Source organism: Trichosurus vulpecula, chromosome 1, assembly GCF_011100635.1.
Source record: "Trichosurus vulpecula isolate mTriVul1 chromosome 1, mTriVul1.pri, whole genome shotgun sequence".
Lineage (NCBI taxonomy): Eukaryota > Metazoa > Chordata > Mammalia > Diprotodontia > Phalangeridae > Trichosurus > Trichosurus vulpecula.
The window spans coordinates 258,700,892-258,945,582 of NC_050573.1; the positions used below are offsets into that span (position 1 = coordinate 258,700,892).

Genomic DNA, 244,691 nt, shown 5'->3' on the forward strand with positions numbered 1-244,691 from the left:
GTAACATGGTGCAGTGGATAGTGCTATACTTGGGGTCAGGAAGACCTGTGTTCAAATTCCTCTTCTGACACTGCCTGTGATTCTCTGGGCCTAAGTTTCCTCATTTGTCAAATGAGGGCAGGCTAGATGGATGAGGGCAAATCAAGAAATAAGAATGGAATCCCTTGTCTCCTAACTCCTTACCATGAAATAATGTAGCATTCAGTGAATAAGCACTAAAAATGTAGGGTTGTCCATGGATATTTCACCTATCTTTTGAAAGAAGTTGACAATGGAAACAAGGATATTGTCTATTAAAAATATGACTTTGAAACTTTAAAAAGAAAAGTCTGATGTCCCTTCCAACGATAGAAGCAGAGCGCTGCCATCAACATGTCATCCTTGATTTAATTCCAAGTCAACAAATATTAAGTATTTATAGTACTCAGAGTCCCGTGTTAAGCACGGGGATGAGACAGAAAGTTTGGATAAAATGCCATCCCTCATCTCATGGAATTTACAGTGAAGTAAAGGGATGTGGTATAAATACCAGCAACTATAGACTCCTAAAAAATATGTCAATCAGTCACCAAGCTCTTGCTAACCTCTTACTATATGTCAGGCACTGCACAAAGGAAAGTGTGACCAAACTTCTACATGAGGTATCAATGGAGAAGGGCTACTCTATTCACCGTGGGATGATCAGAGAAGTCTTCCTAAAGATGGTGGCAACTCGGTTGAGTTTTAAAGGGTGGGCAGAAACCCAAAAGTTTCAGGGGAGTTGAAAAGAGTATATTCTTGGTACAGAAATCTGTGTTGATCACCTAGACAAAGAAGCAGCTAGGTGGCACAATACAGGGTGTTCCTAAAGTCCAGACACATAGGCAAAAACGCATATTTTCAAGAAATGAAATGATTGAAATTTTCAACAACATTTTATTTAATTGGAATATTAAGAAATAACATCTTCGATATGATTTCTATCATTTGTGATGCAAAGGTTGATGTGCTTTGCAAGATTCATGTGAACTCGATACAGTCAGTAGCTCCACATTGCCCTCAATTTTAGCACATTCACTCTTGGAATATGAATATGAAATCATATGATGTTATTTGAAGTTGAAGATATTATTTGTTAACATCCCAATTAAATAAAATGTTGTTGAAAATTTCAATCACTTCATTTCTTGAAAATATGCATTTTTGTCTGTGTGTCCAGACTTTAGGAACACCCTATATATAGCCACTTACCGCATAACTAGGCAAAGGTCAGCATGCTGTAACCACAACTGAGGATCCACATGCCCACAACAAGATCATGGCAGCCAAGTGTTTAGCATGGCCCACCTCCTTTCATATATCCTTAGCTGTTCCAATCTTATATCCACAAAAGTCACTTAGAGAAGCATTCAATGGGAGTATCAACCCTTTTGGAAAGCAAATGATTATCTCCTTAAGAGATTTTCCATTTGAGATATCTAACAACTTTCCAATCTTAAAAGACCTTACAGAAAGCTACTCTCCAGCCCCACCCCATTCATTTCTCTAAAAGTATATGGATTCTTCCTGCTTTAATTCTAGCAGCTATTTTGACACTGTCTTATGTATGCCATCTCACTATTTTAAGGGTAAACTGATAATTTCAATTATCATGGAGAAAACATTGAATTACTTTGCATGACTGAAGTTGATCAAATGATTCTGTAAATCAAAACAGCTGACATGTCTTTTCTTACAGCTTTACAATTTATTGTGTATAGTCAGAAACTTTCTGGGACTCTGACTCTTGGAATTTGAATGTACGAAAAAGGGATCCTGCTGGTTTGGAAGATAATGAGCTCTCTAAGGATGGAAGAATTCAATCAGATGAAGGCGGTTCTTAATTTAGTCACTCAACAAACATTTATCAAAGCTAAATAAAAGGCTTTGAAAACTCCTGACCCACTTCTATTCACACACACACACACACACACACACACACACACAATTTATTAGTGTTAACAAAATTTAATAAAGAGAGTCTAGAATGGCTCTGGTATCTCAAGGACGTTTGTGGCATTTCCAGATTCATGTCTTCCTTAAGTACACAATCATTACATATCTCCGAAAAGCCTGCTCCACCTTACTAGTATTAAAGTGAAATTCTTTCCTCATTTACATTTGATTACCACTCCCACTTGGGAGCAGCTAGGTGGCTCACTGGATAGAACAGGAAGACTCATCTTCCTGAGTTCAAATCTGGCCTGACACTTATAGCTGTGTGACCCTGGACAAGTCACTTACCCCTGTTTGCTTCAGTTTCTTCAACTTTAAAATGAGCTAGAGAAGGAAATGGCAAACCACTCTAGTATCTTTGCCAAGAAAAGCCCAAGTGGGATTTTTACAAAGAGTCACAACTGAGCAACAACAACCACTCCCACTGATACTAAAGTGTTCCCAAATACCATCACTAGTAAACATACTTTCTTAAGAAGGAAAATCTAAGTATGTTCTACCGTGTCTGAAATTATCCTTATCTCTTCCATGTGACTCATTTTTTCCCCTCTGCCAGCAATCCCAGAAACATGTTTATTTCATCCTTCAGTACTACATCTGGGATGCTTATTAGCAGTTGTTAAAATATACAATTTAAATTTAAGGAAGCTCAGCCTAGCAAATTTGCTTCCATCAAAATCACCATTGTTCCTAACTACTGGACTGAAAAAAATGCATAATCGTTACTGAATTGCTTCTGTCAGCTCGGAAAAAAAAAAGATTGGCTTATATTGCACAAAATTATTAGAACTGTTCTCTCTGGGATATTTTAGTTCTCATTTTACTTAAGCGTCTAACGTGAAGTTATAGTAAAAGCCCACAAGAGACAAGAATCCTTGGTTCTGTAAGTAGCTCACATATTCACCAACAACTCCTCTGTGTTTTAATTTCTTCAGCTGAAAATAAAAAAAAAATCAAAGCATTCCCATTTGTTGAGAGCGTAGTCACAACAGATTGCCTTGATAAACATTAAAGATGCTTCCATTATAGTAACTGATTTAAAATGACCATCTTGTTAATAATTTGTGCCATGGCATGTTCCACTGCTCTTGTCTCAAGTCTTCATCTGGAAACCCAGGGAAATATCTTAAGTGAACAGCACAGAATACTGGCACCAATTCCACACTTGTAAACAAGGTGGAATAACATAACATGCCAAATGGAATTTTCACTAACAGAGAATTCATGTGGAGAGGCAGCCCATAGTAGAGAACTGGCTTTAGAGTCCAAAATACCTGGGTTCAAATCTTACCTCTGATACATACTAGCTGTATGACTCTGGGCAAGTTATTTATCTTTGCAGTACCCCCAAGCAATGCTCTAAGGCTATAAATTGCAGAACCTCTGGAGGTCTACATTGGTAATAAGAGTTTGTCCCCTGGGAGTTCTCTATGCCTATGAAATTAGTCTGGATCAATGTAGATTAAGTAAGGTTGATAGAATTTATTAAATTTTTAAAATTAGGGTGAAGTAATAGTCAAAAATAGCACGAAGGTATTAAATATGGGGACAGCGAGGTGGCATACTGGATAGAGTGCCAGGCCTGGAGTCAGAAGATTCATCTTCCTGAATTCAAATCTGACCTCAGACACTTACTAACTGTGTTACCCTGGACAATCACTCAACCTTGTTTACCTCAGTTTCCTCATCTGTAAAATGAGCTAGAGAAGGGAAGGGCAAACCACTCCAGTATCTTTGCCAAGAAAACCCCAAATGGGGTCACAAAGAGTTGGACATGACTGAAAATGACTGATTAAATGTAGGAAATTGGGTGAATGTTGGTGTTGCAGATAAAAATAGTGAAATCCAAAGAAAGAAAAGGGTCTTTTTGGAAAGGGTAGGGGGAATCATTAGCTCAGCTTTGGACACTGAATTTAAGGTAAAATGGGTCATCCAGCTGAAGATGTACAGTAGGTAATTGTAAATGTGAGTCTGCCCCTGAGGCAAGAAATTAGGGCTGGAAATAAAGATCTGGGAGTCATTTGCATTGAATTCCTAGTTGAGGTCATCCAATTAAATAAAGTTGCCAAGGGAAGAGTACAGGGAAAGATCAGAAGACTAGGAAGAAAACCATCATAAACATTCAGCACAATGGGGCAGGAAGAGAACGAAGTGAAGGACATAGAGAAAGACTGGTTAGAACCGAAGGAGAATTGGGAGAATTTCATATCTCTGAAGAAAAAAGAAGAGAGTATATCTAAAAGGAGATGACAATCAACAATATTAAATGCATCCAGAAAAGCCAATCATGGCTCCTAGGAGATCTTGGGAACTTCTGGCCATAGAGTTTCAGTAAAATGGGGGAAAGTAGTTAGATTGCAAATATTTGAAGAGAGTGTGAGTGTTGAGGAAGTAGGTACATTATTAATTGATAGATCAACAAGCATTAATTAAGTACCTACTACACGCCAGGTGCCAGAGATACAAGGATAAAGGATGAAACAATCCGTACATTCAAGAAGCCTACATTCACATGGAGGGAGCAAAAATACATATATAACTACATGCAGGATGATTATAAAGTGAATAAATACAGTGCAATTAAATAGGAAGTATTTGGGGAGGGAGCGCACTAGAAATTGGTAGAACCAGAAAGGTTTCCTGGAAAAGCTATGTCTTGAGGAATTGTGAGTCTATGAGCTGTGTCTTAGAGGAATTGAGAGTCTATGAGATGGGGTATGAAGAAAGTGGATTCCATGTATGTGAGACAGCCAGTACAAAGGTATAGGAACGAGAGCTGGCATCTAGCAGAGTGCCTGGTACATAGTAGGCCCTTCATAAATGTCTGCTGATTGATTTTAAGAGTTTGGTAGCAAGGAAGAGAGAAGACAGCTGAATGGGGTAGAAAGATGATGAGGATGTTCATGCCTCAGTACTCCTCTCATCCTAAAAGATTCCTCCACTTCTGTGGCCTTCTCATGTGGAAGATCCCTTTGACCTTGTGGCCCCTTCCTCTAATCCATCTGCTCTATGTCCACTCCTTCCTGCCTCTCCTGGCTCCAATCCTAACTCTCTGGACTTTTTTAATCTTCCTTTTTATCTGTAGTCTTCCTTCATTGGACTGTAAGATCCTTGAGGGCAGGGATGGTCTCTCTTCTTGCTTATATTGACCACTTCATAGGATTAATTATTTGCATGAAATGGGACCTAGATGTATTCCTAGGCACAGCACCTGGAATGTAGTGAGTGCTTAATAAATGCTGATTAGGTTGACTTGGATTGAGGGGAGGCAGCATGGCGTAGTGGTTAAACAGCTGATCTGTAGGTCAAGAAGACATGGATTCATATCCTGCCTTAGATCTCGCTAGCTGCATGAACCTGGCTTAGTCACTAAGTCTCAGTTTTCCCATCTGTAAAATAGGAACCTTCCAGGGTTGAGTAAGGATCAAATGCCATAATGTATATAAAGCACTTTATAAACCCTACATTACTTATATAGTGCTATATAAATATTATCTATTAATATTGGTATTATTACCTTGATTAGAGATAACTGAACACGTATGTCACCAGGCAGCAAGGGAGGACCCTTCATGGAGGAAGAGACTAAAATTAGCAGTTGCTATACGCTTGTAGGTCAGCTCCTTTTCAAACCATTCTCTCACAGAATATCTCTAGCAGCCATGTTCTTAGAGTAATGGACCACTCCCCATACCCTATCAGGTACCCATCCCTCTATTCAAAATGAGCCTATGGAGTAGTTCTTATTGTAGAATCTTCTGGAAAAGCCCATGGCTCAAGCAATATAGTACCAGACTAGGGTCTTAGTGCCTCCTTTGAGGGGGGACACACTTCATTACTGAAGGTCTGGTTTCCTATCCAGCCTCTTGAAAGTCCCTAGTGGAAGGATATTGTGGGAAATGTAAGTGATACAAAAAGAGATATTGATAAAAATTATATAAAAGAATGAATGGATAAGTGGAGAAAAAAGTAGAAAGTCCCCAGGATAAAGAGACTGAACAGAGTAGTTCAAAAACCTCAATGGCTTTTCCACCTCTAACAACATTAGTGAATATCCCACACCCAAGAGAAAATTCCACACTTATCCTGATGTTGACAAAGCATTTAATTGTTTCCTCATTTAATAGCTATTAAGACCCCAATTCAACAAGCATCTGTTACATGCCCATTATGTTCATGTCACAATACTAAACACTGGAGCTATAAAGAAGAAGAAAACCCCCCCAAAAAAATAAAACCTGCAGTCTCTGGCCTCAGAGTTTCATTCTACTTGGGGAGAGGATGACAATTAGGTGAAATATATGATTAACTGAGAAGGAGGAATCAGTTACGGCTTAGTGGAAGAATTCTCCATTGGGGACTTTCAAGAGATTAGATACACAAAGAAAAGTCCTTCAGGAATGAAGGATGTGTCACCCGTCAAAGGTTACACTAAGACCCTGATCTGGTATCATTTAACTAGAACCACGGGCTCTTCTAGAAGGTGCTACTTAAGTGGGACTGAGGAAGGATAGGAGGCCATTTATGTAAAAGAAGAAATGGAAAATTGGGTTGAGAGAACAACTAGCAATTCAATTTTATTTTAATGTAGCATGAAAGGACAGTAGTATGAAATAATCCTGGAAGGATAGTCAGACCATGGAAAGTCTTGAATACCAAGCCAAGTGAGGCGTTCTTATTTTATCTTAGAGGCAACAAAAAGCCACTGAAGGTTTTTAAGAAGGGGAGTACTGAGTAGCGGATCTTTACTTTTAAAATAATATTTTGGCAGCTGTCTATAAGGAGAATAGAGTAGAAAGGAAAGAGATTGGAAGCAGGGGAGCCAGCAAGAAGGCTGTTAAAATAGTCTAGGCAGTGAACTGAATGTGAGTGGAGAGGAGAAGGGAAACAATCAATTAGTCAATCAATAAACATTTAATTAACCACTTCCTGTGTGCCAGGTACCATGCCAGGAGTTAAGGATACAAAAAGAGGCAAAAGATAGTTCCTGTCCTTGAGGAGCTTATAATCCAATAGAAGAGACAACGTGCCAACAAATATATACAAAGAAAGCTATAAATAGCTTGAACAGGAGATAATAACAGAGGGATTGGGGTTGCGAAAGCCATTGTGTAGAAGGTAGGAGTTTAGCTTGGGATTAGTAATCAGAACAGAAGAGAGAGAACATTCCAGGATTAAGGGACAACCATAGAAAACATCTAGAGCCAAGAGATGAAATGTTTTGTTTGGGGAAAACCAGGAGGCCAGTGTCACTGTAACAGCAAGCAAAGTGGGACTTTTTGCTGTTTTTTCTTTCGGAGTACTTCTCAGCACTAAGGTAATCAAGTGCCTTTGATTGAGTCTTGCCTTTGTTTGAATCAAGAGTCTTTGATTGAACCAAGAGTCTTTTACATGGTTGTGACATCTTCTGTAGACTGACCCTGAAGAAGTGTATATATACTCTGAGGTTAGCATTTTGCTTTGGGGATCACTCATTGGAAAAGTGTTCATGTGATTTGGCCAGGCAAGACTCTAGGTAGCCATTAAGGAGCCTCCCGGCTTTGAAAATTAGGATGTTGGTGCTTCTCTCTCTGGTAACTATGTATGTATTGCTATGGACAGACAAGTAGAAGCTCTGTCTGCTGACTTGTGTTATTTTCTCTGTTTATACAATTTCTGCTTGTAATTTCTGTTTGTGTTTTCTCTGAAATTCAGGGTGCTGACTTTTTCCCCTGAACTAAGTGACTGATATATGTATGTTTAATTAAAGTGAGATCGTAAATCCCTTAAAGTTGCTTTTCTTAGAAAAGCTGATCAAAGAATCTGTGCTAGCAGCCTTCCCATGGGCTGGTGTTATTGGCCTTAACACATCCACAGCAGCTGCTAGTAACTGTTGTTACAGTCATTGAATCAGAGTATGTGATGGGGATCAAGATGTCAGAAGACTAGAGACGTAGGAGAAGGCTAGGTTATGAAGGGCTTTCAATGCGAAACAAAACACTTGGGTATTTGGAGTTTAGTGAGTAGGTGGATGACATGATTGGACCTGTGCTTTAGGAAAATCATTTTGGCAGCTGAATGGAGGATGGACTGGAGTGGAGAGAGACTTGGCACATTAGACCAGCAGGCTAATGCAGTAATCCAGGTGTAAGACGATGAGGCATTGCACTAGAGTGGTGGCAGTGTCAGAGGAGGGAAAGGGGCCTACACTAGAGATGCTGCAAAATCAACAGGCCTTGGCAATAGACTGGATATGAGGGGCAGGGGTGAGAGTTTGGGAGAATGGTGCTGCTTTATACAGTAATAGGGAAGGTAAGAATGGGGAAGAATTTAGGGGGAAAGATAATGAGTTCTCTTTAGGACATATTGAGTTTAAGCTGTCTCCTGGATATCCAGTTCAAGGTGTTTACAAGAGTTGGAAATGTCAATGGAGAGACTGGGACAGGAAAGGTAGATTTGAGAATCATCAGAATAAAGATGCTAATTATGAAAGCTGATGAGATCATCAAGTGAAGTCCTATAGAAATAGAAGAGAAGAGGGCTCAGGACAGAACCATGAAGGATACCTATGGTTAGAGGGCATGATCTGGAAAAAGATCCAGCAAAGGAGACAGAGAAGGAGCAATCAGATAGGTAAGAGGAGAACAAAGAAAGAATGGTGTCCTGAAAACCTAGAGAGAAGACAGTATCAAGGAGAAGAGAGTGAGTGTCAAAGGCTGCAGAAAGGTCAAGGAGAATGAGGGTTGAGAAAAGGCCAATGGATTTGGCAACCAAGAGTTCATTAGAAACTTTGGAGAGGGCAGATTCAGTGGAACAGTAACGTAAGAAGCTAAACTGTAAGGGGTTAAGAAGAAAGGAAGAGGAGGGGAAGTGGAAGCATCTATTGTGAATGACTCTTTCAAGGAGTTTAGCTACAAAGGGCAGATGAGATATGGGATGATAGAAGGGATGCAAGGATCAAATGAAGGTTTTGTTTTGTTTTTTCAGGACAGGGGAAACATGGGAATGTGTGTAGACAGTAGGAAATAAACAAGTAGAGAGGGAAAGATCAAAAATAAGTGAAAAAGTAGAGACAACACAGGAGACAATCTGTTGGAGGAGATGGGATGGAATGAGATCATTTGAACAAGGTAATGGGGAGATAGAAGTAAAAGAATTAGCAGTTTATTGGAAGGAGGGGGTTATAAAGGAGAGAAGGGCTGATTTGAGTGAGATTATTCTAATTACCCAAGTCTGTCAGCTCTTTCTGGTTGGGGTAGTATCACAATAGTCCCCCCAAAATGAATACTACCATCCTCTCAAAATACCTTTGTTTGGGGTAATAGAGGGAAGGAACTAGGTTGGGTAGAAGCTGAGGGATGGAAAATTATCTGAGCCTGAGTTACATAAATAAAACCATTTTCTTTCAAAGATTCATGTGTGTCTGTGTAATCTTCACTTCCTAAAACTTTCTGTTTAATCTCATAGTGTTTCTAAAACATTCCCTTACCCCATCAGGCATGTTCTAAGAGGGTAAGAAGTGTGCACTAATTTTAACAGACATCAGAACATACAAATAAAATAAAGCAAAAGTCATACTGCCATCTTAGTAGGTGGTAAGTAGTAACATCTGTAATGTGTTATACAGAGCTGCTCTTCTCAGAGCAAGAAAGTAAATACACTTAAACCTGGAATATATTGACGTATGATAAATTCCTTGCTGTGTTGAGGACAAAGAAAGAATTCTTAGTTCTATAATTCAAAATGCTTTACACATATCTCATTTGATCCTTAAGACAACCTTGTGAAGAAGGTAATACAGGTATTATCCCTAATGTATAAATGAACAGACTGAGGCCTAGAGAGGTTAGGTGGGTTGTCTAAGGTCAAACAGCTAACAATCAGCAGAGATGGGATTCAAACCCAGGAAACTTATTCTGGATGCTTCACCTTCACAACTTTTGTTTCCTCCATACAAGCACTACTGACTACCTCCTTAGGATAGATTTTCATCTTCACTACCCTCCACCATTGCAAGAGTCCCCAATATTCACTTTTTATGCATCTTTTAATACATTTTTCATCTCACTACCCAGATAACCTCCCTTATGCATGGATCTAGTCATGTCAGTTGTCCGTTCAAAATTTTTCAATTACTGCCTAAGTAAATTCTAAGTAAAGTTCAAACAGCTTTACCTGCTATTTAAGACTTTTCTCAATCTAGAGGCATCTTACCTTTCCAGTCTTATCTCATGAAAAACACTCCAGTCAAAGGGATCTATTCTTTGACATTCTAAATGCACCATGCTTCTTCATCCCTATAAAATTCAATAGGAGCTATGCTAGCCAAGCAGTTTGCCTCTGCTCACTTAAGGCAAGTTATTTGAGAGGAGGGGGCTGGGAATGACAGACTTCTCTTTAGGAGTGCTTACAGAATGATAAAAGTCAGGGCCTTCCTCACCTGTACAGTTAGGAGTCTTCCCTTCTTATACAGAATTGGATTAGATCATTCATTCATTCAATAAACACTTATTCAGGCACTGTGTTAAGAGCTGGGGATAAAAAAAGAGGCAAAAGACAGTCCCTGACTTCAAGGAGCTTACAGTCTAATAGGGAAGACAACATGCAAACAAACATACACAAAGCTATATACAAGATAAATAGGAAATAATTAAAAGAAGGAGAGCCCTGGAATTAAGAGGGGTTGGAGAAGTCTTCATGTAGAAGGTAGGAATTTAGTTGGGACCTAAAGGAATCAGAGGTTCTTAACCTGTGGTCTATGATTTTTTAAAAATTGTTTTGATAAATTTATTTCAATAGAGTTGGTTTCCTTTATAATCCAATGTATTTTATTTTATGCATTTAAAAACATTATTCTGAGGAAGGCTTCTTTAGACTGAGAAAGGGGTCTGCAGTAGCAAAAAAGTTTGTTTGTTTTACTAGTGTTAAAATCAGTGGTGTCAAACTCAAATAGAAACAGATTCCTGAAGGCAGACTTAGAAAACCACATTAACATTATCTATATTGTATCTTATTTTTATTTATTTTGTTAAACACTTCCCAATTGCATTTTAATCTGGTTCCAGCCACACTGGGGAGTTGTATAAGCCAAAAGGTGAGTTTCACACCTCCGGTCTAGATGATCTCTATGGTCCCTTAAGCAATCTGGACCTCAGTTTCTACACATGTAAAATTTGGCTTTGGACTAGATAGCCTATTAAGCTCCCTTTCAGTTGTAAATCCATGATCCTGTAATCTTTCCAGCTCTAAAAATCTAATGATCCATTCCTGTGAGCCAGTCTCTCCTTGGCATCCAACCTATTTGGGTAGGGATCCATGGAACAGTATTTCCTGGGAGGGCAGAGATTCCTAGTAGGGAAAGTTTGTATCTGAAATTTCAAGGGGCCTGGTACATCCAGCATAACACTAAAACAGTTTATGGTGGGACAGAGGTAAAAGATAAGGAACTGAGAAGCTATCAGGCAGATTTTTCTATCAGATTAGCACCTATGGAAGAAGTAAGATTTTTTAAAATGTTTATTAGAAACTTAACATGAAACATCAATTCAAACTATCACATTTGCTTAATAACTGTTGACATTTAAACTAATCATTTTCAATATATAAACTATCATACTACTTTTTTCAGTTTTTCCTTCTGCATCTCGATTAGGATTCTCTGTACATTCATTCACATTCACTTCTCATCACGTAGTTACAATTAGTGAGTATACCATTTTTCTGCATCAGCTTTTTTCACTTCATATCATTTCATAAAGGTCTTTCCCAATTTCTTTGTGATTCTCGTATTTGTCCATCTTATTTACATAGAATCTTTAATTTTCCTAATATACTACAATTCATTTAATAATTTCCACATTGTTGGATATTTATGTTGAGAAGTAAGTACTTTTTAAAGGTATGGGCAAAGGAGGGATGGTGCGAAAGCACAAAACATGTTCAAGGAACAATGAGTCATCCAGCTGGCTTAAATATTAAGTTCACTGGATGAATTAGAGTCTAACTATGAATGACTACCACACTAAGGAGTGTAGACTTTATTCTGTAGTCAAAGGGAAAGAATTGAGTGTTTTTGAATACAAGACTAAAATGATCAGAGCTGAACTTTGGGAAGACTATCCTTATAGGGAAGCATAGAAAGGATTATGAATGAAGAGCCTTGGAACTGTGACATGACTTAAGATGCTACTAAATAGTTCCAGAGTGAGGTAAGGAGTACCTTACCTAAAAGAGAGACAGGCTTTTGTTGGCTTCCCTAGGGACTTTTATTTTTTTTCTTTTTATTTATTTATTTTTCATTTTCAACATTCACTTTTATAAAATTTTGAGTTACAAATTTTTTCTTCCTCTCTCCCTCCCTCCTCTCCTTCCTTCCCACAATGGCAAGCAATCTGATATAGGCTATACATGTACAATCATATTAAGCATATTTCCACATTAATCATGTTGTAAAAAAAGAATCAGAACAAAAGGGAAAAACCAAGAGAAAGGAAAAAAAAGAAAGAAAATAATATTTTTCGATCCACATTCAGACTCCACAGCTCTTTCTCTGGATGTGGATAGCATTTTCCATCATGAGTCTTTTGGAATTGTCTCAGATCATTGTATTGCTGAGAATAGCTAAGTCTATCAAAGTTGGTTATCACACCATGTCACTGCTGCTGTGTACAGTGTTCTCCTGGTTCTGCTCACTTCACTTAGCATCAGTTCATGTCTTTTCAAAGTGTTTCTGAAGTCCACCTGCTCATCATTTCTTATAGAATGATAGTATTCCATGACATTCATATAATACAACTTGTTCAGTCATTCCCAAATTGATGGACATCCCCTCAATTTACAATTCTTTGCCACTACAAAAACTGCTGCTATAAATATTTTTGTACATGTGGGTTCTATTCCCTTTTTTATGATCTCTTTGGGATACAGACCTAGTAATGGTATTGCTGGATCAAAGGGTATGCACAGTTTTATGGCCCTTTGGGCATAGTTCCAAATTTGCCATAGTTCCAAAATTGCTCTCCAGAATGGTTGGATCAGTTCACAGCTCCACCAACAATGCATTAGTGTTCCAATTTTCCCGCACCTTCTCCAACATTTATCACTTTTCTTTTTTCATATTAGCCAATCTGATATGTGTGAGGTGGCACCTCAGAGTTATTTTAATTTGCATTTCTCTAATCAAGTGATTTAGAATATTTTTTCATATGACTATAGATAGCTTTAATTTCTTCATCTGAAAACTGCCTGTTCATATCCTTTGACCATTTATCAATTAGAAAATTACTTATATCCTTCCCTAGAGACCTTTATGTTGATGATTCTCAAATCCACCTATTCGGCCCCAAACTCTTTGCTGACCTTCAATTTCACAACTGCCTTTCAGACATTTTGAGTTGGATATCCAGTAGATATCTTAAACTCAGTATGTCCAAAAGAGAACTCATTATCTTCCCCCCTAAATTCTTCCCCACTGCTTTCCTGTTACTGTAGAGGACAACACAATCCAACTTCCCAGTCCTTCAGACTCACAAGCCAGGAGTCATCCTGGAATCCTTACTCCTTCTCACTCCTCACATCCAATCTGTTGCCAGGACTGTCAATTTCATCTCTGCAACATCACCGGCCCTCTTCTCTCCTTTGACACTGCCACCACTCTAGTGCAAGCCCTCATCATCTCACCCCTGGACTATTGCATTAGCCTGCTGGTGAATCTACCAGGACCAAGTCTGTCTCCATTCCAAAGTGATTTTCCTAAAGCACAGGTCTAATTATATCATTCCCCTACCCAATAATAGCTAGGTGGCACAGTGAATAGAGCGCTGGGCCTAGAGTCAGGAAGCCTCCTCTTTCTGAGTTCAAATCTGGCTTCAGGCATTTTTACTAGCTGTGTGACCCTGGGCAAGTCATTTAACTCTCTTTGCCTCCGTTTCCTCACCTGTAAAATGAGTTGAAGACAGAAATGGTAAACTACTGGTATATCTTTGCCCAAAAAAAAAAAAAACAAATGGGGTGAAATGACTGAACAGTCCTCAATAAATTCTAGAAGCTTCTTATTGGCTCCAGGATTAAATATAAAATGCTCTATCTGGCATTCAAAGTCCCTTAGTTCCTTAGTATCTTTCTAGTCTTCTTAAACCTTACCCCCATATCACATACTCTTTGATCCAGTGACATTGGCCTCCTGGCTGTTGTAAGAACAAGATACTCATCTCTTGACACTGGACATTTTCCCTCTCTGTCCCCCATGCCTGGACCATGACTTCCCAACTAAACTCCCACCTTCTACAAGAAGCCTTCCTCAACCCCCCTCAGCCCTAGTGCCTTCTCCCATTAATTATTTCCTATTTATCTTCTATATTGCTTGCTTTGAATATATTTGTCCCCATATTGTTGTCTCATCAGATCGTGAGCTCCTTGAGGTCAGGGATTGTCTTTTGCCTCTTTTTGTATGCTCAGGGCTTACCACAATGCTGGGCACATAGAAGGCATTTAATGTTTATTGGTTCACTGACTGACCTAACCACAATTTACAGCATTGTTTCTATGGGAAAATGGGTTCTAAGTTTTGAAAAAATGATTTAAAAAACAAAACAAAACAAAAACCTGTGAAGCATAGTATATTCCTAAATTAGAAACTTTCTGTACATGAATGTATAATTCTGAAAAATGCTAAAGGACACTATTTTCTTTATGAACTATAGTGTTGCTCATTACCTATTGGATATAAAATCTAAAGTACTGTGCCTGGCATTCCAGGACTTCCAGCAGTTTTCTCTTTCTAAGCTTGTTGTCCACTCTCCCCATCACATCTAAGAGGTGTGAGCCCAACATGTTAAGCTGGTTGTACAATGAGCCAAATAATTAGATAACTCTGTGGTAGAGATATTCTGAAATGTCTTAATACTCAAAAAATATTGATCTCTCTTCCTCTCTTCTCCTCCCTTAACAGTTACCTGAAATTCCCAGCATTGGAATCCCTCCTTTGGGATTGAGCCATTATCTCTAGAAAATCCTTGTTTAAAATGCACATATGTAATCTGGGTTTGGTAACAGATGAACAAATTAGCAATTAGCGCATAAACACAAATTAGTTTCTCAGATTAGCTAATTGTCAACTTCACAGAGAGGAAGACATTGAAGGATGGGACACAGGAGCACTTGAGCTTTGGCTGTGAGAAAAAAGATTAGGAAAGGTTTAGAATATAGGCTGCCTGGGAGGCAGAACAAGATAGAAAGGGAAAGAAGGAATAAGGAAAGGGAGGATGAAGAAAAAAAGGAATTTCTCATAGTAGCATAAAATAATTAACAGGGAGGTCATTAACCACTGGTTGTGTCAGGCAAATCTAATATTCCAAGATATTTTAAAATGCAGCTTGACCTGATAGATGATAATAGCTTGGAAAGCCACTAGTTCCTAATGTTGGTACTTCGTTCAATTATATATGGAGTAGCGTGAATTGCCACAGAGTAAACCCATTCTTTAAGAGCTACTGAATTAATCACAGAAGTATATATAAATTCAGTCATGATCGTATTTAAGGATTGGAAAAAACATGGCTGAAAGATGGGATTCTATGTTCACCACTGATTCAGTGTATAGTTTTGAACAGGGAAACTTTATATACAACACCTTTTTTCCAAAAATATTAGATTAGATGCCTGGAAGTCTAGATTCCAAGCCCGGCTCAACCACTAACTTACTAGTTAAATCACGAAGTTCCATATAGCTTAGTTTTCTCATGGACCAAACAAGGCTAATTATGCTAACAACTTACATCACAGAGATGTTAGGAATATGAGAAGGGAAACCACTTTTGAAAATGTTTGAAAAGCACTTTTTAAGTGCAGTGTTCAAACCCACAGTCTGGTGAACACAGCTTAGCTATGGGACACACTGGCACATTAGACAGGAATACAAGCACTCACCATAAAAAGACTAGTAATTGGGGGAGAAGGGGGTGAGGTCAGGATGAACCAGTCAAAGCATCAGAAACTCCTCGGATTTCACCTTTGGATCTAGTAGTGACCTCCTGCTCTACATCTCTTCTCCTATACCCGTTTTCCCATTTGCCTCAACCTTACTGATTTTCATTGCTTTGAATGAATGAATGATTTAATTAATTAATGGAGGAAAAACATTTGTTATGGGCTTACTATGTGCAAAGCACTATGCTAAGTGCTGGGGATACAAACAGAAAAATGGGATAGTTCCTATTCTCAAGGAGTTCTAATTAGGGGTGACAATACACATTGAAGAACTCTTGGTCTTGTCAGTATACCAAACTTATGGCTGTCCCTTTCTTCCCCCAACACTATTCCAGTCCCCTGCAAAAACTGGTTGCATATGGAGGGATAAACCAGAGTTTAGAGGAGGTCCCTACTCTGTCTAACCCAACCCTGCCAAACATGTACTTACTGCCTAGGCAATGAGCCAGAGAAGAGTGTCATATACCATAAGGCCAGGACTAAAACACAAAAGCAATTAAGCAAACACTCAAGTGTGTGACAACCTCAGTGATGTAAGTTTTCACTCCAATGATACAGATAACAACCCTTCCTTGCCTATCCATTCCTTGTGTCTCTTGTCCAAATCCTTCCATGAGTTTACTACGCTGGGATCTGACCAACATTTTAGGAGCATTCCTAGTTTTCACTTGACATTGTGAGGTTATCAAAGGGGCACATGGGCTGTCTATCTATTTCCCCAGAGTCTTAGAGTGTGTCATGGACCAGGCACAATGCAGGCTAGTCCAGTGGTTCAGGTTTGGGATTGAGATGAAATAGAACACTCATAGAAAGAGGAGAAGGAGCAGAAGGAGAAAGAGAAGGAGGAGAAAGAGAAGAAAAAAAGAAAGAAGAAGAGGAGGAGGATGAGGAGGAGGAAGAGGAGGAGGAGGAGAAGGAGGAGAAGAAGAAGAAGAAGAAGAAGAAGAAGAAGAAGAAGAAGAAGAAGAAGAAGAAGAAGAAGAAGAAGAAGAAGAAGAAGAAAAAGAAGATGTATTCAACAATAGCACAGAAGGTTTTCTTCACAAAGAAATAGCACAGGTTTAGGCAGACACAGCTCCCTCATCTCTATATGGAAACATTTGGTCAGACTGGTGCATTGTATCAGAAAGATGTGGTGGTTTGTTTGGTGGAGTGAAGTGCCCTGATTCCTTGTGAACTGACCTTTTTTCCGCCTAGTAACCACAAAGTATCAATTTTTAGAGCTCTAGCTCCCTGGACCAATGAAGCCTCAGGGACACACTCTTTGCCTTTTAAAGAAAAACTAACCCAGATATTATGGGAGAGACCCTTGTGGATACTGCTCCTACAGAACTGTACCCCCTGGGACAAAGATCCTATAAAGGACCTTTGGATACTTCAGTAGCTTGAGGGCTATTACTAGACAAACTTGACCTTGGAGATATAAGAAATTTAGGAAGTACTGGAGGAGGAACTTAGCACATATAAAAGAAAAACAATAAAAGAAACCTCATCCCCGCCCCATCAAACAATGGTCCTCTGAAGGAGTGTAATACTAGGGTGACCAAACGTGGAGGACAGCAAAGACCAGAAATCCCAGGCTCTGCATCTCTTGCTTTGGAATGACCAAATTTCAGATCTTCCATATGGTAGGTCATGTTTGGGGGCAGTTCATAGTGGATCAACCAGTGACAATAAGCAGGTCCAGAACTAGGAACGTCAGGGCCACAGCACAGATGATGATTCTTCTGGAATGATCTCACTGATCTCAATTAGATATCAGGATCACCTGAACTAAGATAGCTAAGAAGTCATAAATCTCTTGCATGCAAAGTGTCCCAGGCAATGAGTCAATATAGAAAGTTGCTCATACCATCAACTACTCAGTGTCCCCTCTCAATCTAAGTATCCTAGATGTACATTAGGGCACCTATAGCTTAGCATCCTTGGCTCTGGCAGTCTCTTGGGGCTAGGGCCAAAGGGGTCTGCATTTGATTGCACTTAGGCAAATTAGAGCCACTTATGAATATCTGGTATGTTGCCAAGGTGTTCTTTAGCCCGAGAGTTTAACCTACATATATGACAGTGACAGTGATAGTGATATGCCCTCCCTGATATACTGAGAGCAACCAAAGAAACCCACAATGCCTTTAGAGAAAGAATGATTTGGTCTCCTGATAATACTTCCTGTGTGTATTTGTTTTAAACCATAATAATATTAATGTTTGCGACACATCCACAATTTGTTAGTTTATAAGGTTCTGATCAGAATAGAGCCAAGAAGAAAAGCATAAATCACTTGTGAAATTGCCTATATAAAATCCTGAGCTCCACAGGAAAACATGTTACTTTCTGTGTTTACTCATTGCTACTCTCAATTATGGGATAAAACCAAATGTGCATCGATGAGTGATGAACAGAATTAATTTTCCTAGAGAACAAAGAAACACATGGTAGCATGACAAACAATGTTAGTGTTTCTTTAAACACAATTGACTGGGGATTTTCGGTACCCAGGCTCTTCCACCATTGTTAATTGTATTCTTCCTAGACTCCACTATTTGTAGAGGTTCTGATCCAAGTCCCCAGAGTCACAGGGCAGACCACTGTTGACTGAGTTTCATGGAGATATTTAAAGGATAATTCTTCCAATTAACCTACTCACTCCTTCTGAAATTCGATGGAAAAAATTATAGCCGTCTTCGAAGTTGTAATGTCGGTGGACATGAATTAATTTTCAGATGGGAATGAAAGTAATTGTAGTCATGCCTAGAAACCTGGAATGGCATCACTATGGTGGGGCCAATGACAATCCAGAGAGTCAATTATTTTCTGCTTTTTTTCCCCATTAAATAAGTTTTCTATCTTTATGTCAGTCAGTCCTGTAACCATATTGAGATGGTTGATGCATCTGGGGGACACCAGACAACAGCTGGAAAACCCTCTGAAAGAGGCTACTTAATGTTTGTGTGTTCCTTGAATGCAAGGATTGTTGTTTTATTGTTTTTTTATTTTTTGAATATTTGTACCCTGGAACCTGGTAGAGCGCCTTGCACCTAGTAGCATTTAGTAAGTGCCTACTGATTTACCTTTTCCGATAACTATTTCTGTAGCCTTATTAACACATAAGGAATAATATAGCCCTTTACCAGAAGAGATATGCTTTTACCAGAATTATTTTTAAAGGGGCACTTGATCATCTTACACCAAACTTTGTGTTTACATGTGATATTTTTGCTGTTAGATTTAACCTTTAAGGTTAAAAAATGTTTTAAAAGGCCTAAGCATTTCACAGGGCAGCTAGGTGGCATGGTGTCTAGAGTGTTGGGCCTGGAGTCAGGAAGATCTGAGTTCAAATCCAGCTTCAAACACTTGCTAGCTGTGTGACCCCGGACAAATCAGTTTGCTCATCTGTAAAATGAGCTGGAGAAGGAAAGGGCAAACTAATATCCTTGCCAAGAAAACCTCAAATGGTGTCACAAAGAATCAGACACCACTGAAAGGACTCAACAACAACAAAGCCTTTTACATGCGGCTGGAGATCAGGAAGAAAAGTTATATAACACTGGAATGATGAAGTATAGCTAGCCAAACTGGATTATTAGCTCCCCCCTCTCACACCTCTACCCCCTCCACACATAATTCCACATTCTGCTGCATATAATTAAGAATTATAAAAAGAATATCATTATTTAAAAATAAACCATAACAAAACTTATTATCAAGGAAGCAATATAACATTAGTTCAAAGTAATTGAGTGACGATCAATCAATCAATAAACATTTATTAAGCATTTATTCTGTGGCAGGCACTAAGCTGAGCCCTGCGGAAACGGAGGAAAAAACAAAAACAGTCCTTCCCTCAAGAAGCTTACATTTTAACGGGAGAGACAACACACACATAAATCAGTACATACAAGATAATACACAGTAGATGGAAAGCAGACCTAGAGATGAGGCCCCAAAATCTGGGGAAACTTGGAAAGGCCTGTTTCAGAAGGTAGCAAGTAGTATTTGAGCTGAGTCTTTTAAAAGGCCAGAGATTTTAAGAGTCAGAAGTGAGGAAGGAGTGCATTCCAAGTATGGACTCAAGATCATAACTAGTTACAAAAGTAAAACTACTTAAAAGAGGCAGCCTGGCTTAGAGGATAGACAGATAACCTTGAAGTGAGGAAAATCTGGGTTCAAGTCCTGACTGTGTCCCTGTGTTACTCCATACTGGCTATGGCCTCCAGGCAATTTCCCTTCTCTAATGATTTATCCTTCCCCTCCCTACCCTATTTGGCACTACTGAATTACAAATCCACATTTATGTCAACAAGGTTATCTTATATTTCAACAGATTTATTTGAAAGAAAAGTCATAGAACAATTTCATTTCATTCAACTGTGTTAAATGGGAGAGATACAAAGATGAAAAACAATGTCCCTTACATCAAGGAGTTTATATTCTAATAAGGGGAATAAAAGATATGCAGAAATATATAAGGATGATACAGGTAAGAACATGATAAGATGGTAATAAAAATTATTCTTAGAAAACCTGAAGAGGAAAAGGTGGAGGCAGGAAGGGGATACAGGCTTAGTAGAGGATGACTGCATTGATAAGAAAGGAGGAGGGGGTAGATTCCAGGCATGGACAACAATCTGTAGAAATCACAAAAGTGAGAGAATGTGGAATTTTGTGTGGAAAGGAGTGGAGATGTGGGAGGAGGGAGCTAATAATCCAGTTTGGCTAGAACTGACTGCAATAAAAAGTAGTAAAAAACAAGTTTAGAATAGTGTATGTAAGTAGATATGTGATATATTATAATACTATATAAGCATATATCATATATCTATATGTAATAGAATGCTATTGTGCCATAAGAAATTATGAAGGGGACAGTTAAAAAAAACTTGGGGAGACAAAGTGAATGGATGTTATGAGCAAAACCTGGAGAACAATTTATACTATGAGAACTGTAAAAAATAAGTAACTTTGAAAGACTTATGGATATTGGTCATCTCAATGACCAACTATGATTCTAGGGGACCAGTGATGGGAATGCTACCTACCTCCTGACAGAGAGATAATGGACTCAGGGTACAGAATAAGACAAACATTTGTGGATAAGAGTAACATGGGATTTTATTTTGCTTGACTATGTATATTTGTTATAAGAATTTTGCTTCTGCTTTTTTCCCCCAATGGTGGAGGTGAGAGGGAAAGAAAATAAATGATTAACTGATACATATATATATATATATATATATACATATACTTAAATATGTGTATATGTGTGTGCAAGGGGGGAGAGAGGAGAGAGAGAGAAAGAGAGAGAGAGAGAGAGAGAGAGAGAATGAGAGAGAGAGAATGAATTTGGATAGCCAGGTGATAGGGTGCTAGGCCTGGAATCAGGAAGACTCATGTTCCTGAGTTCAAATCTGGCCTCAGACACTTATACCTGTGTGATCCTGGGCAAGTAACTTAATCCTGTTTGCCTCAGTTTCCTCATCTGTAAAATAAACTGGAGAAGGAAATGGCAAACCACTCCAGTATCTTTGCCAAGAAAACCTCAAATAGGGTCACAGAGGGTCGGACATGACTGAAATTACTGGACAACAAGAAACTATGTGTATATATATATATATATATACACACACACACACACACACACACACACACACACACACACATATATATACATATATATGTATATATATATATATTATTTAACACACAAAAGAGAAAGAAGCAAACCTAGAAAGACTGGGAGTCAGCTTGTGGAGGACATTAAATACCAGGCTAACAAGCAGACATTTTACTTTAGAGGAAACAGGGAGGGAGACACTGAAGGTTTTTAAGCAGACAAGTGACATCATTAGAGCTGGGGCTTAATTATGGAAGAGGATTAGAGAGAGGAGCTATGGGAGACAGGGAAAGTGATTAGGAGGCTGTTACAGAAGTCCAGACTAAGTTGAGAAGGACTTGAATACGGATAGTAGGCAAATGAGAGTAGAGAACAAGAGGTAGATACTGTGGTGGTAGGATAAACAGAAGTTAGAAAACTAAACATTAAAGGTAAAGGAAAAGGAAGAGTCATATGTGACCTGAGCGATAAGGAGGATGGTAGTATTATCAACAGAAACAAGTAGGTTTGAAGGAGAAGGGATAGAGGAGATGATGATAAATTTAGTGTTAGACGTTGAAACTGAAGGGCCGGTAGAAAATATAGGTGGAGCTGTCCAGCAGGCAATTAGAAATACAGTATTGGAGGCTCAGTGGAGAGTTCACACTGCATGTAAAGCTGTGAAAATCATATACATAGATATGATAATTGATCCCTAGGGAGAGGACAAGATCACCCTGTGAGAAGAAATGGAAAGGAAGAGCCAGGACAAAGCCCTGGGGGACAATCACAACTAGAAGGTAAGAGGAAGATGATAAGCCAATAAATCTAAAAAAGGAAACTGTGAGTTAGGAGCAATTAATAAGTATAATATAAGAAATAAAAAAGAGCAGGTGCTATGACAAGGCACCCTCACAACACTACAGAATTTTTCCAGTTTTGTTTTTAAATGCACGCATATTGCTCAGTAAAAGGATAGAATATCACATTAAAAGTCAATCTAGAGGATTAGAATGAAAATGTCTATAGAAGAAATTGAATCTATCTATGTAAAGTTACTGAAAAAAATCATTCACAAGTATTTATTAAGTGCCCAATAGGAAGGAATAAAATTGCTGTCTTGCATAGCAAGGTTTAGAAATAAATGGTGAGGAACTACCTAGTATACAGATACTCCCTCCATCACTCTAACTTAATGCCTTAGAGCAGGGCTGTCCAAAATACGGCCCTCAGGCCACATGCAGGCCCATGGTGCAATTTTATGCCACCCGCCTGTGGGTTTTAATTTTCAGGAGCAAAAAAAATAAAATAATAATTTGCATGGAATGTGTATTAGATTTTTTAATTCCATCACTAATAAATAATCTCACTGATGTTAATTTTCTTTGGTATTTTTAAGCAGTATTACGGACTGAACATATTGCATGGAATTTTCAATCAATCTGTGGAATGCATTACGTCTATACAATGCAGACTAGTCAGTATGCACCTACTTTTATACTGCTGTGTTGTTGCTTTGTTGTCTTGAGTTTGCTTTCACATTGCATTGATGATACGTGTTCCCCCACTTTCTATTAGTGTACTGTATTTTTTATTCTGGGTGCAGCCCTCAAATAATTGTTTTATTTTAACGTAGCCCTAAGATAACCTAAGGTTGAACAGACTGCCTTAGAGAGTCACCCGGGACACGGAGAGAAAACATGATTTACATAGGTGATGCAGCTGGTATATTATCAGTAGCAGGACTTGAACCCAGGCTTTCTTGAATCCGAGGCCAGCCCATTATTCCATACTGCCTCTCTAAAAGATACCCAGGAAGCTAAAGCATCACATGCTACTGGTCAAGAGGAAAACATCAAAAACATTGACAACAACGTCAATAAAGAGCAAATTATTTTTAAGAGATTTAAGTAGGGCGTAGCATGGCAGGATGAGAAGAGCATGAGATACATCATCAGAAGACAAGGGTTCAAATCCTGTCTTAATCAGAGAAATTATTATTTTCTACTATACTGACGACCAATTACTAATTAGGATCCAGGTTTTTTTATTTCCTCATTCAGGGACCAGCTCCTGTAGGGGGCTTCTCTGAAGGCATGGCTGTTAGAGGAGACTGCCCCAATCCTCAGGGTATATGCTCCTCCAACTTGGGCAGGGATCCCATTCAACTAGGAGATCTTACTTCTGTTTGAAATGTAAACAGAATATAATCTAGATGAATTCTTACCCTAAGCGAACTAAGTGCATGTTCTTGTACCTTTCCATTGGAGGTTAGGGTGACTCGGCTCATGAAGGAGAAAACCAACCAGAGTGGTGTGGGTAAAAATCTATGTAGATTGCTCAAGGCAGCTGAGTCTCATGATCAAACCACGTTCTCACCAGGAGGAGCTGAGGACTTTTAACCTACCTCGTCATTTAAATGTTCACCAATCAGGGTTGATTTCCTCTTGTAAGGGACATTCCTTTTTCCAAAGGTATTTAAAGCATTCAGTGGTATTATCATTGGTTATCAAGAGAAACCACTGACCATGGATTTATTATTAGCTAGTCTAATTAATAAAGTGATTATTAATTACCCAGAAATTCTGTCTCTCTGGCTTTTCATTCATCACATATTATGTATATGACCTCAAACAAACCCTTAATCCTCTAAGCCTCACTTTTCCAATTTGCAAAATAAGGAAGTTGGACTGGATGATTCCAAAGAGCCCTTCCGGACCTAAATTCTTTGTTTTGGGTTAGAGGAAAGACCTATAAAAAATGTGCTGGAATATTAAAATTTAATGTTAATGATACTATACCAACCAATAATTCCATGATGATTATTAATCAATATGATTTTATTTAAACTATGCTAATTAAAATGATGAGATGTTAAATTAATATGTCTTTAAACAGGAGGAATGTTAAAAGGCTAGATGTGGCAGTGAGGGTCTGTGAAGTCAAGCAGGAATATTATGGCTGAAGAGATCAAATCTTATGATACATCATTCTAAAAATAAATAAATTGCTTCAAAATATCCTCTGGCCTGGCAATGCACCAAGAAAACATAACATGTGGGGGCAGAGCTAAGATGGCAGCTGGAAAGCAGGGACTTGTGTAAGCTCCCCACCAGGTCCCTCCAAACACCTATAAAAAATGGCTCTGAACAAATTTTAGGACTGCAGAACCCACAAAATCGCAGAGGGAAGTAGGGCTCCAGCCCAGGTCAGCCTGGATGGGCGCAGGGTAAGGTCTATCATATGGAACTGAGCAGAGCCCAGCGTGAGCCGGCCTGGACCAACCAAACTGGGAGCCGGTGGAACAAGCCCTAGCACCCTGAATCAGTGAGCTGTGGCAGTCACCAGACTTCTCAACCCACAAACACCAAAGATAACAGAGAACGTTAGTGGGAAAAGCTTCTGGGACAGAGTGAAAGGAGTTCGCGGGGAGGTGGCACAGCTCTGAGGATAGAACTACAGCTGCAGTTGCTTCTGGCCCCAGGCCCACCTGGTGAGAGGAATTAAGTGGCGGATCAGAGCAGGAGTGCAGAGCCTGCTTAGATCATCTGAGTCTGGTCCAGGTTCTTGGGGGAGGAGAAATGCTGGTGTGGCAGGGTCAAGGGAGAAAACTGGATAAAGGGGAATAGGATAGGAAGGAGCAAAACATAGTTAAGTCTTTCACAACATGAGTATTGTGGAAGGGATTTACATAATGATACACATGTGGCCTGTGTTGAATTGCTTGCCTTCTTAGGGAGGGTGGGTGGGGAGGGAAGAGGGGAGAGAATTTGGAACTCAAAGGTTTAAAAAGAAGATGTTCAAAAAAAAGTTTTTGCATGCAACTAGAAAATAAGATATACAGGCAATGGGGCATAGAAATTTATCTTGCGCTACAAAAAAGTAAGGGAAAAGGGGATGGGGGGGAGTGGAGTGACAGAAGGGAGGGCTGACTGGAGAATGGGGCAATAAGAATATATTCCATCTTGGAGTGGGGGGGAGGGTAGAAATGGGGAAAAATTTGTAGTTCAAACTTTTGTGAAAATCAATGCCGAAAACTAAAAATATTAAATAAATTAAAAGAAAAAACAACAAAAAAAAGAAAACACAACACGTTACTGAGCAATTCTTTTCTGTCATATTCATTGAAGTATATGGTCTTAGGTTGCATTAAGGGCTCCAGGTTTTCCAGGAATAAGGAGGTGATGGCTGTCCCACTACACCACTTCTGGAGTTTTGTGTTCAGTTCTTGAAGAACAAGTTTAAGGAGGACATTAAAAAGCTAGAGGGCATTCACAGGAAGGCAACCAATGGTATAAAATCATTAACATAAAATTTGAAAACATAAGAAAATTTCTTTTAGCCTGTACTCTTAGCCTATAGCATAGGATTAAGACCTGAAGGGAGTTGAGTTCATATCATATGAGGATTGGCTGAAAGAACTGGGGATGCTTAGCCTGGAGAAGAAAAGATTCAGGAGGACATGAAAGCTGTTTTCAAGTATCTGAAGGGCTGGTAGAAGAATTAGACTTGCTCTGTTTGATCCCAGAGAGCCAAACTAGAAATAGGGGAATTACAGGACCAGGTAAGGAAGGAGATACAGAAGCAAATTTAGGCTTGACATTGGGGGAAAAAAATCTTTCTAAAGATCAGAGAAAGTAGAATCATCTGCTTTTGGAAGTAGTGGTTCCCCATCATTGGAAGTTTTCAAGAAGCAGCTTGTCAGATATGCTTAGATATTTTAGTGGGTTTCCTCTGGAGGTAGGGTTTGGACTAGATGCACCCTAAACCCTCCCTCCCAACTCTAAGATTCTGTGATTCTGTTTCAACAAATTCTTCAAAAGCAGAAGGCCATCTTTTCTATGTAATCATTCAAAAGTAAATATTGTGATTATCAGAAACTTCTATTTATTTAGTAATTAGGAAATTAAAAAGTTATAGCCATTATGAATGAAGGCCAAGACAAAGACCATGTACCTCAATAGGGCCAGGAATTTTATTACAGCTGTTAAAAGATTCTGATGACATGAGATTTATGTTAGTTACTTAAAATAAATGCACAATGCTGTGACATGATTAATCAATATAATTTTTTGCAATGGTATTATAAAAGGTAGGCTACCATATTAATTAATATACTTTTAAATTGGAGGAACTTTAAAAGGCCAGTGTCTATAGCTAGGATCAAAGTTCAGGCAAAGAAGGTATAGCTGTTGAAGAGATCAAATTAACTGAATCACCCTGTGCTGACCCATCTAGTTAATCATTCACAGAGAGAAACATATAAAGCAAGGTAGGAAGGAAGTACTGATAGCATAGTAATACTTACCCTTGGACAAATGAGTCTGAATTTTAAAAAGTGTTAGGCTGAAGATAAAATAAAATTAATTATTACAAACTTTATGCAAAACGCTGTGCTAAAAAGGGGCTATGATAGACATGGAAACCTACAGTACACTGCCCTCAAGGAATTTTGGAATCCAATTGGGGTGGAGAAGCATAAATATATGGAAGATTAAGCAAGAACTCAAGGGTTAAACACCAATAAAAGGCCATTATACATGAAACTTCACATGTACGTGATGGTCAATGAGCACCCTGAAAAAGAAGTAGTGATCACAAATAATCATCATGGTTTCAGCAACAACAGGTCATGCCAAACTAACATCCCTTCCTTTACTGACAACATTATCACTGTCAAATCAAGTGAACGTCATATATAATTAACCTGGATTCATTTAATCAATCAATCGACAAGCATTCCTTGGTCACCTACCATCTGCCAGGCATTGTCCTAGGTGTTAGGGAGACAAAGAAAAAACTCAAACAATCCCTATTCTCATTGAGTCGATAGTCTCCAGAAGCATTAGATAAAGTCTTTCAAGATATTCTTGTAAGTTGGATATAAGTTATGAGAGGACAATTAGCTGGATTCAAAATAGAATGAGTGGCCAAAACAAAGTGTAGTCATAAATGATTCAATGTTAGCCTTGAATGAAGTCTCTGGATGGACTGCCTTTGGGATCTGTATTCGGCCCTTTGCCACTTAACATCTTTATTAATGACTAAGATAAAAGCACAGACAGTATGTTTACCACATTTGCAGGTGACCCAAAACTGGGAGGAATAGATACCATATTGAATGACAGAATTACAAGCTGGACTAGCACACTAAGTTACCTCCAACAAAATGAAATTTAATAAAGATGAATGTAAAGTCTTATGTTTGGGTTTTTAAAAAAAATCAACCTCAAAAAGGACAATATGGTAGAAGTCATGGCTATACAACAGTTCAATTTTAAAAGTTCTGGAGCTATTATTAGACTACAAGTTTAATATGTGTCAACAGCATAATATGACCACCAAAAATGTTATTGTAATTTTAGGCTGCATTAAGAGAAATATAATGTCCCAGACTAAAGAATGACAGTCCTACTATATTCTGCCTTGGTCAGACTACATCTAAAGTATTGTGTTCAGTTATGAACACCAACTTTTAAGGAGGATATTGATTAGCTGGAGAGTATGAAGAAGTGGATGACTAGAATGGCAAGGGCCTAAAGGTCATGCTCTATGAGGGACATTGAGGAACAGGCTGGTGTTTAGACATGGAAAAGAGAAGACTTAGGGAAAATGATAGCCAACTTAAAGTATTTCAAGAAATATAACATAGAAAAGGAAACAGATGCCTTTATTTTGGCCAAAAAAAAGGCAAAAACAGAAGCAGTGGGTGCAACTTACAGAGAGACAAATTCAAGCTCAATGTAAGGAAGAACCACATAACAATTAAAACTATGCAAAAGTGGAATCTGCTGCCTCCAACAGCAGAGAGCTGCCCCTGACTGCTGCCCCTCCCTGGAGCTGATGACTACTTATCAGACATAATAAAAGGAGAGTCTTGTTTGGATATAAATGAGACTAGGTGGCTTCTAAAGTTCCCTTTTAACTCAGATTCCATGATTCATAAGCCCATGCAGTACTAATTACCAAATGCTGGGTATGAACAATAAGTGTTAGGAGTTCAGAGGAGAGAGAGATCATTGTGCATTGGAGCAAATTCATGGCACTTTTTTGCTGAGAGGTACCTTAGAGATCATCTTGTCCAATATCTTCATATTTTCAGATAGGAAAATTAAGGCCCAAAAATTTGGCCCAAGGTCACACAGTCAGTAGAAGAGTCAGACTAGAATGTGGGATTTTTTAACTTCTAGTTCACAAAAATAGTCATGGCAGGGCTAGAAGGGCTCTTGAAGATCATCTATTCCATCCTACTTATTTTACAGAGAAAAAAAAAATCTGAGTCTGTAAAAGAAAAAAAAATCCTTGAAAATCAGCTTTGAGCTTTGGGCTCCCCAGCTGCTTCAGGGCATCTCTGAGCTGCCTTTAAAAGAAATCTGTAACAGCTTTTCCATGTTTTTAGTTCTGTCTTTGGCATTACAGCCTGTAAGTATGAGGATGGAAAATGCCTACAATCTTTCAAAGATATTAAATACAAATATAAATAAATAAAATCTCTTTTCGATATGGACTATGGGAAGAGTACTTAACATGCTACTGAGAACTTCACTCATATACCTAAGTCACGGAGCAGGTTTGAGCATCTTTGGATTATTTCTTTGTGTTGTATTCTTTACTTGTTCACATCCCCACTCCCTCCATTTATGTGGAAGTAACAAGGCTGTATATTGCAACCTTACTTATTTAACTTATATGCAGAGTACATCATGCAAAATGTCAGGCTGCCAGGAGAAATATCAACACTCTCAGATATGCAGATAATACCACTCTGATGGCAGAAAGTAAAGAAGAATTAAGAAGCCTCTTGATGAGAGAGAAAGAGGAGAGTGTACAAGCTGGCTTGAAGCTTAACATAAAAAAACCCTAAGATCATGGCAACTAGTCCCATTACTTCTCGACAAATAGAGAGAGAAGAAATGGAAGCAGTGTCACATTTTACATTGTTGGGCTCAAAGATCACTGCAGATGGTAACTGCAGCCATGAAATTAAAATACTCTTGCTCCTTGGAAGGAAAGCTATGGCAAATCTGGACAGCATACTTAAAAACAGAAACATCACCTTGCAAACAAAGGTTCATATAGTCAAAACTATGGTTTTTTCAAGTAGCAATGTATGGCTGTGAGAATTGGACTATAAGGAAAGGTGAGTGCCTCAGAATTTCAAATTGTGGTGCTGGAGAATTTTTAACAGTCCCTTAGATAGCAAGGAGATGAATTCAGTCAATACTTGAAGAAATTAATTCAGACTATTTGTTGGAAGGGCAAATGCTGAAGCTGAAGCTTATATACTTTGGCCACATAATGAGAAGATAGGACTCACTGGAAAAGATCTTGATGTTGGGAAAAACCTAAGGTAAAAGGAGTGAGGGATGGGAGAGAATGAGATGGATAGGGCTGTGGAAGCAGTGAGCACTAGACAGACTTTGGGAGATAGTGGCAGATAGAAGGGCCTGGCATGCTATGGTCCATGGAGTCACAAAGAGTCGGACATGATTGAACAACAACAAATATCAGCATTGAGGGGAAAGATGAGGTAGAAAACCATAACCCTCCTGTGACTACTTTGCTTTGAGTAAGTCATGGGACATACCAATAGAAATCATGCATTGTCTTTGATTGACCCTCTGATATTGCTCATTCGGTACTCTTATAGAGTCTTATTATAGAAGCAGCTCCTGGTACAGTGGCTAGAGCTCTGGGCCTAGAGTCAGGAAAACTGAATTCAAATCTAGCCTCAGGCAGTTACTCACTGTATGACCCTGGGCACTCCATGTAACTGCTATCTGCCTCAGTTTCCTTAACTGTAAGATGGGGATAATAATAGCACCTACCTCCCAGAGTTGTTGTGAAAATCCGAGAAGATAATATTTGTAAAGATCTTAGTACAGTGAGGGGCACATAGTAGGTGCTATATTAAAGCTTATTCCCTTCCCTTCCCTTTTATTCATTGTCACCTTATATTACAAAGGAGAGGCAGTAGTCATTGTGGACAACTCTACCAATCTGATGTATGGCTTTGAGTACGTCATTTAAGATGTCATTTAAGAGTGAGTCATTTATGATCCTTAGGCTCACCTGAAAAATGAAGAGAAATACTGCTTATGTAATTCCATGGGTGGTTTAAAGTTTTAACTCATCATAGCTCATACAGTGCTTTGGAGCTAAGCTTGTTTCCTATTTTGAATCACTTATTCTCTACACAAATGTCAGTCATCACAAAGTAGTAGCCCTGAGAAGTTATCATCTCAAGTTTCTATTATCATAACCCAGAGAAATTATTGTACTTCCATAACTACTGCTTTCCTTCCTCTCTCCCCTACTACAATATTATTTGACAAGTGTATATATATGTACATATATATACACGTATATATATATCATGGATAGATTATTGTAAAATATCTGGAGACATCATGATATTTATTTGAAGCAATGTGCCTAATATGCTGAAGGCTAAAAAGAAATCAGGTCAGACCAAAAGGGAATTGTGTAGAAGGTTTAAAATATTAATTAATAAGCTCTGCCTCTGCTCTCTAGTCTCTTTCTGCTAGGAGTTTTTGGAAATGAATGATCAAGAAACTCAATGAATGTATTAGTGTCGTTGTTTGGGGGTAATCCAGCAAAAGGTCCTCCACTAAAGTCCTTCTTCACTAAAGTCATCATGGCACAGAACTGACCCTGGATTCTCAAAGGCTTTCTCCCAAACTAGGAAGACTTCCAACCAAACCAGATTACAATCTGGACTCCCTTTGAACCTGTATTTGATCAGGATATGCCCAGTTTGGCATATACTTGTTTGACAGCTCTGCCTATTAAGTTTTCTCTTCCTTCTATAATCAACAGAATTGTCAACAATCTCCAAGCTCAAAGTGATCCCTCCTACCTGAGATTCCTTAGGGCACTACAGATTTCATTTTTGTATGTGTCCACCATTCCTGTCGGATTCTATTCTCCTTGTAGTCAGGGATAGTCATTTTTCTTCCTCCAATGACTCTTTGCTAGCAGGGGCAGCCAGGTGGGTCAGATGAACTTGGAATCAGGAAGATCTGTACTTCCACGCTGCCATAATCACTTATCACATGAGCAATGCTCCAGGACAAGTTATTTCATCTCCCTAGGGTTCAGTATCCTCATCTTCAAAATAAGAGGTTTGGACTCAATGTCCTCTAAGATCCTTTCTAAATCTGTGATCTTATATAGTAGGTCTTTGGCTGTTAAATGTTTGTTGAATTAAATGAAATACAGACTCAGCAACTGATTCTTTGCCTTAACTAGGGCCATCCTAGATAAGTTCAGAGGTTGGTCAGCAAGGGTTAACTTTTGTTCTGTTTTCTTTTCGCAGCATAGCTCATGCAACCACATATTAAAGCATAGAAGGTTTCAATTCAGCATTAGTGGAGAGAAATCATGCATCTTGGGAAGTACGAAGGGTATTAATAACAAGAGACAGGACCTAGAATGGAAAGAGCTAACATATTGGTAAACAGAGGCAGAGCTAACAGAAATTTGTGGGCTGGTGAACTGATTTCATTATCTTCACTGAATGTGTTCATTCAGAATCCATCAGCACATAAAGCTGTGCTGGGTATTCTAAGAAGAAAGTTAAATAGGCATAACTTAATTCATCCCTTTCTTCTTTTCCCAAAGTCCCAGCAATAAGCCCGTCTGCTGCCTTCCTCCAATACTACCAGACTTTTCTTTTCTCCTGGGCATGTTCTGAGGTTTTCTAAGAGAATTTAGTCCTAGACATGGCAGGAAAACAGACAAGGGTTGACTGAAAATACTGACCATAGGGAAATAACAAAATTACTCAGGCTTATTATAAACGGTGGTACTAATTATAATTATGACCAATTATGCTATTATTAGTAATAGAAATAAAAACCACATTTAAATGGTACTTAGTGCTTGTAGTGTACTTTTAACTCTTTAAAAAAGTATCCATTGATTAGGTAGCTTCCCAGAAATAATTACTCTTGATCTTTATTAGAATGTAGATAATAAGAGCATTAAAAAGAAAAAACAACAAATATGCCATCAATAGACCTGAGCTCAACTCTGGATCTGCCTGTGTGAACTTGAGCAAATCACTTAACTTCTCTAGGCCTTATCCCCCAACTGTAAAATAAAAGGTTTGGCTTAAATGATATCTAAAGTCCCTTCCAGCTCGAAATCCTATGAATTTTCTAATCACCCAGTTTTGATCCTTCATCAACTCATCACTTTGGTTTTTTGTCTTGGTAGTTCCTGGGCTGCTGCTTTTATCCCCACCTTTGGGGATCTATCCCTAACTTTCCTAGACTCCAGAGAGGGTGACTATGATGAAGATAGGCATTAAGTAGCCTTGCACACAGAGTTCAATAATGTTCACTTTACTTCTGTCTCAGAGTACTAGTCACACTGATTACACTTATCTTTGTCTTTTCTCATTTCCAATGTCCAGTAGCCTATGGTGCACTAAGATTACAGACATCCTTTGCTCAGTCATCAAAGGGATTTTTTTCCTAAAGCACAGATCTGACCATGTTCCCCTCTTAGTCAATAAACCATCGGCTCCCTATTACCTCCATGATCAAATATAAAAACCTCCTTGAGATATAAAGCCCTTCACAATATAATCCTACTGTGTTGGTAAGCAAAATGGGCTCTTAGCACTTAGTTCAACCAAGTACCCTTGAAAAGTTTGGCCTTTGTTTCCTTGATTAGATTTGGGAGTCCTCGGTCTCCTCCTTGCCTCAGGGGAGGGTCTAGTTTACACATGAGTTTGAGTGACATGTCTGGGACAGCAGAGGCTCTTAGACCACGTGGGTTTAAGTCACCTCTTTGTGACAATTCTAGGTCGTGTGGGTGAGTTGCATGTGTGACTCACCCCTGACTCTGAAAAAGATATAAAACCAGGGGTTGGCTTTCTGTTCCTTGGAGCTCTTACCCACAGCAGTGGTGGCGCGAGTGACTCTGGGCCAGCCCTCGTTATGAGCTCCCGGGCTGAATCTTGATGTTGGTAACTATGAATCTGTATTTGGTCTGTCTGTTGATGTTTGTAACTTGTTTAGGGCTCTCACTCTTGGTGGCAGTGGAGACTCCGGGCAGCTGTAGCTAAGAAGCCCTCCAGCTCATAAACTTGGATGCTGAGACTTTGTTAAACTCTGGTAACTATGTATTGGGATTTGAATCAGACAAGGTCTGTCTGTTGATGTTTGTACTTTGTATTTTGCTCTGAAGTTCAGGGTGCTGGTTTTTTTCCCTTGAACTAAGTGATTGATATTTGTATGCTGAATTAAAGTAAGCTTGTCAACCCCTTAACGTTGCTTTCCTTACTAAAGCAGATTAAAAGAACCTGTGCTTTTGCAGCATGCTGGTAGCATTCTTGTTGTTGGGCTCATGCTGGTCTTTCACCCCCACAACAGCTGCTAACCGGATTGTTGAAACACCTACCTTGCCAATTTTCTTTCACCTTAATCCTCTTTATACTCTAGGTATACTGGCCATTCATACCTCATACTCTCTCTCTCTCTTGATTCTATACTTTCGTACTGACTGTTCTCCATGCCTGGAATTCTCTCCTTACTTACTTTCACTTCCTAGTTTCCCTGGCTTCCTTCAAGATTCAGCTAAAATCCTACCTTCTGTTGGAGGCCTTTCCTGGTTTCCTTCCCCTCTCACCAACAGTGCAGTGTCTTCTCAATTTCCATACACACACACACACACACACACACAAACTCTCTCTCTCTCTCTCTCTCTCTCTCTCTCTCTCTCCTTCCCTCCCTGTTCATACATATGTGTGTGTGTGTATGTGTATATATATATATAATATATACATATATATATATATATATATAATTATATTCTATTAGGAGAGGCAACATTCTAATAATTGTTACATACACATATACATAGGCATATAGGTAATAGATGGGGAAATCACATTTATATACAAGATATATACAGTGTAAATGGAAGGTAATCTCAGGGGCATGCTACCTCTCCCATTAGAATGTGAACTCCTTGAGAGGAGGGAGCATTTTTTTTTCTTTCTTCTTATCCCCAGTGCTTAACATAGTGCCCGGATCATAACTAAATGCTGGTTGGCTGATGGACTGATTGACATATTATTTGGTCCCAAAGCGTAGAACCAGAAATAATGAGTAGAAGTTGCAGAGAGATAAATTTAGGCTTAATGTCAGGAAAAATTTCTCGATGATTAAATCTAGCCAAAAATGGAATTCATTGCCTCAGGAAGTGTGGAGTTCCCCACATTGGAAGTCTTTAAGCAAAAGTTGGATGACCGTTCATTAAGGACACTAGAATAGGGATTCTTTTGGAGGTGGGGTGGTACTAGATGTCCACTGAGGTCCCTTTGAACTCTAAATTCGGTCATTGTAAGAAGAGAGAGGGTTTGGAAAAGCTACAGTAAAGAATGTGATAGAGTCTGCAATAAATGAATAAAAAGATTGCCTTGTGGTACTGAAAGGCTATGTATAGTACATATAATACAGTATGAAGTGTCTTTTATTTTCTCCAGCAACATTTAATCACTCAGCAGTAGGAACCAAGGAGACCAAGTCATTAGGCCATGGAGACCCTGACCTGCCTTCTCTAGTTTTCAGTCTTGTGTGTTTTCCTACTTGTCAACCAATGAATCAGTAGACATTATGCTACTTAAGTGAGAGAATTTATTTCTCAGCTCCATATTGTTCATAAGATTCTTTTGAAAAAATATTTTATTCTGAACTTAAGAAATAAAACAAGCATTTCCATAACATAGTAGAATAGGAAAAAAAGATGACTTTTTCAGTTAACTACAAAGCTATTATATACAACTTGCTATTCCTTTTAAATATATAATAAAATTATCATGTAAATTTTTCCTTTTTTTTCTTCTCTCTCCCCCCGCCCCAACCCTGCTCTAGAGATGGCTACCATTAGACACAAATATGTACATGTATGTAAAACTATTCTATACATACTTCTTTTTATCAGTTTCTTCTTCTGGATACAGATAGAGTCTTCCTTCATATGGTCTTTGTCATTAATTTGGGTAGTTATAGTACTCAAAATGATTTAGTCACTCAAAGTTGTTCTTTAAATAATATTGCTATTACTGTATACAGCATTCATTTGGTTCTACTCATTTTGCTCTTCATTATTTTGTGCAAGTCTATCCATGTTTTTCTAAGATCACTGAGCTCATCATTTCTTAGAGCACAGTGGTTTTCCATTAGTCATATACCACAATTTCTTCAGCCATTCCCTAGTTGATGGACATCCCCAAAATTTCCAGTACTTTCCCACCACAAAGAGAGCAGCTCTAAATAAGATCTTAAGATTCTTGGATGATAGCTAAGGCTTCCCTGGTGCACACTTATACATGACTTCACATTTATTTAGGCTTTACTCCATAATCCTGCTGGACTTGAAAGCAGGAAGACCAAGGTTTGAGTCTTGCCTCTGACATTTACTACCTATGTGATTGGTTAAGCCATTTAAAACCTAAACCCCAGTTTTCTCATCTGTAAAATGGACCATAACCATTTCCAGGGTTGTATTCTGACATTAGCTTCTAGGTTTCTTGTGATATCTAAAAGCATGGCTACAAAGAGCAAATTAAATACTATTAGATCAAGGTGTCCAATCCACTGCTGATGGAAGAATGAATATAGCACATCCTCATCCACTTTCACATGGCCAAATACTAGGGAATTTTTTAAAGCAGCCAATTTTGCTCAGTACTTGCTATGCATCTATTCTACCAATGGAATTCTTTCACAAAGTCAATAAAACAATTGCAGGGCAGTGGTTGTTGGCTCCTGCACTTTTCTCCTATCAGACATGAACAAATATTCTATGATTTAAAGCCACTTGCAAAGGCCATAACGCTAATCATGAGCAATACAAAGACATGTGATCTCCGTCTATTACTTGGATAGAGCATATCATGAAACTTCCGTTATGGAAGAGAGGCAATGCTCATGTGTGTCAAGCACCATATAGTGATGGCAAACAACAACTAAGGTAGACATCCAAGACCTATGTTTGAGTGGCATTTGGGAAAGGAATGATATCTTCAAATGTAGTGGGGGAAGGAGAGAACATAATGGGACTTAATTAATATCTTGCACTCCTACGCTAAAGTAGAATCAAGCTACGAAGAATTAGCACTGAGCTAATCTGGATAGCTACTTGGTGGAGTGTAAAACTATCTGGAATTATGTGAAGTGAATAAATTTTTGTGGCTTTAAAGTTTTACTTAAAAGCAGCCTTTGTATTTTAGAATATAATACATTTATTACAATAGGAAAAACAGAATTTGTCCTATTTGGGTGAAACCAATAAGTTTTGAAGGTCACCAAGATTAAAATGCTACTGTGTAATTTCTGAGTAACAACTGTTGGTGTACACTGATTCTTTGCTCAACAGAAAATGAAAGCTGAGATGAAAGTCCTTTTTAATTTCATAAGGAGAGACAAGCTCTATTAAGAAACAGAGTGAATTTGAGCACATCTGGTCCCTTTTCAGTTTTATGGACCATTATTCAGAAGTGTGAATCCACTGCCTAGGAAGCAAGGCCAGTGAGAAGCGAACTGCAGAAGTGAAAAGATTGTCTATCTTTTCCCCCTAGGTATGATAACAGTCTTCAGTTGAAGGGTTCAGTGCCAATATGTCTCTCTGTGACTCAGATTTCAGTGAGGAAGGGGAAAAAAATAAGAGTGTGAAGAGGTTCCATAGTGAACAAAAGATTGATGACATGCATGCGAACATGCACACCCTTCTCATTTTGAACAAAGAAGACATGGGGAGCAGCTGGTAAGAGATTTAGGTAGAAAATGGAATAAAAGTCCTGGAGCATGCACTCCTTAGTAGCATGCAGGCAAAGAGAAGGTGACTAAGAGCCAGAGTCTGGGGAGTCACTTCTATTTTCCATGCCGTTGGAACAATTTAGGAGGATAGCAGTAGAAGATAGACAGTTCAAGAAAAACAAATGTTGAGGGAGGAGCACCTCAAGAAGACTCTAGGCTCATCAAGGCAATGGGCCTGAGACTAGAGCATTGAACTGTGATTCCAGTATGAATGGACGGTCTTGCCAACGGGCTTCCTATACAACCCATCCCATACCACTGCCTGTGGTTAGCTTAAGTGATGTCCCTGGTTGTCCCTTTTGGCAATGTAACTAAGATTCTCCCTTTTTCTCACCCCTTCCCTCACTATATGGCTTAGGCTAGATTTTCCCTAAAAGGTGACAAAGTCAGGACTTGATTGGCCTAGAAGTAAAGCGAGGCTCAAGTTGTGCTTCCTTTGGTGGACTCTGGCTACATCAACTAGCTTGTTAAACACTTACGGTATAAAAGGTACCACCAACATAAAGTTGGTACCCTTCAGACCTTGTGGATGGCCCGAACCTGGAAAGTCACCATACTTTGCCTGGTTGACAAAATGAACTTCTATATGAAAATGAGAGGAACTATGTCACCAGAGATAAGTGCTACTATATATCCTTACTATGTTATGGCTAAGTAAACTCCTTTTTGTTAACTATTCAATGACCTATGAGACCCTAATTTCATCCCAACACTGAACCTGGACTAATAGGGTACTTGTATCAGGCCTGCCCCTATCAGATTCAACACAATCAAATAGTCCTGAGGGCACTCCCAGAAAAAAAATTTTTCTAACATACGTAGAGCGTTGCTCAGAGGAGCTACCTGATAACCTGAAGATATTACAAGGTGGTAAGGATTTGTTTGGGATTTTGATATCTCACTTATTGTGAAAGACATGATTGGCTTTGGCTGTTTTGGACTAAAGATGAATTTGTTGACTGAGACCACTGTTAAACACAGCAACCTTTTTTGTTGCAGGCCTATAACAGGGAGTTTTCATTGATGAATTGGTCCTTTTTTCATCATTTTTGCTCTTTTCTACATCAAAACAGGCCAAAAAGCAGCAGTGCCAAATGTTAACCCGGACCCTGGAGGATTTTACCACTCCCCCCTACCTTTAGAAGCCATTACATATTGCCTTGGGACAAACTAATAGCCTGAAAAGATAGTTCCTTGACCTCCAAATCAGGGACTAGTCTTCTTAGAGAGAATCATAAGCCTTAGGATTACCTCTTTAGATACTCCAAATTTGAATGTTCTGGAAACTAAAGAGAGATCTCCAATCACGGATTATTAAATGATACACATAGCACAGATGTGACAAGAAGGGAGCTGCCTCTTCATTTCTGTGTTCCTTCTAAGGCAATATCATGAGCTTTAAGGTCTATATGGGTTAAAGAGATTCACCAGAATGTGGGGGTGGTTGACTCCTCAGCAGCACCAAGTTTGTTTCCCATCTAAGGGAAGTCCAGACCACAGTGGGTAATGAAATTCATCAAAGAACACAGAAGCACTAGCAGAGAAGGTGGGACTCACAGGAAAAAAGAGATGAATTTTATCAACTATACTGGGATATTGTAAATATTTTATGTTGTTTTCGCATTTCATGGGGAGTAAAAGTTTTCTGAATATGGTATGCATTATTAACTCACATAAGATTCTTACATAGAATCAGGGGACCTTTTAAACTAATAGGTAGAGATATATACATAAGATACATTCTGACAGGAAAGAGACAACACAAGCCAAAAAAGAGAGAGAGAGAGAGAGAGAGAGAGAGAGAGTAATAGAAGTGGAGAAAATCCCTTGAGATAGAATCTAGCCAATATAAGTCCAGAGCCTGGCAGGCTGGATCACAGATTACACACACATAAAATTAAGAACAGTGTATTCTTTCAGTCCTATGAAACAAACTTCAAGAATCTATGATTTCATCAAAGGAATTCCTTCTACCAATGCAGACGGAAAAATAGGCTGTTATGGTCAAAAAACCGAATTCATTACCTTTTCATACCAATTCATAAGCTTCTCATACTCGTTAAATTGCTACTCGGTCAGCATAGACTGGTACATACCGTAGGAATACTTTAGGATCACAATTGGTTTTTAGCTCAAGAATAAGACTTTAAAATTATCTGTGTTGAATTTCATCTCCCCAGATTCAGCCCACTTCTCTAATGGCCTGTCAAGGTCTTTTTGGATATTGGCTATCATCTAGTATATAAGACATTCCTCCCATTTTCAGAAATCTGATGAGCAGGATCTATGTGCCCCTATCCAAATCACTGATAAAAATGTTAAACAGCACAGAGCCAAGCAAGTACAGATCCCTGGGTCATTCCAATGGAGCCCTCCTGCCAAACTGACCTTGAACCCAGTCCTTACTGAAAGTTTTTCCAACTTAGCAGGATGTGTCAGAGTGTAGGTGCCATGAGCATAGCTTTTCAGAACCTAACATCACCTCTATATAATAATGAATCCAAATAGGTGTTTAGTCAGATCTATAAAACAAACTAAAAAAAAGCAAGACTTTGAGACTGAATTAGTTAGAAAGTGCCCACCTCGAGTAAGACAATAAAACAAACTTCTACCTGTCTCTTCCCTGCACTCTCACCTGATTTTCAGCCTATAACTGTTCTCTGACCTTAGTTTTTGGAGGCATTTAACAAGATAACTTCAGAGTTAATCCTGGCATCAGCCAGCTATTGCTTTCTTTGTCATTGAGAGATTATTTTACTTGTTGCCTAGAATGTTCTACAAAGTAAACATAACAGATACAAAAGACAGGAGGAAAAAGGCATAGTTTTGAAAGCATTCCATGCATTGCTGGAATAATTTCCTTTTTTCATTTACTGCAGGTAAAACTTCAAAGTCAGGCTGTCTGATTTGTGTCCTTATTGTTGCCATCCCTAAAAAAATATCTACAAGGTCATTTTAGACACGTGGCAATTTAACTTTAAAAAATCCAGCTGGTTCAACTTTAAATTGACATTTCATTTGGGAGGAAAGCATGTGTTTCTTCTGTTTGCAAGAACAGAACTAGAATCCATGGTGAAAGCATTATGTGAAGTTTCTCTCATGCAATGACTTAATAGTGTTGATGAAGAACAGGTTATGAACAAGGCCTCTAAACTCTATCTACACGTGACAGTGATTTCTGGACATGAACAACATATTTGAATGTGAGTTCTGGGAACACCATCTTTTATTGGTACTAACACGGGCACAGAATCACATGATCTGACTTAGAAGAAATATCAGAGGCCATGTAATCCAACTGCCATACCTGAACAACAATCTCTTACTTGTCCCTGACAAACGGTCATCCAGCCTTTGTTTAAAGACCTCCTGTCAAGATGATCCATTCCATTTTACAATAGCTCTAATTCCTATGTCATTTTTCCTGACTTCAAATTTATATTTGCTTCTTTGCAACATGCACCCAGTGCACCTTGTTCTGCCCTCTGGGGCCAAGTAGGATAAGTCTCTCTTCCACATGACAGCAGTTCCATGACTTGAAGAGAGTTACCATGTCTTCTCCTAAGTCCGCTCTTCTCTAAAGATTCCTAGTTCCTTCATTCATTCCTTCCCTTGGCATGAACTGATGACCCTTCACCATTCTGGTCACTGTCCTTTAGGCAGCTGAGCAGCTTGTCTCACATGGAGAATTGGTTATTTTAGCTTGGAAGAGTTAAATATCAAGACAACAGCAATATTATCAAATTAGATGAAGAAGTATGTTTTACAGAAGAGATCAAATATTAAGAAGACTCATATGGTCCTTTGGCATCCTCCTCTGGAGGCTCTCCTGTTTATCAATATCCTTCCTAAAATGTGGGGTCCAGTGCTGACACTAGAGAGATTCTGCTGAAACCCCATAACTAGCATTGATTCCTCCCTCTCTGCCTATTCAAATCTTTCTCTTCCTTCAAGGCCCAGCTTAGGTATAACCTCCATGATCCCCCAGATAAAAGTTTTTCTAAAGAAGCATATCTGGACTTCTTTGTACATATCACATTTGACCTTTTAAGCATCTGTGTACATGGTGCTTTATGCTAGTAGATTCAAAGCTCCCAGAAGGCCAACACTGTGCCATTTCCTTTGCTAGGCTCTAGGCCTTGCACACACACAGCAGGCATTTTTAAAGTGTGTGCTACATTGAAGTAAATGAAAGTCTATAGGATATAAACATCCTTTCCCTGACAGCAGTTAAATTGTAGCATTTAATGCCAAACTGAAGTTTTCAATGCTTTCTTTAAAAAAAAATACTTTATCATTAATATCTACTGCATTGATATTTATATGTAAATACCATCAGTATTTACTGCAGGTAAAATTCTGTTCTTCAATAATTATTTATCAAGCTCTGTCATTCACTGAATTACCCACAGTAGAGAAAGAAGAACTTAGGGCTTTCATGGTGTTGGAGGGAAGCTGAGCATGGGTTTGAAAACACAGGCCTGAAACTCAGGAAGAAGAACATGGCTAGAGGTACAGAGTTGGAGCTTAATTTTAAAGATGGGGAGGTGAGAGTTGGAGTTCTAGAACTGGGTATAAAGAAGAAGGAGTAACACAAGAAGATCAGAGGGCCAATGACATAAACTTGGGGAAAGGCCAGCTTAAGGAATAGGAAGAGGAAGAAAAGCCAGTGAGAGAAAACAGAGAACTTCTCCCCATCCTCATCTCAAAAAACCCTAAATCTATCATAAAATACATATTTTAAGATATACAAGAAAATCATCTAAAGATTTTTAGTAATGCTAGAGAAAATGTGCTACACCTTACCAACCCATTCACCCTTTCAGATACTAAAATAGATAATCCACCAGACGTACAGATGGACACTTCAGAAAGGAAAATTCGTGCTGCTTTCATGCCAATTTCAAAGAATTGTGTGATATATAAAGATTTGAAGCATTTTTTTGGAAATAAAACAGAACTCCAATTTATATGTTTTCTTCTGTACTACATTAATTCATTTAATATCTACCAAGGGCCTACTATGTCCCAGACTTTGTGATAGGTACAGCGGGGAGTATCCACAGCACAAGCAGAGCCAATTGGGGAACTTTAGGGACCAGACAGCTGGAATGAGTCATGAAGACATAAAAATTAGTGCCTGCTATTTCTTAAAAAAAAAAAAAAAGCTGAGGCACACATATACATAGAATCAGTAGGCCAGTGCCAGCTGCCTGCTTGGATCCCCTTCCTTATTCACACCCAGCTCAGGTTGCAAACTGTCTTTTGGGAACAAACTCCTCCTTTTTGAGGTTTTAAAAATTTTATCTTTAACTAGATTTCACATATATACAAAAGAGTGTTTTGCAGTAGGTATAAACAGCATTTGGAGACAAAAGCCCTGAATGCAAAGCACAGCTCTGCCTATTACTACCTATGTGACTTTAGGTAAGCCACTTAACTTCTGTGGGTCTCAGTTTACTCATTTGTAAATGAGGGCATTGAACTCTTCTAATGTCCCTTCCAGCTCTAAATCTATGATCCTATGCATTTGTGGACAATGGGAAAGGAAACAATTATTAAGCACCTGCTATGTGCAAAGCACTATGTTAAACGAAGCACTTTAAAAATATTGTCTTATTTGATCCTTATAACAACCCTAGAAGATAGGTGCTATTGTTATCCCCACTTTAGAGTTGAGGACATGGAGGCCACAGGGAGGGCAACAGAGGTGATTTGTCCAGGTTCACACAGTTAGTGAATGAAGATAGATTTGAACTCAGGTCTTCCCAACTCCAGGCCCAGAGGTCTATCTGTGGCACTACCCAGCTAGCGAGGTGAATGACAGTTTAGTGTGATTTGCCTTGCAAATACTCCTAAAAGAGTGATATACCACAGACTCTCTGACTTGAAGAGTTTTCAGTTTACACTGGAGACAAGATTTTTGTTTTGTTGTTTTAAGATGGGGGAAGTGTGATTTCAAGGTGCAGGGAATTCTGGGTGTGGCATCTGATTCCCTACACAGATGCACATCAGAAATTTATTTGATCATTATAAATTTATAGCCTTAGCAAATTGCCTGGGGCACTGAGAGGTTAAGTGATTTGCCCAGGAACGTCCAGCAGGCTGTCTGAGGCAGTGCTTGACCTCCGAGGATGCTGGTTAACCACCTCGCCAGGCTGACTCTCGGCCAAGATAGTAACAAGATAGTTACTAACAAGATAGTCAAATAGCACACCCGTAAGTGCCACAGGATCAAAGATTTTGAGCTAGAAGGAACCGCGTATGCCATGTAGTTCAAACCCTTCCTTTCGCAGCACAACTAGGCTACGAGAGTTTCACTGACTTTCCCCAAGGCCACACAAGACAGAAGGAATGAAGGTTTCGAACCCAGGTCCTTTTACTTTAGAGCCAATAGTCCCAACGCTGTACCAGGCTATGAAAACCATAAGAGTTTCATGAGATTAGAGCACACAGAGATTTTAGTAAACTGAAGAAGTTAAAGAAAGCTTCATAGCCAAGGTGGGATCTTGAAGTCCAAACCATCCCCCCCCATTAATTTAATTGTAATAATTTTTAAAAGCACTGGTCTCTACTGACAAATTACAGTCTGTCGCAGTGCTTCCCCATTATTTGAATAAGAATCCAAAACACCAACAGCAACAGCAGACATTTCTAGAAGCCACATCAAAATACTTCACCTTATTATTACCATTAATTATTATTATTCTTCAGTTAAGATGACCAAGTTTAATAATCAGGACGATACTATTTTGCTATTATGTAAGCAGCACAACACGATTATTATAGCCAGCATCTACCATAAAATGAGTCCATGAATTACACTGTAGCGTTCCATGCCTTGGTGTCCACTTCCTAAATTCAAAGCATTGCACTTCACACGCTAAGGGTCATAGGAATCTCTGCATCTTCCCCTCTTCCAACCCTTCTCGCACGGCACTTCCTCAGCCTCACCTCCCTTGCGGGTACCCTCTACCAGGTGAGGTGAATATCTCAAATTCCAAAACAGAATCTCACTCCCCACGGGACAGGTACATGACCTCGGACCCTGAACAACCTCCTGGCTGCAGCCTGGATTGCATAGACCCTAACTCCGACGTCCTGCGCCACGCCCACCCATCTCTCCTCCAGCCCGCCCACCGTGAGCCCTTGCCCCAGCGCGCTTTATCATGCACGCACTGGAGAGCCTAGCACGGCCGCAGCGGTGACCACTTCCCGCACCCTGCATCTGCCTGGAAGGGGCAGCGCTGGGCTTAGCCCTCTGCAGGGGAGGGCGGGGAGGACCCGCCCGGTGGCAGTGGCTGTGGCGGTGGTGGCAGCGGCGGCGGGTCACGTGGGGCGGCGGGGGCGGAGCGTCTAGGCGGGCACAGGGTGGGTGGAGAAAACAAAGCCCCCAGCTGTCAGCGGAGGGAGAGCGAAGGCAGCAGCGGCGGAGCAGGTGAGTCAAGTGCATTGAAAGGTCCGCGGGTAGCCCCCGCGCCCTCTCCCCTCCTCCGCGCGCCCCGGAGCCGTATCCTTCTCCCGAAGCCGCCGTGCGCTACGCAAAGGGACGGGGCGGTGGGACGCGTCTGCCGGGGAGCCGAACGGGGCAAGAAGTTGCGAATCGCCGCCCAGGGAGCCCCGGGGCCCCTCCGGCCGCTGGGTTCCACGCACCTCTGGAGGTCTGGGCAGACACCCGGGCTTGCCACGCTGGCAGAAGCCGTCGGGAGTGACCGGGGCTGGGCTGGGCTGAGAGACTAGAGTTGAGGGTTGAGGGACTTGGGGAGGCAGGATTGGGCAGGACCAGTCTGGGCCCCCGGCTCCCTAGTTGCAGTCATCTTACCTGGGCACCGGGGGAGCCTGTCATGGGGTGCGCAAAGCGCACGGGGCGCTGACCAGGAAGTCCTGCAAGGCTTAGGGACTCGCGACCCTGGAACCCGCTGGGACTCTGCGGGGGTCTCTGCTTCTGCCTGTCTTGTACCCACCGTCCCCACCTTGGAGTTGTCCCTAAGACAGGCTGCGGGGAAGCCTGCGCTCTCCTTGGCCAAGGGTGGCACCGGGAACCGACGGAATCTCTGCTTCCCTCGGTGACTGTCTATTTTAAGGGGTATGGAGGGATGCGGGGGGGTAGGGTTGCTCATTTTACAGGGCAGCCCCAGCATTCACCGTGCCGCTCAGGCTGCGCGCAAGTGAGGAGGAGAGGAAATTAATTGGCTAGCTCATTAAAGTGAGAATTAAAGTGGCTCCGCTTGCTAGGAACAGCTAGGGGGCTGTGGCCAGAGCTACTGGACTGTTTCCCCACTCACAGCAGGACCCCCCCCACACACACACACACACATACACACACTCCAGCTCCCTTTGAAGAGGTCTGTGTCTGGCCTGAATGAATGGTCCTATAAAGCCAGTGAAGGGGGTGCCATAGGAAAAAAGCGTGGACACAGGGTCCTTGAGGGACTTAGGAGGATCTGGAGTGTGCCTGTGACTTTAAGACACTGGCCTGACTCTATGTTTTGTCCTCTTCACTACGACCCTCTCCCCTTTTGGTTTCTGGGGTCTTCCAGAAACATTCTGATTTTAACAAGAAGTTACAAACAACGTAAGTTAGACCAGGAAAGCTCTTCAAGAGCTCTTAAAGCGTACTTCAAAAATTAGTCAGACCCCTACTGTGGGAAGAGTATCTAACATCACAGAGCCCTGAATGTCATCTCCTCTTTGTCCAGACCTTCCAATTCCTCTTTGTCCCGACGTTCTGAGCAAGAAGAGTGTCACTAAACTATGCAGGATGCATTTAGATTATCCCCAATGATCTATGAGTTTGTGACTAATTAAAATAAAGGGCTTGTCTTCCTACCCGAACCCCGAGCCTATGGTTTGATGACTTAGTCTTGATTAGCATAGTATCGGCCCTTAGGCCAACTCTGAGGCAGTTGAGGTATTGTTCCTGCATACCTAGGGTGTAGTTAGTTCTTATCTTAAGATTTATTGTTATCTTACTTCAAAGAGGTCTTAGGGCACCTTAGAGAATACAAAGTAAGTCTATGAGTGATTAAGAACCACAATGCAGATCTACTTGGTGCTGTGGAAAGCTTGCTTGGTTTAGAGTCAGGACCTGGATTTGAATGTTGACTCGGATGCATTACATGGGTGACATTGGCAGAGTTTATTTTTTGCTTTTGAGCATCAGTTTCCTCATTTATGAAATGGGGCGGGGGAGTTCCTCCAAATGTATTATCTCAAAGGATGAAATAGTTACTAGTTACTGCCAGGCACTTGAGCATATTTCCACAGTTTGCCCTAAGGGGGGAAGGTGGGGGGGGGGAAAGAGAGAGAGAGAGAGAGAGAGAATGAGAATATGTAATATATAATTCTTGTCTTGCTAATGTGACTTATGGCAGTGTCCCTCTTTTTGCCAGAGGGGTTTTCTGCCAAACTAATTTGAACACTAGGAATGAGAGATGTGTCAGCAATACCAAGTTTTGGAAAGATTAGGGAGTGTCCCTGGCCCACATTGTGAGAGCTTAAGACATCACACCTTGAATTAGAATACTGATGCTCCTAAAGAAGACTAAGCAAGCGAAAACTAGCTAGGCCAAACCAAATGCCAGTTTAACTGCTCAGGTAGGTAAAGAAAAAAAGATACACTGACAAATGAATGCTGCCCAAAGAGTGCCTTGGAACAGAAAAACTGATGGCCTTTTCTGACATCCTCCCTCTGCATTCTGTTTCCTGTTTAAAAGACTGAAAAATTGCTACCAGAATGGCACCCAATTCTTGCACCATTGTTCAGGAACATGTGGTAGAAACTTTACATTTATGTAATGACTAACGTAAAGAGTTGGTGAGATAGTGAAACCTAATGGGGAATGCACCCAAGGCAGCAGCACACTGTACTCTACTGTACTGGAGGTGGGGCTGCTATCACTGTATAGGAAGTAATTATAGCTTAAAATATTTACACATACATACCAGACTCCTCTGGAAATGACATTGGTTTTTGTTTCTTGCTTTTTTAATGTCTCATCCTCAGTATGTTTGTTTGTCGCAGTCTCTCCCTATCTCAGCACCTTCTTACACTGTTTCATTTGGAACTCTTACTTTGTGATTCAGGGGAAAAGCACAGCCCAGACAGACTTTTCCTTTACTCCATGGGAGGCACTAAAACAAAAAGTTATGAAACTGTAATATGTTTCTGTTAAACCATAAGAAATTAAGTTTGATTCAGAAGAACAGTAGGTAAATTGGCTTATAATACTTCTCGTGAGCATCTTTTTTTAAAGTAAAGGAAAACTCTACTGACTGAAAATCCCACCAGGTAGGCTGTTCTTCCACCTGTGTATATCAGAACCCCTCCATTGTGCTTTATACTAAACCACTGGGGATAAATAAGACAGCATGCTACAGTACTAAGAGCATTAGTTTTGGAAAGAGAAGACATGAGGTTCAAAGTGGTTCTCCCACTTACTACCTGTGTGACCCTGGGTATGTCACTAATTTCTCTGAATTCCATTTGAATTTCTCCATTGTACAATGGGGATTTGTACAATTGTGCAATTTAGTCTGGTCCTCAGATGACATTGCCTACTACATAGTGGGTGTCTAGAAAAGGCTTATCTATTAATTGATTGGTTGATTGGTTGATGAGATGATGTCTAAGGCCCCTTCTGGCACTTAACCATAGGCCCTGTAATAAGATCTATTCAAAAAGAAATTACGTTTGACTTCAGTCAATAATTTTAACCCACATTTATTATTAATATTATTATAGTAATTATATTATAATTTCTATTATAATATAATTATATTTTAAGAATATATTATTATATCAATAATATAATAATATTATTAACCTGCAATTATTAACCCCAAAACATGATCCTGAATTTAATATCTTTCAGTGTTCCAAAGACCCATGATTTCATTAGCGTGGCTACTTTCTCCAGCATAAGAAATCGCAAACCTTCTATCCCTTATTAGATGATCTGTTACTGTGACGAGAAAACCACTCAGGGATCAGGTCTCTGGTTCTGCACCTCTCTATGCTAGTCCTCAGGTGATAGCTGCATAATCTTCTACTATGGTCCTCAAAATCTTTCCAGCTTGGAATGACGTGTCAGAACTTGTGAGATGGCCTTTGAGAATCCAGCGTTGTCTCTGTGATAACAATGAGGTACCAGGTGAGGACTGCAGTTGGGGTTATTTAAACTCCCTTTTGGAAAAGGTTATAGAGGGGGAAAGGCAATTTAGGGTATCCAGTGGATATAGTGCTTGCCCTGCAGTCAGGAAGAACTGAGTTCAATCCAGTCTCAGACACTTACTAGCTGTGTAGTCCTGGTTAAGTCACTTAACCCTGTTTGCCTCAGTTTCCTCATCTATAAAATGAGCTGGAGAAGGAAATGACAAATCATTGCAATATCTTTGCCAGGGAAATCCCAAATGGGGTCATAAAGAGTGGCTGAAACAACACAACAACGACAGAAACATCAAAAAAATAATAAAAGCTTATTCCATTCCTGTAATCAACATATAATAAATATGTAAACTTGACCCCAAGGATTTCCACAAAGTTAAACTTTTCTTTCCTTATGTGTTCCTGTTGCCCTTCAGTTTTTATGCCTCAAAACTCATCTTTTACATTGTTGCCATTCTCTAAGCCATTTTCAACTTTTCCTTACTTTTAATGTTTCCATCGTACTTGACAGCTTCCAACCCGAATCACTTTTAATCTCATCCTTGGAATTTGGAATATAGCATTTCACAGGACCATAAAGCTAGATGAGACTTCTTGAACCATCTAGCTCAGTTTCCTGATTTTTCAAATATGGAAACTGAGGCACAGGGAGGGTAAGTGACTGACTGGTTATTCTGTTGTCACACAGGTAAGTGTCAGAGTTTGGATTTGAACCAAATTCTTTGACTCCAGAGTGGTTGTTCACTTGTTCTTTCCATTTATAAAGATAGTGTTATTGAGTTTGGGTCGGTATCAGATTGCAGTTGCTCCGGGTCTCCTGGAATAGCCTTTACTAAGTCACTTAAACTCTTGGATCCTCAATTTCCCCATATAAAAATGAGAATATTGGAAATATGGTCCCATCTAGCTCTAAATAGATGATCTCAAAAGAAAGAGGAAGTAACCTTCACCCAGGTACCTGAAGACAGCAGATTTCCACAGCAGGGGAATGAATTTACCTCTACGTTTTCTGATAACTAAGGTGAAAAGGAAAATTGTTCTTGTCTTTGCTTGTGTTACTTCTGGTAATATGGAGTGGGGGGCAGAGAAGAAACTATTCCTCACTTCACCCTGATATCCCAGAAAGATATTATCAGTCAAATAATATCCTCCCCCTCTTTCCTCATCTATTCCCACTGTTCTCAAGGTAAGCTGCTCTCTCACTCTTTGTTTTTTTGAGACATTCAAACCTGCTGTATTTTTGATAGAAGGAACTTCTGGATAAGGAGATTCTTTCTATCAGTGCAAATTGGTACCTACTCTGCAATTTATAGTTTCAGAGTGCTGACTGGGGCACTGAGAAATTAAATGACTTGCCCAGAGTCACACAACCAGTACATGTCAGAAGCAGAACTTGAATCCAGGTCCCCCAGCTTTTTACCACCATGATGGCCTGCCACTTCCCCCAACTTGTCCCCTACCTTAACCCCACTGTAAAACAAAATAAAGGTCAATTAAACTTCATAGTATGAAATTAAATTTGCTCCAAAATTTTAAAGTTAAGGTATGGGGGGCAGGGTGCTTACACAGGGGTACTCATACGCAATGTTGCTTTTCGTAAAAGAAGATTAAGCAGATGATTGTTTACTATACCTTAAGATCATTTTTTGCCTACTTTCACTTATTTTGAATTTGTTGTTACTGGTGTTTCAGTCATATCTGACTCTTCGTGACCCCATTTGGGATTTTCTTGGAAAAAGATACTAGAGTGGTTTGTCCTTTTCTTCTCTGGTTCATTTCATAGATAAAGAAACTGAGGCAAACAAGGCTAAATGACTTTCCCAGGGTCACACATCTTTACTAAGTGTCTGAAGCCAGATTTGAACTCTGGTCTTCCTGACTCTGGGTCCAGCGCTCTATCCACTGCACCATCTAACTGCCCTGTTTTGAATTTAGCAATTTGCAAAATTATATATGTATGTCCTAGTAGCATATATCAATTTTTCCCTCCTAAACCACCCACAAATAACTTTGATTATTTTAGACTATATATATTCAGAGTATATATTGTATTAGAGTATGTACAATCAGGCAGCGACAGAAAATCTCATAGGATCATGGTTTTAGAATTGAAAGGAACCTTAAATTTTAGGTAGTCCAAGCCCCTCGTTTCATTGATAGCCCCTCGTTTCATTGATGAGGACACTGAAATTCAGAGTGGTTAAATGATCACACAAGAAGTTAGTGGTACAGTCTGAATTTGAACACAGCCCCTTGACTCCAAATACAGCAGCTTAGCATGATGTGCCTTAAGAATATGCATCCTATATGTATAGACATTTTTACTCTTTGGACAAGATCTGAGCTGAATTTTACCTTTGTGCTCTCTATGGGGAAAAATTTGCTTAGCAAATGAAAAACAAACCAGTTTGGAGGGAGAATGTTTGAGAAATGGTTGAGAGGGAGGGTGGTGTAGTAAAAAAAAAAAAAAAGCGCACTGAGTCAGACCTGGCTTTGCTACTCTGCTATTCTCTAGCTATGGACAAATCGCTTTGTCTCTCTGAGCCTCAGTTTCCCCATTTGAAAATAAAGGGATGAAACTGGCTGGTTCCTAAGGTCACTTCCAGGTCTAGGGTCTTTGTGAGAGGTACAAGTCTTTTCTAACAGGCATTTACAAGTACTTTTATAAGCTGTCACTATGCTAATTGCAAGCCATTATCTATTCATTAAATCAGGAACTCTTTGGACTTCAAACTAAGGTTACAGTCTGTTACAAAGAAAAGGTATAACCTATATGGTAATAAAATGACATTAAAAAAACTTGGCAGTTCATCCTTTTTACTGATTCATGGTGGCCCTTCCTCACCAATGAGTAATCCAAATTGGTGCCTCTGATTAATCCAAATTCATGCCTCTGATTAATCCAAATTAGTGATCCTCTGAACTTAGTCATTGAAGTTTAACCTGAAGCTTAACTAAGCTAGAAGGATGTCTGGTTCTGATATTTCACATCTGCTAATTCAACAAATTGTGAATAGTAAACATACAACACACGGGAGGAACAAAAGAATTTTACTTAGTCGAAATTATCAGCACATTTGCTTCCAGAGAAACTCATTTACAAAGCCACATACTAAAAACAGCTTTTTACTGTTGATGTATTTTTGTATCTTAAGGACAAAACAATAAGATTCTCTCTAGACTCCCTCGCTCCATTAATTCCAATGCAACATACACCATTTATTAAAATGGCTCAACACTGGTTTAAAACATTAGTCCTCAATTTTTCTACCTAGTGATGACACAATTAATGTTTCTGAATTAAATACGGCGGTTACAGCTCTTCTAATCCCACAGAGTGTTTGCTTTCCAATCTCATCATTTGTATATTAATTTGCAGAAGCAGCAAGTTGGTTTCCTAATTTAAGTGGTTTGGTCAGAAGGTACATTTCTAAACCTAAATTAATACCAGAGTTGCAACACCAAGTCATGTAAGACTAAGGCATCAACTCCATAGCTCTAAATATCCTTAAAATAATTTTAACCATGTAACTATAACCATGTTATAGTTGAGAGCTTCCTCTTTAAAATATAGCAAAATTATAGAATTAGGATGATTTGTAAAACGTCATTTATAATTATATGCATGTCTAACTTAGATGGTAAATTCTTTGACAGATTGTTTCATTCTTGATAGTTTATTTGTATGCTATGTATGTTATGCCTAGCATAGCACCCAGTACATAATAGATATTTAATAAGGATTTGCTAGTATAGTTCATCACTAAACACTTATTAGGGACCTTCTCTGTGCAAGGCACTGTGCTAAGGATACAAAAAGAGACAAAAGACAGTGCCTGCCCACAAGAAGCCCACAATCTAATGCTACATTACAAGCAGTCAAATTTAAGTTCAACTCAAGGAGAAACTTCTTAACCATTAGAGCTATATAAAAGTGTTATAGGCTGTTTTAATACTTTTTCATAACTTGAGTGGTTAGAGATGCTACAGGTGTTCAGACTGGATGACCATTTGTCAAAGAAATTGTAGATGGGACTTTTCATTCAACTGCTGGTTGAAAGAGATAACCTCCAGGGGTTGTTTCAAGTCTGACCTTCTATGATTTTTCTCCAGAAGTATGTATGTAAATATTTGGCACATTTACATCCAGAGAAACTGATTTGCTAACTGCAATAAATGGTTGAAATGCATCATTAAGTATTCACCAAAATGCGAACAAACTGTAATCAATCAGTAAGCACTATTAAACACTTACTATATGTCAGGCACTGTGCTAGGTGTTAGGATTTTTTTGTTTTGTTTTGTTTTTGGCAGGGCAATTGGGGTTAAGTGACTTGCCCAAGGTCACACAGCTAGAGGTGTTACAGTTACAGAGACAAAAAAATTGGACAGCCCCAACCCTCAAGAAACTTGCATTCTACTAGGGGAAAGTAGCGTGTTCACAGATATCTGAGTATAGAGTAGGAGTAGGGATAGGGACTGGACCTGTGATTTCATTGATAGAGGGAACTCCTAGATGAGGAAATTCTATTAATTGATATTAGCACCCTTTCTAAACTTAGGGTCTTAGAGAGTTGCCTAGAGCACTGAGGAGCCCAGAGCTACCACAGAGGCTGTGTGTCTACAAGCCAGACTTGGGAATAGTTCTTCCTGGTTTTTTTGAGGTTAGCTTTCTACTCACTGTACCACACTGTCATTCATTCGTGTGTGTGTGTGTGTGTGTGTGTGTACACATGGTACACACACAGTCACTCATGCACACATATGTGTGTATGCATATATACACACATATTAGTTCAATCATGTCCCAACTCTCCACGAACCTATTTTGGGGTTTTCTTGGCAAAGATACTGGAATGGTTGCTATTTCCTTCTCCAGCTCATTTTACAAATGAGGAACTGAGGCAGATTAGGTTAAGTGATTTGTCCAGGGTCACACAGCTAGTAAATGTCTGAGGTCAAATCTGAATTCAGAAAGATGAGCCCCTCTCTTTTTCTTCCTCTCTCCTCTCTCTTCCGCCCTCCTTTCTCTCTCCCTCCCTCCTTCTCTCTCTTGCTTTCCCTCTTTTTCTCTCTCAAAAACCTTATGTAAGATGAGTGTACTATTCTGGAGAAGATAAATCCCAACAAATGTATTAAAGCAAATTTAGCCGGTCATTGCTTGAAAGGTTAAAGTTAAGAGTGTATTTTCACAGTTTAGAGCTATGGGATTCATGATGTAGCCTTCCATGATTTAAGTGTTACAACTGTCAATGGTTATTCCAAAAGTTTTATTTTGATTGTACCACTTAAAAAGACAAAAATTTGGAAACTAGTTTACCACTGCTGCAACTCAATATTTTATTTTTTCCAAAAAGAACATATTTTGTCTTAAGGATATGAAATCACAAACTGATTTTTTACTTAGATCAAACTTTGGCTGATGACATTCAGTAACTTGATAGAAAATAAACACAATCACCAACTACAGTCAAGAGTTATTCCACATTCTGTTATAGACAGATTTGGTCCTGATTAGAATGTAGCTGAAAAATAGTCATATGGTATATCTGATTTTGTTTTACTTTCAAGACATCTGAATATTCAAGGGAAACATGGATATCGTATTGGATTTAAGATAGTCATGAGTTCATTTGTTGCCTGTACAACCTCTGTATAAATATTATTAAATAAAAATTGAACAGGGCAAGTTCGAAATTGGAAAGCTCCTGGAGTAGTTTCATTAATAAGAACTTGTTTAAGATAACTTGAAAAGGTGTCTTTACAAAACTTCCTTCTGTTAAAAGAACTTCCACTTTTTTGCATCCTAGACTGTTGGTTTTAAACTATTTGATAGTTCATAAGCATCTCTAAGGGTTCCTTTAAAACAGGAGTTCTTAACTTTTTTGTTGTAATGGACCTTGTCTCAGAATAATGTTTTTGTTTTTAAAAACCACCAGTCTAGGACATAAAAACATAAAATAAAATACATAGGAATATAAAGGAAATTAATTATGTTGAAATATGGTTATCAAAATTTGTTTAAAACAAAACTAAAAAAAAGTTCTTGTACTCCAGGTTAAAAAAAAATAAAGCCTCAGTGGTTCAAAAAAAAAAAATCCTACACCAAGAAAATCTTTTATCTATAAATTGATTCAATCCAAAATAAGATTTGAAAAAATCAACAGATTGGTTTAATTTTATTCTCAACATTGATAACAATGGAATATAGATTATTTGCTTCTAAAATAATTTAATCCAATTAGTGTAGCTCAGGAGGAAATTGAAAAAAAAAAAAGCTACTAAACAGAACACCCATCATAGTCAGAATGGGCATCCAGGTGCAAATTGAAGTAAAATTAACACTTCCCTCCCACACAGAAGGACAATGTGGATTCTAACAGGTTTCCACTCTCTAACTAATATAATTTACAGTCTTAGAGAGTTGCCTGGGCATTGAAAGGCTAAATAATTTGCCCAGGGTCACAGAGCTACTTTGTGTCAGATGTAGGACTTGGATGCAGGACTTACTGTCTTGAAGCTTGGGAGACTAGCCCAGCCCTTACTCTGTGCAATGCCTCCTGTCTGATTCTAGGTATGCTAAGGAAATGCAACTGCTTTTGTCTAATGAAAAATAATAAATCAAAGTAACGATGAAAAGTAATGGCAGTTTCTCCCAGCTTAATAATAATGAATGTGCAAATATGCAAACAAATCACATTGGAGTTGTCAGAACCCAGGGACTGGGGGTATTGTGATTTCAAACTTTTAAGACTGCTGTTAGTATATTAAATAATGATAATTACTGACATTTATATAACATTTTTAAAGTTTGCAAAGTGCTTTATCTTTTCTGAGCCTTTTAACAACCCTGTGAAGTAGGTACTATGGGCACAAGGACGCCTCTTTTTATAGATGTGGAAAGTGATGCTCAGAAAGGGTACTTGGCTTGCTAGTAATTGACAGGACCAGGCTTGAATCCAGATTTTCTTGACTTGTAGTCCAGTGCCTGTGTTTCTAGCTCACCACTTTTGCTAGGCAGCATGGAGGAATGGGAAACTTGCTTGATTTTGAGTTGGAGGTCTTGGGTTCAAATGCAAATTCTGCCATTTACTTATAACAAGACATTTCACCTCTCTGGGCCTCAGTGAACTCATCTGTTCAATGAGAGAGAGTAAATTCTGATGGCCAGAAGCTGCCCGCTTAACTTGGGGTTTATTGGCTAGATTCCTTCCTTCCTTCCTTCCTTCCTTCCTTCCTTCCTTCCTTCCTTCCTTCCTTCCCTCTTTCCTTCTCTCCCTGTCTCCGTCCTTCCCCTCCTTCCTTCCTTCCCTCCCTCCCTCCTTCTCTCCCTTCCTCCCCCTTCCTTTCTCTAACCCTAAACTCAGTTGACTCTGAAGCTCATAGTTTGGACCACAGTAGCTCCCTGCCCAAGCTGTATTTTGGGCCCTCTTGGCTTAGAGTGAATGTCAATAGTAACTGTTTTTCTTTGGAACAGCAACCCTGGAGGGTCTTTTCCCTCCCAGTTTGATTATTTTATTTCTTCTCTTTTTCTAATTCAAGGGGCTATCCCTTGACTCAAAAGAGGCCTATTCGCTGAATGGGCATTAACCTCACTCTAAGTGAGTACATGAAAAGGCCTTAGCCTAAAAGGGCCAGGATCTCCCATTGCATCCTGGGTCATCTCCAGTCATCCTGATGAATATCAGGCCACTGGACCCAGAAGCTCTGGAGGAGAAAGTGAGGCTGGTGACCTTGCACAGCCCTCCCTCATTCAAATCAAAGTCAACTGCAAGTCATACCATCATCTCCCTGCCGTCATGGTTGCCTTTGAAAACAAAGGACAAACACAACAACCATCCCTAAGGTCCTCTCTCTGCAGCTCTGAATATGGGAATTAATTGGGAATATTGGCCCATTTATTTATTTTGTAGGAAATCTAGAGCACGTATTTTATCCTTTCACAGATTCTTATAACAGCATAGCTTTACGGAATAATATGCAATAAGATCTGCATTTTTTTATTATTATTCCTTTCATTTCAGCAAACATTTGTTCATTTCAATTCAGTAAACACCTACTGATATACTAGGCACTGGTGAAGACTGAACTAACTACATTGACATTTAGTTTTTTTAAAAAGGTAAAACTGATGCTTATTTTAATTTGGCATCATGTCTAAATATTCCTCAGCTCTAGTATCTGTGGATAGAGACACTGTTTTCTGATTGGGCACATCAAAGTTTCTCTGTCATCTACCATCATTGTCTCCTTGCTCACAGCCCGTGGTCATATTCAAAGTCAGTTCAGCCATTACACTGAGAAGGATGTGTGTTAGAAAAATCAGACATGATTTTTGAACCCTCCTTTAGAGATCAGATTGACATAGTCACAAAGCCTTTAGCTTGGTCACTCTTTCAGGCTCCCAAGTTTATTCTTACCAGTCAACTCACTCTGTGATGGCTAAGCTCACATTTGCTAATACTGATACTTTTCACCGCCCCAACCCTGTGGGGAGAGCAGCACAAATACCATTGAGAAAGACTATGTTTTACACACACACACACACACACACACACACACATACACACACATACACACACGAAACATTTAAAAAAGTAATTGGTGAAAGTAGTGACCATTTAATTTATTTGGGACCTACAATTTGGTCATCTTTAGACTAGTCCGACACTTTTTAGGGGCTACATATTTAGAGTCATATAATGTTAGAAGTGAAAGGGACTTGAGTAAAATGGTTTAGTCCAACCCACTCATTTTAGTGATGAGGAAATTGAGAGCCAGAGGAGGTAACCGATTTGCCCGAAAACAGAAACAGAGAATCCAAGCCTGTTGACCCCCGAAGCAGTCTTCTTTCCACCATGCCATAATGTCTCTCAAACCCCTTAGCCAGGTATTCAATACTTCTCAAAAAAAAAAAAAACAACAGGACTCATTTTACTTTTCAAACTCCATTTTAGTTGATTAAAAAAAAAAAACAGATGAAGAGAATAGTTGAGTTCGATGTTGATGGTGCCTGAAAATGGAAGGGACCTGAGAGATGATTTCAATCTTTCATCCTACAAATCAGGGTAATGACGCATTAAGGCCCCAAGAGATTAAATGACTTGTCCAAAGTCACATAGGTTAGTAGAATAGTCAGGAATAAACCCAAAGTCCTTTAATTCTTTTGGAGGGGGAAAAAGTAGAGTAATTTCCATATTTTTGGTCTGGCCCTGTGGTTTCACCATTATGGAGAACCCTTTCCACTGAGGCAAGTGTTCTACAAGGATAGTCTTAAAAAGTTGACCAACCTCATAGAGCCAGTGTGTCTCAGAGGCACATCTGAGCTGGAGTCTTCTGATTCCCAGGCAAATCTGGTCTACTCTACCATGCTGCCTCTTCTCAGACTGCTCTGCTAATTTAAATACCTATTTGTAGTTTTGCATTTTTTGTGTAAGCTGAGGTTGTCTTAAGCACAGCTGCCCAGTTGCTTAAGCGGTGCACAAGGAATTGAGCACAGTTGTATTATAGATAGACTGCATGTAGCACCCAGTGCAGTGCCCATCTCTGAAGTCTCCCTTCCTTGTAGATATAAAGTGAATTGTTCCAGGCTTACAAACAATGAATTCCTTGCAGCCACATATCCACTACTATGAATTCTAATTACAGAAGTTCCTTCCTCCAGAATTTTGTACTGTCTGGCTTCTCAGTAAATATTTATCGAGATCAGCTACATACTTTGAATTTCTCAGAATCATTTTTAAATTCTATGAAAAATCATGAGACTATAAATGATCATCACTCTTAAATTATTATATTGTAGAAGAGACTGAAAATTTCTTCTACCAACGGATACTATTTTTGCTTTCAGAAGACACAAATATCTCAAATTTAAATTGCATTTAGGATCCATTGAAACTGCAAAGCGTAACAAATTCATTTGTGTAAATAGCAGTCTTTTCAGTTCGTGATACATAAACCCATCTCTGATGCACTGTGTGACCCTCTGCAAATCACTTAATCTCTCAGTGCCCTGGGCAACTCTGGTCTAAGACTTATCAATTACAGAGCAGGTGCCAACTTGTATTGGCAGAGGGAGTTTCTGCACTGGAAGTTCCCTATACCAATGAAATCACAGATCCTCTGCAAAAGAGAAGAAAAAAATCTCTCTAACATAGTAGATGATTTCTGTGAGATGCTGTCAATAAAAACTTCATCCCCACCCTGAAGTGACTTTTCTGGGAATGATCCTTTGTGAACTTACCTAAGCTGGTCCTCAGATGACAGACCCATAGCCCACTGCCAAGCCTGGGCTCAAAGCCTTTCCTGTTTGGGAGAATTTTCTAGAGTTTCCATTCTACTGGCTTCACCTTCAAGAGATCAGGGTCTTCTTCATGCCATGAGAAGAAGGCATTGGGGTAGCACTTCAGTGAAAGGGTGGATTAGGCCTTAGAGATTTCATGGTGACCCTAAACTCAGAGTAGTTTCAAAATTACCTTTTGTGTTCATATGATGGTGATTTAGAGTCCTAAATAATTAAAAGAGTAGGAAATTACTTTTATGTGTCTGTAATGTGACTTTCACACATGAAGCAGGGACAAAGGAAAGATGGAAGCTGAGATTTAAACAACCTTACTTTATCCCTCAGGGCATCAGTCACTTGGTGGTGGCTGCATATTGTAAGTTGGGATGTGAATATATTTGGGATGGAAGTCAGACAAAGAGAGACTCAGTCCCTGAGAAGGCTGTTGTTAAGTAGCAGGGAAATGGTAAATAAGGGCCTTGAAGTCAAGTTGTGGAGCTGGATAACAAATGTTTGTTTGCCAGGAGGGTGTTGTTTGCCATTATTTGAAAGGAACCAGTGGCTACTGGTACTGCTGACTGGCAGCCAGGACAATAAACCACAGAGACCCCATGATTGAAAGAGGGTAATTATGTTAAAGGGTGCTATTTTAAGGGGGAAAAAAACCCTGATGGTCTATTCCTTTGCCTTTCCCAGTACTATTCCATAATGACATGTGTCACCAAAGAAATATATGGAACTTACTTGAGATCTCATTCTGATGTAATTGGGTACCACATTATACAAGATGTGCATTATACATCTAGGTTGGTTGTACTGTCTTGTATTTTTATTATAGACTCCACACCTCTGGTGCATGTGGTCAGTTTGCACAGGACTGAGATGGCACCCTCTCAGAGTTTAGCTATATAAGAAGCTACATAGAGTAATGCTCATACCTCCCTGCTGAGCTGCCTTTTGCATGAAGTGAATGGTATCAACAATATTGTTTTTTTCAAGATATCATCAGTTAGTCAACAAACATGTATTAATCACCTACTACATTACCAAGCACTGGGCTAGAGAGAGAGGTGGGGAGGAGAAAGAGGGAAGGAGTGAGACAGAAGAAAAGAGAAGAGGAGTAAGAGAGAGGGAGAGAAAAAAGAGGAAAAGGAAGAAAGAAAGGAAGAGAAGAAAGGAAAGAAAAGGGAGGAGAAAAGAGAGAAGGAAAGAAAGATGGAGAGGTAAAAGAAGAGGGAGAAGTAGAAGAAGAAAGAGGGAGAGAAAGAAACAGGAAGAGAAAGAGGGAGAAGAGTGGAGAGAGAGAAAGAAAGGGAAAGAAATAAAGAGGAGCAATAGAAGGGGAAGAGAACATTCTGTAAGGTGGAGATAAAGAGGGAGTGCATTTCAGGAAAGGGGATAGCCAGTATATTGGCAAAGCGATGAGAGAATGAGTGGCCTTTGTAAAGAACAGAGAGAAGCTCAATTTGTCATGAATGCAGAGTGTGGGAGGCAGGGGTAATACATAGTGAGGCTGGAAAGATAAGTTGTGAACACGTTGAGAAAGTCTTTGAAAGGTAAACAGAGGAGTGTATGTTTGATTCTAGATGAAGGAGGGAACTACTGGGTTTGATTGAGTAAGAGAGTGGAATGCTCAGATCTGTAATTAAGGCAAATCATTTTGGACTGGAGGAGAGAGACTTGAGGAAGGACACCAGTTAGGGCCATTGCAGTAGTCTAGACAAGAAGTGATAAAGGCCTGAACTAAGGGTGGTGGTTGTATGAGTAGAGAGAAAGGGTTACATTCAAGAGATGTTATTGAAGTAAGATTTTGTTACAGTAAGAACTGGCAAACACTTAGATATGTGGAGTGAGGAAGAATGAGGAATCAACATTAATACTAAGGTAACAAACTCAAGAGACTAGAAGAATGATGGTGCCTTTGACAGAAATAGAGATTGTTTAGGAGAGACATGGCTGTGGGACCTGGGGTAGGGGAAGAGAAATTCTATTTTGGTATGTGAAATTTGAGATGTCTGCAGGACATCCAGTTTGAAATAAAAAGGCTTTTGATAAAATATAACTCTGATAAGCTTTATAATCATTATTCTTGGAATCTGATATTTGAGGGAAAACTTTTTTTTTCATTTTTCACACCTAAGAGAATTACAGGTTTATTCTCTGTTAAATAATCCTTTGGTGTTCTATGCTGCTGTGTCGATGGTTTGGTATGATTTTGGTAGAGAAACCTACCTTTTCCGCCTCACTTTCTCCAATGGCAACATGCAAGTATTTATAATCAATGGGTATAGGGTGCTAACACAATACTTGATACATACATACATACACACACATAAGATTTAGATGGAAAAAATGGAAAAAACTTTTAAGTGGCAATTAGAAATTATTACAAAGTAGAAATTATAGTTGAACAAAATCAGGAGGAAGCAGGGCCTTCTAGAACGTTTAAGGAAAAGTAGACATGGGCATGAATAAGAGAATAGATTGTCCCCTTCTTGATGAAATTCAAAACCTTTTTACAGATGTATTCAGCTATGAATCATTCATCACTATTTAAAAAACGCATTCATATTATCATCTTATTTTTCTTTATACCCCAAATATCTGAGAGTTAGAAGCTCTAGGCTGTAGTCCCAGATCTTTTACTGTATAACATTAGGCAAGTTACTAGTAGTACTTTTCTTGTATTCTATTTGTTCACATGTACAAAAGAACTAGTAGGATTTGGTCATAGGAGCAGAGGTTTAGAGCTGGAAGGGAATTTAAGAGATTCTGCAATCCAATCCACCAAGCATTTTAGTGTCTGCTATGTTCAAGATGCTGAATGTGTATACATAAAACAAGTAAGCATTCTCTTTCCTCAAGGAGTAAATATTCTACTGGAATGATAAAGCATATAAACAGATAAGTACATACATGATGATTTTTAAAATTATATCTAATTTTGTTTTCAAATGAAGATCCACCACTTTACCTTTCCCCCTTGTTCCCCTCTCCATTGAGAAAGTAAAAATTAAAAAAAAAAAACTATTACAAACATGTATGGTCAAGCAACATAATTCCCTGAGTTGGCCATATCCAGAAAAATATATCTCAGTTTGCACTCACCTTTGTCTCAAGAGATGAGGAGCAGGTTTCCTCATGAATCCTCTAGAATTGTGATTGGGCATTGGGTTCATCAGGTTCCCAAGTGTTTCAAAATTGTTTTTACAATATTGTTGTTATTTTATGAATAGTTCTCCTGGCTCTGCTCACCTTATTCTTCAACTGTTCATACAAGTCTTCCCAAATTTCTCTGAAATTGTTCTCTTCACCATTTCTTATAGCATACTATACTGTACTATCTCGTATTATAGAATACTGTTGTATTCCATCACATTCATATACCATAACTTGTTCAGCCATTGACCAGTTGATGAGGATGCCCCCAGGTTCCAATTGTTTTCCACCACAAAAAAGACTTGCTATCAATATTTGTGTAGTGTAGATACAGTAGTGGTATAGCTAGGTCAAAGGGTATGCACAGTTTAATAGCTAGTCCTAGTTCCAAATTGTTTTCCAGGTTGCTTAAATCAGTTCATAATTCCACCAGCCATGCATCAAAGTTCCCTCTACTCACTCCAGCAAGTCATTTTCCTTTTTTGTCTACTTTGTCATTCTGGTGGGTATGAGGTGGAACCTCAGACATTCCTGATAATTTGAAGGAGAGCACTAAGGACTACCATGATCTGCACGGGCTTCATGCGGGAGGTGGACCATTAAATGAGACTTGAAGGAAGCTCAGAATTTAAAAAAAAAACAAAAACAAAGATGAGGTGATTGTTCATTCCAAGCATGAGAATTCTTCATTCCCTTGTGTAGCAGCAATTTGGCTAGCAGCTGTTGTGGGGGTGTAAGACCCAAGAAGACCAGCAACAAGAGCTGCCAGCACAGGTTCTTTGATCTGCTTTACTAAGGAAAGTAACTTTAAGGGGTTAACAATCTTACTTTAATCACATGTGCAAATATCTTTCACTTAGTTCAGGAGGAAAAGCCAGCACCCTGAACTTTAGAGCAAATACAAATAAATTACAAACATCAACAGACAGACCTTGTCTGATTTAAATCTCAATTCATAGTTACCAGGGCTTAACAAAATCCCAACGTCTGGGTTTACAAGTGGGGGTTGGGAGTGGGGGAGGGCTCTTGACAAGGGCTGCCCAGAGTCTCTTCAAGTCACAGGACACTGTTCCAGTGAGTGAGAGCCCCAGTCAAAATGCTAACCTCTGAGTTTATATACCCTTCTTAGGACCTGAAGGGTTCATAGCTAATCAGCAAAAGGGTGTGAGCCTGGGGCTTTGCACCTAGTAAGGCTTAATCAAAGGCATTTGATTACTTTAGCATTTCTAAAACAGAAAACAGTAAAAAAAAAAAAAAAAAAAGCCCCACCTTAATTACCAATACACACTGCAAAGACATGAAAGTGGTGGCTAGTTCAAGGAAAAGAATATAGGCCCCTTTCACTGTAACTAAGTCTGAGTGAATAGGAGAAATGTGTATTAATGTAGAAAGGTAGGTGGTAGTCACTTTTTTTGGTTTTTGTTTTTTCACCTGTGAAGTCATGCAAAACTTATTTCCATATTAGCCGTGTTTTTTTCATGTATTTTTATTTATTTAATTAAATATTTCCCAATTGCAAAAAATTTTAACATTCATTTTTTAGTTTTGAGTTCCCAAATCTCTCCTCCCTTCCTGTTCCTCCCCCGCTTTGAGAAGGCAAGCAATTTTGTATCAATTATACATGCAAAGTCCTTCAAAACGTTTTCCGTTTTAGCCACATTGCAAAATAAAACACAGACAAAAATAACCCCAAGAAAAATAAAGAAGTATTCTTCAATCTGCATTCAGAGTTTATCAGTTCTATCCCTGGAGATGAATAACATTTTTTCATCTTAGACCATTGTCTTGATGAGGGTAGCTAAGTCTTTCATAGTTGATCGTCGTTGTAATACTATTGTTAATATATACAGGAATCTCCTGGTTCTGCTCATTTCACTTTGCATCAGTTCATATAGGTCTTCCCAAGTTTTTCTGACACCATCCCCCTTTATTATGTCTTATAATGCAGTATTCCCTCACAATCATATACCATAACTTGTTTAGCCATTCCGCAATCTATGGGCATCTCATCCAATTTCAATTCTTTGCCACCACAAAAAGAGCTGCTATAAATATTTTTGTATAAATAGGTCCTTTTCCCTTTTCTCTGATGCCTTTGGGATACAGACCTACTAGCGTTTATGGCTGCATCAAAGGGTATGCACAGTTTTGTAGATCTTTGGGCATTATTCCAAATTGTTCTTCAGAATGGTTGGACCAATTCATAACTCCACCAACAATGCATTAGTGTCTCTGTTTTCCACATCCCTTCCAGCATTGGTCTTTTTGCCTTTTCTGTCATGTTAGCCAACCTAATAGGTGTGAGGTAGTATGTCAGAATTGTTTTAATTTGCATTTCTCTAATCAGTAGTGATTTATAGCATTTTTTCATGTGACTATCTACAGCTTTGATTTCTCCTTCTGAAAAACTCCCTTTTCATATCCTTTGACCATTTATCAGTTGGGGAATGGCTTGTATTTTTATAAATTTGGCTCAGTCCCCTATATATTTGAGAAATGGGGCTTTTATTAGAGAAACTTGCTATAAATTTTTTTTCCCTAGTTTCCCTGTTTTCCTACTGATTTTGGATGCATTAGTTTTGTTTGTGCAAAATCTTTTAAAATTTCTTATACTCAAAATTATCCATTTTACTTCTCATGATCCTCTCTATTTCTTATTTGGTCCTAAACTCTTCCCTTATCCGTAGATCTGACAAACACATTTTTCTGTGCTTCCCTAATTTACTTAGAATGTCACCCTTTATGTCTAAGTCATATACCCATTTTGACTTTATCTTGGCATATAGTGTGAGATGCTGGTTTATGCCCAGTTTCTCCCAAGCTGCTTTCCAGTTTTCATAGCAATTTTTGTCAAATGGTGAGTTCTTACCCCAAGAGCTTAGATCTTTGGGCTTATCAAACATTAAGTTGCTATGGTCTTTTATTCCTACATATTGTGTACCTAATCTATTCTACTGATCCATCACTTTATTTCTTAGCCACTGCCAGACTGTGTTCATGATTACCATTTTGTAGTATATTTTGAAATCTACTGCTAAACTGCCTTCCTTCACATTTTTTTCCTTTGCTTTCCTTGATATTCTTGACCTTCTGTTCTTTCAGATTAATTTTGTTATTATTTTTTCTAGTTCTGTAAAATAATTACATAGCACATTGATTGGTATGGCACTAAATAGGTAAATTAACTCAGTTAGAATTGTTATTTTTATTATATTGGCTTGGCCTATCCATGAGCAATTAATATGTCTTCATTTGTTTAAATCTGTATTTGTGTGATGGAAATCACATCATAAAGAGCTTTACATGCTAAACTGATTTCATATTTTATCCTAGACCCAGAGGCTAATAGGACTATGGTCTAGTCTGATTTTCCCATTTTATAAGTGAGGAAACTGAGTCTCAGAGAGGTTGAGTAACTTGGCTAAGGTTTCACAGGTAGTAAGTTACATGGTATCAAAGGTGCCATTCAGTTCTAAAATTCTGCACTTCTGATCTTACTTATCCACCCCCTTCTCCCTTCCTCCTCAACCACAAGTGGTTTTGAGAGGTTGATGTTAACATTTTAGAATAACATAAAACCATAATGAGATAGGTGACCTACTACTAGCTAGTAATTAAGAAATTAAAACTTTCTGGTCCTTGGAAAACCAGTATTGGGCTAATTCTTGGCTTTTCTGATTTCTGTTCCTTATGAAATCAATAAATTACTTTCCTTTTTTCCTCACACTGTATTACATTTTTTAAAATTAGAAAAGAAGGCATTCATTTTTCTTTGCCCATTAGCATACTGAATTATTGAGTTAAATTTATTAAGAAGGCACAATAACATGATTCACAGGTTAATTTATTTTGTGAAGTATGCCATCTGTTTTCTGCTTGCCCCTAGAAATATAAAAGTGATGCAATCTCTAGAACAGAGAGCACACACAAAGAAAAATATGCACTCCTAGAAGCCTTTTCTTTTTAAGCTCATTTTGCCCTCTGCATGTACCTCTTAAAGGGATCCCATCTGTTCATCAGTCTGTCTGTCTCTCATACTGGCATGTAACTATCTTTTATTCTACTAGACCAATAAGGAGGCACAGAGGAGGTAGAGTTTCTGAGCTAGGCATTCTTATTGAGTACAGTACTGGGAGGAAGGGGGAAATGGAGTGTAGAACTTGTGATTGGGAATGGAGCTAGGCAAGGTAAAATTTGGAGGACCGGAAATGGAACCACAGGCATAGAACAGGGGGCCTAAAACTTCCTAAATTATTTACTACATAATCAGGCTCACAGGGAAGGAAGAAGTGGAATCTAGGAGTGGGACCTTGATCCTGCCCATTCTATTTGACCACCAGTATTCTACAAAGAACAGTTCAACCTATTTTAAACAAATTGCATCTTTTTGGGGTGCCATTCATCTAAAGCTCATATTTTCATAAGATTATGATCACGTGATTATATATAGTGCTCTTCAAACCTAAAAAAAATACATGTATTATTGTTATATCGTGCCTAAAGCTGCAGAAGCAAAGCATTTTAAGTTTGTTTCTTTTTGGTTTTTTACCCGAAACCTAGGACTGGAACTTGGAATTCTAATCCTGATCAACCGATGATATCTATCCTTATTAATTTAATCACCTACCTTCTTTCAGCCTCAGTTTCCACATCTATAAAATTTGAATAGTGTCAGTTGGCATCAGCTTGTTTGTGTGTTTGTGGTACTTCCTCTGGGACCACTCTTTCAACTCAGAATGATATTTCACAGGGTGGGTAGCTGACTACTCTTCTCCTCAAGGTTTTAGGGCCAACCCAAGGAGTTAGAGGTTTCTAACACTGTAGTTCCTGAGCCCCACTGTGCTCTTAATTACCAATCAACCAGTCAAATTCTTATCAGCTTTTTAAGAAGGGGGTTTACTGAGAAGACATAGTAAGAACAGCTGTTACAAAAGTTTCCCCAAATGGGGAATAGGCTTGCACATACAGGGTCCCTGGGGAGAATGAACTTAAAGCATAATAGTAGAGAGTCACATATGCAGAGAAGATGTGTGCCAAAAGGACGTTTATGGATATCCAAGAAGTCTTTTCCTCACTTTGTGGAGACTTTCATAAGTTCCCCTTAGGTGAGCTCTGAGGATCAGTGCCTTTCTAAAGTCCATTGGCACCACTTCTCGCTCACAAGGGGGCACCATCTCTGAAGCCAGTACCATCCTGAGATAACGGTACCTTTTTCATTGGTCTACACTTCCATCTTGGACTAGTTATTCACCTAAGACCCAGAGAGAAGAAGCACAAAAGAAATGGAGGTACCATATGCTTAGGGAACCACAGCAGCTGAGAGTGGGCAAAAGGGTGAGACACCTTTCCTTCTCCACCTGGTGGCTCACAGAAATCCTTGTCCCCAATCGCTAGGAAGGACAAGAGGTCTAGAGATCTTTGGGACTTCTGTTTTGAATGCGAATTCAGTTCCAGCTCATCACCTCCTGATTCACTGGTTCCTCTATCTCTGTTGCCAGCCCTTCAGTCAAACATGATGGGAAACAGGTTTCCAAAGTTCTGCATGTTGGATTAGAACCATTCAGAATATCTGCATTCTCTGTGTAACCCACCAAAAGGGACTGTGCTCTAAGAACTAGATCTTAATTGGCCAGTCACCCCATTAGTGGTATCTCGATGTACTGTGGCCATCACAATTGAGGAATACTCAGAAAGATGAATTGGAAATACTGTAATTTCAATCATATTGTTTTTTGCTTTATTGCTAGAATTAATTTGATTTTATATGATGGAACAGGTAGATTTAAATGTTTTGTTCTATCATTTTTCAGTCATGTTCACCTCTTCATGATCCCAGTTGGGATTTTCTTTGCAAAGATACTAGAGTGGTTTCGCATTTCCTTCTCTAGCTCATTTTACAGATCAGGAAACTGAGGCAAACAGGATTAAGTGATGTGCGCAGGGTCACACAGCTAGTTAAGTGTCTGAGGCCAGATCTGAACTCAGGAAGAGAAGTCTTCCTGATTTCAGGCCCAGTACTCTATCCACTGTGCCACCTACCTGCCCTGAGTTAGATAATCCCATTGAGATTCTGTTAGTGTTTGTTGTGTGAGGTTTGTGTTCAGGAAGACTAGCACCTCTGTTGTGAGCTTGCCAGACCCTTTTTCAGGGCTGCTCATCCCACCTGATTCACCCAGCTCTCACCCCTGGTTCCAAGAACCTGTAGCACACGCACTGGCCACAAACCATCTCTGCACATTGGCTAAACTAAGTGGAGGGTAACCAATAGGCTTCAAACCTTTTGGTGAATTAGGGGAATGTCTGTCCCAAGCATGTGAAGACTTTCTCTGTGGAATGGGTGGATAAGAACAGTTTGTTTCAACAGCCGTGAAGGCAGCTGGAGCAGGTACTGTGGAGCACTTAGAGCTTTGTGGGACATCAAAAACAGCAAGGTCATCCACCGCATGTGGGGCCATTGCTAGTCATCCTGACTTTGTCTTGCCACTGGACTTTGGTGACTCTGGAAGAGAGAATGAAGCTGATGTTTTCATTTAAGCAGCTCTTCCTTACTTAAATCCAATTCGCTTGTGAATCTAGACATCACTCTGTGATGTCATTGGTCCTCTTCGAAAACAAAGGACAAACAACAGCATCGTGTAGAAGAAGATAATAGTGGGGTGTGCCTAATTTTGGATCATGAGGTTGAGTTTTGTGCCGTTAGTTTTATTACTATTTATGTTGAATTAGAAGTAATTCACGATCAATATTTTTAAAATCTAAGTGAAATAATAAAAAAATATAAATATGTGAAATAAAGTTTAATTAAAACTTTATGTATACTGATCATTGTTTCATAATACATGAAAACTGGGTTGTCCTTTTCCCCTCATTTTTTTCATATCAAGTTAAATCAGTTTATATAGTAGCCACTTGCTGTTTTAACTGAAGGCTTGTAAGTGGTGTTAAGTGGTGTATGATATGGAGCTAATCTGTTGGAAAACTTATGTAACTCATTTGGAGATAGAAATCCTGAAGTGTGAATTATCAAAGATATAGTTAAGAAAAAGACTATAAGAAGATCCTGCACCAAGAGCAGGTGGCAACACGTTACAAGTGAAGAATTTCATAGAAGTGGAGTAAAGGATGTCATCAAAGAAATATGTGACCAGGAAAAAAAATACAGTCAGTCGCATAGCAGGAGTAAGATAGTCAAATCACAATGTTAAGTACATAATATCAAAATAATGGGACAAAGACCCCCTGGATGTTACATTAGTCCCCCATGGCAAATATATAAGAGGATATGACATAGGCAGTCTTTACATGGTTTGGGCAAGGATGGATGAGTTGGAATCTGTAAGATAAATGGAAATACCTACATTGACACTACAAATTGCTGTAAAAATGTCATTGAAAAGCTACACTGATAACTCTGAGAAGATTTATTTTTCTCAAAATTCATAAACATCCAGGCATTTTTTCAAAATCCATTTAAATTTTAGCTATACATATAAACCAAAGAACTTTTCATTGTTTAGTCATTTTACTTGACTTTCTTGTTTCAAAAAGAAAAACACTTGACTTCATGAAAACATGGCTCTGGAGTCCAAGGACTTGGATTCAGATCTCACCTCTGATGCTAACTACCTCGCGGCAAGCAAGTTTTTTAATCTCCTTGGGCTTCAGTTGCCTTGTTGCTAAAATGAAGTGGTTGGACTAAACATTCCTTACATATCTAGACCTTGGATCCAATGATCTTAAATGACTGGAAAGGATCCTCTTAGAGTCCTAATTCTTTGTTGGGGAAAAAATGAACCAAAAAAATCTTAATTCTTTTACATTCCAGAATTTACAGTAGTCTTACTTGACATTGCTAGGTCACTTTTGTTTAAAAGAGTCAGTTCAGATTTTATTGCTTTAGGTCTATGAACATAATAAAGTGTCCTGGATTGTGAGTTGAGCGACCTGGATTCTGTTTCTTGTTCTGCTACGATCTACTCAGTCTCTGGCAAATCACATCACCCCCATGGGTATCCGCCTTCTAATCTCAAAAATGAGTAGGCTGAATAAGAGAATCTCCAAGGTCCCTTCATCTCTAAAACTATGGTCCTAGATGCAGTGTAATCATCAGAGTAAGTTGCAGGTAGAGTGAGTGAGTTTCTTATATTTAGCATTTCAGAGATATCATAAAAAGAAGTCAGGCCAATATGTTGAAAAGGAAGAAAAGAAGAAAGTTGGTTTTGATGTCTGGTATTCCATGAGGAAAGAGAGACTAGACTCTGAATGAAGCCTTACAGAAGTACTGAAGTAAGTTATGAAGACCCTCAAATTCAACTCCTAATATCTTTTTTTTTTTAATTTTAGGGATCATATGTTGACTTATTTTATTAACTCCATTTTAAAATTATTATAAGAAGTGGGCTGATTCCAATCCAGAATAGGCCCATGTGGGTTGTCGGGTATTGTTTTGTTTGTGACAATTAAACCCAGCTTATCAACATGAATCTACCCAATAGCCATGTCAGAAAATATATTTTTGCACCTCTTATTAAGGAGTTTTTGTAATATGCTTCACTATTGGTTCTTTGGAGACATGGTTGGTCACTGCATTGATCAGAGTTCTTAAGTTTTTCAAAATTATTTTTCTTTACAATTTGATGTCCTTTTATAAATTGTTCTCCTTGTTCTGCTCACTTTGTACATAAGAAACTACAATTCTGAGAATCTCTGCAACATCTAGAAGGGATAAAGAGGATTCCTTTCTCCCCACAAATCCTCCCTTGAAGGCCTATTTCTCACTCCTTTATGTCTTAGGAATATTTCATCTGCTGTCATGAGGCCAGCGGCAAAGCAACCTGATTTATGAAAAACATATTTCAGAGATGAGTTGTCCTTTCATCTTTTCTTTGTTTTCCCATGAGAAGTAAATATGGTCTCTAGGCAATCGCAAAAATATTTATGGAGTTAAGGGCTTGCAGCGTGATGTGGTGGGAAAAGCAGTGGTTCTAGACTCAGGACTTGTTTCCTGACCTTACTCATTTTGTGACCATGGGCAAATGAGTCTTTCTGATAACCCTTTTCCTCATATGTAAAATGGGGAGGATGCTTGATTGAACTGCTTACCTTACGTGGTGTTTTAATAGACTCTAAAGTGCTTTTAATAATATGGCATTATACAGTTGTGACTTCTCCTCTTGTACTATCTAGAACTCTCAATGCTAATGCTGCCATCACATTAGGAAGCTTGTTTGCGCAAGATAATACACGCAAAGACTGGTAAGATAAAGATTATGGATGGACCAGACTCCATGATGCTATCAGTGAGCTTTCGTTGTCCTGGCTACTTTTTGATAAGCAAAGTAATTTACAGTTCTGAAAAGAATTGCCTATAACTAGCTCTGCAGTATGAAGTACATGAATGGGTGTTGCCTTTATAGAAGCAATCCCAAGAGTTAAAGCTTAAAGTCTTTTATTATTATTGGTGCTGAAACTACATTCCATGTGGTGGAAGATGCTGACACAATACAATCTAACTGGTGGAAGATCGAGATTTGAAACTAATCTTCCAAGTGGAGGTCACACAATCACAGAATCTCCAAGTTGGAAGGGGAAGGAAAGGAAAGGAAGCAAGCAATCATTTAGCACCTACTATGTGCTGAGCGGTTTCCAAGTAATATTTTATTTGATCCTTGTAACACCCCTATAAGGTAGATTCTTTTTTATCTCCATTTTACAATTGAGGAAACTGAGACAAGCAGAGGTTACGTGATTTGCCCAGAGTCACATGTATAGCTCGTGTCCAAAGTTGTGTTTGAATTTGGGTCTTTATGACTCCAAGCCTGGTGCTCTATCCAGAGCACCACCTACCTGCCTAGGGGACTTCAGAACCCATTCTGTTCAATATGTACTCTACATCATCCCCAACAAGTATTCATCTGGTGCAGAAGATCTCAAGTTAAAGGGTACCACTGCTTCTGTTGGTAGCCTCATCCTCCTTTGGGATAGTTTTAATTGTTAGGACGTTTTCCTAATATGAAGCCTAAAGACCAGAAGAGAAAAAAAAAGATTCCATTATATAACATAATTATATATCAGAAAACACCATATGTGCTGGAAGGTGTTAGACATGACTCGTTTTATAAAATAAAAATAATTGTCTTATAATCTAAAAATTAACCATTCAAGAAATATCCCTCTTTTAGTCCAGTCAAGATACATGGAGATGCAGCCTGGTATAGTGGGCAGTTGGAGTCCAAAGGCAAAAGTTTAAGTATTAGCTGCAATATTTACTAGCTGTGGGAATCTAGCCAAGTCTATTAATTTGTCTGTGACTCACTTCCTTCATCTGTAAAACAATGATATCATTTATAATTCATGTTTATATAATTGTTAACTTTAAAGTACAATATAAACATAAATTATGTTGTAAATAATTTTTTTTTCTAAAGGGGGAACACCTCATTAAACTGGCAGTGGCCAAGACTCGGACTTTCAACCCTCGAAAGGAGCCTCCCCCACTTTAGAGATGAGACAGCTAAGACTTCACTTCAGAGCGGTGCCCAAGGCCACAATGCATATCAGAAATCTTACCGGCTTAAGTTCTGACTGGTTTTTACTCTTTGATGATTTTGGAAAGGAAATGCCCTATAAATGATCAGTTGGAAGATGCTTTGAACTTATAAATTGAATGGAACATTTGAACAGCTGAACAATTTTTAAATATTCATGAATAAAGATGGTACAGTACATTCCTCCTGAAGTTTTAAAAGCACAAAAGAAATTAGTTTGGACACTTGTCACCAGGACAAAAATTTTTCTCCCCTCCCCCCCAGTTAGAAAGAGCCAGCATGGTATAGTGGATGAAAAGCTGGCCTCAAAGCAGTGAAGATCTGGGTTCAAGTCTGAACTCTGACACATTCTGGCTTTGTGAAAATTTCTCTGTGCCCTAGGCATGTCTCTAAGACTATAAATGTCAGAGAAGGTGCCTACCTGCATTGATTCTGAAAACCTCTATTGGTAGGAATTTCTTCACCCAGTAGTTCCTTATAGCAGTGAAATCACAGATCCAGTTCCTGTTCCTATCCCTAAGGAAGGCTCTAAAATCAGATGCAGGAAATCCCTAACTTACTGTGGCTCCCATTGCTGGAGATGCTCTGGATCCCATTCTCTTTGCAGCTTCTAGGGTCTCTCAGGAATTAACCAGTCCTCTCCCCAAAACTTCCTTTGCTGCTCTTTGAATCTCATGAGTCCTACTAGAGTCCAGTGAAGAAATGGGAGCCTGTGCCTGTGCTGTGGCTAGAGGAAGTGAGGCTGGGGAGGGAAGATGACTTCCTGGCAATCTTAAGTTGGAATGCAGAATAAAAATTTTAACATGGAAATAATGTTATGAATAATGTGTAAGTTCTGTAGTGTAATAGCAATGTAATTCAGAAATTTGAGGGTGGTTTTTGTTTGGTTTTTGTTTTCTGAACATATATTTTATCTATGCAAGTTAAAAATTCTAGTGTCAAAACTCACATTCAGCAACTCACTTGTAACTTACCCACTTAGAGAATTGCCTAGGGTGGGGATGGGGGTGGAGAGGTTAAGTGGCTCTGCCTTGGCCATACCTATTATGTGTTATGGATGGGACTTGAACCCAAGTCTTTCTAACTCCAGGGCCAACCGTTTTCCCAATATAACAGGCTGCCTTCTCAGTATTATATGTTCAGCACACTTTTTATTAGCTCACCTGAGAACCTGACGATTTATAAGATGGCTTCTTTAGGAAAATGTCCAAACAACTGACGCAAATACACTTTTAAAATATGACCCATTTGTAAATAGAAAGCTGCCTGTACTTGATAGAGAAGCAATCAAATGTCACTTCTTCTACCTCCAAGTGCATATGCGAATGCGATGCCTTAATGATTTGTTCAGGAGAGTTGTTAAATACTGCAGGGAAATAGGTTTCCTTTGACCAATATACTAAGGCCTATTGATAGTCCCATCATGCTTGATTGAAGGGCTGTCAATAGAGAGAGGAATCAGGAGGTGATGAGCTGGAACTGAGTTTGCATACAAAATAGAAGTCCCAATGACCTTTCCAGTCTCTTGTCCTCCCTGGTGACTGGGGACAAGGACTTCTGCGAGCTGCCAGGTATCTCGCCTTTTCTCCCTCTCTCAGCTGCTGTGGTTCCATAAGCATATGGTACCTCATTTCTTTTGTGTTTATTCTCTCTGGGTCTTAGGTGAGATCTTCTAATCTCCAAAACAGTTAGGCTGAATCAGAGAATCTCTAAGGCCCCTTCATCTCCTAAACTTGCTTTTCAGAGGTGTAAAATAACTTACTATTTGTGATGTCTTTAAGTTGAGCCAGACGTTGTTTGGTTTTCCTCGAGAGGGTAATCAGGTTCTATAAGGCTCATTTCTTGTTCTCAACAATTGTATGGCCAACTTGGCTGAACATTTGGTTCTCCTATTCTTTACTTAATAGTATGATAGCTGCTGTCAGGTCCAAAGTGACAAATTAAGCCATTAGTACCCACTAGCACTCAATCAGAATTAATTACATTAACTACCTGTCATCCTGAAAAGCAGAGAGCAAGTCTAAGAGGAACTAAAACACTCTGACAGTCAAATTCAGTTGAAAGTGCATATAGAACTGTGATGAAGTACTGTTGTACTATAACAAATGACAAGGTGGGGATTCAGAAAAAAACATGATAAGAACTTTATGAACTGATGCAAAGTGAAGTGAGAAGAACCAGGAGACCATTATGCATAGTAACAGAAATGTTGTAATGATGATCAACTGTGAAAGACTTGGCTGCTCTGATCAATACAGTGATCCAAGACAAGTCCAAAGGAATAATGGTGAAAAAAACCCTCTCCACCTCCAGAGAGAGGACTGGTGAACTGTGAATACAAATTGAAATTTAATATTATTACTTTATTTTATTATTCTTGATATTTTTGAAATAAGGTTAAAATGGAAATATGTTTTACTTGATTTCACTGCTTGCCTTCTTGGTGAGGGTGGGAAGGAGGGAGAGAATTTGGAAATCAAAATTTAAAAAGAGAAGAATGTTAAAAACAAATAATATTTTTAAACAAAAGAATGTGCATATAGATAAAGAGTCATAAAACTGAATTGCAGAATCTTAGTTTTAGAAGGGAACTTAGAAGCCAGCTCATCTAACACCTTCCTGAACGCTATGGAAAGAACACTACATGTAGAACCAAAGGACCTGATTGCAAATCCTGGACCTGCCATTTATTACCTATGTAGCTTTAGGCAAGTCACTTTGGCTCTCTGGGCCTCAGTTTCCTTATTTCTTAATTCAGTCTTTGTGACCTCTCAATTCCTTTCCAGCTCTGAATTTATGACCTGTTGATCCCTCTATGATAGTGGTTCTCAAAAGTTTAGTCCATAGACCTCTGGGACGGGGGCAGTCTATGACCCATTCAGGTAGTCCATGAAGTCAAAACTGTTTTTATAATAATATTAAGATGCTTTATTTTCCTTTTGAAAACACTTCATTTTCTAACTGCATATCTTTGTGATGCCCAATTTTCTTTATATACTCCAACCAAAACAAATTGAATGTAGATGTAAGAATCCAACTGTCTTCTGTTAAGCCAGACATTAGATAGAGTTGCAAAAATATTTAAAACGGTGCCACTTTTCTCACTGATTTTTGTTATGAAAATGTATTTATTTTTCATAAAATGTTATTTGTTTTCATCAGCCCTCCCTCACTTAAATCCAATTCACTTGCATATCATGGCATCACCTCCCTGATATCGTAGTCCTCTTCAAGAACAAAGGACAAACAGCAGCAGCAGCAATTTATTTTCATATGTAATGGGTTTATTGTTGTTATTTTAAATGAATTAATGATCAAATATTTATAAAATTTATCAGTTTTAATGTCTAATACAGTAAGCGTCAATAGATGTAACCTATACGGACAAAAACCCTTGGGGGGGATCCCCAAGGATTTTTAAGAGAATAAAGGTGTTGAGAATCACTACCCTACAACCTGCCAACAAATAAGTGGTTGTCCAGCCTTTGCTTGAAGACTTTTAGTGATGAGGAACACATTCTTTTCCAAGGCAGTCATTTCCACTTTGGAAAAATTTTAGTAGTTAGAAGATTTGTCATATTCAAGCCTCTTTTCAGCTTTCATTCATTGCTTCTAACTCTGCCCTCTAAGGTGAAGCAAAACAAGACTTCCCTCTTATATATGGCAGCCCTTCAGATTCTTGAAGACAACTATCATGTGCCCCCCATATCTTCTCCTCTCCGGGGTAAACATCCTCAGTTCCTTAAAATGATCTTATGGCATGGTCTCAAGGCCACTTACTGTACTGATTGGCTCTCCTTTTGCTGTACTCTGGTTTGTCAATATCCTTCTTACCATGTAGTGCACAAAACTGAACAAAATACTGCAGATATAGCCTGATCAGGACAGAATGCAGCAGGATCATCACCTCCCTCTGAAATACTAAGAACAGCCTAAGAGTTCACTAACTTTCCTACACATGATGAGTTTTCAAGTCTCCTAAAACCCACAGATCTTTTTCAAACAAATTGCTGTTTAGCTGCATTTCCACCATCTTGTACTTCAGAGGTTTTTTTTTTTTTTTGAACTCACATATAAGTCTTAACCCGACATCAAGATTGCTTTGAAACCTGACTCCAGCTTGCAAGGTGTTAGCTAATCTTTCTAGCTTTGTGTGATGTGTAAATTTGATAAGCCTACTATCTATATCTCTATCAAAGATGAAAAATTTTCGGTGACAGCAGGGCCAAGCTCAGATCTCCTTCAAGCTGACATTGAGTTATTAATGACTACTCTTGGAATCCTGCCGTTCAGCCAGTTCCAAATCTACCTGATAGTCCTGTGGTCTCCATCTTTTGCACAATAGTTTGACATACTTTATGAAGTGCTTCGCCGAAACCTGGGTAAATTGTGTATGTGTATTAATCACCTCATCTGCCACTCCTGTAATCCTGTCAAAAAAAGGAAATTGGTTTAGTCTGGCATAACCTGTTCTTGATTCAGGAATGCTGGTCCTTTGCCATCATTGCTTCCTTTTTTAGATGTTCACTAAGATCCTTTTAATAGCACATCCTAGAATTTTTCCCAGATTTGAAATCAAGCTCTGGCTTAATAGTTTTCAAGACTCCCTTTTTTCACTTTCCTGAAAATTGGGGTATTTGACCTTTCCCAGTCCTGCAATGGCTCTCTTATTCTCCACAATCTTTTAAAAGTTACTCTCAGTGTCCCAACAGTCATTTCTGGATGTAGTTTTTAGGGACCAGTTGCCTTGAACTTCTTAAAGGCATCTGGGTGCCCTCTTATTTTGGGTGTCAACTCCCTGTTAGCCATTTCATTTTTATTTCAGTCCATTCTAAAGACCATGTCCCTCGATGGAGAAAATAACTAAAACTAAGAATTGAGCAGCTCTGTTCACTATCAGGTTTTTCCCATCCACCCAAAGGAGCAGTCCTACCTCTTTCTTGATCTTTCTGTCTTCCCTAGACTAGAAATTTCAACTAGACTATTTAGACTAGAAAACAAAACACTTTTTGTTGTCCTTAGTTTTTCTCCACAGCCTTAGTTCGTTCTGATCTTGAACACTCCCTTGAACACTATTATGGCTGTATTGTGCCATACTTTTGTGGTCATCCTATTTCACATTATTTTTTTTATATCCTTTACGTGTCTTCATGAATTCTTTGTACATCCCTATTAGTGTCTTTAAAACATTCTTCCTTTTTTTATCTTCAGAATTGTTTCTATTTGTGTGTCAAGAATTTCATTCTCTCATGAAGAATGGAGAATTTTTGTCTGTGGGATTCTGTCTGTCATTCCTCTGAACCCTTTTCTGTGTGCTCTCTTCAAATACGGGAGCATGTCAGACTATTCCTGGCTTTCCTTTGCTAAGATGAAATGTTTATCTTAATGGTAATGGCGAGAGTTAATATTTATATAGCACTTAACTATGTTCCAAGTACTGTGCATTTTACAGTTATTATTTCATTAGATCATCACAACATCTCAGGGATTTAGGTGCTTTTATTATCCTCATTTTACAGATAAGGAAACTGAGGGAAACAGAGGTTAAGTGACTTGCATAGCATCACACAGCTAGTGTCTGATGCTGGACTTGAGCCCAGGGTCTCCTGACTCCAGGTCCATAGTTCTCTCCACTGCACCACCTTACTTCCCCCCAATATTTTTATCATTTACACTTTAACTAGTTCAGGGGTGAGTTTGGATTCAGTCGAAGAGCTGCACTTGAGGACCTAGAGGGCCACGTGTTCCCCTCCCCTGAACTAGTTCATCTCAGTTGGTGAGAATCAGATCCAGAATAAGACTTTCCCCTTCTTGGTTCCTCCATGTTTTGAAGAATAGTATTGTCAAGTCAATAAATTATCAGCTTCTCTGTTCTTGACAGAAAGAGTGAACTCTAGAAGATGTCTGTGTAATTTAAGTCCCCTGTCTTTAATATATCATGCCTATGTGCCATACTTGTGATCTGTTTCCTGAATCCTCATCTATTTTTCCTTTCTGTCTAGGTGGTCTGTAGTATATTCCAAAAGTAGTACGTTACACTTCTTTTCTTGGCTCCCTTCATCTCTGGCCAGAAGCTCTCCACTGTTCTCCACCGCCCACCCAGGCTTCTCTTTCTTCATAATAATAATTATCATAATAATAGCTGACATTTATATAGCTCTTACTACGTGCCAGACACCATGCTAAGTGCTTTACAATTATTAATCTCCCTTGAGCTTCACAACAACCCTGGGAGATAAGTGCTATTATTATCCCCACTTTACAGTTGAAAAAACTGAGGCAAATAGCTTCGTGACCCTGGGGAAATCATTTCTACCCTCTCAGCCTCAGTTTCCTCATCTGCAAAATGGAGATAGTAGCACCCATCTCACTGGGTTGTTGTGAGGATTAAATGAGACAGCATGGGTAAAATGTTTTGCAAATCCTAAAGCACTGTACAAGTGCTAGCTAGCCATAAGCAGAGTCGGGTGGCATAGGTGGACAAAACTTAAGCTGCTTTTTTAGCTTTCCTTTCATACTTTGCGGTTGAAATCAATGTCAGGTGGGCCCTTCTTTGGTCTCATTGGGGAGATTTTTTTTTTGTTTCCTCCTGGTGATTCCTCCAAAGACCCAGTGGTCTCATCCAAAATCTAGTCACAACAAGGGCCCCAAGCGCAATGTGATAGTGAGTCTACAACTGACACATGCTCAGAAAGGAACACTGTGGGCAGAAATTATGCAAATGTTCCCACACATCTGGGTTGGCTCCAGACAATTACCAGGACTTTCAGGAACAGACTATGCTAACAACTGTGGGGGAAAAAATATAACAACCAGTAAGTCTGGAAATGAATTTTTAATGACCAACGAGTAGAACATTTACCAGGGACAAAAGGTAATCCAACTCTTTAGGGAGATTCTGGGTTCCCCCTTTTGACTGCTAATTCTTCCTTGGAGTTACCTTCATTCCTTATGCTGTGATTTATGCCTCTTGCACAGCTTTTTCTTCCTTTGTTTTGCCAAGGCTCTAAGAGTTTGACGAAAAGATGTGTATGTTGCAGGGGTTAAGGATCCCCGCAGGATTTTGAACCCCAGCCTCTGAACACTTATTTGGCATTCCTTTACATTTTATAAGACATCATCTTTATGAGGGGAAAAAAACCCCAAGCCTTTGTTTTCATGCATTGTTATTGAGGAGAGAGGATAAGCTGGATGAGAGATTATTGAAGAATAAAATGATGACTTTCTGCAGCCAAAAACTTTTCACAACTGTGTACGTGGAATTACCCATGCACATAGTAGCTTGCCGTAGCAGGTTTTAAAAGAACTCTATTTTAAAATATTCAATCAGCAGCATGAAAATCCCATTCTAGAAATGAAAGAGACGTCCTGAGCATTTATTTAAATTTAGTTCCACACTCATGCAAAAAACATAGACACACTCTGTAAATTCCAGAGAACATGATATGGGAAATAGGGGAATAGAAAAGTGAAGGTTTACTGTAGCCTCTGAAAAGGCCTGAATTTTCTTTATCATGACCTTTATACTTTATATAAAGTAGTTATATGCCATATGCTCGGAAACATATATTCATACACATACATTTATAAATATACATACATACATATGTGTGTATATTTATGTCTGTATGTCCCATCAGTGGATAGAGTGCCGAGCCTGGAGTCAGAAAGACTTTTCTTCCTGAGTCCAGATCCAGCCTGGGATACAGTGACCCTGGACAAGTCACATAACCCTGTTTGCCTCAGTTCTTCATCTGTAAAATGAGCTGGAGAAGAAAATGGCAAACCACTCCAGTATTTTTGCCAAGAAAACCCCAAGTGGGATCACGAAGACGAGTGACTCAACATCAACACACATACACACACGTGTATTTATTGTTGTATAAGACTCAAAAGCAGTTAGCAATACTCATATGGCCCATAACATATACTACTTAAACTCCCATTGATGACCTACCTACAATTTGGCAAAAAATTTCTGACTAGAGAGACAGCATCAGCATCATAGCATAGAGCAGTTAGATTGTGTTATGTAGAGTAAGCGAGATCTGGATTCAAATCCTGCCTTAGAGATTTACTAGCTATGTGACCCTAGGCGAGTAATTGAACTTCTCAGTGACCCCACCTCAGACAGCTGTAAAGAGATAGATGTAAAATACTTTAAAAAAAAAACTTAATGCTATAGGGGCAGCTAGATGGGGCAGTGGATAGAGCACTGGTCCTGGAGTCAGGAGAATCTGAGTGTAAATACAGCTTTAGACACTTAGTGGCTGTGTGACCCTGGGCAAGTCACTTACCCCTGATTACTCCCCTCCCCTAAAAACAAAACTAAACTTAATGCTATATAATAAATTTTAGCTTGTTTACAATTTCAAAATTAAGGTAGTACATCTTTTTGAAGGAAAGTTTCAGCAAAATTAACTATCTTTCTGTTTAAAAATATACCACAATTCTGTCACTCTGCTGTAGGCTGTCAAGGCATCCTCACAGTAATGGTTCTCATCTGGGATGGTAGCTGGGTTTTGCAGATATTATCACCCTTTTACTGCTGCCACTGGGGGAGGGCTACAGTACATCGATTCAGCTCAGAGATCACTAATTGAAGCAATGCTTATTGGAGCACAGCATACTTTGGAGTAAGGCTGTTTAATGGGAAAGGACAGCGCCCTTCCCCATCCACCTCCATCCCACCCCACACACACTTCACAGCTTACAAGCTGAAGGATATAGTGCAATATTAAAGTGAATCAATATTGTAAGATAACCAGAGAGTGTAAAATATAGGTTATAGCAGCCTCGTTAGTACCAAAGATAGCTTGTTTAGGGAACTCCCAAGAGGAAAACCTGGGTTTGCATCCCAGCTGTGTTTTCTTCCTGGAAAGAGCAGGGAGCAGCTGTAGAAGCACTAACTGCCCCCTTTGTGAGAAGAAAGCTTTAACCCTGTGTTGATCCAAAGTTATACCTGCCATAAATAAGCAGAGGAAAAAAAGGTGCTCTAGTATTAATAACCACTCATATGTACTTTTAGTGACATCTTTGTTCTATGCAAGTCGAAGTAATTTAGAGCCAGTTTTAATATGATGTACCTGTGAGGCAGGTCTGCCAAAGAAATAATCTTAGAGCTAGAGAGAATGGGAAAACTGAAAAAAAAAGATGAGCTCTCCTCCCTCTCAAAAGAGTGAGCTCCTCTGGCTGCTGTCTCAGCTGGAAAAATGGTCATTTAACTCCTGGATTTATTCCAGGGAGGGACAAAAATCGATAGGATCATAACTTAAGAGAACTTGTTCAGATAGATAGTCCAACACCCTTGTTTTACAAATGAGGAAACTGAGGATCAGAGAAGTTAATCACTTTGCCCCATTCATGGAGGTAAACACCTTTTTTACCCACATTTTGTTCTCCCAATTCTCTTGACTAGGTCTAGGTCTTAATTTTCATGTGAAAGACACTTTTTGTTGTTGTTTAAAAAATAATAATAGTAAAAACACACACAAAAGCAAAACCTTAAAGGTGGCAACAAGTTAATTCATTATTGGTGAGTAGTCTCTGATAATCCAGAAGTGAAAGTACAAGTAATCTGCTCTGAAAGAACAAAGTAAACTCTTCTGTGTACTTTGGAAATTTGGCTGTTTCTTTATTCATTAACCTCTGGGCTAGGTTGAAAAGTGTGGGCTGACATTTGCAGGTCTCTGGGTAACTTCCAAGGAGGAACTTTGTCCTAGTTTATTTAAATAAGATGCAGAAAATGTAGAAGTCCCATCAACTGTAAGTATGGAGCTTAAGAGTGGGATATCAGACTTGAAAGTGAAGGCTGTGGTAATCCATTACTTGAAACTCACTTCTGATTTTAGAGGTATTTCTTTTGTTCTCTCTCCTCTAGCCATTTGAAATTCAATAACATTTTGGAAAGGAAGACAGTCTCTTGCACAGGAAGGGAGACCAGAGGCAGCATTCCATAGGATCCTAGGACCTGGGAAGGACCTCAGAGGTTCACTTTTAGTGCAGCCCTCTCATCTTAGTTACTGAAACTGAGGCTCAGAGGGAAAGTGATTTGCCCAAGGTCATATCACAATCCAGGATTTAAATTTAGACCTTTTTTTTAAACAAGTTTTGGCCTGTTTATTAAAGTATACTTTTGTACAGTTTACTTCTCACTGGTCAGTTCTGTCATGCTTCTAATGATATCAGAATCACCTGGTTCAATGATAGCCAGGGTACATACTCTGTAACACTTTCCACACTCTGTACCCAATTCAGTTGTTATTGCCACGGTAGTGATGTACGCCAGTTTTGGCCAACGTAGCGTAATATTCAGTCTCTGATTTCCTCAAGGCTGGGCGGTTGTTGGCTAAGATAACCAATTTGGCTTTGCTGTGTCGGATCATTTTCAGGGTCTGTTTGTAGCCTAGCATGTATCTGCACTGAGAGTTCATTAGTTCTGTCTCTGGAGATGGATAGCATTTTTCATCATGGGTCTTTGTTATTGTCTTGGGTCATTGTCTTGATCAGAGTAGCTAAATCTTTCACAGTTTGATTGAATCGATTAGAACTAGGTATGAAATAGTCCAGAACTACTTCTTGAGTCAATCAAAGACATTTTAAGTAGGTGTAACGGGAAATCTCTTCCAGTTGGATGAGGGACTTGGTCATGCCCTCAGGAGCTAATATAAAACTAATAGCAAGGTCTAAACCAGGAAAGATTTTGAGGGTCTGGCAACAGAGAGGAATAAGTAGTAATATTAAGAGCTGAGCCAGAAAGAATTGGTGGCACAGAAGCAACTGACAAAAGGAGAAAAAGGAAGTAGCTATTATGTCAGAGAAGGGAAAGCTGAAGCCCTATAGACATCTCAAAGCAGAAAACTCAGGCCGATGTCACCAGCTGTACCTACCTCCTCAAGAACTTATGGAAGTTCCAAGGACATGTCGGTTCTTTTCCTAAGTTCCCTTCCTGGTGCCTTTTAACAAACATTGTAATATATTCTCCTTGCTTTCTGGTAACCTAACCTAAATTTTGCCTCAATTGCTGAGAGGCCAGGGGTTAGTTAGATATAAATGTCACTGTATAAGATAAAAAGCCAAATCTTTGCCAAAATGTCAAGAATTTTCCTAAAATGTGGGCTTAGCCATTGCGATTGTACTCCTCACTTTTCACTGATATAAATTCCCTAAAGTGGCAGAGGAAGGGACCATGTGTATCTGAGGCCTCATTATATTTCCCCTAGGCTTAAAATTAGCTAATTGCTATAATAGGGTATTTTACTCAGAAAGTACAAAGATATTCAAGGCTTTAGGCACTAAGGGTGATCATGAAGGGTCCTGTGAAGGAGGTGTCACTTAAGCTGAGCCATGTAGAAGCTAGGAATACTAAAGGGGAATCTAGGTCATAGAGTGGATTGAATGCCGGGGTTGGAGTCAAGACCACTTGAATTCAGAGGCAGCTAGGTGGTGCAGTGGATAAAGCACTGGCCCTGGAGTAAAGTGGAACTGAGTTCAAATCTAGCCTCAGATACTTACTAGCTGTGTGACCTTGGGCAAATCACTTAACCCTGTTTGTCTCAGTTTCCTCATCTGTAAAATGAACTGGAGAAAGAAATGGCAAACTGCTCTAGTTATCTTTACCAACAAAACCCCAAATGGGGTCATGAAGAGTCGGGTATGACTGAAATGATCGAATAAGAGGTGAGAAGGAAGAGTAATCCAGGCAGAGAGTATATATAGCCTCTGCAAAAGTATGGAGCTCACAGAAGATCACAGAATTGGCAAGTTAGAAGGAACTATGGTAGCTATATGTGATGTCTAACCAATACGTAAAGGAAACCCTACTATAGCGTCCTCTACAAATGATCATCCGTCCTCTGCTTGACGTTGTCCATCCAAAAAGGTAGAACCTACCATCCCTCCAGGCAACCTGTTCCACTTGGGGACAGCTCTTTGTTAGGAAGTTTTTTCTCACATTTGTAGCATAGCATGTACCTCTGAGGATTGTTATAAAGATCAAATGAGATAGTATTTGTAAAGCCCTTAGCGCAGTGCCTGACACATAGTAGATGCTATGTAAATTCTCCCTATTAATTTTGTTATTATTATTATTTGCGACTGGTTCTGCTCTCCTAAAGCCAACAAGAGCAAATCTAATCCACGGTCTAAAACACAACTCTTCAAACACTTGAACATAGCTTTTATTTCCTCCTGAGTCTTCTTTAGGCTAAACATGGCCAAGTGATGCTCATATGTCATAAAGCTCTTCACATCTTGGCTGCCCTCATCTGGACTCTCCAGTTTATCAATGTCCTGCTTAAGCCTTGAACTGAACATACTCCAGGTGAATTCTGGCAAAGGCAGAGTACAGGTGTAACACAGCCAGGTGGCCTCCAACATGTAATGAGGTGGAACATTGGTTGGATTTTGTATGTTCCATAATCAACTGAAGACACCAACTTCTATCTCACTGCTGCTGGATCATCTCTCTGTCTACTAGGTATAGATATCTTAAAGATTTATAAGATTGTAGAAGTTCTTTATTATTCTTCCTCTGCCCTTTTCCCCAGCTGAGCTGAGGAAAATCTCTTTTCCTTTTTTGAGTTAACTTACCCTCTTTTGTTCCCACACAGCACACTTATGGGCATGTACAGATTATCTCTGTAGATAGTCATATTCTTCAATTGTAGCTTGAAGTAACATAGAAATACAAGTAAGCATTTGCAGGATATTGCAACTTCTAGATAGAACATGCAGTGGGATTGGGGAAGCCTCTTCGCCACCCATATCCCACTTGTCAGAGAGGAAATGTTAAGTGAAGTGGGCTGGCAAAGGGGGCACACAGAGGGTTGGTTATAAATGCTGTGGATTCCATTTTGATAGTCTCATCAACCATAATCTACTTTCCTCTCCCCTCACTTCTTGTTCTGCCACACCTCAGAATCTCAGCTCTGTGTGCCTTGTTGCACTTTCTGTCACCAAGATAGCACCCAGTTCCCTAGTTTTTCCCTAGGTTGATGGAAGAGGCAAAGGCTTATACTTTCTTTCTCTGTCTTGCCACATGACTTCTCAGGAGAAAGAAGTTCCTTCTCTGGTCAAAAACCTTGGAAATCTGGAGAACTTTAGGTAAGATGTGCATTCAGGTGTACAGATAACCACTCAACACACCAAGTCTTCACGAAAGCAGCTGGATAGGGATGGGCTACGGTGTCATGCACAGGACTAGCAAGTAAGGTAGCTTGGCTGGAGTACATGGGGGAAATACCATGAGATCAGTCAGTCACTAAATAAAGGATGACGTCAGATTGTAGAGAAGTTTATATGTTAAAAAACAGTAGTAACAATAAGCCAACCTTCTGTTATCTCCTGCAGTAGGGTAACAGGGAGCCTCTGAAGTTCCCTGAACTTGAGACTTTGACATCTGTACAAAGGATGTATTTCAAAGGATATCACCATAATTCAGGAGTGAGTTGATGAGAGCCTCAACAAGGGTTGTGGCTGTTTGAGTGAAGAAAAGAGAATGGGAGCAAGACATTATAGATGTAGAATTGACAAAACTTTCCAGCTGATTAGGCTCCGGAATGAAGAAAAGAGTTGAGGATGCATTATGGTGGAGGTGTCAAACTTCCTCGTCCTGAGGCCCAGCAAAACTCCAGAGTGCCTGCAGCACAAACCAGAGAAAAATGTAACTGGGAAATGTTTAACACAATAAATAAAAATGCAGTACAATCTAGATAATGCTGATTTGTGATTTTCTAAGTCAGTATGAGACCAGGCCAGCAAGAGTCTGATTCTATTTCAGCTTGACGCCACTGACTCAGAGAACACAAACCTCTGTGACTGGAGGGATGGCCAGGGGTACCCGCTACAAAAATAAGGAAGTTCATAAGATGTGTGAGTGGGGGAGAGGGAACAGTAGGGTCTGTTTTAGAAGTGAATTTGTGATACCTATAGGCAAAAGCCAGTTGTAGTTGATGATGTGGGTCTACAGCAGGATAGATAAGTGTGTACAAGATAAGAGGCAATATGGCAAAATGGATAGAGAGCTGATCTCAGAGTCAAGAGGGCCTGGGTTCAAGACCCACCTCTGACGTATCATGACTATGTGACTCTACCAAGGTCACTTACTCTTTCCTTGCTTCCAGATGACACTCTTTAGCCTATAAATTAATGTGTATCGAAAGAGGGGGTACCTTACATACTGAGGAAATTACATGTTAAATTATAAAAATTAATAGACGAATGATTAATGGATAAAAAATTAGTAAAAATAAATAGGCATTTCCAGAGTTCAGAGAGGGAAAACTAACTCTTAAGGAGACAATGGAAAGCCTCCTGTAGTAGGCAACGCAGGAATGATGCTTTGGAAACAGCCAGAGGATTTTAAGAGACAAATGAGGGGGGAATGCCTTCCAGGCCTGAGAAATAGTTTGTGCAAGACAGACCAGTTTGGCAAAGTGAGCAAGAGAGAGTAATGTCTAGGCCCCTCCTTTGTGCCCAGATTTCATTCTCCTTTGCAGCTTGATTATTTTGGTACTTAGTTAATGACTCTCTTTTAGACGGCAGTCTCCTTTAGGGCAGAAACTGTTTTCTTCCTTGCATCCCTCATTCCCTGAACATTGAGTGGGTACGTAGCAAGTGTTCGTCCAACTGAATTGAACTTCCTTCAAATAGTAATGATTCATGAACACTTTAAGATTTACCAAGCATTTTTTTTCTCCACTACAACTCTGTGAGGAGACAGTTGGGGGAAATGCTTCATTAGGAGTCAGGAAATCTGGGTGTGAATACTGGCTCTACTCCCTACCACTGTGTGACCTTGGTCAAGTTATTTCACTTTTCTTGCTTTCAATTTCCCGATTTTAAAATAAGGAGGTAGGACTATTTGACCTTTGAGACCTCTTCCAGTTATAAATCTGTGATCATGGGAATAAAGGCTTGTAGAATAAGCTTTCATTTTGTTCATTTACAGGTAAAGAAACTGAGGTCCTGAGACTTTAAGGACTTTCCCAGGGTCTCATATTGGATTTTGAGCTAGACGATTTGAGGTCATAGTCTGACCCTCCTATTTGTTATTACCTATTTGACCTTAGGCAAAGTCACTTTACCTCCATTGAGTTTCAGTTTCCTTATCTTTAAAATGAGGAAATTGGATTGGAGAATCTTTAAGGTTCCTTCAGCCCCAAATCTATGATTCTAGGATGTGTCAGAACTAATAATCAAATCCAGATCTCCTAATTTCAGGTACAATGCTCTTTCTGTTACACCACAGCTTCCTCTCTAAAATCTGAGTTGTCTACATGCCTGGGCTGATGATGAAACAGGAGGTCAAGAATACTTAAGAATGAATATAGGCATCCGCTGTGTCACTTTCCCTTTATGAAATGGTATTAGATTGTAGGAATTCTAGAATTGGTCTGGCTGCTATGAGGAGCATGTGAGTAATCATAGAAATAGGTTTATAGATTTTCAGGATAAAATGACCTCAGATACATCTAGTCTGATCCTCTCATTTACCTCTCAGCTAGCGATAAAAGAAATTAAATTCAGAGAAATATGACTACCCAAGGTCACACAGCTCAATAATGATTAGAAACTTGGTTTCCTTCCTTCTAATCCATTAAACTCATGCTGTCTCTTCCCCAACAGTTCCATAATCACCATTTGTTGGGGGTGGGGAGAGTTTTAATGGCAGAATAAAGCAAGATATTTTCTGTAATGAGAATATGCCTCATCTGTGCCAAAGCAAAGATTTTCATTAAAAGAGCATAATTAACAATAATGGTTATTAAACACTTTATGGTGTAATATCATTCAATTTCACCTGTTATTATTGAACTCCTGTCTTTAGAGGGACTTTTTTATAGCAGCCCTCTAATGAAAGGAATATCATTATACCTGCTTTAAAAGGCATGTGGTGTTGATATTTTTAACACTGGTTCAATTACAAAAAGACTTCAACGTCCTTAGGGCAATAGACATTTGCCCTGTGTACGCAAAGATCAGTGTGATTTATGTTGCATTTTCCTGCAAGGATTGCATCAGTTGACCCCAGGGATTTCCAACCCCCAAGCAAATTAATATATTTTTCAAGGCAACAAGGATTGAAGTCCCAGTGGAGACAACTCCAGAAACTGGAGAGAAGAAAGTAACTTCCACCATGGAACAAGCGTTTCCTAGGAACTCTGGATTTTTTCATACAGTGAGATGTGGCGATAGCTTCCATCACCTAATTTCCATATAGAAGCAAGAGTCTGGCATGGGAGGCCCTCCTTCCAGCTGCTGGAAAAGTAGAGCTGTGGGATATTTTCAGAGAGAAGGAAAGGCAAATTGTATGTTGGCAACTCTCAATTTCCTAAGGGCTGATTATCCAATTTATAGACTAACCAGCATGGCCACTATCCTTTTTCCTACCTTTTGAGCAATTCTTTGCATATTTGAACTTCTGTTAGAATCTAGAGGTAAGAATTATCGGATTTAGAGTTCAAGGGACCTTATGTCACCTAATTCAAACTTTGGAGAACTGAGTCTTAAAGTAGATAGGTGACTTAACCAAGGAGTATGGTATCTTCTTATCACACAACTAGTAAGTGAAGGGGCTACAATGTGAACTGACTCCTACTGACTCCAAATTGCAGTGCTATTTCCATCTAAAATACTGAAATTCGTTTTTTCAAATTGGTGACAATTCTTTTTTTTAAAAAAAAGGATTTGGGGTGATGATTGACACTAATGGGGGAAAGTTTGGTTTTGGGGGTTTTTTTTGTTTTGTTTTACTAATGTCAGAATAGTTTTTTATGTATGGTATTGTGGTTAGAAATTGGTCTTGGAGTCAAGAGACCTGAGTTCAAATCCTATGTCAAATAATTTTTAGCTATGAGATGCAAGTTAATTTTCCTTTTTACGTCTCCTCATGGATTAAATTTCCCCTTTGGACTACCTATGTCACAGGGTTGTTGTGAAGAAAGTGATTTGCAAACATTAAAGCTCTACACACATGGGACTAGTTGTGGTTGTTTTCTCTCTTCCTGTAAAACATGACTAATTGCAAACTGTCTAAAAATAAGATGGATGAGAGACATGCAAAGACGTGTATGAAATGGTGCAGTGAAAAAGGTACATCCAAGAGGACAACATATACAATAGTGTAACTTAACACTAAGAAGCAGTTGAACTCAACGAATTGAAATAAACAACATTCTTCCTTAAGACTTAACACTTTTTCTTCCTTTCAGGAGAGAGGTAGGGACTATCAATATGAAATACAGTATTGTTAGACATGGTTGATGTATTGGTTGGCTTTGTTTAAATATACAATCTGGATGTGATACCAACCCACCTATATAAGCAGTGTAGCCACAGGTATGGCATATGACAGGAACTATATTTCATTTCTGTCTCTGGAATGAGTCACTCTCTGACCTGCTTTCATGCCAGCAGCTCCTACTACTCATCATTGCAGCTCCTGAGCCCCCATTGGTATGCTTCCCATTTATAGAAATCCATCAGTGACTACATTGATTGCAGAAATCAACCTATGACACCATTGACTCTTAAACATGAAATACTAAACAATAATGTAAGAGTAAGAATAATCATGTTATTTATTCAGTAGACAATAAGAGCATGAATAAATATAGTCTTAACAATCCAAAACCTGGGTCACACTCTTCTACCAGCATAAACCTAAGGAGAGAGGGCACACAGAGAAACCTAGCAGGAATGTGCCCAGGGCAGCTCACAACTCTGAATGGCATGCCTTAGCGTATAAGGTCTCTTTAGAGAATAGTATGCACCACACACCATCTGCTGGACAAAATTGCTTCTCTGATATGTATTCCCCTTTCCCTCACCATTCTTTTCTGGAACAAAGCTACTTCTCTACTGCTTTCAACTTGGGTAAGCAGTGACAAGCTATTTTAACACAAAGCCATTCTTTTTTTATATAATAAATTTATTTATTTTTAGTTTTCAACATCTGCTTAAATAAATGTTAAATTTTCTTCCCTTCCTACCCCCACAAAGCCATTCTTGGCAGGGGGCTGTGAAAGTGTTATGCTCTTTATGACAGTTCCCATAGCTAGAGAACTGACCATCTCCTCAGATCTGCTGTGGGTCTTTTAGGAGCTTCTTTTCAAGCTGTAACTAGTGACAGAGCCATGTAGCCTTTCTTTAGATAGCAATGTTGCCAACATTCAGCTCTTAGAAAAGCCATATCCCTTCAGATATATAAAGCCTATTTTCCCCTGTTCTGTTTCTTCCTCTCAAACTGTTAAAAAGTGATGCAAAGAAAATAATGAGAAATTTCTATTCCGTCAGACTGCAGATGACTCTAGAAGGCCATCCTACGTTTCTGTAGATAGTCAGCTCAGCAAAGCATGCGTATCTCACAATTAACACTGCTCTCAGCAAAACCTCACCTTTGATGAGTTTCTGTAGTCTACTGGAAGCAGCTATTCACATTACCTCTTGTATCTTTCATGCCTTTTGCACTCAGATTCCTTTCCTTCATGTATGTTTACCTAGTTGTCTCTTTCTTACTTATCACTTCCTGACTTCTGATGCTACACATCAGGCTTCCGTATCCATGTGGCCCTTCTCCAACTTAAGATAGGAAATTCAAAAATTCTACCTTTCTGTTAGGCATGACCCCAGCTGTCCTTATATACAATCTTTCTGTAGTCCCCCAAAATTTATTTGACTAGACTTGGGATCAGGAAATCCTGAGTTCAAATTCCACCTCAAACACCTAATGACTTTGTGACCCTAGGCAAATCACTTAGCCTCTCTCATCCTCAGATTTATCATTTGTTGTTGTGGGGATCGAATGAGATAGCATATATGCAGCACTTTATAAATAAACCTTAAAAGTGTTATGTAAATGCTAGCTTATTGTTATTATTATTAATAATAGTTTTATCTCATATAATCTTTAAAATTCTGGAAACAGTGATATTTAATTGGGCTAGTGGACTATAATACACTGCAACTGTCTTTAACTCAGTGCTCTGTCTTTAAAAAGGTCCTCTCAGTACATAGATAGGAAGTGCTGTTTTCTCTAGTCCTCAGAGGAATCTAAGTCTCTCCAACATTTTTTCCTTAGAGGCTGTTCCCCGCCCCCATCCTTATTTTATTGGTGTTCTTTACACAATTGCTATTTGTTTGTCTCTTTCAGCAACCAAAATGCCCACACAAAAAGGGCAGCACCTTACACATATTTTTCTTTTTGTGTGTTCAGTGAGGGGAGAGGGATGACTTGGGCTTAAGTGGAAATGGTTATGTAAAATCAAAAGGCAACAAATAAAACTTAAGAAAATGTTAAGATTATAGGCAAAGAAGAATGTGAGGAATTACAGATAGAATAAAGGTTATTTTTTATATATATAATCAAGACAAAGCTGAATAATTCAGTCAGGTCAGCTCTGCAGGAGGCCCACTGCAAAGATGAGTAGATTGGCCTCTCCTGACTGAGAAAATAGACCCCAAATCAGAAGTGAGCGTTGGGACAGAAACTACCAAGCTGAATATCAATATTGGAGGGTGAGTAGCTCAAATAGGCCTCACCCCTCTATCTACAGGGTGTTCCTAAAGGCTGGACACATAGGCAAAAATGCATATTTTTGAGAAATGAAATGAATGAAATTTTCAACATTTTATTTAATTAGAATATTAACAAATAATATCTTCAATATGATTTCCATTTGTGATGCAAAGGTTGATGATGCGCTTTGCAAGATTCATGTGATTCATGTGAACTCGATGTAATAACTCCACATTGCCATCAATTTTAGCACATTAGTTCTTTTATATGTTCAGTCAAGTGTGTTGCATCTGTGATTTTCATTGAGTACACCTTCTCCATTAGCATACCCCAGAAAAAGAAATTGCTGAACAACACAGAGTCTTCAGTGAAACAGTTAATGAGATGTTAATGAGATTTCCTATGTGTCCAGACTTTAGGGACACCCTGTATAACCAACCATGCCCCAGGACTCTACCTACTGCTTTTACCGTGAGGCAGGACCAGAGACCAGCTCACCATCTACCCTTCTGTTTACCTTCTGTATTATCTTTGGTACTGTGAAGAGCATAAATATCTCCTGACCTGTAGCTTCCCTCCAAATCCTGGGAATTACTTTGTATTATAATTTGTATTTAATTTTTTATGTACACATCTTCTCCCTACATATTTTCTCCCCACCAACAGAATATAAGTCACTTGAGGGCCGGGAGTGATTTTGTTTTTGTATCCCAAGCACCATGTCTGGCACATAATAAGGGCTTAAAAAATATTTCTTCAATTTAATTGAATTTTCAGATTCATATTAGTCTAAATCAGGGGATCTTAACCTGTATTTAAAAAAATTGGTAACTTTATTTTAATATAATTAGTTTCCTTTGTATTCCTATATGTTTTATGTATTTAAAAACATTATTCTGAGAAAGAGGTCTTACAGACTTTACCAGATGGCCAAAAAGTTTCCCTGACACCAAAAAGGTTCAGAAACACCTGGAATAGATGATATCTGATGTCTCTTCCAAGACCAAATCCTGGGATTCTGTGGGTGCTACCTGATATGAAGGAAAATAGCGTGGAGGATATATTGAGTTGTAGTCAGCATACTTGAGCTATGAGCGTTACTGATGATTCTCTATATGATTTCGAGCAAGTCATATAACCTCTCTCTGTCCTGTTTGTTTATTTTTTTGAGGAAATGTACTTTGAGTTCCTTCAAAGAAACATGACAGATGAAGATCTCTTCTTTACTCCTCTCCACCATTATCTTTAGTACCTTCCTACACAATACATAGAAAAAATAAATAAAATGTTTTTCACATTTTATCAGTACTCTATAATCTTTTCAGATTTGTCTGTAGGGAGATTTGAGGACAAGTCACACTGTGATTTCCCCTTTATAAAGAAAGAGAAAATTTGAAAAGGAAAACTTGAAGACTGATGTAGATATTTCATTCTGGTCAGCTGCCCCTCTTCCAGAGACTCTCTTTCTAGTCATACTGCCCATTGGTCAGCAGCAAGGGATAAGCAAAGCTTGGGTCCAAGTCTGTCCAAGTCATCCTCTATCTCTCTTCCCTCTCTCAGCCAAATTCCTTGATAAAGCCCTTGACACTCAGGACATCCATTTCCTCTTCTTTTATGTTCTTCTTAACCCATTGCAATCTGGCTTCCAATCTTATCACAATGGACACTACTGTCTCCAAGGTCACCAGTTATCTTTTAGTTGCCAATATAATAGGCCTCGATCTGTATCCTTATTGATGTCTCATTGGCATCTGACATTATCGACTACCCCAACCTCTTGGATTCACCTTTGGATTTTCGCGACATTATTTTCTCATTTCTTTTCCTACCCATGTGACTCCTTCTCAGTCTCTTTTGCTTGTTCTTCATTCATGTTCCATGCACTATCAATGGACAGATACATAGGCACAGAACCTTTAATAAATGTTTTATTTCAGACAGTGTGCTAAACTCTAGAGATACAAATAGGCAAAGCAGTCTCTGACCTCAAGAAGGGCAACACACATAAAGGGGAGCTGAAAGATGGTTGTGAGCACAGTAATATGTCATAGAGATGGCTGTGGAGCCCGAGCCCAAAACAGCATATCAAGGCCCAGGGTGATTCCAGAGGTAGAGTCTAATTTTCTGGTAGGGAGGAAGTAGAGAGGATGACCTGAATGGCAACCACATGTCTTGTATATCAGTGGGGTCAAATTCAAATAGAAACAGGAGTCTTTAATCTATACATAAGGATCCCTGCAGACTGCTTATTGATTTAGTTTTGAAATGTAATATTATATATGTTTTATTGTATTTTTAATTTTGTTCAATATTTCTCAATGACATATAAATATCAGGATGTTTGGAAGGAAGAGTTGATTGACCCTGATCAGCAAAACTTTTAGGAAGTTAACCTTAGGTAGTAAAATCTACAAACTTAAACTGACTCTTTTCCCATGAAACTTTATAGAATAGTGGAAAAAAGTATTGGGACATAGGTTCAAATCCTACCTCTGCTATTTACTGCCTTTATAGGCAAATCATGTAACCCTCTGTGAACCTCATTTTCCTTGTCTGTAAAAATGAGGGGTCTGAACTACTAGATGGCCGCTAGGGGCCCTGCTAGCTCTGTGTCCTATGATCAATTTCTCAGCATCCTGTTCCTCCCTCAATATACTCTTTCTTTCTCTGAGGATGCTGGAGATGCTCTGAAGCATTGGAGGGAGGAGCGGTCCTACTGATCTCTCTGCCTCAATCTCTCTCCACTCCACGCTATCCTGTACTCTGCTGCCAGAGTGATTTTCCTAAAGCACAGGTCTGACCTGGTCATTCTCCCACTAAATCAACTCCAGTGGCTTTTTATTATTAACAATAACAAATACATTTACATAGTGCTTCAGGGTTTGCAAAGGACTTGACAAATTAGCTCATTTTACCTACAGAACAATCCCCTGTGAGATAGTTTTATTATTACCCCTTTTTTGAATATGAGGCAGCTGAGGCTTAGAGAGAGGTTAAGTGGCTTGCCCTCCCTTCAGATCAGGCAGCTAAATATTAAGGGACTGGAGGTAGGATGCAAATTTGGATTTTTCCTGATTCTTTGTCCAGCATTTTATCCATTATATCAATTACCTCACTGAACGAATATAAATTTCTCTGTTTGGCGTTTTAAGGTCTTCACAACCTGGTTCTAATTTAGCTTTTTTTGACTGAGGAAACATTGCTTCCTTTCTCACACATTGCTGTGTGGCCACACTGGCCTTTTGCTTATCCACAGGTTTTGTCCTGGCTGTATCTCATATTTGAAATTCCTTCCTTCCCTCTTCACTTAAACCCTAGTTTCCATTAAGACCCAGCTAAATCATCTCTTTCTGTGTGAAGCTTTTCCTGATTCCTCAGGTTCCAGTGCCTTTAACCTAAAACTTGTATTTATTTGGCAGTTTATTTTGTGTATTCCTATATATGTACATGTTACCTGCCCGTTCTTTATATAAGTTCCTTAGGGGCATAGATTGCTTCACTTTTGTTTTTGTGTCCTTGATACCAGCACAGTGCTTAATAAATGCTTATTGGTTAGTTAATTCAAAATTTATATAGTTTATCATTCTATGGTATAGTTTGGCCTGGAAAAATACTGTTCTGATTGATACGGTGAAGTTGAAATTTGACTAAGACATTGGGGTCAGCATTCATAGTGTCACTGGAAAACAGAATGAGATTTTTTTTCTAGTTTTAGATTAGGTGTTTGAGATCATATTGGAAGTACTTGCCTTCTTTTTTATAATCTCTGGAGAAACACAGCTAGTAGTATAACAGAGGTCTCATTAAGAGAGGAGATAAAAATACAAATTAAGTCCATTAGGAGCAAAAGAAAGCTAGATTACATTTGACAAATATCTAAGAATGTATTAACTCCTAAAGGCCCATCCAGTTGTGAGTATTAATTAAACACTGGGTTATTGTATTAGCAACTGAATCCAGGTATTGTGATGTGCTTCTCCTGTTACCTTTTTCATCACTGCTAACACTCTGTCCGCCGTAACATGACTTTGTTTTCCCCCATGTACTTACGGTACTAAACTGTAGATTCTCTTGTTTTCTCTCCCTCTATCTCTGTTTTTATTCTAGTGCCATATTCCTTAGGGGAGTACTTCATCTCAACAACCAGGAACAAGCCTGGATGCTTAAGGTAAGGTCCACATACATACTATCCCTTATCCAGGGATGCACTAGTATATTTTAACAATCAGTTCATTCTAAAACAATGCACACATGATACACTTGTAAGTTTAATCTGCATTATTAATATTTCCTCCATCACTTTCTTAATAGAGCACATAGGGCACCAGGCCTGCAGGCAGGAAGACCTGAGTTCAGATCCGACCCCAGACACTAACTAGGTGTGTCAGTCTGGGCAAGTCAAGTTAATCTCTGTCTGCCTCAGTTTCTTTATCTATAAAATAGGGATAATAATAGCACCTACCTGCCACAGATATTGTCTTAGAACAGTGCCTGACACATAATAAATACAATATAAATGTTAGCTATTTTAAAAAAAAATTTATTAAGTAAGGATAATATTTAAACAGCATATTTCACAAAATCAAATGAGATGATAATTGTAAAATGCTTAGCACGGTACCTGGTATGTAGTAAGTGTTATAAGAATGTTACCTGTTATTTTTATTAATCATTTTAAAAATGTTTATTAAATAAGAATAATACTTATACTACACATCTCACAGGATCAAGTGTTAGCACACTGCCTGGCATACATAGTAAACACTATACAAATGTTAGCTATTTTTGTAATTAGGCAATCCATAAAACAGTACATCAAGCTCCAGTTTGTAGTGTTTGCTTATTTCCAAGGTGTAAATGCTCACACTGAAAATTTAACAATTGATTCTTAAAGCCCAGTCCCAGCTGACTCCAGCACACCACTGACCCTATCATTCATACTGTTACTATCAGTTTTTTTAACATGAAGATAATGACTATAACTTTTAAAAATTCAGTTCTTACATGGAAAGTCGTTACTTTTCAATTAAGGATATTCTTCAGTTACTGTTAGCCAGGAGGAGCTCCTCAGCTCCCTGCAGGTTCATTGGATCCAGGCAGACTTTGAACAACAGTGGAGACCACAGATAAGGAGGTCATGTTACTTTATTCTCGATGGCGGCAGGGCAAGAAGAGATGAGGAAGCATCTGCCTTTTCTCTTACATCTGGCGACGGCGAGCAAGATGGGGTGGGGGCATCCATTTGCCCCTACAGCATCCCCAGGATTCCGTGTTCACTGACTGTTGCTAGTCTGATTTATAGACTAACACACAAAGAAGACAATGTGCCAACCATAAGCTCATAAGTTTACATTAACTCTGGTTATACAATGATGTGTTGGCACAGAGCAAGCACAATGCTGGTGTTTACGGGCTAAGCTTATCAGCATAGCGCAAGTACAGTGTGTTTATGGCCAGGATCCTGGCCTGCTTGTATCAAAACAGATCCGTGCCACCTTACACACACTTATTCTCACTATATGTATCTAGCAGCATCAAAAGCCATTGGGTCTTTCCAAGCCATTTACAGTTTGGCATTGGGCAGTAGGCTCCTTGAGGGCAGGGACTGATTCATATTTGTCCTTGTTCTCTAAACCCTTAGCACAGTGCCTGGCCAATAGGACTGAGTAAAATTTGGGAATGATAAACAGGAGCACAAGGGTTTTGGGAAAGATGATTTCTTGTCTTGTATAAGAGACTGAGTTAAAAAAAAAATAAAAGGTTGGTCTTTTTTAAATTTGGGATTTGTCTTATAGACATGGTAATGTTCTTGACCTTTATTTCTTTCTTACTGACACATTAGTATTCCTCTATCTACTGATGCCTGTAAGGCCCATTTATAGGAAGGCAGAAAATAAGGAAACAGTGAGCCCAAGTTCCACCAGATGGCAACATTTAAAAAGCCATTTGTAGTGTGTGGTTGTAAGCTGATGAGACAATTATCCTCCCAGAGTCTTGCCGGTATCTTTGAACGTTCCCCCAAATTATCACAGTTGTTTTGCTTCATCTCCCCCTCCCCTCCTTGCAGCATTCCTAATTTTCATTAACAAATTTTTTTTAACTTAGAAAAAAGAAACGTAGCCAGATTTTCCTGCATGAGTTACTGCTTTCTAAATGGTGTTGCGAAACTAACCACTGAAGGCACAAATAAATATGGGAAGTGATTGTGTGTGTGTGTGTACTATTGTGATAAATGCCTTGGATGTATAGTATGATTATTTCTATTATAAATTCCTATTCAGAAGGGAAGAGAAGAGAGGTTCTGAAAATTGTGTCCTACCAAAGTGGGGCAATATTTTGTGCTATAATTGTCCTGTTACTAAATCCGCTGGCTCTTAGCTCCCTAAGGGCAGAGGCCAGGCTTTTTACTGTCTCAGTATCTAGCACATAGGAAACAGTTAATAAATGCTTGCTGACTAAATCACATGAGTTCTACAAGTATTTGGTCTGGGTTTTTATGATTTGTTTCTAAAAGGAGAATAGGCATGCCTTGTAACTTGACTGTGTGAAAACCTTTTTCCTTTTAGGTCCTATCAGTGTGGGAACATAGGTGCAGCTGGGAGGTGATCCAGGTGCCAGGAGAGGCTGTTCAAAGAAGACTGGAATAGGTTCCAGGGAAACCTGTACAGGGGCAGAACAGCCATAGAGGAGGTGGAAAGGAATTTGAGTAGGGATAAGGGAGGACCTACCCAAGCTTATGGTTTATGTGTATAGGATAGGGATAAAGACTGGGCCTGTGATTTCATTGTTTCTGGAAACTGTTGGAGGAGGAATCTCCTTCTTCCTAAGCCTGTCTACACCTTCTCTGCAAGTGATAGTATTAGAGAGCTGACTAAGGCACCCAGGGGTTGTGACTTGCCTGGAGTCCTATGTGTCAGTATGTGTCAGAGGTGGATCAGAAATCAAACTTCTCCTGATTTCAAAGTCAGCTCTCTATTCCCTCGGACATGCTGCCTCCGAAACAGCATGGTTTAGGAAAAACGGCTTGGGCTCTTGAGTCAGGACTGGTATTGACGTGGATTTACTGTTACTCAGTGGTGGCCCATCTGAGGTTTTCTTGGCAGAGATACTGGAATGGTTTGCCATTTCCTTCTCCAGATCATTTTACAGATGAGGAAACTGAGGCAAATGGGGCTAAGTGACTCGCCCAGGGTCACACAGCTAGTAAGCAAGGATTTGAACTCAAATCTTCCCGACTCCAGGTCCAGCACGCTACCTAACTGCCATTGATGTTGTTTCACCAATCCGGCTAGCAGCTGTTGTGGGGGTGAATGCTACCAGCACGCTGCAAAAGCATAGGTTCTTTTGATCTACTTAACTAAGAAAAGCTATGTTAAGGGGTTGGCAAGCTTACTTTAGTTCAGCATACAAATATCATTCACTTAGTTCAAGGGAAAAAGCAGCACCCTGAACTTCAGAACAAAATACAAACAAATTACAAACATCGACAGACAGACCTTGTCTGATTCAAATCCCAATACACAGTTACCAGAGTTTAACAAAGTCCCAGCATCCGGGTTACAAGCTGGAGGGCCCTTAGCTACAGCTGCCCCGAGTCTCTGCATGGGCACACCATCACAAGTGAGAGCCCTAAACAAATTACAAGCAGACAGACCCAATACAATTCATAGTTACCAACATCTAGGTTCAGCCCGGGAGCTCATAACGTGGGCTGGCCCAGAGTCACTCGTGCCACCACTGCTGTGGGTGAGAGCTCCAAAGAAGAGAAAGCCAACCCCTGGTTTTATATCTTTTTCAGGGTCAGGGGTGAGTCACACATGCGACTTACCCACGTGACCTAGAATCATCACAAAGAGGCGACTTAAACCCACATGGTCTAAGAGCCTCTGCTGTCCCAGACATTTAAACTAGGCCCTCCCCTGAGTTAGCCCCACCTTGGGCCCCACCTTAGTTGCCAGTCCACACCCACATAGGTTCCACACCTAATAGGGGTTTGGGCCTGGGGCTTAGCACTTAGTAAGACTCAATGAAATACACTGAATTACTCAAAGGAAACAAAGGCCAAACTCTTCGAGGGCACTATGTTGAACTAAGTGCTAAGTGCCCATTTTGCTTACCAACACAGATGTGTATAGGCAATCAGTAAATAAACATCAGGGGCCCAATGCGTGTCTGACATTGTGTGGGTTGTACCTCTTCTATTTAAATGAAATGGGAAAAATTATTCGAATAAGGTCCCAATTATTGCTAAATTTTCCCGTAGCTGGACCTATGAGATAAATATTTTTAAATGGAATAAAAGACATCGAAGAATCTTAACTGAAGTGACCTCCCTAATTCCTCTTCATTTCCTCTTGTGTTGGAGGCTACTTTATTTAAACCTCACAGGAAGGAATTGGCTCGATTAGTTTCCTGGAATGGGATCTCCCACCATCGTGGGGGTTGTGGGGTTCCTTTCCTAGGGTTGCTGACCAGATCTGTTTTCTGCTGTTATATGTCAAGTGCCTGTATTTATGTCAGAGTAAACAAAATAATAACTGTGTAGATATAGTTTTCTTCCTTCAATTTATTCCTGTATCTTAATCAACTGTATTTTCATAATAATCCTAAATATATTAAATTCCATACATATTTGTTAAGATCTAGGGAAGGGAGAATACAAACATGAATAAGACGTGGTTCCTACTTTGGGGATGTTTGCAATCCAGCAAGGAAAACAATTTATGCATATGAATAACTATAAAGCAAAATGAAATATTTTAAGTCCTTACGTGAAGTCAGATAAGGTATCTTTAAAGATCTAAGAAGAGGCAGATCATATCTAGGGAAAGTTATAAATAAATTGTCTTTAGGAGTTCAGATGCATAAAAGAGAAATTTCTATTTCTTGAACATGCTCCTTAGTAGGTATGTGGCAGTTGTTTTGTGTATAATGAACATTATAAAAATTTAAGAGGCAGGACAGCATAATGGATAGAGTGCTGGACTTGGGAATGAGGAAGACCTGTATTCAAATCTCACCAAAGATATTTACTCGCTGTGTAACCCTGACAAGTCACTTAATGTCTTTTAGCCTCAGTTTCTTCTGTCAGATGAGCCTAATAATAGCACATATATTGTTCCTCACAAGGATGTTGTAAGGGTAAAATGAGATAATAAATGTAAAGCAGTTTTCAAACTTTAAAGTGCTGTATGAATGTCATCCGTTATTAAGCTCTGTCTTACAAGTGGAATTGCAAGAGGTGGAGGTTAGGATGGAGGGCATCCCAGGTGTGGGGAACCTTTGACTGAAAGGTCAAGAGGCTGGAGATGGAATGCTGCGTCCAGGGAACAGCTAGCAGGCAAGTTTGACTGGAACAGAGCAAATGAAGGGAAAGGATAAGAAAGAAGACTGGAAAGGTAGGTGGGAGCCAGATGATTAATAATAGCTGACAGTTATATAGCACTCTAAGGTTTGCAAAATGCTTTTACATTATTTCATTTTATTATCTATTACATTAAATTGAACAAACATTCAAGGCTTATTTTTTTTAGGTTCTTTTATGAGGATGCTCAATAGGTGAATTACTTGTTAATGGGGAAACCACAGTTTTCCACCTCTGTCAGCTCCCTAGAAAGCTATTTCTGTGGATTTCTAGCATGACAAAGTTCAAAAAGGCCCTAGGTTACATCAACGTAATATTGGGTGTTTAGACTATTTGAAAGGTAGTAGCATGTTCCTTTGTAAACACACTACAGCTTTTAGATTTCCCTCAGGTAGTAAGAACTTTTTCTTCTCTTGGATTGAAAAGTTTATTTTAGATAGGGTTATACTTGCTAAAACTGGAATTGAAGTCAGTCTGCATTTATTATTAGTTTTTCAAACGTGTTTATTGTGTATGTAATTATTTTAATAGTTATGTAAAGGGCGCAGGGAATCAAGAGACCTGGATTCTGGCCATAGCAGTATCTAGCTGTGTGTCCTGAGTCCACTGAGAAAAAACTTGATAAAGTGGATAGAGAGCCATACTTGACTCTCTCAGGTTTGGTTCACACCTCAGCCACTTACCATCTCTGTGACCCGGGGAAGTCATTTTACCCCCTTTGGGCCTCAGTTTCTTCATCTGTAAAACGAAGGGTTTATACCCAGCATCTAAAGTCACTTACTCTAAGATACCACGGTCCTAAGTCACTTAGAATCATAGACTTCAAGGGCTGAAAGAACTCTTAGCTTTCATCCACTCCAGATGAGAAAACTAAAGGCCCAGGAATCATTCGCAAGGTCACAGAGAAAGCTACCAGTAGAACTTAAAACTAGGACCTAGTTTTTCAACCTCCTATGTAAGCAGGTCTTTCTCTCTGTCTCTCTCTCTCTCTCTCTCTCTCTCTCTGTTTCTTTTCCTTCCTTCCTTTCTTCCTTTCCTTCTTTCATTATGCCTCATTGTCAAATGGTGTAACAATGTACACCTTCCTTTCTTCGTACAATAGTTAAAAAACATAATTAAAGGTAGTTGTGGTATTATTGATCTTTCATACATTCTCACTCCATATATATATACATATATATGTAAACATGCATACATACATGCAGTATAAATACACTATCTGCAGTTATCCCTTCCACATTGTAGGGTTAGGGGTGCAGCACCCCCCCCTGCAATCTGGAAAATCAACATAAAATTTTTTGCCCCTCCCTTCATACCGGAGAATTCTGAAATTTTTCTTTTTCTTTTATAGGGTGTTTACAGTACCTTATTGTAAAATTTAGGTTGATATTATATAATGCTATATATATTTTATGCATTTCTGAGTTTCTAAACTTTTTCTTTTGTCTGCTGGGCTTTGCTGTCTGTACTTTCACAAAATTCCCATTTAATTTCTTCTGCCAACCTGCTGTATGTTGAAACTGCAATGAAGGAAGTTGTGATGTGGAAGGGATAACTGTACCATGTGTGTATATATATCGTGTGTGTATATATCCATATACATATGCATATATATATATATATATACACATATGTATGTATGTATATATACTTTGTGCTTGAGAAGTAGCCTGGCTATAAGATAGAGGGATGTCCTTGGAGTCAGGAAGACCGGAGTTAGTTACAGCTCATATCCAGTCTCTTCCAGACACTGTATGACTGACTATAGGTAAGTCACCTTTTATGCTCCCTAGGAAATTAAGAAGACAGGTAGGTGGCTTAGTGGATAGATTGCTGGGCCTGGAGTCAAGAAGAAGTGAAGCCTAGCTGTGTGACCCTGGGCAAGTCACTTAACTTCTGTTTACCTTACTCCAGTGGAGAAGGAAATGGCAAACCACTCCAGTATCCTTGCCAAGAAAATCCCATGGACATTACGTTCCGTGGGGTCATGAAAAATTGGAAACGAGTGAACAGGTGAACAACATCAACAGGAAATTAAGACTATAGTCGCTGAGAAGTCGTTGATCTGCATTGGTAGAGAGTTTCCATACCATGTGTTCCCAATAGATGCTCTTTGAGCAGAGGCTGGATAATCACTTGTTGGATGTTTTCTACTTGAATTTCTTCCACATATTGGTTAGACTAGATGGCTTCCAAGGTCTCTTCCAACTCTCAAATTCTCTGATTCTGTGGACACTGATTAGATCATAAGTCTGGAACAAAATGAATAAATGAGTTGTGTGCATACAGATACTTTTGTAACATTGCCATGTCTGAGTTTGTTTAGGTTACATGTTATAAAAGACTGCAAATCTTAATCAATTTCTTCATCTTTTTTCAAGTTATTAAGATGAGCTCTTTGTGAATCTAGTAATATGTTATATATTAGTGAGGCTGGGAAATTAAAACTGCTGCACAATCTATGTTTGGGGGGAACATGTCAATAAGCGACCTCCATTATTTCTTTTTATGAAAGGGTATTTGGTGCACCAACATCTTGTTCTTTCTTCTAAAAGCATTGCTATAAAGGTCAAATGACTAGGCTGGGAGTTAGTTGTTTGCCATGTAATAAGTTTGATATTTGCATGGGGATTGTAACCTCATTCACATAGGGACCCTCGCGGATGGAGTGGAGTAGGTATTATGAAAGCAGTCTGCTAGGGCAGTCCTAAAAGAGCAATTTACTTGCTGCTATGCTTTTAACAGTATTATGGAGCTATTTGATGCTATTTGCCTCTCCTCATAGTCCCTCCCCACTCTGGTCATTGGTGGTATAGATCTTCAGGACTAGGTTAAATTGTTAAAGAGGGTATGTAAATGAAACTGATCCCTGGCTGTCCAACTCACCAACACCCAGAATCCTTGGCAATACTGGAGATTTCCATTATGGGATCAGTATTCTCTTTCTCTGTTTATGAACTCTGGTGTAAAATGCACAGGAGCATGGTTAAATGGCATTAACTCTAACATTAAAATCACCTTGAGTTTATAAAACTGCACTCAGTAATTTGCCAGGTAAGAGGTATGTGGAGAGAATACCACTTACTGACCACATCCACCTAAGCAGGCTGATTCCCATGCTTTTATATAATAATAAATTAATAATTCGTGATAAACGTTCAATAAATGCTTATTGACTTGACTATAATCAAGTTCTAAATCAAAGTATTTGTGTTGTTCCCTCTTTTTCTTTCCCCTCCAGTACAGAGGCCTAAAATTCATTGGAAATCCATGAAGTCATGAAGCAAGGGCAGTGAGATAAATGTCCCTTTCCTCTGCTGCAATAGCCCGTCACACTCCACTTGTCAAAGCCAGTCTGTTTCTAAGGTAGTAGTTCAAGACAAGGGAAGATTTAGGAAGCTTAGTCAGGTCAGGCCTGGTCCTGGGTAATTGCCAGTCCAGGGATTCTTTTACTCTTTTTGTTTTTGTTGTTTTTTTATTGATTTTTTATTCTTTTACTCTTAAGGGTGAACTTAAGGAAATAGAAAAGGCCTGAGATCAAACTGGACTACAAGATTTGTGTTAATTTTGACCCACACCTTTAGTTTATCACCATAACTACAGAGTCCTTTGGACCACAGATGAACCCAGGCTAGTGCCCAACCTTGATTTTTTTGCTGGATTCATGCCCCTGGACTAGAACCAAATAACAATCATGGTAGTATTAAGGTATGCTCATAAGACAAATATTTTTAATTGATAAATTTTCTTCATGGTTTTTTCACAGATTCTATACACTTAACTTACGCTAATTAGATACCACCTTCTATGAAAGTAACTGCCTTAATAGAATAGGACTAGTGCAGTTCATCATTTGATCTGAAATAATACTTAAAACAGGCAGCTAGGTAGTGCAGTAGATGGGAGCGCTGGGCCTAGCATCAGGAAGACCTGAGTTCAAATCCAGCCTCCAACACTTACTAACCGTGTGACCCTAGGCAAGTCACTTAACCTTGTTTGCCTCAGTTTCTTCATCTGTAAAATGAGCTAGAGAAGGAAATCATAAACCACTCTAATATCTTTACCAAGAAAACCACAAATGGGGTCTTGAAGAGTCAGCCACAACTGAAATGACTGAACAACAATACTCGAAAGAATATACCATTAGGAACAAAAGTTCAAATACTGGAATATAGCAGTTATGTCTCTTCCCCACCCCCCCTCTTTCCCAGTCTTCTTTTCTCTAGGCCAAACATCCCCAGTTCCTTGAACCATCCTCATAAGATGTGGTCTCTTTACCCTTCCGGATGCCTCTTCATTGACTTTAATTTGTCAGTGATCCTCCTGAAATACAGACCCAGAACAGAATACATTGTGGGTGTGTCTGATTGGGACAGACTACATACAGCAAGACTATCAATCTGAGTACTTTGAATACTATGATTTTATTAAATCAACATAAGAGCACATTAGTTTTATTGACTGCTGCATCACGTGGGTGATTCATATTGAGTTTTCAATCTACTAAAACACCTAAGTCGTTTCCTCATTAATCATCACACAGCCCACACCTTTCTTGGCCTGTTTCCTCATGTATAAAATAAAGGTGTTGGACTTTTTTTTAGATCCCTTCTAGCTATGAATCTATAATCCTCTGATCCTATGTCCTAGCTAACATCTCTCCATTTTATGCATAAGGCTATCATGAGAGATTTTCTCAAGTTCCTTGCAAAGATCCAGGTCTATCGTGTCTCAGCAATACTTCTGCATTCCTTTGCCCATCCAAAAAGTAAATATGTTTAGCCTGACAAAACCTCTTGTTGGTGAATCTTGGTAGTTCTTGGGGCTCGCTGCTTCCCTTTCAAAATGCTGAGAATCTACCACTTTCTAGCCAAGTCAACAAACATTAAGCACCTACTATGTGCCAAGCACTGTGTTTTGTGTTGGGGATACCAAAAAAAGGCCAAAATAAAAAAGCATCAACTTGTCATAAGAGCCTGAAGTTACTACCCTCCAAAATTTTTCTTAAAAATGAGAAGAATATTTTTCTGTGTCCAGGACTATGGATCCTCTCTCATGCTCCGCAGTCTTTTTAACACCATTCAACAATCTCATCTGCCGTACCCAGGGGTAGAGTTCACCCAGGTTTGGTGACTTGAACCAGCAGAGGCCAATGAAGTGCTCTTTCCATTTATTCACTCCTGTTAATCATTTACATTTTATCTTTCACAATCTAAGCACTATTTACTTTGGCTAGGAAACAAAGGAATAGAAGAATGATATAATTCTTAGCCTTTTCTCTGACATGTTTTCTTGTCATTCTACCAAGCAATATTCCCATCCATCATTGAAATTGTATTCCTTACATACACAGATGTATTGGATCCCTTTTCCCACTTTTGTTGTTGTTGGTTAGTTGTTTCAGTCCTGTTCAACTCTTTGTGTCCCCCATTTTGGCATCTTCATGATCCCATTTGGGGTTTTCCTTCTCCAGCTTATTTTTGCAGATGAGAAAACTGAAGTAAACAGAGTTAACTGACTTGCCCAGGGTCACACAGCTAGTGTCTTAGGCCAGATTTGAACATAAGTCTTCATGACTCCAAGCCTGGCACTCTATCCACTGGGCCACCTAACTGCCCCTTACCCACTTTGCCAGTCTTTTAAAATATAGAAACTGGGGTTGATGAGAAGGGTCAGTTTCCTCCTCTTTAAAATAGTGATCTTAATCCTTGCACTACCTGTCTCACAAAGTGGTTATTAGCATCGCATGAGATGATATATTTGAAAGTGCTTTATCTACTTGAAAACACTTTATAAATATAAGTTAATTTCTTCATGTGTATCACCAATAGAATCAAGTGACTTGATATCAATCATTGAACAAACATGCACTTGAGTAGGGCACAGTGCTTTCAGGCACCAACAAGTAACTTAGTCTAATAAGGATAGGCAATACAAAATATTACCTGATAAATGCATTGGAAAATTACAACACAGAAGGCTATGAGAGGTCTGAAGGGAATGTTGTTGGGAGATCAGGGAAAACTTCCTAGAGAAGGTAGCATTTGATTTGGCCTCTAAAGAATGGGTAACCAGCAGACAAAGATGGGGAAAACTCCCCATTCCAGAAATGGGGAGTGGCTTGAGCAAAGACATAAAAATGCTTTGCATGTTTTGGAGGCAGGGGAGTATATATTTTGAGAATAGAGAATAGAGTGTATACTTTGAGATAAGACAGGAAAGCCAGAGTCATCATATTATGAGGACTCACGTAAAAGAGTCTGAGCTTTACACAGAAAGCAATAGGGAGCAACTGAAGATTTTTGACCAGAGGAGTGGTATAATGAGATCTGTGCATAAGGAGTATTATCTTGACAGCCTAATAGAGAATTGGGGGAACGGAAAAATGGGGTGAGTAAAGCTCGGAAAATTTTTAAGGATGTCGTTACAAGTCTCAGTTCAAATTCCACCTTTTGCAGGAAGTCTTTCTTGGCTCTTCCAGCGGCTAGTTCCTTCCCTTCTGAGATTATCCCTCATATACCTGTTTATGTTTTCATATGTGCCTAGTTATTTACTTTGGCAGCTGGACGGCTCAGTGGATAGAGCATTGGACCTGGAATCAGGAAGACCCAAGTTCAGATTCAACCTCAGACACTTACTAGCTGTGTGACCCTGGGCAAGTTGCTTAGCCCTGTTTCCCTTAATCCACTGGAGAAGGAAATGGCAAACCATTCCAGTATCTTTGCCAAGAAAACCCAATATGGTCCATGGGATCATGAAGAATTGGATGCAAATGAACAACAGCTATTTACATGCTTTTTCCTCTGTTTGAATGTGAGTTCCTTGAGAGCAGGGACTGTTTTTACCTCTCTTTGTATATGCAGCACTTAACGCGGGGCTAAATGATTAATAAATGCTTTTTGATTGATTTGTAATGAGAGCCTAAACTGAGGGCAGAGAGGAGGAATAAACATTTATTAAGTAGTCATTACGTCATTACGTGGCAAGGTCTGTGCTAAGTACTTTACAAATATTGTCTCATTTGATTCTCACAATCACCCTGTGAGATAGGGGCTATTATTGTCATTACCATTTGCCAGATAAGGAACTGAATCAGCCAGAGGTTAAGTGACTTGCCCAGGGTCACACAGCTAGTAAGCGTCTGTGGCCATATTCGAACCCAGGTCTTCCTAACTCCAAGACAGTGTTTCATCCACTATGACACCATAAGCCCAGGTACAGCGGGGAACTCACAGTAGGAATAAAATAGAGGAAGTGGATGCAAGAGATTTCGAAGAGATGAAATATATAGAACCTAGAGACTGATTGGCTGTGGAGGGTGTGAAATGAAACAGTCAAAGTTAGACCCAAGGCTAAAAATATGGGAGGCAGGGTGAACGCTGGTGTCACAAACAGAAATAGTGAAACGGAGGTGTAACCATTGGTCCAGAGGATTACAAGCGATGCGGTATCCTGAGGAGGGAGGTTTTTATTACAGTGGAGAGGTGGAAGGAATGTTGGTCCAAAAGTTCAAGGTTGTAGTAGAGTTCATAGGGCAATAGATTAGGGGCTCCAAAAGGCATAATAAAATGGGCTGGGTGATTTGGCGTTACAGCGGGACTAGGGAGGACTAGAGAAAATAAGAATAGGGGTGAGTATTCAGCAGAAGGTAGTATGGCTGTTCCACTTATACTCATTTAGGAGGTCAAACTGGCTAATTAATATTGGAAGAATATAAGTAGAGAGAGATTGCTATGACCTATTCCATTGGCAGAACAAAACCAATTGTTTGTTCTCCTCATCGGTGTTTGAGAATGTGCTTCCATGAGATGTTGTCTCTAATTCTAAGCCCTTGATTAGGGGAATAAGACTTCTGGTTTCTGTGCTCTAGGCATCTGGGTTCCAGATGCAGGAGGGTCAAGTGTTTTGATGAATGGATACCAGCCTCCTGCAGCTTTCTAGGAGGGAAGGAAAGGGAAGGGGGGGGAATAAGCATTTTATTAAGTTCCTACTATGTGCTAGATACTATCCTAAGTGCTTTTACAAACTTGCTCCATTTGATCCTCATTTGTGAAGATTGCTCATAATAAATGTTTTAATACTTGTCAAGTTGAATCAATGGCCCCTCTAAAATTGGCCAAGGATCAGGCTGTATATTTTTGTGGATAAGAGATTTCATTTTTTTTGCTTTCTTTGTTTTATTTTTTTTAATTATGAATTTAATAAATACTCAATTTCCATATGCATTGTGGAACAGGAGAAGATTATACATAAACTTGTGAATCTGTTATGTCAACCTTGCTTTTTCAAGAAGTATATTACAAATCCATCATGTCATTTTCAAAGTTGTCTTACTTGTCTGAGATTCCTTCCGACCTTTTCACATTTGGGGTAAGGGACTGCTAATTCTAATTGTGCTCTCCTTTCTACTTCCTTCCATAAAACTGGGTGGGGGGAACCCACCTTGTTAAAAATAAGCATGTTCAAGCAAGATAAATTGCTGTACTGGCCACATCCAAAAGAATTTCTAGTTTTGTATTTTGAATCTACCACCTCTATCTCTGGGGATGGATAGCATGCTTCATCATCTGTCCTCTGAAATTGTGATTGGTCACTGCATTGATCTGATTTCTTTAGTCCTTTGTCTTTGCAATGTTCCTGTTATATAAATTGCTTTGGTAGTTCTCACTTCGCTCTACTTCATTTCATACAAATCTTCCTAGATTTCTCTGAAACTGTCTTTTTCACAATTTTTTATAATGCAGTAATATTCCATTATATATATCATAATTTTTCAGCCATTTCCAAGTTGGTACATACTCTCTGTGTTACTGGTTCTTTGCCACTACAAAAAAGTGTTGCTACAAATATTTTTGTACATATAGGTCCTTTTCCTCTTACTTTAATCTCTTGAGAGTGGTAGAGTTAATCACTTTGTCAGAAGATATACACTGTTTAGACAGTCAACAAAAATTTTAATTAGCTATTTTTATTCTTATTTATTTTAATGATATTTTTTCAATTACATGTAAAGACAAATTTTAACATTCATTTTAAAAAAATACTGATTTCCAAATTTTCTCTCTTCTTCCCTCCCTCTTTTACCTCCACCCTCCTTAAGATGGTAAGCATTTTGATAATAGGTTATGTATGTGCAATCATGTAAAACATATTCCCATGTTAGTCATGTTGTGAAAGAAGAAACAACCCCCCCAAAAACCACAAAAAATAAAGTGAAAATATGTGCTTTGATCTTCATTCAGACTCCATCAGTTCTTTCTGTAGATATGACTAGCATTTTTCATCACAAATCCTTTCATCAAACAGTTTTTTAAGCACCTACTACGTGCCAGGCACTGTGTTAAGCACTGGAAATACAAAGAAAGGCAAAAAGACAGTTCCAACTCTCCAGGAGCTCATGGGCTAATTGGGTAGATAAAAATGCAAATAACCGTTGGCGCAAGTAAGATAGACTACATACAAACAATATATATATATATATATATATATATATATATATATATATATATATATATATATATATGCATATGTATATGTATATATATGTATGTATGTATACATATATATACATATATACACATATATACATATATACATGTACATACATATACATATATACACATGTACATATATGCACATATATACATGTGTGTGTATACACACACATACACACACACACACACACACAGAGGATAAATTGGAGACCATCAAGTGAGGGAAGGCACTAAGCATTAAGGGAGATCGGGAAAAAAAATTTTTGTAGAAGGTGGGGTTGCTAGGACTTGGAGGAAGGCAGAAGGCAGAGGTGAGGAGGGAGATCATTCTAGGCACATAGGAGAGCTAGTGAAAATGCGTGGAGATGGCATAACAACGGCAAAGTGCCAGTGTTCTGTACCACCAGGGTATATGGGTGTGAATAAGGTGTAAGCAGACTGCAAAAGTAGGAGGATGCCAGGTTTGAATATGAGAGTATTTTATATTGGATCCTGGAGGTGATAGGGAGCCACTGGAATTTATTGAATGGAGGGGGAGGGGTTGACAGAATTAGATTTTTAGGAGGGTTATTTTGACAGCTGAGTGGAGAATGGACTGGTTTGGTGAGGCAGGGAGACCGTACATAAAGCTATTACAATATTCCAAGTAGAAGGTAATGAGGTCTGTACTAGTATCAAGGAGAGAACAGGGCATATATGAGATGTCACAGTGGCTAAGGCAACAGATTGGCTATTGGGAGGGGTTGGTGAGAAAGGGCATAAGGAGTTAAGGATAACACCTCAATTGCAGTCTTGCATGGATGACTGGGAAGATGGTAGTACTCTCCACAGTAATAGGGAAGTTTAGCAGCGGGGAGAGTTTGGGAGAAAGAAAATGAATTGAGTTTTGGCCATGTCAAATTAGACGTATAGGGGACATCCAGGTTGAGATGTACAATAGGCACTTGAAGATGCAAGCTTGAAAGTCAGGAAAGACATTAGGGCTAGATGAGTAGGTTTGTGAATCAGTTCAAAGCAAAGCAGTTTATTGTCTTTTGGGACATAGTTCTAACCTGCTTACCAGAATGGCTAGACCAACACAGTGCATTAATATGATTGTTTTCCCTCAGCTTCTCCAACATTTACCATTTTCCTTTTTTGTCATCTTTGCCAATCTAATGGGTGTGAATTGGAGATAACATAGATTTTAAATATATCACGTCCCAGTATATTTATACTTAAAATATTTTCAATAATATTATTGGTTCTATCCTAAATTTAGCTAACCACTCTCCATTTAACAGTTTAAAATAACACCAGCTGTGTTATCAAGCTACTATCAAATCTAATTAAAATACCCAAATAGTATGTATCAAGACAGACAATGGGATTTTTACTAGTCTTCTCTATCTGTGTACCCCTGACTTCTGTGCAAATTGGGTATTCTGTTTTAGTCGGGTCCTTCTTTGTTTTCTAATTAGAATACAGACCTAACTTTGGAGTAGATGTGATGGAGTTACTGTGGTAGAAGAAAACATAGATGCCAAAATTATACAAAAGAGCCCTCAGGAATTCTTGAATCTTATAGTATTTTCCCCAGCTTTTATTTTCTTCAGCTTTTATGACTTCTTGGTATAAAACTTCTTAGAGTGTTAGCTTCTCAAGGACATCATTTGTGCAATATACAGCTTTCCCAGATGTGTGTCTCATTGGCATTCATCACTATATTAGTTTGATTTCTGCTCTGAACTGAACAGTCACCTGACTCTGAATGTTTGTCTAAGTGATAGGCAAAACACAGTCCACAAATATTAGGTGCTCATGGTAGTCTGTCTGATGAAATCAGTGTTGCCATCAGGGAAAAAACACAATTCCATCATTATTTTCAGGAATAAGAAGGTCTGATGCTCTTGTCTTTTGTTGCATAAAGTATAATCTCAGGTAGTATGAAGAGAAAGCTTATTATTGTGTAGATACTATCTGAATATTGCTTGACCAAGAGTTGAAGAATCTGCCACATTCTCATATGGTGAGATTTAAAATAAAATGTGGTTTGTTTGTTTTTTTTTTAGCACCTGGCTCGTAGTATTCTTCTCCATCATGTCTCCTGCCTACTATTCTTGGTGACTTTGGTATTCACATCAATGACCCTTGTAACACATTGGCTTCCTAGTCCATCCTCCTTTCCAGATCTCCATTCAGCTTCAACCACCTACAAAAGGGGAGGTCGTACTACAGACTCAAGCATACTGTTCTATCACAGATTCTGAATTCTGAAATTCCCTTCTTTGATCATGACTGTCTGAGCTTTATCAATCTGAGAACTTTCCCTGTTCTCCTTGTCTATGACCACAGTTCTGACTTCATTTCTCTCCTTTCACAGCCTTGACCCTATTATCAGTCTCTTTAACAGTACTCTGGTTTCCACCCTGAATCCCTTATCCAGATGTTCCCACCCTGGATCTTCACCCTTCCTTCTCCCTCACCCACAACCTAGTCTGCTTTCTCTTATTCCGCTCCTAGATACAGATGGAAGAATTCACAAACTGATCATAATCTTGTAGACACTGATCTATAAAAAAAAGCCTTACTGTTTGGGTCTGGGTTACTTTTATCTTTTTCTTTGGAGGTGATAAAAGGTACAATGATTTTGGCAACAACAATAATCAGTTTTCAAACATCCTCCCAATGAATGGGGGGCACTTTGAAGACAGGGGCTCTGGCTCTCATGGTAGAGGCTGGTATTTTGCCAAATCACATAACTAAGTTGGCACTGGTGGTTCCAGTAATTAATGGTAATAGCAAAAGATTTGATTTCTTGTTGGGAAACAAAGCTTGGCCGGAGAAGAGAGCCAGAGAAGGGACAGGGAATCTATGGAACCTACAGGAATCTACTAGGGAAGACCTAGCTATTACAAGAAGACATGTTTTAGACGATTCTTTGTGTATATAAACAAAATAAACCTCAGGACTGTATTTGTGACTAAGTGTATAACAGATTATTTTAATTTCTAGTCTAGGGGAAGTGTAGAGCATCCCAACAAGAGTTTTAATACCAATTTTTGGGTTCTTTTTACACTTAGGCTTCTTGTTGTTGCTATTATTTAATCATTTCAGTCATGCCCAACTCTTTGTGGCCCCATTTGGGGTTCTCTTGGCAAAGATACTGAAGTGGTTTGCCATTTCCTTCTCCAGCTCATTTTACAGATGAGGAAACAGGCAAACAGGGTTAAGTGACTTGCCCAGGGGTCACACAACTAGTAAATATCTGAGGCCAGATTTGAGCTCATGAAGATTCCTAATTCCAGGACCAATGCTTAGTCTATCCACTAGGCCACCTAGCTACGCCTGTGCTAGTCTCATCATGATGTTGAATAAATGGAATTGGATTCCCTGCAAATTCACGTTCATTAATCTCAACTGAGGCTACACCACTACATGGTAATCATTTTGTTCATCTCAGCTTGATTCCCTATCATATTTCTCACAAATTTTCCATACTTTCTTTTCAAGCCGCCTAGTTTCATTCCCCCTGTCCTCTCATCAACATAAGCCTCTTCTACTTTAATGAGAAAATTGAAGTGAATTCCCCCATCTCACCTATTCCACACCTCAAAACTTCTCCATATCTCCATACATCCCTTCCTCGTTTGCTTCACTTTCAGAGATTAATGTCTTTGTGATCTTGATCCTATCACTTCTCTTCTCCATCCTTCATTCTGCCAGGCTCTTTCTTATCTTGAATCCTTCCTCTATTGGCCACATATCCATGTGGCCAGCAGACATGCTCTCAGCCCACAGTGATCCTTCCATCCCCACAAATTATCTTCCCATATCTACTCTCTGGCTGCTTCCCTGCTGCCTGAAAACATGCCCATATCTCCTCTACCCATAAAAATCACCACTTGATCTGATTATCTGTGTTAGTTATCATCCTGTCTCTCTCCTCCCTTTATGTCTAAACTCCTTAAGAAAGTGGTTTCTATTTGGTGTCTCCATTTCTGCAGTCTGGCTTCTTGCCTCATTATTCAGCTGAAATTCTTTCTCCAAAGTTAGCAATGATCTCTTAATTACCAAATCTGATGCCTTGTTTTCAGTTCTCACCCTCTGCAAACTTTGACACCATCTGTCACTTTTTTCTCTGGATACTGGCCTCTATAAGCTTTCTTAACACTGTTCCCTCTTGGTTCTCCTATCTGCTTGACTATTCTTTGTCCATCTCCTTCGCTGGATCTTCATCCAAGTCATACCTATTAACCTTGAGTGTCTCCTAAGACTCTGTCCTGGGCCTTCTTTTCTTCTTCCTCTATACTATTTTACTGGTTAATCTTATCAGCTCTCTTGGGTTCAAGTATTATCTCTATGAAAATGATACCCATCTCCTGCCCTTCTCTTCTGAATTCCATTCTATGTTACCAACTGCCTCTTAAATTTCTTGAACTTGGTGTTCCACAGTTAACCTCAAATTCCATATGTAGAAAACAGAACTACTTATCTTTCTCCCCACAAGTACTCCCCTCTTCTAAACTTCATTTTTACTGTCAAGGGCACCACCATCCTCTCAGTCCCCTAGACACTTAACCTTGGTGTCTTCTTCCTTGACTTCTCACTCTCACTTACCTCATATATCTAATCTGTTGCCAAATCTTGTTTGTTCTTTCAAAATACTTCTCATCTAAGTTCCCTTCTCTCTACTTACATGGCCACCACCCTGATTCAGGCCTTTATCATCTCATATGTTCATTCAATTTCAATAACTTTCTGGTTGGCCTTCCTTCCCCAAGTTTCTCCCCTCTATGTCATCCTCCACTCAGCTGCCAAAGTGATTTTCCTAAAAAGCAGGTCCAACTATGTCAACTCCACTGCCCAAATCATTAAACTCTGGTGTCTCCTATAGGACCATATATAAAATGCTTTGCTGTTTAAATCCCTTTACAACCTTTCCTACCTTTCATATTTTCTTGGATATTGCTATCCTCCACATACTCGGCAATTGATACTGACCTTCCTACTGCCCAGTGAACACATCACTCCATCTCCTGACTGTGCCTTTTCAATGACTGTCCCCCATTCCTGGAATGCTCTTCCTTTATACCTTTACTCTTTGTTTCCCTCAAGACCGAGATGAAATCTCACCTTCTGCAGGAGGTCGTTCTCAGTCCCCAAAACTTCACTCTTAGTGCTTCCTTCTAAGTATGCCCTTCATTTACATTCTATATATCTTGCATTTGCATTTTTTATTATTATCTCCCTCATTAGAATGTGAGCTTCTTAAGGGTAAGGATGATGTTTTTGTCCTTCTTTGTATCTCAGTGCATAGAACAAGTCTGTTCAAAAAGCAGCTCAAGATTCTAGCCTTCTGACCAGTGAGAGCCTAGCTCATCTTCCTGGTGATGGTCATCTATTCCAAGGAAGGTCTAGTTGAAGAAAGTACCTCCTATTGCCTTATGACACTGGATAACTCCTGACCACTCAAAATCACAAAGGAGCTGCCAAGGCTAGAAACATGTATCTCTCAAAGTCACTGTTTGGTCACCTGAGCTTAGAGAGAGAATCACAGAACTGAAGAAAGAAATAGCTGGGGTCTTGAGATCCAATATCCAATCCACCTAGGCAAACATATGTACCAATGGTCATTTGCATGACGAGAACCATAGGGACTGCTACTGGGGTGGGGAAGGAAGCAAAATCCCCTCCCTGCCAGTGGGAAAGCCAAGAAAGAGTTGTCAGTTTCTTAAGTTACTTAAGTTAAGAGACTAAGTTAGAAAGCAAGAACAGAAGTTGTTTCTCCCGCTACTGTATGGACAAGTATTTTTTTTTTTGGGTTCAGTTACTAATCACTTTTAACCTGGCCCTGAATGACATACTATAGAGACCAGCTGAGGATCTCTGGTCATATGTGACTTTCAGTAAGGTGCACAACCACAGACGTGGCATGCAGGAATATTAAAAGTATACTTTTTTACCAATATCACATTGTAACTTTACAAAAATTAATTAAATGCTAGAGCATAAAAATCTAGTAAATATCTTTTACAAACCATAATACAATAAAAATAATAATTAGTAAAGAAAAATGAACAAAAAATGTGGACATAAATGACCATTTATGTAACTCTAGTTTAAGTGAGCAAGAACAAATTATAATAAGAATATCAAAGAGAATTATAACAGTAAGATAATTTGCCAAAATATATGAGATTCAGCAAAAGCAGTATATTAACAGAATAGAAAAAGAGAGGCTTAATGAATTAAGCCTGCAAAGAAACCCAAAAAATCAACTAAGTTACAATATAAGTGACTTAAGATAAGTACAGACAAAAAAAATCTACAAATAAGAGAAATAAATTGGAAGCAAAATTTAAAATATTCTAAATTTAAATAAGTACCATTTTCAGACTTGGATAACTGAAAAACTATTCCATTTAACCCAGTACTTGGCAGAATGAGGGGAGCTGACAATCTTCAAGTAATTGAAAATCTGTACACTTAATGCTCTGCCTGGCACATTGTACTTGTTTAATAAATGGTTTTGGCTATTGTTATTGACTGTCAAGTGTAAGAGAGATTACATATTCTGATTGATACAGAGGGCAGAACAAGGGAGCAATGAGTAGAAATTAAAAAGAAGAAGTTTTAGATTTAGTACCAGAAAAAAAATGTTAATAATTAAAATTCTGCAAAAGTGAAACGGAATTCCTCAAGAGATAGTGGGTTTTCCAACTTAGTGGTAGGGATTCCTTTCCAGTATGGGTTGGACTAAATAACCATTGATAACCTTTATAAACCCTCTCAAATTCTGTTATTCACTAAATTCTTTGAAATAATTTGAGTTTAAAGGAGAGTGGAAAATTAAATTGTGAAAATAAGCAATACATAAGGTCAGTTTACAATAAATAAATAAAATAGATTACCAAAAATTACTATACACAATTACATTCCAGGAAAACATAATTAAAAGGGAGTAGATGAATATTTTTTTAAAATTATAGTTAAAAAAACAAGAAATAACTCCTAAAGAACCCAGTTTTGTTCAAAGAAACTGAGCAAGTAGCCATAGGTGAGCTATCAAAGGAAAATCCCACTCATTAACTAGATGGATTTATAAATCAATTCTATCAAATATCTTTTAAAAATTAATTTCTATGCTATACTAATTCTTTTAAGAAAGAAAGAAGGTACTCTATCAAACTATGAGACAAACGTGTTCCTAATACTTAGACCAGGAAGGGATGAATCAGAAAAAGAGAATTATGGATCAGTATCCATGGTGAATATTGATGCAGACATTTGAAATACATTTTAGCAAAAAAAATTAGAACAGCATATAAATTATGTTATTCATTATGACCAAATTTTATTTATCCTAGGGATTCAAGGATGGTCCAACATTAGGAAAATACTATATTTATACATTATTAAAGAAGCCACATTTTTATATCCATAGATGCTGGGAAAACCTTTTAGAAAATATAACATTCATAATGCTTAAAAGCACTAAAAACCATTGATGTAGAAGGGCCCTTTCTTGATATTATCAAAAGCACTTATCAAAAATCAAAAAATGGCATTATTTGTAATAAATAAACACTGGAAACTTTCTTAGCAAGTTCAGGAATAAAATAAAGATGCCTCTTCTCTCTACTGTTATTTGACATAATACTAAAAATCCTTGCTATAACCATAAAATAAGATAAAGAAATTGAGTATATCAGTAATATGGAGGCAAAATTACATCTCTGTAGATGACTTGAAAGTTAACCTAGAGACAAACATAGTGGTGCATGCCTAAAATCCCTGCTACTGGGAACACTGAGGTTGGTGGATGACGTGAGCTTGGGAGTTCTGAGCTGAAGGAGGGCTAAAGCAAACTGAATATCGATACTTAACCAATATGGTAAGCCCCCAAGATTGGGAAGCCACCAGGCTGCCTAAGGAGGGGTAAATAGGCTAGTTTGGAAATGGAACAGGTCAGAATTTCCTTGCCCATCAACAGTGAGATCAGGACTACGAGTAGCCATTGTACTTCCAGCCTGGGTGACGTAGGGAGAATCAGTCTCAAAAACGAACAAACATCCTTAAAGGAGGAAACAAGATGGCAGAGAAGTAAGAATCTAGGAATCGAGAAAATGTACCAGACCAAATCTTGATGAGGAATTCTAGAAAAAGTCACAGGGAGCCATTTGTCTATGGCAAGAAGGTCTTTGGACTTTGGGAGTTGGGGTCAAACCAGAAGTACCCCTCCCACAGATCACTTCATTGTCTAGGGAGAAGCTGTACACCAGAGCAAGAGGAAGTCCAAGACCCATACCAGGGTGCTGTGATGGGGAACAGATATTAATTAATTGTTTTGTTACCTGCCACCCAGTTTCAGGTCATAGATCCAGAGTGGCTTAAGAAGGGAACCTGTAACAAACCACTAGTGTTCTCATTTAGGGGATCCCTGGGCAATGTACCCAGAAAGAAGCAAGAAGTTAAAAAATCAGCACCTGCTATAGCAGAACCAAGGTGCAGAGCAAAGTCTCATTTCCAGCATCTAGTCCAGTCTGCAGAGGAATAACCAGGGCAAGAATCCTAGATCAAAAAGAACCTATAGTTCTTATTAGAATTGTAGAGCTTTATAGAACTTGTAGAGCTCAGATGAGGAAGGGCAGCAATCCCATTTTGCCCTGGATCAGACCACTCTGGGAACACTGAGAGCCTGCAGGTCACCAGCCTATTCCTGAGATTTTAGAATAACACAACACTCAGTAACTCAAAAAAGCAGCAACAGAACCAGCCCAGGCCTTCCCTCTGGAAAGAAGTGCTGCAGAGTCCAGCCCTAACATTGCCTAAAGTCAAAAAGTAGTCTGAAAGAATGAGCAAACAAAAAACAAACCACCGCCCACAAAGAGCTACTAAGGTAGCAGGAAAGTTCAAGACACAAACCTAGAAGAAAAGAATAATTCTAAAACATCTAGAAAAACACAAATTGGACAAAAAATTCAACTAGAATTCCTGAAAGAGATGAAGCAAGAGTTTAAAAATCCATCAATGAAATTGAGAGTGTTGGAGGGGGAAAACTGGAAAAGAAATAAGAGCTATTCAAGAAAGAATTAGAAAGAGAATTAACAGTTTGATACAAGAGGTATAAAACCTTGCCTGAACAACAAATTCCCTGAAAATCAGAGTGGACCAGGTAGAAGCAGTGACATCAGGAGGCAACAAGAAATATTAAAACAAAGTTTTTTTTAAAAACTGAAAAAAATCAGGAAAAAGTGAAGTATTTCATAGTAAAAACAACTCGCATAGAACAAGTAATTACATTTTAAATAACTACAAAATGCATAAGGTGTCTGGAAGGCCAGCTTCCATTATACAGTAAAGGCCTCAAAGAAGCAATTACAAAACAGTCTTACAGAAAAAAGGAAAACCTAAAAAAATGGAGGGATATTTAATGTTCATGGGTAGGTTGTACCAATATAATAAAAATGCCAGTAGTATCTAAATTAATCTACAAACCAAACATTTTTATGACTCTATAAAGTATACCACATATATACTTTATAGAAATGGATAAAATAAAAATAAAATTCTTAGGAGTATAAAGAGTGCAGAACTTACAGTCCCCAGACCTGTATTCAAATTCTGACTCTGCCATTTACTACCTGTATGAACTTGGGCAGATCATTTTCCTTTTCTGGGATTCAGTTCTCAGCTCTAGATATTAAAATTTTAACTTAACTTTATTTTTTAACATTGCATGATTAGGAAATAATGTCAGGAGGAGAAACATTTAAGCCTTTTTAATGAAATCTGACTTTTGGCTTTGACCAGTATTAGTAAAGCCAAAATGTCTTCTCTTGGCTCTGAATATGTACATGTTTTTGTATTATATGTACAAATGATAAAATAAGTATGGATTTGCAGCTGTTTGGTAACTGCTGTGTAGCTCATTGGCTGTGTTCCACGTCACTGCGTCCAAATTTAGGGGAATCTTCACAAGTGCTATGAATGTAGGAGGAGGCAGCTCACAGAATGATTTACTACACCCAGTGTGGATTGTTTTATGTGCTCGATATGAGCCGCTTGCTAGCATGTAACGTCCACGTGGGAATGACTGGTCAGCCTGAGAGACTTTTCTTACGTGTCCAATCCAGCTTCGGAATATATTACCTGTGGAACTGGAAACATTGGGAAAACCAGTTGGAAATATTATGTCTTGCCTAGTAAAATGTATGTAAAAAAAGAAACATAGTTCTAAGGAGTAATGTTTAAAATTCAAATGCAGCACAGCTAAGATAGAAATAGCAATGCTGTCATGTTCTGCTCTGTTTTTTTCAGTTCTGTAGTTCTCTTTACATTTTTTAAGCTGATGTTTTGATGACCTTAATGCAGCAGTTCTGTCTTTACTGAGGTAATTTGATGGGCAGAGTTTTTGTAGGGATTGTTTCACTTTTGTCTTTGAATCTCTAGCATCCATCAGAGTATTGGGTCCATAACAGATGCTTATTAAGTGCTGATTAAGATCAAAAATGAGTTTTTTGAATGTTCTAGGCCCTTTGTGCTAGTAATGGTTTTGTTAGAACTACATAGATTAGGGACTGATGGATTATATTCTGATTGCATATTTACATTATGATTATTCACTTATGTGAGTTTCCATTCATTTCCTTTTTGGCATTATGAGGTTTTCTTTCTTTCTTTCCTTCTTTTTTTCTTTTAAGGCTAAATGATAGTCTTATGATGTAGCTGTCACATTAAATTGGGGAAAGCAGCAATGTGGAACATGGGATAGAGGAACCCATTAAAATATATACATCTTGAGAGCAAGAACCATTTTTCTTTGTATTCCCAAGGCTTAACACAGTCTCTGACATAGTAAGTACTAAATATATACTGGTAGATGGATTTGAAAATGAGAGTCTCTGTGAAAAGCTCCAAAATGTAAAACTGTACATCATATCCTGTTGTGTTCACTGTATTACATCTTTACCTGACACTTTCCTCTATGACAGTTAGTTACTTAATGAAGTCTTGGGAGTTCCAGATTATCAGTTAGCAGTAAGGGGGAGAGAGAAAAATGAGGGAACACAGCAGAGAAGAGAGGGGAGCCAAAGCTGAGCTGTCACCTTGCAAGCTTGGAGATGTAAGAATGAAAGCCAATTACACCAACCGCATTATGAAACTTAAGCAGTGTATCTCCGGAAGACAGAAGGGACTTTTATTTCTGGGGTTTTCATAAGGTCACCTGACCCAAGAGATAAGTGGCCCATTTCCTACCACAACCCAAAGGTTGAACAAACAGTGAGATCCGGAGACTTTCCTTAATGTGAGCTGTTGCTGCTAGATAGCATGGCTGAGGGGTCTTGTACTCACTCTATTTCCCAGTATTCTTTCTGTGCTTTGGGAATTTATCAAGAGTTACTTTTAACTTTATAAGTGTTAAATTTATTCAAAATATGAAAGGAAAAAGCCGTGTTGAACATAAAAAAATAGGGTAAGAGAAGCAGATCCTGCACGCTTATATTATGAGTCTAAAAAGGCGTAGAGTTAGTGACTAAGACAACAGGAGATAGGATTTCTTATCCTGGCTCTACTATGGGGTGCATTGCTTAAATAACTCATTGACCCAGTACCCCACTTTAGTGTGGCAGAGGATGTAAATCTTCACTGCTGAAAATTTCTGTCCTGTTTGCCCCTTCTGCTGATCCCACTGCAGCACCTTTACCACCCAAACCTCACATCAAAAAGCTTTATGCACCTCAGGAAAAAAACAGTTCTCTAGAACAGATAGGTAGCACAGAGACTGCTGGGCCTGAAATCAGGGAGAACAAGTTCAAATCTGACCTCAAACATTTAGCGCTGTGTGACCCTAGGCAAGTCACTTAACCTCTGCATGACTCAGTTTATGAACCTACTTACTACGGTTGTCAGGGATGAAATGAGATAATATTTGTAAAGTGCTTGGAACAGGGTCTGACATAGAAAGAGGTTAATAAATGCTTGTTCCCTCTCCCTCAGCCTCTAAGTAATATATACCTGTGGGAATGTATTAGTTGGATTTGGAATCAGGAAAACCTGAGTGTGAATCCTGTCTTAGATATCTCGTAGCTATATGATCCTGGGTAGGTCACCTACCATCCCTTAGCCTGTTTCCTCAGTTATAAAATGGGGATGAAAATAGCACTTACCTCAACGGGGTGTCAAATGGGATAATAAATATGTAAAGTGCTTCACAAACCTTAAAAAGCTGTGTAAATGTTAGCTATCACTTCATGCTGAAAGGTCCCAGTGAGAGTGACCTTCCCAAGGTCACTTAGGTAAGTAATGTAGCAGACCTGGGATTCCAAATCTAGCTGGGCCACATTGCCTCTCATAAGATAAAGCTTCCCCCCAAAAAGCATGAATAGGAAGTTTGTGGCGGACCTTTGTCAGAGGTTTACCGCTACAGCCTTTGTTTTTGTCTAGTACTTTCAATCACTGTGCTGAATTTCTCATCTGAGCTTTTTATATACCGCTGGGCTACTGAAGGTCCCAGGGTTAACAATAGTTTTCAGTAGCATATTGCTAATTAAAATTTGATTGTGTGGATGGTTAACCTGGTTGGTACACAGTTTTAGACCTCTTCGGGAGGATTATGAAATCAATGGAGGAATGTGTCTTTTAGACAAGCATTTGGGAAAAAAAATGTTTGGAAAAAAATGCTCTCTGTTTTATCCCAGCAATTAGAGTAATGGACTGACAGTAAAATCCCATTTAAATGATGGTGTGATGAGCTAGGACTAACACCTACCTATTCACTCAATAAGCCAACTTACTTGGGGTTTTTGGGGGGGAGGGAAGCAGAATGGGGCATGATTTTATTGTCATTAACTTTGTTTAATGGCTCAGTGGATAGAGTGCTGGGCCTGGAGTCAGGAAGACTCCTCTTCCTGAGTTCAAATCTGGCCTCAGATATTTACTAGCCGTGTGACCCTGGGCAAGTTACTTTACCCTGTTTGCCTCAGTTTTCTCATCTGTAAAATGACCTGGAGAAAGAAATGGCAAATTATTCCATTATCTTTTCCAAGAAAACCCTAATGATGTGGTCGGGAAGAGTCAGCCATGACTTAAAAAAGACTGAACAACAAAAACACCACCACTTTGCTTGATTTTCCCTTTTGCAACTGGGAGATTGATAACCATATCTTACCAGATATATATGTAAAGAGCTTTTTAGCTCTCCTTCCAGATTCTTTCCTGTACTTTGGCCAATTGGGCCAAAGGTACTAGAGAGTACCATGTTCTTTAGTGAAATTCCAAGTTATGTAGCATAACTTAGAATGGCTTCCTGCATTTATGAGTATATAATTAAGGGTGTAGGGGCATGAATGAGCATTTCCAAATAACTTGTAACACTACCTTTCATATCCTTCCCTCAATACAGCTATTTTGGCTTTTTTACAAATATAATTTAGGATTTACTGTTCATTTAATTTTTAATGAGGCAAAGTTTCATTTTATTGAGAAATTTAAGAAAACTTCTTGAGGGTAAGACCTTATATCTCTGTATATTCTGTTCCATAGTAGTACATACTTAACATGTTGTAGTGTAACAACAGACATATGGTGGCACAGGGAACAGGGACTCTCTCTGCTATTAAGGGGTCTGATCTCTGGGCTCAGCTATGGACCTGGTTCATTCCTGGGGAATAATAGCCTCTGAAGAAAAGTCAGGTTTTTTTTCTAGCATTCTCTAGTTCCTTATCCCCCACAACCTTGAAGCTCCAGGGAAAATCATTTAAAATTTAGATTTGGTTCACATCTAGAGTCTCCCCAAAAAAGGTTTGGAAAGATATTCGATGTGCAATGTAATTAGTTATAGGACATCTATTTATTTTCTCCTTAACCAAAAAAAAATTGTAAGCACAAAAGATTCATAAGTACACATTGATAAAGACTTAAAATGTAATGCAGAAACCTGTAATTCCTATTTGATATATATAAATCATGAACATGTGGAATTTTTAGTGGTATTCCTGAGTAGACATTTCCACTTTTCCTTTATTGTGCGCAGTATCAATTTCTCCAAGATCCATGTCTTCTGGCAAGCCAGGCTAAGGCTTGGGGTCATCCTCCTCCTATTGGTAGGGATATACTTCTCCAAGAAGGGGAGTAGTAAAGTGTCAGTGTGCTTCCCCCAGTGCATTCAGCTCCAAACGAAGGACCCAAGAGTTCTCAACCGATTGAATTTTTTTTTGGGGGGGGAAGGCAGGACAATTGGGGTTAAGTGACTTGCCCAAGGTCACACAGCTATTAAGTGTGTTAAGTGTCTGAGACCAAATTTGAACTCAGGTCCTCCTGACTCCAGGGTCGGTGCTCTATTCACTGCGCCACCTAGCTGCCCCCAACTGATTGAATTCTTGAGGTGTTTCCCAGGCTAAAAAGGTCCATTTCAGGATCACTGTTGGTTACATGCTCAGAGAATATGCAAGTAGGAGATGTATCTAGGCCCTTGAAATCCTGAGTCTGGCTCAACTAGACAAGCACGTGTTCTAGGTAGGAATGCTCATCTTGAAATGGTGGGGGGATGGAAGGAGGAAAAGATGGAGAAAGAGTCCTCTCTCTCTCTTTCTCTCTCTCACACACACATACACACACACACACACACACACACACACACACACACACACACACACACTCCCAGAGAAACAGTTCTACATCACACATTCTAGAGGAAGGAAGAAGACTGTGTAGAAGTTGTTTTACATTGAAAAGTTTGCATAGTGTGTAGCTCTTTTGAGCTCCATGGCCAATAAAGGGATTGCTTCATCATCTCAAGTCATAAGTCCTTCAGTGCTGAGCTACTTATGTCCCCCCAAATGGCTAAGGGATCTCACTGTAGCTTTATGCATGCATACTTGGGCTTTAGCCACCACACATGGGGAGGAAGGAGGATTACCCCATTATGATTTGTGATTGTTCAATCGTTTCAGTTGTGTCTGACTCTTTGTGACCCTGTTTGGGATTTTCTTGGCAAAGATACTGGAGTGGTTTGCCATTTCCTTCTCCAGCTCACTTTACGGATGAGGAAACTGAGGCAAACAGGGTTAAGTGTCACACTGCTAGAAGATGTTTGAGGCCAGATGTGAACTCCTGACTCCAGGTCCAGCACTCTATCTATTACAATAGGAACCCAATAAATTGATAAACTGGAACTCATCCAGAGGACAGCTGATCAAGGGAGAACCACTCCATACAAGGAGTGTTTGAAAAAACTAGGGATGTTTCATGTGAACAAAAATACTTGAAGAGAATATGATAGTTTTTCTCATATATGTGAGTGGTCAGATGGAGGAGGGATTACAATTATATTTCTTTGCTCATAAGAGTTAAACTAGAATGAATGGTTCTATATTATAGGGAGAAAGATTTCAGCTAACTATGAGGAAAAACTTTCTAACAATTAGTGTTGTCCAGAAATAGAAAATGCTGTCTTGTGAAGTTACATGGAGTTCCTGGTTGCTGAAAATTTTCAATCAGAGGCCACTTAGGACCACTTAAATAGAAAATTGTAGATGGGGTCCATGCCTTAGGTAGAGGGGTTATGTTTCATGCCTAAGGCATGAAACCCTAATTCCAACTCTAATTCCATGAAGTGTTAATGGATGATCCTAGCGCTACTTAGATTCTAGAAAAATAAGTAGGCTTTAATTAAAATATTTCCTGACAGAAACTGTCTTTCTCATCTTATTGTTTTCAGCTATCTTTTTTTTTAAAAATGAAATTGCTTTAATTTTCCTTTTTGAAATTTTATTTAGATGAGGTCAGATATAGAATAGGATTTCTGTTCAGTTACTCACACTGTTTTCCAGATGCTAGCCTCATGTTCACATGAGACACTGTGTAGAGAAATCATCCACTGTGACCATTCCTATTAACCATTCTACACATATGAATTTATAGAGAAATCTGAGAATTGGGAAGACACACCCACACAATTGCTCTCTGGCTGGAAATTGCTGGGGGACTCTGTACCTCTGGAGATCAGATATTTGTTTGATAAAACTACTTTCCAGATACCTCTTTCTAGCTAAGGGATTTTTCTTCTTATTCTTTGATACTTCAGTGAATTAATGATTTCACTGATTAAGTCCCTACCTCCACAAGTAAAGATCACAGCCCATCTATAACTCTTCACACTGTTACTTCTTGTTGATGTCCATTCATAGATCCTTCATAGAGGTACCTAGCCACTGCCCTCTCTACGCCTCTTAATGTTTCATGGATATTACATTTTATTCGCGTATTATCCCTTGCTCTCAACATATGACTGATCTAAATCCTTTCCTATTCATAAATATCCGTAATGATGTATTTTATGCTACTTCTTATATGTAAGTCATTACTGCCAATATACAGAATTCTAAATCTACCATGCATCTCTCCATTGCCTTTTGGGTCATTCACAATTGTAATTCCTTGGACATTATGATGTTCTATGATTGATGCAGTGTTGCCTTATGGAGAATTTTGTCCATTATTTATAGTAATATAACTAGCCCTTTTTTTTGGTAGCCATATGACATACATCAAGAGAAAACTGGTGTATAAAAGCTGGGTTTTTATGTTAATCCCAAATATAATCTAGTTCATTCTTCTATTCAGTTTTAGACCCAGATTATTGTCTATCCCCAATATAAATTTGAGATATGAATACTGATAGACTAAATTACTGACCTGCCCATCTAATTTTCATAATACAATATGCATTCTTCTTCCCTTTGGTGTTTTCTGTATGGACTATTGGGCCATCTTCTTTTGAGTGGCCTTAGATTTTATTGAGCAGGCTTTTCAGTTATTCAGGACTTGATACCCTCAATAAGGTATCAGCCACAAATGTGGAAAACCTCGCTATCAATATAGATTCTGTCTTCTATTTGGATGAAATTTTTGAATGGAAAAGGTTTTCTCACCTTAATATAGTTATTCTCATCATCAATGACAATGTAATATTTGGACTCTAATATTTCACTTAGTGCTATATAGTACTATATAGTACACTTAGTGCTATATAGCGAGGTAGAAATGGTATTTAAGAGAACAGTAGTTAATTGTGGTGTACCATGACTTTGCTATACCTTTTGGTAAGCATATGGATTCCTGTTTTATGCCTCATTTAATAATGATAATAATAATGATCATCAGAAGGGTATTAAACAAAATTATCTCTGATTACATGTATCAATAAATCATTTATAACCTTAATATGTGCATGGACAATACATATTTGGAGGAAAACTTTTAAAGCTGAATTTTGCTCTAGTGAGTCAATTTTTTTGACAATCAACAAACAAGAAATAGAGGGAGACCTTATATTCTATGTATCTTTCAGCCAGTTGTATAAAGTAGAAAATGAAATCTCCTATATAAAAAATTCACTTGCAAAAGCCTGCCTGTTTCTCCATTTTCACAAGGATATCCTTAATACTTGCATAGACCATTCTTTTAAAAACTATAAAGATAAGAAGACAGTCTTATAGATCAATAGCTACTCATATGTTCTTTGATATATTTTATTGGTAAAAAAAATGTATATATATTTTTTGATATTTTCTATTTTTAATCTTGATTGTCAATCCCTGAATGTCTTTAAAATTGTGGATTTCTTCTCTGTGTATATGATCCAATCCAGACATTCTTCTCTATTTCACCTCTTTAAGTCTCATTTTGACCTATCCATTGATAAGGTACATCAAGTTGTGATATGTTAGAATCCAAATGTTCCATTGTCATTCATGATTAAAATATGTAGCTACCAAAAAATGACAAATTAATTCCATTTTACATCTACTTATTTTCTTTTTTTAAGCCTAATCTATAATGCCTTTGTGATGCGCTGGCTTAATTGGGTTTCATGGTAAGATTTCTGTAAGCTTATTTTTCATAAGCCTTACCTTTTACTGTTTTGTAAGGTAGTTCTCTTCATAAACTTGCATAATCCTCCTGTGATGTGTTTTACAGCTGAGCTTGTACTCTAAACCATTTTTATCTTTGACTTTCATTTCACACTTTGTGACAAAGAGATGAAGCGCTTGCTAAAAAAGATTATTTCTGGTCTCTTTTGGCCTCTTCATTGTGGCCATCATTTTATAGCTGTACACTTCTGTGGGAAATGGTGATAAAATCAATGGTTTTATTTTTATCCATTTCCCATTTTTCAAAGGCAGCAGCTTGTTTAAATAGGATGGGTTGGAACTCTTGCCAATACAAAAATTACTTCCCCCAGCTCAGCTTGTAAAATTATAGAATGTAAGAGGCAGGTAGGTAACAGAGGCAACAAGGTATTAAGATTTAAATGAAATGCAAATATGTGTCTACATTCTATTATCCCTTTTACAAATATGAAGAATTTTATTTAGTCAAGTTTGATGGAATTAAAGGGTGACTAGCTATTGATTAGCTAAAGGATTGGCCTCATCCCTGCTGGTCTTTTTATTAAAAAAAAAAGGCAAATTCACTAGGGAGTGAATCAAGACAGGAGATAGTTCTGAGGAATGTGACCTCTGGCAGCGGAGAAGAGAACCAGCAATGGAAGAACCCAGTCGTTCCTCACCGCTGATGGAGAGGGAATTTCCGTCAACCATGGTGCCTTACAGTGGAGCTATGTACCTAGTAGGAGACATTGTACCCAGCAGGAAGCATCCTTAGGGAGTCAAAGAAGCTCTGAGGAATGTGACTTCTGGCATTATAGAAAAGAGCCAACTGTGAAAGAAGAGAGTTAGCCCTGGCAGTCATGACTCGAGCTACCGAGGAAGCCTAGCCAAACAGCCATCCTTGTAGAGAAGCTGTACCCAAAAAGGGAACAGCATGAAGGCAGCATGATGGGTCCTGTGGTGCCAGAGAGATAAATTGCCTTGCCTTAATATTGGGAATACCATATATTCCCTATGTGTGTTCCTCTCTATCAGTATAATCTATGTACCTACTCTTCCACTGGTTTTGCATATATTTATGAGAGAGTATGTCCCAGGGTTGTGGAGGAATGTTTTATAGTTACTGTTCTTACTATGCCAACTTATTAAATGCCATCACTTTGAGCTAATTATATCCACTGACTGATTATTAAGGGAAGGCACTGCAGGAAGGATTCATGAGTTTTATAATTTAGCAGTGTGGACCTATTGTGGACCTATCTTGAACCCGAGATAGTTGCTGCTACACCCTACACCCCAGAGTAGGAATTAGTAGGGTAACCCAGAGGGAATGATATACATCTTTATCATTCTTTCTAATTTTGTGTTGATTTTGACTTTTTGTACTAATGAAATATCAGATTGTACATCAACAACAGGTTTTGTAATGATTTCTATATCCACAGCCAATTATTTTCTGTCAATATAGATTCCCTTTCATTTTTTGTGACATTATCGACTGCTTGCCATTTCCAGAGTTTCTAACTGTTTTGTTTGAAAAGGTATTTGTGACACACAGGAACAAGGCTTCTAAATAATACATAGGACGTGTGTCTTTTTCATTTCTTGATCCCAAACCATATTTTCCAACATTTTTAAAAGTCTTCCTTTTTGCCCTCCTTTCCATTAAAACCACCATGTTTCAAGGGATGGGTTGATTTAGTTTGGACTAGTCTGTCACATTCTTCATAGAATTTCTTTCTTTCTCATCCTCTGGAACAGATATTACCATATAAAGTGCAATGATCTTCATACCGGCCTTTTTGCTCATGCTGATTATGAGTACTGCACGGTGTGATGACCAAGCTTCCCATGAAGTGATGTCTCCTGTTGCTTTTTAGTGGGCAGTGAAAACAATTCCTCCAATTCTTTTATATCTTTTTTCTAAGTATAACCTTTCAGTTGTGCTTCCATTTAACTGCAGCTTGTCTTCTGATTTTCATTATACTGAGCTTATGTATCTCTAAATGTGATTAATGAGATTATGTATCTCTAAATATATTTCTAAATGTGATTCAGATCCCATCAACTCATTAGCCTTTGGTGGATCTCATATTTAGAGTACCAGCCGTTAAACTGGTATTTATTACAGTCAAAACACCATGTGATTCCTAGTACCCTCTTCCTCTCTTCTTCTATCCCTTTCATGGGTCACAGTAGCCAAAGCATTCATCACTTAGAGGCCAGCCTGTTATTGATAAGCCTCTTTGTAATTAACAGGGCTAGTCCTCCAACAGAAGGTACAATCTGTCTCCAGGACTGTCCATGAAACCTTTCTAATCCCAGATTTATTCTAAGCTGAGTGATGGAGGAAGACATGTGGGCTAGAGGATTTTATGTGGTCTCATCTGTCTAACTCCTTTTTTGAAACTTACTAATCTTTCTCTTTTATCTAAGATTCATTGGGAGATTTTTCTGTTTAGTTATTTTGTTGATTAAAAAAACAAAGATTTATTATTACTATTATTCTTTAATCCTACTAGATTGTAAAATCCATGGTTACCTTTCCCAAAATCTAGCAAAATGCTTTGTAAACTCCTTGAGGGCAGGAACTGTTTTGGTCTTTTTGTATCCTGATACTTAGCATAATGACTGGCATAGAGTAAGCCTTAAAAAAATGCTTGTTGAGTGACTGACCAACTAACTGCTCTGTACTCTGTTGCCCCAAATTGAACTGTCTCACTGCTGATGTGAAACCTAGAGTCTCTAAGCCTTTGAGTTTGATAAACATGTCCTTTCCAAGTGTGCTTGTCCTGGTTAACCTTAGCAAAATGTGCTATTTTGAGAGAAGAAAATGGCAGAAACATGGGAAGACTTGGGATATGTAGGGGTTTTTTTCTTTTTCTTTTTTTAAAAAAATTCTGAATATAGACACCATGTAAAAGGAACATTTCTACACATATTATTAAAACAAAGAAGACTCTGCAAAAGACTGCAAATCTATATAGAACTTGCTTTTATTATATATATTTTATATAAATATATAATAAATTCAATCTGAGACTTTCAAAGCCGTCCTGCCTGTCTGCAATTTCTTCTGGCCTTACTTCTGTTGTCTTCCCATTTTAGAGAAGGGGGGAGACTAATTCTACTCTTTTCCTTTCTCTCCTATCTCACCTACGAATTAAAAACAACAACCTTATAACTAATTTTCAGAGTCAAGCAAAGCAGCCTCAAATTTTACATGTCCAAAAATGTATGTCTCATTATATCTGGAATCCGTCACCTCTCTGTCCTCTGCAGGACCATGGTTGGTCATTGTATTGATCAAAGCTCTGTAGCATATGAAATTTAACAAAAGAGGGAGCTGACACAATTCTTCAAGCAAGATACCATTTATTAGCAGGGATGTGCAACCTGATAATAAAGGATGGGTCTAATGGCCCTACCTCTGGCCAAAAGACCCCAAACTGAAGATGCAACTCATTTTTTATAAGCATAGAACAAAGAACAGAATAGAAATCATCTAATTGGCCAGCATCACAGGGATAAGTGATCATTATTGGTTACATTTACAGAGTAAAATCAAATGTAAAATACAGGATCAAGTTTTAATTCTTTCAGTTCTTAACTTTTTCAATGTTGTTATAACATAAATTGTTCTCCTAGTTCTGCTCACTTCACTCTGCATCAGTTCATATACGTCTTCCCAGTTTTCTCTGAAGCTATCTCTTCATTCCCTTATAGCACAACAATATTGTTATATTCGTGGACTACAATTATGGGGACTCCCTCAGTTTTCAGTTCTTTGCCACTACAAAAAAAAAAGCTGCTATAAATATTTTTTGTACATACGAAAATGTAGTTGAGAACTTTTTCAAAAAAGTTTCACTAGTAAAGCATTCAGGCCTACATTTGTCTGTTTATTGTTAGAACTGTCACCTCACTATTTCTTGGTTTCCTGATTTCAATTATGTGGCCACTCCCCACCCTGGTATGGACCAAAACCCATCCATGACTTCTCATCTTGTATGATGCCTTTCTGTATTTTCCCATAACTCCTCCATGGGGGAGTCTAGTGGACATGCTGGGGAACTGTCTTTAGGTCACTTGACATTTTGTAAATGCCAGTGGAACACACATCACACATTATTAGACTGTGAAATACCTTTCTTTGTATCTCATAAGGCCTGACACATAGTAGGTGCTTAATAGTTATACTCCTGTATACCCGACCCTCCCTCCTTTCCAGTCACACAACCCTCAGAGTATATACTTAATGCTACTTCTGTAAATTCTTCATTGGCAATGTATTGCAGCCTACTTCAGTCTACCATGCACCTCTCCATTTCTTTTCTGGTCACTTGAAAGCTTAATTTTCCAGAGACTGTGGTATTCTATGACTTGAAGCCATATTGCATTACTGGGAAAATATTGATGTTTAGAAGATTGGGTTTTATTTTTGGGAGAATGGCTGGTGTTACTAAAAGCATTGTACAATTTTCCTAAAGCAATTGTGCTCTTTTCCTCCTCTTAAATTCTTGGCCCAGTTCATTGTCCATCTCCAATGTCTATACAAAATATCTATGCTGGTGGATCAGCTCTGTTAGCTCTCCATCTAACTACATTTCATAGTCTGGAAAATAAGCTTTTTTCGTCATTTCAGAGCCTTCTGAAAGGGAATGATGACTGCTCAAAAGAGTTTGGTTTAACTGTCCTCAGAGGAAAAAGTAAGTGAATGCTTTTTCCAAATTAGCTGATAATTAAAATAATTTCTAGCCTTGCAACTGAGTATCAAAAATGTAAGCCTGTCTCCCAGCAGGCAAAAATAAAAATGAATTTAACCACTTCAAGGTTCACCCAAAATGAAGTTTGTAGGTTAATGGCTAAGAAAGCTAAGTCAGTCATACAGAACAAGTACCTAAAGCCTCATAATCCTTTTAAGTGTCATTTTAAATTATTTTCTTTGCTGCTAAAGGTTTCTGAGACCCTATGCTTCATTGTCTCAGAATGGTATACTAGACAAGGTTATGGACTTGATATCTCTTACTATTTGCTTCTTGGCACTATTCCTAAGTATAGAAATAATATTATTCTGAGTTGTCAGCCAAAATTTTAGTGGTTTAAAAAAAGTTTCAGCTTTCTCCCACTACTCTAGAAGACATTTGTGAGCCCCTTCAGCACCACGTTGGTGTGCTGTAACTGGTCTGAAGTGCTGCCTATTTTTATATCTACAAAAGACTGTGTCATGTTTTTGAACCTCTTCAGCCCAAGACTTAAATAGTAGACCCAGAAGAAACCAGGTGATGTGGCCAAAGTCAAAATGGGAGGGCAATCTCTGGCCATTTTCAATGCTACATTTTGAAATGTGTTCTTTAACTGAGACTCATGGGATCACATAGGGAACAAGAAGCCATGGAATGATGGAATAAATTGGTAAGAAGGTAGAAAATGGGGATTGAGTAACAGAAAGCAAAAAAAGGGTGAAGTTCTTCAGTAATCACCACAGTCATGCCACCTTGTGTCATACAACATATGACTTACTATTTAGCTTAGATACATCAGTGTATTTATCTGTATGCATTGTAAAACCAGCCAGTCTTCACTCAGAATTGGGTCCATGTTGCTTCTTTAACAAATGAGTCTAAGCAGACTACAACTTGGAAGAAGGAAAAAACCATTTTCATAATGGGATTATTAGGAATTGTGAATACAATATTAAAATTAAATGAAAAAAATTCAAAATGTCCTCTGCTTCTGCTTGTTTGGATTCTATCACTACCATCTGGGTGCTGAATGTGAACACACTGCGAGAGGCTCATTTGATGCTAATTCCAGAATCCTGATACCAGAAATAACTTGTTATTGCCAGGGAGATCTACAGGAGAAGTGTCAGGCTTGACAACATTTCTGCTTGGTTTTTTAATAATTGTACCTTAAAATGAGAAAATAGATAATTACAAGAGGATATGAGTTGATGGGGGAGTATCTGAGTGTTTTTTGCTGTGAAATTTATGTATGTGTGTATATATACATATATTATAGAATAAATTCATACATGTATGTATGAATTTACATACATATAAACATATGCATATATACATACACATATACATATATTAAATGTATCTGTATGCAAACATACATATACAAATAATATATAGTTAAATATATGCATATAGTTAGATAATGTATAGTTCAATAAATATAAATATATAATTAATATATAAGTATATATAGGTGGATAAATATATGTATACATATATACATGCATATACATTTGTGTATGTGTGTATATGGGGGGGACAGTATGTGTGTGTTTGTCCAGTTGTGTCCAACTCTTAGTGACCCTATCTGGGGTTTTCTTGGCAAAGATACTGGAATAGTTTGCCATTTCATGTATGTATGTGTATATGTGCGCATATGTGTATATGTATGTATATCCACATGCACCTATATACATATATACACGAGTGGTTTGACATTTCATTCCTACATACATACATATGCATATATACACACACACATATACATGCATACTTATAGTTATCTATTTAGTTATAGAACACCTTTCACCTTCCCCAGCCTCTCCTAGGGACTGATTCCAGTAAGCATAGCATCACTGAAATATTCACAGCCTGCCTCCTGGAAGAGATCCTGAGAGACTACATTGTAATCTAACGGATGGGGAAATGCCCTTTTTTGGGGGGTGGGGCCGGTAGGGGGAGAGAAGGCAGAGTAACCAACGCTGAATCAGCCAGGGATGTTTTTTGGTGATGGTGAACGTAGAACAGGTCGACTTTGAGTCTGCAGTATTTGTGGAGCTTTCCCTGGACGCTCATAACTTTGCACTCGTGCTGCATTCGGATCCAAATTCTAAGCAGTGTGGTCTCTCTTTAACCCAAATAAAAATAGCCACTGAGTAAACGGCATGGGACCATTTATTCAGATTAGTTGGCCTTAGGGGAATTGAGTCTGGGGGCATAGGGTAGCTGTGCATTTCAGAAATGCCAGTCACTTTCAGGATCCCTTTGTGAGGACAGGGCGTCTTTGGCCACTCAGCCTGTGCCACAGATTTCAAAGTAAATGTAACACACAACATTGAGTAGAAGGAACTAGACCTTCCTCTTCAGTTCTGAGCTCTTTTTGGTTTCATTTTTGTCTGGGTGGAGGAAGGTGTTAAGGGTAAATGTTAGTAGCTGCCTTTAGCTGCTGGCAGCCTGCAGGGCCTTGTGGGTTTCCCTGAGTTTCATTTTAGTGGTGTAAAGAACTTAGTCATGAAGGAGTTAAAAGGTCCCCCTACACACACACACACACACACACACACACACACACACACACATCCCATTGCCTGAATCCTTCTTTTGTGTACACAGCTGCAGTTTCAGTATGCAGTGGAAAGGAAATGGTTAGAGGAAGAGCTGGTTTTCAGACAAGGCAAGTCTGCTGGGGAGGGGGGGGGGAGGTGGTTGGGGAGCAGCAGCAGGGGGAGGTGGGACGACAGAGAGAGGTGGTTTTGGTGTTTTACACGCCCCATGTAGGCCCTGCCCTCCCCCTCCCCCGGTGCCTGTTTGGATGTCTTGGTGTGGTCATGCCTGTAGCCCTGTGTGAATTGGGGAGATATGATGAGTTAGCCGGTTGCTATGGTGAAGAACATTGTCACATGACCAGGGTGCTGCTCCAGGCAGTTTGACGTCAGCAAGGAGAGAGAGAGAGAGAGAGAGAGAGAGAGTGAGGGAGGGAGAGCGAGAGAGAGCTAGAGGGAGGGAGGGAAAGAAGGGAGGGGGAGGAGGAGGAGGAGAGAGAAGGAGGGAGGCAGGCAGCGAGCGAGTGAGGGGATCAGTAGCAGAGGAGCAGAAGGCTGAGACAGGAAGACAGACAGACGCAGCCCACCTTCCTCACCGGAGCAAAGGAGAGACTGGCTTTCATTGTCGGGAGAGCCCCAATGCCTGGTCCTACCCAAACCTTGTCCCCCAATGGAGAGAATAACAACGACATCATCCAGGATAACGGGACGATCATCCCTTTCAGGAAGCACACGGTGCGCGGGGAGCGCTCTTACAGGTAATCGATCAGGGCCGCTAGCCAGCAGCGGGGGCTCCCTGGGCGTGTGTGTGTTACATGTGCGTGTGTGTCTGCCTCTGCGGACTGCAGCAACCGGGGGAAATGCAGAGGGTTACATAACGGAGGCAAGGACTGCATTATAAATTATACACGTATCTGTACATTTACAGAATTTCATTTAAGTCTGCGTTGATTTCTGTTTTAATGGTTCCTAACGCTGCATTATAAATCACACGTGTGTATATTTTATTTAAGCCACTTATAACCCTTACTTCTATTTTCATGGTTCCTAAGACTGCGTTATAAATTACACATATATGTGTATATAATTTCATTTAAGCCAGTTGTGATCATTTATTTCTATTTTAATGGTTCCTCTCGAGCACGCCGGGAGGTTTAGCATTTTCAAATACCGTTTGTATTGGCCAGATGGAAGGCATTTTGTGAATAGGTTTGCTGTCTGCAGGAGCTCCCCCTCCTTCTCTCCTCCTTTGCATATCGATGAAAATGCATGCTAATTTTTTTTTTTGGCCCCTTCAAAAGGGATTCAGACTGCAGCACTTCCTTTCTCCTCCTTCCTCTTTAAAAAAAAAAATGTTTTAAGGAGACATGGGCTAACTGTGCCCGTAACATCAGAGGATGACTGGATGGAGCAGAAAGGCGTGTGCTTGCCCTAGCCTAGTGTGTGAATGGGCGTGTGTGTGTGAGTGTGTGTGCTCACAGGGGGAAAAAATAGAATCCTCTAGATTAAACTGCAGTCTGTGATGTTAAACCGCCAGATTGATGGAGCTTTGTAAGAATTCTGCTCGCTGATTGGTGGAAGGATTGACAGCAGAGGTCATAGTGTCAGGCGTTTACCAAAATTTGCTGCATAAAACCCATGGTTTCTTTGAAAGAAATTGAGCTACGGCAGTCGTCAAAAGGCGGGGTGCTTCCCACCCCCCCATTTTCTTGGGAGTTTATGGCCTAAATATGGGGTGGGGAGCTCGTCATTCTTCTTCAGAGTGAGAGGTGATTTCTGGGGATTTGCCTGTATCTGAGGACAGGGCTGCTTTTGCTTATTGTTTGGTTATTGCCTTTTGGATGAAATAATTTGGCCCATGCAGTTAGCAGCCTTTTTCAAATTAACATATCTTGCAGTTTGTTTTAGTAGATAAGCTCGTTAAAATTGTTTGCATTGTTTGATAAGGATACCCTCTAGGAGAGAGTGAAGCTGGAGTCTCATGTGTCCCCTGAGCCCAGGGATCTGAAGGAAAACACATCCTCAGGGCATATTTCCTCTCTAGCTCTTTTGTACTTGGGACAGTTATTTTTAAAGTTACCTTGATAACAGCTAACAATGCTTTTGCTCAGAGAGAGGGAGAGCATGCATGCATCTAAAGCCATCTTCTTCCAGGGATCAACAGGAAATAGCTTTTTTTCTTTTTTTAAAGCCTCAGTCTAAACATTCAGAAATACTGGGTACAATATGTTCACAAATATAATCGTATAACAAAATAAAATTAAAGTACTCATCTTCCTTACTATTTGATTAACAAAAAGAAGGCCTTATTTGTTAAGTTTTTTTTTTTTTTCAAAACTTAGAAGCCTTCTCTATCATCTCTGACAGTTATGTAAATACTTACTGGAAGTTCATCTTGAAAGTACCCATGAGGTCACAAAAATCTCATGTCTCATGGGTCCCTCTTACATGTTAATACAGAATCCTTGCAATCCTTGCAGATTCCAAGTGTTTTTTTCTGCCCTTACATAAACCAAAATCAGGCATTACTTTCTGAGACTTTCTCCTAGAGGCCTTTATAGCTTTCAATTTGGAGTTTTTCCTTTCCTACCTCTCCTCTTATGTTGAATGTGAACACTTCTGTTTCTAAAAGGAATTAAAAAGCCCAGGGTTGGGATTTTTTTTTAAGCCATTTATTTCAACTATTCTTGCTGGCAATAGATGTGAAGCCTACATTTCTCCTAAATGATTTAAATTCCTACCATGTAACATTCATTTTAGGGGAAGCCTGTCGTTTACCACATGGGCCATTAGAAATTGCCTGGCAGAAGTTTATAACTTCTTTGAACTGACTTGAGATTTTCAATAGAATGTAAGAAATATTTGTTTAATTGTTGAAATGGAAAATCTCTTGGCAGGAAAGTAAAATGTGAAAGCTAGGTTTGATTTTAAATAGTCACTTTAAAGTGAACTCAGAGCTTTGTTTACACTGAATTATGGCCAGCAATTCCTCTCAACTCCCTGTAATGGGCTGAGAAACCCTATAAACAAAATTCATCTGGCCAAATGCTGAGGTTGTTGAGAATATTGTATTGTCATGATACAATAGGGTCACTAGAAATAATAGGATTTATATCATAGGTCAGAGGGTTGGTTATACAAGACACCCTTAAGGTCGACATTATCCTGTGTGCCTTGTTAGTGTGGAGACCCTGTGTGATATAGTGTTGACTGCTTCTGGAGGATAGAATTAGAGAAGGAGGAAGAGCAACAGGAAAGAGAGGTAGAAATAAGACACATTTTGGCACTCTGGCTACATAGTCAATTTAGGATTGCAAATTCAGAATAATTTACCGAGTTCATTGCTGAGGAAACATTAAATGTATGGTGAAAGCCTGACTATAGCCAAGCTAAGACCTGGCTTTGGCTAGAGATTTTGATGTAGTCCTAAGTAATGAGATAAGGGCTGGGAGACTGGCAGCTCAAATCTAGAGCATTTAAACGAGGGCCCAAAATGCTTTCTATTCTTGATCTCTTTACTATATTATAGATTCCTACCTTCATTTCCCTTCACCCTATTTTCAATTCTGTGACTTAGCTACAAAGAGACATTATATAATGGTGGGTTATGTGTTGAACTTGGAGTCATCAAGGATTGGATTCAGATTCTGCTTCTGATATTTCCTAGCTGTGTGACCGTGGACAAGCTGTTGAACCACTCTCAGCCTCAATCATCTTCATTTGTAAAGTGGAGGTAATAATAGTACCTGACTCACAGATTGTGTGTGAGCATCCCCCCCCAAAAAATATGCAAAACACTTTGAAAACCTTAGAGCATTTTATAAAGGTTAACTATTACCATTTTTGAGAGGGGAGTATTTTGCTGTCTTATGGTTGGATAAAATCACCAGGATTTGGTGGAGCAAGGGCCCTAGGTCTAGGTACCAGTTTCTACAGATCAGAAAAGAAAAGGACCAACTAGTTAATGGATTATAGACTATTTCCTCTGTCTAACATATTCTCTGTTTAGGAAAGCTACCACGCCTTTAAACTAAATTCAGTAGAAGCCTTTATTTTCATGTGTGTCTTAGGTACTGCATTAAGCATATTATCTAGGGTGTTCTTGGTCTAGCTGCCTATCTACCTTGTTGCTAATAATTATTGGAGGAGGTGTGCACTTCAGTGAGACTATCAAGTTGCCCCCCTCTTCTAAAAAAAAAAAGGTATCCCTTGATTAGTGAGACCCAGGATGCTTTGTTGAGAAGAAACTAAACAAAGCAGAGCCTAAAATGGCACTGCTGAACAGTGTAGACCTGTTTACACAGCTTCTACCCACTGCTGGGTCAGTTTCTCCTTCTTACTTACTTCCACCTTACTCACCACATTTATGAATACTAGGCATCCATATATTTTAAGAGGTGGTTAGGAAAAATGAGTGCTGTATTGGTGATCTGGGGTGACACTTTTAATTCATGGAGAGAATGAGTCGTGCCCTGGATTTCCCTAGAGAGTATACTCCCCATAGCTGTGTTTTACACAGATGCTACTGGGAAATGAGATTTATTAACTGGCCCTCTGCCCACTGCATCTTTGTTTGCATACTCAGAGCTTTTAAGAATGAATATATTTAAAGTCTAGAGTATGATTTCCACATTGTTACTTATAATGGGCAAGTACAGAAGCATAAGTTTCTGGAGTGATCTGTCTCTTTATAAACAAACACTAGCCCCTTGAAATCATCTCTTTTTTTTAAAGATAAAAAGAAAACTCAAGCATTAGATGGTGATTGCAATAGCCAACTTTTTGCAAAATGTAACATTTTAAATGAACTCTGCTATCAAACGATACCAGCAATCTCTTTTTTAAACAGTACGGGAAAGGATAGTAAGATCATATTGTAGGCTGTAGACTAGATAGTTATTATTTATATTTAATTGGGAAACTTAGTCCAGCTAATAGACTCGGGCATCCTTATTTTTTGACATTGTTACATAGCTTTGGATAGGCCTTTATTCATAGCATATCACTTGAATAAGTGGTACTTTACTAAAAGCCTAATTTAGCACAGATCATAACAAAGTTTAGCTTGACCTCCTTAGACCAATGATAAATGAGGTATTGCATAATGATTATTTTGTTTTTCTTAGAATGTATAAAAAAGAAACCTATTATCATTTGGGGTCAGATAATTAAACTGAAAAGAACCTATGTGTCACTTATTGGGATTTGGTTGCTTTGGGAGTCCTTCTCCTTTGCTGCTCTCTTTGGCAAAAGATACTTTCCTGCACTGCAGGTTCCTGCACCAGTGGTGGTATCTGTTTACAACGCATTATCTCAGCAAAGTCATTGGGCTTGGAAGAGTTTCCTAGGACTTAGGTAGATAAGTAGATTTCTTTTTTTAGTGTCCCCTTTTATTCCAGAATGCGACTAACAACAAAATTTGTTGCTTTAAAAAAAATTCTCTGCATTCCTTAGAGTAAGAGTCAATAAATGGGAAAGGAAATTATGAAAGGAAAAATGGTGAAGATAACTCAAATTGTTAGAAGATCCCAAGTCATATTGGTTGTGAAATACATTGTATTATAATTATTGTGGCAGATTTGTTTAGTCTGATTCATTTCAATTTAACAAACATTTATTAGGTGGCTACCATGATCAGATTATCGTGATGCTGAAAAAAGAAAGATAGCTATGACACAAATCATACAATCAAGGAAATTCCAATCAGGTAGAATAAAAGTACATTTCTATAAATAACCATGATACTGAATCCAACTTAACCTGTCTTTTTGAGAATAAGTGCTAAAGTGAGGACTGGGCAAAATATTTTAATAGAAAAAGATCACTTTCAGCTTGGGTACCAGTAAAGATTTCATGGAAGAGATGGAAGGCGGGGTAATTGGACCTTCAAGAAAGGCAGGGACTTCGGCTGGGAAAAATGGGGAGCCAGTCCATTGTAGGTATAGAGGATTATCAGAGAAGGAGGAATTGAACAGTGACAGTCTGGTGTATTAGAGGTCAGAGGGGAGAGGTTATTATTCTTGGGACACAGTGGCCAATAGTGTCAAATACCACTGCAAAGCTAAGGAGGTGGAATATAGTGATAAGAATGCTATTGGTGACCTTTTGAGAAAGCTATTTCAGTAGTGTGGTAGGACCAGAACATTTTGGGAGGGCGGACCTTGAGTAGGGGATACAGAAATGGAGCCAGCCAGTTTTGGGATAGCTTGTTGGTAGAATGAGATGAAAAAATCAGTAGACAAGTTGATATAGAAGATGCATGAAAAAGAAAGAATTTATAACAGAGTTAGGTCTCAAATGAGACTGAGACAGGAAGGGGGAACAGAAGGAGAGTCACAGGTGAAGGAAGGGCTAACATGAACCAGAGTGTCTACCTCTTCCTCTGAGCCTGGAGAGAAGATAATCATAGATGAGGACATTTGGAGATCTAGAGAAGATGGAAGGTTCATGCCGAGTGGCCTCAGTCTTCATATTAATGTAATAGGTGATGAAACATATTGAGATTGAAGGCTTGGAGACTGCTGGCGTTGGAATTTTGAGGAGAGCAAAGACATTTTGGAATGGGGGTCTGAGGAATAGCATAGAACACAATCCTGAGTCAATAAGTGGACTAATATAAATCTAATATTAAAATTAGTTTGAATTTCCTCAGCATGCAATGACTCAGGAATCAAAAAACAGTACACCAGGACCATGCTTTCCTTAAAAATATGCTGCAAATAACCTGTGCAGATAATTGAGAACTGACTCTTCTTCGCATAAACTGAACTTGGACTATGAAGATGTCATTTGCTTTCAACTGGAATTACCTGCCAGTTTTCATCTCTCTCCCTTTTCAGTTTCCCACTGTTTCTCTTCTTTTTGGTACATTCAAATGACTTTATTTCAAGAAACATTTATTAAACATCTAGTGTGTCTTGATAGACCAATCATACAAAGATGAAAAACAAACATAGCCCATGCCCTCTTTGGGTTTACAATCAGACGGGCAGAATAAAACAGGCACCCAAAGGTAGAGAGTGATAAAGACAAAAGAGAGGTGAAGACAAAATATTAAAAGAAATCTGAGCAAGGATATTAAGATGCACGTTACAGTAATCTATAGTGAAACATCGTCCCTAGGTGAAGATGAAGATACTGGTCCACCGGCCATGGGACTTGCCTTTTAAATTTATTTTTCTAGAGGTGATAGGTTTGCTGGCCCACCCACAAGTGCTTGCCTAGTCTCTCGTGACCAAAAAAGGATGTCATATAGATCTTGGAACTGAGAAATCTACCTTCGCCCACACCAGAAGCAAAACCATGACTTTGATCTCATTAGCATCATGCTTTAAGCTTTAGTTGCTCTGGAAACACATAGTGAGAGCCTTATGTTCTCTTGACAAATTACTGACTGCAGAACAAAATGATGCATAATGATATATAAAATGGATTTTCCTATAGCCATTTATTCTAGAGTTTGTACATAAAAAGCACAGGTATCATCATAAATACTTTTCTTATAAAGACTGTTTAAACACAGTCTAGTATATTGTAAATTCCTTGGGGGCAGAGGCCAAGCCTTATTAAATCACTGCATTCCCCCCCTCCCAACTCCCCACCCCCTAGCCAGGTCTGGGAGTATTGAACCTTTGGAGGGTAGTTGAGAAATTGTGAATGAATGACCAAGAAGATTTGCATAACAAACTCCTGATGTTTGTGTCTAGAAGCTTTTCACCATTCTTTCTCCATCAGATTTGCCTTTGACTGCTCTCAAGACCCTGATTTCTTCTTTACCTTTATTGGCTTCATCTATAAAATCAGTCCTCAATTCAGAGTTCTGATGCAGATGATTTTTGTCAAGTTTCCTCCCTTCAAAAAATAAAGTAAAAAAAAAATAATCAGTTTTGACCAAAAAAGTATATGAAACAGTCGGTCTATGCAATTTTTAAATATATGCTATGTACTGTACTAAGCCCAGGGGAAAAAAAAAAGACAAAAACAGTCCCAGCTTTCAACAGGCTCACATTCTGAGAGAGATACGTGTGTGTATACACACACACACACACACACACACACACACACACCCCTACATATACATATGTGTGTATGTATATATACACATAGTCATATACATATATGTATATAATTACATATTGGGTTGCTACGTGGCACAGTGGATAGAGTGCTGGGCCTAAACTTATGAAGATTCATCTTCCTGAGTTCAAATGTGACCTCAGATACTAGCTGTGTGACCCTGGGCAAATGACTTAACCCTGTTTGCCTCTTTTCTTCCTCTGTAAAATGAAATCGAGAAGGAAATGGCAAACCACTCCAGTATCTTTGGTGAGAAAACCCCAAACGGGGTCATGAAGAGATGGACATGACTGAAATGACTGAAAAACTGCATACAAGATTTTGTGGAGTAAGGTGGAAGGAAATTTTAGAGAGGAAAGCTCTGACAGCTAAGACAGGAACAGCCTGCTACAGAAGGTAGGATATAAACTGAGTATTGAAGAAGCCAAGGAGTATTAAGAGGTGGTGGTGAGGAAGGAGGAGAGTCCTGGGGGATTGGAGATTGGGAATAACCAGTGCAAAGGCAAAGATATAGGATGTCAAGGGTTGCATATTGGGAATAGTAAGCAGGCTAGTGTAGCTAGACAAGGGGTAGGGAACCTTCGGCCTTGAGGTCACATGTGGCTTTCTAGGTCCTCAAGTGCAGCTGTTTGAATCCAAACATCATAGAACAAATCCCCTCGATAAAAGGATTTGTTCTGTAAAACTTGGACTCAGTCAAAAGGCTGCACACAAGGACCTGAGGCTGCAGGTTCCTCATCCTAGAGTTAGACCACAGAGGTTAAGGAGGGGATAAAGTGTAAGAAGACTAGAAAAGTAGGAAAGGGCCATGTTGCAAAGAGCTTTAAATGCCATATAAAACACTATGTATTTGATCCTGGAGGTAATAGGGAGATACTGGAGTTTATTGAGCAGAGGTAGAGGGGAGAAGTGACATAGGCCTAAGTTTTAGGAAAATCACTCAGCTGCTGGGTGGAAGATGGATTTGTGTGGAGGAACTTTTGAGGCCAGTTAGAGGGCTGTTGGAATCCTCATTATGAGAGGTGATGAGGACCTGCCCTGGTGATGGTTATGGGAGTGAAAAGAAGAGGATACATAGACAGAGATGCTCTGAAGGAAGAAATAACAAGAAGTGAGGTGAGTGGGTGTGAGAAGTCAAGGAGGACACCTGCTCTTGGTGACTGGGAAGGTAGTGGAGAGGGAGGATGGGGAAGTTCAGAAGAGGAGAGGCTTTGGAGGGGAAAAGAATGAGTTCTATTTTGGGCATGTGCCTCTAAGACCTCTAATTGGAGACATTTGATTAAGCATTTGCCTATCCAGGCTTGGAGTTCAAGAGCCAGGCTGGGCATAGATATGCAAGTCAAAGAGTCATCTGCATAAAGATGATAGTTGAACCTATGAGAAGGAACAAGTTCACCCAGAAAGTGAGTATGGAGGAAAAGAAAATGTATTCTATTTCTGTGTGTGTGTCTGTGTTTTTCCATCCAAAGTCTCCCTGCAAGAACACTGAGCTCCGTTCAAATGCCACTGTTTACAGGAGGCCTTTCCTGATTTCTCCAGTAATTAGTGTTCTCTTTGTCCAAATTTACTTTGTATTTTGTTTATATGTGTGTGCATTTGTTCGTTCATTCATTCACTCATTTGTTCGTTTAACTGTGTAAAAACGAAGTGTGGCATAGGGTATGGGGAGCTGAGCTCAGAAAAACCAGTGTTCACGCCCTACCTCTGATATATGCTGGTTGTGCGAGCCTGACAAAGTCACATGGCCTCTTCAGTCCTCCCAGGCAACTTCCTAAAACTGAATGTTACAGCACAGTTGTAGTTCTGTATTGGGAGAGGCGTTTTCCTCACTGGGAGTAGCCTACATCAATAAATCACAGGGCCAGAAAATGGAAATCTTTGTTTTTCATTTTTGTCTTCATATCCCAAGCCCTTAGCACTCTGTGTCCCACATATGGTAGGCACCTTTCCAGTCTTCTTACACTTTAGTACCCACAATTGTAGTCCAGTGACACTGGCCTCCTTGCTGTTCCTCTACCTAGAGACTATTCCATGTCCCAATTCAGGCATTCTCATCGTCTGTCTCCCATGCCTGCAGGGCTCTCCCTCCTCATTCCTGCCTTCTGACTTCCTTTGAGACCCAGCTAAAATCTCACCTTCCATTATTGATCCCCCCAAATTCTTGTGCCTTCCTTCTGAGACTCTCCTCAATTTATCCTGTAAATAGCTTTTCGGACGTGGTTGTTTTCAGGGTGTTTCCCCTGTTAGACAGTAATCTCCTGGAGACCAGGACCTATATTTTGCCTTTGTGTCTCCAGCATTTAGCACAATACCTGGCACACTTAACAAATTGTAATGACTGTCTAACATTCCCATCTAAAACCCCATTTTCCCTTTGACTCATTTTCAGTTGGGAAATCATTTAAACAAGAGGTGCATATTATGCACATTCTACGTACACAGCACTGTGCAAGATATGCTAAGAAATTCAGAAGGACAAGAATGCCTGGTCTCTGCACTTCAGAGGCTCTTGAATTAGAAGAGAGAAGACTAACAACATGGGAAGTAACATGAAAATTACCTGACAGTATAACAAGGGATGGGAACTAGAAGTACCATTTTTATTGGTGAAGAGAACTCCAGGGTGAGGAAACTCTGTGAATGTAGGTTGGCACCTTCTTCTGCAACTGATGATCTTTTTTGTTTTTTTTTTTTTGTTTTTTTGGAAGGAGGGAGGCAACTGGGGTTAAGTGACTTGCCCAAAGGTCACACAGCTAGTAAGTGTGTCAAGTGTCTGAGGCCGGATTTGAACTCAGGTCCTCCTGACTCCAAGGCCAGTGCTCTACTCACTGTGCCACCTAGCTGCCCCGAAACTTCTAATCTTGAAGAGTCGCCTAGACCACTGAGGTTAAGATCCTTACTCAGGGTCACACAACCAGTATGTGGAACTGGAAAGTGGGACTAGAACCCAGGTCTTCTTGGCTTACACTTCCCTATCCTCTACACCAAACTGTCTGTAGAGAACATAACAAAATGATAAATTCTGGACACTGAGTGCTATGGAAGCTCAGAGGTGAGGGAGACCGCAGACCCCTGGAGGGGTTAAGGAGAGTTGTATAATGGAGATGAAATCTCAGCTGGATTTTGATGAGTGAGTATAATTTTTAGGAGAAAGGCGCTTATTCCAGGTAGGGACAATAACCTAAGTGGAATGAGAACTAGACTGGAGGATAATATGTTGGAAAACAAGAGTGGATCGGTGCAATGAGGCTGCGTTATAGAGGGCTCCTAAGGTCCAACAGGAAAGTTAGCTCCCTTTTGTCTTCCACAAGACAAGGGTAGTGGTAGAAGATCTAGAAGATTCTGTGTGGTTCTGACATCGTTCTGTGTTTTTTGTCCAACAGCAAATCAGGAGCTACAGATGATTTTTGGGTAGGAGGGTGTGGCATGATGAAGTCAAGATTATATGCTGGAATGTATCTTCCTTTTTGAATTAATTTTTAAAAATTGAAATGAAATACACTGGGAAAATAGGGTTACCTAGTACCCTACTGAGTTTGTTCTAAGCCATCTGTTCGCCACCCCACCCCCCCCCCACCCCCCCCCCCCCCCCGTGAGCAGGTTGGCAGCTTGTACCTCTCTGAAATTCCGGGAAATGAGTTCCTAGTTGGCTTAGCAGAGAGGTGCGGATGCTCCAGCATGCAACAGCTTATTCTGACTCTCTGCTGCCACACAGGAACCCTCTTCATAGGAGGAGATGATGCTCCTGGCAGGGTCCTTATCAAATCATTATGCTGGGCACGTTGCTTTAGTCTATTTGAGGCCAGAAGGTCTTTCAGGCTGGTGCTAGAGATAGTTTTTCAGAGACTGAAGCAAAGGCAGTAATTTTATTTCATGCAGGCATTCTCTACCAAAGGCAAAGTTAATTGATCTTTAGCATAGGCCCATTAGGGGTTGGGGCTACGCCTTTGATCCAGTGACGCTGGCCTCCTTGCCATTCTACATATAAAACAGTCTCTTGGCTGTAGCCATTTTCTCTGGCTGTCCCTAGTATCATTGTTCATATGTATATATGACCAGCAGAGATATCCAGAAGCCTTTGGTTTGTGGAGTCAATTAATACTGATAATTCAAAAATAGGACCCTCCCCTCCGCGCAAGGTGCTGTCCTACCCAGCCTGGTGTTGGTGATCCTGTCTTGCCCTTTAATGTCCTGGGAGTTGAGGCCGTTGAAATTTTTTTTTTAAGCTAGACCTGATAACTATAGCATTTTCATTTATATTTTGAAAAATATAATATTGATGAGAAGCAGTTTAGGGAATTGATATCCTAATGTGAATTATAAAGACTTGCTTTCAAATGTTGTTAATTTAGTTTGCTAAGAGAAAAGGGATTTGTGCCTCTTTTATGAAACAATATCCCTTTATTGTTATCAGATGTCACAGAAAGGATATTTCCGTTGTCAGGAAAATCCCTTTTAGGTGAATTTCTGGGTATTTTTCAACTAGAAGTTTCTATAATACCAAATTACATATACCATCATTAGCCAGTAAAAGCTTTAATATCCCTCTCAGCTAGGTCAGGGCAGCTAGGTTATATAGCAGATAGAGTGCTGGGCCTGGAGTCAGAAAGACCTCAGTTCAAATGTGACCTCAGACACTTACTAGCTCTGTGACCCTGGGCAAGTCATTTAACTTTGTTTGCCTCAATTTCTGTAAAATGAGCTGGAAAAGGAAACAGCAAACCGCTTTAGCATCTTTGCCAAGAAAACCCCAAATGTGGTCACGAAGAATCAGAAACAACTAAACAACTCTTAGCTAGGTATTGTAGTCCATAGAATAAATGTCAGGAAGACCTGAGTTCAGATTCTGCCTCAGACACCAGTTTTGTGATCTTGGGCAAGCTACTTTGGTCTCATCCTCATTTTCTTTATCTTTAAAATAAGGATCATAATGACACCTGCCTAACACAAGGTTGCAGTGAGAATCAAACGAGATAACCTTTGAAACGGCTTTGAAGACCTTAATTGCTAACCGTAGAAATGTTAGTTATCATCATTATTATCTCTCTCATCCACCTCTCTCTACCCAAAAATGTTCATGTGAATCTCATTTCCTGTTTTATTTTGAAATATTATACATTCAGTGTTTAATTATTATTTCTGTTTTACATAAGTGAATCTTTTAAAATGGGAACTTAGAGGTGGTATAGGCAGAAACCTGAACTAAACTTTCTCCATTTCAAGATAATTATAGCCAGAATGGAGGGATTTATATTATTTATTTCTGCTGTATTTGCTACCACTCTCCCCTCCCCAAAGACTATTTTTCATAAAAGGAACCATTTAGTGAGTCAAGGATCAAAGACCCAACTTTATATGAGCCCTCAAAGGGGTATCTTTCAGTATCTGGGCCATGTGTATGTTTTAACCACTCCCTAAATTTTTCTCTTCCCATGCTCACTAGGACTCTACTCCCTTGAGTTGAAACAACACCAAGCCAACAGAAGCCTTCTTATTAAGAACATTATTATCATGACTGTACTGGTTTTTCCTGAGGCAAAAGACTATTTCTTAAAAATGATAATTTACATGAATTAGCTAGATTACTCATTCCTCTTAGCAATGAGGGAGTTTCATTTTTATCAATGAAAATAATGCTTCCAGCCATACAAAATTTTTCTCTTAGTGTTGTATAACACCTGGTCCATAATATAAGGAATAGTGTGAACCTTAATCAACTCACTGAGAATCAGATTTGGGACATAGTTCATAATTATTGTAACAATGGAGGAAAAGGTTAAGACAAGAAATGGGTTTATGTTATATAAAAATACATATCATATAAAAATACATAGATTTTTAAACATTATGTGGTCCAGAAGGTCTTCTTTTTGGAAGACCTACAACGCCTAATCCTTTCATATGCATGTATATCTATACAGAAGGCAGTAAGTTATAGTAGTAAGAAAGGAACTCAGGAAGGCCTGGGTTCAAGTCCTACCTTTGACACGTATGACTGTGTAACCTTAAACACCCTGCGCCCTCTGTCCTCCCAAAGTGCTCTAGGCGACTCTGCAAGGCTGTAAATTGCTGAGAAAGTACTGACCTGCACTGGTGGAGTCCACCTGCCTAGGCAGAGGCCCTACACCAGTGAAATCACAGGTCCAAACCCTAACCCTCCATATCTATCAAGGCAAACAGTTCTTTTGGAAAGAAGCAAATTTTAAATGTGTATAAAGATGGTTCTTTTAATATCTTGACAACCATTTGCTGATGCTTTTTATCCTTTTGCTATTTCTCATAATTTTATTGTTAGGCAGAATTTTGACAAGACTATGATTAAGAATTAAGAGCATAATCCTATTTTGGTTTTCTAAAAACTGATGATTTTTTTGCTTTTTTTCTTTAGTTTTTTTGCTTCGGGTCTCAGACTTTGTTCAGATTCTTTGTTCTTTAGCGTCAGCCTCCTGGCAGAGCCCTGGGAGGTAATTTGTCAAAAAGGCTAGAGGCAATGACATCTCAGGGAGACTTTCTGATGTTCACAGTGCTACTTTTGATTGTAAACACTAATACCCTAAATAGTTGCTTTCCATGTGTTTCTGCATGGTTTTCAGTTTATACTCTGCAAATAAGGAGAACGATGCTATGGCTGCTAAAATAGATTGTTTCTGTTTACTCTTTAGCATCTCAGAATGACGTTTCGGGTTACTTATAATGTGGCAGCAAAACAAAATCCGTTTTGAATTTTTACAGGATTGATATTCGTAAGAAAAAAAAACACCTTTTAGCTTTAAAATCCCTACGTAACTAGAACAGCAGTCTCCTAAGAATGAAAGACGCACCAAAATAGTTATATGTCCTATTTAAACCATTTATTCTGTGTAGGAGGTGTGCCTTGATAAAAGTATGTTACTGATTCACAAAAATGGTTCAACACTATATCTCCTTAGGACATTTCTACTGTGGGGAAAAATCATCACACCTATAATTTTTAAAAAATGAAATATGTAAATAAATTTTAAAAGTGTGCTTTATGCATGCTTAAATTGAAGAAAATCATCAAATAGAGGTTAGTTCATTGTCATAGAGATTAGGAAAAAGCAATTCAGAGGGAAATGAGAAGCTTATTGCTTAAAGTTAAGGAAAAATAAGCTACATATGTATTATATAGAACTGAGGTTAAAAAGATAACCAAAATATTGTTATATACTACCAGACAAATTTCAGAAAAAAGGAAAATTATATGATCCTGTTGAAGTCTCAAGTATGTCACTAGATTTCAACATATTTGCCTAATGAAAAACTATTTATTGTGCTAAAACAACTCTGTAACTCAAACGTGAAATATGGTAATTAATTTTTCATGTAGCATTTACTTTTTAGCATCAGAACCGCTTATTATTTTCCTGCCACATACCAAACCATAACATATATTTAGTTTGATGCTTCATTTACTTTAAAGAGACTGTATATTTTTGTGATGGTTTGTAGCTGGATGAGTATATTTCATCCATCTTGTAATAAAAGCAAAGTAATTTGTTCCATGAATTTTGCAGCGAAGGCAAAACAATCCCCTAAAAGAATTATTTTTCAATATATATATATTTTTTAGAATTTCTCCCAGTATTACAAATCGTTGATACCCTCTGATATTTACTGCATTTCTCTCTCCCCATCCAACTCCCAAACCCAGCCCTCCCGTCTTAACTCATTTTACATGGTAATATCACTAATGAAAACTGGGATGGGCTCACTCCACAGTTCTGCTCTGGTCACACCAAGACAGATTATCCAGCAGCTTGGGTTAAGGCTGAGTGGTTTTCCAGTGGTGAGACTCAACAATTAACTGAAAACAAAGACTGAGAGGCTTTGAAGAGATTATCTCCATCTAGCCATAGGGACTGTTCAATATGCAGGAAGAAAAGAAAATGCAGAAAGATCCTGAGCTTTGCAAGAAATGACTCCCTAGGAGTAGAGGAAATGGAAGAAGGGGATAGGGATTTTGTGTAGCCTCTTAATCTGATTCTACATTTTCTCCCCCTTGCCCCACATGGCCACTTTAATTAGCCTTACTTTGTAGGCAGCAAAATCTCCCATCACCTCACCCTGGCTCCAGGAAATCTTTTTGGTGTTATGGGAGCAGGGATACTGAATGACTCTGACTGAGCTCCCAACTCACCCTTTCTGGGAGAAAGGAGGGGCAGTGGGTCAATTCAACATTAAGTGCCTACTATGTGCAGAGCATTATGCCAAGTGCTAGAGATGCCCTGCAGTTGTACCTCTATGGTCCCATTTTATTCTAAATCTAGAATTCCATGATTCTAGTTTGAAATGTTGACATTTCAAAGGAAAAATGACATTTAAAGGAAAAAAAGAAAGGACTTCGGAAAAGGCTGAATAGAGGGGGTGAATGGGTTAAAATAAATAGTGTTTATCACCTGGGATACTAGGAGAATAATAGCACTATGAAAGAACTTGGGGAATCTTTTGACTTTAATTGTTGTATTTTATTCCCACTGCCAATCCAATTTGAGGCCTTTACCCTCAAGTTATTTAGATACCTAAAAATTTCCCTAAAAAAAGAAAACAGAAGGATCAGTTAAGGATAAAGTAATCAAATTGAAGGGTGGGGGGACCCCATCTCCCTCTTCTATGTTAGTATCACTACAGAGACATTCCAGTGTTAATAGAAACAACAGCAAATATCCTTCCAGATGGTCGGTGTGGGTCACAACCACCTCACCTCCAGTCAGAAATTTGGTTGAGAATGAAGAGACACAGTCTAGACAATTCAGCACCATCTTCTTCCACTCCAAGACCCATCCTGATCTAAGACTTTGCTGTACTTTATAAGGGCCTGGCACCGTGTCATATCCACCTACTGTTTTAAACTGTTCTTAGGAAAAAAAATCTGCACCACACAATCTGATATTCAGTTTATTTGGTTTATTCTCTAATTATTTCATGTATGTTCATTATGTCTTCACAACTATATTATCAGTTGTGAAGACTCTAATGGAAATTTTTTTTTATGTTCCACAAGACCTGGTGCAGTACTTGGGCACACAGGAGGTTCTGAATAAATAAATAGCTGTTGGTTGTGTTGATTAAAAGGAAATATATCATCATAATATGATGCTTCAAATTCCATTTTGGGAAGAAATTCCATTTTGAAGAATTCCGTTTTCCATTCCATTTGAATAAATTCTATTTTTGAAGACAGATAAAGACCTTTAAGATTTCATATAACTATATTTAAATTTAGGGGTTATATTCAATATTCCTAAAAGTTTTAACAGACTTAAAATGCTGAATGCAAAGTATTTTTTTAAATTCTTGTTACACAGGCCACATTTAATATTTTTCGCCAGAATCCTTTGGGAAATTGTTCACGCGACATGATTTTCCTTATTTTTACTGTTTTCTTAACCCAAGAAGCCAAAGTTGTCTGCATTATAAGCTTGTGTGACATACTGTTTGTAAGACTGAGTTTCTTGAAAGAAGAAGCAAAAATCATATTAGACTCATTTAGTGTTTTGAGCCAAAGGTGATTAATACGTCTCTTTGGCTTTTAAGGGGCCAAGAAAAAAAAAAAGCTGCTCTCTGAAGATAGTATTTTGGTATTTCCTGGTTGACTCCAGTTTTCGTTTTTTAATTCTCTTTCAGTCTTTGACTAAGAAAATATTCAAAACCAAAAATATTGGAATTTACAATATGAAAGCATACAAGGATTTGAGGCTATATTGAAACTGTCCGAAGTAATGCCTAGTCATTTGAAAAAAAAAATCTTGGCTCCCAGAGCTATGAAAGGAAGCTGCTTTGGGCTAATCCAAAGTCTACTACTTTGCTTAACAGTCTCCAGGCATAAGAAATTAGAGGTCACTTTGAGTTTCACAAATGACCTAGGGCTTCTAATATGTGGTTGTGAGTTCTATTTAATTTCGTTTATAGAAATGTTTCTTTTGCCAAAACCTTAAGGGAAAATTCAAGATGTGTTGCTGGTTAGATGTTGGCAATAATTTTCATCTAGTTTCATACGTTGCTATTTACTGTGCAGCGATTGAGTCGGTCATTCAGGAATCATCTGGGAATGTGCTTTAAGAATTTGCCTTAGGACATTCCCTGAAAGGAAGCCAGATCCCATTAGACAGGACATCCTGTGATTCCCTCAGTTTATGGTGACCAAGGGCACAGGTTTTTTTTTTTTTAAAGGTGATTGCTTCCTTTCCAGTCAGTAAGGATGTCCAGAAATGCTGAGGATTGTTTGACTTTTAGGCAACATCATTATATCAAAACAACTAAACCAAGAAATCACCTGAGAATTCATGAATTGGAAGAAAGCCCAAGTCTTTTTGCTTTTCCTTCAGTAAGATACAGATGACTTGGCGACTGTCAGCACTTAAGTGACTACCAGTCCAGTGGACTTGAAATTCTACTCAGTTTTCTGAAAATCAATCAGTCATCAAGCATTTACCAAATACCTGCTACCTGTCCATGCCAAGCTCTGTGCCCAGGTGCGGGGGTGGGGTTCAAAGACAAAAAGAAAGAAAACTGACTTTGCTTACGAGAAGCGTGTGTGTGTGTTTACGTACTTAAATACAAAACTGATACAAGACGGTTGAATGCAAGAGAGGGAGGGAGGTCACTGGTGTCAGATCAGTTTGACAGCTGAGCGCAGAATTCCTGGGAAGACCTTCCAGCAGGGCTATTAAAGTAGTTGAGGTGTGAAGAGCCGAGGGCCTACACCAGGGTGATGATTCTATGAGCCCAGAGATGCTGTGAAGGTAGAAACTATGAGATGCATTAACAGATGGGATATGTGGGGTGAGTGCTAGTGAAGAGCCAAGGACAACACCTGTTTAGGTGAAAGCAACTGGAACATAGAGCAAAGCAAGTTGAGATCACATTGTATAACAGTATGTCTTGTAAAGGTAAATAGTGCAGCTGGTCTATACATTGTCACTCTCTCAATATGTTCTTTAAGAAGCTATGTAAGTTTCATCTCAAATTAACCTAATTATCTTCTGCCTTGAAATTGGCCATTTTGACACCATAGTAGAATGTAGGCTAGCAAGAGCCAAACCACAACTTCGGGCTATTTTAAGCTGAAAGCTTGCACAGATAAATGGGACAATTACTGTCGTACCTGTTTCTATCTACAGAGCTATTGGAAATTTAAGAAGACATGGATGGAAGTTACCTGTCTTGGAGTCAAACCCGCTGGAATATTTTCTCTTCATTAGCAGTTTACACTTTCCTCATCTTGTTAATAGGCCCAATTTTTACTGGTACATCATTTTCTATTTCCATCCCAAAATGTTCTCAGAGAGTTTAAAAATGAATTTTACTGTTATGTAAATATTGCCCTTTGGATAGGCACAAGTCCTCTAGGGTAATACTCCCAAAGGGTTATTGTTGTTGGGTTTGGTTTTTTTTTTAATTTCAGAAATAGATTTTGCTAAATATGTAGCTAAGATACTAATCAGAGACTCTGAAGTAAGTCTTTATTAGGGCTGAAAAGAGTCACAAACAAGGAATGATATTCAGGGTCTTTGTCCGTTTTTACCAAGCGACCACAAATAGCAATTTGAAAGACCCAAGGAATAAAATATGTAGTCACTGGAAATGTTAAATCCAGTAATTCCTAAAATATCAGCATGGTTTATATGTTGCAGCTGGCAGATTAGTGAGCCAGGAATCTTTCCCAGCTCCAAGTCCAGAGGCTAGCCACTGAAGGCTTTTTGTTTCAGGTGTCTCCTTCAAAGAGGTTCAGGTTAGGTGTCCACTTTCACTGTAATGGGAATAGAAGGTGATACTTAGCAAAATTAAGGAAAGAAAATAATTTTGGTCAGAGTCACCTTTGTGGTCTTTAATACCCCACTATTTCTGTATCCTCTTGCCACCCTCAATACCGTGCTCGGTTCTGTTCCTGTTTCCTCCAATAGTTTGTACTCACAGGACTAACCTTACTCATAGGCAAAACAAACATTTACCTGTTTAATGTGCTTTAGGATCCTAGCAAGTTTCTGCCTTGCTCACCTTCTTCTCTGCCTCCTCCCTACCCCACCCCACCCCAAATTTCCCATTTCCTTTCTGAAATTCTCCCAAAGGAGCTTCATTCCTTTAACTTTACGTTTTGGCTGCCATGAAAAGCAAATTCCTCTGGGAGGGGTCAACTTGAAGTTGCTTTCGGTCTTTTGCTTTTTTCAAAGCAAGAATTCTTTCTTTCTTGAAAGCGGCTTTTATAGAATGATCTTGGGCACCTGGTTTGGAAAGCAAACTGTTATGGAGACAATAAGGTACAGAACTGAGAGGCTAAAGCCCCAGACCACAAATCAGTCTGCGGTCTAGGGCCTATGCTGGTGTCAAAGTCAACCTGCTGCCTCTCACCCTCCACTTACCCTGAATACTATCTTATGTAGCAGATTACAGACAGCACCTTGTACAGGCGTTAGCTTCTTGGTTGTGGCCTCTTGCTACCCGTTTGCCCAAAATTGACTCAGGTTTATGATGGATAACAAGATGGGCATCTAAAGACTTGGAATCTAATGGGAGTATTGGGATGTTGATAGGAAGGGCCAGGGAGGAAGGCAGCAGAAAGCAGGGAGTTGAGGATCAAAGGACATGCTGAAAGGTGAGCTGGAGTTGAGTAGGTATCCTGAGGATAATGGCTTATCAGTAAGGCAGGCAGAATGAGTGGTTTGGCAGTATTCTCTACAACAGTGAGAATCTATTCCCTAAAGTATGTTAAGTCAGTCACTTGTTTCAACCACATGGAAATTTAGGACAATACAAATAGATTTTTTACTTCTTACAAATATAATGTAATTTAGTTACAATATTTGATTTAATTATAATACTCTTAACCTTGAAAAAAAATTCATCTCTTGAAGGGGATAAGAGCATGATAGAAGGGAGGACAGATTAGGGGAGGGAGTAGTCAGAAGCAAACACTTTTGAGGTGGTTTTTTTGAGGGTCAAAGGAGAAAATAGAATAAATGGGGGGCAGGATAAGATGGAGAGGAAATATAGTTAGTCTTTCACAACATGACTGTTATGGAAGTGTTTTGAATAACTACCCATGTATAACTTATATTGAATTGCTTTCCTTCTCAATAAGGGTGGGTAGGGAGGGAAGAAGGGAGAGAATTTGGAACTCAAAGTTTTAAAAACAAATGTTAAAAATGGTTTTTACATGCAACTGGGAAATAAGATATACAGGCAATAGGGTATAGATATCTATCTTGCCCTACAAGAAAGTAAGGGGTAAAGGGATAAGAGGGTGGGGAGTGGTGATAGAAAGGAGGGCTGACTTGGGGAAGAGGTAATCAGAATGCATTCCATCTTGGGGTGGGGAGGAGGGGAGAGATGGGGAGAAAATTTGGAACTCAAAATGTTGTGGAAATGAATGTTGAAATATAAAAATAAATTAATTAATTAAAAAAATTCATCCGTCGTGTACTCAAGCCACATTGAGGATGGGGCATAGTGAGGAAAGGAGGAAGGAAAAGAAAGGATTTTTTAAGTGCTATGAACTAGACATTGTGCTCAGTGCTTTGCAAATGTTATCTCATTTGCTTTTCACAACAACCATGGGACGTAGGTGCTATTATCTTTATTTTACAGTCGAAGAAACTGAGGCAGACAGGTTAAGTGACTTGCCCAAGGTCACATAGCTGGTGTCTGATGCCAAATTTGAACTCATGTCTTCTGATACTGTGCCACACAGTTCACAAGGAAGAATTCCTATAGAATTTAAATATCCTTCTGATCCTTGGACATTCTCTCTCCAGTCATTCTGAAGGCCTCACATCAGCTTATGCAATCTTGCGGTGTTTTGAGTTTCATTCTGTCATCAGTTAATCAGAATGTCTGTTCTATCTCTGACCTTCTCCTCTCTCTATTTTCTCTGCTTTGGTAATCTCATCCACTCGCCAGGCTTCAATTATTACATCTCTGTAAGTCACTGCCAGATCTGTCTCTCCACCCCCCAACTTCTCCCTAGAATGACAGTCCTATATTTCCAAGTCTCTTCTAGATATCTCCATGAATATCTGAAACTTAATGTATCTAAAGTGGAAATTATCTTCTTTCTAATTCACCCTTCCCTAAAACTTGTCATTTTCTCTGGTTTCTGCCATTTTCCCAGTCACTCGGGCTTGAAAAACTATGGCTTCATCTTTTCATTTTTGATTCTTTCCACTCATATGTTGCCAAGGTCTTTCCGTCTACTTCTGCAGTCATTCTCATATGTGTACCTTCCTTCCTTTCCCAATGTAACTGCTCTATAAAATAAAGCCTCATCTTGCTTTGTCCAGGAATAGGCTCCTAGCTGGTCTTCCTGTCTCCAGGGGCTCCCTTTCCCAATTCATTCTTCATATTATTGCTGGTGTAATGTTTCTTATGTGTGGGTCTATTCATGTCACCCCCTTATTCCAGTATCTTTTGGGCAGAGGTGCCAATCACGGGCCAGCTGGCCTCCTGAAAACCAGAATAAGATGTAATTGGAAAATATCTAACAAAATAAATAAAAATGCAATAAAACATAAATAATGTTATTATGTGGTTTTCTTAGCTGGTATTCTTCCCACAAGGGTCTTTTATGTATAGTTTATTGGCCCCTGTTTCTATTTGAGTTTGATATCACTGCTTTAGAGTCTTTCCATTTCATGCCATTTACTACCACTATTGCCCCAGACAAGTGAATTCCCCTTTCTGGATCTCACTTTCCTCTTCTATAATAAAGGGGTGGGGGCAGTGGTGATCTTGAAGGTCCCATTCAGCTCCTTTGGTCATGTGATTCTGTGAGCCCAGGACTGTTAGGAAACTTGAGACTTGAGTTACCACTCTGGGTGTTTCCTAGTTGGGTTGCCTCGGGCAAGCCATTCAATCCCTCTAAACTTCAGTTTCCTCATCTCTAAAATAGGGACAGTGATAATACTTCCATTGCCTTTTTCAGGGGCTTATTGTAAGGATTGAATTTTGCACTTTATTAAGTACTATAGAAATGTAAGTTAATGTTATTTCCTTCCCTCTGCCCCTGGATTGTTAACTTCATGATGTCAGGGAATCAGTACATAGTACGTAAAAAATACTTAATTTCTCAGTACATAAGAGATACTTAATAAATTCTTGCTAAGTTGTTGAATGGTAATGAATGCTACTCCATAACCCACTGGATTGGATTATCATGTAATCTCTTCTTGAAAATCATGAAGAAACCTATATACTTAGTTTAAACCAAATTCACTCATTTAATAGAATGTAGAATCTTCATAGGATAAAGAGAGCTTAGTATCTTGTTAAGAAAATGTCATTTGGAAGTTGGCACTGGCATAAGGGAAGCATGCCTGATGAGTGAAGAAGAAAGATGATGTCTCGCCATCTCGTGATGAGATTTTGTCAGAGTGATGGCAATTAACAAACAGGATGAGGAGGTCTGGGCTCGGTAGGCCTGGTGACTTTTTGCCTGAAGAAATGAGTAGAATTTTATTGTTGTTTCTACCAGCAAGAACCACAAAGTAAAATAAATGTTCTGAGGTTGTAAGGGAGTATAAGTAATGCCATCACAAGCAGCAGTGAGAGTTGTGAATAAATTCTGAGATGTCTATGGAAGAGAGAAGATGAAACTTTTTACAAGTGAGTTGCTGATATAAAGGAAAAACACCTGTGAACTGGCAATCAGAGACTGGGTTCTATTTCTGCTTATTTTTTTTTATTAATTAGACAAGTTTCCTCATCTGTAAAATAAAAGGGCCTCTACCAAGACCACATCAGCTGTTGTATTTAATGATTTTTGAAAGTTTATATAATCACAGTTTGCTAATAGTGTAGCAAAGATATATAAATCATATTAGTTTGTTTTCCATTAATTTGTAAATTGCTTATTTTTTAAAAAATCATTTCCTCTATGTTGTTTAAATAAAATTAAATGTTTTTTTAAAAATTATTTGCATCATTTGTTGTGTCATTATACTTTTCCGTTATCTCTTCATGAAGTAAATTTAACTACTGAACTGGAGTTTAGCCTAAGCAGGTATCACCATTCACCTGGTAGTCACTACCAAAAGAGGCTCGATGTCTAGGTCTAGAAGAGGAAATTTACCTTAGTTTTGTATTCCCTAACCTAATTCAGTGACAGAAACATCAAAAAAGTCTTTAAAAGTAAATATCTTTTATTTAGACTAGTTAAAGTATGTCTCTAACCAGAAAGTAGAGAAATAGTGAGATGACTCAATTTATTCATTTAAATCTATGCATATGACAGTTTCTCTCCAATCTAAAGGGAAGCCCTGATATATGATTTTAAATGAAACTCAATAAAGTTACTGTAGTATGTCTCCAGGGAGATGTTGTGTTATTGTCAAGGCTTGTCTCTAAAGGGCTATATTTTTCTTTTCCATTCCCCACCCAAATAAATTATTACTTCTGTCTTTTATATGCCTCTTTTTTTTTCCTGCCTTTGCTCAATTTCCAGGTCATGAATAATGAGAAAGTGATGAGTAGAGAATTGTCTCCTGAGGTATTCACCATTTGAATCATCATATATTTTAAAATTTCTACTCCCTCCCTCCCCCACGTATACACACCATGAACTGAATCTAGGAATATCCTGTTCATCAGCAAATAGAAAATTTTGTTCCAAGGGAGAAATGTAAGTGCTACTCACTGCTAATAACCAGATCATTGGAGACATACATGGGAAGGAAGAAGGGAACAAGCATTTATTAAGTACTTAGGATGTGCCAGGCACTGTGCTAATTAATCAATTTGAAAGTATTATCTCATTTGATCCTTGCAACAACAGCCTTCTCCTATGAAGACAAGTCTAGAAGAAGCCATTTGGGCAGGAGAATTTTGAATGTTGTAAATCTCAAGTGAAAAAGGATGGGTTTAAATGAAACATGTTTTGCTACAGCGGGTGGGGAACCTGCAGCCTCAAGGCCATATGTGGCCCTCCAGGTCCTCAAGTGTGGCCATTTTACTGAATCCAAACTTCACAGAACAAATCCCTCTAACAGTCTGCATTCAAGGACCTAGAAGGCCCCATGTAGCCTCGAGCCCTCAGGTTCCCCACTCCTGTGAGGAACCCTCACCATTCCCACTTAATTTACCATGTATGTTCTAACTTGAAAATATACCTAAAGATCACAAGGATTTGACCTGTGGTTCTCAACTTTTGGTATATATGCTTAAACATTAAACATCCTTTTCTTAAGCTCCAGTTCCATCTCCTCTTCTGCCTTGCTGGTAGGTGCTATTTTTATCCCTACCATAGCCTCCGCTCCCTCCACCCCTCAGTTCTTTCCCAGGCCATCACCCCTGCACTGGGAGCACTTTCTTCCCTTCCCCATCTTTGTGAAACCAGTTCAACTCTCCCCTGCCCTCTTCTCTCACGTCTCTGGCCTCCTTATTCTGTGACTTATCTTGCCTTGCCAATGCTCAGCCTTGGATCACGCCCACCCTCTGCTGCCTTTCCTCCTGCCCTCCTGTGTTGCTGAATGAAACCAACTGGATCCACTACCACTACAGATTTTTTTAAACATAATTTTACCTGGGTCCTCATTGCAGCAAGACAGTCCTTTTACACCTCCCTAATCAATTCTCCATCCCGCTCACCATAGTAGCTTTTTCAGACCTTTTAACCCCTCCCATGGCTCCCTCTTCTCAGGCTGAGAACTTGACCTCATATTTCCCTGAAAAAATTGAGACCATTCAGTGACTTGCATGTAAACATTGTGATTCTGAATCTGGTCCACTTTCCATCACAAAGTTATTGTTCTTTGGAGATGAAGATGCTGCTGCTAATCGACCAGCATGAGATCATATGATTGGGGTTGTTTTTCCGGTAGTTGTAATGAATTGTGCTGAGCCATCCGCAGATTTGCCTTGTAGCCAACAACCTATAGTTTATGAGATAAAAAAGAAGTATGTACTTCCTTTCCAAGCAAGTCAGAGATGAATTTATCAAATGTTTTTTTTTTCTTAAACACAAAAAACAACAAAAGAAAAGCCAGATTTAATGCTGTAACTTTGGCCCAATCTAAGCCCCCCAGCAAATAATTTATCATACATATATAATCATTCAAACTTAGAAGAAACTTCTGTAATATCCTGCACGAATTGTGAACAATTGTCACTTGACTAGAGTCAAGAATGATTTCTGGCCCTGTCTGGATTTACCAGTGGTAAGGCAGTACAATGTATCATTTGAGTGTTGCAAACCAATACTTGCTCTCTGCCTTTTATATAACTGGGAGAGTAGAGACAAAAAGCATAGTTGTGAATAGGCTTGCTAAGTGTGACCCTTACTTAGCACTTTATTACAACTCTAATGAACTTGTAATATTCTTTTGTACCATAGTTACTTGTGTTTGCATCTTATGCATCTACTAGCCTGTAAATTCCATGAAGAAGTAGATGTCTTATCTAGACTTCATAGACTACACCTAGCATAAGCTCTCTTTTTCTTTTTTAAATTGAGCTTTTGGACAGAAGGAGGCAGAATGGACTCAAGAGGCATCTGAGTAGAAGTAATTGTTGAAACCATCTAAGTGAATGATATTTCTAGGTAGTAAGTGGAACAGCAAGTGGCAGATCCATATTTGAACCAGATTTTTTTTTGACTCCAAGCATCCTGGGGGGACCAAGAAGTTAAATAACTTGCTGATAGCCATACAGCTATGTAAGAAGCAGAACCTGACTGACTTACTCCAATGCCATCCTTCCATCTACCATGTCACAATTGCCCCTAAGTGTGTTAACAAAATGTCACAAAATAAGAATTCAGCACTTTCTTTTTCTATCTTTGCAAGGGTGTCACAGGGGAGAATTGCATGCATCCCAGATGCTAGACGGTTCACAGTGTAAAGGCATGGTTAAGGATTCAAAAATAAGGATATATGCTATGAAATGTGTTGTCAGCTTTCCTCCCGCATTCAGCATTCCTAGCCTTCTCATCACAAGTTCTTTTTCTCAACAGGAAAGAATTCTTTGAAATTCCTCAATAAATAAAAATAATAAGTATCTTGAATGTTATATGTCTTTTCTTCCACAGAGCCCCTTGTGAAGTAGGAATAATATGTACCTTACATTTTAAAGTCAAAGAGATTTTAAAAATAGAATTGCACAGTGATCCCCTGAGGAAAAGTCAGAACTAGAACCAGTGCCTCCTAATATATTATTAGTCATATATCCATGTTTGGCTTCTTGTATGATTTATTTGATAGCACATGTTTCCTCCTTTCCAAAAATATTCTTCAAAAACTAAAAACAGTATTTTGTTTTGAATTATAGGACATTTGTCAAAATTAAAATCTTAGTGTTTTCTACACTATATTATGTAGTAATAATTGCCCAAAATTAATTTCATGGTAATTTTTCTTACAGATAATTTTAGATAAATATGTATAAGATCTAAATTTTTAAAAGCCACATTGTATAGCAGTAACCTTAATCTCAAGACAATTTGGGTTAACATTCCATATTGAACTGATTTAAGTTTATTAAGCTTCCACCTGAAAGAATCATTTCAGAAATGTGAAAGGAAAAAATTGTATTGTTTTTTGGAAATGAAGATGCTGCTACTAATCCACCATCATGAGATCATATGATTGGGGTTGTTTTTCTAGTAGTTGTAATGAATTGTGCTGAGCTATCCAGAAATTTGTCTTGTAGCCAACAAACTATAGTTTATGAGATGATTGGGCAAGTATGGAAATACAATTTGTAGGTATGAAATAAAAGAAAACTAATTGTTCCATACAGTGACCAAACTAAAATTTACATCCTGACCATGCAGTTGTAAAATATTTCAATTTAAAAAAAAACACCACATGCAGAATCTTAGTTCTTTGTCTTGGATTCTTATTAAATGATAACAATAAAATCAAATGAGTTCACCTAGATGGATGTTGTCATTAACCAAAGAAGGGCATTTTAGTAAGTTTTCTTGTTTTAATTCATTATTAACTTTGACCCCATAGTTTTATCACACATAACAAAATACACATGTAAGTCTTCCTCACTATGTGATGGATATCTGTGTTTGGAATTTTATATTATTTATTTGCTGGAATGTATTTTTATTCCTTCCGAAAAAAATCTTCAAATCTTAAAAACCATATTTCCATTCTGAGTTACATAACATTTATCAAAGGGAAAATTGAGTGCCTGAAGAGCTAAAAGCTGGTATGAAAATAAATTATTAACCAGACCCAGCCATCCAAGAATCAAAAATAATCCAAAGGGAAAAAATCAGTAGTTATCTCAAAAAATTTTAATGTTCTCTTGATGTATCAAGACATGCTTTTAAAATAGCTTTGAAAGTTTTTCTCTTAAATGCCTTGTAAATCTTGTTTCTAGTACTATTTTTTTCAAACAATGGCATAAAATTACAATATAGTTCCCAGGACAGTCAAAAAGGCAAAACTGGAGGAAGAGGGTAAAGGTGAGAGTAATCACCATATTACATCCCTCAGCAGTAAACCTAGAGAATAAATCATGTGGAACTGAAAAGTGAGAAAATGTTACCTCAAGTGTGAAAATATGTGTGTGAGTGCCAGGTTTTAGTGACCTTATTGAGAGATGGAGACATATATTCCCAAGACTCTTAGTGCTCTGTCTTAGAAAACTGCAGGGTAAGCAAACAATCACTAATTAACATCGTCCCCATGTTTTATTGACCCATTTTCTTTTTCTACCAACTGTACTCCCATTAATCCTTTTTTAAATCTCGGCTGAATGAAAAACGAATAAGGAATTACTAATGAACAGCAATTTCATGCAATATTTAATGTAAACTTTTATTCAGCTATATTTTTTTTGCTTCAACTAGGGCTAGGTGGCTGGGGCTTTGCAAGGGCACAAAAATTTAGAAGATGCTGGCAACACTTTTAACCAAGCCAGTGGTTGGGCATAGTGCCTAATTAGCTAGATTGATTAGTTAAAACAGGAAGCTATGATATGGCACTGTTCCTTCCCTCAGGAGCCCCAACACAGGTTAGTTTTGTCCACAAGCCTAGGACTTCCTTGCTCTATCCCTCAGTATTGACCTTCTGAGAATCTCCAGTGCCCAAAGGTCTCAGTGCTCCACCCCCGTCCCAATGGAGTGGTGTCCCACCATCCAAGATTTCCTCTCCCATTCCTAACTCAATTCATCTTAAAAAGTTGATTTGAGGGTACTGCTTGCCAGAGCACATTTTGTGATACTTGCCCCAAGCACATGATCTAGTTAAATCTTTGTTCACTTCAAATCCCCCGTACTAATAAGAAATCTTTATTGAAGTTTACAAGAGGGATTGCAGATACAAAACATGTTGTATAACAACTATTTATTTGGTGCTCATACTTCCTTACAATCTATTACTGAGTGCCTGTGGGACTTAATTAACTTCCATTTTTCATTGTTGATTACTACAGACTTGTTTTCCTCCTCAGGTAATTTGGGATTAACTTTATAACCATTTAAAACATGGGTCTGGTTTATTTTATAGACTTTCATTTTTTGGTTGATGATCAAAGGAAGAACAAATACATGAATGAATGAGTAATAATAATCATAAAAGAAGTTAAGTATCTGAGCCCAGATTTGAACTCAAGAAGATGAGGCTTTCTGATTCCCGGCCCAGTACCCTATCCACTGTGCCGTCTAGCTGCCAATTAGGGCTTTTCCAGGATTCCAGCATCTATAGGGGTGGTGCCATTCCTGGCCCTCCTGCTTGCTGTCCCTGTACCTCATGGACCTCTACTTGCAGGAACAGAGCAACCAGGTTTGCTATCTCTATGTTTTCAGGCTACTCTTACCATCAATTCCCATATCCATGGGTATAAAGATCAAATGATAGGATAAATACATGGGAAAGCAAATTTATGAGTTGTAAAGTCCTGCAAAAGAAGGTTATTACTAGAAATTCAAGACATTATTATTAATGCTGTTGTAGATTTGATAATGTGAAAATTCCACTAATTAGATCAATTAATCTGATGTGAACATTTAGAAATAGAAGATCACTGTACTTCGTGGGCCTTTAAAGTCCCATGCAAATGTTTTATTTATTGTGTTATTGTTATTATTATAATTTATTATTATTACTCAAGACTTAAAAGGCCATTCTGATGCTATAACAAACTAGATGAGAGGCAATGAACCTGGCCTTTAAAAATGCATGAAAGGACAATATCATTTGGAGGTTGAGTATTCAGTATGGTAACACCATTAAAAATGTGTTTTATAAGATTTTGTAGGCAGTATGTCTGGGCAGTTATTCTTTCTATAATGATACTTCAATTCCAGAACAGATTTACTTAGTGAATTCTCAAGGGTTTATATCTGTAGTTTGGGAATTTGTTATCTCTTAATTTAAGAAGTTTATCAAGCTTCTGGTATAAAATTCTGGCCATTTGATAATGTCTTTCTAGGTATTCAGTATGTGCTACAACCTATAGTAATATGTTGCATAGTTTCTACCATTCGTGTGCAAAATCTTCATTGATCAGTAAGTTTGAGATCCTTAAGGAATGACTTAGTCTTATTTCTGGTAGCAGTTACTTGAGCTTGTATCAACTATGATAAATTCCTCAATTTTTATGAAAAAATCCTCTTGACTCGGATCTTCTTGATGCTTCTTTGTTGACATATTTGACATATTATTGCTAGAATTCATATAGGTATTTCTCTCATGGAGGGTGGGAGGGGCCTTTGATTCCTTTTGTGGACCTTATCTTTTTCATAGGCTTCATGGTTATTATCAGTTATCTTGTTATATTCATCTTTTTAGATGGAGTTCAGATAGAAGTGGTCTGAGAGCAACCAAGTTGCTGTCCTGCAACATTATACTTGCTGTGGTGTAGGTGAATAAAATATTGATTTTTGTAATTGAATATAATTTTTGGAATGTAAACTCATTTTCTTTAGGCTCACCAAAAGCATCTTTGGGAGCACTCCAAAAGAATACTTGACAACAGGGATGATTTATGGCTCAATCCTTTCCCACATAATGTCAATGTCTTCCCTAAGGCAACTCTATTTTGAAAGCTTTTCATTCCATATAGTTTGAAGATTGTTAGTATAAGATATGTTGACAGCTGTTAAAAAAACAGCTTAAATCTTAAATTTTTGTGTCATTTATATCTGGGCAGTTATAAGCAACAGTTGTCTGAAAGGCTGCCTCAATTCTAGAATTCTATCATTATTATTATTAATTTTAAAGGAAATATATCTTTTTTTTCCAGTTGGGGAATGGCGGTCAATGTGTATTCTACCTCGATAACCCAAGAGACTATGAGCAGACATGACATCATTGCATGGGTGAATGACATAGTGTCTTTAAACTACACAAAAGTGGAACAGCTTTGTTCAGGTAAGAAATTGTCCCTAAACGACTATTTAAATATTTATTAGGTAAAAGTTTGATCAATTACATGGACCCTATATCATACCTTTGGTGTAAAAAAAGCAAAACATGAGAGTAGGCACAATAACTAATAAAAAGGGGAAATAGAAAAACTAGGCTAGAACTGAAGAATGTTATGAAAAAAGTGGTATTTACAAGAAAATTGTATTAAGAGAATGAAATTATCCATGTGTATACATTACAGAAGACAAAAAGCTATGTGTAAAAGGAAATGTCACTGATAAAGCAGAAGCAGGTTACAGGAAGTTGGATGACATCCTAAATGAAATTGGGCCATTTTTAAAAACTAGATATAACTTTATTAAAGAAATAAAGGTCATTCCCTGGGAAAGCAGAATGTATTTTCTTCCATGAATTCATATTTCACTGAAATCTTTCTGCCTCTGAATTCGAGAATGAAAGTCTTAAATGGAAAAGAGAAATATATCTTTGAAATAAGTACATTAATAAAAATGAAATGGAACCTAGCTAGTTTGAAGCTTTAACTGAAGAAAGTGTTGAAGGTTGTCTTTTTATTGTCTTTTTCTCCAGTTTAAAGGAATTTGTTTCAAGGAGTGATGTTAAAAAGAACTGGAAAAAACTATAATTGTAACACATGTATAATTATATTCTCCCCTTCCTGTGGACCCTTGAACTCCACACCTACTAATTTGTCTTCCTTTCTAGGTTTAACAGCAACAGAACTATATGGAGTGTAGCCAGACCCACTTAGGGCTGCCTTTTCTCTTCTGGTACTACCACCCTCCCTCGGTCCCTATTCTGATCAATGTGTTTCAAAGAGGGGAAATAGGTTGCCTAGGTGTTGTTGCGCTTTCCTCTTAGACATCTAGGTATTGGATAGGAAGTTACAAGGTAACTACTGAGAGATAATCAGCTGGGTTGCCCTTCAATAAAAGCTTTAAAATAAAAAAAATAGCCCTGACTTAGGTATAAATCTGTGCCTGGTACCTCTCTGACAAAGATAGTATCACTTTGTTAATTTACAGTTTGTCTCAGAAAGCTACCTGCAGAAATAGCCCCATCATCTCTTAGTCACTCTCGGATCTCTATCTAATCCAAAGCTATACCAATGATGTGTTTGAACTGCCTTCTTGGAATTTCATTTCCATCTTTTCCCCTGGAAAGTCAAGGCTGAAGTCACCGAGTCAGAAGGCAAGGTCAGATTTTGGTATACCTTACCTCAGGGGACACATTATATATACACATACATACATACATGCATACATACAAACACATGTTTTTCTTCCTGGCTCCTAAGCTCCTTATGGTCAGTGACTGTGTAGTTTTTGTGTTTGTATACCCAGTGCCTAATAGAAGCACAGCACAATGTCAGGCATATAGGTGCTTAATAAATGCTAGTTCGCTGACTCAGTAGGTGCTTAACAAATGCTTCGGGTTTTTTTTTTTTTTGATTGATTGGTGATAAGAGATTTCTAATGTCATACCATGCTAATAGTGTTGATGCTTTTGTTTGGAGAGAGAGGGTGTGAGGGAAGAGAGAGTGATTTTGTGTTTATTCCCTGGCTATAAGATCTAGAGCCAGAAAGGATCTTGGAGCTCATTAGTTCAACTCACTTACTTTACAGAGGAAGAGAGTAAGGTCCAGAGAGGGTAAGCCACTTGCCCAAGGTGATGCTAGTAAAAAAACAGATGTAGGATTCAAACCCAGCTCTTCCAACTTCAAGGCTAGTGTTCTTTCCACTACCACTATATTGCCACTCTTCTCCTTTCTCCTCCATCTCCCAAGTTCACCCTAACCTTACTTCAGGCAACCTAGCCCCTTCCTCCTCCCTAACCCTCTGACTTCACAAAGCCCTTTGTTTTGTAACTCTATGATACATTTAAGCTAAAACTGTAAATGGCTAGTCACTATATCTGTGTCATGGCCCCCTATCAGAATGTAAGATCCAAGAAAATGGTGAGCTTTGCAGACTGAATTTTTATCTGTCCTTCTGCCCTGCACACCATTGGACACCCTCTTAGGAAATGATTATTCAATCAGATTTGAACTATTTCAGTTTCTCATAAATAATGTTCCTTTTCACATCCAGCGCTCTGTCTATTGCATCATGGTCTGTTCAAATACTTAAAGACTGAATTTAACATTTATTTTTATTTGGATACTGTAAATTGTTTTCTTCATTTTGCCACAAAATTAAATGTTATCCTTGTTTCTAAATGCTTATGTTTGAATCCTAGAAGTCTCCTTTTTATGGCTTTTTTTCACATTTCCTCTCTTGCCAAGAGACCTCCCCAGCTAATATTAAAATTAACATTAGCTTCTCTTTTAGCCCATAAAGAGCTAAAATACAGCATCTCATTTGTTCAGCTTCCATTTTCTTTCACACTTACAGCTTTTATGTAATACCACATTTCTTTCCCTCAAATGTAGGCGCACACACACACAAAAAAGCTTCTTAATGGAAGGGTTGGGTTGGGAAGATATGACACTTGGAAATAGATAATAGTAACTTGCAAAACAATGAAATTGACTCAGTATTTTCACCTAATGTTAAGTGCAAGGGTGTAAACTTACGAGTTTTTTTTTCCTTTGAACATTAAATCTGGGACATGAAATCATTTGCATATTAAGTTTGCTTTCCTTTCTTATCACAAACAAGCCTGAAAGTGAAAACAAGAAAGCAGCAAACCTAAAGCCGAGGTTGTGAGGCATTAAGAGAGATGCTATCTGCAAAGTGCATATTAAATACAATAAATTAGCCAAGTACATCTTGCCCAATCTGATGATGATTTTGAAAGTGATGATTTTGAACACTTTTATGTTTTCCTTGGATTGTAACCACATGTAATTTCATATTGGTTCAGCTTGAAGAACATTTCAGTATTCTGGTTAAATAGCTGTACAAAATATTTGGAATCTGTCAATTCATATCATTAAAATTCCTTGATAAAATTTTATTCAACATAATTTAACAAACATTTCCTAAGCGCCTACTCTGTGAAAAGGTATTGTGCTAGGCACTGGGGATATAAAAACAAGCACAGTCTGGTTCTTGAGGATGATCTAGATTGCAAACAGGTGTCTGGGTGTGGGGAGAAGGCATGCACACAAATAATTATGCTACAAGAAAGCATTTTATAGTAATAAACATTTGCCCTCTTTCCCAGCAAAATGCTATAAGAAATTTAAAGAGGGGGAGTTTTCTTTTCACTGGAGAATTTGAGGGAGAAGGAAGCATTGTGAATGCTTTATGAAGGAGGTGGCACTTGAGTTAAACCTTGAAAAAAATAAGTAATAGATGGGAGATAGGATTGTCACTCTATCTATTGATTCCTCATGTTGCCCTCCAGAGGAGCCCACTTCTGATATATACTTGCTGTGGGACTCTAGTCAGGTTACTTAGCCTCTTATGGCTTTAGGCAACTCTCTAAGACTATTAAGTGTATTGCAGAGAAGGTGCTAACATGCCTTGGTAGATGGAGTTTTATCATCTGGGAGTTCCCTTATACCAGTAGAATCAAAGGTTCAGTCCCTGTTCTCCTAAAAAGGAGATACTTCATTTCCTAATGTTAGTTTATTTGCATTTTTCCTCTCTATATTAATTTCTTTAATCTCCCTAGGATCTGATGAATATTGAAGTTGCTGGATTTATGTTTTGTTTTGTTTTCTTTGGAGGGGAAGGCAAGGCAGTCAGGGTTAAGTGACTTGCTCACGATCACATAGCTAGTGTCAAGTGTCTGAGGTTAAATTTGAACTCAGGTCCTCCTGACTCGAGGGCTGGTATTCTATTCACTGTACCACCTAGCTTCCCCTAGTTACTGGATTTATTAACAATGAATTCAATACTTAAACAGATATATATATTTACAATATTTTAGCTGTGAGATTGATCACAGACACAGTTGCTCTCACTGTTAACAGCAGATAACTTCTCTGCTTGTGAAAATAGCCCCACACCGCTTAATTTACTCAAGGTAGCTAATAAAATCTCTTTGTAAGAATACCTTCGTTCTTGCTGTTCTGTTATTCTCTAGACATGACAAAAAAAAAAACAGTTTCTTTAGTTTCTCTTACATGATCTCTCTTCAGATTCAATTCCTCATGAAATTCTCTCAATAAAATCACATACCAAGAAAGAAGTTTCTTCTTGTCACCTTCTTTCTCTGTCTTCTCCACAAATTTCCCATAGATCTTCAGAGAGTTAAATTTACTCTTCTTGAATCCACAGGAAGAAGTATGTCTATGAATCAGTTACAACCGTAAGCCTTAGCATCCCTGCCCTTAAAAAAGACCGATGTTACAAAGGAAATAGAAAGTTTTATGTTTTAAGTGAATTTGATCATAACAAGGGATCAATTTTGTCCACCTCCAAAGCCCTTGAAAGTTTGCAGAAACCAGGTCCACAGATGATCCTAGATTTAGAGCTGAAAGGAACTCTAGACCATAGCTCATCCTCTAATTAAAGCAATAATCAAGTTTTAAAATTTTTTCTTATTTCTTACTGTTGTAACATTATTATTCTCTACTATTTTTCATTGTAAATATAAAATGGTTTAGCTATTTTCATCTTTTGCTGGACCTGTGATTTTGTTGATGTGCCTGCTCCTTCTATCAGTGTAGATTCTTCCCTCTCCTGACCAATTTGTTTTCATGATACTTATGGCTTCCTTAGTAGATCCACTTAATGGTTTATTTTTTTACTTCTTTACTTTTCAGTGTTTTATTGCCTAACTCAGAGTTTCAGTTGTATCATTGAGAGGCATCTTGGCGTGCTGGAGTGGTAGACAAGAGTCAGGATATTTGGATTCAAATCCTGGATGTAACACTTCCTAGGATCATAACTATGGAGACCATTCTCAGTTCTTAAAATAATATGATATAATAAATACAAACTTCTTCACAGTGCTTTCCCATATTCATGTGGTGTGATTTTTGGTTCATTGTTTGGTTTGATTCATGTCTGATATTTTCTGCTCCTGGCAACGGTTTTGAACTTGGACATTTATGCTGTGGATGGAGGACCTGGTGGCCCTTAAATGTGAGGCTATGATAAAAGGGAGAAAGCCACTGGAGGAGGAAGAGGAGAAGAGAGAATTTATAGTAACTTGCTGCTCTCACTGAGAGTATGAAGTTACCTGTGCTGCTCTTGGCCTTATGCTGATGGGAGCTTTCATGGGTATAGCCTGCTGTTTCTCGTTACCATTTTAGGCTATGTCCTTGTTAAATAAGTTGATCCCGGTGTCCTTAGTGCTTTGACTCTGATGCTTACAATGATGTCAGGAAGACAGGTTAGAGATGAAATCTGTCCAAACAATCTAAATTTAGTCCTACTACTCATCATCTCTTACGCTGAAAGCAAGTAATGAAACTCTAGGACTGCACAAGCTCTGGTCCAGGGTTTCTTTAGCCCTTTGTTCCATTATTATTGTTAATGCTGCAATTAACTTTGAGTTGCAGTTGTATACCAGGATTGAGAAGTGGTTCAGATAATCAGCTATCATTTATATATAGAATGTGACATATGGTAAGATCTTTTTTTCTTGGCTGTTTGATTTACCTTCCTATTTATATTTGGCTTGAGATAATGGTAAAATTAGTTTGCGCTCTCTGGACAGAAGCCATGGCAACTGGCAGTAGAGGGAGGTAGCCCAGAAGTATATTAGGTAGAAGAGAGAACCTTGAGCCTAATTTGTTAAGTTTGCTGTGGGTAATCTACCCTTGTGTACCCAATCTATCTGCATATACTGTCTACAGTATTGGACATGAGTTATTTGATGCTGATTATGTATAGATACAATATGTGGAATTCTAGAATAGGTTCTTGAATTCTGATCATTGAAATAAAACAATCTCTCTACTATTCTCTGTAACGTCGATACCTTCCACAAAAACTGGGTTTCGTTTTCAGTTAAGTTGATTTTGTGAATTTTGTGTGTCCTTTTTGCACATATACAAGATATTAGAACTTGTTCTACCAGTCAGTAAGTACTATCAGCCTCATCTCTAGGTACATGTGTTGTATTTTCTATATTTGAATCATGGATCAGGGATCATGCTTAGTGATTTTTAGGCTCTTAGACTGGAATGAGGCTGAGCAGTTTGGACAACAAGCCTGGCATGACAGAGTTTTCAGAGTCATTTTAAAGATCACCTTTGATTTCCCTTTGCCCCACCCCTTGCCCTTATTTTTGATGCCAACTACTAGTTCTTCAGCATCCCCTCTGCCCCATGTATCAAGTGCCTACATTCTCCCTTAGAGTCTTCTATAGACTATAAACCCCACCTGCCCCTGTCTTTCCAAGAAGCATCACGTGCATCAGGTCTTTCCTTAGAAATGAAAATTAACTTGTATTGTGTCCCACGTTCTCAAGGGCTTGCTAGGAGACTGGATGAGTAATCAGATGAACTAATTGTGTGAAACTGCTAACGACTGTGTCTGGTTACGTATCCCCTAGAGAAAACATTTTCACAGGGGCCTTTGAAATAAGTGGCTGAGGAGGGCTTTTTGGAATCTTTGAAGTCATGCTAAGGGTGTGCCACCTAGAACATCCACTTTCAGCTTGCAATACGTGTTGGTGCATTGGGTCGTCTGCAATACAAATCTGTGAAAGGCTGCCTTCTAGGAAGCCACATGCCAAAGATCTTAGAATCGGCATCTTTCTAAGGGACCTTATGACCAAGAGGAAAAGAAGGAAATGCACCTATTGTGTGTCAGGTGTTGTGCCGAGTGGTTTACAAATACTATCCCATTTGGTCCTCAAAACAGTCCTGTGAAGTGGGTACCATCATTATCCTCATTTTACAGATAAGGAAACTAAGACAAATAATAACTTGTCCAGAGTTACATAGCTAGTATCTGAGGAAGACAAATTTGAACCCACATGTTCCTGATTCCAGTGGTGACAGGCCCAGCTTTCTATCCACCACACCACCCTATAGAAATATGCAAGAAGAAGCAAAAATCAAGTAATCTCATTCGCCTAGGAAACAAGATTTTCCCTTCTTGCACCTTCTTGGTGCAGTTTGATTTTAGCGAACAGTAAGGATTCATTCATTCAGTAAGCATTTCATAAGTGCCTACTTTGGCAGATACTGCACAAGAGGAAAAAACAGTCCCTGCCCTCAAGGAGCCTGCAGTCTAGCCTAGGGAAACGGTTTGTACATAGATTAAATTATAATAATAATGAGAAGCGCTAACATTTACATAGCACTTACTATGTACTAGACACTGTGCCAAGTGCTTTTTTCAATTATTATCTCTGATCTTCACAACAACCCTAGCAGGTGGGTGCTGTTTTTATCCGCATTTTACAGATGAGGAAACTGAGGCAGAGGTTAAGTGACTTCCCCAGGATCACACAGCTAGTGAGAATGTGTGTCTGTGTGTGTGTGTATGTACATTATGTTTATTTGTGTGTGTATGCGCGTATGCTCACAAGCCCACACAAGCATGTGCATGCACTGAATAATGTCAGAGGGCACTTATATCTGCGGTAGGGGGGAAAGCTTCCTGAAGGGAGTTGCATTTGAGTGAAACCTTGCAGGAACCTAAAGATTCTAGAAGCCAGACGTGAGAATACCTTGGAAGTACATCCCAGGCATCGGGGATGGCCTGTGTAGAAGGAAGGAGGGAGAAGGCATGTTATGTGTATGGACCAGCAAACAAGGCTTGTATGGCTAGAAGGCAGAGTGTGTGAAGGGGAGTGGGCTGTAGCCAGATTGGGAGGGGCTTTACGTGCCAAGGGGTTTGTATTTTAGCCTAGAGGCAAGAGGGAGCCCCTGGAGCTTTTGAGCAGGGAAATGAAGTGGTCCAACCTGGCTTTAGAAACATCACTGGCATCTGTGCGGACGATGGTTTGGAGAGGGGAGAAACTGGAAATGGCTAAACTAACCACTGGAGTAGTCCAGGCAAGAGGTGATGAGGACCCAATCGAGGCTGGTGGCCGTATAAGTGGAATTCTAGGGACACAGGGAAGAGAGGCTGTAGAGGAGAATCCACAACAGTTAGCACTACGGGAGGTGAGGGAGAGGGAAAAGTCCAACATGATTCTGAAGTTGTGAACCTTGGTTTGCCAGAACCATCTTTGGAAGTAGAGTTGTAGGCTTTAAAAAAATAGGGGAGATAGGAAGAGAAGAGAAAGATTTGGAAGAAAAGATAATATATGTTTTTAATAAGGATATGATTTGATCTCTATATTAAAAATGAAGGCATGGTGGTATAGATAGTACACAGAACAGTATTTCTCAGACTATACACTAAGGAACCTTGAAGCATCCCATGTTGGTTGTTGTGTTTTTAAATGAGCCTTATGTTGTTTGGTGATGGCCATTAAAACAATAACTTTAGAGGACTTTACTCCAAGATTTCTGCCAAAGTTTTTTTTTTTTTAACCTGAGGGCTTGTACCACTGCAAAAATTTGAGAACTACTGCTACAGGGTAGAGTTTAAAAAAAAAAAGTAGGGTGGCTTCTGACATACTCTGGCTGTGTCCCTGGAAAACTCACTTAACCTCTCCGTACCAGTCAGCAGCTCTCTCAAACTGTAAATTAAGAATAGTTGCAGAGCTGCATTTATAGAAGGAGGTTCCTTTGGGAAGTTGTTTAGCACAGTAAATTATTGATCCCGACCCTTGCTCCTTCCTGACTACCCGTGTCAGACACAGCAACTTTTGCTGTTGTCTCAATGTTAACTGTTATATTACTCCTCTAACGAAAACATCATGTCCTTTTTTGGATGGTTTTATTAGACAATGGTATATTTGAATTGTATTTTACTTTTATGGGGCAGTTGAGTGTGTGTGGTGAAATTATAGGAATTCTGATAATCTAAGGTAATATGGGGAAGAAAACTGTGGAGAATGATAATAACAAAACAGGCACAGTAGGAAACCAAGCAGTTGAATGAATGAACGAATGAATGAAAAAGGGCTTATTAAGCACTTAATAGAGGTGGCACAGTGGATAGAGCATGGGGCCTGGAGTCAGGAAGACTCACTCATCTTCCTGAGTTCAAATCTGGCTTTAGACACTTACTAGCTGTGTGACCCTGGATAAGTCACTTACCCCTGTTTGCCTCAGTTTCCTCATCTATAAAATGAGCTGGAAAAGAAAATGACAAACCACTCCTGTATCCCTGCCAAGAAAACCCCAAATGGGGTCATGAAGATGACTGAACAATAACAACAGATGTGTTAGACACTATGCTGTCTTCCAGGGATCCAAATATAAACAAAGAGACTCTAGTCTCTGCCCTCAAGGAGTGTATATTCTATTGGGGGAGCAGTGGCCAGGGAAGAAAGTTTCGGTCTGGGGAGTCTTAGGGATGGTTGTTGATCCATAAAGCAGTCGATTAAAGTACCTTTTCTAAAAGCACAAATGGCATTACTATGGCCATTATAAGATGTATTAGGAGGGCAGAGTTTATAATTTCAAAGAGGATCATATATATGTCTGAAAGGTTCGGAACCGCCGGATATAAGTAATTCTCAAAGTAGGAGGCAGAAGAATCAAAGCATATATTTAGGCTCCACAGTAACCAACCCACAAGCCAGCATCCCCATTTTGATATTTTGATCAAAAGCTTCCAGGCCCAATAAGTCCGCCTCACAAGAGTAACCAGGAGGCCACAGAGAAGCATGATGATATGAAGCAAAATCATATACATGCTTCCCCTCTATGGTGAAAAGATTACCCACTGGCCTCAAGTCCTTGTTCAGCTTCCTCCTGTAGGTCAGCTCTGCTACCGGCAGCTCCTGCTTCAGCTTTGGCTGTGACTGTAGCTGTAGCAGCCTCTGGCTCCAACGGAAGCTGTTTTTAACCATCCGGCTTCTGCGGGGGTGTAAGGTATGCCGGGGAAAGCACAGGTTCTTTCAATCTGCTTAAGCAAGGTGAAGGGGTTGACCGGGAAAGCACAGGTTCTTTCGATCTGCTTAAGCAAGGGAAGCAAGGTGAGGGGCCGACAAGCTTACTCCAGTCCAACATACAAACAGCACTCAGTTAGTTCAGGGGAAAAAGCCAAACTATTCAAGGGCACTTGTTGACTAAGTGCTAAGGAGCCCATTTTTGGTTACCAACACGTAAGAATAAAGGGAGAAGGGAGGGAGAAGGAGATGAATGAGGGGTCTCTGGTCAGTAAGCTGGATGTGATGTGAAGGATAGACTGGTCTGATGTGTGACCAGCTTGATAAACTAGGATAAACCAGTTCACAGTCACTCCTTTTTACCCCACAGCTAATCAGTCATTAAAGCCTGTAGATTCTACTTGCGTGGTCTTTTCCATGTTTTTCCTCTCCTCCCCACACAAACTACAACCACCCCCAGTTCACCGTGATAGGCTCCTGCCTGGCCTACTCACCTCTAGTCTTGTTCTCACAATTGAGAGCAATCTTCCTAATGCACCAGTCAAATTATCATTTCCTTGTTCAGAACCCTCTAGTGGCCTCTCATAAAATTCAAAATCCTCAGCTTGGAATTTACAGTCCTTTATCATATGTCTACAAACTACTTTTTTCCAGTCTTTTCCATGAGGCAGCAAGGTGGCTTGGACTTGGGAGTCAGGAAGACCTGAGTTCAGATTCTGCCGGAGACACTTAATAGCTGTGTGACCCTGGGCAAATCACTTAACCTCTTTTACCCTCAGTTTCTTTATGTGTAAGATAGAGATAATAGTGGCACCCACCTCAGAGGGATGCTGTAGAACAAATAAGGTAATATATACAAAGCCTTTTGGAACCGTTAAGATGCTACATAAATGTTATCTAGCGTGATAATGACAGTCATCATTTCCTATTGTCGAGCTATGCTATTAGTTTTTCCCCGCCTTGCTTCTGCCTTATCTTTCCCCATTGCATTCGCACGGACCATCACCCCTCTCTAAAAGGGACCCTCTGTATTTCGGCTTGTTCAAACGAAATCCTTATTTTCCTTCAAAGCTTATCTCAGATGCCCCCTCCTCCCCGACATCCCTAGCTAAGAGTGTTGTGTGCCTCCTCAAATTTTCTTGCAGGAGTCTAGCTCTCTGGAGCTCTCCTTTGCCCTCATCACATTCTACCTTTCTCTCATGCTCTTGTGTCTGCTCATCTGTCTTATATTCTCTGCACATTACAGATTCTTCAAGGCCAGCAACTGTTGTTTTTTTTTCTTTTTTATCTCAGCACCTTGTGGCTGTTGAATTATATTTTAGAAATAGGAGGATCAAAGAAATTTTAATCAGACTGATGCCGGAATGATGTCTTATTATTGGTAGCATAAGGTGTGGGCGACTTGCATCATTAGCGACTTGGATTTATAATTACATTTGAGAATTCCCAGCAGGATCTCAAACATTTGATAATGGCAGGAATCTGTACAAGACAACACCATTTACTAATGTCTCAGCCTTTCATGGCTTATTTTTATTCCAGATTCTGATTAGGTCATTGATGAAGTAAGTCTTTTGGGTCCTAATTAGCCGTTAGTCTGCCCAAACTTTTTCCTTCACAAATCCTCTAAAGACCAGCTCCCATACATGATATGCCACCCTTCCTCAAGCTTCTCATCATACTTCTACCAAAAAAGACCAGTTTTTCATATGTAGAAGAGAGAATGAAGTGAATACTTCTCTTTTCCCCCCAGAAGAAGAAGTGATGATGATAATAAGGGACAGGCAATGTTAGGAAGGGGTGATTAGTAGGTACCGAGTACCTAAGAAAAGAGTGAGAGTGAAAGAACTAATAGGGTCTGAGCTAAATGAGCCACCATCACTGAGAAAAAGCTGTTTAGAGGCACACAGCCCAGTCTCTGCAAGCCCTGGAAGATGTATACACCAGTGTTTAAAGAAATTATGGTCTATAGCACTGAGGGTGATCAATTGAGAGCCAAGGACGTAGTCTAATTTGAGTTTCAGTTTTAACTAGCGAAACTTTTGTAGCTATAACATGTTTTGTTCTTTACAACATTTTTTAAAGGAAGAAAATTTATGTTTCAACCTGTAGGAAAAAAAGTCTTATTTTCCGGAAACTTAAATTAGCTTAAATGAATGTGTTGTTTGCTAAGCATTGACTTTTTTCTCATACTGACATTTTTATGCTTTTCTCCTTTCGTTTCTATAATAATATGACCCCAGAAATGGGCAAATGTTATGTCTGTATCCCGTAGCTCTTACGTGGATTGAGCTTAATCCTGGGGGACAACCTCAAAATACTACTAATATCTTGGATTTGCTATGCCCCCTACTAGGGTTTGTTCACTCTGGGAAAATCTCAGACTATTGCTTGCATGGATAGCTCATGTGTAGGTCTTACAGATGTAGGCAAGATACTCTCCTGCTTCCATACAGGCACTCAAGGTAATATTGTATTTACCACCAGGTACAAGACAATATTTATTCCCCTAATAAACAGCGCAGAAAACACAAAGGACTCACAAGAGCCTATAAACAAATTCAGAAAACCCATAAAGGACTCACAATGGCACATAAATATTCAATTCAATTCTCCTCCCTTTCCAGTGAATGCTACTTTCCCACACTTAGGCCCTCAAGACTCAGTGCCACCCTGTGTTTTGATTCTGTGCCATCAACCCCTGACATTTAAGTGAGTTTCTATCTTACTTGTTAGGGCTTGGCCTGTCCTAGCAGGAAATCACATTTGGAGCTGCTACACAAAGCATCAGAACTGCAGTGTCTAAATAAATAATGTAATGGCAGAAAACTAAATAAAGGCAAATTGTTCCTCCATATTATTACTTTTAGTCCCTGGCTGCTGCTTTTCCCAGCACTAAAGGCCTCAGGTGAGATCTCTCACCAAGAAGTGAGCTGTTCAGGAAATGCCCTTGTTCTGAAGGAAGGCCAGATCTCTGAATTTTCAAATTCAGGGTTATTTGTGTTTCAGTCCCAAGGCCGGTGCTGCCCAGAAATTCCCCTTTCTCTGGCTAGAAGGCTAAATTCTGGGAACTTAGCCTAGAAAAGGCTAATGCCTAACCTTGGCCTATAGGAAAGCCCATTCCTGTAAGAAAATTGAAAGAGATATATATGACTTTCAGTTAGAGATATTGTGGAAGAGGTGACATCTGAGATAAACCTTGAAGGAAGAAAAGAATATCATTTCAGCAAGCAGAAAATGCCTAGAAACTCCCCACCCCTCCACTAGGAGACTGGGCTTCAGGGAAAAAAAATTTCTTTAGGAATTCTTTTAATCAACTCTCTACATCTACTTCTTGGACTTTTAGGGAAAGAGCAGAAAACATAGACAAATTTATAACTTTCTTTTCCAAATTATATCATTATTTAAGAGCAACTGAACTGTTCGAGAAAAGACTAGAACATGAATGTAACTTCTGCATTTTGAATTCATCCTGTTTTCCACAGATATCTGAAGGACCTTAAAAATGCATTTTTGGTCTTCTTTACAAACAGATTAAAAAAAAACTTTCGCTTTATCTTTAGTGAATTCCCCTCTAAATCTGTAGGTGGTTTTCTAGTATTTCTATAGATCCCACTCTGACCTATTAGCCACTCGTTGTTTACATAGCAATGAATGTTTCTACCAGGCCCATAACACATAGGGTGCTGTGAAGTGTTTATGGTAAATGTATTTTATTTTGGGAGTATCTTCATTTGTACATAGCACTGTATAGGTTTCCAAAGTGCTTTAACAGACATTATTTAATTTTGAGGCTCTCCACATTCTCTGAGGTAGGCAGTGCAGGTGTAAATATGGTAATCCTTTTTTTTCCAGATAAGGAAGCTAAGTTTCAGGGAAATGAGGTGATTTGTGCAATATCACTCAGGTCAAAAGCAGTAGAACTGTGACCAAATTTTCTGATTCCTAGTTCCATTTTTATTTTTTCTTGTTGTTGCCAAATACAATAACTATGGCTGTGGTGTAAAAAGTCACTGTGGATATTTATGAGGAAGACTTTTATTGAATAGTCACCATGTGCAGAGGACTCTGCTGGGCATTGTGGGGGACAAGAACAAGTCTTCAGACATGGTTCTTGTGCCCCAGGAGTTTGCAGTTTCATTGGGCCAATAAGAATCACATAGAGATAATTTAATAAAGGTAATATATTCTAATGATATACCATGTTGTCCCAATTCTCAGGATAGTCTCTGGCTCAGTGGGAAATGGTCCCACCCCGGGCAGTGCCTCTTTTACTCTCATCTGACTGGACAAATGAGAGCCCCAGGAATGCGATCCTCCCTCAGCCAGGTCAGGTGCTATGCCTGCCCACAATAGGCCTGTAACTTAATCTGTAAGGCTGCCCTTAGGAAAATATCCAAGGGACCGGAAATGTCTGCAGCCCCCTTCATGCATGGTATGATTTTGTTAATTTAATTACCAGGTGGCATTGATAGCTATTCACTGAGGAGTTCCATGGCAGTTTGCATCTGCCCTGCTAAGGTAGAAGTGATAGTTCTCAGTCAGCAGATCTTCTATCGTTCTGTAGGGTGGTACAAATTCATTATCAAGGGATTTGTGGATGTAACCAATTATAACTGAACTGTGAACCCCCATCACCCGAGAGAGCCCCCACCCTTTTCCTTGATTCCCACATTTCAATGACATGTTTATTAATAAATCCCCTGGAAACAAAGCTTATTTTAATCTAATGGACTTTTATCCTAGGAAACGTATAGTTTGAGTTTGCTTCATTTGTTGCTCCCCTTTGAATGGGCAAAAAAGTACCCACTCAATATTCAGTTCACTAGGTGAAGAAAAAGAAACTTCAGGGGACATCTTATATTGGTATCATGGCACAAGGAGTGGTCTCAGGATCTAAGTGGACTCAGGAAAAAAATCAAAGCTCAGCCAGAAAGTACTATTCTCCATTTTGGCTATCTTGTCCTTGGAGGGACCTTCAGCCTTAAAACTAGCTAGCTAGCTAGCCAGCTTATCATAAAACAAGTATAGAGTAGGTTTGGCAGTCAGTACCTGCCAAGAAACTTAGCTGTCATCACCAGCCCTAGCATCCCCTTCTCTACCCAGCCCTCAGCTTGAGGGTGGCAATTTCTCACATCCCCCAGCCCCAAACCCCAATTATTCCAATGCAGTATTTGGGAGGGGAAGCTGAAGAGTAAAGGGCCATTAGATTGAAATGAGCTTTGTTCCCAAGGGATTTATTAATAAATGTGTCATTATAAAATAGTTCCGCAACCATATAAGACATTAACATTTCATCAAAATGAATGACTCAGAAAATATATTTAGAATTAGGATTTGAAGTCAGAAGTCCTAATTGGTGGCCTCTGGTGCCAGCTCTCTGCAAGGTAATAACTACGTGATTGTGAGCAAATCATTTCAGCTTCTGAGGTTGTTTACTCCTCTGTAAAATGGAGATCATAATATCTATCTCACAAAATTATTGTGTGAATGAATGAACAAGTCTTCAGTAAGTAACTTAGTACTTGGCATACAAATACCAAAAGACAGTCTTTACCCTCAAGGAGTTTACATTCTAATAAGGAAAGACAACACATATAAGGGAGTGGTAGCCAGGGAGAGGTGATTTGGTGTGGGAAATCAGTGACCTGGTGAGCCCTTTCTAGGAATGGTGGATCGATTTAATTATTGCACCAAGAGCTGGAGATGGAAACAAGGAGGTGGCTAGTGTGGCATGTAGATGACAGGAGAAGAGCACAAAGCATGGTGGTTCTAGGGCAGGCTAGTTAGGGACAACTCATCAACCAGGAGCAGGCAGGGTCCCAAGGCAAGAACTGGAGCCTGGGTTGCCACCAAGAAGCCAGGGCATGAGGAGAGCCGCAGGTCATTTGTTGTGAGGAATGGATGACACGTATAAAATGTAAATCGTAAAATGCCATATAAGTACCGTTCACCAGCTCTGTTTCTATTGAAGCACATCAGTGGGGACGAGAGTAGTTGGGAAAACCTCCTTTGGGGTAGGGTGCCTGATTCATATAGGTGAGGAGAAGGCAAAAACATTTTGAGAAGAAGCATCCTTTTTCTCATCTAGTGTTTAGCCCACATTGATCCTTTATGGTTCAGCACTGATCACATTGTCACCAGAGTTGTCTTTTTATACATGAAAACTCTAGCAAACCATTTCCCTTTTCTGATCCTCTGTGACTACAACATAAAGCTAGCCAAAATGAGGGTCCTGGAAGATGGTGAGGTCTCCCTGAGCAGCACTAGACTGTCTTGCCAGCTGATAGCTGAAGTTCGTATCATTTAAGCAATTTCTGCACCATGACCAATAATCAAACCCAGCATCATCCCAAACCCTTCTGTTTCTAAAAGGAATTTACCCTACCTCACCTAGTTTTTCCAAATGGGGTCTTTAAATTTGCATTTTATCAGACCTGCCGTCACTCGAAAAAAGGAGTGTGAGAAATCACTGTCATATGTTTGGGCATGTTAGAATTACACACCTGGAAATGGAGAATAATGGTTTGACAGCTCTTAAAATAACCATTGCACTGCAGATTTTTTTCCTCTATACTGAAACTATTACATAATCCTGGCTACAGAGAGCAAGGTACTCCTCTTATTTGTCCCTTCACAACTCTGGGTGTGTTCTTACCCCAAAATGTGAATGTCCACAGGTTTTTTAATGACCAAAGCATTCAGTATGAGTAACTGGCCCATAAATATATGATTAATGTAAGATCACTACTTTTTGCTGATTTACTTCTAACAGATTTCTCTAAATACTTGGTTTGAGAAGTTCATGCCCTCACCATTTTGTTTCTTATAGATTATATTTGTGTAAAAGTTAATTGAAGGTTATGTTTATATAAAAGTTAAGTAACTATAGAAGGTGCCAATCTAATAATGGAAAATGTATGCCAACTTTAAAATTGCACATAATTATAATTTAAATCTGCCTATTAAATCAGAGCTTCCTGGTTTATTCTTTTTCTTATGTCAAAGTAAAATTCATTCACCTTTATTACCCCTGAAATCATTTGATTTCAAATGTTTGTAATAAGTGTAATATACCCCCCCAAATCTAATTTAGGATCCTTGTGATATTAAAAATGTATTTGGAGAAGTACAGCGTCCTGAATTTCAGATATGCAATCTGGGGGAAAACATGATCTTTCAGTTTTATGTCATTTTTAAGTCTCCACACATAATCTTTTTTTTGCACATAATATTCAGTTCCTCTTCAAACAAATGTCGATACTCATGATGTTGGGTTGTGTTTATGGAGTTGTATGTACAGCTACTTCTTTCCAAGTAATGATGGGGGCATTGTGAAGTTTGGAGTATACAAAAATACTTGAAGACTAGTGTTTAGTTTGTATGTAATATTTGGAAGGACCTTTAAAAGAAATACCTAATAAGAATATATTCACAGAATCCTGGGATTCCAGAATCAAGGGGGATCTTAAATATGATCAAATCTAAACATCTCATTTTACAGGTGGGAAACCATGGCCCAGGGAGGGGAAATTACTTACTTGTCCATGGACTCACAACTAATTAGTAGCAGAGCAAGGAGTAAAATCCTGGTTTTCTTTGTACATCTGTGATACGTTTTTCATTTGAATGAAAACTTTTTCGACCTCCCTTTTTCTTTCCTCCATGGAATGTTTAATCTCTAATTTTAGCTCTCTCCTGTGTCTCTGTCCTCTGGGACATCTCACTGCCAGTTCCAATATCAGGCTTCCCAGAAAATCAGTAACATTTTGTAATATATATCATTCTCCTTGTCTCGGCTCTTTGTTCCAGACCATACTGAAAGTTTCTTTTCTAATTGTTTCTTTCTGGACTCCACATACAGGCCAGATCTTACTTTTTATAACAAACTTTATGTTATATTCAAGTATCTTTGTTGAAGCAGAATTTATTTACAAAGAGTACCTTGTTAGAAATGTACAATCTTAGTCTGAAGGATTTGGAAATGAAATTGAGCATATGCCCAGGCTTTCTCTGTACTGAATTTAGCAAATGGAAAGAAAATTTTTGAACCTTACAAGAAAATATGGGAGACATCAGGCTCACACCTTCCATAGCTACCTTTTCCATTTGACTTTTCCTTTTAAAAATGTAGCCAGGCATCCTTTAGAGTGGATGTTTAAGGCACAGAGGGAAGAGAGGAGGTTCAGAGGTAATCACTGTGAGGCTGACCAAAAGAACTGTGCAGAGCTCAGCAATAGCTCAACTTTCTTCTTCCCATATGAACAGTACCTAGTCAAACACTTTTATAAGTATTCATTTACCAAATTAATTATCGTCATCTGTGCCAGTATTCTTGGGAACATAGTGCAATCAAGTGAAAAGAGCAGTAAATAAATGTGAGTTATCCTCACTCCAACATTTACTGTGTGATCATGGGCAAGTCATACGACTGGTCTGTGCCTTGTTTTACTCATCTGAAAAATGAGGATAATAGTGATTTTAATGCCTTACCTCATGGAGTGAAGAAAGTCAATGGTAAATGATTAAAGTATATTGTAAACACTTAACACATTATAGAAAAGTGTTGTCGTTATCATCCTTTTTACATCAACTTCTGTATCCTATATCCTGATTGGCTGTGGCTGCGATAGTCTCAAAATTACTTTTCTTTTTGCTTGTTTTTTCTTCCATTTACCACATGACCTGTTGGTTTCAAGTCTTAGAACTGAGCTGTTTGGCTTCTAGATGTTTGCCCACTGGGATTCCCTCCTGGAAGAAAAGAGGTGAAATGAGTATTCATAAATCTCCCATTAGCCTGAGGAGTATCAATATTTTCTATAGGGTTTTGATTAAGCCAGCTCATCATAGGTGCCAAGGTGCCAGCTCATGGACAACCTAGGGACATGTGACCCTTGCAAGGACTTCAGACAGTCTCTTAGGGCTGGAAGTGGAGTGTATGTTGCTGTATATTCTCAGGAAAGAGACAGACTTCTGATCCTAGCCAATCTTATCGTCCCAGTCCTCCACTCCTCCCCTCTGCCCCGCCCCACACACACACAGGGTAACTTAGGGTTATTCATGATGTCAGTCCTCTCAATGCCTTTCCAAATGGAAATTAACCAATACATACAATAAAGAGAGGGACAAAAAGAGAGATACAAGAGAGAAAAAGAGAAGCAGACAGAGACAGAAACCAACCCTGGATCCAAATGCTGGGTTCAAGGGACACAACCATGCTCATGACCTCACCTGGCCCCAGTTCATACTCTGTCTACACAATCTCTCTCCTCGGTACCACTTGTCTCAGTGATAAACCAGCCTGGTCTTTCTGTCTGACTCCCCTAGATACCGTGGCTAAAATGCAGGCTTTCCTCAAGGTCCTCTTTGTTTCTGGCCGGCTGATTATGAACAACAAAGAAACAAGGCACTCTTATCTACAATTTGTTGTTGTCTTATGAAATTTTTTTAAAGGTTTCATATAAATCCTGCCCTAGAAGGGTCAAAAACAGAGGGCAGTTAACCTCATTTAAGTATGGTCATATAATCTTACAGGGCTTTTAATAAATATAATGATTATTTTTTGAAAAATCAGTTTGGCCACAAACAATAACTAATGTGAGTTTTATTTTATGTAAAGAAAGACATTTTAAATGAACTTTATTTAGGGGTGAGGATCTTTGTGAAAACTGAGAAATCTTTCAGCAGATGATAGCTCTTTTCTTACTACATGAAATTAATTTTAAAGCCACATAATATTTGTGCCTTTTAAAAAGTAAGACTAAATATTGCCACTGGCATAGCTACAAATAAAGAGAAGAGAGCAGGCAGTAAGATTAGGAGATCACCATGGGAATTCTAATTAGTGATCTAGGTTGAAACCAGAACCATTCCTGAATTCTTAATCTTCATTTTTGTATGTGAGACCCAAGATAGGGGATCCAGTTCATTTTAACCAAATTAAGCAGCACAGTGGTAACAAGCTGCAAAATATTTATTTGAGCAAGAAACAGAAGATAACTGTTTTTAAAAATCTGCCAATTAATCGTATATAATGGTATTTTTTGCTGATGGAGAACAATGTACTGTTGTGGGGATTTTTTTTATTTTAACAACTGGAAGTGTTTGGAAAAGAAATATTTTCCTTTAAAAATGTTCACTTTTATGGTTTTTTTTAGAATTACATCTAATAACCTTGTACTTGTGGTAGTTGCAGTTTTCCTTAGGTGTATTAGAAATGTGTTTCTGTTTTATGCTTCCCCCTCCCCCCCCCACTGCCTTTCCTTGTCAGTGAAATGTCATTTCCCCAAGGGGTATCCTACTGAAACAGAAAATCAAACCATGCATTGCAGAGGGGAGAGGCTTGTTGGAAGATGAAGAGTGCTGCTAATTGCTGAGGCTTTGTTGGGAAGGCTTTCCCTTTTACCGATGCATGACCATCCAGTATGAACAATGAACATTTGGGTCCCCGAGCAGTGTTGAGGAGAAGTAAAATCAAAGAGCGTCAGGGGGCTTTGGGGGAACTCCAGAAAACTGCAAAGATAAAGATCTGAAGAAATTTGACACATTGCTACATGTACACCTGCAGAGGTGCTAGGAAGATCAACTTTATTGGATAGTTTCATTGGAATGTACTAATGACTTCTGGCTTGGTAAGTGTGTGTTTATCCTTAGGGAATGTCCCTGCAGATAAGGGAGCACATTAGAGTCTCCTCTTATATGAAAGGGAACAGAAGATAATGTCTGAAATGAAAAAAAGTTGGGGCTAATCTGAGAAGACTGGAAAATTATACAACTCACTCTCTGCTTTTTAGCAGAACTATAAAATATCCTTCAAGAAAGGCACTTATTACCAATACTAAAATCAGAACTGACATCTTTTAGGGATTGTTTTGGACTAGAAATCATCTAGTCTAATCCTTTGGTATTACAAATGAAAAAAAGAAAGCCCAGAGAGGTGAACAATTTGCTATACATGCATAATAAGTTAAGAGGCAGAATTCAAATGTGGGTCTTCTGACTAAAGAGCCAGCGATCTTTATCGATTTCATAATTAAGTAAGCATTTGTCATGTCTGATTCTAAGAGTTTCCAAATATGCTGAATTGATTTAATGATTGCTTAATGAACCTGGATAGTCCAGCTGAGGAATGAGCATACCTGTACTCACCTCGACTCACTTCTTAAAGAGGCCTATGGGCATTACCTCACTCAAAGTGAGAACCTGAAATGACCCTAGCCTAAAAGGGCCAGGGTCTCTCACTGCATCCTGGGCCATCTCCAGTCGTCCTGATGAATATCTGGCCACTGCACCCAGATGTCTCTGGAGAAGAAAGTGAGGCTGGTGACCTTGCACAGCCCTCCCTCAGTCAAATCAAAGGCAACTGCAAGTCATGTCATCGTCTCCCTGATGTTGTGGTCCTCTGCGAGAACGAAAGACAAACACAACAACAACAACACCTGTAGTGATTACTTACATATGAGAAATGTGAAGGGTCTGACAAACAGAATATGACCCAAGAAAGAAGATAATCAGCTTGTTTACAAGAGGCATCCCAGAAGCCCATATGATTGAGAACTCAGCAGTACAAGAGGATTCCAGTTTGTCATGGCAATTAGCAACAGGAGTTTTAGGAGTCATAGAGGTCTTAGAGCCCTCACTATATGCATATGAGGAGGTATCTATAACATGGAGCAACATTCCAGTGATCTGCCAATTTGGGATATATTTGAATTCATACCAGTGGCATTAATTAGTTATATGTGTATTGAGTGCAAGCTATTCCCCTAGCTAGAAGAGAAGGTAAAAGGGTTTAATAAAGAACACTTCTTTGTGCTTTAGGTCATTCAAGAAACCAGAATGGAACCAACTTGAGCAGTATTTTTTTTGTCTTTGAAGCACCTCTGTCTAGCACTCTGCCTGTCACTTAGGTACTTATGCTATTTGAATTGAATAGAGAAGGTGAAAAAACTAATCAAAGAAGAAGAGGAAGCAAATCCTGAGTAAAAGGAATTAAAACTGTGGTAAAGTACATGACCAATAGAGAAATGTAACAGAAGAAGAAAGGAGAGGAAATGCTGAACCCTTGGATTTATGTAATAGCTATGAAGCTTTTCTCACAAAGTGTGAATTTTTACCTTCTTAGGAAGAAGTAGGATCCTATGCTACACAGACAGATCAGAAGGATAATAAGAGGTGCCATCAGGTATAAGAAGAACCTGATACTAGTCCCCGGAAGAAGGGACAAGTGATGGCCATTGGTGACACCCTTCAGAATATTCATGGCCTGATTGCAGGAGTGTCCTGTTCTTGGAGCAGGGATCCAAAGTAGAAAAGAATGTGTTTGAAGACTTTGACAACTTCCTAATAGCTACACATTTCTGGTGATTCATGTGAGAATCATGGAGACTACTGGAAGAAACTTCAAAAGTTCTCTCTTAGTAACTACAAAATCTTGGGCAGGATATTGGAAGATCTAAACGCATAGTGGTCTTTTCATCTCCTTTTCCAGTTTGGGATTTGGATTTTAAAAGAGAAAATGAGAAATAAATAGATTAAGATACTAAAGTAATGGGATCTTGGCTGAGGATGAAGCCTGGAAAGGAATATTTGGCCATAGACTTGCTGATATGACCCTGAAGTCTTTAAATTGATAATTAGTCCTGGAGTGTGAGAAAAATGGCCATATAAAACTTTAAAACCAGGTACTATGAGTGATTTCAGGTATGGCTAATAATAATAATTATAATAATAATAGAAAGAATAACAAGTGAACCAGTGTTCTATAAAATAAAATAACTAAAAACAGGGACAGAAACTATAATTAAGTGTAGATATTGTGGTAAAAGCAACATCTTAAGTCTAGGCTAGTTTTTCCTTAAAATGTATTGAAACCACCCTTGGGACCTAATTGGATCAGGACCATTGACATAGTTTTCTGGTGCCCTAAGTACAAAAGCCAAGGTACCAGTAGTCACCTGCCTCCTGCCCTCTGGCTTCTGAGTGTGGACCAGCAGCATGACCATCACTGACAAGGGGATGCTGTGCTCAGCTGAATCAAAGCCCATTCCTCTCTAAATAGCCGTTCTCTGCTCTGAATATCTTTCCTGTGCTATGGCTGAGAAAGCCTCTCGGACGTTCTACAAATATCTCATTTCACCCCATTATCAGACTTGAGTTACTACACCGGCCTGAGGCAAGCCTGTCCTGTCCTTGAATGTCAATATACAATGTACATGTATGTGTGGAGAGGATGCTGTTTGTTGAGCAGGAGACTCCTGTTCAGTTGAGTCCCCTCAACCCTCTTGATGCAATTATAGGCTATAAGCAGGAGGTAACAGAGACATCGAAGTGTTGATATAAGTTTTTTTCCCTTTCAAATTTTGAGTCATTGTGTCACTCAAGTTTGACTTTCACCCTGAGTGGCCTGTTCCCAGAATTTAAAGGAATCCTATAAGATTATAATATTAGAAAATGTGGCACCAATGTAAAAGAAGCTTAAAAAAGTTTACATTTCTTCATTGTGTTAGGAGCTGTGAAGAAACTCTTTAGTTAATTTGGTAGAATTCTAAGACTACTAGCCGCTGGCTGACTGAAGGAAAAGCCATAGCCCTGGCGGCCTTTAAAAATTAAGAGCAATTATTTAGGCAATTAAGTCAACTCTGGTAGTTGAGAAGAGTGCCAGCTATGAAGTAAGACTACAGTTCTTGATATGGAATCATTTTTTTTTACTTTTTTCTTTGTGCCTATTCCACAGTGCATTGGGAGAAGAGATTTCCTTTTCCTCTCTCCACCCACCTACGTGCCCAGCAGGAGATGTCATGCCCCACAAACAGCATGCCCAGAGAGGTCAGCTGGGAAGTTAGGCTGAGCTGCAGAGAGGAGCCGGAAGGAGCAGGCCCAGGGAGACTAGTAGCACATGCTAGGGAATTATGCTGTGCCCCGGGGGGGGGGGGGCCAGCAACATGTGAACACCATGAGAAGAGAAATGACACTGGCACCCTCAGGTTCAGGGGATGTGAACTGCCTTGGCCATGGGTGTTTCCCACAGGTGTCTCTTTGTGAGCATATTCTATGTGTATGCTCACTATGCTTATTCTGTATGAATTTATGGGAGACCATGTCCAGATTTATGGGACAGATGTTTTTCAGCTAATGCTCTTATGCTGTACAAATAAATGCCTTTACTTTGAGCTAACTGGGTACTGTAGCTTACTACTGTAGGTAAGTGTTATCAATGGAGGCTCTTGAGCTATAGCTTTAGGAGTGCGGACCCACAAATGTATCTTGAACCTGGGCAATCACACTTGTGAGTGTAAAATGGGGAGGTATACTCAAAGGGGCAGCTACACACATAACAGAATATGGTTCACAAACAAGTTTAAATGGAAATTTTAACCAAAAACAGTAATTTTGACTTCAAAGGAATCACTGAAAATTGGTAGGATGGAACCCATAAAATATAGCGATGGGAAGGTAAAACTTGTTTAAAAGTAACATCTAAAGTAGCAGGGGGAACAGAATAGTTCTGTACAGCAAAAGCCTGCAAACCTCTATGGAAATTCCAAATCCTGAAGGTGAAAACAAAGTGATGGTCAAGGCAGATGAGAAGAAAAGGAGGAAAAAATGTAAGAAATACATTTTTGATTTTATGCTACTCAGTGACTGATCAGGTAGGGCAGGGCTGTCCAAAACGGAGCGTGGGCCACACGCAGCTGTCAGTAGGATTTATGCAGCCGCCTGCAAGCATAAGAATTTACATAAATACTTTAGTAAACAAAGCCAAGTTACTTCAGAGCTCTCACTAAAATGGCAAATCAAAATATATTGTCTATTGTTTCAGTAGAAACCTAAGGTTGGACAGCTCTGACGTAGAGGATGTTGATGATGCTTTCCACAGAGGCAAGTACCTGGACATCGTTTGGAGAACACAGCTAAAATCATAGCATTTGAAAAATTCCCTACTTACCTGGTGGACAATTTTGGCTTTCAGGAGACAAAATAATAAAGCAAGCTTTGGAGGGATGTTTCTATTAAGGCAGATGATTTTTTGTCTGGAAAAGGGTAGAACATAAACATAGTCAGAAAGGAAATGAAGCCCAAAGTAGATGAAGAAACAGTGAGAGAACCTCTACCTGTTCTGAGTAAAGGCCCAGTCGAATAACTTCCCAAGGTCCTCAAAGGAGTTGCAGGTGAGAATATTTTGTTATTGATCTTTTGAGAAATCATGGAAAATAAAAGAGGTGTAGAAAGTCTTAAAGAGGGCAAATGCTGGGCCAATTTTCTGAAAAGGGGGAAAAGGTATATTCTGTAAACTATAGTGATGAGTTTAGTGCTGATGCTGGGCAGAACTGTAAAACATGATCAAATGGAGGATTTCTGTGTCTTTAAAAGGGAAGCAGCAATCATAGTGATGCCAGCATGGATTCCCTAAATTTAAGTCATGACAACTAACCTTGCTCCTTTCCTGATTCCTTTCTATTATTACTTTGGTAGATGAGAAAAATTCTATATGTGTGATATTTTAGCAAGTCATTTGATAGCCTTATCTTATTGGATAGTCATATCTTAATGTATCTTTATATATATATATATATATATATATATATAGAGAGAGAGAGAGAGAGAGAGAGAGAGAGAGAGAGAGAGAGAGAGTATATAGTGTATATATATAGTGTGTGTGTATATATATATATATAAATATATATATTTATAGTGTTGTGTATATATAGTGTTGTTAGGTAGATTTATAAATGACTGAATGATCATACCCTAGAATGCTGATTAAAGGATTAATGGATCAGATCATTCTAAAAAGAAGCCTCAAGGGTATCCATTAGACATGAGCTCCTTGAGAACAGGGACTGTCTATTGCCTTTCTTTGTCTCCAACACTTAGAACAGTGTCTGGCATAGAGTTTTGTTGTTGTTCAGTATTTTTTTAGTCGTGTCTGACTGTTCGTGATCTCATTTAGAATTTTCTTGGGAAAGATACTGGAGTGGTTTGCCATTTCCTTCTCCAGCTCATTTTACATATGAGGAAACTGAGGCAAACAGGGTTAAGTGATTTGCTCAGCATCACACAACTGGTGAGGATTTGAGCTCAGGAACATGCATCTTCCATGATTCCAAGCCCAGTGCTCTATCCACCGCTCCACCTAGCTGCCCCTTGGCATATAGTAGGTATTTAATAAATGTTTGTTTGCCAACTATTTGTTGACTATGCTTCAGATTCTGTCCATTTTTCAAAACTTTTTATCAGTGACCTGGATGAGGGTCTACATTACATCCTTAACAAATTAGCAGATTATCTAGGCTAACTAATAATTACAGAAAAAGGTTCCAAATGATAGACTGAAGCTAATAAAATGAATTTTAATAAAGATAAAAACAAGGTTCTATACTTAGATTAGAAAAATCAATACAGGCTGAGTTAAGTATGACAGCAGAGTTTATGTTTGGAAAAAAAACCTTAAGAATTTTCTCTGAATTCAGCATGCCACCTCACATTCCTATGCATTCATTCAAGCAGTCTCCCATACCTAGAATGCATCCCTCCTCATCTGCTTTTCTGATGCCTTATCTTCCTTCAAGGTTCAGGTGTCACCTCCACTGGGAAGTGAAGCCTTCTTTTCCCTATTTCATTTTCTGCCTTGTGCCCCCAGTGTGTGCATGTTTTCACTCCCTACTCTTAGACCTGGAGAAACTTCTATGGAGACCTCACTATTCTCCTTGATAACTGCCTCTCCTGGACCACCATTTCAAGAAAGCCCCAGGCATGCTTCATTTGCTATCTGTGATGTTACCTAAATCAAATCCCAAAGGGGCCCTTTGGATACAGAGTGACTGGGTGCTTGCTCAGACCCATGAGGCTTCCCTAGTACTGAAACAGCCCAAACAATTCCTGCCCCTACTGGATTTGCCATCATTCTTAGGACAAGGGAACAACCAAGCTAGCCCCTCGGCATGGTACAGGGAGAAAAGAGGTATAGTTTGTGAAAGCATGGCACTGTCATCTCACTGTCAGGCACCCCAGGTTTTTAAAAATGCCTTAAAGGGATATGTAGATATACACATGCATATATACATATACCTAGATACATGTAGACATACATGTGTGCATACACACACACAGGTTTCAGAAAATAACTTTTATACAGCCAGTTATGAAAAAATAAAAGTCTGCTCTCTTTGATCTATAGAGTCAATGGTGAGATCGTTTCTAGGCAGGTAGGGAAGTCATAGCACAAAAACAGATGAAATTACAAGTTTTGAGCATTCAGGTTAGTGGCTACCAAAAAGAGAGTAACTAAATGCAGAAGACAGGGAGGGTACAGTGGCCCCCCAAAATTCATGATGCCTTTATTCCCACCCCTAGTAGAATGTTCTCAAAAACACTCCCTCTCCCCACCTGCCCTGCATTACCTAATCCTGTAAATTCTAGTCATTGCCTAAAAGAAGGACAATTCCAGAGCATTCAGCCTCAGGTACTTTACTAGTTGTATGTCTGAGTGTAGCAACAATGCTGCTAGCAGGTGCTGTGGAGGTGCAAGACCAACAACAGCAGCACGCAGAAGGGCTGCTAACACAGGTTCTTTGATCTGCTTTTCTAAGGAAAGCAACTTTAAGGGGTTTATAATCTCACTTTAATTAAACATACATATATCATTCACTTAATTCAGGGGAAAAAGTCAGCACCCTGAACTTCAGAGCAAATACAGACAGAAACTACAAACAGATCAACAGAAAGGCTTTGTCTGATCAAGACATCCCATACATAATTACCAAAAAGAGAATCACCAACATCTGGGTTTTCAAAGCCAGGAGGCTCTTAATAAGGGCTACCCAGAGTCTTGTCTGGTCAAATCACACAAAACTCTTCCAGTGAGTAAGAGCCCCAAACAAAATCCTAACCTCACAGTATATATACACTTCTTCAGGGTCAGCCCACAGAGGGTATCACAACCATGTGACTCAAACTCATGTGACTTAGGCTTTCTTGTGACTTAAGCAGATCATCAAAGCCTCTTGATTAATCAAAGATTCTTGATTCAAACAAAGGCAAGTCTTAATCAAAGGCACTTGATTACTTTAGTGCTGAGAAGAACTAGAACTCCAGAAGAAAAAAGAGCAAAACAAAAAGTCCCACTTTGCTTGCCATTGCACTGAGCAAGATACTCAAAGCAGTTATGCTTTGAGCCTCAGTTTTCTCATCAGTAAAATGGGGATAATAATACATCTACTCCCTACCTTTTAGTTTTGTTGCCAAGAAAGCACTTTGCAAACCTTAACGTGTTTTACAGACGTGGACAGATGTCTCCCTCCATTAACTTCCCTTGTTGCCTGCCCAAGCATTTCCTATTTTCAGCTGACCAAGGTCTATTGTCATCATAGCCCTTTTTCACTGATTTTATCTACTGAGGCCATCAATGAAGCATGCAATACCAGTATAGTAAAAAAAAAAAAAAAAAAAAAGACAAAGAAATTCATTCTTGAGCATAGTCTGTCACGAAAACATTCACTGCACAGACTAAGAACAGAAAGGGAAGAAAAAGAAACTGAATCTTTGAAACTGGGCAGTTTTCCAAGAAAAAAAAATCCTTATATCCTGAGTCATTTTCAGAAAAACAAGCAATACCAAGCAAAACGATCCATTTTGTAATAGCTTACAAGCACCTAAGGCATTTACTGTTTTCAAAGTAACTTATTACATACATTATCTCATTTGTTTTCTTGATAATTTCACTGAAGTAGGTAACACAGATGTTATTATCCCCATATTACAAGTGAGGAGACTGAGTCCCAGAGAGGTTAAACACCTGTGAAAGATGACTCAGCCAGTAGATCGTGACCCTGGGGACTGGTATTCTTAATGAGGAGCAGACAGCCTTCATTATAACCTGGAAAGACTTATATGAACTGATGCTGAGTGAGGGAAGCAGAACCAGGAGAACATTATACACGATTGCAGACACACAGTATCTGTAAGGACTGACTTTGATAGACTTGGCTCTTCTCATCAATGCAAGGTTCAAAGACAGCTCCAAGAGTTATGATGGAAAAGGCTATGCACATCCAGAGAAAGAATTATGGAGTCTGAATGCAGATTGAGGCAAACTATTTGCTCTCTCTTTTTTTTTCCTTCTTTTTTGGTTTCGTTTCTCCTTTCTCATGATTCATTCCATTGGTAATGATTCTTCTTTACAACTGGACTATTATGTAAATAAGTTCAATGGGAAGGTATATGTAGAACCTGTGTCGGATTACGTGCCGTCTTGGGGAGAAGAGGGAGGGAGAGAAAATTTAGACCTCAAAAACTTGTGGAACTGAGTGTTGTAAACTAAAAATAAAAAATAAATTAAAAAAATAAAATAAAAAAAGATTGCATCTTAGCTAGTTTTTGTTTTGTTTTGTCCTACTACACATGCCTGTCTTTTTGCAACTCAGGGCAGGAAGAAACTGACTAAAAAATGAAAATAAGTATGGCTGTTTGCTGGAGGTTGGGATTAGGGATAGGGCCAATGCCAGCAGGAAGGAATTGAGCCTGTAGGTATTAATATTCTAACTACCAGTAAGCTCTTTTAGTTCAGGAAGTTACTATAATGAGGCATTAATTTCATTGCCATGCAAAAAAAGCCTTCTCATCATTTGTTCTCAAGTATTCTTTTTCCCAGATGTCAACAAAATGATAATACAGCAGTTGGGAATGGATAAGTGACTCTCACTCTTTCCATCATAATCATTTCTTTTGCCAATCTACAGCAATGCTTGGTGCATCCAGACCCAGTGGAGAGGGGAGACCCGTGTAAGTGCCACAGTAGCATTTAACACACTGAACGAGAGGGTCCTTGCTATGGATTCTAAGTGGCTCTTAAATGTGATGACTTTTCTTCTTGATAACACATGTCACTTTGTCACCTCTGTGCATCAAGATTAATTCCCATACTTTCTTCCTCTCATTTCAGGAGCGGCCTATTGCCAGTTCATGGATATGCTCTTCCCAGGCTGCATTAGTTTGAAGAAAGTAAAATTTCAAGCAAAGTTGGAGCATGAATATATTCACAACTTTAAACTTCTACAAGCATCATTTAAAAGAATGAATGTTGATAAGGTAGGGGACTGAATCACACTTAATAAACTGTGTCATTTGACCTTAATATTGTCTTATAGAGGAGTCAGCCTTTAGCTGAAAAGTCAAAAGTAGGAATATTAAGGTCCATAGATGACCTTAAAAAGTCAAGTCAGCCCCCACAGTGATTAAACATGAATTTTTAAACAGTAGATAGTAGCCATCTGGCTTTATTTTTTAAATACTCTTTGTGTTTTCAGAAGTTTTTCTATTTTTACTATTATGTGGATAGAAGTACTTAAGAATTGTTATTACTTATGTTACTTTAGTTATAGAGAGGAATATCATTCGTATCATATCTTCCTTAATTAGAACAGTTTTTCTTAAAGAAAAAAAGAATTTTGAATAAAGGAAAAGAAGTAGCTTAAGTTATGGGATCATAGATTAAAAACTGGAAAAGACCTTAGAAGGTATTTAGTCCTGCCTTCCTCATTTTTACAGATGAGGAAACCTGCTGAGAGTTTGATTTGGCAAAGAACCTAGCCATAGTGACTGGAAGAGCCTGGATTCCCACCCCCGTGCTCTGACTTCAAATCTAGAATGGCTTCCTCCACAGTGCAAAACTTGTCTAGGCCTAGGAATGGCATAAGGAAACTCTGAGAATCAAGAAAGGAACTAGGGAGCTAAGACTGTGATAAGATTAGGGGCATGTGTATTTTATATATTTTCAAAATGAAGGTGACATCTTCTCTAACAAAAGACTTATGAAAATGTTAACAAAGAAGTTTTGTCATGATTTCTCAGACACTTATTTTCCAATGATAATAATTTCTCCTTCATGCTTTAAACTAGCAGTTCTCAAGTAATGGACCAGGGACCACTGAGGCCCCTGCAACCCTATCAAGGGATCTATGAGGTCAAAACAGTTTTCATGATAATACTAAGATGCTTTCACTTCTGATATGGCAAAAATACCAATAGATGTAATATATAAACAAAAACTCTTTGGAGTCCTCAGTAATTTTTAAGAGCGCAGAGGAGTCCTGATACCAAAAAATTTGAGAACCATTGCCTTCAACATTTGACCTCTTCTAGAACTATTTTCTTTATTAGTGAAGTGTTTGGATTTCTCTTTCTCTCTCCACATATCTCCCTTTCTCATTCTACTCATAGTTATTCCTCAGCCTACTTCATTGTCATTCCTTAAAATTGCCTGAAAGTGTCCAGTCTGTTTTACTATATTCAGGTAACAAATGACTTTTCGATAATCAGTAGCCCGGGTTGCTTCATTTTTCTTCGTCCTATGATGCATTTTTCTGAACTTGGTTGTTTATATATTTTCAGAAAAGAAAGAACATACATTTTCATAGGTAGGGGTAGGGAACCAACTGCCTCTCGTAATGATGGTTAGACTCCATTATTGTCTCACTTCATGCATCCTACATAGTGATGCCAGATTTATCTTCCTAAAAGCACTCTACAGATCTTGTCATACATACCCAACTTTTTGATTTCCAGTGGCTCCCCGATTTCTATCAGTCTAGGATTCTAGGCCAGCTCCACCCTTCCAACCTTTCATTCCAGGCTTTACTTTCACTACTCCCCTTCAGGCACAATAGGTCTCACTAATATTTGGACTACCTAATTCTCCACTAGTGCATACATAGCATGGATGAAATTTCCCATCTGTGCCTTAACTTAGTTTTTCCTTCATGCCTTGAATATAATAGATGTTCAGTGTAAGTTTGAATTAAAATAAAACAGAGGGGAAAGATTAAAGCAGAAATTGTATGAATATTCATCAGGGCTGTTATTAAAGCAATTCTGGCAACAGGAAGAAAATTGTACTCAGCAATTTCTTTAATCATGTCCAACACTCAAATTCTCTTATTGTATCCTGGAAGGCCTTCTTAGAGAGAGGTTCCTCTTAGGTTTCATGCTGGTGGTCTCCTGAAGTGGGTAATAGAAGCAAGCTTTTTTGTAAAATTTTGCTTAGGACTTGCAAATTTGAACTCATGATCTTATAACTTTGATTTTTATATGAAATCCAAAAATTGTTTTCTTCTTCAGGTCACTATCTTAAAATTTAAGTGCAAAATTATCATCATCATCTATAAAGATTTACTAATGCCTACTAGCAAGTTAATTAAAACATATATTAATAATTTTTGTCCTGTAAGTATGGTGACTTCAGAAAAAGCAAGAATGGTTTTTGGTTTTTTATTTTTGTGTTTTGTTACCTGTGAGTAGTAGAAAGAGGTTTCATGAAAGTGGAGTCTCCTCCAATTACCAGTCTGTCTTATTTGACTTAATTTGGTTTCCATTGAATCTTTGTGAAGAACATCCTTAAAAAAAATCATGGCACATGATGTAATTTAAAAGGATACCTGAGTGACAGCGTGGTACAGGGGAGAGAACACTAGATTTGGCATCATGGCCTAGGCTTTGTCACTGATGTATTAAAAGACTCACTTTACCTTTATGGATCCAAGATGGGATTCTGCAGGTATAGATGGAGCTTACACAGCAGCTGCTGACATTGCAGATCCTCATGGTATAGGTTTACACCACATCAATTCACGTTGGCAAACAGTGCTGCTCACTGGATAGAAAGTGAGCACCACCCATCTAGTCCAGGTCTCACAAACAAATTCTGACTGTCCCGCCTCTCCCTCACCATCAATCTAATATGGAAGTATAGGACGACATCTGTGGTGAAGAGTTACCTTAGTTACGGGAATGTTCCAAATTCGTCTTCAGAGGTGTGGGAGTCCTTTGCTGCCTGCCCACTAAGCACGTGTGTGCTGATTAGAACCAGGTATTTTCTGAGCAGTTCAAAGACCTTATACGAGACCTCTAGGAGGAATATCCACTGTCAGTTCAGATAATGAACAGGAAAGCCCTGACCGAGTCTCACATACAGATTCTTCCCTTGAGTATGATTCTTTGCTGGCCGTGTTCTCGAAATCACTATCCATGCATGGTTGTGCAAGGAATTATAAAACAGACTCTGGGTTTGCTTGGCAGTTATTCACTATTCCAGAAATGGCGTTCTATTTGGTTCTTCTTCAAGAGAGTAGTTAAAACCCACTGATGCTAGAATAGAGTTGTTTGAAGACAAGAACATGAGGGAGAGAAAATGAGTAGTCACAAATCGCAAACAAGGCAAGGAAATGAGCATTTATTAAGTGCTTACTGTATGCCAGGCACTGTGCTGAATGCTCGGGGTATAAAAAAGAAGTAAAAGACAGTCCTTGCCCTCAGGGAGCTTACAGCCTAATCAGGGAGACAACGAACCCGCCAACATGATTTGATTTTATTTGGCAGGTCATTCCGGTGGAGAAGCTAGTGAAAGGGCGCTTTCAGGACAACTTGGATTTCATCCAGTGGTTTAAGAAGTTCTATGATGCAAACTATGATGGCAAGGAGTATGACCCTGTGGAGGCTCGGCAAGGCCAGGATGCAATTCCCCCACCCGACCCTGGTGAACAGATCTTCAACTTACCCAAGAAATCTCACCATGCAAACTCACCTACAGCAGGTACTGTCACAGCAAACAGACTCAGTCTTTTCGTTCTAGAGACCGTCATCATTTTGGCTTGGTTCTCTCTGGCAGGCAGTCTTTAAGTTCCTTTGGCAAGGTTTTATTCTCATTTGTTTTGATCTGTCACATTCATCTCAGAGCAGTGAAAAGTCTTCCAGTAAATCCCATATTTGGAGTAACTGTAACAGGGATAGCAGCTGGACTTGTGATTTCATTAGTTTAGAGATCTTCCAGAGGAGGAAACTCCCTCTATCAATGCAGGTCAATCAGTAAACACTCATTAAGCACCTACCAGGCACTGTGCCAAGTGATGGGGTTACAGAAAGAGGCAAAAGTCAGCCACTTCCTCAAGGAGCTCACAGCCTAATGGGGGAGACAACATGCAAACAAATATTAAACAGGAAATAACTGAAAGAGGAAAAACACCTGGAGTCGAGGGCTTAGGGAAGATTTCCTGTAGGAAGTGAGATAATAGTTGGGACTTAAAGGTAGCCAGGCAGGTTGGTTCTTGGAGTGGAAGAGGAATAGTGTTCCAGGAATGGGGGATGGCCAGAAAAAATCCCTGAAACCAAGAGAAGATGTTTTTTGTTTATGTAACAACCAAGAGGCCAGTGTTACTGGATCAGAGTATATGTGGGGAAAAAGGTGTTAGGAGAGAGCTGAATTATGAAGGGCTTTGAATGCTAAACAGAGGGCGTGTGTCAGAAGCAGGACTTGAACACAGGCCTTCCTGACTTTTCACACAGCTTTCTGTCCACTGCACCACTACCTCAATATAGAAGGTAAAGTTGTTTAACCTTTTGTTTTGTTGAACCTGGATGATTAAAAAAAAATGCTCAATACGTAAACAGTGGGTAGGATTTGTCCTTCCTGATTGATTTTTCTAGAACTTCAGGTAAGTAGTTTAGAAGATCATAGATGTACAAATGGAAGAGCCTTCATAGGCCAGCTCATCTCCCCTCCTTATTTTAGCGGTGAGAAAACCAAGGTTTTCCTATCTCTTCTTTTTTCAGCACCTCATTTCATATGAGGATCAGCAGAAGGAAAGATAATTTCTCATGGGGAAGGAGTGAAGAATCAGCAATGGCTTCATTGAAAAGGGAATATTTCACCTGAGTCTTTAAAGACTGAGGAGAATTTTTTAAACTTGAAAAGGGTCAGGGGCGGCCCTGTTGACTTAGTAGCAGCAAGAGCTCACAGTCAGGAACATTCCGAAAGCATTTGGAAATAGCAAAGTCCTGTTCTTCAAGAACACATTCCTTGGCCTTAGTGTAGAACAAGGGAGAGAGTGCTGGAACTGGAGTCAGAGAACACGAGTTCAAATCCCAGCTCTTTCACTTTGTGCCAGGAGAATTTGGGCAAGGCACTTACTGTCTCTGGGCCTGTATCTTCACTCGTAAAATGAGGGAGGTTGGAATAAATCCCCTCTAGGGTCCCTCCTGGAAGCTGTCAGGCTGTGGTCCTGTATTAGTCCATGTACCAGAGCTCATGGACTTCATTACTCAGAGTCCTTTTCCTCTTTCTAATCACTGACTCTAACACCCTTGGCTGTCTTATTGGACGAGTCACAACAAATTAGAAACAGCAGATTATAAAAAGGTCAGAGGAGCAAGGAGTGTGGCTGCTGGCTGCTTGACATCAAGCAAGGAGACAGGAGAGGGACAAACAGCCCTATTCGTTTGGTGATCCCTGAGGTCATTGCTGCATTACACCAAAATACAACAGTTTATGTTCATGATGAATGATGCTAAGCTGTTAAAAGATGTTCAAATTATGTTCACTGTAGTCTGTTTAAGAAGCCAGAAAAAGTTTTTAGAAAGTTTCATTTTTACATTTTAGAAATGTTCCATTTCAAATGGTTAAAATTTTTTAGACACTTAAATGTTTTAATGGATGAGTTACTTAGAAAATTGTCTCATATTGAACACATCATTTTCCAACAATACTGGGTAAAACATGGCCACTTAAATCTATTGTTTGTCACCCCCACTAAGCATAGGTAGCAATACTGAGGGGACCCCATGATAGAGAGAAAGAGTACTCAGTGTAAATTCAAATCCTCACTCTGCTACTGTGTGACCTTGGGCAAACCTTTTTTAGATAGGTCTCAGTTTTCTTATCTGTAAAATGTTGGCATTGGAGCAGGTGATTTCTAAGGTCCCCTACGGCTCCATATCCTATTACTTAAGGAAACATTGGTTAATTCTTACTTGTTACCTTCACTGGAGAAGTTGGCTGGGTCTTGAAGGCTAACATAGGATTTGAAAAGGCTGAGATGTAGGAGAAAGCAGGTACAGCAGAGTGTGGGAGGAACATGGAAATTGGACAGTCCAGTTGCTCTAGAGCTGGGGCTACGTGGAGTCTGTGTGGTGAATGCAGGCTGTGAGACATGTAACTTAAATAGCAGATGATCCCTTGAAGCATTTATATTTAGCTTTGAAATATATTATGTGCCTTAGTTATAATCTGGGCAGCTATCTGGAACAGTGGATAAAGTGCCAGGCCAGAAGTCAGAGTTCAAATCTAGTCTGAGATACTAACTATGTGACCCTGGACAAGTCACTTAACCTCGTTTGCCTCAGTTTCCTCATCTTTAAAATGAGCTGGAGAAGGAAATGACAAACCATGCCAGTATCTTTGCTAAGAAAACCCCAAATTGGGTTACAAAGAGTTGGACACAACTGAAAATGACTGAACGACAGCAAAAAATTAATCTGCCTTCCTTGTATGTGTTCTGCTTAAAGTGAATATTGAAATGTATTTACCTTCTTTGAGCAAACATATACTGATAGCCTCAGGAGGCAGGCCATGAGCATCCTGTAGGGAAAGGGGAAGCAGACCTGGAAATGAGAAGTTACTACAAATAAGATGATCCATAAATGTGTGAATAATCAAGAGTGGACTACTCTGGGCACCACTGCAAAATGTCCTTTTGCTTCCTGTGTATGCAAAATGTCTGTCTGTACACCCCCATCTTATACATTATAAGGGAAGATTCCAAATTTCTCGAGCTGTCCAGTAGGTTCAGAATATTATCTTCTGCAGTGCTAGTGCATAGTAGAGAGAGAGAGACCTGAGGGCAAGTCCCTCTTCTGGCGCATGCTAGCTGCATAGCCCTGAGCAAGGCACTTAACCTCTCAGAGCCGCAGTCAACCTTTTGAGACTCTAAGGAGCAGAGCAGGTGGGTCTCTATCTGCATTAGGAACAGAAGTTCCTCAGTGGGAGTTCCCATATTACTGATGAAATCACAGATCCTGTGCCAATGTTAAGTTCCAGTGGAGCTGATCAAATGTCTTGGCTTTCTTTGCATATTGAAACAGCTTGCCAAACACAGGATTAACCTGTGATGTAACACGGTTTAGGGTAAACAGCAGATACCAAATCAGAGTTTATGATTTCCTCTTTTTCCTCAGAAGGATGGTATCTTGGAATGGAATATCCTTATGACTTTTGTTCTAATAACCAGGGACATGTTTATGTAGTAATAGTTATCTAGTAAATGCAACAGTTGCTGGAGTTGTGATGTTTCTAAGTCACATCACTCTGAGCCAAAACCCAAGTCAAAAATGGTCATCATTAGAGATTAGCTTTTTTGTTGCTGTTTATTCGTTTTCAATCGTATCTGGCTCTTCATGACCGCATCTGGGGTTTTCTTGGCAAAGATGCTGGAATGGTTTTCCATTTCCCTTTCTAGCTTATTTTACAGATGAGGAAACTGAGGCAAACAGGGTAAGTGATTTGCCTAGGGTCACAAAGCTAGTAAGTGTCTGAGGCTAGATTTGAATTCAGGGAGATAAGTCTTCTTGACTCCAGGCCTGGCACTCTATCCATTGCACCACCTACTGCCCATAAGAGGTGAACAATTATAAACTTAAAAGAAAACTCAAATCTATGGTTCTGACAAAAGCCAAGTAAAATATATAAAGTTATGTTATAATCATATAGAAGAAGTACAGTAATTGTTACAGAAATTGACACCTAAGCTTTTTCCTCTTTCCTTTTGGGGTTTCATTATTGTAGCTTCAATATTTGATTGTTTCTTTTTTAAAAGCCAAGAAATAAATAAATAAAGGAGGAAAACCTGATGATTATGTTATAATGAGACATTAGAGATGTCATAACTGAATCTGAATAGATGGAGATGTGGATGAATGTTGATAGTAATTTTCAGAGGAAGAACTGGATGTGTTCTATATGCAAAGTTTATTTTCTCCAACCCTCCGGGTAGAACTTCAGAGATGAGATTTGAGCATATTCAGGAAGCAAATAATATTTGATAAAGAGATTACTTGTGGTTCAGTGGATACTTTTTTCTTCCTGTCAAATATCAGATACTCACCACTGAGCTAACAAAGAAAGTATCTGCATAAAATTTCAGAAAGCAAATGCTACTCCTTGTCAGCAGTCTGAAGCTCTGGTGGACTTCTTGGCTGGTTGGATGTCAGGGGAGAGAGGGGCAAGTGGCACTCTCTATAGGGATCTCGTGACATTAGATGGGGAATCTTTCCCAATCCAGCATGGAATTTCTTCAAGTTCTCTAACAGCTTTGGTATTACCAAGGCAAATCTGTCCCACAGAAGACAATTAATAATATCGTTTGCTGCTTAAAATATTTGCATTTCTGAAGAGCAAATAAAAGTATGTGGCTATATGGTTTTCTTCTAAAAAATGTAAACAGTACTCATTGAAAGCTTTAATGTTGACAACCCTGCAAAGGCTAAGTCTTCTATTTTTTGTACATGTTGCTTTTAGCCTTGGTCTCTAATGTAAATTCTTTTTTTTTCATAAAGCCATTTTAAAGGGAAAAAAAACAAACTGAAGAATATAGAAATAAAATCAAAGTGCCACCTCTTACTGACTCCTAGCAACACAAAATCGGTTCTGTTCTTTCTTTGCTCTTATTGAATGGTTGGAATTTGTGGGTTGTCAGGAACCAAGAGAAAATTGCTTGATGTGTGTGGACAAAGAAGTGGTTGAACCTTATTGCTTTGGTTTGAAAAGAGTTCTATTGGAATGCCTTTCATTTTTTTTTGAGACACTAAAACAAATAGTGGTGAGTTCAGTACACATATGATATGCTTTCTTCTGTGGAATTCAAAGAGGTTAATAGATGGAGAAGCAGAGACACAGAAGATCTAAGCTATGTAAGTGCTTCAGGCCACATAGATTAGTAGCAGAGACATGTCTAAAACCCCTATCTCTTGATTCCTAGACTGGTAGGTTAAGCCACTACCTTCTGATTGTGTCTTTCCATTCAAACCTGTCTTCATGACTCCAGGGTCAAAAACAAAGCTCTCAGTCAAATAGCTAAGTAAATAATTTTTGTGTTCCAAATTCAGCTTATTCCCAAACTTGAGCATAGCTGACTTACCACAGGCAAATGCTGCTACTGTAGCAAATGCACCTGGGAAGGCAGTTATCCTACATAGTACCAGAAGCCTCTTTTCCTCAGAAGCTTCTGAAACAAGTCACAAAGATGCAGGTGGCCAATATGTTTGTATTAATCTTGATCAGTGCTATGACTAGCTCCTTGCTTGTTGCTGCACAAGCTTGCCCTCACTCACCATCTTTATATCAGCTTGGCTTCCTGCTGAAGCGTGGGCACTTGATGTGAAACCTTACTAGGCCCACAGGAGCAGGGACTTTGTACCAATTTGTTCTGTGGAATGGCACAGAATGTCCTTTGACTTGCTATCCTTTATTCTGGGTGCCTTTATATATCACCTGATGTGTTCAAGGGAGTATCTAAGAAGAACAGAAAACAATTTCATCTCTGCTGCTTCAGAGGCTCTTCAGGAGCATCTTTTCCAGGCTGAGGCATTGTTGAGTGATTATTAACGTGTCCATGCAGGTCAAGGAAAATAGGGCTCTAAAGCAGAGGCATAAAGAGTTTCTGGGCCCTAATCATCTTTCCTCATAGTGTCTCACACCAAAGCTAAGAAAGTAGGCAAGGCAAACACATACCTTAGCTCAGGCAGAACTGAATTTTCCTTTTACTTTTTAAACTCCAGTTCTTCAGATCATGTTCCTTTCAATCAGAAAGCTTCACTTTGGGGGGAGTAAATTAGACTTTGGCTAGTTGGTTCACCATGGTGCTGATGAGGTCGAGGATGGTGTTTAGACCCTATCCCGTGACTGTAGACTGTAAACCCAGCCAGTCGTCTGGTAAATGTGTGCCACTAGCCACAAGAGACTCTGAGGAAAAAGAGTGAAGAAAAACTCACTCTAGAGGAAAAACTCCAAATGCCTTCCCTACAGACTGCTGGTGGGCAAGGCCATCTTTGTACCTGGAGGACAAAGCACGAAGGAGATTCTAAAATTATCACCGTTTTAGGTTTCAGGGTTGTTTTTTTTTCTCCCCCCCCCTTCACTGAGGCTTGATGCCAGCAGTGTGATGACGCCCATGGAAGGCGTTGTCACAGCAACGCCCATGTGTCTAGTTCCTGTTCAATCTGTCAGCTCCATGCTGCTCACTCAGCCCTTTCAACTGCTCCACTTAGAGTTACTGCATTTCCCTGATGCTGGAGTAAACAGGCTACAGACATGCATCCCAAAGGATTGCTGGCATGCCCACCTGAGGGCTGGGTCCTCTGGAGTGCTTCTTTGCCATTTCTATTGCTCTGCGAAAAAAAAAATATCATAAAGGATTTGAAATCAGAAGGCCATAAGGGTTAGTACCTTATGTGAGTATTTCAAAGGAAATTTCATTTTCTGCTAAGAGATGAGAGGCATGAAAACTTAGGATTGTAATAAAGGGATACATAGTATGTGCAAATAGATTTAAATATTTAGAATTTAAAATTATGGAGATGCTTTGAGATGGGAAAACTTTTTGTGTCTTTTCTCTTTGAAGTGTTCTCTGAAATGAGGGTGACTCAAACAGTGCCTGGAAAATACCGGAGGATCACATGATGGCTAAAAATAAACACGTCGTCTACAGCAGGGAAAATAACCAGGGCAGAATTAACTTGGTATGGGAATGTTAACATAAAATGGAAATGCAGCCCCAAGTCTCTTTCATGGAACAAAAAGATGGGTATAATCATCTGCCGTTAGAAGCAAAGAAGACACAGGCATCCCTCACCATATAGAAAGGAATAGTCCAAATGGCGGGGTGCGATTAGGTATGCCTGTACCCGAGTGAACGATTGCACTCCCCCGCTAACGAAGCTATTGACTGCAACATCTCGTGACCTTTCACAGATTAACTAGAAGAGATTGAAATATGACCAGATGAAAAGTTCCTCTCTGCATTGTTTGCTATGATAACCATTCATCACAATATAGAGGTGTTTCTTTGACTTGTGATAGTTACATATGTATGTGTGTGTGTGTGTGTGTACACACACACATATATACATGTAGGTGGGGGGTGTATCATAAGATGATAGGAACATATGTAATTGAGTTAGGAAATTTTTCTAGGTTGGGACATTGGATTTGGAGCAGAAGTTCTGGGTTTGAATCATGCATGTGAGATAATTGGACAATTCACTTCTCTCCGGGCCTCGGTTTCCCCTATCATATAATGGAACTATTTTCAATAGAAAAGTATGGAATGTTGACACAACAGCATTCCATTTCATTCATATGACATAATTTGTTTGGCCATTCCCCAATTGAGGACCACCCCTTTAGTTTCCAGGTCTTTCCTACAACAAAAAGCGCTACTATTAATATTTTTATACAAATGAGTCCTTTTCCCTCCCTCTTTATCAAAAAGTATGCAGCTTAATGACTGGAGTAGAGTCTAAACTCACCCATTTTTTAGACAATTTTTATTCTTCCCTAGGAGAAATATAAGGTGATTTAAGGGAACACAAAAACTCAAGCTTAAGATCTCTGACCAGCTATTTGATTCTAGTACAGATCTGTTTGCTAGTGATGTCCTCACATTAGTCAGAGGACTCCTACCCTAGAGGGAGGTGTACCATAGAACCACTAAAGGAGTCTATGAGGTGATCCATTTTAAGAGTCATTACCCAGCTCGTAAGAAAATAGTTTAATAGGAATCAGTGTTTGGGTATTTTTCATGGACTTGATGTCGTACAATTTGTAACATTATGTTCTCAGATGCTTAAAATTTTGTTTTCATTTTTAGAGTCCAAGAATAGGGAGCATATATACATACTTTTATATTCGTAGCTATTGAATCAGATTTTAAAACCTATAAGAAGAAAGTGAAGGTTTCCTGAATACCGAATCCTTGTCACCACCTAGATTGAAATACTTTATGGTCTGCAGTAGGATGGAACAGACCCAAACTATTCAGGAAGTAGCTTGCTGGCCACTTCCAAGGGCTGACATCAGAAAAAGGAGAACGAACAGCTAAACTTTACCCAGCCAAAGACTACATGAGTAACTTTGTGCAAGCCAAAAGGACTATTTTGCTTATTCTAGATCAAATAAATGGTCCTGTCTCACTACAAATTTCAAAATGAGAGATTTGATCTTTTGGGCCTTTCACAAAACTCAGGGCTTCCCAGAAGTCACAAATTTGGGCTGAGCTGTAGTCACCAATATTATAATAACAAGCATACTCTTTTTTGTATTTAAAAGAAAAACATTAGTAAAACAGATTGGCTCTTCAGGTGGGAGGCTTTTTTGCCCAGGCTCCCCCTCTCTTCCATGACTATGTCAGAGAGATGCTTGTGGGGTACACTATTCTAGATAGAAACAGAATGAAGGTTCCATTAGTAAGATAAGTTAGGCTTTCCTCCCCAAGCTTACAAAGGAGCTGAAAGCCAAGGGCCTTTCCAGGCTTCACTTCCCTCTCTATGCAGCGTCAACACTGTCTGCACTTTCCGGTCCTACCCTTAAATAGGAAGGTTTCAGCAAGCTACTAGCAACCTTGCTTCAGAGTATTTAGCTGTGACAGCTTGGCTCATTCCAGTAGCAAACCATAGCTCCTGAATTCAGAGCTCTTAGGACAAGAGCTGCCTGCCTTTCTCAGCTACAGAAGGAAGATCCCACCAAGCAGCAAAGAAACAAGGCTTTTACAGCATCACCTCTGCTAAAAGTGCCATACAGGGGTTGTTCTTTTTGGGGGCGGGGGGGAGAGGGGAAGACAAAGCAATTGGGGTCAAGTGACTTGCCCAAGGTCACACAGCTGGTAAGTGTGTCAAGTGTCTGAGACCGTATTTGAACTCAGGTCCTCCCAGGGCTGGTGCTGTACTCACTGTGCCACCTAGCTGCCCCACAGGGGTTGTTCTTTAAAAGATTTTGGTTGGGGAAAAAGGGCTTAAAAACTGTAGCTAGTCTGAATCAGGAAGGAGAAAAACAAGAGAGTCCAGGTGCTCTAATATAGCACTTTGTCCTGAGAGAAGAACTGGTGGAACAAACATTTGTTGAGTCAGTTATATGTACTGCACTGTGCTGAGCTTTGGAAGAACCACAGATAGAAATAAAATCTAGTCCCTTCCTTCCTCTAAAGAAGCATGAATTATTCTACAGTAGGATTGATTAGAAGGGGATGGAACTGGACCTGGGACTTCATTCATATAGGGGAAATAGGAGGAAAACTTTTTAAGTGAGTAAACTCCTGTCAATGCAGATCTCCTCATCTTCCCAAGCAACTTAGAAGCTTACGGATTTGCCAGGCACTGAAAAGGTAAGAAACTTGCCTAGAACCCCGCTACTAGTATGTCAGAGGCAGAATTTGAACCCAAGTTGTCGACTCCAATAAGAGTATAAAGTGCTAGGAGATGTAAGTATCTGGTCCAGAGAGTACTGTGAAGGCATTTTGAAACCATGTGAAGTGCAACAAAATGATATCTGATATCGAATGTATCTTTATAGAACCAAATGAGCATTTTTAAAATTATTTGTATTTGTGGTCATCAGGACTACCAAATTTTACAGTACAATTTTCAGATATATTTTTTACTCTAGTCCTAACTCAAGTAACATAAAGATTCAGTAGAAATTACTTATTTGCTCTCAGCTCAGTCAATACAAGAGACTAGGAAAATCTCCATTCTTGCTGTAAAAACCCACTCATTCTCAATTCTTAGGCAATAACTTTTTTTTTATTCTTTAGAGAACAATCATGATGAGAAAAAGCTGGTGGGTACAGAGTGTGGAAGTATTCTACTAAACCATTGTGACTGCATGTGTTTTGTTCCCTGGAAGTCTGTAATAATAGCTCACATTTATGCATCACTTTAATGTTCTCTGAGTATTTACAAGATGTTATTTCATTTGTTCCTCACAATATTCCTACGAGATAGGTGGTATTTTTAGCCCCATTTTACAGATAAAGAAGCTTGAGGTTCGTAGAGGCTCATTGGCTTGTCCAGAGTCCCCTTTCTAGTAAATAGCTAGTAAGCTACTAGTAAGATTTTAACTCGAGTGTTCTCAGCTTCCAAGTCCAGCCCTCTTTCCACTATGACCCCTGGTTTCCTGACTACCTGGGGAGACAGAATGGGGTACAGAAAAATCAAGGCACCTTCCAAGAATAGGTAAAGAGCTGTGACTAACCAACTGTTAGGATTGCTTCTTACTGAATAAATTTCTCCTCTTTTGTGGTTCTTGTCAACAATATTAATGTCATATTTTTAGCTCCTCTATTTATGATTCTGGCAGAATAAAAGATGTAAATGATGTGAGAGGAATTTCTAAATTTCATCAAAGTACTAGTTGTGAAGGCTGAAGCTGAATATGATGCTTTTATTTGCTTCATCATCCTGAATTCATGTAGACCTCAGAAGAACAAAACAGCATTTTCCATAAACATTAGGCTGGCTGCTAATTGACATAAACTGCAATGATGCTCTGGCCTTAACAAGGCCATGAATCAGACTGTCCTTTGTTTTCAGAACTATGGTTAAGAGGTTCTAGAAATCCTATTTAGACCAAAATTCTGGAAGGCAATAATTAAAACAACTCAAAGATGTAGCATAATAAGCCACACTTAGTTTTAACGTTGAAAGGGAATTAGGAACTTTTCTGTAGTTCACATCCATTTTCCTCTGCATCTGAAATTTCCTTTTTGAAATAGGAAAACCTCAGGGAGGAGATAGAAAGGAAAAATGTTTGGTCATAAAACATGGCAAATACTATTTTTCCGAACATCCTTAAATGCGACTCGGAAAAAACTTGAAATGCTTGATGGCCACTCGAACAGATGTGCGTCACATGCTCCCAATCAGAAGAGTTGCAGCCTCTTTAAATAAAAAGACTCAATCTGGGAGGTTTTCACTTTGGTGTTGAGCAGAGAGGAGCCAAGGATATAGCCAGAACTGAAATCTGATCAGGAATTCTGGGGTCTAGAAGGCCGCTCTAAATGAGTTCAGTGGCATTTAAAATGCCCTAACCTCGGAACTAAAAGTGGTCAGCTGTTACGTGCATTTGAGATAAAGTTGATCAGGGATTTGGGGCAAGGGAGTGGGTGGGGGTAGTACTTAAAAGTGACTGTTAATTTAGAAAAAGTAGACATTTCTTGGCACTACCCCTGGCCAGGATGAAGTGAAAAAGGAACATCCTGAGGCTTTAGAAATTAGATTATATAGTTTCATTATAATTAATGTGTTTCTTTGGTGTGCTTAGTTTTGTTCCTGTTGTTGTTGTTTTAAAAGAAAGGAAAGCTTTGAAAACAACATCAGGGCCAGGTCTTTAGGTCGTCCTTGAACACCCAGCACCTCCTCTTCGGTCACACAAGTCAACATGATGGCACTAAAAGAGGAGGAGAGGAAGTCTCTTTTTCCTCTCTCTAAATTCTGACACTTCTTTATGTATTTTTGCTGTGTGACAGCTCTCCGGGGAAATTATTTTCACATCAGATCACAGCTTATGAAAATCTGAGAGTTCAATCTCCTCTTAAAAATGTACCTTTGGTTTGAACCCCACAGTACATTTTCCACTGAAGCATTAAAACCTTCAGAGTAGATGCACAGATTTTTCTCAGTGCTTTTCTCTTTATTTACTGCCATCAGATTTATTCTTTTCTTTTAAAAGAGTGAATGAAGACTGGGCTTTCTGAACAAAACTGGTGTGTGTGTGTTTGTGTGGCATCCTAAGCAAAGCACCACCTTTGAGATCCTGTTTCTAGCAGCCTTTTATTCCATCCCTGGTCAGTTTCTGCCAGAACTGCTTCATAGGAACTGAAAATGCCAACTAATTTAAAAAGCCGATAAGGCTGATAGAGGAAGGGAAAAGAATAAGCATTTAAATAGCACCCCCTAATAGGACAGTACCACATACTGCGCTAAGTGCTTTACGAATGTTATCTCATTTGATCCTTCCAACAGCCCTGCAAGGTAGATGTTGTTATTATCCCCACTTTACAATTGAGGAAACTGAGGCAAACAGGTTAAGTGACTTACCTAGGGTCACATAACTAGTAAAGTGTCTGAGACCAGATTTGAATTCAAGTCTTTCTGACTCCGGGTCCAATCCTCTGTTGAATCACAAAGCTCCCTCGATAATTTAAATTGATTTTTCATAAATTGTTCACCTGTCCGTAAGTCTGGTTATTATGTTCCATGTTCTTCTAATTTTTTTTAATAAAATCTCTCTTTATATCTAGGTCATGTATCCATTTTGACGTTTTTTTCGTTGTATGTTATATGTTATTGAATATTATAAAACTATTGAAAATGTTTCTCTGTTATACCATGTCTCCACTCTACTTTCTCATATGCCATTCCCTAAACCTCTAGTGCCTGTTAACTAGGAGCTGGTGCTGTTTCTTGCATGTAATTGGAAAGTAGTGATGGGTAATACACTCCTTGCAGTTATAGATAGGAGGTGGTCTGTTTTTTGTTTCTTTCCTTTTTTCCTGTTCTGTTGTACCCACTGAAAATATTTTAATGTACATTGCCATACAAAAAGCCTATAAAGACGCATTGCACAAAAGCATGGGGCACATTGAGTGCTTTGGTACCACCAGCATTAGAATTCGGGCACGCTTGGCCAAAACTCCCCCTGCCATTTTAAGGCCCTGTCTGTGGTAGCTATGAGAGTCAGTGGTTACAAGTTAACCACTTTCTGGCCTTTTCCCCCCAAGAACTGACTGTTTCTGAATTGACCAGACTGGCCAGTTTTGTAATATTATTTAGATATGGTATAAGTGATGCTTGGGTAAGATTTTCCACGGGTTTGGCTATATGGCAGAAGAGTACTACGAAATGTGTGTCCTGATGGAGAATGGGGGATGGGACAAGAAATTCATCTATGAGTGATTTTTTTTTATGCTTTTTTAGATATCCACTGCATGTAGCTGGTTGTCTGTATTCTTTGAATTGCTTTATTGCAAAGGCCCATAAGAGCTTTCCTTATGTGAAAATCGATCACTAATAAAAAGGGCAGAATTGTCTTGATGTTAAAAAGCCCTTTCAGGACTAAATAAATGGCTAAGAGCTTATATTCAGAGGGCAGCTGATGCAGAGTGGCTCCTGGCCTCTTTGCATTGCTCTGTAATGTTTGCTGTTTATCAGACCCAGACAGTTCCATCAGTCACCTCCCCAACACTGGGGAGTCAGTAAGCCTTAAGCAGTCAGACCAGACTGTGAAGATGTACCAGGTTTAGGCCTTGATTCATATAGCAAGCATTTACTGAGCACCTGCTGTTTGCAAAGCATGTTACTAGATACTGTGAAGGGTACAAGATAAATAAAATGCCAGAGTGACTGCCCTCAAGGATCTTACAGCCTAGTAGGGGAGATAAAAGACCCCCAAAATAGCTGTAATGATAAGACAGAATACCATAACTGGAAGATAAGAAGTACTATAATTTATATATAGCGTGATGTGGGAGATCAGAAGAGAGGTTATTTTTGACTGAGAGAAGTTGAAGGAAGGATTCGTTGAGGAGATGGTGCTTGGTAGATGATCTGAAGTTTGACAGGTAAAATAGGGAAGGCAATCATTTTCAAGACAAAAGGAACAACATGAACAAAATCTTGTAGATGGGAAAAGAAGGAAACAGGAATCGTTCATTTTGCTTAGATTCTCAGGTCAGTGAGAGAGAGAAATGGGAGAATAGTCTGGAAAGATAAATTAGAGCCATCTTGTGGTATACCTTGAATGTGGCAGCCACACTATGAAGTTTAGACCATTTGGTGAGCAACAGAGGACTATTTAAAGTTTGGGTTTTGATTTGGTTTAGTTTGGGGTTTTTTGCATTTGTTTGTTTTTAGGAGGGAAGGATAATATAATCAGAGTTGTAGCGTACTTTTTGAAATCAATATTTAGAATTGTTTGAAGTGGAGAGAAACTGGAGGCAAGGTGATCTTTTAGGAGGTCATTTAAATAATGCAGGAACTCATAATTAAGGCTAGAATCAGGGTGGCAGTGGTAGAGACGGGGAAAATGAGATCATAGGATCCTAGATTTAGAGTTGCAAGGGACCTCAGTTTACCTAGGGCAACTCTCTTGTTTTATACATGAGGAACCTGAGGCCCAAAGAGGTTACATCACCTGCTTGAGATCACACAGGTAGAAAGTGGCGGAACTAAGACCACCCCAAGTCTAGTCATTCCAGAGCCAGCACTCTTCATTGTACTACACCACCTCAGAAGCAAAGGGCAGAATCAGCCGGACCATCTATATTGTAAATTCTATGAGATCAGGTGCCAACCTTCTGAGTTTTCCCATCTGCAAAGTGGTTACAGGAATGCAAGAGGCAGAATGTACAGTGGAAAGAGGACTTGTTTTGGATCCAGAGGACCTAAGTTCAAGTCACTATATTCAAGTTGAGTCACCTTTGTGATCTTGAGCAAATGGGCCTTAGTTTCCTCATATGTAAAATAAGGGAACTGGTGCTCTGCAGTCCCTTCCAGCTCTAAATCAATGATTGATCAACCTGGAAATGTTGAGTTTGAGATATAGATGAACAACCAGGTGAGAGATAATGGCTGTGATGCAAATTTAGGAATTATCTACATAGAGGTGATTATCAAATTCATAGTACCTGATGTAGTCACCAAATATATATATATATATATATATATGTGTGTGTGTGTGTGTGTGTGTGTGTGTGTGTGTGTGTGTGTGTGTGTCTATATGGGGGGGAGGTACTAAGGACATGAACTGGTATGAATGTGATAGTATTGGAGAGAAGAGGTGAGATATGTTTAGGGGACAGAATCTATAAGATGACGCTGATTAGAGATTGAGAACAGAGTGGTGAGAGTCAGGAATGACTTTCTGGGTGCCTGAACGACTGGGAAACTGAGGGTGCCTTTGCCAGAAATAGGGAACGTAGGAGGGTGGGCTGGGATTAGGGGGGAAAATAATTAATATGAAATATAAAATTAGGAAAAGAAGCAAAACAGTTCATTAGTTCTCCTTTCTCTTTCCCATGCATGGCAAACAGGTGTACTCTCCCTTACTTGAGCTTCCTAAAGCAGGAGGTATTTTTTTTAAAGTACCTTTAGCTTCTTTAACATTGGGGCAGCTAGGTGGCGCAGTGACGAGAGCACTGGCCCTGGATTCAGGAGGACCTGAGCTCAAATCTGGCCTCAGTCACTTGACACATTTGCTAGCTGTGTGACCCTGGGCAAGTCACTTAACCCCAATTACCTTGCCTTCCCCCCTCCAAAAAAAATAAATAAAAATAGATTATTTGACATTTATTGCAAACCTGAACCTTTGCTTTCCCCGCACTGTTCTTACAGGACTTTGCCATTCCAGTGTATTGGGGCTGCCTTCATTTCCTTCTCTAGTACAGATTCTTTTAAAGACCAGATATGCTCATGAGTTTCCTGAAAAGCCATTTTTGGGATCTGATTTTTCTCTTTCATTTAGAGTCATTTGCAACTCTATTACCAGAATTTTGTTAAGTGCCTCCCAGCCTTCTTGAGTTCTTTTCCCTTTTAGAGTCTCAGGTCATGAATTCCTACCTATCCCATCTTTGGGAAAGCCAGGCATAGCCTGGTGTAGACATCTTAAACCTTGAAAGATTTCAGAGAGATCAGAAGTTGGATGGGTAGGGGTACATTGTGACTTAAGAGGAATAGGAGGCTCTTAATAACAGAATTCTGGTGGCAGATGGAGTGGCAGAATGGGCAGAATGCTGGACTTGGAGCTAGGAAATCTGGGCTTGAACCCTGCCTTAGATACTCATGGGCCACTTACTTAACCTATCAGATCCTCATTTTCTTCTAATAGCTAAAGTGAGGGTTATAACACTTATACTTCCTACCCTAAAGGATTATCATGAGGAAAATACTTTGAAAACCTCAGAGTATTAGATATTAATGTGAATTGTTTGTACTTTTATCATTACATATATTTCTCACATTTATCTACAGACACGTGAGTCTACAAAACCACGCCTGCCCTCTTTCCAGTCGTTGTCCCCTATGAACTGCTCCACTATTACTTTTTCCCATGTCACACTTCTGGTGTATCAGCTGTATCCAAGCCTTTTTCCTTCCCTACTCCTTTTTCAATTTGAAGCCTTGTTCCATCTCTCTTCAAGAGCTTATCCTCCTTGTATCTTAAGCCAGGTTTTAGAACTCAGCATCATGGGCTTTCCTTAGGATAGAAGAAAGATATTCTTAGTTTGAGTCCATAATAAAAGAGAGTTGGAAGGTAAAAGAGAAGCAGGAACTGATAAAAACAAAGTAGGAAATGGGCTTCAGAGCACAGGCAAGAAGGGTTAACTTGGCCAGGAGAAGAGCTACTAGTTCTCAGGTCGGAGAAGAGTAGCACCATAAATACATTTCTACCAGGTTGGTAAGTACAATGAATAGAATTTTCACATATATTTTTCTGCGCATTTGTTTACATCAAATATTTCCATGGCTTTCCTTTTAATTAAATTTTGATATTTTCGAGTATCAAGCATTTTTTCTGTCCCATACTGCCCTCCCTCAACCAAAAATAAAAAGGAAAAATGAAAAACAAAATCCTTTCAACAAATTCACATGGCCAATCAAAATAAATTCCTATATTGTCTATGTCCAGTAGAATTCTTCATCATCAACCATTTAAAGTCATGTTTAATCATCGCATTCATCAGAGTACCTAAGGCTTCCAAAATCTTGTTCATTTTTACAATATTGATGTTACAGTATAAATTATTCTCCTGGTTCTGCACCAGTGCGTACCAGTCTTCCAGCTTACTCTGAAACTATCATCTCTTTCTTAATTTCTTACAACACAGTAGAATTCCACTGCATTCATACACCATGATTTGTCATTGCTTTTGTTCATACTTTCTTTTTTAAAAAAATGTTTATTTATTTACTTTTGCAGGAGGGAAGGCAGGGCAATTGGGGTTAAGTGACTTGTCCAAGGTCACACAGCTAGCAAGTGTGTCAGGTGTCTGAGGCTAGATTTGAACTCGGGTCCCCCTGATGCCAGGGCCGGTGCTCTCTTCACTGTGCCACCTAGCTGCCTCTTTCACACTTTCACTGGGGCAGAATACCCCTGTGGCATATATAAATTTGTGAATAGAGCTAACCTTCAATAAGGAGACAAAAAAGAGAGAGCTTAATAATAAAAACACTCCCTTATTTTGTATCAGATGAAAATAAACTTTTTTTCATAAGCAGTACTCAGTTTACAAATTTCAGACAGATGAACGTTCTGTGTCTACAAATGACGGCCTATAAGGCAGAATTCTGTCTCCATACTGCCCCTAAGACTCTCTCCTGATCTCTCTCCACCAAGCCTAGTCCTTTCCCCTTTAGACAGAACATCTCCCTGAAAGAGCTCACAATTCTAGCACACACCCCATTCCCTTTGTCCAGGCCTTTCATCCTATTGTCCCTTTCCCTCTACTCCTCCCCCTCCCTCTTCCCATTGCCGCTAGAAATGGCCCTGTCTCGCTTCTCCTGTCCTCATCTCTTGCCACTGGAGTTCATTGGACATCAGCTCCTCATTCCTCCTAATCCTTACCACTGCAGTGAGAGCTCCCACTCATCAGGACCCTCTAATTAGCTGCCTTGGCTACCTCTAGTGATTTGAAGGGAAAGGAGCCCCCCATTCTTCATTCTGGGGCTATAATGACAGGAGATCTGTTCCTAGAATGCCACACTGAAATCTCAAATGCATTTTTCTATATAGAAATGTTATTGCAGATGGTGTTTAGGTTCTATAGTATTATTAATATTGACAGGTCCAGTACATTATAGGTTAAATAGGCATTTCAGGTTGACCTGAGAACCTATCATTTTTAATATTATTTCTATTAGAAATAGATCAATTCCTTTTGCAGGAGGCCTTTCCCAGTTCCCCTCTTTCCCTTCTCCCTACCCAGCCAATGCCTTTATTCTGGGATTAATTTTCATTTACTCTATCTATCTTGTATGCACGTGGTTGTTTGCATATTCTCTCCCCATTAGAATGTCAGCTCCTTGAAGGCAGGGACTGTGTTTTTGTCTTTTTCCTGTGTTTAGCACGGTGCCTGGCACATAGTAAGCCTTTAATAAATGTTCGTTGACAAGTATCTATAAAGTATTTCATTGACAAGTCTCTATAAACTAAAGACTAAATTGATTTACCCTGTATGCTAGAATCTCTGATGGAATTGTACGAGCTTTCTACTGCATTCGACAATAACAACTGACATAGGTCATTTTAAAGTTTCCAAAGCTTTCTACAGACACTATTATCTCTTTTGTTCCTTATGAGAGCCCTGTGAAGTGGGTACTACAGGTGTTATGATCCCCATTTTACAGATAAGAGAATAGAGGGTCAGAGAAAGAAAGCAAACTTGACCATGCTCGTGCAGCAAGGAAGGTTTCAGCTATACGATTCGAACCCAAGTCTTCCCAACCATAAGGTGTTCTAGCACACCCTCTACAACCCTCAGCCTTTACAAATTTGTTGATTGGAGGTCAGCTCCTCATTCCTCCTAATCCTTACCACTGCAGTGAGAGCTCCCACTCATCAGGACCCTCTAGTGAGCTGCCTTGGTTACCTCTAGTAGTGGTTTGGTACAACTATAGTTGTTGAGAATCCTCATGAAAATTTTATTTGATCTGGATTCTCAAGTACATTATTTCACTTTTTAAAGTTTTGCCATTGATAAAATTTTTGACAAGGTCCTTTCTAGCTCTGTTGTTATCAGATTAATTAAAAAAGATTATATGTCACTTTAACCACAAAATCTTGGATTTACCTTTCTTCCTAAGAACTTAGTCCTTGTACATCTATTATTATCTCACTCAAGCCAATAGTGAATGTTATGTTCTTCCCCCTGTCTTGGGAAAGGGAACCAAGACATAAAATAGTTTAGCAACCCGCCCCAGTACACAGTTACTTAGTAGCCAAATAGCAGGCCTTAACACAAAATTTCATATAAGCTTATTTCAGAAGGGAGTTGCTGGGAGTGTCTTTTGCATTCTCTGTTAATGTAATTCTTTCATCATTTAAAAAGGTCATGGCAGAAGCATGGTTTTGTGGTGGCTGAAAGATCCCAGGAATCAAAAACCTGGGTTTAAGTCCCATCTATACGAAGCTATATAGAGTCACTTCCTCACCTGTAACAAGAAGGAGTTGGACAAGATAATCTCCAAGGTCTCTTCCTGCTCTGACAGTATTCCCCATGGTTCTGTGTTTCCTAAGCTTCTATTATTCATAGTTTATCCCATTGTTTCCAGGTGCTGCTAAATCTAGTCCGGCTTCTAAACCAGGATCTACCCCTTCTCGTCCCTCATCAGCGAAAAGGACCCCCTCTAGCAGCGGCTCAGCATCTAAATCTGAGAAAGACTTAGAAACCCAGGTCATACAGCTCAACGAACAGGTAACCTGTGATGCGCAGCATTGTCCTGTGTGTACTTCGTGTGTGCCCTTTGGTCATTTTGCCTGTGTTTGTGCGTGTGTGTGTGTGTGCATGTGTGCGTGTGTACATGAGTGTGTTTTTAAATAAAGGAAATGGTACCACAGGGTTCAGTGATGATAGTTACTGAATCTGCAGCCTGATATATTGAGAATTGAGCAATCTTTGCACTTGCTATTAGCAGTAAACCACCAGAAGTCATTAGCTGAGATTCTGAGTGCTCTTCGACTAAGCATTAGCAAGACCATACAAATGATTTACTTAGATCTTGACTCTGGGGAGAAGAGCAGGCATTTGACTTGTTTGAGGCCTCCAGCTCTGCTTTCTAGTTTTTACCTATACATAGGAAAGGCAGGAAACGTGTGTTGGAGACAGTCCTGTGCTGTACATAGAGAAGGAATTTTGAGAGGAAGCAGTCCTTTGGCAAGGGATAAGAGAATCTTTAAAATTCTGAATACAGTAAAAGAATAATTATTGGCCCAGGATGGTCAGTGAACACAACCCTTTAGATTAAGAATTATGGAAAGTTCAAACAGAATCTGAAGATTCTAGGTTTCACTGAAGAGTGAGCTGTTTAAAATGTTTTAACCAGCATCTCTAAAAAACAAATGTACACACACCATCCTTTTATCTTCATCATCAACATTTTCTCCGTCACTTTCTTAAGTCTAGACATTTAACAAAACAACAAATCAGACTCTGATTTGTAATGTTTGTCAACTTCTGTGGTATAAAAGCTGAATATTTTGACTCCCAACACCACTGGTTTTGCTGCTATGAAGAGGTTCCCAGAAGTTTTTCTCAAAAAATAATTGGTGTAACTGTAATGAGCCTTGGACCACATGCCTAGGGCCCCCTAAAATATAAGAGTCAAGAAATATAATGCTTGCATTATAATGTATATATATATATATACATATATATTATAAATTTGATTATTTATTTATTTTAATGATCTTTTTAAATTTTGAGTTCCAGATTCTTCTCCTGCCATCCCCTTTCCCCAACCTATTGAGAAGGCAAACAGTATATTAATTACACATGTGAACACATATAAAACATTTCCATATTAGCCATTTTTCAATAAAAAAGAAGAAAAATAAAGAAAGTGATAAAGTTATACTTCAGTTTGCACTCAGAGTTCATCAGTTCTCTCTCTGGAGGTGGATAGCATTTTTTCATCATGAGTCCTTTGAAATTGTCTTGGATCATTGTATTCATCAGAGTAGCCAAGTCTCTCACAGTTACACATCACAACTCTTCCATGCCTTCTTATCCTGTGTAGTTCTTGTCTTTGTCTTCCCATCAATCCCCCATAAAGGACTTTGCTTTGGTCTTTGAGCATCTGAGGTTAACGCTTGGGTTAACCATCTATTGCCTCTCGTTTTTGCTACATGACTGATTAAGCTTCTTTTCTGGATGTGGCTGCTCTTAACAATGTCTTTTATACTGCTCCTCATACAGAAGTCATCATTGGCAACGTGCTAAAGCGTCTTGAGATATACCATATATGTCTCCTTCCATTACCTTTCGAATAATATGTAATTGTAGTTCTTCCCAGAAAGGGAGGAGTTGCCTAACAAAACCAATATACAATTGGATTTGTTAACCAACTTAGAATTCAAAAAGACATACAGAAAATGGAAGAAAGGCAGGTAACTTATGATGGCTATAAAAAACATTGCATGGTCTTGCCAGACTGTCAGAAGCACTAAAGTTCAGAATGGGCTGAGGCTAGCTGGGAATGCTATGAGCAACAAAAAAGAATTTTTCCTCTCCGTTTTGGGAGAAGGGTACCAGTGAAGGGCTAGTTCTCCCGCTTAGCCCTGAATATTATTAGGGATACAAAGAAATGGCTTATGTTTTGGCCAGGGAGAAAAGTCACACCTAGATTATGTTGTATTGGAAGGTTGTGGACTTGGAATCAAAAGACTTAGGTCCAAGTCACAGCTCTGCTACTTATTGGCCACATGATCTCAGACAAATAATTCAACCTTGTCGAGCACCAGTTTTCTCAACTGCAAAATGGGGATAAAAAATAACATTTGAACTACTATGTTGTGCAGTTTACTGAACTGTATACTTTCAGGTATGCCGAAAGGTATACCTGTCTTTCAGGTTTGGTATAAGGCTCAAATTGAGATGGTGTAGCTAAAATGTTTTGTAATTGAAGCCTCTATTCAAGGCAATTCAGTGTACATTTTGAAGTACCTGTTATGAGCTGGGAAGATATAAAATATGACATAATTCCAGACCTCAATAGACTTAAAAATGTCATAGAGGAGTTATTAATATGGAAATATAGTTGTGTAATTGCCCCTTTGACCCATTCGTAATACAGTGGGAACCTCTGTTGCGGATAAATTCTTTGACCCAGCTGGTTGTGGGAAGGCAATATCCATTTATGCTAAGACTATTTTTAAAGAAAAGACAGTGAGTTGCAGAGATCAACTGTGAGATCTGTAAGATCCCAAATAATTAGCAGAAGTAGCAGCAAATCTGGAGGATCTAGAGTCAGGGGACACTCCCCACCAGGAGCCACTCATAGCCCCCGTGGGCTAGAGGTACCTGGGAGTCACATGTTCTCACGTATGCAGCCCAAAGAAGAGAATTTGTGAAGCCCAGAGTTTTGCCTCTAGCCTTAGAGAGGCATCATATAACTATTCTGTTCCTCCAAGTTTGAGAGTTTTAGAAACAAAGGCAGTTAGTTCCTGGACAGTGCCACCCTCTTAGAAAGAAAATAGGATTTTGCATAAGGCCTAAAGAGCTGAAAGAAGCAACCAGGAATTCAAGCTATGTTCTGGGGGAGCAAAATACCTGAACTTGGTCCTGTGCCCCTTTAGCAAACCCACGTGTAAGAGTTCAGGGAGCACACTTCTAGAACAAGAAAGGGGAATTCCTTGGCAGCGGTCACCTTCTTGGAGAAAAATGAAGATTATGCACAAATCTTCTGGAGCTGGGAGGAGAGCAGACAGTAACTGAAGCCGTGATAGGGAGGAACAGAAGATCTAGACTTTGCCCACTGCTATTATTGTGAATTCTTTGGATGAGGAGGGGATTGCCTCTCTTAGCAACTCCAAAGGCACTTATGGGAAACCCAAGCCTTCAAGCTAATACTCCAAAGGAGGATGAATGTATGGGATCCTGAGGGTAAAAGTGAACCCCAGTGGAATGGTGAGGGATTGCCACTCTTGCAACCCCAAATTGCTTTCCCTTCTTAGGGGAATCCAAGATCGGAAGGTGGTGCTTTGAGTTCATATTTCTCTCTAGGCCCTGAGGCGAAGGTAGGGTTTACCCGAGAGTGAGGAAAATGTTATCTATTGTTGGTGGGCTACTACAGTGAATCCTTTATGAGTCCCTTAATTATGGGGACAAAATCAAGGTTGTCCTCTACTTTATTCCCTTAAGACTTTTCTTATAACTGGGTATCATTTTTCCTGCATTTGTGGAGACTTAGCCGTGTTGGAGCTATATTCTACCGTTTCCTATGGGGAGTTCTGGGTGGGGCCAGCATAAGCCAAAGAGCTATGATTTAGAGTAACTGCTCCCAACATTAAGCCCGGTCCATATAATCCCAGAACTCATGGAGAGGGCCATGGGTTAAAGATGTGTGCTGACAGTATTTGCAAATACCAGAGAAAATCAAAAGGGAACCTCACTGGGAGGAGTTAGTCTAGGAAGCCTGCATGGAATAAGAGAGTCATAAGCTGGGCTTTGTAAGAGTTATAGGGATTGCAGAGGACTTTGATGTGCAGAGCAGTGAAGAGGGAATTGTAAAAAGAAGCAATAAATCCTCCCTCTGGTTACATTTTTTTTTCTGAGAATTTGTTTTCCTGGAGGACAATCACTTGCTTCTCTTAATGAGAGAACCTAAATGACATTGATACCATGAAGTGATAGTGAAGATAGAATATTTCTCTATTGATTTTTTTTGACCAGGTTAAAGCAAGACAATCGTGGTAAGATTTTGACTGAGCTACCGTTGACTTTTAATGAGACATTTTTATAGCTGAGTATTTGTTACCTAAAGAATGTGGAGCACTAAGCCTCAACTTCAGATGCGTATTTCGGGAAATATTTCAACTATTTGTTCATCGTGCAAACCAAAACACCATAGAAAAACAAACAATCCTAGTTCGTCTGGATTGAATGTGTCAGACAGATACTCCCTGCCTGGTAAAGTAAAGCCTTATAAGCAGAGTAGTAGCATGCCTTACATTACTGTGATTCAGTCTCCTAGCACCTAAATGGGGAGAGAGGAGAGAGAGGACAGGCAGTGGCCTGGTCAGGCAAGTTGTTTTTTTTTCCAACGGTGCAGGGTTTCAGGAACAAAGCAGAGTTTCATTTTACTAGATTTGGACCTGGCTCTTTGGACTTTTATGAGTGGCCAAGTTGTGGTATTAAATGAGGAGGTTAAAAAACAGCTTGGCCTTCGCCTCACTTTTTCAAAAAGAGAGAGGCCTCCAAACCTTTCTGCAAAAAGAAGCAATTTGGCATTTTTCTGAACCAGCATAACAAGCAACATCTCTTATGTTCACAGGTAGGATATCAGTTTTCACCTCAGAGTTGGGGTTAGATGGCAGAGAATTCAATAGCTGCCGCAAAGTCATTTTTGTGGGACAAGTAACTCGAGGTGGACTAAGAGGCAATTCAGTGACTCAGTGGATGGAGTACTGGACCTGGAGTCAGGAAGAGACCAGCTCAAGTCCAGCCTCAGCCACTTAGTAGTTGAGTGACCCTGAGCAAGTCACTTGACCTCTTTCTGCCCGTTTTTTCATCTGTAAAATTTAAGTGAGAACAATAGAAACTACCTCCCAGGTTTTCATAAGGATAAAATGAGAGAGTATTTGTAAAGCTCTTTGCAAACCTTAGCGTGCTGTGCTGTATAAATGTCAGCCAGCTAGTATGCACAAGCCCTGTTGAGAACTCTAGCACTAGAAGATTCATTTGCATCAATTTCCTATTATTTGACCAAATCAGTCTGTCAGGCAGGTTTGGTTTTCTTTATTCAAAATCTGACTTGAAATTCCACTGATGTCTTGAATCTCCAAGATGTTATGGTGGAAAGGATGATAGACTTGAAATCAGGAAAGATCCAGGTTCAAATTCCTTACTCTACCACAGAAAGTCACTTAACTCTCTGTGCCTCAGTTTACTGACCTGCAGTGTAAAGAAAATAATACTTGTACTGCCTACCTTACAGGGTGGTTTTGAGGGAAATGCAAATATGAAATATGTAGTGGGAAGAGCGCTGCATATGGGAGACAGGAAAAGGGATTCTGGTCTAGATACCAAATCCATTAATCATACCATATTGTGGAAATAAAATATTTACTCAAATATAAGGGAAATGACTTTTCCAGCCCTGGGGAATTCAGTTTAATGTAGCCTTGAAAACAAATATGAGACCACAAGTCCAAGGCCTACAGTATGTTCATTGGTATAGGGAGAAATTCCAAGCTTTTATGCCATTCCTTTGTGAATCCTTTCCTGAACCTCATGCCATGCTCAATCCCCCAGATGCTAGTGCCTTCCCACTCTTTTGTATTTACCCTGATAGAACATAAACTCTCTGAAAGCAGACTGTCTCGCTTCAGTCTTTGTATCCCCAGTGCCTAGTAAAGGTGGGGGCAGTGGGGGGGGGGGGGGAAACCTGCGGCCTTGAGGCCACATGTGGCCTTCTAGGTCCTTGGGTGCAGCCTTTTGATTGCCAAGTTTTACAGAAAAAATCCTTTTATTAAGGGAGTTTGTTCTGTGAAGTTTGGATTCAGTCAAAGGGCTGCACTTGAGGACCTAGAGGGCCACACATGGCCTTGAGACCACAGGTTCCCCACCCCTGCAGTACATAGTTGCAACCTAATAAATGCTTAGTGATTGGTCAATATTTTGCTTTTCCTTTGTATTTCCTTTTCCCTTAGTTTTTCATAGGAATTGATTTATATAAGGAATACTGGACTGTTTGAGGCAAGCAAATTGCTTAGGCGTGCTTGGTCCATTGTTATGGGGGTCAATTAAAACATTTTCAGGTAAATAAAAAGTTCCCCAACCTAATGATTTTTTTGAAAAGAAAAAAAAAGCATGGTGATTCAAACACAGAAAATTTCATATAATCAGGGGAGGTGAAGGCGGGGAGGGAAATGTTTACTAAATTCTTAATACATGTGAAACACTGTCCTACATCACTGGGGATTGACAGAAAAGTAAGGCAGCTTCTGCTCTCCAGGAGCTCACATTCTAATTGGGAGAGACGACTCACATAGGAGATGCTGCTGCAGAGCAGCAGAAATGGCCCCGTTGTCCTTAGGATGGAGCAGCAGAGTAGATGACAAAGACCAGGCTGCAATAGAAGATCAGAGAAAAATACCCAAAGAGACAGAAAGCCCAGAAGCAGGGCAGATGGTCCACAGTCTTCCTGAAAGTAAGATAGCCAGTGACGATTCAGAGGGCAGCAGGTCTCTGGGTTACCTCTAGCAGGGATGAGGATGGAAAAGGGAAGAAGAGGGTCAGCATCTGCCTAGAGGGGGCATCCAGCATCTGGTAGGAGCTGGGATAGAAGAGGGGAAGGGCTCCCCTTACTACTGGGGCCTTGGGGGACCCTATTGCATTCTGGGCAACTAGAGTGGGTCAGGATAGAGAATGGAAAAGTCCTCAGCAGGCTCCCTGCACCTGGACCTTCTGGGCCATTGGGATGATTGTTGCAGTGTTATCCTTTGATTGATCCTGAGTGTTCAAGTCCAGGAATTATTTATGACAGTTGAAATCTCAGCCAGAATGAAGCTCTCTTCTGGAAGCTTCTAGAAGGAAGACAGCATTGTTTTTTGATTCACAAGCCCTAGCCCTTCAGAGATAAAATGGTCCTCAAGCTGCACACAGCAGTTGGCTGCCTTCTCTAGTGTTCATTGCCTTCGGGACTGTTGTGATGCTACTTGTGGTCAGAGGATTAGGAGATCCTTTCTCTGCGTGGGAGAAGTAAAAATGGACTAGGCCTCTGGATGAAGTCATTGGGCTTCTGCTTTGCTCTACTCTGATAAAGCTACAGCCAGGTTTGAGAACTGGGGCCCAGAAATCAGAGCTCAAGGAGTCTCCGGGCTGGCGGGGAGCTCAGAGGTCAGGCAGTCCACCCCGCACCTGACGTGTGTGAATCCCTACTCCGGTGCTCCTGGCTGTCCAGCCTCCACTTGGAGATATTTCCTATGGCGGTGGGTATCCCTGACCTCCTGAAGCAGCACATTACACTTCAGGGTGACCCCACTGTTTAGGAAAGTTGGGGTTTTTTCTCATGTGAATCCCCAGTTCTTCTTGGTTTCTTCTTCATACTCATTGCTGCTCATTCTCCCCTTTGGGACCAAGCAAAACAAGTCAATCCTTCTACCGTTTGACAACACCTCATGTATCTGAAGCCAGGCATCATGTGCCTCCTAAGTCTTCTCTTTCTCAGTACCTTCAGTGTCCTGGCCAGTGCAGTGGATAGAGCCTGGAATCAGAAAGACCTGAGTTCAAATGCAGCCTCAGATACTCACTGCCCATATGACCATGTGCAAGTCCCCTAAACTCTTTCTGCCTCAGTTTCCTCAACTGTAAAATAGGAATAGTAATAGCACCCACCCCGCAGGGTTGTTTCATTTAAACCCATCCTTTTTCACTTGAGATTTACAACATTCAAAATTCCTTCTGCTGGAATGGCTTGTTCTAGACTTGTCTTCACCAGAGAAGACTCTTGTTGTGAGGACCGAATGAGATAACACTGGTAAAGTGCTTAGCACAATGCCGAGCACATAGTAGGCACTTAATAAAATGCTTCTTATTCCTCTTCCCTCCCCCCCTTTCAGTGAATCCTTATAGTAAACTTTATGGTTTCAAGTACTCCTGTCATCCCGCTCTTCTTCCTCCAGATACCCTACACTTTATCAGTATCTTTCCTAATACGTGGTCCCCATGAGTGAGCCATTATGTATATAAACAATTGTTGGTGTAAGTGTTAAGCATCTGAAGGTATTGGCAGGCTATATGGTTCAAATGGTTTATGTGAGATGGCTTTTACTGGCACAGCAACTATAACCCTGGATAGAGATAGGGGGGGAGTGGGGGAGAGACAGTCTGTCCTGCCCACCTTCCTTTTTCTAAATTTTCTGTTCCCAAATTCAATCCCTCATCCACTTGGGGCCCAAAATCCATCACACTGAGTTAACTATGGCTATACCTTGGCCAATGGACTTCGGAGGGTCTACGCCTGTGTTTGTGTGTGGTTCCCATGGGATAAATGAAGACTTGGAACTCTGCAGTTTCTCCCTTTTCTGGTTTAGTAGCCTTCAAAATAAACAATCTCCCCTTCTGACCAATCTTGCCCTTCTTTTGATAATACCCAGCTATGCTGAATGTTGTGGTGACATTTCGGGGAGAACAGGACAATTGTAGTCTTCTAATCAGTGTTGCCTAAAGGGTTTCCATGATAAATCTGAGGCAGGCACACTAATCCATACAGCCCCACCTCCCCTTCTCATTTTCCCAGGACAAACTTTCTGAGGCTGTTTTAGTCTAAGACCCAGCTTTTGAACAGATTTGGAGAAAGAGTTGTTCCCTGGCCAGGGAAGCTTATCCCCCTCCCCAATAGAGCTTTGTTGTCTAGGAAGGGCCATTCTGTACTAACATTCAGTACTAACTGGTTAATAATCACCCCATTGACTGAAGGGCGTGAGTAGTAAACTATTGAAATTGGGCACCTTGGCATGAGCTTGGGCCCCAGACAAGAGCTCTTTTGTTTCTCCCTTATACAAGGCTCGGTCACTCCTGCACTTACTGTTGTGTCTTTGCGTGGCTATGTTCTTCTTTGCACATGTATATTTTGGCATTCTATTTCTTATATTTCCGGTTCCCTTTCCCTCACACAGGTACACTCATTAAAACTTGCACTTGAAGGCGTGGAGAAGGAAAGAGATTTCTACTTTGGAAAGTTGAGAGAGATCGAGCTGCTCTGCCAAGAACATGGGCAGGAAAATGACGATCTTGTGCAAAGACTAATGGAGGTCCTATATGCTTCAGAAGAACATGTAAGTTTGAGACTGGCTCACTTTTTTAAATGAAAGTACGAAAGATTTCATTGACTTGAAAGCGTATCTTCCCCATCACCAGTCTAAAAGTTCACAATCATCCCCGTTGTCATCAAAGGTTTATGAAATAGCATGTATACATGAAAAAGTGGCAGGGGATGAAGGTAGGGTTTGTTGATCTAAGAAGGTGAATTCATGCAGGTATGTTCCAGGTGTTTTTCAACACTGTGAGTAGGAAGAGGTTAATTTTATACTATCTGTACAAGACTGCCTACTTCTTTTTTTTTTTTAATTTTTTTTTTGCAAGAGGGAAGGCAGGGCAATTGGGGTTAAGTGACTTACCCAAGGTCACACAGCTAGTAAGTGTGTTAAGTGTCGTAGGTCGGATTTGAACTCAGGTTCTCCTGACTCCAGGGACCATGCTGTACTCACTGCACCACCTAGCTGCCCCAAGACTGCCTACTTCTTAAGGAAAGAATACGAGCCTCAGACTAAATGGGAGCACAAGCAAAAAAAAAAATCATCCCAGTGTCTCCCCACCATGTTCTTCCAATCCTTTTCCTTCCCCCTTCCCTATCCTCCACCCACCCCAGTATCCGCTCCTCTCTCATGGCCACCTGACTTGGTTACTTGCATCCTGCCAAGAACAGAGTCATCTACCAAGGACTACACTTTGTGTGGTTTGAAAAATGCCTATAGAAGGCCCCGTTTGGGGGGACGCCCAGACACCATCAGTGCTGCTCAGGACTACTTCTGCTGCCGGTGGGAGACCCATAATATAGCTCAGTCATGACAATGAAAAGCAGATGTGGGGAGCTGGAAAGGAACAGATTAAGAACCACAGCTCGAGACACAGGAAAAAGTGAAGACAAGAGGAGGGTAAATAGGAGACGAAGAGCAAGTCATGCTCAATCTGTAAATGCAGGGACCTAGACCTGTGATCCTGGCACAGAGCAGGGACCCACAGACACCTCACATGGAATTGGAATTTGCCTTTCACTTTTCAGCATGGAAGGAGAGCATAGATAGCTAACATGTTGTGGTTTCAGAACAGCCTTTGAGACCATGTTGAGGTTGGTTGTGGGCATGCCGTCTGTGTTAGCTTTGGTTTCTCTCTGACCAAGAAGCATGCACATGCTCTGAGGGCACTGTGGTTGGTTGCTATGTGTGTTGGTATTTTAATAGAATATCGCTAGCCACCTATTTTATTTTTTTAATCTCCCATTCCAGTTGAAAACAGGCAAATGTTGCCTCCATTCATGACTTGAAATCTCAATTTCAACATGTAAATCTTCTAACATGCAAGAAAACTGTGGATAAAGTTCCCCGACATCAGCTGCTCCATTTTTTTAGTTCCCCTCTTTTTTATTCCTCCTTTTACATCCCTGTTACTTGATTATAAGTCCCTATGATGTGGGAATCCCGTTGAATTTACATGCTATGTGACATAGAAAATGGCTGCTCTGGTTAGACATTGTACTAGTTTTAAAGATTCTTCTTATCTACTACAAAAAAGTAGGAGAATTTTGTTTCTCTGGTCACCCCTAATGCCCTTTATCCTCCTGGAGAGGAGGCAGCATCTCGTAGTGGATGTGTGGGACTTGGAGTCAAGACTTGGCTTCATAGACAGTTACTAACTTTATGACCGTGGACAAGTCACTGAATTAAGTCTGGGCCTTGGTTCCTCAACCTCTAAAATGAGGGTTTGGAACTAGATGGACTCTAATGTTGCTTCCAGTTCTAAATCTCTGATTTTATGATCCTCACTAGGATATCTGAGACCAAACTCGACAGAGTATTAAGAGCTTTTGAGTAATCATCCCACATTCAATTCTTGCTCATCCTTGCTAATGGGATAAGGGTAGCATGCATAATTAAAATCTACTCCCCTGGTAGTAGGGAGGAAGCTCAGTGCTCCTAGAAGCCAAAAAGAATGCCGCCGGTCCATGCCATACAGCTTTGTTCTAGATCTTGTCACAAGGGAAGGTTCACATTTATGGACTTTTTTAGGGGAAAGTCCAATTTGGCATCAACCAGTCCTGAAAAATAGGATCTGGCAATGCAGGTGTCCTTTCGCTTAGATTACTGGCCCAATAAAATCCAGAACTTACAGGTGTGGCCAGGCTTATGCAAAAGCAGAGTAGTTGATTCGCTGAATGATAACTACTGGAAAGGCCCTCCTGGTCCCCCCAATACTGCCCTTGCTCACCTAATGTCTCAGATTTATGCCTTCGGTTTACCAATTGTCCTCTCCATTTAAAAGTGTAGCTATGCCTGGGAGAGTGAATGTTGTAATCCTTAACAATCATTCCTTTATACAACGGGTTTATCAGATGTTTTCCTAACTTCAGATTTTGATCACGAGGGAGGGAGAGAAGAATCGGATGTGGGGTGAGGGGTAGGGGGAGTAGAGACACAAAGGGCACAAACCAGGAAGATGACAGACTTGGGTCAGTCCCACTCATGGGTGGAGCAGATAGGACCTGCTTAGCATTATAGATTGAATATACAGTCTGGAAGGGGACTTCCAGATTTCTTTAATTTGCCCAAAAGGAAGGCAGTATAGTGGAAAGAACATGAGATTCTGAGTGCAAAGAGCTGGGGCTCTCAGAGTCCCTGTTGTGCCACTCGACTGTAGAAAAGCAGCATACCTCTGAGCAGCCCCTTCAGTTCTTGTGGTTTCTGGTTCCTCATCTTTAAAATGATGGTGCCTGGACTAGGTAGATGAGCTCTTAATCATCCTTCCAACTTGAATACCCTGGGTTCTGCACAGTTGCAAACCATTTACAGCAAGTCTTAAATAAATTTGTTTCTTGTTGCTTCCACTCACTGAACAATTTGGAGGTTACTCCCTTAGGAAGAGCTGTTTCCAAGTGAGGTGTGACTCAGCTCTCTGTTTCATCCACCTCTCCTCCAATCTCCCTTCAGCCACAGAGAGATTTATTTTTTTTTCTAGTTGGCTGAGTTTTGGGGTTTTGGGGGTTTTTTGGGGTTTTTTTTTGCTAAATTCACCTTTTCTATAACCTCTCGTGCTTTGGAGTTCAGACAACACCACTAGCTAGAAGGAAAGGGGTGTGGGAGGGAGAAGAGACAGTGCGTTATCGTTGTAACTGTAATCCAAGGGTTATCTGAAATGTATACTGAGTGAGAATTAGCTAGTGACAGTAACCAGGCAGTAAGGATCTGGAAGAGAAAGAAAAGAGAATGTGAGATTACTTTCATTGTGGGCAGAGGAGGGGGGGAAAGGGAGATGGGATATCTTAAAATGCCACTGCCAGCTGGATTTCTTTTTAGTTTCAGGATATATAAATATAGCATAAGGCTTTGTACCAGGACTACTCCCAATTTTAGTCCAGAGGGGATTCATCAGAGACTATACTGTGTTTTCAGCAAAGTGCAGGCCCTTTGATCCTGGATGTGCCAAGTGTCCTTATTTAGATAGCACAAGTTCCTCTGTCTTGACCTTTGGGCTTTATGAAAGAATTGATATGATTCTCAACCATGGCCCTTTTTACAGAGCTGGAAGAATTTCTAAGCTGAGAGTAAGGACATTTTCTCCTATGCTGTATCTCGCTCTTTCACTAATGTCTCACTGAAGCCTGGCAAGGAACTAGCTCTGGGTTCTCGAAGGCTCGGTTGACCAAGCACAGTCCCTGGGTCAGGGAGGTCCCTACCAGGTTGGAAAGCCTCCTGGAGTGGGCCCTAGAATGGCCTGTATGTTTTTTACCAGAAGACCAGCCTAACACATTTCAGAGACCCACCATAGAAGGCTTCCCTGGTGGATTTGATGAAGTTTGATGCTGAATGTTGTCAGCCATACGAACTCACAGACTCATCATGCACTCACGTGCACTGCTGTGTTATAAATCAGCAAAATCGTGGACCTTTGAAATACATGTTAGAACACCTACTATCCTCTTTTATTTTTCTTCCTTCTCATTTCTCCCTTCTTTTTTACTCTACCCTACACCTCCCATTTTATTGGAGACCTCCATAAAGGTGGAAGGAATTCTCTGCATATTTAATAAAATGCTTCTTTGTTGGTTGGGGACATGCATAAGACCTTAGAAATATTTTTCTTTCTCCACGTTATCAGGGCCCTCATATTTCTGTGCTAACTCCATACCCACCAAATTGTGTTTTGGGCCAATGATACTTTATCCCTAAAGTTGTCCCATGCAGTGCAGCAGAGGCAGCTCTACTTCAGCCAAAGGCAGTCTGTTGTCAGTCTTCAGTGATGGGTGGGACTGCCCATAATTCTGTGCATAATAATTTATATCAATCACATTTATTACAGCATTTTAAGACTTTCCAAGTGCTTTCCTCATAACAGTGCCTTGAAGGAATTACTACAAGTATCATCTCCATTTTACAAGTGAGATAACCGAGGGGACTTGCCCAGAGTCACTCAGCAAGTCTGTAATCAGCAGAGTCTGGATTCAAGTTCAGGTATTCATTCCACTAGAATATGCTGCCTCTGCAGATGACAGGCCAGAGAGGACTCATTCCTCCTGGTGCGCTGCTGCTGAGGGAAAACAATAGCCTATCCCTTTCCCAGAATGTCCTTGAGATAATAAAGGTGATGACTCATTAACTGAAGAATTTCAGGCCAGTTCTGGTGCGCACTGTTCAGCTAAAGAGAATTATTGGAAAATATTAGAAGGATAGAGATAAGACAGTCTAAGTTTTGTTACTGTTAAGAGTATCTGGATTCAATCAGTTAATCAGCAGGCCTTTATTAAGCACTGATGTGCCAGGCATTGGCAATAAAAAGACAGAAGGAAAGCAGTCCTTACCCCCAAGAAGCCTCCGTTATAATGGGGAGACAGCATGCGTAAAAATAAGCTTGCAAAGCACATTCGAAGCAGGTCAGAGGTAGGACAGGGAGGAGACAAGGAAAAGCCTCATTCACTAGAAGGTCCTTGGGCTGACTCTTAAAGGAAAGGCCCAAGTAAGAAGGAAGAGTATTTCTGCTCATAGGAGCCACAGGGGTTGACCTTATAGACCTGGGATTCATCTGACAAGAAATGAAGGGCTCTTTTATTCTTTTTGCCAAATCCTTCCTGGGACAACCAAGTTTGGGAAGATATAGAAGTCCAAATGTTGGTTTTTGAAGACATAGTCTTGAGATGTGATTAATTTTCAAGTTACTGAAGGCTTCCTGCCTCTCCACCAAAAATAGACATCCTTTTCTATTAAAAAAAAGTCATCAGATAACCTAGGACACAACCTTCCATCCTCATGCTCCAACTCAAAGTGTTAAATTTCCAAGACAAATGACCACCCCTTTTATTATCCGTATTTACCTTTCAATTAATGCTGAACTGGAGTCTACTATTGAAGACTAACTAATCTGTCCACTCTTCCCCTCTGGAATTCTCATTGAGCTGTGGTGCCTGTCTTTCCTTATCAAACTGGAGCTCTCTCACCCCCATCCTTTTTCCTTAGTCCCATCAGCGTGCACAGAGCTAAGGCTCCTGCCGTTCAGGATCAGGGCCAATGGAAGTGCATCCCCAGGGAGTGGTAGGAGCCCAGCTTTATGAATGCTTATGCTGTGCTAACACATTGAATTTTCCAAACGATTCTTTCCCTCTTCACACAATATCTGAGAATAGGAAACTGCCATGAGGATCTCTCTCAGTTGTGGCTGATTTGCAGTTAGGTTCTATGTAATCATCTCATGTGTCCTACATTTTGTTTTGGTTTTCCCAGCCTCCCTGCTCTATCTGGTTATTAAGTTCTTTATTCTTTTGTCAGGGAAAAGGAGAAAATGTTTCTGTGATCATAAAATAGAACTGTGTGGGCCAAGATCTCAGAATTGTGCTTTATAACACATCCTTCTCTGAATTATAGATGCTGTCCTCCAGACCCTCAGAACTTACACATCAAGCCTTCACAGTCTTTTAGTAATATGGGGGAATTTGTTGTTCATGCCAGTAACCTCTAATAAAAGTTGCCTGGGGACAGCAGTTTTTGCAGCAGATGCATTGCATCACATATGTGCTGCACTTTGAACAGGAATTCTGCAGTGCTGTATAAAGCCGTCCTCACAGCTGTATAACCCTGTTCCCTTCTCATGAGCTCCTCTCTTAAGCAGCTTGGGACAAAATCTATAGAAACATAAGTGGGAGAACCTTCAAAAAAAAATCACCTTGGTGGCCCAGTGAATAGAGTGCCAGAGCAAATCTGGCCTCAGACACTTCCTAGCTCTGTGACCCTGAGCAAGTCACTTAACCTCTATTTGCCTCAGTTTTGCCTATATCCCATTCTTCTCCGTTAAAGTAGAAATAACTTATTGGAAACCAGTTATGAAGTAATATCAAATAATTCAAATGATACAATGTACTAAAGCATGGTTTACTATTATTGAGGGGTTGATGTACACATTAAAATAATTAACATTATTATCTGAGCTTATGGGACTATGCGTGAATGTATGTATGGGGGGAAGGGTGTGTATGTATATATGTATATATTTGTGTGTGGTTGTATAAGTAAAAGAATAGTTACATCTGCTAAGAGGTATAATGGATAGAGCAGGGAAGCTTAGATTCAAATCCTACCTCAGACACTTATTAGTTGTATGACCTTGGGCAAGTCATTTAACCACCAGGTGCTTCAGGCACTTCCCTAGGTCTTGTCTACAAAGTGATAGAAGTTTGCTTCTTGGCAGAGAGAGTTACTACACTGGAAAGTTCCTTATGCTGATGAAAACACAGATCTGTTGTATATTTCCAAATTCTTCTACTAAGAAAAAAAAACCAAGCATAATCTGAGCTTTCACATGAATAGGTCTTGATTATCCACATTGTGGATAATCTGTGATTTATTCCTCCCCAATTTGTTCCAGGTCCAGACTACAGAGAGAAGGCATTGGGTCCAGCCATTCCAGGTTGGGGGGAAAGGGTAATGCAAACATCTGAATGTATATAAATGTAGATCTACATAAATTTAAGTGCTTGTGTGAACAGATTCTTAAGGCAATACTCCCCTCCCCCAGGGCGATAGGAGTAGGAACATACCTCATTTTGGATTAACCATATATTTTTCTCCTGTTAACCCAGATAATCATGTCACTTAGTTTTCATTTTTTTCAAGGTAGAACAAATAAGAAATTTGGGGCTTAAAATAGGTAAATTTGATGTTTCCTGGAAATTTGATGTCATTTTTTAAAATAGTTTTTGAGTAGTTTTTAAGCTAATTTCTGAAATCATTTTAAAATATTTGAAATAGTTTTGATGTCATTTATTATCACAAATTAACATTTTCAATGTCAACTTTTAGAGTGAAGTATATGGTGACACCTCTCTGGAACTTGTTCTGGTAACCTCACCATTTGGGGGGTGGCTGAATCCTGAGACAATGTACTAAAACTCATCTCAGAGAAGTGTCCTTCACTAACAACCTATTTATGATTATTTTCTATATAGTTCCAGAAAATTTGGTTGTCATTTAACAGGAACACAGTAGAAGCAATAAATTAAAAGGTGAGAGAGGCAACCATGAGCAGCAAAAATGGCAGCCATAAAGAAGTGACAATAAGTAGCCTGATAGAAACAGAATAGGGAAAAAAAAATCTTTCCAAAGTGCATAGAAGAACTCAGAAAACACAGGTTTCAGGGAGCACTTAGGGGAGAAGCTAGTTGGCTGCCTGCTCAGAAGGCCTTGAAACATGTCTTGTGTTTGAGCAGAGAACAGTACAGTAGTGGGTGTTCCTCATGATAACTCATCAAGGAAAGGTAAGATTCTGTTCCGCAGTGGATCCCACAGAGGCTTTTAGGCCTTCATGAGTAGGATGGAGGCTTGGAGTCAGGAACACCTGGATTCTAAATCTGCCTCTCACACTTAACCACCACAATGTGACCCTGGGCCAGCCGCTGAATATCTCTTTGCCTTAGGCACACCTAGGGCTCACCCGCTAATCACAGAGGTTGTGATCTGCGTCAGACAATATCAAACAATAGCTTCTTCCTTTGTTAACATATAAATTAAAGATTTAGAACTGGAAGGAACCTTAGAAACTACCTAGTACAATTCTGTTCCAGAAAGACAACTAGAGTATTGGACTTGGAGTCCGGAAGAGCTGAATTCAAATCTCATCTTGGATACTTACCTAGCTGTACAGCCCTTGGCAAGTCACGTAACCTCTCTCTGTCTCCGTTTCCTCGCCTCCAAAGTGGCGATAATAGGAGCCCCTAGCTCACAGGGTGGTGGTGAGGACCAGATGAGACTGTCGTGTAAAGTGCTTTCCAAGCCTAGTACTATGCCACTGTCAGCCATCACTACTATTGACTCATTTTACAGATGAGGACACTGAGACCTCCATGTTCATTCAGTTACCAGGTCTTGTCTGTTCGGGGTCCTTAATGTCTGTGGCATCTGTCTCCTCTCTTCTCTAATGCAGATCCTCACCCCTGGACTGTTGTCATAATCTCAGATCTAATCAAGTCACCTCCACCCCTGAACAGTTCTCCATGACCTCCTATTGCCTCTGAGATAAAATACACAAAACCTCATCCGTGGCATTTAAGGCCCTCCACAATTTAGCCCAAACCTACCTCTCCAGTCTTATTTCACATTATTTTCATACATGTGTTCCCTGTTCCAATCCAAATGGCCCCCATGCTATGCCTCAGAGCAGACATTGCAGACCCAGGGTACTCTTTCCACCCTGCTTCTTCATCTTCTGTGGAAGAAGACAGGAAAGTCCATAAACCATTTCATAAACATTTCCAAAACTGCAAAATAATGAGTCTGGTGCCTGAATTAACTCGGCTACCAAGAACAGTTTATTTCCTAGAGGTTCCATAGAGCTAGGATTTCTGTTATAATAGGTTTTTTAGAGTCACGAGAAGTCTTCCCACTGCCCACATATTCCTGAAACACTGCTGATTATGTCACTCTTCTGCTCAAAAATCACCTGCCTAATAAAGTATAAATTGTTTATGTTGGTGTTCAAGGCCCTTACCATCAGGCTACAACCCACCTTTCCAGCCTTATCTCACACCATTTCCCTTCATGAGCTCTAAATTCCAGTCAAACCAAATTCCTCGCTGCCACCAACCCACCCCCTCCTGTCCCATCTTTTTTTGGCCTTCTTTAGGCCATCATCACCCATACCTGGAACAGACTCCTTGCCTGCCACCATCCCAACCTGTTAAAATCCTTCCCTTACTTCAAAACCTAGGAAAATGTAATCACTTTGATGGCAGGGTCTTCTGTGTGCCTGGCACATAGAAGGTATTTAATCAATGATTGTTGATAGACTGGCCCAGTTCGGATGCTGGATCTTCCCCAGAGCATCCTTTAATCCTGCCAGGTAGAAGCAAGCATTTCCTTTTGCAAGTGCCCCTAAGCACTGTGGACATTCCTTTGTACCCACCATGTTCTGCTCCCTGTTACATAGTGCATCTTGTGTAAGTATGTTGCTCACTCTGGTTGTGAGTGGGTTGTGGTGGGAACACAGGATCCCAGATTGAGGGCTGGGATGACCCTAAAGGCCTTCTAAACAAACCCCTCCTCTGATGGATGAGGGAAGTGAGGCCAAGATAATGGTCTTTGCCCAAAGTCACCCAGAAAACAGCAAGACTAAGATTTGAACCAAGGTCCTCAGACTCCACAGCACAACTCTGAGAGGAGCTGTGTCTTACTTCACCTCTGTGTCCTCAGGATCTTAGTAAAAAGGGTAGTTGGACTCCTCTGTATGAAGGACATGAAAGGACATTCGGGTTCTGTCCCATCCTAGTGCCAGCCACTGATCTCTATGTCCACAGGCCATATCTGGCCTGACTCACATTACTCTTAAACTTAAGTCTCTACTGCATATAAAATGAGAATTATCCCAATACAAATTGGAAGGAGTAAGGGCAGCGCATATATGCCTGAACCCAGCCCGTCTTCAGAGCAGAGTCAGGCTGCCCGTGTACACTGGGGAGGCGTGAGGGCTTCATTAACAGCAGAGGCTTTTTGGCTGAAGGTTTTCTGTCTGATTTGCAGGAGAGTCACACAGAGGAGCAAGAAGCAGAAGAGCGAGTTCATGAGCAGCCTCAGCAGCAGGAAGAATACTGACCCATCTTCGCATCTCTTGACACTTTTCATTTTGTTGTGGGAACTTTTCTTCTGGAGAATTGGAACATGTGTGGCCTCAAACACGAAAGAAACCCTCTGCTCTCCATCCGCCATTACCACGGACGTACTGCAGTGAGTGCCAGCCAAACCACTGCAATCTCTGCTCGTTACTTTGCCAAGTCGCATTAGCAAAAGTCTGCTCTCTGGCTGTCCACCTGAGAGATTGTAGGGTCACATTCTTTCAAGTTCACCACTTGGCTGCTTGAGATGGGTTCTGTCCTTTTCTTTCAAAAAGAATCCCCCCTCCCCCCAGCTTTTGTCTTAGTATGATACCGTTGTAATTTGATCTATGGTATTTATATTGGCATCTTACAACAAAATGTTACTAGATGTCACACACATTTGTGGTGCTTTGATGTTTGCAAGTCTGTCTGCCTTTGAGCATAAATTTGGTCAAATGATGAATTGGAACAAAGGGAAAAGAAGTACTTGAGAGTGAAGCCATAATGATAACGGCATATTTTCCTGGGTGAGGGACGGGAAGGCTTGTGCCACTACAAATCACATTATCTCTCTATTCACAAAACTAAAGACAAAATAATGGTTTCAAAGGACTAAAAGTCCCTTCAGTGTTTTACACATCAGCATGTTAGACAACCACACAGTATGTTGTTATTTTTGGAAGATCTGAATCCACTTGAGAGGGAAAAAAAAAAGAAACATCTCAATTTTCCTTGTTTTTCTCCCCTCTTCCCCTTCCCACCTCCTTACCCTGCCACCAGAGGTTTTCATGATCTTTTCTTTCTCAGGGTCCTATTTGGTGGATAAATAGATAGATAGATAGATAGATATACATACATACATAAATACATACATACTCCCCAAGATGCTGCTGCTCAGTATCTTCAGACCAAAAGGGTTCTGGGTATGTAGGTCAGTCAGAGAGTGACCCTACTGCCTTCTGCCCCCTCCCTCCCTTTCCTTATTGGTACCCAAGGTGAAAGATAGTATGGATTTCCATGTCCCTCTTCCAACATTCAACCTAGAGGAAGAGAGAGGACTGGCTAAGGTCCGTTGGCTGCCAGCTGGCTCCAGAACCAATGGTAATTCTTGAAGGGGAGTAAGTTCTTCTAAAAGAGTTACAATAAGAAATGGGTCGCAGCTAGCTGTCTGTCAAGGTTCTGTGCCTGCCATGACAAGAAATTTCACCTGAAATTGAAGTGACACTCTGATTAGTGGAAGCACAACCTCTAAAGCCCCTTCCAGCTCTAAATCTATGATCCTCCAACCTCCAAGGGAGACATTTCTGCAGTCTGGTATAGACTGTGCTGCCTAAGATGCTGCAGTCGTATGGCAGAAAGATCCGTGACTCCCAATACCATTTGGAATACGGGATTTTTCCTCTTCCTAGGCCCCTTCTTGTTGTTGACCTTTGCTAAACAGTGACAATTTATAAACAAAGATAGTAAATATTAATGTATTAAAAGCATTCCTTATTTTTTAACTAAAATTTGCACATTTTATTAGTCTCTTTCCGACTCCTCATCGCCTTTTTTTTTTTTCCATTTGCAGTTGGTGTTCCTTCTTGGTTCATTTTGCTTGGTTTCCAATTTTTGATTTATTTTCACTGGTTATTTGATTTAGCAGGTGCAACAAAAGCAAGAAACAAGTGCCCCTTCTCCCCACCCCCATACTCCCCACTTAACTAAACAGCTAAAATAAACTTCTGAATGATCTATTTTAAAGTTTTGAATTTATTTACTGATTGATTCAACTCCAATTCTAAATTCTCACTAGAGCGGAAGGTTTTTACTAATAAAAATCTTCTGCTCCAAATAAGTCTTTTGCAGCAAAGTGGTGTTTATTGAGTTAAATGTCCAGAAAGATGCTTGTATTTTGAGGTTTTGCTCTATATCCAGTATATACAATTCACTGTGGAAAAAAAATAGAAATTCTATGGGTTTTGTCTCCCTTTCTTCTCTCTATTGCTTTCTCTATACAGCAGACAGCTTAGTAGCTCACCCCTTTGAGGCTAGATAGGTTTTCTAGCCTGGCTCTCAACATTGACATCTCTCCCACCTGGTAACAAGTCGTGGTAATGCTATAAGTCTCCCACCTAACTTTATTTGCTGCATTTCTAAAGCTTTGTTCAGTCACTGCCTTGCTGTGCAAGTGCACAAGGAAATATGTGAAAGGAAATTTTCTTCCAAGAGACACAATAAACAATGTTATGGTACTGGATAGACAGGCAAATGGACAGCCTTCTTTTTTTGTCCTCACAAACCACAACTCTTAGTGGAAGCTATGAGCATGAGTTCCTGATGTCAGCAGCAACACCGATGCCAGGGCAATTGTTCCTCCAGGTCCCATCCCCTTTCTAGGGAACAGCTAGGTTTCGAAGTCTCTCTTCCAGAACCCGTTATATGATTCGCTGAATAATTTCCATAAGCTTCATTGATGACAATCCCCGAGAACACCCCATTCCTGCCATCTTCTCAGCTGAAAAATGTGGGTCAGATACACCTTCCTGTCCTGTAAAGCAGATTTACTTGCTCCATCGACCATATTTGATTAATCTTTCCTAGATTCCCACAACTTTGATTATTAGATCAAATTATTCTCCATTCTTTTAGAAAAGAACTAGAAAATTTTCCTCTTTCATGTTTCTTAACCACACTAAATTAGGCTTCATCCGGGTGAAGCAGGCCCTTCATAGGTTGTTGACATTTTCACATCATTTCTCTCTCAGTTCATCCCTTTCCGCAGGAGCTATCTGAACTATCTATGGAGGAAAGAGAGTCGGGTCCCTTTGCAGATCCTTTCTCATTAAGTGGTGAAAGCTGTGTTTCTCACCTCAAGCATCCTACGATATGTCTTCCTCCTTAGACCGCTGATGGCAATGACTGACCCCACTGCGCTAAGCAGCACCCCCTTGATGAAGACCTTTCCTTCTCCCATTCACATAAATTCATTCCCTGTCCACCCCGCACATCCACCTATCAAGCCGATTATAGCACTTTCACCGCTTAGGTCAGGCAGGAAGTATTGACGTAGAGGGCAAGGGGAAAACCCAGTCTCTTTCTAAGCAGAAACAAACAAAAACACCCCAGGTGACCCGAGAGAAGTAAACTCCAGCAGGGAAATGAGGCCTCCTCTTCCCTCCCTGGTGAGTATTCCTGTTATTCCGTTATGGTTTAATATGCATTCGTAATTACTTTTAATAAATAGTATACCATAAAGCTTTTGTTATAGATTAAATGTAAACTGAAAGGAATGTAAACATATGTATTGTTAATTATAAATAGATAAGTAATGGCATAATAGATGAAAAAGGCTTATTCAGATGTATCACACTCATTTTCCTTTACCCACCAACTGTCGCATGGTAGAGTAGATTTTTTTGTCTCTGAATATGTGAATAACTTGACTTGCGTTTATCTTTTTACATATTTAATAAAAAAAAGTTTATGTTAAAATCTTCATAGATCTATAGACTATTTAAATTTTTACTGTCAACAGTAGCATTTAATGAGCATGTGGATATATGTATAGGTTGCTCACATATGGGTTTACATGCATTATTGGAGGGTTTTTTTTTTTAAGTGCCAAATGTTTTAGCAGGAGATGTAAGCTCTACATTTCGGTACCATAGATTGCAGCCTTGTGAGGCATATGTATTACTCAGAGAAATTTTAATGAAAATATAAAGAGAAAAATAAAAAGAAATAATTCCCTTGAGAAACAGTTCCACTTGCCAGGACCTGAAACTCCAGCAGCAAGTGCAGTTCTATGAGGTAAAACTGGACAAGCCTGGGGAAAATGGGACTAAGGAGTAGGTACCAAGGGAGAGACTTCAGGATGGTCCCACGTTGAGCTCCGTAGCAAAAGAGAGAGGACTCTAGCCAAAAGGTCTATAACAACTCAACAGCTTTTTGAATAAGGATTTTTTTTTCTTCCCAATCCAGCCCTTTTTATGACTGACCTTGGCAAAAAATATGACAATTTGTAAACGGATGTGCAAAGTTTAAAACAAGGAGTAAGTAAAACCTAACCCAGAGAAGCCACCTAGAAAAGCACAGTATTCATTGATAAGGAAAGCACTCTCCACCCAGCGGCCCGCACAGCTTGGAAGTATAATGGATGGATGCTTTTGCTTCCAGAAGGAAAAATAATCTCCTTACTGTTTTCAAGCACCACCTAGAGGTCAATTTAGTTTCCTTACTAGGTTGTTACCAGTCTGACTGTGAAATAAGATTTTATTTAATTTATTATTCATTTATCAAAGAGAAGGGGAAATGAAGGACAGAAATGCAGAGATAGGCATAATCCTGTTGCCTAATTCAGCTTCCCCATGGCTACACTCTTGACATAGGCGGGGTCTATAAGCCAATACTCATATGGTAAAGTCCTCCTGCTGAAAGAAAACACATTCCTTTTGACCTCAAATGTATTACAAAAGAGGAGAAAAAAATCTTCGAAAGTCTGGTGGGTCCACAACTCATTTACAAGAGATTCATTACAGATTATGGTGAGCAAAAGTCTCTTGTCATTCAGATATACTGTGAATAAGATTCAATCTGAGATTCTCTCAAAATAATCCCTTTGCTCTCATTACTGGTATAGCAACAGGGTTCTGAATCACACAGACATGCAAATCTTACTGGAATTCTGCCATATTCCCAGTCTAAGATAACAAACAGGTTTTTCATATAAATTTTTAAAAACTCCTAAGATCATAGAGCGTTAGTATTCCCCAATTTGGGAACCAAAATTGTTAGATAACGGTTGTTGTGATTATTAAGACTGTTGGAATTATTGTGGACTCGCAAACTCTCATTCTCAGTGCAAACAGAACAGTACTAAATACAGCCAGCTTCCAAGAGGAAT

General features: G+C 39.3%; 1 protein-coding gene across 2 annotated transcripts; it reads left to right on the forward strand.

Moving 5' to 3' along the window:
- Positions 1-44,784: 44,784 nt before the first annotated feature.
- MAPRE2 (microtubule associated protein RP/EB family member 2) lies at positions 44,785-243,286 on the forward strand. Of its 2 annotated transcripts, XM_036756997.1 has the most exons (8): positions 44,785-44,821; positions 96,165-96,225; positions 167,364-167,491; positions 197,310-197,455; positions 200,741-200,954; positions 220,511-220,653; positions 229,578-229,736; positions 239,733-243,286. In XM_036756997.1, exons 3-8 carry the CDS (start codon positions 167,371-167,373, stop codon positions 239,802-239,804), a joined length of 855 nt encoding a protein of 284 aa, XP_036612892.1. In that variant the 5' UTR covers positions 44,785-44,821; positions 96,165-96,225; positions 167,364-167,370; the 3' UTR covers positions 239,805-243,286. The 2 variants fall into 2 exon arrangements, with proteins under 2 accessions (XP_036612892.1, XP_036612885.1); XM_036756990.1 differs by lacking the exons at positions 44,785-44,821; positions 96,165-96,225 and adding an exon at positions 136,462-136,834.
- Positions 243,287-244,691: the final 1,405 nt, after the last annotated feature.

Excerpts from the sequence above, each read along its gene's own strand:
- MAPRE2 (XM_036756990.1), top strand. The coding sequence starts at position 136,716 with ATGCCTGGTCCTACCCAAACCTTGTCCCCCAATGGAGAGAATAACAAC. Across the intron at positions 220,654-229,577 it reads TCATACAGCTCAACGAACAG|GTACACTCATTAAAACTTGC; the intron begins GTAACCTGTGAT and ends TCCCTCACACAG. Across the intron at positions 229,737-239,732 it reads TATATGCTTCAGAAGAACAT|GAGAGTCACACAGAGGAGCA; the intron begins GTAAGTTTGAGA and ends TCTGATTTGCAG.